General features: G+C 36.5%; 13 protein-coding genes, 3 long non-coding RNA genes and 1 pseudogene across 62 annotated transcripts; 14 read left to right on the top strand and 3 right to left on the bottom strand.

The window, feature by feature from the left end:
• Positions 1-502: 502 nt before the first annotated feature.
• LOC127807360 (G-type lectin S-receptor-like serine/threonine-protein kinase SD1-13) lies at positions 503-32,652 on the top strand. Of its 13 annotated transcripts, XR_008024657.1 has the most exons (11): positions 507-567; positions 1,166-2,562; positions 2,723-2,827; positions 2,909-3,111; positions 8,456-8,666; positions 8,754-8,991; positions 9,088-9,238; positions 9,357-9,687; positions 10,600-10,766; positions 30,578-30,611; positions 32,178-32,652. XR_008024657.1 is itself a non-coding variant. In XM_052345142.1 (9 exons), exons 2-8 carry the CDS (start codon positions 1,272-1,274, stop codon positions 9,663-9,665), a joined length of 2,508 nt encoding a protein of 835 aa, XP_052201102.1. In that variant the 5' UTR covers positions 507-567; positions 1,166-1,271; the 3' UTR covers positions 9,666-9,687; positions 32,178-32,650. The 13 variants fall into 13 exon arrangements, 10 of the variants coding, with proteins under 10 accessions (XP_052201099.1, XP_052201102.1, XP_052201101.1 ...); XR_008024658.1 differs by lacking the exon at positions 30,578-30,611 and having other exon boundaries at positions 32,178-32,651; XR_008024656.1 differs by lacking the exon at positions 10,600-10,766 and having other exon boundaries at positions 32,178-32,651.
• A 12,786-nt stretch (positions 32,653-45,438) lies between these two features.
• On the top strand, positions 45,439-49,030 carry LOC127807359 (G-type lectin S-receptor-like serine/threonine-protein kinase B120). Its single transcript, XM_052345137.1, has 7 exons — positions 45,439-46,878; positions 47,161-47,277; positions 47,378-47,601; positions 47,696-47,906; positions 47,989-48,226; positions 48,324-48,471; positions 48,557-49,030. Exons 1-7 carry the CDS (start codon positions 45,582-45,584, stop codon positions 48,869-48,871), a joined length of 2,550 nt encoding a protein of 849 aa, XP_052201097.1. The 5' UTR covers positions 45,439-45,581; the 3' UTR covers positions 48,872-49,030.
• A 14,184-nt stretch (positions 49,031-63,214) lies between these two features.
• Positions 63,215-70,656, bottom strand: LOC127807372 (uncharacterized). Of its 4 annotated transcripts, none has more exons than XR_008024659.1 (3): positions 70,065-70,656; positions 64,325-68,870; positions 63,215-63,603 (listed from the first exon to the last, which is right to left on the bottom strand). It is a non-coding gene; the product is annotated as an uncharacterized LOC127807372 (long non-coding RNA). The 4 variants fall into 4 exon arrangements; XR_008024660.1 differs by having other exon boundaries at positions 63,216-63,418; XR_008024662.1 differs by having other exon boundaries at positions 63,219-63,603; positions 64,325-64,847.
• A 3,377-nt stretch (positions 70,657-74,033) lies between these two features.
• Positions 74,034-84,050, top strand: LOC127807355 (receptor-like serine/threonine-protein kinase SD1-8). The gene is given in 11 exon segments (XM_052345116.1): positions 74,034-74,471; positions 74,473-74,633; positions 74,750-75,516; positions 75,655-75,825; positions 75,916-76,106; positions 76,283-76,493; positions 76,589-76,826; positions 77,307-77,457; positions 77,524-77,884; positions 78,005-78,272; positions 83,114-84,050. Coding segments are annotated over 9 exon segments (2,568 nt in total). The 5' UTR covers positions 74,034-74,105; the 3' UTR covers positions 77,836-77,884; positions 78,005-78,272; positions 83,114-84,050.
• An 858-nt stretch (positions 84,051-84,908) lies between these two features.
• LOC127807354 (receptor-like serine/threonine-protein kinase SD1-8) lies at positions 84,909-172,118 on the top strand. 13 transcript variants are annotated; one of them, XR_008024648.1, is made up of 11 exons: positions 84,934-85,519; positions 94,943-95,169; positions 95,289-96,055; positions 96,228-96,398; positions 96,491-96,681; positions 156,284-156,494; positions 156,590-156,827; positions 157,308-157,458; positions 157,535-157,895; positions 158,014-158,843; positions 164,755-166,692. XR_008024648.1 is itself a non-coding variant. In XM_052345106.1 (10 exons), exons 1-9 carry the CDS (start codon positions 85,217-85,219, stop codon positions 157,844-157,846), a joined length of 2,571 nt encoding a protein of 856 aa, XP_052201066.1. In that variant the 5' UTR covers positions 84,934-85,216; the 3' UTR covers positions 157,847-157,895; positions 164,755-166,692. The 13 variants fall into 13 exon arrangements, 12 of the variants coding, with proteins under 12 accessions (XP_052201065.1, XP_052201068.1, XP_052201066.1 ...); XM_052345106.1 differs by lacking the exon at positions 158,014-158,843; XM_052345105.1 differs by lacking the exons at positions 156,284-156,494; positions 156,590-156,827; positions 157,308-157,458; ... (1 more) ...; positions 158,014-158,843; positions 164,755-166,692 and adding exons at positions 96,860-97,070; positions 97,166-97,403; positions 97,845-97,995; positions 98,072-98,639 and having other exon boundaries at positions 84,909-85,519.
• LOC127807373 (uncharacterized) lies at positions 85,074-91,239 on the bottom strand. 2 transcript variants are annotated; one of them, XR_008024663.1, is made up of 2 exons: positions 90,818-91,239; positions 85,074-85,750 (listed from the first exon to the last, which is right to left on the bottom strand). It is a non-coding gene; the product is annotated as an uncharacterized LOC127807373 (long non-coding RNA). The 2 variants fall into 2 exon arrangements; XR_008024664.1 differs by having other exon boundaries at positions 85,074-85,754.
• LOC127807367 (receptor-like serine/threonine-protein kinase SD1-8) lies at positions 109,222-111,299 on the top strand. Of its 2 annotated transcripts, none has more exons than XM_052345162.1 (2): positions 109,222-109,446; positions 109,664-111,299. In XM_052345162.1, the coding sequence occupies exon 2, from the start codon at positions 109,758-109,760 to the stop codon at positions 110,745-110,747; it is 990 nt and encodes a 329-aa protein (XP_052201122.1). In that variant the 5' UTR covers positions 109,222-109,446; positions 109,664-109,757; the 3' UTR covers positions 110,748-111,299. The 2 variants fall into 2 exon arrangements, with proteins under 2 accessions (XP_052201122.1, XP_052201123.1); XM_052345163.1 differs by having other exon boundaries at positions 109,222-109,433.
• Positions 110,397-122,916, top strand: LOC127807371 (receptor-like serine/threonine-protein kinase SD1-8). The gene is made up of 5 exons (XM_052345167.1): positions 110,397-110,542; positions 111,318-111,527; positions 111,622-111,859; positions 121,728-121,878; positions 121,945-122,916. Exons 2-5 carry the CDS (start codon positions 111,320-111,322, stop codon positions 122,254-122,256), a joined length of 909 nt encoding a protein of 302 aa, XP_052201127.1. The 5' UTR covers positions 110,397-110,542; positions 111,318-111,319; the 3' UTR covers positions 122,257-122,916.
• Positions 115,435-118,516, top strand: LOC127807370 (S-locus-specific glycoprotein S13-like). The gene is given in 2 exon segments (XM_052345165.1): positions 115,435-118,221; positions 118,224-118,516. Coding segments are annotated over 2 exon segments (582 nt in total). The 5' UTR covers positions 115,435-117,731; the 3' UTR covers positions 118,316-118,516.
• On the top strand, positions 118,655-120,426 carry LOC127807369 (receptor-like serine/threonine-protein kinase SD1-8; annotated as a pseudogene).
• LOC127807374 (uncharacterized) lies at positions 126,220-141,310 on the top strand. 6 transcript variants are annotated; one of them, XR_008024670.1, is made up of 3 exons: positions 126,220-126,335; positions 133,668-133,761; positions 141,176-141,310. It is a non-coding gene; the product is annotated as an uncharacterized LOC127807374 (long non-coding RNA). The 6 variants fall into 6 exon arrangements; XR_008024666.1 differs by lacking the exon at positions 133,668-133,761 and adding an exon at positions 140,713-140,806; XR_008024669.1 differs by lacking the exon at positions 141,176-141,310 and adding an exon at positions 134,131-134,265.
• A 9,882-nt stretch (positions 172,119-182,000) lies between the features above and the next one.
• LOC127807358 (receptor-like serine/threonine-protein kinase SD1-8) lies at positions 182,001-187,716 on the top strand. Of its 2 annotated transcripts, none has more exons than XM_052345135.1 (7): positions 182,001-183,422; positions 185,027-185,188; positions 185,286-185,476; positions 185,571-185,781; positions 185,858-186,104; positions 186,492-186,642; positions 186,726-187,716. In XM_052345135.1, the coding sequence occupies exons 1-7, from the start codon at positions 182,141-182,143 to the stop codon at positions 187,035-187,037; spliced, it is 2,556 nt and encodes an 851-aa protein (XP_052201095.1). In that variant the 5' UTR covers positions 182,001-182,140; the 3' UTR covers positions 187,038-187,716. The 2 variants fall into 2 exon arrangements, with proteins under 2 accessions (XP_052201095.1, XP_052201096.1); XM_052345136.1 differs by having other exon boundaries at positions 182,006-183,422; positions 185,867-186,104.
• Positions 187,717-189,150: 1,434 nt separating this feature from the next.
• On the top strand, positions 189,151-194,413 carry LOC127807366 (G-type lectin S-receptor-like serine/threonine-protein kinase SD1-1). 4 transcript variants are annotated; one of them, XM_052345159.1, is made up of 7 exons: positions 189,151-189,328; positions 191,210-191,343; positions 191,953-192,110; positions 192,260-192,470; positions 192,924-193,161; positions 193,518-193,668; positions 193,782-194,413. In XM_052345159.1, exons 2-7 carry the CDS (start codon positions 191,244-191,246, stop codon positions 194,088-194,090), a joined length of 1,167 nt encoding a protein of 388 aa, XP_052201119.1. In that variant the 5' UTR covers positions 189,151-189,328; positions 191,210-191,243; the 3' UTR covers positions 194,091-194,413. The 4 variants fall into 4 exon arrangements, with proteins under 4 accessions (XP_052201119.1, XP_052201117.1, XP_052201118.1 ...); XM_052345157.1 differs by having other exon boundaries at positions 189,152-189,328; positions 191,950-192,110; XM_052345158.1 differs by lacking the exon at positions 189,151-189,328 and adding an exon at positions 189,390-189,570 and having other exon boundaries at positions 191,950-192,110.
• Positions 194,414-195,814: 1,401 nt separating this feature from the next.
• LOC127807365 (G-type lectin S-receptor-like serine/threonine-protein kinase At4g27290) lies at positions 195,815-201,490 on the top strand. The gene is made up of 7 exons (XM_052345156.1): positions 195,815-197,589; positions 199,149-199,280; positions 199,470-199,621; positions 199,871-200,081; positions 200,181-200,418; positions 200,503-200,653; positions 200,754-201,490. The coding sequence occupies exons 1-7, from the start codon at positions 196,326-196,328 to the stop codon at positions 201,036-201,038; spliced, it is 2,433 nt and encodes an 810-aa protein (XP_052201116.1). The 5' UTR covers positions 195,815-196,325; the 3' UTR covers positions 201,039-201,490.
• A 329-nt stretch (positions 201,491-201,819) lies between these two features.
• Positions 201,820-212,611, top strand: LOC127807362 (G-type lectin S-receptor-like serine/threonine-protein kinase SD1-1). 7 transcript variants are annotated; one of them, XM_052345154.1, is made up of 9 exons: positions 208,232-208,886; positions 209,082-209,304; positions 209,471-209,763; positions 209,884-210,003; positions 210,990-211,147; positions 211,247-211,457; positions 211,543-211,780; positions 211,871-212,021; positions 212,143-212,611. In XM_052345154.1, the coding sequence occupies exons 1-9, from the start codon at positions 208,322-208,324 to the stop codon at positions 212,461-212,463; spliced, it is 2,280 nt and encodes a 759-aa protein (XP_052201114.1). In that variant the 5' UTR covers positions 208,232-208,321; the 3' UTR covers positions 212,464-212,611. The 7 variants fall into 7 exon arrangements, with proteins under 7 accessions (XP_052201109.1, XP_052201112.1, XP_052201111.1 ...); XM_052345149.1 differs by lacking the exons at positions 208,232-208,886; positions 209,082-209,304; positions 209,471-209,763; ... (2 more) ...; positions 211,247-211,457; positions 211,543-211,780 and adding exons at positions 201,820-202,950; positions 203,095-203,387; positions 203,504-203,623; ... (1 more) ...; positions 205,129-205,339; positions 205,412-205,649; XM_052345152.1 differs by lacking the exons at positions 208,232-208,886; positions 209,082-209,304; positions 209,471-209,763; positions 209,884-210,003 and adding exons at positions 201,820-202,950; positions 203,095-203,387; positions 203,504-203,623.
• A 15,056-nt stretch (positions 212,612-227,667) lies between these two features.
• Positions 227,668-229,861, top strand: LOC127808782 (NAD(P)H dehydrogenase (quinone) FQR1-like). Its single transcript, XM_052347398.1, has 4 exons — positions 227,668-227,834; positions 228,375-228,468; positions 229,045-229,310; positions 229,432-229,861. Exons 1-4 carry the CDS (start codon positions 227,809-227,811, stop codon positions 229,661-229,663), a joined length of 618 nt encoding a protein of 205 aa, XP_052203358.1. The 5' UTR covers positions 227,668-227,808; the 3' UTR covers positions 229,664-229,861.
• Positions 229,862-235,311: 5,450 nt separating this feature from the next.
• LOC127807133 (transcription factor bHLH112-like) lies at positions 235,312-238,524 on the bottom strand. 3 transcript variants are annotated; one of them, XM_052344777.1, is made up of 7 exons: positions 237,979-238,524; positions 237,164-237,752; positions 236,835-236,945; positions 236,661-236,726; positions 236,482-236,547; positions 236,252-236,302; positions 235,312-236,035 (listed from the first exon to the last, which is right to left on the bottom strand). In XM_052344777.1, the coding sequence occupies exons 1-7, from the start codon at positions 238,296-238,298 to the stop codon at positions 235,880-235,882; spliced, it is 1,359 nt and encodes a 452-aa protein (XP_052200737.1). In that variant the 5' UTR covers positions 238,299-238,524; the 3' UTR covers positions 235,312-235,879. The 3 variants fall into 3 exon arrangements, with proteins under 3 accessions (XP_052200737.1, XP_052200738.1, XP_052200736.1); XM_052344778.1 differs by having other exon boundaries at positions 236,488-236,547; positions 237,164-237,755; positions 237,979-238,523; XM_052344776.1 differs by having other exon boundaries at positions 237,164-237,755; positions 237,979-238,523.
• Positions 238,525-248,789: the final 10,265 nt, after the last annotated feature.

Here is a 248,789-nt window from a genome sequence, read left to right on the forward strand (position 1 = left end):
ATTAATAAATGCAAAGTTTAAATAAGATTAATGGACTTCTTTATTGTTGTCTTCCATTCCCTACTATTTTTTCTCTAAACCCAATTTCTATTTGGGTCTTCAAAGTGGCTTGGGTTTTAGAAGAGTTGGGTCGGGCAAGGGGATCCTCGGGTTTGATGCTGGATCGGGGTTAAGCACCCATTTCTCTTTCAATCGGCCGGAATCCATTTTGGGTTTCTGCCTTCCGCCGGCAGAATTGAGGGGGAAATACGAGAGGGGAGAGAGAAGAAAGGAAAGGGGAAAGGGGAAGACGCGGCGAGGATCTGCCCACGGAGTGCTGGCTATCGCCGGCCGATTCGAAAAGGAAGGAAGGCTCACCTGAAGTCGCGACCGCCTGTAATTTTTCTGGTTTCTCTCTCTCTTTTCTTTCTCTTCGTTCTCCAGCGAAGCCCATCTCGTTCTCTCTCTCACTTTGCATCTTCCGGCGACCAAAATCAGAATGGAAGGAATGTAAAATACAAATGGAAAGTTTTTCTGTTAACTCGTCGGCGACTGAACCTTCTTTCTTGTTCTTATCTCATTCTTGCTGTATGTTCTCACTCTTTCTTCGTTATCTCTCTCAATTTTGTGTTTTTCTTTTCTTTCTATATTTATTAAAATATGCAGTTATATACTTATTTCCTAAGGCATATATATTGCATACTGTACGTAAAGTGGCCATCTCTCCCCTTCTAGAGATTGTGGTCAAATGAATCTTATTCAAGCCTTCTTTGACATTGGATCTAGCTGAACGTTAGACGTGATTATAACTATGAGTCTCCTAGATTAAACGATTAGTCAGCAAAGGATGTTGAGAAGAACGTTCAGGTTCCAGACAAAATCCCCCAAAAGTAGTCAAACAAATTTAATTAACTGTATGTTGTCAAAATACGACCATAGGTTAGGAACTTTCAAAGTAATTGTGATGTCCTGATAATTTATATTTTTTTCCCAAGAGCCATATGTAAATTGTGGAACCACATAGATATCAAATTTAATAACAATCTTTTAATGTTTTTTTCTTCATCTCTTATACGTGTAATCATATGTTTGGCCTCTTAAAAAAAAAAATGGCCGTTAGTGAGTTACTTCCTTTGACAGTATGTAAATAAATATTATGAATTCTGACCACTGAACAATGAACAAGGACTTTTCCATCGGCTATGCCCAGCTGGGGCTGGAAGTGAGAAGAATTGAACAGATCAAAAACTACAATTTCATGGCATTGGAAGCAGTAAAGTTCCAAGGAAGCCATGGAACTCATCATCTGTGAAGGTGCAATGCTATTTCTTCTGTTTAATCTTCTGTTCTTTTCTTGTTTTTGCCTGAAGGTTTCCATTGCCAGAGACACCATTACACTTGCACAGCCCATTGCCGATTCTGATACCATCATCTCCAGCAACGGGGCTTTTGAATTGGGATTCTTCAGTCCTGCTAACACCACCAATCGGTTTGTCGGAACCTGGTATAGCAACATCTCGGTGAAGACCGTGGTGTGGGTAGCTAATAGAAATAGGCCTTTGATTGATTCTTCCGGGACCATCTCAATATCTGAAGACGGAAATCTGGTGGTTTTGAATGGACAGAAAGAGATCATTTGGTCTTCAAATGCTTCAATCTCAGCGGCAACAAATGCCCAGCTGTTAGATTCTGGGGACCTTGTCCTGCAGGATAACTCGAGCGGAAAGACAATTTGGGAGAGTTTTCAGTATTCTTCGAACTCATTTCTAGAGAAGATGAAAATCAGTAGTGATGTGAATACAGGGGAGAAAACCCTTTTGAAATCATGGAAAAGCCCTTCTGATCCATCATTTGGCAGCTTCTATTTGGGGATTAATCCTTTACCTGTACCTGAAATATTTGTATGGAAAGATGGTTCCCCTTATTGGCGCTCTGGACCTTGGAATGGTCAGATCTTCATCGGAGTTCAAGACATGGTTTCTTTGTATCTTAATGGTTTTAATGTTGTGGATGATAAACAAGGAACTGTCTATATGACTTTCACTTTTGCAGATCAGTCTTCGCTAATATACTTCATGCTAAATCACAATGGAACTTTGATGGAGAAGTATTGGAGTGAAGAGGAGCAAGAGTGGGAGGTTACCTGGCTGGCTCCAGCAACTGAGTGTGAAGTTTATGGCAAGTGTGGGCCATTTGGAATTTGCAATTCCAAGGGTTTGCCAATTTGTTCTTGTTTGAAAGGATTTGAGCCAAAGCACGTGGAGGAATGGAACAGTGGGAACTTCTCCAGTGGTTGTGTCAGGAGGATGCAATTGCAATGTGAGAGAAATAGCAGTAGTAGCCAAATGAGCAAGAAAGATGGGTTTCTGAAGCTAACTATGGTGAAGGCACCTGCGTTCGAAGAGTGGGCAGCTGCTCTACAAGATGACTGTGAAGCCCAATGCTTAAAGAATTGTTCTTGTACAGCTTATGCTTATAATTCAGGCATCGGTTGCATGTTATGGAGTGGAAGCTTATTAGACACACAGAAATTTTCAAGAGATGGGGTCGACCTTTACATTCGTGTGGCCAATTCGGAGCTAGGTAATGTTGCCTGCTTTATCCATATTTTTCCACAACTCAAATACCTGACAGCTTAACCAATGAAGAAGAAAACCACAACCTCGGCCAAGTTTTCTAATGAACTTGTCCTTGTGTGATAGATTTGGCCAAAACACTTTCTGACAGTAGTTCTGTTTCACAGATAAAAACAGGGATATAAAAATAATTGTGATACCAGTGATCATAGGATCAATTGTCATTGTGGTATGCGGGTGCCTTTTATATGCTCGGATGGTTAAACAGAAAGGTATGATTTGTCGTGTCAAACTCAAGAAAAACCTTTGATTGTATTAGGTAATAAGTGACTGAAAATTGGCTTCTGATTCAGGAAGGAATGGTGTCAACAAGCTTCCCTTCAAGAAATTTTTGACATCTCCAGAGCATTTGACTGAGATTATGCTTGGTGAAAATGTGAGCCAAGACAAGCTAGAAGAACTACCATTGTTCAAGTTCGAGGAGTTGACAATTGCTACAAACAATTTCCACATAACTAATAAGCTTGGTCAGGGTGGGTTTGGTCCAGTATACAAGGTAATGCTTGTTCATAAAGGTTGGTTATCTTTTTCTTGAAAAGTGAAAGTAATATAGTGATTCTTATAGGGGAAATTGCCAGATGGACAAGAAATAGCGGTGAAAAGGCTTTCAAGATCCTCTCAACAAGGGTTGCAAGAGTTTATGAATGAGGTTAGGGTGATCTCTAAACTCCAACATCGCAATCTTGTTAGACTCCTCGGTTGCTGTGTAGAAAGAGAAGAAAAGATGTTGATCTATGAATACATGCCAAATAAAAGCTTGGATGCATATCTATTTGGTTAGTAGATTCGGAAAATTCATAGATATTTGTTGTGATCCACAGTTGTTTTGAACTTCAACATTTTTTTTATAACATTGTTTCAGATCCGCAAAAACAAGAATCCTTAGACTGGAGTAAACGATTCAAAATCATTGAAGGGATAAGTCGAGGCCTTCTCTACCTTCACCGGGATTCTAGACTAAGGATCATTCATCGGGATCTAAAGACAAGTAACATTCTCTTAGATGAAGGCCTGAGCCCGAAAATTTCTGATTTTGGCCTCGCAAGGATTTTTGGTGCCAATGAAGATCAAGCCAATACGAGAAAGGTTGTTGGAACATAGTAAGTAATGCCACTCTTTCAAAAAAGATTTCATTATTTCAGCGGGAGAAACTTTTTTTTTTTTTTTTTTTCTTGTGAATTTAATGGAATGCAATTTGGAAATCAGTGGGTATATGGCTCCAGAATATGCCATGGAAGGGAAATTCTCAGAGAAATCAGATGTATATGCCTTTGGAGTACTGTTACTGGAACTTGTAAGTGGAAGAAGGGGCGCTAGTTTCTACAATGATGGACAATTTTTTAACCTTTCAGGATATGTAAGTCCACTTGTCTTGCAGCTTAGAAATCTAATTGTTCATTGCTTCAAGGTTTTCCTGACAGATGCCTAGGCTCAACTAGTACATTATTAATCAGTTCACACGGTTACTAAATTTTCAGGCATGGAAGTTGTGGAATGAACACAAGGCTGTGGAACTAATAGATTCTGGGATAGTTTCCCAGGGCTCGCAATTGGAGATATTGAGATGCATTCATGTTGGCTTGCTGTGTGTACAGGAATTTGCAAGAGATAGGCCAACCATATCAATGGTTCTGTCCATGCTGAGCAGTGAAATTGCTCGTCTGCCCCTGCCCAGGCAGCCTGCATTCACTCAGCCATCGCCCTCTCCACAAACACAATCTGCACACCAAAATCCAGAGAGATGTTCCACCAATAAGTGCTCTATTACAATTATAGAAGCTCGTTGATATTAATAATAGTTTATATAATATATTGATTTTTTTTATTCTATTCTACTTTCAGTCTCAGATATATCTAATGCGTGTATATGACCAATAAACCACATAGTAATGGAGCGCGTGTTTTGATGTTTTTCTTAATCATATAACTATATATTTAAAAATATAGACAGGTACTTGACTTCTTAGTCTTTTTCTGGAAACAAGGCATGTGAATTGCCCTTATCTCTTACAATTTTTCAGTGGTAATTCGTGCCGGTTCTTATTTAAGAGCGAGATTTAGAATTTAATACCTTGAAAAATAAACATCAATGAACAGTGAAGCCCTTCTTTGATTATTTTCTGTTTTACAAGTCTTTAAAATATTAAAAATTTTAGACGAACATTCTTGTATAACTATAAATTTATTACTGTATTTCAATAATAATAATTATTATTAATTATAATATTAATTTTTCACTTGAAGTACTAAGTTGGATAGTGATACATGAACAAATTATGATTTATTGATATTCATATATTAATAAATAAAATATTAATTTGTAAGCTAAATGTCATTTTCTTATGTCATGCAAGACAACATTAGAAATTGTTGAGATTGAAAGATGCTCATGGTTTAATCTAACGATTGTCTACCAATTTATTTGAGTTTAGAATAAAAGAAAAAACCATGATTAAATTATTAAACATAAAAGATTTACATTAAAAAATATATGAATAAAAAAATATTATTATGATAATATTGATATAATAATTTTGAGATATAAAAATCTATTTCTAGACCTAATACTCATATATAAATATATATAAAATATTATTTTATATATTTTTATTTTTTAATAAAAAATAAATCATAAAATTAAATCTATAATTATAAATATATTTCAATTACAATCAAATTTCAATTTTTATTCACAACGATCACAGTAGTCATGTCACGCTCATTATGAGATATTTTATATCTTTTTCTTTGATAAAAAATGGTCAGTGAGGGTGATAGCCCCATCAATGAAAAACCATAATATGAGTCCATTTCAAGCTATCGTATTGAATTTACTGTTACACGTGCTTTAAAAAAAATATTGATTTTAGTGGTAAGTTTTAATGAACATAATGTGACTATGGGTGTAAAAAGATAAATTTTGATTTTGATTCTTATTTCGATTTCGGTTTTGATTCTTTATTTTTAGGAATTAGAACCAAATTGTAAGTCTTCGATTCCAATTCTAGGTTTTGAACTAAAACAAAACAAAAGAAAAAATTTCGATTCGATTTTAGAAGAATGATTTTAGTTTGATACACGATTCGAACTAGATCGAGATCAGCTCTACTTCAATGCAAATAATGCAATCAATCATTCATTTATTTATTTTATTATAAAATTATTATTTTCATAAATAAATTTAACAAATAATTCTAACAAATTAAGCAAAATTTATAATGAGTTTACTCAAACTTAACAACTAATAATAATCTTACTCAAAATTAATAATATCTGCTCACTATATAAATGATTATGAACTCTTGTTAATTTTGAGTAGACTAATAAGAATAATTGTTAAATTTAAATAAATTATTATAAAATTTATTAAATTATAAAAATTATTATGTAGATATAATATTTTTAAATTTATTATTTTCTAAGGAAAAGTTTGGCTTGCTATGTGAAGCTGAGGTGCTGATAGTTTTTGTGCAATACTGTGAAAGTCACTACAGGGAAATTGACTTTTTTCTATAAAGCCATTTATTAAAATAAAATTATATATGTCTCCAATCCAAGTGTAATATATCTTTCTAAACTATTTAATTATTTTAATAAAAGTCTAGTAGCTTTCCAGAGTAATTGCAATGGAATGGTACAAGATATCTCTTAGAATTTCTTAGATTTATAAAGTTAAGATTTAGAATTTTGTTTTTCTTTCATACAACAAAAAATAATTATTAAATAAGTAAATAAATAAATTAGCGTGCTTAACAAGAACTAACTCGATGGATGGATGCAAATTGTTAATTGTGCAAGCAATTAAATATGAATTAACCTATTAATTAATATTCTTTTCTAATTATGTAATCATTTCTTAAAAATTTTGATCGTTATTTCTCTGCTAACGTGGAAATAAATAAATATTTTAATTTGTCAGAATAATAATTGAGAGATAATAAGGTACAACAATGCGATTTCTTCCGCTCCATATTCTGTTCTTTTCTTGTTTTTGCCTGCTGAAATTTTCCACAGCCAGGAGAGACACCATTACACACGCACAGCCCATCGCTGATCCTGAAAGTATTATCTCCAGCAACGGAGCTTTTGAATTGGGATTCTTCAGCCCTGCTAACACCACCAATCGGTTCGTCGGAACCTGGTATAGCAACATCTCGGTGAAGACCGTGGTGTGGGTAGCTAATAGAAATAGGCCTCTGATTGATTCTTCCGGGACCATCTCAATATCTGAAGACGGCAATCTGGTGGTTGTGAATGGACAGAAAGAGATCATATGGTCATCAAATGCTTCAATCTCGGCGGCAACGAGTGCCCAACTGTTAGATTCTGGGAACCTTGTCCTGTAGGATAGCTCGAGTGGAAAGACAATTTGGGAGAGTTTTCGATATCCTTCCGACTCATTCATAGAGAAGATGAAAATCAGTGGTGATGGGAATACTGGGGAGAAAACCATTTTCAGATCATGGAAAAGCCCTTCTGATCCATCAATTGGCAGCTTCTCTTTCGGGATTAATCATTTACCTCTACCTCAACTCTTTGTATGGAAAGACGGTTCCCCTTATTTGCGCACTGGACCATGGAATGGTCAGATCTTCATCGAAGTTCCAGAGATGAATCCTTTTTATCTTAATGGTTATAATTTTGTGGATGATAAAGAAGGAATTGTCTATCTGACTTTCACTGTTGCAGATAAGTCTTCGCCAATATACTACAAGTTGAATCACAATGGAACTTTGATGGAGAAGACTTGGAGTGAAGAGGAGCAAGAGTGGGAGGTTACCTGGCTGGCTCCAGCAACTGATTGTGAAGTTTACGGCAAGTGTGGCCCATTTGGAATATGCAATTCCAAGGGTTTGCCAATTTGTTCCTGTTTGGAAGGGTTTGAGCCAAAGCGTGTGGAGGAATGGAACAGTGGGAACTTATCCAGTGGTTGTGTCAGGAGGATACAATTGCAATGTGAGAGAAATAGCAGTAGTAGCCAAATGAGCAAGAAAGATGGGTTTAGGAAGCTTACTACGGTGAAGGCCCCCGCGTTTGAAGAGTGGTCAGATACTCTACAAGATGGCTGTGAAGCCCAATGCTTAAAGAATTGTTCTTGCACAGCTTATGCTCATGATTCAGGCATCGGTTGCATGTTATGGAGTGGAGACTTATTGGACATACAGAATTTTTCAGGAGGTGGGGTCGACCTTTACATCCGTGTTGCCAATTCGGAGCTAGGTAATGTTGCTTGTTTATCCATATTTTTCCACAACTCAAATACTCGACAGCTTAACAAATGAAGAAGAAAACCACAACCTCGGCCAAGTTTTCTAATGAATTACTTGTCCTTGTGTGATAGATTTGGCCAAACACTTTTTGACGGTTGTTACTGTTCCACAGATAAAAATAGGGACATAAAAGTAATTATAATTCCAGTGATCATAGGGTCAATTGTCATTGTGATTTGCGGGTGCCTTTTATATGCACGGATGGTTAAACAAAAAGGTATCATTTATCATCTCAAACTCAAGAAAAATCTTTGATTGTATTAGCTAATAAGTGACCGAAGATTGGCTTCTAATTTAGGAAGGAACTGTGTCAACAAGCTTCTCTTCAAGAAATTTTCAACATCTCTAGAGCGTTCTACTAAAATAATGCTTGATGACAATGTGAGCCAAGTCAAGCTAGAAGAAATACCATTGTTCAAGTTCGAGGAGTTGACAATTGCTACAAACAATTTTCACGTAACTAATATGCTCGGCCAGGGTGGGTTTGGTCCAGTATACAAGGTAATGCTTGTTCATAAAGATTGATTATCCTTTTTTTGAAAAGTTAAGGTGAAATAGTAATTATTACAGGGAAAATTGCTAGACGGACAAAAAATAGCGGTGAAAAGGCTTTCAAGATCCTCTCAACAAGGGTTGAAAGAGTTTATGAATGAGGTTATGGTGATCTCTAAACTCCAACATCGCAATCTTGTTAGACTTTTCGGTTGCTGCATAGAAAGAGAAGAAAAGATGTTGATTTATGAGTACATGCCGAATAAAAGCTTGGATGTATTTCTATTTGGTCAGTAGATTTGGAAATTTCATAGATATTTATTATGATTAGCAGTTATTTTTTAACTTCAACACATTTTGTATAACATTGTTTTAGATCCACAAAAACAAGAACTCCTAGATTGGAGTAAACGACTCAAAATCATTGACGGTATAAGTCGAGGCCTCCTCTACCTTCACCAGGATTCTAGACTAAGGATCATTCATCGAGATCTCAAAGCAAGTAACATTCTATTAGATGAAAGCCTGAGCCCAAAAATTTCTGATTTTGGCCTGGCAAGGATTTTTGGTGCCAATGAAGATCAAGCGAATACGAGAAGGATTGTTGGAACATAGTAAGTAATGCCACTTTTTCGAAAAAGACTTCATTATTTCAGCACGAGAAACTTACTTTTTTCTATAAAATTAATGGAATGCAATTTGGAACTTAGTGGATATATGGCTCCAGAATATGCCATGGAAGGGAGGTTTTCAGAGAAATCAGATGTATTCGCCTTTGGAATACTATTATTGGAGCTTGTAAGTGGAAGAAAGAACACTAGTTTCTACAATGACGAACAATTTTCTAACCTTTTAGGATATGTAAGTTCACTTGTCTTGCTGCTTAGAAATCTAATTCTTCAATACTTCAAGGTCTTTCTATCAGATGCCTGGGCTCAACTTGTACATTAATCAGTTCACACGATTACTAAATTTTCAGGCATGGAAATTGTGGAATGAACACAAGGCTGTGGAACTAATAGATTCTGGGATAGTTTCCCAGGGCTCACAAATGGAGATGTTGAGATGCATTCATATTGGCTTGCTGTGTGTACAGGAATTTGCAAGAGATAGGCCAACCATGTCAATGGTTCTGTCTATGCTGAGCAGTGAAATTGCTCATCTGCCCCCTCCCAAGCAGCCTGCATTCACTCAGCCATCGCCCTCTGCACAAACACAATCTGGACACCAAAACCCGGAGAGATGTTCCACCAATAAGTGCTCAATTACAATTATAGAAGCTCGTTGATATTTCTAATAGTTTATACAAGGTAATGATTTTTTCTTTCTACTCTAGTTTTAGTTTCAGATATATGTAATGCATGTACATGTACTTGAACAATAAACTGCATATTAACTAAGGTAGTTTAAAGAAGGCCAGTTTGCAATTGTTAACACCTTGAAAAATAAAATTAAGTGTCCAAATAGTTGAACTTGATAATGTATCATTGTTATTATTGTGTTTGAAAAAGTTCGTCCAACCCCAAAATAGATCAAGAGGAAGAAGCCCAGAGATGGAGGCTTTGAAGACTTTCCCAAGAGAGTAGTCCATGGGAAATCCTCATGGGGGTCTTTCTTAAATCCCTCCAACAGCCTTTATTGGGTCCCAAACATATAATCTTTGGGAGATCCTCTGAATTATAGTTTGTCAAGAATGTGTCAACTTATCTATGTGATTTTTACTTATAGATCAGGAGGAAACAACCCCAAAAGACATGGATGTTCTTTCACCTATTAGTTTTAACCTTTATAAATATGGAATCATCTTTTCAATTGAGATACGCAAGAACTCCTATGTAAGCTATTTGAATACTTTTCTATTTTTTTGTTGAAACTGATTTAAACATAAGAGAGTTCGTGCAAAAAATACCTTGTACCCCTAATTGTCTTCTATTTTATAGGTCTTATAGAGATTAGAAATTCAAAATTGATCGATATGATCAATTTTTATTGCAATATCATTAAAATATCATTAACTGTTCATTTCAAAAAATCATAATTTAACAAATTGAGTAGATTTAAAAAATCGTAATAGTTTTTTTTTTTCAAAATTTCAAAATTGTGGCATTTATCAAATTTCAACAATACATCATCCAAATCTATTTGTGCTAAAATTGCTCGTATTTTCATTTGCCATTATGAAAATCTATCGACGTTCAAATTCAGCTGACTGTGATTCGTAGGCCCGCAATGAGGAGATAAGCCCAAAATGTAAGGAGGAAGAACAAAATAGAAAGAGTACAAAGAATTTTTACGTGGTTCGGCCAGAATGATGTTTACTCCACGACTATCCTCTGGGTGTTCTGGCAGAGTAACAATATGTTATTCTTCTTCTTCTCTTTTTACAAAGGTATTTTGACCCCTATTTATGGTGAAAGTGTTTACAATTGCATAAAATACAAAAGTATAAAGATGATATAATGGGGGACAACTTGTTCTTATCATCTGCATAAAATCAGGAGTGAGATCCTCATTACGAGGGATCTGGTTTGCTTTAGATAAAGTGAATGAGTCCCTGCCTCTAGTTGTTTAGAAGCTTTGTTGTCTATGCAAGCTGAAGGATTAAACCAGCGAGCTGAACAGTTAAGCCAGCGAGCTAGAAGCATTGTTGAGAGCTCGTTAGGTATATCGCTAAGAGCTCGCTGGAAGCCTTACTGGGAGCTTGCTAGGAGCTTGCTTGGTTCAGCTATTATAAGCTTACTTGATACCCGCGATCTGAGCTCGGGTCCAATGACGTGCGACCTCATTCTGAAGATTTTGGCCTTGGTTTTGTTGAGCCTCGGGAGATTGGGCCGGCCTGCTGAGTCGAGACTAGCCCGCTTAGCTCTTTTTGGGAAATACCCATAACATAAGCCCCCCTAACTTATAGTGCGATCTTTGGACTAGGAGCTGATACAAACCATTTGAAGCGGGCTTCACGAGCTACCAATCTGTTTGTTAGACCTTTGCCCAATCGAGCACAAAGTTTTAAGTGAGATTTCGACAAGATGGCACTTGAACCAATCTTTCATATGTAATTTAAAATTAGCCCCGGGAAGCTTTTGCACATCTAGATAAGCTCAAGAGTGTAACTTGCACGATACTTTCAGAGTATAAGCTCAGGATGAATCTTTTGGATATAAGTTAAGATAAACCCAAAGAATTTTTAGCTCGCGACTTAGTACATTTGTAATAGCTAGTCATTGATCGACATAATAAAATATGTGTCCAGTAGGTTGCAAATAGCCATACGTAGGAAAATCAAGGCAGATCCTAGTGAACACACCCTGACGAAATAATATATGAGTCATATCGAAAACCTTGCTAAGGTATATGTCCAGGTATATCGTGTTGCGATCTCAGCTAACATACCATGGCTTTTATTTAGCTGATTTGGAATCCAAAGAAATGCCAACTCGCATGTTTAAAATAGCTCATCACTCACGGACATAAAAATCAAGATGAATTCAGCTGTAATGGCAAGATAATGATGATCCATTTTCGAGATGATAATCAAATTGATCCGAGTCTCAGCTGACGAGTCATAGAGAGATAATATATCTGGATCATATTAGAAACCCTGCCAAGATATATGTCCAGGTAGATCACGTTGCGACCTTAGCTAACATACCATGGCTTTTTGAAAGTTTAACAAGCTGAGAGGGAATACCATAACTTGAGTCGAGATGAAAAGACCCCAGCCTAAGCGAAAGATAAAAAAGTTAAAAATCAAGCAATGACTGAGTGGGGTGCACCCCACCACCCCACCCAATCATGAATAGCCCTATCCTCTAAAAATGCGCAATTGATCCATTTTTGAAGAAAAGTTTGCCAAACAACATGTTATCAAGCAAACCAAGCAAGGAAATGGACAAAAGAACCACAAAACCAAGTGAAAAAGCCTCCACCCAACATGTGATTGGATGGAATGCACTCCACTCGATAATGACCTAGTGGAGTGTACCCCACCCAACCACTCCAACACCCAACAAGTTCATCTTTGAGGAAGATATCATCAAGTTGTAAGCTGACAAAGCAAGCATAAGAAGAAGGAAAAGCTAAAAAGATCATAAGCCGAATGAGGATCCTTCCACTCGACCATGATCGAGTTGAGTGTACTCCACCCTTTCATCTCCATCAAGTTTCGACCATCCCATCTCCCAAGCCCAACCATGCAATCCGCCACCCACGAAAGCCTCTCTTGTAGCCAAAAGACACTTCCTTGGACCTACAAGAATATTCCAAAATTTTATAGAGTATGTCAAGAATATCCCAAGAATAGGAAAGTCGCCTCCTCCCTAAGGTAAGTTCAATTTCGCACTCAGACTCCATTTTTTATGCTCAAGCAATTGAAGATTGATTTAGGCATTGGAGGGTTTGCACAAGGACATCCACCGGCGGCCCTAACCAATTATTCATCTCAGCAGGGCATTCAATCACAGAGAGGTCACTCGGTCACTAAGAGGTCAACCAATCAGCAAGGCATCTGATCATTAAGAAGACACTTGATCATTAGGCATTTGGTCATCAAGGGAGACACCTGATCATTAGGCACTCAGTCATCAAGAGGGCATATGGAACTCGATCATTAAGTCATTTAATCACCACGAGAGTCAAGATCCCTTGTCCTAGGCTTGTAGGTCTCCTGATCATCAACATCTGGGCTTGTAGGTTTCCTAATTATCTATGCTTAGATAGGTCTCAAGATCATTTGTGTTCATACTTGAAACTCTTAGAATCATTCCTAGAGATTATTCTAAGCTAAAACTCACTCTCTCACACTATAAATTAATTCTTGTATTGAGACATCAACATAAATGAATCAGATTTGGGCGAATCTAATCTAATTGGGAAAATCTAGATGGATATAGGTAGTTTAGGTTACAGATCTACTGGATTCAAGAAAATCTAGGGTGATGAAGCCTCTGATCAGTCAACAGTAATGGCGAAAGGCAAAAAGAAACCAACGGCTATGGCTGATGTGGTTGTTAGTTATTGTGAAAGGTAAAAAAGTTGATGGTCGTCGACTATGGAAAAATTGAATATTGTTGACGATTATGGTTGTAACATCCCGCTTCGAACGATAGGAAGGATCGGAACAATTTACCCTGATGGGCTTACGCGAACTTCCCAAAGGGTCACTCATATATCCTTAAGCTTCCCCAGCTCAAAACGCTTAATTCAGAAGTTCTTTGCCAACATTCAGTTTAAAATGTATCCAACTGGTGTTGTTTCATTCCTTACTTATCCTCGATATATACTACCATTCTCTGGGTTCTTTGGGTATTATATTCTCTCCCTCTTGAGCACATGACGTCCTCGTCGTGCGACCTTACAACTGGTCCTAGATCTTCTCCTCTTTGGAGGCTGTCATCCTAGAAACCTGCCAAGAGTCACTCATTGTTCAGTCTTTTGTGCCCCAGCACCACTCCTCACCCTCATCAAATTACATTCTCCAATGGTCGACTCTGATACCACCTGTAACATCCCGTAGCAAACTATAGGAAAGATTGAAACAACTTACCTTGATGAGACTACGCGAACTTCCCAGGGGGTCACCCATTCTTGAGTTTTCCCAACTCAAGCACGCTTAACCCAAGAATTCTTTGTCAACATTCAGTCCAAAAGTTATCCAGCTGGTGTTATTTCATTCCTTACTTATCCTCGATATATACTACATTTCTCTGGCTCTTTAGGTATTACAATGGTTTTGAGCAAGGTGACAACGTGAAAAGATGGTCAGTCACGATGATTGGAGAAGACGAACTAGTCAAATGTAGGGATAGTTCAATTATTGTCCAAGGTAAACCGCAACCAAAGACGACGAGTGGACAATCGCAATGACTATAAAAGAAGAAAAAGAACGACTGCAACGACCAAAAAAGGTAGACGGACTACTGCAATTGCACGAAAAAGACATCAAAAAAGCAATCGGTCGATTACTTGAGTTGATAGAGTCGATGGCGACTATGGGAAGATTGTTAGCGGTCGATGACAATAGAGCATAGGTAGCCAATAGCGGCAACAAAAAACCCTAGGTGATTAAGATGACGAAGAGTTGTAGATTTGATGATTGAGATTGAAAGATACTCATGGTTTGATCTAATAGTTTTGATATTAGTTTGTATGAATTTAAGAAATAAAAAATTATGATTAAATTATCAAACACACAAAAGACAACACAATATTTAAGTGAAAAACTCAATTAAAAAAAATCATGGGTAAAGAGAAAAAATATCGCTATAATGATATTAATTGATATAATAATTCCAAGGTACTAAATACATATTTATATACTTAACACTCATTTATAGATATATATATAAATATTTTATATATTTCTATGTTTTTATCAAAAGATAAATTATAAAAATAAATTTTTAATTATAAATATATCACAATTGATCAAATTTGACTTTTCACTCAATTAACACACCAGCCATGTCACGATGATTTCTTGTCATTATGAGATATTTTCTAAGATGTCTTTTTCTTTAATAAAAAATTATCGGTGAAAATGAAAGCTAGATCTATAAAATACCATAATATTAGTTTATTTCAACGTATCATATTGAATTTATTGATGCACACGCCTTAAAAAATTATCTATTTTAGTGATGAAAAATTCTATTCATAGCCCGTATTTTTACTCTTCACAGCTCACACCCCATGAAATTCTACACCAATTTTAAAATTCTTATTTTAGCCCTCCCACATCCCACAACCCACTTTCTCCTCCAACCGCCAGCCTCTACCTCGCCTCTCTCTTTCTTTCCCGCACACACACAAACACATACATATATATATATATACACACACACATGTCGCCGCCATGGCCAAACCAAACCAATCCTAATCCAATTAGACAAACCAACTAGGTAGAAACCTCAAATAGTGAAACCAACACTCATGAACAAGTGCAAGTAGTGACTGTCCTAAGAAGTGGAAGAATAATTGAAAAACCAACTGATCCTAGGATAAACCAACCTGTTGCTGAAGAAGAAGAACCAAAAGATCATGAATCCACCGTGGAGAAAAATGAAAAAAATGAGAAAAATGAAAACAAAAAGAAGATGGAAAAGAAATTCAATACAGGCCCAAACCACTTTTTCCACAAAGGTTGAATCACTTAAAAAAAGAGCAACAAAATGCAGATATATATGAAGTGTTTAAGCAAGTGAGAATCAACATCCCGATGTTGGATGCAATCAAACAAACACCTTCATATGCAAAATTCTTGAAAGATCTGTGCACTGTCAAAAGAAGAACAAATGTGCATGAAAAAGCTTTCCTGACCGAACAAGTCAGTGCCATTCTCCAATTGAAAACTCCTCCCAAATATAAAGACCCAGGCTGTCCAACCATTTCATGCATCATAGGAAGTCAAAAGGTTGATCAGGCACTCTTGGATTTAGGAGCTAGTGTCAATTTGTTTCCATACAGTGTGTATCAACAATTGGGATTAGGTGAGCTCAAACCCACTAGAGTGACCCTTCAGCTGGCTGATCGTTCAGTCAAAATTCCACGAGGAATTGTGGAGGATGTTCTAGTACAAATCGATAAGTTCTACTTTTCGGTGGACTTCATCGTTTTGGACACCCATCCGCATTAGGGGCCTCAACCTCCTGTGCCAGTCATCTTAGGCCGACCATTCCTTGCCACATCAAATGCCATCATCAACTTTAGAAATGGAATCCTGAAATTGTCATTTGGAAATATGACTTTGGAAACAAACATTTTTAGGGTTTCCAAACAACCTGATGTGGAGAACGAGACTGAAAAAGCTAATCTGATACAGACATTGAGTGAGGAGTACATTAACTTGTGAATATGCTCAGAAAAATTTTGAGTTGGAGGAATTTTTGGAGCAGCAAGACTGCTCTCGAGAGGAAACTGAATCTGTCTTAAACTGCTTACTTGCACCTGAAAGGAAACCATTGCCAAACAATCTTAAGTATGCATTCCTAGGTGAAGGAGAATCTTTACCGATGGTGATCTCATCAAGTCTGAATCCTCAACAGGAGGAACAATTGCTGAATCTGTTAAAGGTACACAAAGAAGTTCTAGGTTGGACTATAGAAGACCTGCATGGCATTAGTCCCTTAATTTGTACCCACAGAATTTTCTTGGAAGAAGATGCAAAGCCGGTTAGACAAATGCAGAGAAGGTTAAACCCAAACATGAAGGAAGTGGTTAGGGGAGAGGTGTTGAAGCTCTTAGATGCTGGAATCATCTACCCTATATCTGATTCCAAATGGGTTAGTCCAACTCAAGTTGTACCTAAGAAGTCAGGAGTCACTGTGATAGCAAACGAGAACAATGAGCTCATTCCTACACGCATCCAGACTGGATGGCGGATGTGCATGGATTACAGGAAGCTCAACTCTGTGACTGGGAAGGATCATTTTTCGCTTCCATTTTTGGATCAGGTGTTAGAGAGAATAGCGGGATATGCCTTCTACTGCTTCTTAGATGGGTATTCTGGGTACAATCAGATTGAAATTGCCTTAGAAGATCAAGAGAAAACCGCGTTCACATGTCCATTTGGGATATTTGCTTACAGACGAATGCCATTTGGTCTGTGCAATGCACCTGCAACCTTTCAAAGATGCATGATGAGTATTTTCAGTGAATTGGTTGAGAATGTGATAGAAGTCTTCATGGATGACTTCTCAGTATACGGAGACATTTTTTAGAGTTGTCTGGAAAATTTGGAGAAAATTCTGATCCAATGCAAAGAAACAAATTTAGTGATAAATTGGGAGAAGTGTCATTTCATGATTACTCAAGGAAGTGTTTTGGGACATATTGTTTCTTCCAGGGGTATTGACTGCACTCTCACCCTGCAATTAAAATACAATAAAAACAAATCATAATAAAACTTTTATATTTTTTTTATTTTAGTGAGAGGTTTATACTCGCTAGTGTACGAGTGCAATTGTAGTCCAAATTTAAATTTATATTTTCTGGATGAATCCAGGTCGTCCACTGAGAGATTTATTTATGGCAAAAGAAAAAGAATGTCACACACACGCACACGCATTTGGACAAATTGACAACAAGATTTTTTATGGTTTTGTTTTTAGACAACAGATACTAGAAAATAAAGTAAGGCAAAAATTGAAATAAACATTAAACGTAAAAATATGAATTTGAATAGTGCTTGAGTTAAGACGATTTCAGTACCAACCCGTTGATTCCCAAAGTTTAACATAAAAGATTAGCAACATTAATTTAATTTCAGATATGAGGGTTTGTTATTAAATGCAATTAGAGATGATGATAGTTCTAGGTTAAGCAATCCCCATACATGATATGCGAGATTCTAATTTAAGCAACCACCATAAATCCAATTGCAATTAATACACAAAACAACTAAATTAATCATCTGGGTTTAGGTATGATAGCGTTTCCAGTTCTAGTAACTCTCATACATGGCATGAAAGCTCTAAGTTAGGCTTACGCTCCAATCCAAACCTAGTGATTTTTTAATAATTAATACACACTCATACTGAAATTTAAATTAATGTTACTTATTTAAAGCGCAGCTTTTTTTGGGAATCATTAGCGTTGGACACTGTCCTTGCCTTAACCCAAGATTAGATTTAACTACTCATTTTTATTTGAAAGTTAATTGACATAAATTTAAATGACGTAATTCAAATAACAGAATTTAAATGACAAGGAATTTAAAGGCATAAACTAACCGGCCATTTAGGCGGTGGATAATTAAATGACAAGAATTAAAATTGCAGAAATTTAAAGACATGAACTAACTGGTCATTTAGGCGGTGAATAATTAAATGACAAGAATTAAAATTACAGAAATTTAAAGGCACAAATTAACCGGCCATTTAGGCGGTGAATAATAAAGTAATAATAAATGACATAAGAATTTAAAAGAAGAAAGAAAAAAGTAAGATTATAAGAGAAAGTACTAAAGAAAATGAGAAAGAACAAGAACAATTCTCAAAGAGAGAATTATAAGGAAACAACTAAACTTTTATTCAAGAATAATAATCACACTTACAAATGCAATCAAGTGATCTATTTATAGGCCACAAGATGCAATACAAACCACACAATTTTAATTATTCAACTAGACATAATTATATCTAATGGGCACTCACACACTTAAAGTTAAATGGATTTTAGCTATAATACACACCTAATATTAAATGGATTTTAGCTAAAATACATACCTAATAAAGCACTCATAAAGTTAAATGGATTTTAGCTATAATATCCACCTAATAGTTAAATGGATTTTAGCTAAAAAACACACCTAATAAAGCTCTCACATAAAAAATAAAAATAGATTTCTATAAATTGGTTTTTAATCTTCATTAGGATTAAAAATAATCCTTGGGCCTTCTCCAAATAATATTTTCCATGGGTTGCTCAAATTGGGCCTTAATTCTTCATGAGCTTGAATTCTTCATGGACTTGATTTCTTCATGGGTTTGATTTCTTCATGGACTTGAATTCTTCATGGATTTGATTTCTTCATGGACTTGAATTCTTCATGGGCTTGAATGCTTCATGGCTAAAAATAAAAAAAATAATTTAATATTATTAATAAATTATATATTATATATATGTATTACACATAGCACACATATATATTAGATTATATTATATATATAATACATGCATGCATATAATGATGTATATGTATTATATATAATTTTATATATTATTATTATTTACTTTAGAACTTCATTTCATTTATCTTTCAATTTAAACTTGCATATAACCATAAAATATATATTAATATCTAATTTAAACCATATTTAAGATCGAAAGAAGGGTATAATTATAACAAAATTTTTACAAAATTAACCACTAATCAGGTATTGAGGTTGATTAGTCCAAGGTTGAGTCAATTCAAAAATTACCCGCCCCAAGGAACGTGAAAGAGGTTAGGTCTTTTCTTGGCCATGCTGGTTTTTATAGGCGATTTATCGCTTCATTCGGTGCCATAGCCAGACCTTTATGCCGCCTCCTGGCCCTTGACATACCTTTTGAGTGGAACGGTGAATGTCAAGTTGCTTTTGAGAAGTTGAAGAAATCACTCGTTTCTGCACCTATCATTCAGTCTGTAAGCACCCCCGCCCGGATATCCCAAGCACCCGGACTACCCGAACGGGAGCGCCTACGGGAGGAGAAAAGAATGAGACACCAGACAAAAACCACCCCGGCATGCATACTCAAAGATGAGAGCAACGGAAGCGAAGAAAAACACATGCATGCACTACGGGTAACCCCGCTAACACAACGGTCACAACATAAGTAAAAGAATACAAACTCCTGTGCCAACACACACGAGACTCGAGAAAAGACCTGACACAGTACGAAATAATAGAGTAAATTCTACTTAGACATCAGAGTGGATAGGGATTGACGAGACTGCCTGTACACCACACCGACTCTGCCGTTAAAGCTGACTCCCTTGCTATGGCCCACGCCGCCACTACCTGGAATGATGGAAAGCAAGGTGAGTCGAGAGACTCAACAAGCATAAGGAAGAAAAGGCTGAAGGCTACACAAAATCAGAAATCTCACCCCAGAATAAACCCCCAGGTACACATAAGCCATGAGACGCTACAACACAACAGCTCAATAGTATAATAAAATAAAAGCACATACCGGTCCTTGGGGCCCACATAAGACACTTGGCACCCAAGTCCCATACCAACCTGCCGCTGCCCTGAAAGGCAACAAATATCTGCAACAAACCTGCGCGCGCTGTCCCAGGCCGGTAATCCCGTCACCTGTATCCGTCGGTACTCCCGACAACCGAGCCATAGGCTCCCTCGGAACGGTACTCCCGTCCGAGAACTAAATACTACCAGTATCCATGCAATGCACATAAAAATGCAATGGCGTAGTAAGCATCAACGTGATACAAGGCGCCCATACATCCAGGCATCAGGCCATGCTCCGCCCACATAGTAAACCACACGCCATGCATATGCTCGCGGTGGATGCAACCTAACCAAACTAGAATGTCCGTGTCCAAGCATACTCAATAAATGGATATCCCAATATGCATCCCGTACCCATGTGCATATCAAATCATGAACAGTAATACAATGTATCTAATCATGCAGTAAATCACATACCGGCAGAGCTAGTCAGCAGCGCCCGGCATCGGTCAACGGCCAGTGACTAGGGGTGTCCACCCGACGGTCCTCATCAGGGCTGTACCATAGTCTACCCCAACGTCACCAACAACCGACCCCTGCCCCACTGCTCAATAGCTCTAACCGAACCATAAATAAATCTGAGAAAAATCGTAAATAAAACCCGCACGACTAGGAACCTAGTTTCCCCAACTGGGTTCAGCATCATTCCGAAAGAAAATGGGGGCGGTACAAACCCCTTGTAGGCTCACAATGAATAAAATTATAGAAGTCTCAGATTTAATTTAAATTAAAACAAATGAATAATAGTTCAACCAATAAGGCAAGGTGCCGAATTAAAGTAAGGGAGGTGATAAAATACAGGAAATCACGGGGTCTTTCACGGGAATTAAAGATCAAGAAGAGAGGGTTGAGAGCTTGCCTTTACACGGCCGTTTCTTCTCTTTCTTGCACTCCCGCTGCGAAGTAAAACGTTCGCTGGCAATAAATAAAATCGCAGCTTTAATTAAATAAATCTACCGTGTAATATAATTAATTTAGCCGTCTAAAACCCCATGTAGGCACACCGTAAATAAAATCCCAATAAATCCTATATTTATTTTAAATTAAATCATGCCTATTACTATTATTATTTATTTAAATAACTTAAATTATATTTATAATCTTTAAGCTTCCCTAGTGAACACACACGCACACACAGTGAACTCACTTAGCTCAATATATATATATATATATATCACTACACGCCATGGCAGCCACTTGAATCTTTCGAAACTTCCATTCCCAACCTTTAAACACCTCAATACCCCTCACGATCACATGCAGGAAGACTATAAAAATCAGATATGCATACATATATGGCCACCGAAACCCACTGCTATTTCATATATATATATATCTCCGTTACATACATACACACACAGTAACCCACTTGGACTGCTCAAAGCACACACCTGCATAATTATACATATATATATCAGCACCAACGGACACACATATGCACTTACCTGAGTAATTAATCTGCAATGAAATTTGACTAAATCCTCAACTTCTCCCAATTTTCCTCAAGATTTCCAAGCCTTTACGTGTCATTTTCTTCTTCTCCCGAGCTCTCTGCTCTGCTCCAATTTAATCCAAATTTTTGCTTCAATTTGAAGCATAAAAAGGCAGCAAAATCGGTAGAAAAACATGGCCAATTTGGCCTTAAAAAGCGTGCAAACAGTGGGTGTGAGAGAGGCAGCCGCAGGGCGCACCAGCGCGCGCCACGTGGCAGCCAAGGGCTGCCCACCGCCTAATCAAAACGGCGCCGTTTTGGCGCTTTATGGCTGATAAAAATCCAAAAGAATTCCTCCAGCGCGCGCAGCCGAGAATCGATCCCGCGACCCCCCGAATGCACACGCGCACGCATAACCGCTCGGCTGGCACTCACCTTCATACATATATACAGATTTAACTAAATTTAAGGTGACTTATCGCGATTTCCAAAATTTACATTTCAGCTCCCACATTTTCTATTATTTGCACACTGGCCCGAACTTCACTTTCCTTCTTATTACACTCAAACCCCGAATTCTCCAAAAATTCTACCAAAGTAATTTAGTTAACCCTTTTATAAATACTCCCAATAATTTATTTAAATTTCCTACTTCCTCAAAATTACATAAATAAATATTTTTTTTTTAATACTCCAAATACCCAAATAAATTAATAATCATTTATTTAATTCCCAAATTTCGGGATGTTACACAGTCCCCTGATTGGTCCCTCCCATTTGAACTTATGTGCGATGCTAGTGATTACGCGGTAGGAGCTGTGTTAGGATAGAGGAAGGATAAGAAACCTCATGTGATATATTATGCTAGCAAAACTCTGAATGACGCACAAAAGAATTACACCACTACAGAGAAAGAGTTACTAGCAGTTGTCTTTGCCCTGGACAAGTTCTGATCTTACCTCGTAGGGTCATTGGTAATCATCTTTACTGATCACGCTGCTCTGAAGTATCTGTTCACAAAGCAAGATGCAAAACCCCATCTCTTCCGATGGATCTTACTCCTACAAGAGTTCAACATTGAAATCAGAGACAAGAAGGGAGTAGAGAATGTGGTGGCTGACCATTTGTCAAGGATTCCAAGTCAAAATCTCACACAATTTGATGAACCAATCCATGACAATTTTCCTGATGAGCAACTATTTGAAGTGAATGTTATTCATGCATCATCTGTTATCTCTTGGTATGCCAACATTACAAACCAATGATGCACGGAAACGGCTCGGAGGCGCCGTTTCGGCGTTTCCGAACCGTTTCCCATTTCGGAAACGGGAAAAAACGGCCCGAAACGTTTTCGGGCCGTTTGTGTAATATTTAGAAATTTCTAGGTCGTTTCAACAAATAATAAAAAATTTTGGAAACGCGTTTCCAAACGGAAACGCGTTTCAGCCGATTTCAACGGCTTGAAGAAAAGCCCTAACCCCAAAATTAGTTCCTCTGCTCTTCCTCCTCTTTTTCTTTTTCTTCTTCCAGTCGAGTTCGATCACCCTCGCCGCCATCTGCTTCCAATCCTATTGCTTCGTCGCTCTCGCCCTTGTCTGGTTCGTCGAATCGCCGTCGTCTTTGTCGCACTCGCCGTCTGGTTCGTTTCGGTGCTCCTCGTCGTCTGCTTCCAGCCCTCCCCGTCTACTTCCAGCGCCTCGCTTCGTCGCCTTCGTCGTCGCCCTCGCCGTCGTGCCGTCGTCTTCTGCTTCGTCGCCATTTGCTCGGTGTTTGCTTTCCTCTTGTAAGCAATCTCACTGGATGGTCTCTCTTTGTTGTTTGTATGTGCAAATGCAATTACATTTACAGTGTTGCTTGTATAGTTTAATAGTTGTATATATTTTCTCCTTGTTTGGGCGTAAATGATGTAAAATATTGTAATGTAAAATTCTATCTCCTTGTTTAGGATAGCTATGGAAATGGATGGAATGCAAATATATAAAGCAACAAATGACAATTAATGCCCTCTTAATGGAAAGACAGTGTTTTGTTAAGGGAAAATTGGACTCTTATAAAATTATTAAGGTTCTGGGTGATCACTAATCAATGCAATTTGTGCTCAAATTATCATAATATTCATTCTAGAAGATTTCTAACCTTTCCAATATCTTCCTGAAGGAACTACATTAGACAATTATCATCAGTTAAAAATCTTAATAAAAGAAACACACCAAAGCAAAGACTACCATCATCACAGAAATCTTAGTCCATGGTTAATTGGTTATCTCCTGATTAGTAAGTGTAGAATTAGTTTCCACAAATGTTGGGGCCTAATGTTTCATAATGGAAATTATGCATAACTTGTTGCAGTGTCTTTCCATAATATACCCAGCTTCAAACCAAGAGATGTTAACTAGACACAATATCTTTCCAAGGCAATTATGGATCACCTGAATTCCTCGTTCTCCTGTTAAGTAAAAAATTATTCCAAGTTTTGAGTCTTCAAGAAAAAGAAGTGAATCAACTATCTTACAAAAAGAGGGAAAAGTATATGAGATTTGTGGGTAGTAGGATTTTATTGCAGGACTTTTCCCAACAATATTTGTATGCCCATGGAAAAGTATATGCATTATGCTTATTACATGGATTATAAATTTGTTGAAATTTAATCTTATATTATGAACTCTATATTTGATCATATATTGATTTATTAATTTAATTCATAGGTCATATATGGCTCATTCAACTTCAAGTTCAGGATCTAGCAGCAGTATTTCATCAAAAAATAAGGATGAGGAAAATAGTCCATTATGGAAATATGTGACTAGAATGGAGAAAATGGGAGAAGGAGGGGGTAGTTGGAAATGGACTTGCAACTTTTGTGGTTTGCAAAAATTTGGGACATACACAAGAGTTAGGGCTCATCTATTAAGTATCAGTGGGAAAGGAATTGCTTGTTGTAAAAAGGTAAGTCCTGAAATTATAGTTGAGATGAAAAAAGTGAAAGAGAAGTTGAAGAAAGATTATCAAGTTTACAACATAAGCAAGTGCCATTACCGACTAGTAGTGTTTCTTTGGGGCCTTCTTTGTCTTTACATGAACCAAGTGTTTTAGAACATTTAAAGAAAAGAAAATCCATGGATTCACCTCTTGCAAAAGCTTTTGACATGCAAACTAGAGCACAATTAGATGCTGAGATTGCTAGGATGTTTTATACTGGGGGTTTGCCTTTTAATCTTGCTAGAAACCCATATTATCTGAGTTCTTATTCATTTGCTGCTAATCATCCATTAAGTGGTTATGTGCCTCCGGGTTATAATAAGTTAAGGACCACATTACTTCAACAAGAAAAGGTAAATGTTGAAAAATTGCTAGAACCTATTAAAAGCACTTGGTTGGGAAAAGGTGTTAGCATTGTTACTGATGGTTGGAGTGACCCACAGAGAAGACCCTTGATTAATTTTTTGGTTGTTTCTGAAAATGGTCCAATGTTTATCAAATCTGTGAATTGTTCAGGTGAAGTAAAGGATAAACAATTTATTGCTAATTTGATGAAAGAGGTAATAGATGAAGTTGGTGACCAAAAAGTTATACAAATCATTACTGATAATGCTGCTAATTGCAAGGGAGCTGGGGAAATCATTGAGGGTATGTTTCCACATATTTATTGGACTCCTTGTATTGTCCATACACTTAATCTTGCTTTGAAGAATATATGTGCAGCTAGGAATTTAGAAAGTAATCAAGAGACATATGATGAGTGTCATTGGATCACTGAAGTGCATGGAGATGCTTTGGTCATAAAAATTTTTATAATGAATCATTCAATGAGATTGACCATGTTCAATCGGTTTAGTTCTTTGAAGTTGCTTGCAATTGCTGACACTCGATTTGCTTCTATTGTTGTTATGCTTAAAAGATTTAAACTTCTTAGACGTGCACTTGAAGCAATGGTTATGAGTGATGAATGGGCACAATATCGAGATGATGACCAAGGAAAAGCTCGATTTAAACTTCTTGCTTTCACAGCACCTATTTATGACATGCTTAGAGTTTGTGATACAAACAAACCATGCCTTCATTTGGTCTATGAGATGTGGGATTCTATGATTTTCAACATGAAGAAGGTTATTTATGATCATGAAGGCAAGCTACCAAGTGATTTTTCATCATTTTTTCATGTCATTCATCGTATTCTTCTTGCTCGTTGGACAAAACATAGCACTCCATTACATTGCCTAGCTCATTCTTTGAACCCGAGGTAATTTTCAAATTCAATATTTATTTCTTACTAATTCAATACTCTATGTATTATTCTTTTTATTTTTAAATTTTTGTTGATTTTGTCTTTTGAAGGTATTATAGTGATAAATGGCTTCAAGAAAAAGAAGGTAGAATGCCTCCACATATGGATGGAGATGTCTCCACACAAAGAATGAAGTGTTTTAGGAGACTTTTTCCTAATCCAGATGAGCGTGCTATTGTTGATGATGAGTTTGCTGATTTTTCTCTCAAAAGTGGACCATTTGGAGACCCAGATGCTATCTTGAATAGCTATGACAGGGAACCTAGGAAATGGTGGGCATGTTATGGTTCACGTGCTCCTTTGCTTCAAAGGTTAGCTTTTAAGGTGCTTGGACAACCTACTTCTTCATCTTGTTCTGAAAGGAATTGGAGTACTTATTCTTTCGTTCATTCATTTAGAAGGAATAAATTAACTCCAAAACGTGCAGAGGATTTGGTCTTTGTTCATAACAATCTTCGTCTTTTATCGAGAAACACCTCCCAATATTATGACGAGAAGACAAAGATGTGGGATATAGGTGGAGATGAATTTGGAAGTATGGAAGATATGGGTATTCTCGAATTTGCTAATCTCTCCTTAGATGAACCAGAGTTGGAATCTGTACTCTTTGACGAAGATATTAGCCAGTTTATAGAGACATAGCGTGATGAACTGAATGAACTTTTATAAACTGGATTATGTTTGATTCTGTTATTTAAATTCTATGTTTGTTTTTAATTACTAAGTCATGTAAGGATAATATAACTTTCTAAATATTGTTGATGGTTATTTGAATGCATTGTGGACTTTATGTTTATGTTTGTTTGAATACATTATGGAACTTATATTTATTGTTTATATTTGAATTTTTTTTATATTAAAAATTATATTTATAAAAAAACCCCTATATTTTTTAAATTTACAGTTTACCCCGCGTTTCCGTTTCCTACATTTTTAGAAAAATGCCGTTTCTGCGTTTCCGTTTCCTATCGGAAACGTCTTCCGTTTCCGTTTCCGTGCAACCTAGTTACAAACTACCTGGCAACTGGTCTGATCCCAGACCATTGGAGTAAGCTAGATAGGCATAAATTCTTCAAAAAAGTTAGAACCTTCTTTTGGGATGAGCCCTACCTCTTCAAGTATTGTCCTGACCAAATCGTCCGTAGATGCATACCCGATCATGAGCAACAAAGTGTCATTAATTTTTGTCATACTCTTGCATGTGGAGGCCATTTTTCTGTCAAGAAAACAGTTGTAAAAATTTTTCAAAGTGGATTTTATTGGCCAACACTGTTCAAGGATGTGTACAAGTTCTGTTCAAGTTGCAATCGATGTCAAAGATTAGGAAGTCTGTCGAGGAGAAACATGATGCCATTACATCCAATCCAAGTGTTAGAAGTTTTTGACTGTTGGGGTATGGATTTTATGGGCCCATTTGTCAATTCATTTGGTCACGAATACATCTTACTTGCTGTCGACTATGTGTCCAAATAGGTCGAAGCAATCCCGGCTAGAACAAATGACCATAGGACTGTGGTGAAATTTTTGAAAGAAAACATATTCAGTCGATTTGGGATGCCACGAGCGATCATTAGTGATGGGGGTTCCCATTTTTGTAATAAATTTGTGGCAGGATTAATGAAGAAATATGGTGTACTGCACAAGGTTGCAATACTATACCATCCCCAAACCAATGGTCAAGCCGAGTTAGCCAATAGGGAGATTAAGCGCATATTGGAAAACACTGTTATTGCTAATCATAAGGATTAGTCCTTACGACTAGTAGACGCTCTTTGGGCGTACAAGACAGCTTACAAAATAATTTTAGGAATGTCTCCCTATAGGCTAGTATACGGTAAATCTTATCATCTGCCAGTGGAAATTGAACATAAAGCATATTGGGCAATTCAAAAAATCAACAAGAGTCTAACTGAAGCAGATCTCTCTAGGAAGCTCCAATTGAATGAACTCGAGGAAATTCGGAACGAGACATTTGAAAATGCACGATTGGCCAAGGTTCACATGAAAGGGTTACATGATCGGCACATCATTCGAAAAAGCTTTCAGATAGGGCAATAGGTACTCTTGTATGATTCTCGATTGCATCTATTTCCAGGAAAATTGAAGTCTCGATGGGTCGGCCCCTTTGTAATCAAGTCCATCTCAGCATATGCGGCCTTTGAGATAGAAAATTCGAAGTCAGGACAACTTCTTACTGTCAATGGTCATAGGTTGAAACCATACCAGGGTAGTATTGAGAAGAATGAAGGAGTTGTGGATTTGGATGACCCACCATCATCTGATGAGTAAGGAAAGTTTCATTTCGTCTGGGAATCTAACGTTAAAAGATCACCTTTCCATTTAGGTTAAATGGATGTTTCTAGATTTGAAAAATAATAATAATAAAATAAATAAAAATAAATAAAAAGTCTATAAAAAAAAATTCTTTTCTGCATTACTTAAATAGTGTTTCTCTGTGTGCAGTCTAAATAAAACTTTTGCATACGAGTTCATGCATTAAAGGCTGCCAGATATGCCTATCTTCTATCCTTTTATTGCCGATTGAGGACAATGCACAATTTAAGTTGGGGGTAAGGTGTACTTAAGAATTAATTTATTGGTGTTTGAAATTGATCCATTGTGCAAATAATTTTGGTTGACTTGATAATATTGTCTTGTGTGATATATATGATTTTATTGGGCCCCTAAAACAAAATAAAAATAATAATAATATAAAAAAAGAAATATAAATAAAAAAATATAAATAAATAAATAAAATTTTAATTGAGAGAGACAGAATTGACGCTGGTGGTAGCCATTTTTCTCAGGCAGTGCAATCACACTGCCCTATAAAGAAGAGGCACACTGCCAAATATTGAAAAATGAGATGCTAAACGACACCAAGACTGACGGTACAATTATGGCGTGCCTCGACCCGAGTGTCGAATAGTGATGCCCATTGCTCTATAAGAGACTCCATATCTGTATGAGGCAAGCCACCCTTCTTGAGCTCAATCCTCTCTCCTTTGTGTTATTCTCCGATTAGGTACTCTCATCCCTTTTGTAAAGTTTATAGTTCTTTATTTTCTTCTTATTAGAGTTTTCTTTAAATAAAAAAAAAAAAAAGATCTTCAGCTTTCAAAAATTCGCAAGTACTATCCATCTCTCCTGCAGAATGATTTGAAAAAAATTTATGCTGCTAGGTGTGAAAGACTTAGGCTTTTGATGCGTAATAACATTCCTGAAGATATTCGTTGGCTGATCGAACCAAAAGTTCGATTAACTGGCGAAACTTCACCTAGTTTTAAGCACTTCCCGAGCTTAGAGAAGAGTAGTTTTGCGAAGAAACGAAGAGCTAAAAGAGTGAATGGTTGTCACAAGTGTGCTCGTTGGACCTGTAACACTCGATACAAATCTGTGGGGTTTACGTCCGTAAATAGAGAAGATAAAATTAGTTTCATAAAGGATGGACTGAGTAAGGAGTCATTGGATGATATTCAATTGACTCTTGAGACGTATCCATGTGGAATAGTGCAAAGAGAACTTCTTACTTTATGGACCCAGTTCATAAGTGACCGCCAACACTATAGTCTTGGGAATCTGACTAAAAACGACCATGTTTGTCAATCTATAAGAAAATTGGATGGGATGCTTATCCTCGCTTCATAGAAAGTGTTTAAGCCGTTTCTGAATGTAAAACCAGAGAAAGATGTGAGCCACAATCACAACTACTTGTACATGCGCATGATTTTTGTTTGTATTTATTTCTTGTTGAATTGTTGTATAGCTACTTTTGATCGCCAAACCTTTTTCCAGGGCATACAAAGAAACAAACATGGAAGGCCAGTTAGTTCGTCGAATCAAAACCATATGTGTACTTTGTGGCTCTCAACTTGAGAGTGATATTTGTTACGCACTTGCAGCGAGCGAACTAGGCCAAAAATTATGAGAGAAAAAAATTAATTTGGTATATGGAGGGGGAAGTCGTGGACTGAATGTTTATGTTTCACAAGCTGCACATCTTAGAAAATCATATGTGGTAGGTGTAATGCCAATCCCTTTAGCTGAACCACATATTTCTGGGATTACACGCGGTGAACTTATAGAAACGACTTCTATGTCTGAGCGCATGGCTTGTAAGATTTATCAGTCAGACGTTTTCATTGCTTTATCAGGAGTTTTTGGAACACTTGAAGAAATCTTTTGTATAATCTCCTGGGCCAAGAGTAATCTCCATACCAAATCCATTGGACTTTTAAATGTTAATCATTTTTTCGATGGATTGCTCTCTTTTCTTGATTAGGTTGTCGATCAAAAGTTCATTTCTCTTTCAGCAAGAAAGATTCTCATTTCCGCATCCACCATTGATGAGCTGTTAGAGAAATTACATGCTTATGTTCCACAGCACGATCCTTATGAGTCTCGGATAGATTGGTCTAAGGTAAGCAGAAACAAGCGCCAAAGGGGTTCGATTAATTTAGATTTATCCCTGTAAGATAAGTCTTTGATGAGATGGCTGAGTAAGGAGTACTTTTTGTATTCTTGAGACGCATCTCCTATGACTTGCATGAAATCTTTTATTTTCTATCTTGTGTTCTCTAAAAAAAAAAAAAAAAACTGTGAAATGTTGTTAGGCAAGTCTATGATAAGATGGCTGAGTAAGGAGTACTTTTTGCACTCTTGAGATGCATTTTGTTTATCTTATGACTTGCATGAATTTTTTTTTTGTGAAAATATAAATATATGTTATGCTTATTTGTTTGTTTGGGTTCTAACAGTTCACAGTAAATCTATGAACTTGTGGAGTTACAGGTATTCCTAACAACCCTATTTTATTACTGCAATTTAAGTCGGGGGGTGTAAGGTCTAGTTATGAATGATCTGGTTTATGTTTAACTGTGAGTTTCCTATTATTTGTTTGTAGTCTTGTGTGAATTGATTATCTTTATATACTCTTTTAAAAAAAATATATATGTGTTTTAAATAACATTGTTCCTAAAGCTTTGGAGTTATGCACTGACAGCTGGTTAAGTTTGCAATACAAAACATGAATGCATTGATTTCTTATTTGAAAACATATATGCATTGGAACAAGTAATTTGCATACATCGGGTATTCAAAATTTAAAAATTGGTTATTAGTCATAAAATCAAACGTGATAGTAATTAGCTAATTGGTACACTCTATGATCCCTCAACAGAAGTGGAGACTATTACTCAAGTGAGTGTTTAAGCCTAATAGCCGTTAATTCTGAGTGAAATAACACTTATTCTAAATATGCTTTATTGTTTATCTCATTTTTTCAATGGTTTCAAAACATCAATTCGCTTTGAATGCCTAGTTTGATAGCGGATGAGTTTGACTGATTTCAAACTCTGAATTAGATGACTAAGTAATATCGTTTTGTAGAAGCATGACAGGGGGATCAATTTCTTTCATTTTGGACCTATTAACCTTTTTCTTTCTTTACATTAACCTCCCTTGCTAGCCCATGTAAGCCATTTGTAGTACAATTTCTTTCGTTACCCCCATTTAACCCATAACTATATGAATTTTTTCCAACTTAGTGTGATTTTAGAAATTAGTATGTCTAGTTATTTTCATATTAAAAATCCAAAAAAAAAAGAAAAAGAAAAATTCTCTTAGCTATTCAGCACAATTGTTTTAAAATAAATGCTGGAAAAAAAAATCCTAACACACCATTTGCACACTCTATCATTTTCTTTGACAACCTGTATTAACCTCATAACCCTATTATAACTCGGTCTGATCCCTCTTAATGCTATAAATCATGTGATCTCAGAATTCGAGTTCGGAGTAGGGAATTATGTTTAAATTCAGCTGTTATTTATCTAGGGCATTATTCCAGTCATGAAGTTATGTCAATTTTCTCGTTTTTTCATGAAAATACGCTTCTTGTATTTGGGATGACACCGAGTTTTGAACTTATTTTAGATTTACTCTTATAACGGTGCACCCCCTTGTGTGTACACCTGAGGAATCGTTTTATTGGAGGGAAAATTCATAGTAAGGTTTAAAGTCAAAACTTCGAGGGAGTAAGTCTGTGTATTGGTTATCCTGATTGCTATTCCTAAGATTGTATGTCCTTTAACCAGAAATCTAATTTTGAATGTTCGACTTATTTTGAATGTTCTACTCTACGCATTTTGGTTTCGAATTTGAAATTTCTATATTCATGCAAGTATTGCGATTAGATCATGGCTGGTGTATAATCCGATTGCTAAGGGACTAGCAATATTCAAGTTGGGGGGTGTGATGAGGGGTTAATATTTCCTAAATCTTAATGAATTATATCCCCATTTTGACTTTATAATTATGCTTAAAATAAATAATTATTTGCATTACATATTATTACAGGATGAAGCAAGGAAGTTGACTTCTACAGTTAATTATGGGGTATAAATCGAAGGCGTTGGATTACCCATTATTGTTGCTCAAATTCATGGGCTAACTATGGAGTCTAGAGGATATTTCAAGTGCACTTGGCCCAACTATCAAATAGAATCCAACATAAGAAAGGCCCAAGACCAACCAAAGGCCCAAGACCAATCAAAGGCCCAACAAAGCCCAATTTGTAGAAGACTTTTCTTTGTTTTGTATTTTTTTATAAGTGATTTACCACCTAAAGTCTTTTGTATTCTTATGAGTAGTCCACCACCTAAAGTCTTTGGTATTTTTTGTCTTTTGTCTAATTTTTTTTCCATTAGTTAGGTGAATATTTTGTGAGTGCCCATTAGATATAATTATGTTTAGTTGAATAATTGTGTGGTTTGTATTGCATCTTGTGGGCTATAAATAGCTCACTTTGATGCATTTGTGAGAAGGTTGTTATTATTTGAATCAAAGTTTAGTTTTGTTCTTAGAGTTTCTCTTAGAGAATTGCTCTTATTATCTCTCTTATTTTCTCTTGTAATCTTACTTCCTTTCATTCTTCTTTTAAATTCTTATGTCATTTATTGTTACTTTATTATCCATCGTCTAAATGGCCGGTTAATTTATGTCTTTAAATTTCTTCAATTTTAATTCTTGTCTTTTAATTATCCACCGCCTAAATGGCCGGTTAGTTTATGTCATTTTAATTTTTATCATTTAAATTCTATTATTTAAATTACGCCATTTAAATTCATGTCAATTAACTTTTAAATGGAAATGAGTAGCTAAATCTAATTTTGGGTTAAGGCAAGGACAGTGTCCAACGCCAATGATTCCCAAAGAAAGCTGCGCTTTAAATAAGTAACATTAATTTAAATTTCAGTATGAGTGTGTTTTAATTATTGAAAAATCACTAGATTTTGATTGGAGCGTAAGCCTAACTTAGAGCTTTTATGTCACGCATGGGAGTTACTAGAACTGGAAACGCTATCATAACCAAATTCGGATGATTAATTTAGTTATTTTGTATATTAATTGTAATTGGATTTATGGTAGTTGCTTAAATTAGAATCCCGCATATCATGTATGGGGATTGCTTAAACGAGAATTATCATCATCTCTAATTACATTTAGTAACAAATCCTCATATTTGAAATCAAATTAATGTTACTAACATTTTCTGCTAAAATTTGAGAATCAATGGGTTGGTGTTGAAATTATCTTAACTCAAGTGCTATCCAATTTTATATTCTCACTCTGGTATTTATTTCAACCTCTGTCTTGCTTTATTTCTTAGTATCTGTTGTCTAAAAAACCCATAAAAAAAATCTTGTTGCCAATTCAAATGCGTGTGCGTGTGTGTGACATTCTTTTTCTTTTGCCATAAATAAATCTCTCAGTGGACGAGCTGGACTTATCCAGAAAATATAAATTTAAATTTGGACTACAACTGCACTCGTACACTGACAAGTATAAACCTCTCACCAAAATAAAAAATATATATATAAAATTTTTAATGTGTTTTTATTGTGTTTTAATTACAGGGTGAGAGTGCAGCCAAATTGACGTAAGTGGCTTCTAAAAAATCAATGGAACCCTTAAAAGAGTTAAATTTGACTTGTTAAACAACCCTTAAGTGACTTTGGGATAAAACAAAGGGGTTTTGCAATCAAAACATAATTTTGAGCCAAAGTGTAATTTTTGAAAACTCCTGAGAGGTCGAAATGACATTATTTCTTAAACTTCTGGGGTAGAAAAAGAGGCTTAGAATGTGAGGGTAACAACGAAAGTTTTTGAAAATTTAAGGGCCTTGTGGAAAGGGTAAAAAATGTATTTCAAAAGTTGAGATGGGTGAAAGTGCAATTTCAGAAAAGTTTAGGCAGCCATGGCCTACCAAGCTTCCAGCCACCAATTCCATCACCGCTTTCAACCATGGGAAACTAGAGGAAAAGGGCAAGGGGACCTCTAGGCTTGGCTTAGAGAGATCCATGGCCAACAAAAGGGATCGAAATGGTCGAAAAATTGATCAAAAGTGGCTAAAAGTTGGCCACTATAAATCGGATTTTGGGGCCATTTTCAGTGGATTTTGGACTGATCTAGGGCACGAGAAGGCATTAGTGGCCTTGGATGAAGCAAGATCCATTGTTATGTGGCTCAATTTGGTATATTAAAGGGGAACCGAAGAGGCCGAATTTTTCTCAAACTTGAAGCTCCAAATCGGGCACACTAGAGGGCAAATCGAGCATCAAGGATAAGGGGCTTTTGCTCTTAAGTTGGTGAGGATCGATTCTGGAAACTTTGGTGAAGTTTCTTATCGATTTGATGGGGTTTTAAGCATTGGCCAAAAAATTGAGCAGGCAGCGGAGGCGGTCTGAAACTCGACTGTTTCGGCATTTTTCGGCGCGGGTGGTTTGGCCATCAAATGATGCCCCTAGGATCTACTCAAAGAGGGCTTCAACGTGATGGAGTTAGATTGACCATCGGAGATGGAACCAGGCAGCGGCGACAGTGAGCAGTTTGTCGAGGAAGATGAACCAGAGGCAGTGCGTGAGCACACGCGCCATGCGAGTGGCTGCGGATGTGTGACCACACGTGAGAAGTAAGAAAAATAGAAAAAAAAAATGGAGAAAAATTTCCAAAAAATCAATGATTTTATTTTATGAATTATTGTGGGAAAATTTTTTAGAAAATGCTGAAGGAAATATTTATTTTGCAATTTTTTAGGAAAAATGAATTTTGGAAATTAGAGAAAAATAAAAATAAATTGTGAAAAAATAGGGTTTAATATTTATTTGAATGAATATGATGAATAAGGGGTTTTGTGGCTCAAATTGAGTGATTGTGCGACTTTCGAAGTTTAGCACACAAATTGAGACGGTACACATTTTTCAAGGAAGTTTGAATCCTAAGTTAAAGGTAAGTGGTTTTCCCTCAAAAGTTTATACATGTTATGTATTGTCTATGTTGAACATGATTGTCATGATAGTGGCTAAGTTATATGTATGACATGAACATCCTGTCATATTTATACATGTATTGTTGCACCAATGGATTACGATTTTTGCATGGCACAATATTATTGGCATATTGATATTCGTGCATGGGATTGGGATGTCATCTTAATAGTGTAGTCGTAATTCTTTTAAGGACAAATGATGAAACAACGTTAGAATTGTCCTGAAAGTAGGTCAAGATTCTGTCTAGGGTTCCGTGTCGGGTCGGTGGGCCAGGGTGTAACACCCCGCTTCAACCGAGGGGTGTTATAAATGCGGAAAACATCATCATGGATTTCGGGAATATATTTTTTTCCCTAAATATATAATATAGTGTCTATACGTGAATAATACACCAGGTAAGTTCTCAAGAAAGAGAGATGGGTCACAAAGAGATACACTTAAATACCAAGTCTTTCCTTAGCCATAACTTTCCTAGACATGCACATCCATTACATAACACTTTAAATTTCTAATTTCCCCGACAATCCTGATTACCTTCTTAGCAGATCAAACCTAAAAATATCAAGCTAAGACAGGTAATATCTTTAAACAAAACAAATGCGGAAGCTAGATCGAAACTTGATGTGGTACATAATCTGAAATCATCTCATATATAATATCTGAAACTGTACCATCATCTAACATGACATCATCAAAATGGAAAGCATATAATCCAAAATACTTGCTATGATCCACCTACAAGTTGCCATCAATCCTCGGCAATTCCTTTCCCTTTTGCACTGCTGCCTTCATCTGAAACGTTGAATATTCCAGGGATAAAAGTTCAAACATTAGATGCTGAATCATCTAAGTGAGAATTTAAAAACATTTTCATGAATGTATGCAAGATATGAAACAACATAAAATCATGACAAAACCCGGCCCAAGAGAATCCCATACAGCACTTAACCCTAACCGGGGAAAATGCAATCTATCTAAAGGCAACACAACAACATCGATACATTGGCATAACACAGTCCTAGCTTAAGAGGAAGCAACGTCAATGCATGAACTCGGGAATCACCCCATCATCATTATATTCCCACTTAGAAGCTTACGGAGCACACGTTAACACAAATCCTAGCCAAATGATGATCAACACCAATCCTGGGAATCCACGTCCACATCGGAAACAATACTGCCGCGCAAAGGCCCCATGGGGTCCTACCTACTCACAGCCCCGCCACTTGCCGGTCCGAGTTAGTGTCCACTCTCAGCCCCGCCATTTGTCAATTGACAAGGTTGGTGTCCATTCTCAGCCCTGCCATTTATCGATTGACAAGGGTGGTGTCCATTCTCAGCCCCGCCATTTGTCGATTCACAAGGGTGGTGTCCACTCTCAGCCCAGGTTGACAAACTATGTATTTTCCCTTGGTACGTTTCCCTAGTGCTGTCACTTCAAGTGCCACATCATAAGTTAACATCACATCCCATATGTACAACCCGTCACCCTAGTGTAACTTCCCTCCACCAAGCCTGGCAAGAAAACTGAGGCAGTCATCCCAGCACACAACCTGAGATACCCCTGTCCGAAAAATACACTTGGGGAATTACGGCTACACTATCAGGACAACATCCCCAGGTTGACACCCCATAAAAACATGCCAATGCCACAAAACATAAGTCAATGCATCATATGAAATAATATTTCATGTACACAATTTATCACAAAATTCAATGCACATACATAGAACATTTCGGGACAAACCCGTATCAAAAGAACCATCACAAGTTAAAACCATTCACATGCAGCAAAACATTTGTATGGATCAAATCAAGTTTAAGATAGAGTCAAACTGATTTTTATGAGGGTAGAAAACTCACAAGGCAAAACCAATTTTTATGCAAGTAGAAACTCTCACCTTTGACAAAATTCAGGATATCTTGAAAAATGCGCACTACCTCGATTTGCGTGCACAATCTCAAAATTTGCACAAATCACATCACTTTAATCCCCAAGGCACCCTAATCAACATATAATCATCAAAAACCTATTTTTCTCATAATTTCTCTATTTTTTCCTTTTTTTCTCCCATTTTTGCCTTTAAAAAACCAAATAAATCTATGTAAAGCTATTTTCTCCAATATTTCTTCACAAAAAATCATAATAACCTATGAACATCAAGAGAAAAATACAGGACTTACCTGGATGCTACGTTTTCACGCAAAATGAGATCTTTGATGCTAACACCAAGACATCGAGAACTCCAAATCCAAATCTTTTTTCACAGGACCTAGATATCGATTTTAGAGGAATTTAGCAATTTTTTTCACAATTTTTGGAGCTTGGACACACCCTCACGCTCCCATCGAAGTTGGCTCACGTGCCTTCAGTTGCGGGGCCCAACTGGCGCGTGTGCCCCACGCACTGGTCTTCTTCAACCTCCAGCTCGCCATACAGCTTGCGACTCGCCTAGTTTTTTGGCCATATCTTCTTTATCCGAACTCCGATTGACCCCCCGTTTGAACCTATGGCTTCGTCTTTTTGCCCTCTACAAGATAATACCATAAAATCCATCAAATCGAGCCATTTTCAAACTGCTCGAAGCTATTTTCTGACGAAGCTCATTTTTCTGACGAGGCTTCGAATCTCACTCATCTCTCAACCAAAATGCCTTAAATTGCACAGAAATGAAGCTTAGGACATGGGAAACAAAAGCCCCTTATCCGATTCTCCCAATTTATTCACAAACTTACGGATCTAACATCTTAATTTTTCAAAGCATTTGGCCATCTCCTATTTATAGGCAACCCGAGCTTCCAAACGCTCCAAGCTTGCTAAACCGACCCCTCTGAGGCTTCTACCGCCCCTGGATCAACCTATTTTCTACAAAAACCGACCATGATGATGACTTGCAGAACTTCCAAGATCCACGTGCCTGATTATCGACCTATACCTGACCCTGATGCATCCCCGACCCATTTGGCTCCATTCCCCATGGTCATTAGGCGTTGGTCGGCGACCAGAAGCTGCTGGTCGTCCATGGCTGCTGCTCCTTCCTCAACTTTGAAATATTACACTTTCACCCCACCTAATTTTGTCTCTTATGCCTTAGCCTATTTTCACAAAGCCCTTGAACTTTCCATAATTGCCAATACATCCCTCAAGTCCTAAAAAATTTCATTCCTTCCCGAATCTTTGTTTTGGACTCAAACCCATTCGTTTCTTCCAAAAATCACTGAAGGGTTGTTCTACATACCAAATATGAATACCCTCGGGGTTCTGTTGACTTTCCGGAAGCCCCCAACAATTATTCAGTTTTTACAGCTTATCCCGTAGCTGCATTTTTAACTGTACCGAAAACTATTTCTGATCCAATTTATTTCGATGCCATAAATCATTCCTTGAAATAATTGACACTATTATATCATTTTCTTTAGGCATCTCGGCTCCAAGGTACTCCCTGCAGTCGATTCGGTCAATTTCTAAAGCTATTCTGATACCTATTTTCCTCAAATCTCATTTTTCTAATAAAATATTTATTTCTTAATTACCCAAAGTTTTCGGGTATTACACAGGGAAGTTACACTAAGACATGTGTCATTTATATTACTGCATCATGCATTCATGTAACTATCATTTTAACCCTCACTTAGAAGATTCATCTTCTAATGTTGGATGTATGTCCCTGGAATATTCCACATTATAGGCGAGTCAAGCAGCAGGAAAAATAAGGGTGTGGTTGAAGCATGATCGTGATGGAGGTTATTATGGGCCCTATGCAGGGTTAAGTTCCAGTTGTGTTTGTTTATTTATGTTATGTGATTTTAAATGGTCATTGAAATGATGTGATGAGCAGACGATATGTATGAAACCATGTGTGCTATGATTTTTTTTAGGTTTCGATCTTATTCTGCTGGTAATTATGAATTTCATTTCCTTAATATTAATTTTGAGAATTATTATGCGAATGTGTTGAGAATTTTAGCTTGATTCATTTAAAAAAAAAAATCTAGCATATAATACAATGCCCTGAAAAGGCTGGAGTGTTACACTGAGCCCAAAAATCTCTAATTTTGGCCTGGCAAGAATTTTTTGTGCCAATGAAGATCAAACCAATTCGAGAAGGGTTGTTGGAACATAGTAAGTAATGCCCCTTTACGAAAAAGATTTCATTATTTCAACACGAGAAGTTTGTTTTTTTCCTATAAAATTAATGGAATACAATTTGGAAATCAGTGAGTATATGGCTTCAGAATATGCCATGGAATGAAAGTTTTCAGAAAAATTAGATACATTCGCCTTCGGGGTACTGTTATTGGAACTTGTAAGTGGAAGAAGGAACACTAGTTTCTACAATGACAATAATTTTCTAGCCTTTTAGGATATGTAAGTCCACTTGTCTTGCAGCTTAGAAATCTAATTGTTCATTACTTCAAGGCCTTTTGGACAGATGCCTAGGCTCAACTAGTACATTATTAATCAGTTCACACGGTTACTAAATTTTCAGGCATGGAAGTTGTGGAAGGAACACAAGGCTATGGAACTAATAGATTCTGGGATAGTTTCCCAGGGCTCGCAAATGGAGATGTTGAGATGCATTCATTTTTGCTTGCTGTGTGTACAGGAATTTGCAAGAGATAGGCCAACCATGTCAAATGTTCTGTCTATGCTGAGCAGTAAAATTGCTCATCTGCCCCTGCCCAAGCAGCCTGCATTCACTCAGCCATCGCCTTCTCCACAAACACAATTTGCACACCAAAACCCAAGGGGACGTTCCACCATTTAGTGCTCTATTACAATTATAGAAGCTCGTTGATATTAATAATAGTTTATACAATATAATGATTATTTTTTGTTCTACTCTAGTTTGAGATATATCCAATGCATGTACATGTACTTGAATAATAAACCGTATATTAACTGATTTAAGTATCTTTGGTACGCAAGAATTTTTATGTAAGTTATTTAAATATTTTTTTTATTTTTCTGTTGAAACTGATTTAAATATTAAAAAATTCATGTAAAAAATACCTGGCATTCCTAATTATTTTCTATTTTATAAGTATTTTAGAGATAAAAAATTTAAAATGAATATTTTTTTATAATTATAAATTTATTATTATATCTTAACAAAAAATTATTATTAACCATAATATCAATTTGATTTTCACTATGAAATGGTAAGTTGGGTAGTGATACATGAACAGATTATGATTTATTAGTATTCATATATTAATAAATAAAATATTAATTAAAAGTTAAATATCATCTTTTTGGAATGATCATTCTTGCGTAATTTTTTGTGCTTGTGTTTTTCATTACGTTAAGGGAGATAAATTATAAATTAAGATTTTAACCTTATATATGATGAGAATTAAGCTCGTAATTCATTAAATTAATATTAATATATTATTTTTTTCCTACTCAACTTGGAGCCTAAATGTCATCTTCTTATCTCATACAAGACGACGGAGAACGCTGAGAGGACAGAAAATTAGGTTGGGCCGGGGGGGTTCGAGTTGACCAAAGGAACCGAGTTCAAAGCCGAGCACTACAGTCCAAAGCAACAGGTCCAATTTACTTTATTCTAAGTTATAATTATCAATTTCATCTGACCCTTTTTACAAATGACAACAGGTCCAATTGACTTTATTCTAAGTTATAATTATCAATTTCATCTGACCTTTTTTTACAAATGACAACAGGTCCAATTTACTTTATTCTAAGTTATAATTATCAATTTCATCTGACCCTTTTTTACAAATAGTATAGCTGCAAAAATTAATAAAGAGACTATAGATCGATCCATAAATAAGAATCAAAAAAATGTTTCACAAAATCAACTGAAAAAACACAAAATTAGAGAAATAAGAAAAGGGAGCAACAAGTGAAGGCCAAAAAAGATCCCCCCCCCCCCCCCCCCCAATCAAATCGAGAGACTCTTGGTTTATAATCGAGAATTTCTCGATTTGATTGGTTGCACTCACAATTGGGTGGCCCAATTGAGAGGCTCTCAAACTTTAAATCGAGAGCGTCTCGAATCTCTTGGTTGAGCCACCAAACCGAGAGCCTCTCAATTTGATTCTGTAGGTTGAGTTCAAACCAAGATCCTCTCAATTTAAGGGGTGACCAAAGTGACTACCATCGAGAGGCACTCGGTTCTACCGAGAACCTCTCGATTTAAGTCTTTTTTCAAACTTTCAAGTGGAATATGTCAAGATTATACCATTTGAGAAGCCCTAAATGGTTGCCACGTGTCCTTTAAGAAATTTGAGACGACCCTCACGTGTCCCTCACTCATTTCTTTATAAATAGGCGGTTTGCCTCTTCATGGGAAGGATTCATTTCTTTTGGAGAATGACTTTATTTTGCTTTCAAGCATCTCAGGAGCCAATTGGTTATTTAAGCCCAATCGACTCTCAAGGGCCAATCAATTCTTAGTGGCTAATTAGTTCTTCAGGCTTAATCAGATTTCAAGACTCAGTTAGTTCCCAAGAGTCAGTCGGTTATTGAGGGCTAGTTAGTTCTTGGAGGAACCCGATTCTCAAGACCCACTCGATTATTTGGACCCAATCAATTATTTTAACAGTACTATTTACAAGGGAGTTATTATTCACCAATAGTTATTCATCAGAATGAATATGAACATCCATGCATGTATCAATAATGTCATGCATATTGTTTGTGACATGTATTAGACATATTTCTCAAAATGTTGTTTGACTAGACCGTCAGAGGGCTCATGTAGAGGATTCCCTCGCGTGACCTTTTAACTGTTTTTGCCCACAAGCTAAATCCATGATTGCTTGCCCTTAGTTTTGGAAAATCAACCTATTGAAAACCCTTTAAGGTTCCATGTTGCTTGTCACTCGAGAAACCTTCCTAGCACCTTGTATAGGAGATTCTAGAGACTACTCCAAGTTCGTGCCTTATTGAATTCCAACTTCGACCCTATCCAAATTCGTCAAAGCCTCATTGATGATTTCTTGGACCCTTGACAACGATGGATGTTTTTGCTCAAACTGATCTCGAGACAAATAAATTTTATTGTTATAACTACACAATAACAATAAATAAATTTGTAAGGGTGATTAATAGTCAATTTTAGAAATACCTTTTAAATTAAATCATTAATAACGATTTAGGTATAAGCCATTACGTTTTTTTGCACCATCTAAACCATAGTACAGTGATTTGAGCAATTTGAAGAATATAAAAAATATAGTTATTAAAATTAAAAATTAATTTTGAAAAAAAATTAAAATAATTTTATGAAATATCAAAATTTACAAAACTCATAAAGTTTCAAATTAAAAGATACAATCATATGTCCATGCCTCCAAATTACCACAATTATCAAGAATTAATGATTATAGGGTCTTTTGAGATTTAATTAAAGAATATGACAATCAACGAAATTAAAATTGATCAACATAATCAATTTTTTTAGCAATTTAAACTATCACTGATTGCTCAGACAAAAAAATCGTAATTTAACAATTTGAGTGGATTCATTTTTAACCATTTTCAGATGATTTAAATTTCTCTCCACACTTCTAAAAATTTGACAAGCAAATTTAATCTTTGATGCATGAAAATGACAAACGGAGTCTTCAAAATGCTTTTCGTTTTTAAAACTCCAAAAATGTCTCATTTTTACAATTTTAAAAACATATTGAAACCGTTTCATAATAAATTGAATATATCATAAACGTCCACAAATGAGATTAGAGATGGATAAAATTTATGTTCATCTTTATTTAAATATATTATAGAATTTATATTTATATTTATATTTATATTTATATTTAAATAAAATAACTATTTTTTATATTAAACATAATATTTATAAGTAGATGTCTATATTTTTTGAGTCATGCTACATGTACATCATTTTTGTACATCTTGGGCTACACAAGGTGTATCAATGCCTCTATGCGCATCAGAGGGATATTTTTGTCATTGATACACCTTTGTGTAGCCCAAGGTGTACACAAAGGTTTACCAATAGTATTTTTCATATTTTTTTATATTTCTATTTATTACTATTTTGAAATATGTTATTTTGTATTTTCGTTGCATGCCGTTCGTTTCCGGGAAACCTGTAATGGCCATAAAATGATTAATTGCGGATGAAAGAAACAAATCACGCAGGCATTTCATTGGATGCACGTGACACAACAATTCTTCATTCAATATAGGAATGCGTAATAAATAAAGTAAGTCTACCATACCAATGCCATCATCGGCAGGCTTCTGCTTCGTACGTCCGCTTTCTTTTGCTTGAAGGCGTGGCCGCCGCCGCCGCCGCCGCCCATGGAAGATAGGTTTAGGTTTGACAAAAAGGAGACTAATTTTCACAATTTTTTAATTTGACAATTGACTTTAAAAAAAAAACTAAATCCACGTTGCCTGAGCAATACTAAGGAAAATAATTGGGTGGATCCCTATATAAGTGGATATTTATATGCTCAAAGGCTACAAATTTGATCACGTTTTCTTTAACAATTTATTAATTTTTATTTGGCAAGTTGTTAAAAGGAGATTTCAGATTAGATTTGAGTTGTTGGGTGATGTCCATAAATCTTAGCCTTGTGGTATATATGTAATATGTACAAATTAATTTATATAAATAATATAATAAATTACTTAAAATTTATCAAAACTAACATCTATTTAAAATTAATTTGTGTAAATAATATAATTTTTAAGGCAGCTAAGCAGGGAAGTATTTCCAAATGGATACTTACAATTTTACAATAGTCATTATCTCTAAGCGCTCGAGACTTATAAGAGAATTTTTTTAACAATATTATAATTTCTTAAAATAAATTAAAAAAAATTAATATTTGATTTATGATGTGTAAAATGTCATGATTTTATATCTCAATTATTAAAATTATTATTTTATGTCTTTATCATGACGAAATATTAACATGTATATAAATGTATATATTTTCATAAGTGACACGCCATGTGAATAATAGGTTGATAGTATTTAATTAGGTTTGCTGGTTTATTGTACTCTTTCAACAATTAAACAATATAGAGTTTGGTGCATGATTTGCAAAATGCTATTTTTTTATATTTTAATTATTAAAAAATATTATTTTAACTCATTATCATGGGATACAAAAGAGAATATTAACAAAAAAGTACGAAAGTAATGAAAGTTAGTTTAACAATGAGAAATGACGAATAGCAGTTCTGTCATATTTGTTATTGAGAATAGAAGACTGTAGTATTTTTTGGATTATTGGTTAAGGGATTTAGGTGTTTAGAATTTATTTATTTGGGATTTAAGGTTTTTTTAACCTATGGATAATTTAGTCTTTTCATTATTAAGATAAATTTTAATTTAATGTGTTTCATTAACATAATTTTTTTATAACATAACACTTTCTCTTTTCTATGTGTATATTCTACTCAATCAAGGTATAGAGAAACAATAATTTTTCATAATTAAAATATAAAATCTTAACGTTTTATACATTAAGGACTCAACGTCATATTTTATAATTATTGAAAAAGCATAATAAATCAGTTAATATATTTAAATACAACAAATCGATTCTCTTTGCAGTGTATCATTTGTGAAAATATGTACATTTATATACATGTTAATGTTTTTTTATAATAAAAATTTAAAGTAATAAATTTTAATAATTAAGATATAGGATGATGACGTTTTGCACAATAAAAATATTTTTAATTACGAGAAAGCAACGTATCTATTTAACCTCATGTGATACAAGCCATGCATCTAATCAGTCCATGTTAAAACGTGGAGTCAGTCCAATAATTTGAATCAAATAAACTCGTTGTCAAAGAAAGCGAGTTCCACAGTTTGTACAAGTGCGTAGCTTGCATTTGGAAATATGTAATATTTTATTAATTTATTCTAATAGAATTATCCCTTGACTACATATAAATATATATATATATATATTAATTAAATGGTAAACTTAAAAAATAGCCATTTTTATAATATTCTCAATCTCATTCGGCCCGACCCGAATAGTTACTCCATATCAACTCCATTTGACAAACTGTAAAAACATTGAATTCAGCGATCAGCTTATTTCATGAGTCATGACATGGAATAAGCTGAATTATTAATTTGAGCACCTATGAGGTTCGGACAGAGCGAGCTGATGTTATCTGGTAACCAATTGTCTTTGACATTTACCTAACCCAATATTTTTCCAGGCTTTTGACCATGGAAAACGACACAAATTTGCTAGTCAACTCTCTTCAAAGGTGTTCTGAGGTCAAACTTTCTCAGCCCTAAATCTGATTGGTTTTTTCCGTCCAACATGCGGGTGCCATGGATTCGAAGGTTCTTTTCTTCCCTTTGAACACAGAGAAAATGAGAAACAACGCGCCCCCTCCTTTATACTAAATCCATCTCCCGGGAAAGTTTTTTTTTGCCATTCTTCAGCTTCTGAAATGGATTTCAGTTCCAAAACCCGTATAATTACGTTTATTTGGTTTTTCTTCTGCTCTTTCTCTTCGATCTGTTGGGCAGCCAACAACATCACGCAGGGCCAATCGATTTCAGGCGGCGAAACCATCATCTCCGCCGGCCAAATATTTGAACTCGGTTTCTTCAGTCCGGCGAATTCATCGGACCGATATCTCGGAATATGGTACTACGAAATCCCCGGACCGTCAGTCGTATGGGTTGCCAACAGAGACCACCCTGTCTCCGGCGGAAACGCAGCTTTCACGCTGGATAAAAAGGGTAGCCTGGTCGTTTTAGACGGAAATGGGACCTCAATCTGGTCGAGCAATTCCTCGTCGGCATCGAACAATTTCGTCGCGGTTCTGATGGACACCGGCAACCTTATTCTCTCCAGCAGGGAGAGTGTCGGTGGCGCTCACGGGGCCATATGGCAGAGCTTCGACGATCCCACAGATACATTCCTGCCGGACATGCGAGTTTTTATGAAAACCCAGGGCGAAGAGAAACGTGTTTTCACTTCGTGGAGCAGCTCCGACGATCCTTCTCCCGGGCGATATTCGATGGGCGTCGATCCACGGGGATCGCCGCAGATAGTGATTTGGGACGGGCAGAATCGACGGTGGAGAAGCGGCTACTGGAATGGACTGATATTCACCGGTATTCCCACCATGATGTCTATATATTTGTACGGCTTCAAGCTTTATGATGGCGAAAATGGCACCTTGTATTTCACGTATACTCCGTCGAACAGTTCGGATCTTCTGAGGTTTCGGATTCGATGGGATGGGTACGAGGAGCAGCTGCAGTGGAACGGAGCTACGGATCAATGGAAGGCTTTGCAGTTGCAGCCCAACGATGAATGCGGGTTTTATAACAAATGTGGGGCTTTTGGGATTTGCAGTGTGGAGGACGACTCCTCTGCCAAATGCGATTGTATTCAAGGGTTTGAGCCCAAGTACAGTGAACAATGGGAGAGTGGAAATTGGTCGGGTGGATGCGTTAGGAAGACAGAGTTGCAGTGTGGGAACAGCTCTGCGAGTGGGTTGGAAGAAGACGGGTTTCGGAAGATTGAAGGGGTGAAGCTGCCGGACTTTGCCAGCTCAATGGAGGCGACGGACCAGAATGACTGTGGAGAGAAGTGCTTGAAGAACTGCTCTTGCCTTGCATATGCGTTTGTTGATGGAATCAGCTGCATTGTGTGGAGTGATGATCTGAAAGACATCGAGCATTTTGATGATGGTGGAGATGATCTTTACGTTCGCCTTGCTAAATCCGAGTTAGGTATGGCTTTCTTCTTTCTTGTTGATTGATAGGGTCTTTCTACCTCCCCTGAACATTAATTGTGCCTTGCTTTTCTTCTTGTACTTAGGTGTCGATCATAAAGTATCACTTATTGAGTTTTAAGTGTCAATATCACTAGTTTTTTTATCTTTAAATTTGAATATCCCCCATAATAAGCGGTTAACTAAGCCCACAAGGATTTAGTGGGATTGTTCATTTGGAAATTTAAACTTTGGTAACCCCATATGGAATCACTCTTTACATTCTCTTCCTCAAACACAGATGACAATTCCAAAATCTCCAAGCTTGTGATAATTATTATCACGGTGATCGGGATATTCCTCATCAGTGTATCAATTTGGCTGTTGTGGAGGTTCAGAACAAAGTTAAAAGTTAAAGGTAGTCTTCCAAATTTAGCTCATGAAAGATTGCTTGTTTTCTTTGCTCGACTCTTCCTATATATAATGTTTGTTTCTACACTTGGTCCTTTTGCGTGCAGCATTCTCACACACATGGTGTAAGAAGCATCAATCAAAACTACCGTTTCCCAGAAGTAAAGAATTGTCGACAGACTGTTCAGGATCTTGCGAGCTTGGAGTCGAAGGGCAGCAGGGGAGAGGACCCGAATTATCGCTTGTCAGCTTCAGTGTTGTAGCTGCTGCTACAAACAACTTCTCCGACCAAAACATGCTTGGGAAAGGAGGGTTTGGCCCGGTCTATAAGGTGAATTAGTTATTTGATATAAGGAACTGCTGATCAGAGCTGCAAGTCGAGGTTGTTGCAGTGTACTGAGGTGATGTTCTTATTTCGTTTTCAGGGGAAGCTGCCGGGGGAAGAAGAGATAGCCGTAAAGAGGCTTTCAAGAAAGTCTGGACAGGGTCTGGAAGAGTTCAAGAATGAGATTACACTAATTGCAAAATTGCAACACATAAATCTTGTTCGGCTTCTGGGCTGCTGCATTGAAGGCGAAGAAAGGATGTTGATTTATGAATACATGCCCAATAAAAGCTTGGATTCATTTCTTTTTGGTAAGTTCTTGTGACTCTTGAGTCTGATTTCCATTTGTGCCTTGCCAATTAATCTTCTAACTAGGCAAACCATATATGGCAGATCCAACTAAACGAGAACAATTAGACTGGAGCAAGCGGTTCAAGATAATTGAGGGAATCGCACGAGGCCTCATTTATCTTCATCGAGACTCAAGATTTAAAATAATCCATAGGGATTTAAAAGCTAGCAACATTTTGTTGGATGAAGAGATGAACCCGAAAATTTCTGACTTTGGCATGGCCAAAATCTTTGGAAAAAATGAAATTGAAGCAAGTACAAGCCGGGTCGTTGGCACATAGTGAGTTAAATCCTCTCTTCCAAATGAAATATGACGATAACTTTAGCCACATCAACAATTTCTTAACTCCATATTTCATCATTCTTGGTAAATGTAGTGGCTACATGGCTCCCGAGTATGCAAGGGAAGGTGTATTTTCTATGAAATCTGATGTCTATAGCTTTGGAGTACTGCTACTGGAGATCATAAGCGGCAAAAGGAACAGTAGTTTTCGCTCACCCGAACACTCAAACATCGTCGACTACGTAAGTCTCTTAACATTCCACAGTTTACTCTGTTTCCAGCTTCCATTTTCGTGTTTTCTCAACACATCTCTTGGAATGTTTTCAGACTTGGGATCTGTGGGACGACGGCCGAGCAATGGAGCTCATCGATCCCAGCATCGTCAGATCGTGTCGCGAAAGTGAAGTGTTGAGATGCATACATATAGCACTTCTGTGCGTGCAGGACTCGGGGTTTGATAGGCCAAACATGTCAAATGTATTGTTGATGCTGGAGAGTGAAACTGCAACACTGCCCATGCCTAGAGCCCCCACCTTCACTTCAGTGAGGAGCTCTGGTGAGATTGATGCGTGGCAAGGCAACCATACCCTGCCAGTGGCATCCTCAAACGAAATCACTGTCAGTCTGATCATTGGTAGATAGTTCATCCAAAGATGACGAATTTTGTGTTTTGGTCCATAGTTACTGTGAATTATGTATGTAGTTCATTGGTCATAGTGCAATTTTGACTTTTAATTAATCCAACATTAAACAGATCAAGTTGAAATGTAGCTTTACAGTAGGTGGGTTATTGTTGGATGACCGAAGGCTTCGTAACTTTTTCAAATTTTTTTATTAATTAATCTAATTTCTCTCGTGTAAATTAATTTTACTTTAACATGAATTAAATGTGAAAATATATAACATAAAAATAATTAAATCTCAATTAAAAATAATTCCAAATTATATTTACAATTTTTTCAAAATATATTATGTTAACCTTTTTTTATGAGTTTGTATAATTTCAAGATTAATTCTTTTTTAAGATAAATAACGCAATTAAAAACTCTCATTTAAACATATTTTTTATCTACTTCTTAATTGACATCTTACCTACTTGAATATTTGTGATTGGCAACCATTTTTAAAATTTACAAAAATCATATGACATCGAAAAAATTAAATAAAATTTTTATTAGACGTTAGCCATAATATTATTTACCTCTTCACCTCTTAACTTCATAAAAAATAGCAAGAGATCATAAGGACCATACTAGGAGCTCTAAATAACAATTAACATTGAGAATTAGAAAGTTTAAATACTAGACTTTCCCACACCAACCATAAATTTCAATAGTTATTAGGTTAGGTTTTCAAGAGATCCATTTCTTTAGAACTTGTGGAAGATACATGTGGTCACACAAACCTCAGATGGAAAGCAACAGGGTGCCGATTACTTGCGTATATGATGAATAATGATATGCAGACCTATTTAGTCAGGCCACTCCACAGGCCTGCATATCACGTTCCCTATATACTTTTCGAATTCAGGTTGAAGGACTCCGACCTGCCCGACCCAACAAAAGGAAGCGAATCCTTCATTCCGAAGGGTGTAACCCTAAATTGGCAAAAGAATATTTTAACTGTGATTGGGGGGAATCAAATGACCGCCGCCCTACGTCACAAATTCGAATTTGAAAAACCCAATCCGACAAATTAATATACACTTATTAAACTTTAAAATTATAATTATTTATTTACTAAATTTTAAATTGTTATTACTTACTCACTGAATTTTACTCAACGTCAACCATCCATCACTCATTATAATTCCGTTAGATTTTACAAACAAAAAATACACACATAGCTAACGAAATTCAACGTGATAAGAGTAAATTTAACATATATTCGCTGAACTTTAAAATTGTAATTACTTATTTACTGAACTTTGTTCATCGTTAACCATCCATCACCTATTACATTACTGTCTGATTTTAAAACACTCGTTACATCACTATCTGATCTTAAAACATATTAAAAGCTTCTCGTATGTATCTGAGATTATTTGTAATAATAGGCATATTATTGCAAAAGAAAAATGCTTGTTACATCACTTGTTTAGATTTTTTACCTCCGTTACAAACTAAAAGTTACGATTTTTGTAATCAATTTTTAGTTTTTGGTCTTATTATTGAATACATTTTTGTGAATTTCATTATTTGTAATGGAGGTAAAAAATTTAAACAGACCTTTTTTTGTCTTCTAATTTGCATCAATAGCATTTTTAATTGAATAATTGATTTAGTTTTTATCTTCTAGTTTGAGAAATAAGTAATCTCAAATGCATATAAAAAACTTTAAATATGTTTCAAGATTAGATGGTGATGTAATGCGTATTTCAAGATTATATAGTAATATAATGAGTGATAGATGATTGACGTTAAGCAAAATTTAGTGAGTAAATAGTAATAATTCAAAGTTCAGTGAGTAAATAATCATATTTTTAAAGTTTAGTGAGTGTATGTTAATTTTTTCTTTGTCATGTCAAATTTCATTAACCACGTGGTTATTTTTCGTTTGTAAGATTTGATAGAGTTATAACGAGTGATTGATGATTGACGTTAAATAAAGTTTAGTAAATAAATAATAATAATTTAAAATTTAAAAAATAAATAATTATCATTTCAAAATTAAATAAGTCTATATTAAATTTACCCGCCCTATATTCTCGGCCCAGGGAACACCTCTCGAAACTCCGGATTGAACCTCCGAAACCCTAATGTCAAACTCTGTACCGTCATTTCCTCACCGCTTTCAGATAGGTTGACTCCTCTTCCGCCGCCTCTATCTTCATGCCTTTCTACCGATGCCCGGAGCCTTAAAGCATTAGACCTCGAATGGTCAAAGTTGGCGCGGAATGCTCGGATCGACAGAGAGGTCCCTCAAATCACCTCACCGTTTGCCTCAATTTCGCGAGTCAAATCCGGCCTCATGCGGCTCCGATCCGTAGAAAATGACAGGCGACGGGCCTTCTAAGAGGCGGAAGCGAGGAATAGAGGTGCGGAGGAGTCGTTTGACATGGTGTGTTAAAGAGGTATCAATGAGGTTTCAGATACTCAGAACTGCAGCCATCCTGCAGGATGCCTGCAGTTGTGGATCTGAAACGGCGAATGGAGGTTTTCTTAAGCTTGGCGCGTTGCGACGGAATTTTCAATGCGATAAGTCAATTGACAAAGGTCTGTTTTCGGATTCGGGATTCTAAATACTTGTTCTCATTATATATTTGTTTTTTTATTTTAGTCAATCATACCTGTGTTGTTTCAAATTCCTGTTGCCTAAGTCGGAGTATAATTTTGCCTGATGAATAATTATTTGAGTATGATTCATGCTATGTGGGATTAAATATTTATTGACACGATTGATCAGCTTGGATTCCTCTAGCTCTCGTGCTGATGAATTCATGCGATTTGAAATTCAATTTGGAGAAATTGATCGTGTTCAACTTTCAATGTTCTTTTTATTCTTCTTTTATTTGTGAACATAACTGGTTGTGCTGGGAATTGGTCTGGTATGAGAGTTCTTGATTTGGTGGTTTGAGTTCTTGAGCATTCTTCTCTGTTTTGGTTTGTACCTAGGAGTTTTTTGCAGGGGCTGTTTTTGGCATTTTCTCTGTTAAATGTGTGAGTTTTCTGCTCTGATGTCCAGATGTTTGTATTTTGGGTCTCACTGGTTGTATCCAGTGGCGGAGCCAGAAATTTTAGGTAGGTGGGCAAAAATTAAACTCTAAATTTTGTCTAAAATTAAATAATATAACAAATTAAAAATAATATAATATTAAAAAATATATATCAATAAATAACACAATCGACGTATTTTATATTTTAATAACGTCGCATAATAATATTATTATTAATTTTATTAAATATCTATTTTTTAATATACACAACTAAGTTGTCGTTCAATAATTAATTTTCAATTTGATTGTGCAGCTGAATCTTGATAAACTTTATGACAAACTGTCATTCAATCGTTGATCTCCAATTCAATTACGTAGTTGAATCTTGACAAATTTCATGATAGAAAATATGTTTTCTGCCATAGTTTTAAATATGTAATTGATAAATTTGTAACAAAAAATAAAAAAATTAATCCTTTTAATTAAAACATAGTTAAAGAAATGGTCAAGGCAGATTAACATACACAAAAGAAAAGTGGGTCAAATTTTCATATATCTTATTTTTAATTTTCAGCCAATACTGAAAAAAGCACTGGTAGTCGCCACCAACTACCATGACCGATGGTTTTCGACGACTAGAGGCAATCACTCGACACCCTTATTTCTATTGACCAACAGACACAAAAAACCAATCAAATTTCATAAATCTAAGTTTAAACTTTTGGCCAAATCCAATGGGTGTAAATGCATTGGAAATTGCCACCAACCATCGTGGCCGGTGGATTTTGGCAATAAGAGCCAATTACCCAACACCCTTATCTTCATCGACTAATATATCTAAAATTTAGAATTTTTTAAACATTCAGGGTGGGCATTTATGAAAAAAAATAAAAAATACTAAATTATTATATATAATAATTTTCTTAAAAATCCAGGGTGGGCAGTTGCCCACCCTTGGCTGCATGTGGCTCCGCCACTGGTTGTATCTGTGTTCTTCGTGGTTGTTCATGAGCTTTAGATCAATCCTAATAAAAAAAATTTGCATTTTTTATGAAAAATGATGAGATCTTATTCAAAGTTAGACATGCTATTGCGCTGACATTTAAGAAAATTGCATCATTTTCTGCTCATTCCATAGGGAAATTATAAACTCTGAATTTGGTCTTGAATCTCATGTCTATTCCAGCATTTAGTAAAGTTATTTCAATTCAGCAATAGAAGCAGCTATGCTATTCTGACAGTTAGAAGACCAATTTGGTATTAGAATTTAGTATTATGTACTTTAGTTCCTTTTATTTCTTATTTTCTTTTGTTTCCTGATTTCTTTTGTTAATCCTTTAATTATTAGGTTCTATTAGAATCCTAATTAGTTTGGGATTCAGGAATCCTAATTAGGAAATATTTGTAGCTATTAGTTTCCTATAGATAGTTCTTTAGGATGTAATTGACAGTATTCTTGATTGTTGAATTAATTTAGTTTTTGTGTTTGGTCTTGTGTTTTTGCTTTCAGGTGCTGCATTAGGTACTATAGTGAGTTACTCTTATTTTATTTGTTATTTTGTGGTAGCAAGAACAATGCTTAGCATAAGGAATGCCATTGGGCTACAAAAGTTTCTCAATAGGGTTAGATTTTCAAATGATCCATTTGTTTAGAGCTTGTGGAATATACATGCGGTGACGCGGTCACACAGGGAGACAAAAATGAAAGAAGGGAAAAAAGAAAAAAAAGAAAAAACTGTAAGAGACTGCTGCAGCAGCCTAACCCCTAAGGCCTTGAGGTTGAGGAACTGTTTTGAGATAGAGGCCTCAAATTGAAAGCAACAGGGTGCCTACTAGATGCACAGCAACTGCCATTGCTGTTTCTTATGAATAAGTAGATGGCCTTAAAGGCTATTACTGGGCTTGAATATTATTTTATGAATTCTGTAAACATGGAAAATCTAAAATATGCATCTTGAAAAAACTTATGGTTTAAACTTTGAAAAACAAAAAGTCAATAAGGAGGGCCAAAAAGCTACTGCGCAAGCTACAAGCAGCTCCTGCTGCTTTATCTGTTGTAGAGCATTTGGTAGGACCTGAAGCTCAAACGAGTATGGAAAAATTGGGGGAAAATGGAAAATACTTACAAAGAATTGATGGCATATAAATAGAAAAGAGATGTTTCTAATGAGTTTCTGTTAGAATTGGGAGCACTGGCAGCCTTGTAATCCTCCAAGAAACCAATTAAACACCCCTCACAATCACTCACAACTCACCAACCAACACACCACAATACAAACATATAATAAAGAACAGAAATTAATCAAGAACAAAACAAGAAATGAAACACACAAACCTCATGAGACCTAGCCTTTTATCCTGATTCAAACCAATTGAATTGGCTCTATATCCAACAGTCCAACACCCCTCAATCGAGCAGCCTTTATTCAGTAGAAATTGATCAGTACAAAACCTAAGCTCTCATACAATCCTATCGCTCAAGTACAATCCCTCATTCACTCCAAGAAAGCCCAAGAACTCATACACAAGCCGCACTTTTTCTAGAACAACATGTACTCACAATAGCAACCGAGGATATTGGATCTCTCTAGACTACCGCCTTACCCTCTTATTTATAGAAGAGGCAGAACCCCCATATAACTAATCAAATATGGGATATTACAGTTAGACCTCCAAAGATACAACAATTACACTTTGAGAAATAAAACTCTAACTGTCTAAAATAAATCCAACTGATAAATCTTCAAAGTTTGCACTGATCTCCTATCATCTATCTCGAGGCAAAAAATAACAGTTTCTATAATTACTTAATCATTTGTAATGGAAATGCATAACTCATTGGTATATCATCATAATGAATTTATGATTGCTCTTATATTTTGAATTGACATTTCAATAGCTAATAATGTTGATGACTATTATGACCCAATGACATAGTAGTAATTAGATAATAGATGAATTTTCTTTTAATTGTATTGAGGAATTTCCTTTTAGTTGTATGGTAGTTGTAGTGGTTTGTATCTAAAGGACAAATGCCTTCAACTGTACTAATTTGAATATTTGGCAGCCCTATTGGCTCCAAACATTGGCTACCAGATCAATATATAAGGGTGATCCAATCTCGTCCTGTTGAAGGTTGTCTCAAGTATATGGTATAAGAAGAAAATGATTGCAGTTCGCTAGAGTTCTCTTTGAAGAATTTAGATAGAAGTTGTAATCCAAACTGTAATTAGTTATAGTTTGGGTGTTAAACTGTAAATATCTAATAATATTCATTGGGATATCCACCCATTATTATAAATAGAGGGCAAGGGGTAGCAAGAGAGTGAGAGTTTTCCGTTTTTCTTGTTTGTAAGACTACTGGTCATCTTCTTGTGTGCTGAATGTTGTGGGAAGAAGAGATCAAGATTGTGAGAAAAGTGATTCTTGGAGCAATCTGGTGAAAATCTCTTTGGTTATTTTCATTGTACTTGAGAGCGCTGTAACAGGAGGGAGTATAGGACATTTGTACTGTTGTAATCACTCTCGGTTTCTAGTGGATTTGTCTTGGAGAGAAGGCTAGATGTAGGATTGCACTTTGCAGTTCGAACCAGGATAATTCTGTGCTTCTTGGATGGTTTGATTGTTCTTCTCTTTAATTTCTTTGTTGTTTTCATTATCCGTTATCTATTTTGTTGTGGGTTTGATTTCTGGGTGAGGAGTGAAGAGAGATTGGCAAAACCTAAGTCTTGAATCGGTTTCTAAGAGCTCCTAAACATAACACGTCCAATCTCATTCAAGATGGAAGAATATTTTGAATGAAATCTGATTTTCATCTCTCTCAATTTCCTTCCCTTTCTCTCGGTTCTCCCTAATCTCTCTCTCTTTGTTTCTTTTTTTCCCTAATTCCCTCCCATTTCTTCTTATTTGACTCCCCCAATTCCTTCTAATTACCTTTTAACCCTAGGTCCATGACAATTGGTATCAGATTAGTCGTTCTTGGGTTGTGGTTCATGCAATTTTGGTAGTTGATTCCAATTACTCTCAGGTGGAATTGATTGAGCAGAGGTGTGTGGATTCTAGCAAATTCGACAGAGTCGACGAATTCAAAATTACCATCGATTCAACAATCTTGGCAGCTAGCAAGTTTAAGCGATCTTCAATCAATTTGCAATTGTAAATTTAGTCGTTCCTGTTCGGAATTGACAGAAGAAGCAAAGCGGGTGGGTTTCTACTGTGATTCTGGCAAACTCTCTTAGCCATGACAGAATTGGCGGACTTCAGCTATTGTGGTCGTGATTTAGGAAAGCAATTTCAAAGCATTTTGCGATCCAAGAAGGCGACTTAGAAGGAGGTCCAGCGAATCCAATTCCTATGTTCCAAGCGAGTCTACGTTGGTTGATAGGCGAAGTAGATACAGGCAAGCTAGGCTAATTTATGGCAGTTCGCATTTAAATTTTGCAATTGAAACAAGAAGCGTTGTTGTAGTCGAGTAAGGAAGGCAAAGCCAATTCCAGAGACGTTTTAGATCTGACCAGAGTAAAGTCCTTGGCTTGCGATCTCACTAATGACCTCTTCATAATGGCTAACTGCACTCAGATAAAGCAAATGGAGTCGCAGTTATAGCAAGTCATGGCTACGATGACGGACATAAAGGTTCGGATGGGAACTTTGGAGGCATCGGTGGTGGAAAGGAGGATAGAAGGAGCAATTGAATGATGGCGTGAGGAGAGTTGAAATCAACACAATCTGTTGCGCAATCAAATGCGTAAATAGATGTAGCAATTTATGATGATGTTCACTAGCCAAACTCCGACAAGGCTCTCTCCTAAATTTCCTCCTAGAGAGAGGTCACAGCCAATCCTTCTCGGCATGGAATGACCCACCGATATGAGGGATCGTTTAAATTTGATGCGGATCTACCATTGGTAGGAGAAAATACTTTGGAAAGGAGGCGGGGAGCTCTGGTTGCCACTAATCAGCCCGGTTTTCCCATGCCGAAACTAGAGATTCCATTGTTTGATAGTCAAAATCCAAGATGGTGGGTGAGGCATTGTGAACGAATGTTTAGCTTATATAATGTGCCCGAACAACAAAAGGTCAATTTGGCTACTGCTTACCTCAATGATACTGGAGATGCCTTGTTTCAAGAGTGGAGTCGGGGAAAGGAAGGTTGTCAATGTGCAAAATTTGTGGAGGACTTGTGCGAGCGTTTTGGAGATTGGAATATGATGGATGTGTGGAAGAATTCAACAAACTAAGGTAGCAGGGTACTTTGTCTTAAGTTTGAGGAACATAAATCGCTCATGTTGATCCTTAATCCCCACCTAACGGAAGGGTACTTCGTCTTAAGTTCCATTAGGGGCTTGAGTGAAGAATTGAGACCTATAGTTAAGATGCTTCAACCACAGTCCATCAAACATGTTACAGAAAGTGTGCGACTATAGGAAATGACTGTGGAAGCCCTTATGAAGAAACACCAACCCTAGACCGAAATTCATCCCGCAAACAGTTCTCAGTTGGAGGGAAGTCCAAATCATAGGGTTTATACTAACCCTAATTGAGCCAAGTCTCTTTTGAAGGAAAAAAGGAGAGAGGTAGGGTTGTGCTACTGGTGTGGAGAACAATTTAGCCTAGGCCATTGGTGCAGGGAACGGTTACTATATATAGAAGAGCTAGAGGATGGAAAAGAAAGAGAAGAAGAGAAAGTCGGGATTGGGTGAAGAAACGGGCCCAATTGCAGTATTTGGGGACAATAACTCTCTCTTGGGGTGGGGGGAGGGGGGGAATTGTCATGACCCAAGGACATAGTAGTAATTAGATAATAGATGAATTTCCTTTTAGTTGTATTGAGAAATTTTCTTTTAGTTGTATGGTAGTTATAGTGGTTTGTACCTAAAGGACAAATGCCTTCAATTGTACTAATTTGAATATTTGGCAGTCCTATTGACGCTGAACCTTAGCTAGTAGATCAGTATGTAAGGGTGATCCAATCTCATTCAAGACAGAGAAGAATATTTTGAATGAAATCTGATTTCCATCTCTCAATTTTTCTCATTTCTCTCGGTTCTCCGTAATCTCCCCCTCTCTCTCTCTCTCTCTCTATTTATGTTCTTTTCTAATTTTTCCCTCCCATTTCTTCTGATCTAACTCCCCCAATTCCTTCCAATTACCTCTTAAACCCTAGGCCCATGACAATGACAAGGCTTTTTAAGTTCTGGAAACCAACATCTCAAGCTAAAGATCAATTTCAGCTTGGCCATTAAATCACATTCAAGCTGGTTTATTTAACTATATAAACTAACTTGAACGAGCTCTAATTTAGTTGAGCTTCAATTTGTTAGCGAATGACTCTGTTCATTTGCAGCCCATTATCTAATTGCATCTTTCTTGCTGTTTTTCTTGGTAGTATATACATGTTCTGTAGGTAATACATAACAGAGCAGATAACCCTTAGAGATCTCTGGTAGCCAATGGCAACTCCCAGAGTAGGGCCTTCTGGTGACTGCTGGTGATCACCGGCGGCAATATTCTGGTGATATTCCATCGACATCAGATGGGAGTGAAAGAAAAGTATGAAAAAAATTTCAAAATTTTTGAAAATAAAAACGAGCACCCAAACACTATTTTCTATTTCCATTGTCTAAAGAGTGATTGAAAACAGAAAATGAAAGGCCTACCAAACTAGCTGTTGTTCTTATATTTTTAATCTTTTAGGCTGCGTTTTCTTTGCTGTTTTCAAGTTATTTTTAGTTTTTAATTTTCTAAAATAATGAAAACACGTTCTCTTTACTGTTTTTAAAAATGCATTTTTGAAAACAAAAAAAAAATTGTAAAGAAAATTCAAAACAACAAAAAGTTGTTTTGAGTGTTTTCATCCAAAACAAACTTAAAACTCAAAACACATTTATTTATTTATATTTTATTATTATAATAAAAAAATATTACAAAATTCATTAACTTTAACATGTAGATATTTTTTAATAATTTATAAATATTAAATATTTTTAATTTACTGAATAATCAAATTTATTAAATAAAATATCATTAAAAAATTATTTTTAAAATTTTAAAGAGAACGTTCTTTCTAAATTTCTGTTTTGAGAAATAGTTTTTTAAAATGATAAAGAGAATGCGTTTTTAATTTTCTAAAAATAGACTATCAAAACAGAAAACTGAAAATTAAAAAGTAAAGAGAACGCAGCCTTAACTTTTCACCGCAAAATGCAATAGCTGTCATCCTTGGGGCCTACATTGCTACTCTCCATGTGTACTTTTCTCCGCTAGGTTATCTGTCCCACACGAGAAGCTCCCTCAATGACTTCTTGTTTAGCATTCTCCTCTTCCTTGGCCGTCTCATATCATAAAAAGTTTTTGTCTGTTCCAATTTTTAGTGTCTTATATTCAGTTCTCAACACTTTTCAGGACTCAGTGAGAGAGAGAAACCACCAGAGGCCATCAGGGTGTAGGGGTATGCCTTAAATGAAAGTGACATACATTGATGGTTCATTGGCTTAAAACGTGATTTGAAGGAGGGTGGAGTGGAGGATGTGACATGTCCAGTAATCATTGTAATGCTGACATTGTCCACAATGTCCTCCAGTCAGTTGAACTGAATTTTTTTCATTGTTGATGCCAGGGGTGCTCCCAAGAATCAAACTGAACCAATGTGATTGGTTTGGTTTTCATAGGTAGGTTCAATCCTAATTTTGGGTTTTCTAGAACTGATCAACATCAGTTCAGGTCTGGGTTGTTGTGGACCCAAACTAACCCGATCCTTTATTACTACTTGAATTCTAAAAGTCCCAATATATTACATATCTATATATATATATATTAATAATTTAATCTACCTTGATACTGTATAACACTAAAACCAGTTAAGCCTACACTACAAGGAAATTTTAGAATCTATTGTTGCGGACATTCGGGCTGCTGTGTTCGTGTTGTTTACGGGTTGGTTGCTGCTATTGCCGTTTCAAGCTTTCAGCTGTTAATTTATTCTCTTGCCTAAGTTGCTGTGTTGCCATGCAGTTGTGGATTTCCTGTGTTAATTTATTGTTACTATAACCTGAATGTGATCGTGTTAATTTTTAAATTGCGTTACTGAGTGTATGGATGACCAAGGTGGTTCAGACCGTTAACCGAACTGAAATCTTCCTCTAAAAATTAAACTAAAATTGTATTTTTGATTTTGGTTAAAAAATAAAAATCAAAACTGAAGACTTATGGTTCGCTTTTGTTTCCTAAAAATAAACAATCGGAGCTGAAACCGTAATTAGATTCTGATTCCGATTCAAACTGTAATATATATATATATATATATATAAATGTGCAACAATCAAATTTTTTACCCTTGCGCAACTTGCACTTAAAAAACAAAGTAACGGTCAAAAAGTTGACTGTGGCATTTTTTCTTTTAATAATTTTAATTTTTTTTTTAAAATTACTGATAAACTCTATACAAAAATTGTCATTTTTCTCATCTTGCCTTTGTCGCTTGACAATTTTATTTTGATAAAAAAATTGAATAGAATTAGAAGATTAAGAGAAAAATAATTGTAAAATTAAATTGCTATTAACAAGTGCAAAAAATGAAATTGAAGTGGTCTTTGTAGAGTTGATATGAAAATTGAGAGAATGAATTAATAGTAAGAATTTAGAATTGATTTGTGAATAAAAAAATAAAATTGAGGTGATATTTATAGAGTTTTTAAGTAATTTTTTTAAAATTATAATTATTAAAAGAAAAAAGTAACGGTTTTAACGTTGTACATTTATTTTTTTTGTTTTGTTTTTTTACGGTTTGAATTGGAACCGAAATTTGGTTATAGTTTTGGTCATGATTCCGGTTATTAATTTTTAGGAACTGAAATCAAATAGTAAGTTTTCAGATTTGATTCTAGTTTTTGAATTGAATCTGAAAATATGGTTTTAGTTCTTTTTTTTTAGAGGAACGGTTTTGGTTTAGAGTTTATGGTTTTGGTTCGATTCATGTTTAAACTGAACCATGGTCAGACATAGCTGATTTGACTGCCAAAGGTGACTGTTTTGTTAATTTAAATTAATTTGTTGTTATTTTCTTTTTTGAATGTTGTCTAGCTGATCAGTTGTATTCTTACATTACTATTACCAAATCTCTTTGCATGTAGTTGCATTATCTTCTTGTTCTATAATTCATTTTAAAATTTATGTTGAATTGAATAATGTTTTGGAAGAACACCCTTAGTTGATGCTAAGCATGCAAGAGAAGAGATTTGATGTGGGGAGGCACAGTTTCCTTTCCAACTGCACTCTCTTCTCTTGTATAAGAGCTTTATTTTTATTTTTTGGCATTTGTTTGGAGGCTATGGATGAAGCTTGTGTAAGTCTATACGCTGGTATGGACACCATTCCTTCCATCGTCTTTTAAAGTAAATCTGTTAGTGCCCTTTCTTTCTCCTCGTTTAACGCTAAGTGGTGATTGTAATTTACTATGTTTTTATGCGCATGGAAACGACAAAATACATGCATTTGAATCAAAAAGCAAGCTCAGTTTGATTCACTATCTGTGACCTCATTATTGCCTTGACAATGCATTTTGAGGTACTTTTGAATTCATCTCTCTTATTCTGCCTCTCGCCCAGCTTCAAGGACGTATATTTACCTGCGATTGGGAATATATACTTTTGGTGCTTTTGTTTAATGTCAACTTTTTAGTTTAAAATTTTCTACTGATTACCTCTCCAAATTACCTACAGTTGGCGAAATCTCAAACGAGCAGGGCAATATCCTGAAACTTAAAAACACCGAAGGTTACTCTCATCCTCATTGAGGCACTTTTCATGCACGCTTGAGCATGTTATCATTGCTGAGAACTTTCAGGAGATTTTACCAATTTACCAGTTTACAATCCACAAAATTTGTATTGTCTTTGTTGTTGGGTGACAAGAAATAGGACATTCTAGCAGGAAAAGAAAAAGAACATAAATTAGACTACAGAAAAATAAGACAGGCCTAACAAAGCCCGAACAACTGCATCTGAAATTATTTGCCAGCTCAACCGTAGTATCCGCCCAAAAGACCAACTTTAATGAGCAAAACTTTGGGAGGCCTAAATTGCACTTTTGAAGCCTTAGTTTGCACGTAGTCCGGCAATAGAAATTTGTTTGTTGGTATGATCACTCAAAGTGGAATGTCAGCCGTCCCGGACGAAAACTGTACGTAGCCCTAAATTCCGTCATCGGTCCACTGTTTAACCCATACTCTGGACGCCGGCTCAAAAACGATTGCCGCCCCCAATGTGTAAGCCGGTCCGAAGCAACATGGATTCAAAGCCCAATTTCAGGCGCTCCCAAACCTGAATGCCGGCCCAAAAGCCATTGTTTGCCCAAGAATATGGATCGCTGGCCCAACTTCTGCAGGCCCAAAATTGTATGCTGGCCCAAGAGTTTTTCCGGCCCAATCTGTTAACAGGCCGAGAGTTTTGCCGGGCTGAAGTAGAGCCCCGACCCAAAATTGATTGTTGGCCCAATATGGATTACGGCCCAGTTTATGTGGGCTCAAATCTTAGCCTGATTTGGATTGTTGGCCGAACTTCTGCAGGCCCAAAAGCTATTGACGGCCCAATCTCTTAATTATTGGCAGCCCAACTTCAGTAGGCCAAATCTGAATGTCGGCCCAATATGGCCATCAGTTGCCCCAAAATTGATTGTCAGCCCAATATGGATCATGGCCCATCTTTATATGGATCTGAATCTTAGCCCAATATGGATTTTCGGCCCAACTTTTTCAGGCCCAAATGTGTCGACCCAATCTCTTGACAGGGTGACAGTTTGGCCTGGCCCAATATGTATTGGAGGCCCAAAATCCATTGTCGGCCCAATATGGAATACGGCCCAACTTCAGGTGGGCCCAACACTTAGCCCAATATGGATTGCCGGCCCAACTTTTTCAGGGCCGAAATTGGGACGTTGGACCAGCCTGTCTAACGGGCCAAAAGTTAGGCCATGCTAGCTTTTAAACTGAATTGACCAAAATTGTTAAGTGAGCTAAGTTTGACAGTCGGCCCAATATCATTATGGGCCGGCTGTTTAATTGGCCTGAGCTTGTCTAGAATCGCATGTTGGGCTGCCCGCAGAATTCCAAAGGAGGCCGACGCCAACTGGGTTTGCGGCGAACTTTTTATCCCATTTATCTTGGTATTTAGATTTGTCGGCCCAAAAGCGTGGTACAATCATTGCTTGGGTCAGGTTTCAATATATTTAAAGGTTTCGAAATGGAGAACATAACTTTTCTACCTTTTGTTTACTTATTTGTTAGCAGATGATTTCTTTAGCCGCATGCTTCTAGGACGTAATAATAGTTTGTTTCGGGTGCGCCAGTAGTATCAAAATATTGTTGTTGAAAAAGTTGAAAATTTAGTAGTGATACCATAGTTTCAAGATGTACTAACATCGATCTTAAATTTCCTAAACTGGGAACATGGACCCGACCAAGAAGAGAGATCAACTCCAGGCTTGAGCTCATACTGTGTAGCTGATAGCGTTACCACATTTCCATCGAAGCTTTACTTCCTGCTTAGATACACATGAAAGCAAACATTCACAGGCGAGAATCCCGCCAATGATACGCTGCAAAGATTATAAACAACTTCAGAAGAGATGCAATTGCCACGGGAATTCCACGACTAGTGACACCCACGATTCTCCATCTCCCAACGGATTGGGCTTCTTTATCCATCCCATAATTGTAGTTTAATCTGTCCCACGGACTCATAAATATTTATACATTTATATGATAAATATTAACTTAATAAAGGGTTTTTGTGCCAAGCAGCTGTTATTAAGCTAGCAGCAGGTATGAACCCTTTAAAACTCCCAATCTGATCAGCAAGATCATAAACGCTAGAGATCAGTGTGAATAGGCCCTAAATCGACTTAAAACTAGATAAAACTTTTAAAGATGTTTATAAATTCTCTATCCCCTATGCTTCTGCTTAGCCTTTAGAAAAGTTATAATAAAATTATAAAATTTTCAATTTGTGAAATCCTGTAGAAAAACAGTTACCAAGAAAAAAAAAAAACAGTAACCAGGAATAAATTCTTTTAGCACAAACTAATATTTGTCAAAATCCATCTTTACCACAACATTTCACAAATTAAAAATTGATACATTCAGTTTCAAAATAATAATTTTAAATTGTTATAAATAATTTGTGACGATTTTTTACAAATTAAAAAAGAGCAAAACCAAAAAAGATTGTCACGCTATATTTTTGGAATTTATTTCGAATTTCAAAGTAAAAAAAAATTATATTTTGAAAACAAGTTCTATATTCGATAAGGATTTACAAATTTTCCCCGGTAGAAAGATATACTAATCATAATTATAACTTGATTGAAACTATTTTACCACAAAATTTCACTAACTAATTTTTTTTTAATTTTGAATTTTAAATTTAAGAAAAACTCCATCTTTACCTTCTGAGTGCTGGCATTGCCAACCTTTTTGGTAAGGTCCTCAACAACATATGCAGTCTTCTGTTTCAATGAACTGCAAAGCTGCGACACAGGTTTCTCACAACATTTTTCTGAATGTCTAGTAACCATCTGTCGAAAAAGAAATAAAAGACCGACAAGAAGTTAAACAGCCTTCCCGGACATTATAAATGTAGGAGAACGTTAAACCAAATGGTTAGGGCCATAGTTATCTGGTTTGTCGAATGCAGTGCGGGGACGTCTTTGTGCCAGTTTGCCCAAAACATGGTCCTGGAGGAGTAGGCTTCTTCGTTTGTGACGTCAATTGATGGTACTTTTTGCTGCACATGAACCAAGACTCACGGACTCATAAACAATTGTGAGTTGAAACAAAGGTTATATATTTAACCTTCATAATTCATACTTAGTGTCGAGAATCTTATGTTGCCAGCATCGGACATGGGCCTGGGCCCCACCCCCTCCCCCAAATAGTCCCCTGCATGCCGACGCGGGCAACAGAACAAATCTGCCCATAGTGTTTATACAGAAGTTAATATATATTCTAAATTTTCCCCTCCCTCGCTCCCTCTATGTTCATGCTGCGATGTTATTCATGGAAAGATTGACTTGAGCCATTTAGGGATTTAGAGAGCAGTGGCGATAGCAAAAATGGAAACCCCATATCACCCCCATCACCGGTGACAGAGCAGAGGTTGAAACCTATTGGGAGCAAGACAACCGCAATCCAAGAAAGCCCAGGGTGCCCAAAAAACCTTGATTTGTGGGGAGTGCGAGTGTGGGGCATTCTGAGAGGGCTAACTCTGATTTTGTGTAAAGGCTTCCTCGTTCTGTTGCAAGATTGCAAGAGGGCGCCAACACACCACATTCCAATGTGCACAAACTAGAACCTGGTTCCCAAGTAAGGGAGGCACAGCTGGTAACTATGGTTAGAACCGCACACGAAAATGACAGACCACAAGAATGCTGATATGGCTCAATTTATTTTTGCTCCTCTGAGTCACCTTGGAAACTTTACCCAACTAAGCATGCAATTTTAAGATTGGCAAGTTTCGTAAACATATAACTAAGTGGTAAAGCTAACTGGCATCTCACCCTTGCTCCCTCCCCTCCCCGTTGCTTCTCCCCCACCAACCCCCCCGGGGGGCCCGGCTTTCTTTGTTTGTGGAAAGAAAGGTGGATGCATAATCCAATTGTAGTTATGATATTTTGCATCTTCCTTGCAAGTATCTTAATTGTTAATTCCAAAAACTAGTCATCTTTCCCCCTTGATATTTATGCCAGTCTCTAAAAGGCCCTAATTGATAGACTCGTGCCTCCATTAACCTCATAGGGGAAACAAAAAAAAAAAGCAAAGAAAGGAACTCATGCCCGACTTAGAACATCTCAAGTGTCATTAAAATAAAGCTTATAATAACCACTTAACATGTACGAAACTCTTTATAAATATGATGTAAGCAAAGGCAAGCAGGTCTTTTTCAAAAGAGGATAAATAATAAACAATAAGAAACAGGGTTTGCTAATTTAAAAGCAATTCATGACACTGTCACCATCCAGGTAGAGAAACGGCCAACAGAAAAGGGAACCGTAGGGAAAAAAATCCAAAGAGTGTGTGCAACTCCAAAAACGCTTTCAGAGATTTATGTAACGAACACATGACAAAATTCAACCAACAGTAAGTTATTCAGTACAATATGAAACTGAAATACCAACGTGACTCTTAAATAATTAATAAAGTTTCAACAAGGACAATTGTGGCAAAAATAAGAGAAGGCCACAAGACAATATTGAGACCACCAAACACATGACACATAGAGAGATGGAAAATGAGAAGGTTTTTACTATGTTTGAGGTAGTTCGGACAACGATTTTGTGAGAGTAAATTGAAATTGCCCTGGATAAAATCTGAAAATTTAGACAAACCAAAATTTTGTGTTAATTTTCTGAAGTGCGAAGGTATTTTAGAAATTGACTTTTGTGACAGTTTTTTTAGCAATTTAGTAGCTAAACTGAAATTTTATATTTAAATGTCATTTAAAGCAATAATGACACGCCTATTGAAATAAAACAGGCAATTTGATGTATCAGCCGTACAGTTTAATTGTGGCAGTAATAATGCAAATTTATTAAATAGGGTTTTGGGAGAACCACTCACATTGACTGTTAATCGATATTTAAACCCACATTTCTCAATCCACATGCCAGCCCTTAATGGAAAATCCACCATGCTTTCCAAGCACATGATTTCTCTTCCAAAACATTTATCCTATAATTCTGGAAAATTTTCCCAATTTTTCTGATACTTTTTCCTCTTTTTCTCCCTCCTTTTCTTTATTTTTTTTATTTCAAGTTTATCCCACCCCACGCACCATGGGACTTCTCCTGGGGCTTCTGCTTCCAGCTGGTTACTGCTGCGGCTGCTTCTCTTTTTTTTTTTTTCTCTTCTTCCTCTCCTCTTCTCCTTCCACTACTTTTCCTCTTTATCTTGTTCTTTCCTCCACGATAGTTGTCGCAACCATCTGAGTTCTTCCAGACTAGTTGAACTCCAGCTCCTCAAAAATCTATCAAATCCCTCTGTTTTTCTCACAATTTCACTCAACTGGACCCCCTCTTTCTCACCCTCTTCTTCTCTCTTTAAATTTCTCATTCAAACACTTGGAATCAATTTAAATCTGGATTGATTTTTGCCTCAACCCTTGAACCATAGACCCCTATTTACACACAAAATCCCACCACAGGCTTGCCATAGGGGCACCAGAGCAGTGTGGCGGTGAACTGCCACACTGCAAATTTCCAAATTTCTAAAAGTTGCAATGTGGCCCCTTCAGTCTAGTTATTTTCCTTTTTGCCCTTATATCACAGCATCCTCATTTGGGAATTTACACTGGGGCCCATGTGAATTAAAATTCCATTTGTATCTTTAAAACTTGGAAAAAATTACACCAATACCCCAGAATTAATTGGAATTTTCCATCAATGCCCCATTAAATTTACAAAAAACATCCTCCTTAAGTAATAATAAAAGAGTTTGGGCCCCATTTTATGATTTTTCCTCCAGAAATAATCTTCTAAAATTAATTTATATAAACCCAAAAATTGATTAAAAACCCTGGGTACTACAATCTCTCTATATATAATATAATTTATTACATAACATTTTAGTTTTTTTTTTTCTTTTTGATGGAAATTTTAGTTTTTACATACACTTATGTACATTTTATTATCATTTTGTATAGAAAAATAAAGTGCATATATATCCCATAATATCAAAATCTATATTATGTGCATTTTAGTCTAAATTATGTTATTTTGATAAAAATCTATATAGCGTACATTTCAATTTGAATTATACTATTTTGTTAAACTTTGGATGCTACTGTAAGAAAATGATATATTATTTTATTAAGTATTGTTTTTGTCTATAACTTAATATTCTTACATCCTTTAGTCCAAAATTTATTTATTATAAATATTTCTACTAAGTTAAAAGTTCCTAATTTCTAACTGATGTTTATTTCTTGTTCACCTATTCACTGTACAGCAGCATCCATTATCTCACTATGAGGGGTCAACTACATGAATTCTAGCTCTTCAACCATTTCTATCTATAACCTTATCTTCTGTAAAGTTCTTATAAGATATAACTAATAGCCATCCCTAATTGCCTTCTGCCCAAGTTTTTCTTAGTCTTCTACCTCTTTTGCTAGATACTCATTCCATTCCATCACCTATTAAAAATAACAAACATATATGTTGAAGTTTTGCATTGAGTATATTCTAGAAGATCAGAAAGAATCAGAAGAAACCAGTTAGCTAGATTGATGACATAACCAGAAATGAGTTAGTTAGGTTAGTTCTAATTAAGTCGGTTATGTAAGGGTAAAATAGACCTTGTGTTGGTTTTAAAATACCCTTGTAATTTCAACTCTCTATAAATAGATGAATAGGCAGACTGTTATCATGATCATTCATTTTACTTTCTGAATACGAGAGAATTGCTGTGAGAGGAAAGGATTGATTAGAAGAAGTTCTTTGTAATATCGGTGAAGGCAGTGTACTCATGTGATAGAGAGTGGAGCAGGTTTCTTGTGTACTGATTCAAGATTGGAATTCTAGTGAAATTGCTTTCGGACTGCAGCTGGATGTAGGGCTGTTTACACAGCCTGAAATTGCTCTCTTTTGTGAATTGGTTCTCTTTCCCTTATTCTCTTACTGTTTTATATACTGTTTTTCAATTCTGTTGTTTGCGTTTGATATCGAGAGAGTGCGTGCGTGAGATTGATATTGAATTAAGAAGATCCTAGTGCTCCTAATCTTAACAATATATACCATTAATATCAAAAATAGTGCCCTGATACCTCAAGTACAAGTATTATACCATAGCAAATACCAAGTAAAGGGGTCTAGAATGATTTTAAAGATCAACAGGTCATCTTTATTGCATACTGTGACCTCCTATAGTTGATGTGCATTGAACATTGAGGAGTACCTGGTCAAATATCAATTCTTTTGTTCCACCAAGCCATTTCTCCTGGTGGAAAATGTGATAATTTTCTTAGAGAATATGTCGTGTTAATTGTTTGAGATTTCTAAATACATAATTAGAGCATTATACCTTAAGGGTAATTTAGGATTATAAAATCTGAAAGGACTTCATAACACCAAATTGGACTTCTAACTGTTATAATAGTATAGTTGTTTGCATTGCAGCATTAAAATAACTTTATTCAATGCTGGAATAGAAATGAGATTCAGAATCAAATTCAGATTTCAAAATTTCCCAATGGAATGAGCATAATACAATGCAATTTCCTTCAATGCCAGCGCAATAGCATAACTAAATTTAAATAAGATCTCAAATCATTTTATTTTATAAAAAAATGCGAAAGTTCTTATTAAGATTAAGCTAAAGCTCAGAAACTACCCCAAAGAACACAAATACAACCAGCAAGATCCGAAAAACAAACACCTAGACATCAGAGCAGATGCAAACTATTAACACAAATCAACTAAAAACCGGCAGATTAAGAGACAAGGCAAACCAAAACAGCACAGCCTTAAAGTAGCAAGCACAAAGGAACCACAAAACAAGACAAAATGGAGACTCTATCCATGATAGCACAAATAAAAATTACACCAAAACCAGCCACACTGAGCACCAATAACTCACACGATGAACAGAGAAACAGTCAAAAGAACAGTCCCTACAAAAAACTCCTAGGTGCAAACCAAAACAGAGAAGAATGCTCAAGAACTCAACCTCTAAATCAAGAACTCCCAAACCAGACCAATTCCCAACACAAGCAATTATTTTCACAAATAAAAGAATAACAAAAAGAACATGGAAAGTTAATCAAAATCAATTTCTCCATACTGAATTTCTAATAGCATGAATTCATCGTCACAAGAGCTACAGGAATTCTAGATTTCTAATCATGCCAATCAATATCTAATCGCAGATAGCATGAATCATACTAAAATTATTATTATTCAGGCAAATTTATTCTCCGACATAGGTAACAAGAATTTGAAACCACTCCAATCATGCCAATCAATATCTAATCTCAGATAGCATGAACCATGCTAAAATTATTATTATTATTCAGGCAAATTTATTCTCCGACATAGGTAACAAGAATTTGAAACCACACATGTAGCTTTGATTAAATAGAGAACAAAAATATAACGAGAACAAGTACTTGAAATCCCAAATCCGGAAACAGACCTTTGTCGATTGACTCATCGCATCGAAAATACAGGATGCCTGCGGTTGTGAGGACCTGAAACCTCACTACAATCCTCTTTAACGACGCCGCAGCACACCATGTCGAACCACTCCTCCGCACCCCTATTCCTCACGTCCGCCTCTTAGACGGCCCGTCGCCTTTCATTTTCGACGGGTCGGGGCAGCATGAGACCGGGATTTGACTCACGAAATTGAGGCAAATGGTGAGGAACCTCTCTTTGTCGATCCTAGCATTCCGCGCCGACTTTGACCATTCGAGGTCGAATGCTTTAAGGCGCCTTGACGGTGGAAGAGGATTTAGGTCATTTGAAGGCAGTGAAGAGTTTGCGGTAAAGGGAGTTCGAAATTAGGACTCTGGAGGTTCCATTTGGGGGCTAGGAAATTGGAGCTGTCTTTGAAACGGGATGACGAAGAAGGACGGTTTGGGGATTGGCGTTGTTTCCCCCGATTGCATGCCGATCGCTCTCTGTTTATCGTTTTGATTTCTGACAAGGAATGTATCTTCTTCCTGTTCCGGAGGCCGCCTGAGCAGAGAACGTAGTGTTAGGTTTTCGAAATTAGAATTTGTAACAAAGAGCGGCATTAATTTGACTAAGCTTTCGGCAATAATGGTCATACACAAGGCTAAATTAGTAAATTAATCTTCTGCCGATTTACGGTTACACCTTTCGGAAAAAAAAAAAAAAATCTTTAAAAATTTCTATTTGCAACTAATTTTTTTATTTTTCGCAGCTAGTAAAAACTCACTTTTTCCTTTTTATCCTTTATAACCATATTAATAATTCTTTACAGTCAATATTTTTCAAAAATACCATCTTTTATTACCATCGTATATAGCCATAACCATCTCCACACAGTCATATTTAAAATACATCTTTAAACCCCAACAATTCGAATCGTCGATTGGTGTTTGCGACGAATACGAGTTTTATAAGAAGGTAGAAGACTGCAAAATTAAAGATAGATTGTGTGGATGTGGGTGTAATTGTGGGATGCCTCTGCAAAATTAGAGGCATCATCGCGACCGCCACCATCACAATCGCAAGCTAAGGTTCTAAGCATAATAGGGGCAATCATACCCCCTGACATGGGGATCCTTGAAAGCCTTCAAACCCTGGGGTTCAGGGGCCATCAAAGGCAGTGGTCGTCGGTGAGTATGGTTGCTTCCTCAGCGATCTCCGACGACTTCCCTAACCATCTCCGATTCTCCAATTGTGTATTTGTCTATGTGTGTGTCTGTGCATGCGTTTGAATGCATCGCCATTGTTTTACTACTCTATGGTTGTATTTTCATCCATTTTTTGTTTTCGTCACATCATTTCTAGCATTCTTGACCACATCGTCTCCAGTATGAATGGACAACTAGCTACGTATGGCAACTGGTTGGCAACTATTGAGGGAGAAAGTGACTGCAATACTGTGAGTAAAAATGAATTTTCAAACGAGAGTATTTTAAGTATATTGAAAGGTGATTGTGGAGAGCAAAATGGGTGGCTGACTTGGTTGTTCCAGGCCAAGTCAATTCGGGTCAAATTTTAATAAATTATATAAGGAGTATGGTTTGTAGATCCAACTCAACTCAAATTGGCTTTTATAACATTATTTATTATAGTAGTGTTTGTTAATTAAAATATGGGATGGAAAAGATCTGAGAAACATTTCAAATGTTTGTCATTTCCAACGCGTTTATATAACTTACATTTTTTAAAAAAATTTCATGTGACTTCTTATCTTACCTTTTACAGATAAATTTATTTGATATTTTATAAATAAACCTAAATTATTCATATGTCAATTATAAGATAATCAATTCCATTTAATATATTTTTAAAATTTAAATTTATTAAGTCTTATTTTTAAAATAAGGTTAGTTTTAAAAAATATATTTATTTAAGTCTTATAATTAGTGTCATTTAATATATTTTTAAATTGTCATATGTTTTAGCTATTTTTAAATTTTAAAATTTTCTCTCTATATATATTTTATTATCTAATACAAATTTCTTTCACCATTTTTTAAATTATTTTATTTAATTTTATATTTTATTATCTATTACAAAAATATGTTTTGGTAATTTTTAATTATTTATATGAAATTACTATAATTCCACTAATAATTATTTTTACTTTCTAAGTCTTTTTAGAATTTATTTTTGAACATGAATTTAGAAAATAAAATGCTATTTTTAATTTTAATTTTAAATTTTTAACAATTTACATTAATCATAAAACACTATTTTGAATGAATTTAGTAATATAGATATTTTAGTAAAAAAAAACTCTTATCTTAGTATTTATTATATGTATTTAACAAATATATATATAAAAAAGTACAATTCTTAATAAATTCTAAAAATTTTAACAAACAATCTGATATAAATTTTAAAATGTTTTCCAACTTTATTTTGATCATTCCATATTTTAATTCAAAAAATATTCAAATTTTATTTTGATAGTTTCTTATCTTACTCATTTCAACAAACGTTACCTATATAAGAAATGAAGATACATTTACTTTGTGATTTGTGCTATTGCTTCTTTTTGGGAGAGAGAAGAGTAAAAGAATGTTTTTCTACTTTTTGGTTAGTAAATAAGATTATATCACACTTGAAATTTAGGGGAACAACAATTAAAATAAAAGTTATTATATAAAAAATGATAAAATCCTAAAATTATTATGTGTGTTGTATATATATATTGTCGAGATATAACAATAAATTTATAATTATGAAGAGTGTTCATAAATTCTAATCTTCATGAGATTTATAAAATAGAAAATGATTAGGGGTGTGAGGTGTCTCTTATGTGAGCTTTTATATATTTAAGTTAATTTTAATAAAAAAAATAAAGAAATATTTAAATAAATTATGTAAAAATTTTGACATACTTTGATAAAAAAAAATGACTTTCTATGTATAGAAATTAAGACTGACAAGTGAAAGAATATATACGTCATTCAAGACTGATAAATTGACTTATTCATAATAGGTCTTAATTTAAAGGACTCTCAGAAACTGTATCTTTTGGAACTCGAGAGCATCTCTCAAGGGTACCCAATAAAGGCCCTAAGAGGGTCTCCTGAGAATTAATAAGTTAGGAAAGTTTCCAAGGCCTTCCTCTTTAAGCTTCTTCTTATTAGATTTGGACTCACTTTCTTAAAACACAAAAATACAAAATGATAAAACTCAAATGAATTATGTGTGTGTGTGTCTGTTAAATGAACAATCAATGAGTATATATGTAAAAATTTAAATTTAAATGACTTTATTTAAATAACATAAATGGATTTAAAATATTATTTAAATTCATTCATTAAATAAATAAAAATGAAAGAAAACAGAATACGTCAATTTATCATTTAACTACCTATATGTAGGTGGAATGATCAATTCGTCTATGTCATGTGGTGTTTGCTTATCAAATCAAGATAGCAATTAATGACAATTTTAAGTTGCTTAAAGACTAGGTTTCTTCTAAAAAAGACTTATATAATAGTATAAGGTCAAATTTGTATAAAATAATCAAATATCTTAGGTTTTCTTCAAGCTTGCAAGTGACCCCAAGGTACAAAATTTTAAAACCGACGTAATAAACCACTTTATTTTACGGTAATACGTAGAATGTGAAAGATTTAGTCAGAGTTAGAGATCCGAAAGTCAACTTCTTTTTGTCGTTTTCTACGTGGGAAGAACGAAAACTATGCCACAAGATGAGAAAATTGAGATCAAGACTTACAACAGGGAAGTCTTTTTGACTTTCATTATCAGGCCCGAGCCCACGGAATTTAGAATAATTCCAATTTAATTTCATATTAAATTTTATGAGGATTCATTATGATTTGGGTGCCTATTATGATTAATTATTTATTTACCTGTTAACAATAACTCTCCTTGGCCAGCAATTAAGTCTGAGAGTTCTTAAATGAGAGTCTCTCCTTAAAACTTAAAAAGCATCCGATTGAGAGAGAGAGAGAGAGAGAGAGGTAGGGAGAGGTAGGTGGTAGAAGCTTCTGAGCAAAGAATGAGAAATCCCCAATGTTCTTTGTGGATCTTCACCGTTCTGATCACTTTCTTCCCAATCGCAGACGCGGCCACGGAAACCATCACGGCGGCGCAGCCTCTCTTCCCCAACCAAACCATAGTCTCTGCCGGGGAAGTTGTGGAACTGGGCTTCTTCTCCCGGGGAAATTCAAACAAATGGTACGTCGGGGTTTGGTATAAGGACAGTGATCCAAGCAGAACCGTCGTCTGGGTTGCTAACAGAGACAACCCATTGACAAACAGCTCGTCTGGTTCGTTGAAAATCGGCGACGATGGAAACCTTTTGCTGGTTGACGAAGCTGCAAATATAATAGTGTGGTCATCGAGGTCGAACCAGACGAGCTCGGGCGAGCACCGTGGCGCAGCTTCTGGATTCGGGCAACTTAGTTGTTCGGAGAGAAAACGACGTCGATCCGGAGAATTATCTGTGGCAAAGCTTTGACCATCCGACGGACACTTTCTTGCCGGGGATGAAGCTGGGTTGGGATGCAAAAACTGGTCTTAACAGGTAACTAACTTTAATTTTTAAAAAGTAAATTATGAATAAATCATTGCTTCAATTAAGATTGTTTTCCTCAAGCGTGGAGAGCGAGAACCCATAGCGCTCACAACTCTTCGCAACAGGTACCTAACTTCGTGGAAGAGAAATGACGATCCACCAACTGGTGACTATTCTTTCAAGATAGACGTTCATGGATTGCCAGAGCTATACTTGTGGGCCAAAAAAGCAAGAGTGTATAGAACAGGGCCGTGGAACGGATTAGGATTTAGCGGCGTTCCAGAGATGGGTCCCACCTACAACATCAGTTTCATATTTGTAACGGAGAAAGACGAGATTTCATATTCATTTCAGCTGGAAGACAAGTCCCTGAATTCTAGGTTGACTTTGAACACCATCGGCGTTGTGCAACGCTTCGCTTGGATAATAGGTACAAGCCGGAATCCGACCCTCTTCTGGTACTCGCCGAAAGACCAATGCGACAACTACATGGAATGCGGCGTTTATGGTGTTTGTGACATTAATGCTTCACCGGTCTGTAAATGCATCCAAGGGTTCGAGCCCAAGGATCCACGGTCTTGGAAGATGAGAAATGGGTCTGGTGGCTGCGTAAGGACTTCGAAGTTGAGCTGTCATGGAGATGGGTTTTGGCCGTTGAAGAACATGAAGGTGCCGCAGACTTCAACGGTGTTCTCTAACAAAAGCATGAGTTTGTTGGAGTGCAAGCAGGCTTGCATCAGAGATTGCTCGTGCACTGCGTATGCCAATTTGGACATTAGGCAAGGTGGCTCTGGGTGTGTGATGTGGAGCGGTGATCTTCTTGATATGAGGCAGTACGCCGGCGGAGAAGGCGGCCAAGATCTATATGTGAGAGTTTCTGCCGCTGATTTAGGTACGTAGAATCCCTTAACTTCTTTGTTTTAATGTTTCATTGAGCCCAGAGATGAATTTTTTTTTTTGTTTTGAGTAGAATTTGGGTCTCTGGACCATTGTTAAGTAAATTAACTATATATTTCTTTGTTCATTTTAGAAACAGGTGGAAGCATCGGAAACAATAATAATACTAGTAAAACTGGACAAATTGTTATGATCGTCGGCATTGCGGTTGGTGCTGGTGTTTTGCTATTAGTATCAGGCATATGTTTTGTACGACAAAGAAAGCGAATGCAAAGAGCATTGAGAGAAAAGATTCAACGTAGAGGTACCAATGAGCTCAATACTATATATCTCATATTTACATGAGCATGGATTTGCAACAATCTAGCTTTCTCACTCTCATTATCAACTTTAGGTTTACGTAGAAGAAATCAAGATATGTTAATGAGTGAAGGGGTCATAGCAAGCAAAGGAGAGTATTCCAATGAGAGCGCATCAGATGAACTAGAGCTACCATTGTTCGATTTGGACATCATAGCAATGGCAACAAACAATTTTAGCGATGAAAGTCAGCTTGGAGAAGGTGGTTTCGGCATTGTTTACAAGGTAAGTTCATTGCCAGCATGGTAAATAAAAACAACATATATATCTTTGTAATACTACGTGGGGATCACTATATAAATTATAACTTTCTATAGTCATTTGTATATATGATCTTATCTTTTGTAAGACTAACTTAGATCACATCTAACTTACGACAATGCTTTGAATGAAAATACTAGGGTATGTTACCGGATGGGCAGAGAATAGCGGTGAAGAGACTCTCAAAGAATTCTGGGCAAGGGACAAAGGAGTTCAAGAACGAGGTTCGATTGATTGCAAGGTTGCAGCATAGGAACCTTGTGCGCCTGCTCGGTTGCTGCATAGACACGGAAGAGAAGATGTTGATATATGAATACATGGAAAACAAAAGCCTGGATTTCATTTTATTCAGTGAGTCCCTGGTAGCCTTTCAATATACTCATAGAACCAGAAATAGTGGAATTTATGTACACATGTTCATGAATTGGGAAGTGAAAATCTTGCAGATGAAGAGAAATGCTCGTTGCTAGATTGGCAAAGGCGCTTTAACATCATCAATGGGATTGCTCGAGGGCTTCTCTATCTTCATCAGGATTCGAGATTTAGGATCATTCACAGAGACCTTAAAGCAAGCAACATTTTGCTTGATAAAGAAATGAATCCAAAAATATCAGATTTTGGCCTGGCAAGGATTTTTGGTAATGACCAGACTGAAGCAAATACAAAAAGAGTCGTTGGAACATAGTAAGAACAATTCAACTTGCACTCGAGGTTTTTTTTTTTCCCCTTAATAATTGAAGAGAAAAAGAACAACCAGGAGACTTAAAATATTTAATATAGAAAACTTCTTTAAAATTGAACAACAGCCAAGAGACTTAAAATTCCACTTTATAATCTCCACTAGAATCAACGAAGGCTCAAGATCTAATTTCAACTTAATAATGGATGCCCAACTCGATTCCAGTAGATAAGAAATTGGAAAATGGGAAAACTTTACCCACGATAGAGAATACTGTTTTGACACTGAAATCTGGATTAGAGAACTTTGATGATCAATTCACTATAGAAATTGAAAAACCATGTGCTAGCTACGTTCTCACCAAAAATCAGCCAAATTTGACCTAGAATTCTTCGACAGTCTGTTCAAAGCTATAGGAAGGAAACCCAAAAAACCCAGCAATGCTTGAAGCAAATACTGAGTTTTGCCTATATGTGAATGTGCAGTGGATACATGTCTCCAGAATATGCAATGGACGGACTTTTTTCGATAAAATCAGATGTTTTTAGCTTCGGTGTACTGGTACTCGAGATAATAACTGGCAAGAAGAATAGAGGATTTTACAATACTGAGGATGAGCTTAATCTTCTTGGACATGTAAGTGTGGAGCCTTCGCATTTCATCACTTTGTGATAAAAATGCATTGAATGGGTGTTGGTGCAGGCATGGAGGCGATGGAGAGAAGGAGAAGTAATAGAACTAGTCGATCCTGCAACGAGGGATTCGTATTCGCCATACGAGGCGGCTCGGTGCCTACAAGTGGGGCTCTTGTGCGTGCAGGAGCGAGCAGAAGACAGACCATCTATGTCAGCTGTGGTGCTGATGCTGAGCAGTGAAAATGCTCCGTTGGCTCAGCCAAAACAGCCTGCTTTTTGCCTGGGAAGGAACCCTTTGGAAAGAAATTCACTGTCCAGCAAGCAAGACGAGTCATGCACTGTGAACCAAGTCACAGTTACGATGATCGACGGCAGATAGCAGCCGACTGGTGAACTTAAGACTCCTCGAAAGAGTTGGAATTTTCTGAGTAAATATTTATATATTTTCCCTACTTCCTTTTTTTTTTTTGTGAAGATTTACAAATATAGGCTATTGATTCAAGTAAGATTAGTTCAGTAAATAACAATTCAATGCTTTTGGGATACAGTACAGGTAACAAAAGAAAAGACTCAAAATGCCAAAGAAGGCTGTTGCCCGACAGCCCTGGAGATTAGGTCTCCTGAAGACTCTCCCGTAAAGCAATCCCGCAAAGGGAGGAAAGAAGTCCCGAGAGACCTGGAGGTTTCCCAGATACTCTTCCGTGGGGTTTTCCCAATGAAGAAGTGCAAATAGATAACGAAAATCTTTCTAATAATCTCACAAAGGATAAGGCTTATCCATAAGAGTCCAAATCCTTGTCAATATCGAAATACCAGGTATGCTTATCACAAACTCCTAACTTCCTCTATAAATAAGACAATCTTCATTCTTTAAAGGTAAGTCACTACTACCCAAAAGAAAAAACTCTCCTAACTCTTTTGAATATGAAAATCTAACTTAAGCATTAAAGCATTTGCGTAGAGAATGTCCTACACTCTTTGACTGCATTCTTTTTTCGCAAAATCTTGACAACTTGGAGCTGATTTCTTTAATATCTAAATGTATTGTTGTATCTAAGTAATAACAATTGATATCATCTGTGTGAATCTATCAAGAAGCCAATTAAAAAACTCTTGGTGATTGCTTCAACCCATATAGAACTTTGTTTAACCTGCATATCATATCTTTTTCTTTTGTTGAATTCAATCTCGATGGTACTTCCATATAGATTTCTTCCTCTAGATCTCCATGTAGAAAGGTATTTTTCACATCAAATTGTTGTAATTTCCAGCTAAAGTTAGTTGCTAGGGGCAAAAATATCCTTGTGGTATTCATTTTTGCAAATAAAGCAAATGTTTCTAGATAATTCACACCATAAATTTGCCTATAGCCCTTAGCAACCAATCTTGCTTTATATATTTCTAATGACCCATCTGAGTTGTATTTAATTGTGAATATCCACTATTACGATCCAGGGGTAGATTAGTCATTAGAAAACTATTGTAACTAACTAGTGGTTAAGTAGTTAAAATAATACAACTATTTTAGCTGGCAGTTAAACACCTAGTGGGAAGCAATTGCCTTTAAATAAGGCTGTTGTAGAATGGGTTAGACATCTTATAGGATAACAGAAGCTGTCTCTTCTCTCTGGTCTATCTTTTTCTCTCTCTCTCTCTCTCATTATCTCTCGTTCTCTCTTTCTCCCTCCCTTATTCTATCTGTTTTTCCTACATTTAATTCCTTCTCGAAATTCAATTCGAATACCTTCAATTGTTCAAGCCCCAATCTGAGGGCTTGACAAGTGGTATCAACACTAGCGATCTTGGCAGTCGGCGTAGAGGGGATCCATTTCGAAGTGGTGCGGCAGACCCAGGCGATCGCGATTGGAACGGAACTCAAGCCAAGGCAGTGCGACAAACCCAGGGCGGACGTAACTAAAGTGGGGTTCACAACGCTGGAATTGGGTTCGAATCTTGAAGGCAAAGCAGTGCAGGGAATTGAATTCCAGCGATCTTGGGTCGAAAATTGAAGACGACGCAGGTTAGAAGAAACAGGTGTGAAGTGGAAATTGTGATCGGTGCGAAAATTGGAAGTTCGGCAATACTGGTTTGTTGCTTGAAAGGCGAAGCAGACAAGGTGAATTCCTTCAATTGTTCTAGTGATCCATTCTTGCTAATCGAGAGTGACCTAGGACCGATTCGGGTCGTACGGGGTGGACGACCAACTTGGGTGGGGGGGGGGGGGGGGGGGGGGGGGTTCAATTTGGGGGTTCGATTCTAAGGCAGTAGGAGACCGCGATGGACGACGGAGGATTTCCGCAGACAGTGACGATCGAAAGTGGCGGGCGGAAGCTATTCCGGTGCGATTAGGCGTAGGCGATGCTACGCAATCAAGAATTAATCAAGAAAAAAAAAATCAAGATTGTGAATTCCGACCATTGGTCGGTGAGTGGATTAGAAGAAGGCGCTGGCGTGGGCGACGTGGTATCACAAGCGATCAAAGGGGAGTTTAAGAGCGGAATTGGCTAAGAAGACAGTAACGTTCAAGCAACGGTCCAAGGCGAGGAAGAACGACCTAATACCATGGCAGAAGGCACCCGACTGAAGCAACTCGAGAATCGCATGGAGGCTTTGGAAGTTGACATGTCGCACATGCAGGAGGACGAGGCAGCCATGAAGATTCAGAGCAAGGAAGATATGGCAGCCATTAAGGACAGCATACGCGAGTTGGAGAAGGGCCAAGAAAGGGCAGATCATTATTGGCAAAAGATCGTTAGCATGTTTAACATGTTGTCCGCCCTGCCACAGTCTCGTCTACCAGCGGATTTCCCTCTAAGAACGGGTCCTGAACCGATCTTGGACCAGGATGGCATTTTGCCTAGGTCGGATGGAAGGTGGGAAGCTGAAGATAGGCTTGCGTGGGAGCGGGAAAACCAGGTGAGGGGTGCTACTTCAGTTGTTAACCGTACAGCCATGCCTCGATTGGAAATTCCAATATTTGAGGGGGTTAAACCAAGGTGGTGGATCCGCCATTATGAGAGATTTTTTTGAATTTTATCAAATCAGTGAGGAGAAGAAGGTATCATTTGCGGCCGCGTATCTAAATGATACGCATGGTATCAAGGTTGGTAGCAAGCTGAGGGTGGATTAGTAACTTGGCCTGAATTTTTTGGAAGAATTGTGGGTCGGTTTGGTGAGAAAAGTATGGCGGACGTGGTTGAAGAATTTACCAAATTGAGGCAAGAGGGGTCGGTTGAGGACTACCAAGAGAAGTTTGAAGAGTTGTGGGGCATTACTATGGGTGGCACAACCAAGCTTGACCGAACCCTATTTTATGTCAAGTTTTATTAGTGGATTGAAGGATGAATTATGTTCTATGGTTAAGATGATGGGGCCTACAACATTAAAACAGACGGCCGAGAAGGCAAAGCTCCAAGAGCTTACATTAGAAGCGATTTGCAACTAGTACACAATGGAAACGGACATTCAACCTTTGCTTTATCAACCATTGGAAGGAAATCAAGTGCATGTTAATTCTAAAGTTTATCCCAACTCGGATGCAGCTAAATCAATTACTATAGAGTAGAGACGGAAGTTGGGATTATGTTATAAATGTGGCGATAAATTCAGTTCCTGCCATCGATGCCAAAAATAGTTCCTCAGCATGGATGGAAAAGAAGACAAAAACGAAGAAGAAGAACCCATAGGAATTGGGTAACGATGAAGGCACAACAGTTCTAAATTCTTGGGGACAAGAATTTTCTGAAAGAGGGAGGAATTGTTACAACCCAATGGTAGATTAGTCATTGGGAAACTATTGTAACTAACTAGTGGTTAAGTAGTTATAATAATACAACTATGTTATTACTAGGCTTCACTGGTTTAGATTTCTTTGAAGGAAATTAAGCCTTTCACCCACTTACTCACTCACGGATTTAAACTTAAGAACAAAATTAATGCAATCAACAGAAACAAATGAACAAAACAATGAAAGAAACGCAAACCACACAATAGAGATAGATCTTTATCTTAGTTTGAATTATCCAATATGGATAACCCTACATCTAACCTTCAAACACCCGAGAGTAGTCTTGATTTATTTAGAAATCGATCAATACAATAGTCCCTCCTTAACTAAGTACACACTCTATTCTCTCCTAAGATTACAAAGCGCTATCGATTATCTAGCCTTTCCTCTCAAAGAATACATATGCACTCGACAAAATTTCATACTTCAAATGACTCCTTTTGCCTTCTATTTATAATAGAAGGCAGACACCCCAATACAACTAATCAGATTTAGATAATTCTGGTTTAAACCCCCCCAACTTAAATTAATTACAATTGAGCCACCGCCTATCTAATTAGTCACCTGAGACACTTGACTGCTTCCACTTGGATATAAGACTTAACTCTAAGCAAACTGATTCATAAACTACTTAAGCTGGCAATTAAACACCTAGCGGGAAGCAATTGCCTTTAAATAAGGCTATTATCGAATGGGTTGGACATCTTATGGAATAACAAAAGCTATCTCTTGTCTCTCGTCTATCTTTTTCTCTCTTTCCCATTCTCTCTCGTTCTCCCTTCCTTATTCTATCTGTTCTTCCAACATTCAATTCCTTCTCAGAATTCAATTTGAATTCCTTTAGTTGTTCAAGCCCTAATTTGACGGCTTGACATCCACCCCACTGGCTTCTTCCCTTTGGATAGCCTTACTAGATCTCATGTCCTATTCTTTTCAAGCGCCTGCATCTCTACCCTCATAGCATCCCTCCAATTCTTATTGCTTAAAGCCCCAAATACTATTTTTGGTATGGGAATTGAGCTAATATTGGTGAGAAAGATTTTATGACTAGGAGACAATTTTTATAGGACATGAATAGGTGCATGGGGTGTTTTGTGCACGTTCTAATTCCTTTGCAACTAGCAATAGGTAGGTCACTATCACTTGAGTTAGATATATCAGCAATAGGTTCAATTCCATTAGGAGAGATGGAAGTAGAAGTGATTACGTCATTATGCTCAACGTCAAAACCAGGTGTTGATTTAGATGCTTGAACATGTGCTAAATGAGAAGTTGGTCTCTTTCTTCTTGAGTATACCTGAAATGGATGGTGTTTAGACTCCTGAACTGAAACTTCTTGTATCTGTTCTTGAGTCTTGGATGCAAGTTGTAAGATGCAACAGTAGGTTGTATGTGTTGAACACGGGAAGGTAATGGAGACAGAAACTCAAGAAGAAATAGATCTCTATTCTTTTCCTCAATTATTGAGGTTTCCCCTTAAAGTGAATTCTGAACAAAATATTGATTTTGTTAAGCAAATGCAACATCCATTGATACAAAGAATTTTTGAGTTGGTGGATGAAAACATTTATACCCCTTTTGAGTAGGTGAATATCCCACAAAAATACATCTAAGAGCTCTATGATCAAGTTTTATCCTTTGTTGAGAGTGTAAATGAACAAATGCTACACACCCAAATATTCTAGGTATAAGACCATTAGATATTAAAACTTGTGGAAAGAATTGAGACAACAATTGGAGAGGACTTTGAGAATTTAGATCGGTTTATAAGATGAGTAGCAATTAAGATGGCTTTCCCAATATTGTTTTGGAACATTCCTTTGAAATAGGAGAGCAATCAAGTTTTTTTTATTTTGTTTGGGACTTTCAGGTCCTCTCCCCCCACTGTACCTCTCGCCAACTACAAAGCTCTTCGAAGGCAGCATGAGGAGACTGTGCAAGCTCTCAAGGGGGATGGCATGTTTATCCCAGAATATCATACCTCAAAAGATATTTCTGTCAAGCACTCAAAATGGGAGATTTATTAAACTCAAGAATCATTTTATTCGTGATTTAGTTAACAAAGGAGAAATTTGATTGGAGTTTATCAAGACAAATGAGCAAACTGCAAATGTATTCACCTAAGCCGTAAAAAAGGAAAAACTTGAATGGTTCAAGGAGCAACTGAAAATTACAAATTAAGAGCGATTGATGGAAATGTAATTTGCAATTTTTTAGAAGCATTAAAGACGTAGATAAATAAGAATAACTCTTTGATTCTGTATAAGGAAGCTTAAATGTCTTTCTAGAATTTTCTAACATCAAGTATAAAAGAAATACATTTGGTTCAATATTAATTAATGAAATATCAGCCTAAAAATTCAAGAAAAACAACTCTCTAATGTGTAACTCTGCAAACCATCGACTTATTCTTCTTTTTCTTCATTTTAAACCCATCAGAAATATTCTAGTAGTACAACAATATTTTTTTTTTAAAAATCTAACCTATAATGACGTAATAAACAAGAAGATACTCAGAATTTATTACATTCGGCTGGCCTTCTCGTAACATCATTACTTTTAACTTGCAAGCTTAATTTAAAAGAAATAAATTGAGAAAGACCACATAAAGCCGACCATGTGAACATAATGGTCAAGTTGATATGTTGTTCCAACATGGGAATGATTGCTCAATAGGATATATAGATCTTTAACTAATAAAAACCAGCAAGAACGTTTATTAGCCTAAGATGTTCACAGGGCCAGCCCAAGGCCCAGTGGGGCCCTAGGCAATAATAAATTTTTTTGGAGAAGGGTGGGTGTTGTATTTTTTGGAGGCTCCCAATTTTTTATTTTTTTTTGGATAAGGGGGGGGGGGGATGGGGCCAATTTTTTTTTTTTGGTGAGACGGGGGATGCTTTGTTCTCTCAAGTGGCTGCTGCATCTTTCTTTGTTTGTGTGTGTGTTTTGGGGGGGGGGGGGGCTGTATTTTTTGGGGGGCCCAACTATGCCTTGGGCCGGCCTCATGTCCAGAATACGCTCATTAGGGGCTGAATTTTGCAATCCAGAGAACTGAAAATGGTTTAGTCACACTCAGCGACTGAGTCAACTCCCTTTGCTGACAGGGATTACCTTAAGAATATGATCGAGAAATTTGAAATCAAAATTAAAAACCAGGGAAGACTATGGACTTTCATGCTCATGCTTACAAGTGGGCACCACTCTCTCCGGTAAGTCATAGACTCTTCAACAACCCCTTAATCAGTTGGTGAGAGGAAGATTTCTTGTGCGTTGAAGAAGGTTCCGCCAGCTTAGTTTGAATGGAAGTTTTGGTTTTTATGAGATAAAATTCTGATAGAACGTCCTCGTTTTATCAGAAAGAGGGCGGGCCCAAGGCATAGGCCTTAGGCCTATGACTGGGCGACCCCCCCCCCCCCCCCCCCCATGACTGGGCGACCCCACACACACACACACACACACACACACACACACACACAGAAATACAGTAGTCACTTGAGAGAACAAAGCATCCCTCCCCACCCCCAAAAAAAAATTGCCCCCCCCTCCCTTCCAAAAAAAAATAAAAATTGGGGACCTCCAAAAAATACAACACCCCACCCTCCCCCAAAAACATTTATTATCACTAGGGCCCCACTGGACCTTGGGCCGGCCCTGAGAAAGACAAATTGAACATATATTAAATTGCAACTTGGTTTCTGAAAACAAAGTTAAGAAACACCATGCGAGGTTGACCATGTAAACCTCAAACAATGGGAATATTAGAACGTTTAAGTCAGTCTATAATTTGTTGTTTCTAACATGACATGCAATGCATGCTGAAAAGAAGAAGAGAACCATCACAAGTGAGGGGTGATCAATATTACATCCTAGTCGTAACCACAGAACTGAGTAGTCTTTCTTAAACGTCTAGAAGAGTATCGAATTAGAGTCCATCCTTGAAATATCAGATTGGCCAGAGAGAAAGAGAGAGAGAATGAGAAATACCCAATGCTCTTTGTGGCTCTCCACCGCTCTGATCGCTCTCTTCCCAATCGCCGCCGGGGCCATTGAAACCATCACCGCAACGCAGCCTCTCTTCCCCAACCAAACCATGGTCTCTGCCGGGGGAGTTGTGGAACTGGGCTTCTTCTCCCCGGGAAATTCAAACAAATGGTACGTCGGGGTTTGGTATAAGGACAGTGATCCAGACAGAACCGTCGTCGTCTGGGTTGCTAACAGAGACAACCCATTGACAAACAGCTCGTCCGGGTCGTTGAAAATCGGCGACGATGGAAACCTTTTGCTGGTTGACGAAGCTGCAAATATAGTAGTGTGGTCATCGACGTCGAACCAGACGAGCTCGGCGAACACCGTGGCGCAGCTTCTGGATTCGGGCAACTTAGTTGTTCGGAGAGAAAACGACGTCGATCCGGAGAATTATCTGTGGCAAAGCTTTGACTATCCGACAGACACTTTTTTGCCCGGGATGAAGCTCGGTTGGGATGCCAAAAGTGGGCTTAACAGGTACCTAGCTTTTATTTATGATAAAAAAGAGAAGGGACTTAAAACCAACTAGTGTTAGTTTATGTATATGAATACGTATATACGCGTTCTATATGTATGTGTATATATATATATATATAAAAGCCTTAAATTCACATGTTTAATGAACAATCCATGAAAAATCCAATGATTCTGCATCTTTGATTTCTCTTCCACAAACATACGCGCTGATTTTGTATATATGAGCTGATAATTTGTGCCCGTGCATGCATAGAGCTATTTTTTGCATCTAAATAGCTATTTAGGTTTTGGAAGTGAGAGCTGAGAGCAAGATTCTATAAAGATGACAATTCTGCATACCAGGTACTTAACTTCGTGGAAGAGAATTGACGATCCATCCACCGGCGACTATCATTTCAAGATGGACGTTGATGGACTGCCGGAGTTTTTCTTGTGGGATAAACAAGCAATAAATTACAGAAACGGGCCATGGAACGGATTAAGGTTTAGCGGCGTTCCAGAGATGAATGCCACTTACAACATCACTTTCACATTTGTGTTAGAGAAAGACGAGGTTTCATATTCTTTTGGGCTAAAAGATAAGTCCCTGAATTCCAGGGTGACTATGAGTTCACTCGGTGTTTTACAGCGCTACGCTTGGATTGGAAGTAGCCAGAATTCGAACCTCTTCTGGTACTCACCAAAAGACCAATGCGACAACTACATGGAATGCGGCGTTTATGGTATTTGTGACATTAATGCTTCGCCGGTCTGTAAATGCATCCAAGGGTTCGAGCCCAAGGATCTGCAGGCTTGGAAAATGAGAAATGGGTCTAGTGGGTGCGTTAGGACATCGGAGCTAACCTGCCATGGAGATGGGTTTTGGCAGTTGAAGAACGTGAAGCTGCCGGAGACTTCGACAGCGGTTTTTAACAGGAGCATGAGTCTGTCAGAGTGCCGGCAAGCTTGCCTGAGAAATTGTTCGTGCACTGCCTATGCCAATTTGGACATTAGGGAAGGTGGCTCCGGGTGTGTGATGTGGAGCGGTGATCTTCTTGATATGCGGCAGTTCGCCGTCGGGGAAGGCGGCCAAGATCTATATGTCAGAGTTTTTGCCCCTGATTTAGGTACGTTGAATTGGTTTCCTTAATTTCTTCACTTCCACATTTCATTGAGTTTTGCGGTACAAATTTTTTATGTTTGTTGGATACCACACTATATAGTAATTAGGTTAAGGAAGAAGTGTCATTTGGGTTCCCCTTTTCTGAGAACACCATGCCACAGAATTAACAATAATTATCTTCTTATTCGTTTCAGTAGGAGGTAAAACTGGACAACCCGTTAAGATTGTCGGCATTGCAGTTGGTGCTGGTGTTTTCATACTAGCATTAGGCATATGTTCTGTACGGCAGAGAAAGACAATACAAAAGACACTGAGAGAAAAGATTCAACACAGAGGTACCGATGAACTCAATACTATATATCTCATACTTAACTAAGCAAAATTTGCGGCATTCAAATTTTCTCTCCCTCACTATCAAAATTTAGGTAGACATAGAAGAAGTCAACATATCATAGTGAACAGAAGAGTATGCTGTGATAAGAGCGCATCAGATGAACTCGAGCTACCATTGATTGACTTCCCTACCATAGCAATGGCAACAGACAATTTCTGCAATGAAAATGTGCTAGGGCAAGGTGGTTTCGGCATTGTTTACAGAGTAAGTTAAATTGCCAACACAGTAAATAACAGCAGCATATAAGTCTTTATTTCATTACCTAAGATTGGCAATATGAATTCTGACTCTTTAGTTATTTCTATTTATGATCTTATCTTCTATAAGATTCTTATAACTTATTCATGTCTAACTGACAAAAATGCTTTCGTTGGAATACCAGGGTATGTTACCAGAAGGCCAGAAAATTGCAGTGAAGAGACTGTCAAATAATTCTGGTCAAGGGACAAACGAATTCAAGAACGAGGTCCAATTGATTGCAAGGCTGCAGCATAGAAACCTTGTACGCCTGCTCGGTTGCTGCGTAGAGATGGAAGAAAAGATATTGATATATGAATACATGGAAAACAAAAGCCTAGACTTCATTTTATTCGGTGAGTCCCTGACTCACTCTCTTTATACCTTTAGAACCAGAAATGACAGATTTACTGTGCATGTTTTAAGAGTTGGGAAGTGAAAATCTTGCAGACAAAGAGAAATGTCCATTGCTGGATTGGCAAAGGCGCTTTAGCATCATCTGTGGGATTGCTCGAGGGCTTCTCTATCTTCACCAAGACTCGAGATTTAGGATCATTCACAGAGACCTCAAAGCAAGTAACATATTACTTGACAGAGAAATGAACCCAAAAATATCAGATTTTGGCATGGCAAGAATTTTTGGAAGTGATCAGACAGAAGCAAATACAAGAAGAGTTGTAGGAACATAGTAAGTACAATCCCACTTGCTCTCGGGTGTCTTCCAATTGATGGGAAAAGAGAAAAAGAACAACAGTAATATATAAAAGCAAGCACAATCAGACACTTACACGCAAAAATCAATGGAGAAAACCTCTTTGAAAACTGACTAAGAAAAACCACAGGACCTGAAATTCCACTTTATAACCTTCACTATGATCAATGAAGGTGCAGAACCTACTCCCAACTCAATAACGGGTACACAACCTGATTCCAAGAAACAAAGTAAAACAACTACAAAAATTGGCAAACTTCAACCAAAACAGAGGATGCCATTCTGACACCAAACTTTAAGTTTAGAGAGCTTTGATGATTAAATCCACTAAAAAAATTGGAATACTATATGTTAGCTACCTTGTGGCCAAAACTCAGCCAAATTTGACCACAAATGACCTTGCAAGTTGGCTTGAACAAAACGACTGCAACGAACTTGCCTTAATTTTTCTATATCAAATTTCAGCCACGCTTTTGTTGAATACAGCTAAGCATAGAAACCCTGATCCCTACAATTAAAGGGATAACGGACTTCATAATTTTGTCAAACAAAATAACCCATAAACCCTTAAAAGTTAAAATGGACTCATAACATAATAAAAAGTTTTCAATTTTCTTCATATAGGAAGGGAACCCAGAAACCACCAAAACTACTTGTAGAAAATACTAAGATCTCGCTATGCGTGAATATGTAGTGGATACATGTCTCCAGAATATGCAATGGATGGGATTTTCTCAGTGAAATCCGATGTTTTTAGCTTCGGTGTACTGGTTTTGGAGATAGTAACTGGCAAGAAGAACAGAGGATTCTATAATGCCGACTGTGATCTTAATCTTCTCGGATATGTAAGTATCGGAACCTTCATTTCTTCATTTTGTGATAAAAATGCACTGAAATGATGCTTGTGCAGGCATGGAGGCTGTGGAGAGAAGGTAAAGGGCTGGAACTTATTGATCCTGCAGTGAGGGATTTGTATTTGCCATACGAGGTGGCTCGAACCATACAAGTGGGACTATTGTGTGTGCAGGAGCGAGCAGAAGACAGGCCATCCATGTCAACTGTGGTGTTGATGCTGAGCAGTGAAAATGCTTCATTGGCTCAGCCAAAACACCCTGGCTTTTGCTTGGGAAGGAACATTTTGGAAAATGACTCGTTGTCCAACAAGCAAGACAAGTCGGGCAGTGTGAACCAAGTCACAGTTACGATAAGTGAAGGCCGATAACGGCTGGCCAGCAGACTTAAAGACCAGTGTTATTAAAGGCGCGCCTAGGTGCAAGGCACACCTTGGGCACCTGGAATGCTTCCAGGCGGGCGTAAACCATCAAGGTGCGCCCAGGTGCACCTAGGCCCAAGGCATCTTGGTCTTAGGTGCACCTAGGCTTTTTTAACTGTTTTTTAGGATTTTTATTTTATTGTTTATTACTTTATTTAATTTTTTACTGTTTAGGGTTTAAATTTATTAGTTTAACTACAAATTTGACAATGAGTAAAAGGGCTACTACTTCAAATGCTCCAATTGAATTTAAACTAGATGAAGATGGAAAGGGAGATGATGTAGATGAAGATATTAGAGACGATGCTTCTAATGATGAAAATATGAAAATGTTTGATCTTGATGATGAGGATGAGTTTTAAGTTATTTAAAATGCATAATTAGTTAATAGTGATTAAGATTTAAGATCTATAAATTGTTTAAAATTTAATTTAAGTTGACTGAAAGACTTTTAGATTGCATCTTTTAGCATTTTTTATTGTTCTTTTCATTAGTATATGTTGAAATTTTTAATTTCTTTGATAACATGCCTGTGAATATGCTATTAGGAGTTAGAACCTATTTTATACCTTATTCTTCAACTAGGTTATATGCTTTTCTTTTTTTTTTTTTAGTTAACATGCGCCTAGTTCCATCAAGTAAGCACCTCGCCTTGCGCCTTAGGTTCCAACACCCTTTTGCGTCTTAGTATGTCTTGGGGCTTTAATAACATTGCTTAAGACTCCTCCAGGCTATGTAAGGATTGAGATTTTCTGGATATGCATACACTTCCATTGCTCCTCTTTTTCCCTTTTTTTTTTTTTTTAAACAGTTGAGACACGACAAGGGTCAAAGATAAGATCCTCCGTTTATGCAACCAGCTATAAAGCTGCTCGCACTTCTTTGAAACTTTGCTTTATTACACCAAATTCAAAATGATTTAACCACACTTAGTGAATCAATTTCTTTCGGATAGGCATTTAGTTTACCAAACAAAACAGGGAAGAATATTGTCACTTTCATGCTAATGCTTCCAAGGCTGATCTTCCCAGTTTGACAACTTGACAAGTGGCCCAGGTCTCTCTAGTAATAGACTCCACAGCAACTCCAAGAATAAGAAAGGCATTGTAAGTTGGACAAAATCAATTTATCCATACTGAATATCTAATAGCACGAATTCATCATCATCATCATCATCACAAGAGTTACATGAGTTCAAGCTCTATCGTGTCTATCAATATCTAATCTCACACAGCATGGAGACAAAACTCTGACACAAGTAAAAGGATTTCGAAACCACACAAGTACAACTGAAGAAAATAAACAAACATGTTAATGAGAACAAGAATTTGCAACTTCTAATCCGAAACATACCTTTTTCAATTGATTCATCACATTGGAAATTTCGCTGCAACGTGCCAAGCTCAAGTAAACCTCCATTCGCGGTTTCAAATCTTCACAACCGCAGACGTCGTGCAAGAAGCCTGCAAAGCTGAAAATATAGAAACCGCATTGCTATCCTCTTAACCACGCAACGCCAGGTTCCAGGCCGAGCCACTGCTCCCCCGCCGAGGAGGTTCCAGGCACCGCTGCGCCTTGTCAAACCCAACCCCACCAGCTCTCCCTCTTCCCATTCCTCATTTCCGCCTCTTATCCAACGAATCTGAGCGGAATGAGGCCAGAGTTTGAATCAGGAAATTGAGAGTTAAAACGGAGAGGCATTTTGCCAATGACTTGAGGAGTCTCCTGGTCGACCCGAGGAAAGGGGGTCACTGAAGGCGATGACGAATTGACGGTACGGAGAGTTGAAGAAATTAGGGTTTCAAAGAGAGAGTCATTTTTACATTTTGTTATTTCTGTTTTTTTTTAATTAATTCAATTTTTCATAAATTTATTTAATTTGAGTATTTATTTGATCAGTTCAATTTTTTATATAACTTTAATCTATTTAATTTAAATAATTAAATCAATTTAATAGTTAAATTGACTAAATATTTACTCTTAATTTCAGACGTTCTTTTAGATAATACCCTTAAGGATAATTTTATTTTTTATTAAATTTGATCCAAGTTCGATTTCTTTCCTGTCGGATTCAAGAGCTTCCCATTCAATCTCATATTTGTTTGGCTAAATTACTATTTGCTCCGTTGGATGAATTTATTATCGCATTTTTGTAGTTTGGATATATTTTTATTATTTTTTATATTTTAATTTTGTTAATATCTGTTTTATAAAATTTAAAAGAAGATTATAATTACAAAATTATATTTTATAAAACATATAAGATAAATTACAAATTTTCCTTGAGGTTACTTAAAATTCGTGATCGCATTCCTTTATCTTGAATGCATCCTCATTATTTCCCTACATTTTAATTCCATCCGTATCCTTTAATGGAAAATGAGAAAAGAATATATATATGATTAATATATATAATTTTATATAATTGTATGATAATTATATATCTATAACATGTTTAAATTTATTGCATCATTCTTTAATATAATATTTTATATTTTTTATCAAAATATATTAATTATATATTGTAGTAATCAAAATATATATGAACTTATTTAAATTTTTTAATATTAATATCATATTTAACTATTTTTCATCATCCTTTTTTAGGGTTCACTTGTCCCGTTAATAATTTATTAAAAGTGTGTTTAATAGAATAAAAAATATATGAAAAATATTACATCTAAGGAATTAAATTTCATCTTTGGTGTTTGATATATTGCATTTTTTTACTGAATTCAATTTCATGGTACAACCATTAAAACACATTTCTATCTTTTTTCCATAAAAAATTCAATCTAGGGGAAATAATTTTTATTTTCTATACAAATTAAAAAATACTTTTTCTTTTAATTAAATACTATCAAACACACCTTAACAGATATTGACAGGATGAAAATATAAGTGTTCATGCAGGTGTTTTGGAAACCAAAAAATATAATCATGAATTTCATCTAAGCTCATAAAAACAATGAAGATGCATTACTTATTATATAGAAAATGAAGATGCGTTTGATTTATTTGTAGTTAGTGCTACTACTTGCATTTAGGAGAGGGAAGAGTAAAAGATTTTTTTTTTTTTTTTTACCTTTTGTTAGTAAATAAGATTATATCACCCTCGAAATTTAGTGAAACATAAATTAAAATAAAAGTTATTATATATAAAATGATAAAATTTTAAAAATATTATATATGTTTTGTATATATGTTATTGTCGAGATACAATAATAAATTTATAATTATAAAGAGTATTCATTTTGATATTTTAATTTTTAAGAGATCTATAAAATAAAAGATGATAAGAGACATAGGGTGTCTCCTATACGAGTTTTTAAATATTTAAATAAATTGTATAAAAATTCTGGCGTACCTCGATAAGAGAGATGACTCTATATATAATGGTTAAGACTGATAAATGAAGGAGTATGTACATCTTTGAGAGTTATTTGTTTTTGATTTCTAGAAAAATATCTCGAAGGTGAATTAACGCATTCATGATGGACTATAATTTGGAGGGTTTCTCATAGATTGTATTTTTGGAACCAAAGAGCTTCTCTCAAGGGTACCCAAGAAAGGCCCTAAGAAGGTTACCCGAGAACTAGTTGTTATGACTATCGACCTTCCAAAATTTTAAATTATTATGATATTGTTCACTTTGAGCCTAAACTCTTGTGGATTTGCTTTTACATTTTATCCAAAAGGCTTCAAACCAATCAAGATATTGTTCACACTTATATCCTCGTGATCCTTCCTATGTTTTGCACACCTAACAATCATTCCCTCAAACAAAGGACCACATCATCGTGGTATTTTTTTAGACCTACAATTCTCCATTCATTTGCTCCATCAAGATCAATTACTCATCTTTGTCGTGGGCTAGTAACACGTTCGTGAAGTTCTAGAGTACCCCCTACCTAAAGAATGCACTCCAAATAGAACCCAATCACATATCCAATCGTAAGCTTAATTGGGACCTATCGCATTTGTTTGGCATTTTAAGAATATCCTCCATAGATTCTCTTACCTAAGTCTGAAGCCCGGGCTCTCATACCATTGTCATGACTATAAACTTCTCAAATATTTTATATTGGTATGATATTGTCCACTTTGAGCCTAAGTTCCAATAGATTTGTTTTTGAATTTTATCCAGAAAACCTCGTACTAATATAAATATTGTCCACACTTATATGTCCATGATCGTCCACATGTTTAGCCGATATGAGACTTCAATTTGCACACCCAACACTAGGAAAGTCTTCAAGGCATGCTTCTTTAAACTTTCTCCTCTTAAATTTAGGTCTACTTTCTTAAAACACAACAAAATGATAAAATTCTAAAACGTACTATCTGAGTATGTGTGTTAAATGAATAATAAATGAGTATATATATAAAAATTTAAATTTAAATGACGTTATTTATAAACATAAATTGGTTTAAAATATTAATTAAATTCATTCAATAAATAAATATAAATGAAAGAAAATAGAATACGTCAATTCATCATTTAATTTGACAATTTTAAGTAGATTAAAGACTACGTTTCTTTGAAAAAAAAAGACTTAGATAATAATACAAGGTCAAATCTGAATAAAATAATCAAATATCTTAGGTTTTCTTCACCCCAAGGTACAGAATTTAAAAACCAGTGTAACACGGGGGGGTCTCTATTTTTCAAATCCCTTGTTAACAAACCACTATATTTTATGGTAATACATAAATGTGAATGATTTATTTTACAATTAGTGACTCAAAAGTCAATTTCTTTGTTTCGTTTTTCACCGGGGAAGAACGAAAACTATGACACATGATGAAAAAATTGAAATCAAGACGAACACCAAGGAAGACTCTTGACTTTCATTATCAAGGCCGGGCTCAGGTCCAAGGCCCAAACAATTTAGAATAATTCAAATTTAATTTTCATATTAAGAAATAATGAAATTAATAAAAAACCACATTATTTAAATAATTTATTTATTTACTTGTTTGGAAGAAAGAGATTTGGGTAAATTTTGTGAGGATTCATTATGATTTGGGTACCTATTATGATTAATTATTTATTTACTTGTTAAAAATAACTCTCCTCGGCCAGCAATTAAGTCTCAAAGTTCCTAAAAAGTATTAAATGGAAGTCTCTTCCGATTGGGAAAGAGGGAGAGAGCGAGAGGGAGATAGAAGCTCAGAATGAGAAATCTACAATGTTCTTTGTGGATCTCCACCGTTCTGATCACTCTCTTCCCAATCGCAGCCGCGGCCACCGAAACCATCACGGCGGCGCAGCCTCTCTTCCCCAACAAAACCATAGTCTCTGCCGGGGAAGTTGTGGAACTGGGCTTCTTCTCCCGGGGAAATTCAAACAAATGGTACGTCGGGGTTTGGTATAAGGACAGTGATCCAAGCAGAACCGTCGTCTGGGTTGCTAACAGAGACAACCCACTGACAAACAGCTCGTCCGGGTCGTTGAAAATCGGCAACGATGGAAACCTCTTGCTGGTTGACGAAGCTGCAAATTCAGTGGTGTGGTCATCGACGTCGAACCGGACGAGCTCGGCGAACACCGTGGCGCAGCTTCTGGATTCGGGCAACTTAGTTGTTCGGAGAGAAAACGACGTCGATCCGGAGAATTATCTGTGGCAAAGCTTTGACTATCCGACGGACACTTTCTTGCCGGGGATGAAGATGGGTTGGGATGCAAAAACTGGGCTTAACAGGTACCTAACTTAATTTTTAAGAAGTAAATTATGAATAAATCATTGCTTCAATTAAGATTGTTTTCCTCAAGCGTGGAGAGCGAGAACCTTAATTTAGCGCTCACAACTCTTCGCAACAGGTACCTAACTTCGTGGAAGAGAAATGACGATCCATCAACTGGTGACTATTCTTCCAAGCTAGACGTTCATGGATTGCCAGAGCTATACTTGTGGGCCAAAAAAGCAAGAGTGTATAGAACAGGGCCGTGGAACGGATTGGGATTTAGCGGCGTTCCAGAGATGGGTCCCACCTACAACATCAGTTTCACATTTGTATCGGAGAAAGACGAGATTTCATATTCATTTCAGCTGGAAGACAAGTCCCTGAATTCTAGGTTGACTTTGAACCCCATCGGCGTTGTGCAACGCTTCGCTTGGATAATAGGTACAAGCCGGAATCCGACCCTCTTCTGGTACTCGCCGAAAGACCAATGCGACAACTACATGGAATGCGGCGTTTATGGTGTTTGTGACATTAATGCTTCACCGGTCTGTAAATGCATCCAAGGGTTCGAGCCCAAGGATCCACGGGCTTGGAAGATGAGAAATGGGTCTGGTGGCTGCGTAAGGACTTCGAAGTTGAGCTGTCATGGAGATGGGTTTTGGCCGTTGAAGAACATGAAGGTGCCGCAGACTTCAACGGTGTTCTCTAACAAAAGCATGAGTTTGTTGGAGTGCAAGCAGGCTTGCATCAGAGATTGCTACTGCACTGCCTATGCCAATTTGGACATTAGGCAAGGTGGCTCTGGGTGTGTGATGTGGAGCGGTGATCTTCTTGATATGAGGCAGTACGCCGGCGGAGAAGGCGGCCAAGATCTATATGTGAGAGTTTCTGCCGCTGATTTAGGTAAGTAGAATCCCTTAACTTCTTTGCTTTAATGTTTCATTAAGTTGGGAGATAAATTTTTTTTTTTTTGTTTTGAGTAGAATTTGGAAAAAAAAAATTGTTTTTTGAGTAGAATTTGGGTCTCTGGACCATTGTTAAGTAAATTAACTATATATTTCTTTGTTCATTTTAGAAACAGGTGGAAGCATCGGAAACAATAATAATACTAGTAAAACTGGACAAATTGTTATGATCGTCGGCATTGCGGTTGGTGCTGGTGTTTTGCTATTAGTATCAAGCATATGTTTTGTACGACAAAGAAAGCGAATGAAAAGGACATTGAGAGAAAAGATTCAACGTAGAGGTACCAATGAACTCAATAGTATACATCTCTTATTTACACGAGCATGGATTTGCAACAATATCTAGCTTTCTGACTCTCATTATCAAATTTAGGTTTACGTAAAAGAAATCAAGATATGTTAATGAGTGAAGGGGTCATAGCAAGGAAGGAAGAGTATTCCAATGAGAGCGCATCAGATGAACTAGAGCTACCATTGTACGATTTGGACATCATAGCAATGGCGACAAACAATTTTAGCGACGAAAATCAGCTCGGAGAAGGTGGTTTCGGCATTGTTTACAAGGTAAGTTCACTGCCAACATGGTAAATAAAAACAACATATAAATCTTTGTAATACTACGTAGGGATTGACTATATAAATTATAACTTTCTATAGTCATTTTTATATATGATCTTTATCTTTGGTAAGACTAACTTAGATCACATCTAACTTATGACAATGCTTTGAATGAAAATACTAGGGTATGTTATCGGATGGGCAGAGAATAGCGGTGAAGAGACTATCAAAGAATTCTGGGCAAGGGACAAAGGAGTTCAAGAACGAGGTTCGATTGATTGCAAGGTTGCAGCATAGGAACCTTGTGCGCCTGCTCGGTTGCTACATAGACATGGAAGAGAAGATGTTGATATATGAATACATGGAAAATAAAAGCCTGGATTTTATTTTATTCAGTGAGTACCTGGTTGCCTTTCAATATACTCATAGAACCAAAAATAGTGGAATTTATGTGCATGTGTTTATGAATTGGGAAGTGAAAATCTTGCAGATGAAGAGAAATGCTCATTGCTAGATTGGCAAAGGCGCTTTAACATCATCAGTGGGATTGCTCGAGGGCTTCTCTATCTTCATCAAGATTCGAGATTTAGAATCATTCACAGAGACCTCAAAACAAGTAACATTTTGCTTGACAAAGATATGAATCCAAAAATATCAGATTTTGGCATGGCAAGGATTTTTGGTAATGATCAGACTGAAGCAAATACAAAAAGAGTCGTTGGAACATAGTAAGAACTATTCAACTCGCACTTGAAGTTCCCCCCCTAATAATTGAAGAGAAAAAGAACAACCATGAGATTTTAATATAGAAAACTTCTTTAAAACTGAAGAACAAACAAGAGACTTAAAATTCCATTTTATAATCTCCCCTAGAATCAGTGAATGCTTAAGATTTAATTCCAACTTAATAAAGGATGCACAACTCGATTCCAGTAGACAAGAACTAGGAAAATGGAAAAACTTCACACACGATAGAGAATATTCTTTTGACACCGAAATCTGGATTTAGAGAACTTTGATGATCAATCCACTGTAGAAATTGAAAAACCATGTGCTAGCTACATACTCACCAAAAATCAGCTAATTTTTCAAAGCTATAGGAAGGAAACCTAAAAAACCCAACAATGCTTGTAGCAAATATTGAGTTTTGCCTATACGTGAATATGCAGTGGATATATGTCTCCAGAATATGCAATGGATGGACTTTTTTCGATAAAATCAGATGTTTTTAGCTTCGGTGTATTGGTGCTCGAGATAATAACTGGCAACAAGAACAGAGGATTTTACAATACCGAGGATGACCTTAATCTTCTTGGACATGTAAGTGTCGAACCTTGGAAAAGGTTTGCATTTCATCACTTTGTGATAAAAATGCACTGAATGAGTGTTGGTGCAGGCATGGAGGCGATGGAAAGAAGGAGAAGTGCTAGAACTAGTAGATCCTGCTACAAGGGATTCGTATTCACCATACGAGGCGGCTCGGTGCCTACAAGTAGGGCTCTTGTGCGTGCAGGAGCGAGCAGAAGATAGACCATCTATGTCAACTGTGGTGCTAATGCTGAGCAGTGAAAATGCTTCGTTGGCTCAGCCAAAACAGCCTGCTTTTTGCCTGGGAAAGAACCCTTTGGAAACAAATTCATTGTCCAACAAGCAAGATGAGTCATGTACTGTGAACCAAGTCACAGTTACGATGATCGATGGCCGATAGCGGCCGGCCGATGAACTTAAGACTCCTCGAAAGCTTGGGATTTTCTAAATAAATATTTATATGTTTTCCTTGCTTCCTTTTAATTTTTTTTGTGAAGATTTACAAATATAGGCTATTGATTCAAGTAAGATTAGTTCAATAAATAACAGTTCAATGCTTTTGGGATGCATGTAACAAAAGTTTTATTTTGTATGTGATGTATGATGAGTTAAGATATACCAATAAAGGTGTCACAATTTGGAATTAATTTAATTATCTCAAGAACACTTCTTTTTTAATGTGGCATTATGTCTAGCAAGTATTTGTTAACTATATTCATATGCATGTGTTTTTAAAAAATATAGGCCATTTATCATCATAGCTTTCCCCACACACGTTATCAAACATTCATTACATGCAAAAGAAAATTTATAACAATGACTTACAAGCTGTGGAATTGAAACAATATTTCAAATTACATTCAGTATATGTAAACAGTCATATAAAATCAGTACATGCACAAAAAGTAAAGATATAGAAGTAGTCCTTATGTCTAATGCAACAACGCTTGCCCCATTGCCAACCTGCAAAACCATTTTACGTTTTCCAAGAGCCCTACTTTGATTGAGATGTTGAACAGACAAACAAATAAGAGAAGTAGTGCCAAAATCCATAATCCAAGAAGTAAGGTATCAACCAATTGAAAGATCAGTCTCAATAACACACATAGAAAGAGAAATACCTTGACTCTCTAGGCGTTTTCCCTTAAAACTCCTGAGATAATCTAGGCAATTCCTCTTCTAGTGTCATTTTTGTCTGTAAAAGTAACAATTACCCTTACTCTAAACCTCTTTACCTTTTATGTCTATCTGACCATCACCTCTGTTGGCTCGAAAAACATTTCTCTTCATCTTCTTAGATTTAGGTTTCTTCTATAAAGAAAACGATGCAACAACGAGAACTCTTTCTCCACTCTTTCCTTTCATTTGTGACTAAGCGATTATTAACATATTTAATAACTCGAGCAGAGAATACTCAATCTTATTAATATAGAAATAAGTAACAAATGAAGAGAAAGAATTCGACAATGATTACAGGACAAGATCAGTCTGGAAAAGAGTGTTTATTGGGAATTCCAAGGTATCCAGTTGACAAATCACATTGATCATGCTGATGACATGGTCTTCGACATCTGAACACTCAAAGCATTTGGGTTTGAAACAACTTCTTCGATATCTCATACCGAACTGTCCGACTATGCTTACGAAAGAGGTCCTTGAGATACTATATAATGCTTGCAACATTCATAAAATGCTCAATTTGACATTGCAAATCATTGGACATCAATGCAAGAATATAGTCTCATGTCATGTTATTTCAAAATCTCCCAAGTGATAATCTCTTCCTTAGTCACAGTTGGAGGAATATCAATAGGTGATATATAAAATAAAGTGTCATTTATCTTTTTCATATTGAACACTATTTTTATACTTCGAAATCAGTCAAAAAAATTAGGGCTAGTGATCCTATTGGTTTCTAAAATACGAGTTAACGAATTTAAACCTGCCATTTTAATATGCAGAAAATAAATACATATATTAACTTGTATCTTTGTAAAATTTTAATTAATCAATGACTTTTTATTAAATGGATACTCACAATAATTTTTCGAATCCTGCACTTCCCAAACAAAAAACATGATCATTATACAGAATCCAATAATAGGTAGTTGAATTCTCTTTCATAAGAATACCCTTCATATTTTAGTTACTTGAAGTAGTCTCATAATTGAATAGGCAATACTTGCCACCACATCATATGTGGAACTCGACTTTTGACTTTTAACCTATCATAAACTTCATATGTATAATTTTTTGGCTTGATGGACTAGTTAGATCTCACCCACTGTCTAGCTAAGTACAATGAATTGAGTATGACCATCTCTCACATTTTTGTTACTTGGTTGGGTGAGACACATTAAACATCGCCCTATCTCATAGTTAATAAGAGAAAACAAATAATTTTTCATGAAATGCATTATCACATTTACAGTTTTTTGAATACACTTAATCAGACTGATGAATTCCTATGATAGTGAAAAGCCATGATAAATCAGATTTACCATTTAAATCCAATATTAATTTTATGGAAAGATTTTTGGGCTTTCTTTTTCAAGGTCTCATTAGATTCTATTATTTATTCCATCATACAACTATTGTATAATAAAATAAATAATAAATTAAACCAAGATGACCATGAGTTTGCACTAGAGATGACAAATGGGTCAGCCCACCTCATAGCCCGGCCCACCGAACAAAGTGCGGGCTGTGCCAGGCGAGGGATATGTGGCCCGTAGCCTGACTCACCAAAATGGCCCGTGGGCTAGCCTACCAACTGGCCCGCTAAAATGGCCTGGCTGGCCACCAAAAAATAAAATTAAAATTAAAAATTATGTTTGTAATTAGTAATTATAAACACATTTTAAACATAATAATTAAAAATTATGTTTGTAAAATTATGTTTACAGTAAACATAAAAAAAATTATGTTTGTAAGTAAACATTATATTTTAAAAAATATTTGTTGCATTTGAGAAAAAAATAAAAAAAATATTTAAAAAACTATATTAAAAAAATTAAAAATAAATGGCCCATGGGCCAGCCCAAATAGCCAGGTCCATGGGTCAACCCAATAGGCCCTGGCCCGACTCGGCCCGCCTTGGCCCATTTATTAAGGGCCAAAGGACCATGCCGGGCCCCATTTCCCATCTCTAGCTTGCATTCAAAATAAACCCAGGCCTCTTGGGTTTAAATCATGCCTCACATCAACTCTTTAATAGATTGCTACTTTCCCGCTTTTGCTGCAATCAACTACTTGATGCTATTTTCAATTTACAACTTTTGTAAAATAAAAACTTAAAGAAACTACTTGAGGGTAATGCCTTATTACATGCCCGAATGAATTAATTATTACAAATTTAAATTAAATCAAATGAAGTCATGTAACATTCATTCATTCAGACATGCCAAGCCTATACTTATCCTTAACATACATTCATTTCCATTGTTTCAAAAATAATTTTTAAAAACATTTATCCTACATATGTCAAATAATACAATCTGACATTCAAACAAGTATATCTAAATCCCCGTATTAATGCCTTATGTGAATTATCGCACAATCATAAAAACGAAGCAATTAGAATATGTTGTTTGGTTGTTGGAATCGACATGCCGATTAAATGTAATATTTGACACATATATCCGTGCATATGCATTAAATTTCAAACTGAGACTCTGGTACCACTGAAGAGAATCACTAGTACAACGATATAGACAAAAATAAAATTTTTATCGTGTATTAGATACATGCATCGAAATATAACATACATGCTATATATAGCTTGAGTATTTAAGCAACACACATATTCAACAATTGAATATATAAATAAATGCATGCATGATGCCCGATGATGGAATAAAATACAAAACTAGTTTCTTTATTGAGACATAGTCCACTTTAAGATGTGGTGGTCATAGTCAGTCCACACCTAGTATGCAGTAAGGTATCATTTCGGTCACATTTTCCCATGTTAGACTCAAAGGATCAACGTATCACTGGTGTCCATGTTTAAAAATTATACGCATAATAATTACATGTATAATTTTTATGATTTTTCAGAGAAAAAAGAAAGAAGAAGAAAAAGAAGAGGAAAACTACGTGAGAAAATCAAAGAGAGAAAGAACTAGATAAAAAGGGGCAGAGGGCTCTGCATTTTTTATAAAAAACAATTTCCTTTCCCCCCACCCATTTTCTTCTTCCCCTTCCTCAATTGAATTTTCTCTGAAGTCCTTGCAACCCCCCCTCAATTATTCTCTCAATAATTCAAAAGGTTACTATGCAATTTCACTATATACTATGCATTATGCAATTTCAGTCGCCATTTCTTACAGTGCAATCAATAATTGATTTTACATTATGCACTATTAGTAGGGGCCAATGGTTAACTTTTAACTAACCAATTCTATAGACATTTCGGACATACAATGTCGATACCAAACGCAACACTATATGGTGTGTGACTTTCTAAGTTCACTATCCACTGGCGATCAGTTAACACCAAAACTCTTTTTGATATCGGTTAACCACTTGATTCATTACTGAAACTTCTCTAAATCTTGATGGCATTCCGAGAGTTCTTTTTATAGTGCCTAACAGTGATTCAGAATAGTATAGGTGGTAGCAGTGGCGGAGCTAGAAATTTTAAGCAGGGTGGGCAAAAATTAAACCCTAAACTCTAAATTCTATCTAAAATTAAATAAAATAATAAAATTAAAATAATATAATATTAAAAAATATATATCAATAAATTATACAATTGACATATTTTCATATTTTAATAACGTCGCATAATAATATCATTATCAATTTTACTAAATATCTATTTTTGAATATATACAACTAAATTGTCGTTCAATCATTAATCTCCAATTTGATTGTGCAACCGAGTCTTGATAAGTTTCATGATAGACTGTTGTTCAATTATTGATTTCTAATTCAATTATATAGCTGAGTCTTGATAAACTTCATGACAGAAAATATATTTTTTGCCACAATTATATATAATTGATAAATTTATAATAAATAATGAAAAAAATTAATCTGTCTAATAAAAAATAGTTAAAGAAACAGTTAAAAGATGTTAACATACACAAAAGAAAAATGGGTCAAATTATCATATATTTTATTTTTAATTTTCGGCTAATACTAAAAAAAGTACTGGCAGTCGCCACCAGCTACCATGACCGGTGATTTTCAACGATCAGAAGCAACCACTCGACACCCTTATTCTCATCAACCAACATACCCAAAAATGAATAAAATCTAGCGGCCAAATTTCGTAGATCTAAGCTTAAACTTCTGGCTAAACCCAATGTGCGTAAACGCATTGGCAATTGCTACCAGTCAAAGTGGCCGGTGGTTTTTGGCAATCAGAGGCAATCACTAAATACCCTTATCCTCATCGACCAATATACCCCAAATCCATAATTTTTTAAAAATTTAGGATGGGAATTTATAAAAAAAATATTAAATTATTATATATAATTTTTTTTTTTTAAATCCAAGGTAGACAACTGCCCACCCTTGGCTGTATGTGGCTCTGCCACTGGGTGGTAGTGAAGTCTCACTTTAAGTGAACCTATTACAGTAAACAATTACCGTGTACTATAATCTTTCCATCACCTAACGTCTCGACTGAGCAAGAGTTAGAGTGGAAAACTCACAAATTCAGTAACTATGTGTCAGACATCATTAATGTGACTACATGACACTTTAGGAAACACATTTCCTGAATTTCAATCTGCTCTGGCCAAGGACTGCCCTGTCACATCAATAGTAGATCACATAAAACGTTCACCCCATCAAATACCGACAAGGGTCACGGATTATGTTCCTAATACGTCTTTATATACCAACAATATAGAACCACATACACAAACATTCTCATCTCACAATTGGATGGTTCAGCTCATTAGCAAATTCTATACATTAATACACAAAATAACCGTGCCGGTTCAAATCTAAGGATTAACACACCATCGTAACCTAATGGCATGACCATTATCCACTAAGCCATGTGGTCATTTATCAACGTCACATTCTACTGATTGTTTCACAACAACCACTCATAGGTTTACTAGCGACATCTCATGTCATATAGTGCGAGACACCATCCTTCCATCAGTATCCCTATACTAAATGAGATAGTAATCCCTATGCTGGTCTATACTTGATTAATCGGAATCCCCACTTTGAAAATAAGATTCTTATACAATAGGTTTATTAGCGACATCTCATGTCATAGGTTTAAGATATTTTGTTATTAGATAATCTTATCACATAGTCTCAACACTTTGAGAATAAGATTCTTACACAGTAGATCTAGAGATTCATTCATATAATTGATTGGAAAAAATACGAATAAAGAAAATCTTGCCTTTTATTAAATTATATAAAAATATAATTAATGCATTAAAATGAACCTGCTAAATGCCATCCAAATCTAGCATCAAGGCATACAAGATTAACAGTATCTAATTGACAACAATTGATGTCATCTGTGGGAATCGATCAAGAAGCCAATTAAAAAACTGTAACACCCAGAAAATTTGGATTGTTTCAGAAATAGTTAATTTAAGAAAAATACAAGTTTAATGAAAGATTAACATATAAATTGCCCAAAAAAATTGATCAAATCGATTGCAGGATATGCTCTGAGGCTTAGATACCTATGAAAAAGGGTACTGAGTTGACGAACATCTTGAGGAATGAATTTTAGCATCGAAAGAAATCGGATTAGAGACAATTTTCGGTACAGTTTCGGTTAAGGCTGAAAAATCGAATTATCGTAAGGGACTTCCAAAAAATTAACAGAACATTTATAAGAGTCAAATCATGCACAAGGAACAACCCTTAAGTGGTTTCGGGACGAAATGAAAGAGTTTACGATCAAAACATACGTTCGGGCCTAAGTGTAGTTTTTTAAATTGCCTAAGAAGGTCAAAAAGATATTTTTTTTTTTGAATTTTTAGAGGTCAAACGAAAAGTTTAGAACTTATAGGTCATTATGGAATTTTTGGAATCTCAAGAGGTTGCTTAGAGGGGTACCAAATGTAATTTCAAAAGTTGAGAGGGCTATAGTATAATTTTTCAAACTTGGGCATAGTCATAGGCAACCAAGTTGTCGGCCACATCTCCTATCACCGATTTCAATCGTGGGTTGAAGGGCCTCAGGGCTAAGCCTAGGCCACCATGGTTAGTCCTTGGCCGAGAATCGGTCGCGTCGATGGTCGATTAAGTGGAAATTTTTGACCGTTTCTTGGTCATAAAATCAAGGATGTTGGAGGTTGAATTCTGGTGCTTAAACAAAGGAAATGGGTTAACCTAGGGCAAACAGAGGCTTTATAGACCTTAGATTGCATAGGGTTGGTCGTTTGGAGGCTCGATTTCGACTAGAAATAAATAAAGGTTTGACTGAGGGTTTTCAAAAGTTGGGGCTTCAAATTGCTCACGTTTTTTGAAAAATTGAGTGAAATGGATAAGGGCTTTTGTTCTTGAGTTGGTAAAGATCATTTCTAAAAAAATTGGAAAGTTTTCGTGATGGTTTGAATGGGTTTTGAAGGTAGCCAAAAAATAAGGCAATAGCTTTGGCCGAGATTTTAAATAGCCGGTTGGGCCATCTCCGGTGTTTATTTCAAGTATCCAAGCACACCATCATGATTGACTCAAAGTGTAGAGCAAACCAGAAGCAAAAACTAGTATCACTGGTGTACCGGAGCTAAAAAAGACAATCGACACGTGAAGGACACGCGCACACGTGCAGGGCGCGTGGCCATCAGGTATTTTTTGAATTGTTTTTTAAAATTCTTAGAAATTTATGTTATGAATTGTTGTGGAAAAATATTTAAGGAGATATTTATTTTGAAAATATTAGAGAGAAAAATAGGAAGAAAATGAAGAAAATGGGAAGAAATTATGAAAAAAATAGGCATTGATGTTTATTTGAATAAATATGATGGATAGGGTGCTTTGGGGCTCAAGATTGAGTAATTGTGCAATTTTTTAAGCTTGGCACGAAAATTGAGGTAGTGCATGCTTTTCAAAAAAATCTATATTTTTGTTCGAGATTAGTGGTACTATGCACACTATTCCCGAGAATTGCTATGTACTATGTAATTTGTGAGCATTTTGTTGTATTTGTACATATATTATTTCATCTATAAACGTGATTCTTCACATGGCATGATATTGTTGGCATATTGACATTTGTGCATGGGATGGGATGTCGCCCTGATAGTATAGTAGAAATTCCCCAAAGGTATTGCCGAAACAACGTATAAGAGTAATCCGTTGCATTGTGTGCAAGATAGGACTAATGCCTCGGGTTTCGTGTCAGGCTGATTTGCTAAGAAAGTTACACTAAGGTGTCTATTTATGTAAATCTATACATCATTCATGTTATTTTAACCATTTCTTAAAAGATTCATCTTCTAATATTGAACACTTGTCCTTGAAATATTTCACGTTTTAGGCGAGACGAGCAGCCGGAAAAGCAAGGGAGTGATCGAGGCAAGAGCATGATAGAGGTTGTGATAGGTCCTAAGCCAAGGCTAGGACAAGTTATCCAGTTAGATTGGTTTGCTTTTCTTTCGGATATTGTAATGATATGATAGACAAACAATATGTATGAACTCATTTATGTTATGATTTTCGACATTTCTTAAGATTTTGATCTTGCTTCTGTTTATGTTTAAGTATACCATTCCTCAATCATGTTTGGTAATGATGATCGTATTCAAGTATGTTGAGGATTTTAATATGATTTGTGTATGTATGAAAAAAAAAAATCCTAACATAAATTTTAACATCCCGAGGAGGCGAGGCATTACAAAAACTCTCAACATCCAAATCCTCCAAGTCATAGGACGAGGCTAATGAAGGTTTTTAGAGGAGTTGTCAATCTTTGAGAAACCACAAAGGGAAGTAGAAGAGCTAACTACAAGTCTATGGAAGAGTGAGGAAAAGTTTTTAGGAAGCCGAACAAAAGACTAGTCCCTTCCCCAAATGCGAAAGAGTCTCTTAGATCGATAAGAAAGACTAGTCCCTCCCCTAAAGGTGAGAGAGTCTTTTAGATCAACAAGAAAAACTAATCCCTCCCCCAGAGACGAGAAAAGTCTCCAAATCGACAAGAAAGACTAAGCCCTCACTCAAAGAGTCTTTTAGACAACGAAACCCCTATACTAACTTTGTGTAAACGTCATCAATCGACTCAAGCTCTACAACACCAACAAATCAGTGCTAAAACAAAATAACAGTAGCACAAACAAGATGAATTGTAGTAGCAAATCAACAAAGTCAAGAAGAACCTAAAGTCCAATCCCTAGGAAAATCCTCAAAGATTGCGAGAGGCCCTTTTGTTTGGTCCCTCAAGAACCTAGTCTCCCAAAAACACTCAAAAGGCCCTAGGAGAACCTTCTGTCTAGTCTCCTAGGGACTTTCAAGTCCACTTCCCTTATTTTATCTCCCACTTTCGCCAACTACGAAGCTCTTCAAAGGTAACATGAGGAGAGTGCAAGCTCTCAAGAAAATGGCATGTTTACCACAAAATATCATATCTCAAAAGATATTTTGGTCAAGCAATCAAAAGGGGTGATTAATACTCAAGCATCATTTTATTCATGATTTAGTTAACAAAAGAGAAATTTGATTGGAGTTTATCAAGACAAACGAGCAACCTGTAGATGTATTCACCTAAGCCCAAACAAAGGAAAAACTTGAATGGTTCAAGGAGCAACTGAAAATTACAAATTAAGAGCGGTTGTTGGAAATGTAATTTGCAATTTTTTAGAAGCATTAATGATGTAGATAAAAGAAATACATTTGGTTCAATATTAATTAATGAAATATCAGCCTAAAAATTCAAGAAAAACAACTCTCTAATGTGTAACTCCGCAAAACCATCGACTTATTATTCTTCTTTTTCTTCACTCTAAACCCATCAGAAATATTCTAGTAGTACAACAATATTTTTTTTTTTATGAAAAATCTAACTTATAATGACGTAATAAACAAGAAGATACTCAGAATTTATTACATCCGGCTGGCCTTCGCGTAACATCATTACTTTTAACTTGCAAGCTTAATTTAAAAGAAATAAATTGAGAAAGACCACATAAAGCCGACCAAGTGAACATAATGGTCAACTCGATATGTTGTCCCAACATGGGAATGATTGCTCAATAGTATGTATCGATCTTAACTAATAAAAACTAGCAAGAACGTTTAGCAGCCTAAGAAGACCAGAATACGCTCATTAGGGGCTGAATTTTGCAATCCAGAGAATTGAAAATGGTTTAGTCACACTCAGCGACTGAGTCAACTCCCTTTGCGGACAGGCATTACCTTAAGAATATGATTGAGAAATTTGAAATCAAAATTGAAAACCACGGAAGACTATGTGGACTTTCATGCTCGTGCTTACAAGTGGGCACCGCTCTCTCCGGTAAGGCATAGACTCTTCAACATCCCCTTTATCAGTTGGTAAGAAGAAGATTTCTCGTGCGTTGAAGAAGGTTCCACCAGCTTAGCTTGAATGGAAGTTTTGTTTTTTATCAGATAAAATTCATCGCTGACAAATTTAACATATATTAAATTGCAACTTGGTTTCTGAAAACAAAGTTGAGAAACACTATTCGAGGTTGACCATGTAAACCTTGAAAAATGGGAATTTTAAAACGTTTTAAGTCGGTCTATAATTTCTTGTTTCTAACATGACATGCAATGCATGTTGAAATAAAGAAGAAAACCATCACAAGTGAGGGGTGATCAATATTCCATCCTAGTCATAACCACAGAACTAAGTAGTCTTTCTTCTCCTCCAACAATTCATCACTTATGGCGGCTCTTAAACGTCTAGAAGAGTATCGAATTAGAGTCCATCCTTGAAATATCAGATTGGCAAGAGAGAGGGAGAGAGAGAGAGAGGCTTCTAAGTAAAGAATGAGTAATACCCAATGCTCTTTGCGGCTCTCCACCGCTCTGATCACTCTCTTCCCAATCGCCGCCGTGGCCATTGAAACCATCACAGCCACGCAGCCTCTCTTCCCCAACCAAACCATAGTCTCTGCCGGGGAAGTTGTGGAACTGGGCTTCTTCTCCCCGGGAAATTCAAACAAATGGTACGTCGGGGATTGGTATAAGGACAGTGATCCAGACAGAACCGTCGTCTGGGTTGCTAACAGAGACAACCCATTGAAAAACAGCTCGTCTGGGTCGTTGAAAATCGGCGACGATGGAAACCTTTTGCTGGTTGACGAAGCTGCAAATATAGTAGTGTGGTCATCGACATCGAACCAGACGAGCTCGGCGAACACCGTGGTGCAGCTTCTGGATTCGGGCAACTTAGTTGTTCAACGAGAAAATGACGTCGATCCGGAGAATTATCTGCGGCAAAGCTTTGACTATCCGACAGACTTTTTTGCCCGGGATGAAGGTCGGTTGGGATGCTAAAGGTGGGCTTAACAGGTACCTAGCTTTTATTTATGATAAAAAAGAGAAGGGACTTAAAACCAACCAGTGTTAGTTTATGTATATGAATACGTATATACGTGTTCTATACGTACATATATATAAAAAAAAGCCGTTAAATTCACATGTTTAATGAACAATCCATGAAAAATCCAATGATTCTGCATCTTTGATTTCTCTTCCACTAACATACGCGCTGATTTTGTGTAAGCAGATAATTTGTGTCCGCGCATGCATAGAGCTATTTTTTGCATCTAAATAGCTATTTAGGTTTTGGAAGTGAGAGCTGAGAGCAAGATTCTATAAAGATGACAACTCTGCATAACAGGTACTTAACTTCGTGGAACAGAATTGACGATCCATCCACCGGCGACTATCATTTCAAGATGGACGTTGATGGACTGCCGGAGTTTTTCTTGTGGGATAAACAAGCAATAAATTACAGAAGCGGGCCCTGGAACGGATTAAGGTTTAGCGGCGTTCCAGAGATGAATGCCACTTACAACATCACTTTCACATTAGTGTTAGAGAAAGACGAGGTTTCATATTCCTTTGGGCTAAAAGACAAGTCCCTGAATTCCAGGGTGACTATGAGTTCACTCGGTGTTTTACAGCGCTACACTTGGATTGGAAGTAGCCAGAATTCGAACCTCTACTGGTACTCACCAAAAGACCAATGCGACAACTACATGGAGTGCGGCGTTTATGGTATTTGTGACATTAACGCTTCGCCGATCTGTAAATGCATCCGAGGGTTCGAGCCCAAGGATCTGCAGGCTTGGAAAATGAGAAATGGGTTTAGTGGGTGCGTTAGGACATCGGAGCTAACCTGCCATGGAGATGGGTTTTGGCAGTTGAAGAACGTGAAGCCGCCGGAGACTTCGACGGTGGTTTTTAACAGGAGCATGAGTCTGTCAGAGTGTCGGCAAGCTTGCCTGAGAAATTGTTCGTGCACTGCCTACGCCAATTCGGACATTAGGGAAGGTGGCTGCGGGTGTGTGATGTGGAGGGGTGTTCTTGATATGCGGCAGTTCACTGCCGGGGAAGGCGGCCAAGATCCATACGTCAGAGTTTTTGCCCCTGATTTAATTAGGTACGTTGAATTGGTTTCCTTAATTTCTTCACTTCCACATTTCATTGAGTTCCGTGGTATAAATTTTTTATGTTTGTTGGATACCACACTATATAATATAGGAATTCGGTTGAGGAAGAAGTGCCATTTGGGTTCCCCTTTTCTGAGAACACCATGCCACAGAATTGACAATAATTATCTTCTTATTCGTTTCAATAAGAGGTAAAACTGGACAAGCCGTTAAGATTGTCGGCATTGCAGTTGGTGCTGGTGTTTTCATACTAGCATTAGGCATATGTTCTGTACGGCAGATAAAGATAATACAAAAGACAGTGAGAGAAAAGATTCAACACAGAGGTACCGATGAACTCAATACTATATATCTCATACTTAACTAAGCAAAATTTGCGGCATTCAAATTTTCTCTCTCTCACAATCAAAATTTAGGTAGACATAGGAGAAGTCAACATATCATCGTGAACAGAAGAGTATACTGTGATAAGAGTGCATTAGATGAACTAGAGCTACCATTGTTTGACTTCCCTACCATAGCAATGGCAACAGACAATTTCTGCAATGAAAATATGCTAGGGCAAGGTGGTTTCGGCGCTGTTTACAGAGTAAGTTAAATCGCCAACACAGTAAATAACAGCAGCATATAAGTCTACTTCATTATGTAGGATTGGCAATATGAATTCTAACTCTTTAGTTATTTCTATTCATGATCTTATCTTCTTAAAGATTCATATAACTTATGCATGTCTAACTGACAAAAATGCTTTCGTTGGAATACTAGGGATGTTACCAGAAGGCCAGAAAATAGCAGTGAAGAGACTGTCAAATAATTCTGGTCAAGGGACAAACGAATTCAAGAACGAGGTCCAATTGATTGCAAGGCTGCAGCATAGAAACCTTGTATGCCTGCTCGGTTGCTGCGTAGAGATGGAAGAAAAGATGTTGATATATGAATGCATGGAAAACAAAAGCCTAGACTTCATTTTATTTGGTGAGTCCCTGACTCACTCTCTTTATACCTTTAGAACCAGAAATGACAGATTTACTGTGCATGTTTTAAGAGTTGGGAAGTGAAAATCTTGCAGACAAGGAGAAATGCCCATTGCTGGATTGGCAAAGGCGCTTTAGCTTCATCTGTGGGATTGCTCGAGGGCTTCTCTATCTTCACCAAGACTTGAGATTTAGGATCATTCACAGAGACCTCAAAGCAAGTAACATATTACTTGACAGAGAAATGAACCCGAAAATATCAGATTTTGGCATGGCAAGGATTTTTGGAAGTGATCAGACAGAAGCAAATACAAGAAGAGTTGTAGGAACATAGTAAGTACAATCCCACTCTTTCTCAGGTGTCTTCCAATTGATAGGCAAAGAGAAAAAGAACAACAGTAATATATAAAAGCAAGCAGAATCAGACTCTTACACACAATAATCAATGCAGAAAACCTCTTTAAAAACTGACTAAGAAAAACCACAGGACCTGAAATTCCACTTTACAACCTTCACTATAATCAATGAAGATGCAGAACCTACTCCCAACTCAATAACGGGTACACAACCTGATTCCAAGAAACAAAGTAAAACAACTACAAAATGATCATATTTGTTTCTTATGCATCTCTGCCACAACATAAACTTGTTAAATCGCTTATACCACTACCTCAAAGATTGCTTCAATATGTACAACGACTTGTTTCGTTTGAAAACCCAATTTACTTTACCAACAACCTTGAATTTTTCTGGCTGAGTCATATAGAATTCCTCTTCCAAATCATTGTGTAGAAACGCAATTTTCACATCCATTTGAACTAGTTCCAAATCCAATTGCGCTAGCAAGGCCAACAAAATTCTAATGGAGGAATATTTCACAATTGGAGAAAAAATTTTATTATAGTCAATGCCCCCCGTCTGAGCGTAGACTTTATCCACCAATCTTGCCTTGTAACAAACATTTTTCTCCTTAGATTCTTCATTATTTACATATACCCATTTGCATCCAATTGCCTTATTTCTCTTCGGTAAGCTGGCTAACCTCTATGTTTCATTCTTCTTAAGGGACTGCATTTCTTCATTCATGGCTTTTCTCTACTTTTCATTTTCTGAATTTTGGACAGCTTCATTATAAGTGATAGGAATGTCATCATTTATAATTGGAGATGCATAAGCCACCATATCAATAAAACGAGCAGGTTTTCAAATCTCTCGTTGTGGCATTCCTATTACAATTGATTCTTGTTGTTGTGGAGGTTTTTGGGTCAAAACCTCTCATTCATCTGACAACTCCTCTAGAAATGTCTCCATCTGATTCATCACTCACTGCTGGGTCAATGATTCTTCTATCAAACTTCACCTGACAACTCCTCTAAAAATGTCTCCATCTAATTCATCACTCACTGCTGGGTCAATGATTATTCTATCAAACTTTACCTGTTTTGGAGTATTCTCCACTTACTGTGGAGTATCATCAATCTGCTGCATAACCTCATTTGTCACCTTATTTAACATAGCAAATTCATCAAAAGTATCATCCCTACTAAAGATTATCTTATTTAATTCTAGACACCATAGCCGATATCCCGTTATTCTAGAAGTGATCCCCATGAACAATACTTTTTTTGCTCTTGGATCCAACTTGGATTCCTTAACATGGTAGTATGCAATGAAACCAAACACATTTGAGTGAACATAATCCAAAATACCCTAGGTATCATAAATAGCAATACTAAATTTCACTCTCGTCTGCTTCCCCTTAATACAATGCTCACAAAAGTCCAATTTGCAAATATTGACACCTTCCAACAATCCTTATTTGGATAAATTTGCAAAGATTTTTCACCTGCATGTCCCAAACGCATATGCCATAGTTTGGTTGCTTCTGTATCCCTGTCATCATTGCAAGCTACTGTTGTTGTTGTCCCAATAATTGCATTACCCTAATAGTAATACAAATTATTATTCTTTCGAATCCCTTTATCACCTTCATAACTCCATTTTCTATAGTTACTTTACGTCTCTTGGATTCTTAAGTTCTTACAGAAATGAGATTCTTTGTCAGACTCAACACATATCTCACATCTGCCAGTATTCTAGTTGATCCATCATGATTCTTCAAATGAATTGTGTCAACTCCTGTTATTTCACAAGGTGTGTCATTTGCTGTGTAAACAACTCCTCCATCAAGTTCTTGAAAGTCAAAGATCCAACCTCGATTAGGACACATATGGTGGCTGTAACTCGAATCCAAAAGCCAAACACCAGAATAGTTTGTCAAAAACGTAAGAACCAGTGAAAGGTCTAAACATTCATCACCAAACTCAGCTACATTTGAGATAGCTTTCCTTAGTCAGGTCAGTCTTTGGCTTTTTACTTTGGGCAGTTCTTTTTCCAGTGGCCTTTCTCTCGATAAAATGCACAGTCATCTTTGTTTGGTCTAGATTTCAAACTAGATCTCCCTTTCCTTCCTTTCTTTTGGCTTCGCGATGTGTTGCTTCTTTCTTATCTTTCTTTCTCAACTCATAGCTATACAAAGCAACACAAACTTCACTAAGAGACACCTGAACCTTCCTGTAAAGCAGAGTAGTTTCAATAAATTCAAACTCCTTAGGAATGGATCTCAACAATATCAAAGCCAAATCTTCATATTTGAATGTTTCATCTAAATTCATCAAATCAATTACCAATTGATTAAAGATAGTGATATGATCATTTATTGTGGTATCAGGAATATAAGTAAAGCGGAATAATCTCTTTTTCATATAGAGCTTATTCTGACTGCTTTTCTTCAAAAAAAAATTCTTTCAATGCCTTCCATAATGTACTAGCAGAAGTTTCCTTCGAAAATGCATACTTCTACTCTCTGGACAGGATGATCAAATTATACCACACGTCAATCGATTGATGGTTTTCCATTCTTTTTCTTCAATATTAACTAGTTTCTTTTCCTCAATGGCAATATCTAGACCTTGTTGAAAAAGAGCATCTAGAACATTGTCACATGCTGAAATGGCCCAAACTGTTAAACACCTCCATTGCAATTCTTGTATTCGCCAAAATGTACGAGGAAGAAGATAAGGAAGAAGCTCCCGATGTGGATAGTTCTGAACTCCTTTCGTCTGCCTTTTCTGCCATCTTATATATTCAATAGTTATCAAAGCAGAATATCAACAATTCAAGAAAATCTTTTTTGATGTGGAAGATCAGACACAGTTGCAACCACAGAGCATACTAAGAAAAGCTTGACAAAAAAGGATATTTTCTGATATGGAATATCAGATATTGCTACAACCACAGAGCATATTAAAAAAAACATTGGCTCTGATACCAATTGTAAGGAAAATCGGGCTATTGAATAAAACAAAAACTATTGAATAAAACAACAAATAAAACGTCAGAATATAACAAGGTTCAGCAATTTAGCCTACGTCTTCGAACACCACCAAAATACTTTACTAATTTCCAAAGGGAGAAATACAAATGAGAGAGAGAGAGAGAAAGAGAGAGAAGAATACACAATTTATGGGATTGTTTTACAAATAGGAGAAAGGTTCCTTTTATAGGAAAAGAAACCCCCCCCCCCCCCCCCAGCCCACATCATCTGATGTGGGATTTGGAAACAGCCACCCAAATCAACATTCCTAATAAAGAAGTGCAAATAGATAACGTCAAAAATTCCTCCAATAATCTCGCAAAGGATAAGGCTTATCCATAAGAGTCCAAATCCTTATCAATATTGAAATACCAGGTATGTTTATCACAAACTTCTAACCTCCTCTATAAATAAGAGAGCATTCCTTCCTTAAAGGCAAGTCACTACTACAAAAAAAAAAAAAAAAACTCTGCTAACTCTTTTGAATACGAAATCTGACTTAAGTATGAGAATATTTACACAAGCAATGTCCTACATTCTCTAACTACCTTCTTTTTTTACATAATCTTGATGGCTTGGAGACAATTTCTTTAATATCTAAATGTATTATTATATCTAAACAACAACCATTCGTGTCGTATGTGAGAATCGACAAAGAAGCTAATTAAAAAACTCTCAACATCCAAATCCTCCAAGTCATAAAAAAAAGCTAATGAAGGTTTTTAAAGGAGTTGTCAGTCTTCGAGAAACTACAAAGGGAACTAGAAGAGCTAACTACAAGTCTTTAGAAGAGTGAGGAAAAGTCTTTAAGAAGCCACAACAAAAGATTAGTCCCTTCCCCAAATGTGAGTGTCTAATCGACAAAAAAGACTAGTCCCTCCCTTGGAGGTGAGAGTCTTCTAGATCAACAAGAAAAACCAATCCCTCCCCCAAAAGTGAGAAAAGTCTCCCAAACCGAAAAAAAAAGACTAAGCCCTCACTCAAAAAGCCTTTCAGGAAGCGAGACACCCATACTGACTCTATGTAAAGCGTCATCAATCGAGTCAAGCTCTACAACACCAACAAATCAGTGCAAAAACAAAATAACGATGGCACGAACAAGATGAATTGTAGTTGGAAATCAAAAAAGTCAGGAAGGACCTAAAGTCCAATCCCTATGAAAATCCTCAAAGATTGAAGAGGCCCTTTTGTCCGGTCTCCCAAGAACCTAGTCTCCTGGAAACACTTAAAGGCCCCGAGAGACCCTTTCACCTAGTCTCCCAGGGACTTTCGGGTCCGCTCCCCCCACAATACCTCTCACCAACTATGAAGCTCTTCAAAGGCAACATGAGGAGAGGGTGCAAGCTCTCAAGGAGATGGCATGTTTATCGTAGAATATCATACGTCGAAAGATTTATGACAAGCAATCAAAAGAGGAGATTTATTAAACTCAAGCATCATTTTATTCATGATTTAGTTAACAAAGGAGAGATTTGATTGGAGTTTATCCAGACAAATGAGCAACCTACATATGTACGCACCTAAGCCTAACAAAGGAAAAACTTGAACGATTTAAGGAGCAATTGAAAATTACAAATTAAGAGTGGTTGTTGGAAATGTAATTTGCAATTTTTTAGAAGCATTAAAGATGTAGATGAATAAGAATGACTTTGATTCTGTATAAGGAAGCTTAAATGTCTTTCTAGAATTTTCTAACATCAAGTATAAAAGAAATACATTTGGTTCAATATTAATTAATGAAATATCCACCTAAAAATTCAAGAAAAACAACTCTCTAATGTGTAACTCTGCAAAACCATCGACTTAATTCTTCTTTTTCTTCATTCTAAACCCATCAGAAATATTCTAGTAGTACAACAATATTTTTTTCAAGAAAAATCTAACTTATAATGACATAATAAACAAGAAGATACTCAGAATTTATTACATTCGGCTGGCCTTCTCGTAACATCATTACTTTTAACTTGCAAGCTTAATTTAAAAGAAATAAATTGAGAAAGACCACATAAAGCCGACCATGTGAACATAATGGTCAAGTACATATGTTGTTCCAAAATGGGAATGATTGCTCAATAGGATATATAGATCTTAACTAATAAAAACTAGCAAGAACGTTTACCAGCCTAAGAATTCCAGAATACGCTCATTAGGGGCTGAATTTTGCAATCCAGAGAATTGAAAATGGTTTAGTCACACTCAGCGACTGACTCAACTCCCTTTGTTGACAGGCACTACCTTAAGAATATGATTGAGAAATTTGAAATCAAAATTGAAAACCAGGGAAGACTATGTGGACTTTCATGCTCATGCTTACAAGTGGGCACCGCTCTCTCCGGTTAAGGCATAGACTCTTCAACATCCCCTTTATCAGTTGGTGAGAAGAAGATTTCTTGTGCTTTGAAGAAGGTTCCACCAGCTTAGTTTCAATGGAAGTTTTGTTTTTTATCAGATAAAATTCATTGTTGACAAATTTAACATATATTAAATTGCAACTTGGTTTCTGGAAACAAAGTTGAGAAGCACTATACGAGGTTGGCCATGCAAACTTTAAACAATGGGAATTTTAAAACATTTTAAGTCAGACTATAATTTCTTGTTTCTAACATGACATGCAATGCATGTTGAAATGAAGAAGAAAACCATCACAAGTGAGGGGTGATCAATATTCCATCCTAGTAGTAACCACAGAACTAAGTAGTCTTTCTTCTCCTCCAACAATTCATCACTTATATGGCGGCTCTTAAACGTCTAGAAGGGTATCGAATTAGAGTCCATCCTTGAAATATCAGATTGGCAAGAGAGAGAGAGAGAGAGGCTTCTAAGTAAAGAATGAGAAATACCCAATGCTCTTTGTGGCTCTCCACCGCTCTAATCACTCTCTTCCCAATCGCCGCCGTGGCCATTGAAACCATCACTGCCACGCAGCCTCTCTTCCCCAACCAAACCATAGTCTCTACCGGGGAAGTTGTGGAACTAGGCTTCTTCTCCCCGATAAATTCAAACAAATGGTACGTCGGGATTTGGTATAAGGACAGTGATCCAGATAGAACCGTAGTCTGGGTTGCTAATAGAGACAACCCATTGACGAACAATTCATCTAGGTCGTTGAAAATCAGTGACGATGGAAACCTTTTGCTGGTTGAAGAAGCTGCAAATATAGTAGTTTGGTCATCGACATCGAACCAGACGAGCTCGGCGAACACCGTCACGCAACTTCTGGATTCGGGCAACTTAGTTGTTCAGAGAGAAAACGACGTCGATCCGGAGAATTATTTGTGGCAAAGCTTTGGCTATCCGGCAAACACTTTTTTGCAACTTAGTTGGTCAGTTGGGATGCTAAAAGTGGGCTTAACAGGTACCTAGCTTTTATTTATGATAAAAAAGAGAAGGGACTTCAAACCAACAAGTGTTAGTTTATGCATATGAATATGTATATACGTGTTCTATATGTACATATAAAAAAAAAAGGCCTTAAATTCACATGTTTAATGAACAATCCATGAAAAATCCAATGATTCTACTAGTGTTCTAAAAGGCGCTAGGCGCTAGTCGGGTGGCAAGCTGCCGCCTAGCGCCTAGGCCGCCTAAGCAGTGCCTAGAAATTTTAATATTTTTTAATTTTTTAATTTTTTAATTTTTTTTCTTAATATATTATTTCTTTTCCCCACCCCCACCCCCACAAATTTCAGCGCGTTCTAACTCCCCCCCCCCCCCCCCACCCAACAATTTCACAGCGCTCTCTCTCTCTCAAACCTGCCTCCTCCGAGCACATCGCTACCCCCGCCATTGCCAATTGGACCGTCTGCCTCCTCCGAGCACATCGCTACCCCCGCCATTGCCAATTGGACCGTCTGCCTCCTCCGAGCACATCGCTGCCCCCCGCCATTGCCAATCGGACTGTCTACCTCCTTCGATCACACGTTGCCCCCCGCCAATGCCAATCAGACCGTCGTTGTGTTACCACAGGTAAATCCGAAGGCTATTCCAGTCCCTGTCCAGCGGTGGCGGCGGCGACAACGGAGTCGGGCCACCCAGGCCGATGCGACGGCAACAGTCGTGACGATCATCACTAATGGAGTCAGGTGAGAGGTCTCGAGCCCAAACCACGTCTGGGCGGCCAAGGCGACACCTCGCTACCTTGGCCGCATCGGCCACCTAGGAGTCGCCTGAGCCCGATTAATTGGGCCGACGCCTAAGGGGCTGATTTGGAGGAACTCACGTCGACCAGGGGCCGCCTAGCGCCTCTCCGCCGCCTAGGCCGCCTTTTAGAACACTGGATTCTGCATCTTTGATTTCTCTTCCACTAACATACGCGCTAATTTTATGTAAGCAGATAATTTGTGTCAGTGCATGCACAGAGCAATTTTTTGCATCTAAATAGCTATTTAGGTTTTGGAAGTGAGAGCTGAGAGCAAGGTTCTATAAAAATGACAACTCTGCATAACGGGTATTGTACTTCGTGGAATAGAATTGAAGAACCATCCACCGCGACTATTATTTCAAGATGGACATTGATGGACTACCGGAGTTTTTCTTGTGGGATAAACAAGCAATAAATTACAGAAGCGAGCCCTGGAACGGATTAAGGTTTAGCAGCATTCTAGAGATGAATGCCACTTACAACATCTCTTTCACATTTGTGTAAGAGAAAAACGAGGCTACATATTCCTTTCGGCTAAAAGACAAGTCCCTGAATTCCAGGGTCACTATGAGTTCACTCGATGTTTTACAGCGCTACACTTGGATTGGAAGTAGCCAAAATTCAAACCTCTACTAGTACTCACCAAAAGACCAATGTGACAACTACATAGAGTGCGGCGTTAATGGTATTTGTGAAATTAACGCTTCGCCGATCTGTAAATGCATCAAACGGTTCGAGCCCAAGGATCTACAGGCTTGGAAAATGAGAAATGGGTCTAGTGGGTGCGTTAGGACATCGGAGCTATCCTACCATGGAGATGGGTTTTGGCAGTTGAAGAACGTGAAGCCGCCAGAGACTTCTACAGCGGTTTTTAACAGGGGCATGAGTCTGTCAGAGTGTCGGCAAGCTTGCCTAAGAAATTGTTCTGCACGGCAGAGAAAGATAATACAAAAGACACTGAGAGACAAAATTCAATACAAAGGTACCCATGAACTCAATACTATATATCTCATACTTAACTAAGCAAAATTTGCGGCATTCAAATTTTCTCTCTCTCACTATCAAAATTTAGGTAGACATAGAAGAAGTCAACATATCATAGTGAACAGAAGAGTATACTGTGATAAGAGCGCATTAGATGAACTAGAGCTACCATTGTTTGACTTCCCTACCATAGCAATGGCAACAGAATTTCTGCAATGAAAATATGCTAAGTCAAGGTGGTTTCGGCATTGTTTACAGAGTAAGTTAAATCGCCAACACAGTAAATAACAGCCGCATACAAGTCTATTTCATTATGTAGGATTGGCAATATGAATTCTAACTCTTTAGTTATTTCTATTCATGATTTTATCTTCTATAAGATTCTTATAACTTATTCATGTCTAACTTAAAAAAATGCTTTCGTTGAAATACCAGGGTATGTTACCAGAAGGCCAGAAAATAGCAGTGAAGAGACTGTCAAATAATTCTGGTCAAGGGACAAACGAATTCAAGAACGAGGTCCAATTGATTGCAAGGCTGCAGCATAGAAACCTTGTACGCCTGCTCGGTTGTTGCGTAGAGATGGAAGAAAAGATGTTGATATATGAATGCATGGAAAACAAAAGCCTAGACTTCATTTTATTCGGTGAGTCCCTGACTCGCTCTCTTTATACCTTTAGAACCAGAAATGACAGATTTACTGTGCATGTTTTAAGAGTTGGGAAGTGAAAATCTTGCAGACAAAGAGAAATGTCCATTGCTGGATTGGCAAAGGCGCTTTAGCATCATCTGTGGGATTGCTCAAGGGCTTCTCTATCTTCACCAAGACTCGAGATTTAGGATCATTCATAGACCTCAAAGCAAGTAACATATTACTTGACAGAGAAATGAACCCGAAAATATCAGATTTTGGCATGGCAAGGATTTTTGGAAGTGATCAGACAGAAGCAAATACAAGAAGAGTTGTAGGAACATAGTAAGTACAATCCCACTTGCTCTCGGGTGTCTTACAATTCATGGGCAAAGATAAAAAGAACAACAGTAATATATAAAAGCAAGCACAATCAGACACGCACACACACAACAATCAATGCAGAAAACCTCTTTGAAAACTGACTAAGAAAAACCACAGAACCTGAAATTCCACTTTACAACCTTCACTATAATCAATGAAGGTGCAGAACCTACTCCCAACTCAATAACGGGTACACAACCTGATTCCAAGAAACAAAGTAAAACAACTAGAAAAATTGGCAAACTTCAACCAAAACAGAGGATGTCATTCTGACACCAAACTCTAAATTTAGGGAACTTTGATGATTAAATCCACTAAAAAAAATTGAAATACTATAAGTTAGCTACGTTGTGGCCAAAACTCAGCCAAATTTGACCACAAATGACCTTGCGTCTGTTGGCTTGAACAAAACGACAGCAACGAACTTGCCTTAATTTTTCTATATCAAATTTCAGCCACACTTTAGTTGAATACAGCTAATCATAGAAAACCCTAATCCCTACAATTAAAGGGATAACGGACTTCATAATTTTGTCAAACAAAAAAACCCATAAACCCTTAAAAGTTAAAATGGACTCATAACATAATAAAAAGTTTTCAATTTTCTTCATATAGGAAGGGAACCCAGAAAACCCCAACACTACTTGTAGAAAATACTGAGATCTCGCTATGAGTGAATATGCAGTGGATACGTGTCTCCAGAATATTCAATGGATGGGCTTTTCTCGGTGAAATCCGATGTTTTTAGCTTCGGTGTACTGGTTTTGGAGATAGTAACTGGCAAGAAGAACAGAGGATTCTATAATGCTGACCTTGATCTTAATCTTCTCGGATATGTAAGTGTGGGAACCTTTCATTTCTTCATTTTGTGATAAAAATGCACTTAAATGATGCTGGTGCAGACATGGAGGCTGTGGAGAGAAGGTAAAGGGCTGGAACTTATTGATCCTGCAGTGAGGGATTTGTATTCGCCATACGAGGTGGCTCAAACCATACAAGTGGGACTATTGTGCGTGCAGGAGCGAGCAGAAGACAGGCCATCCATGTCAACTGTGGTGTTGATGCTGAGCAGTGAAAATGCTTCACTGGCTCAGCCAAAACACCCTGGTTTTTGCTTGGGAAGGAACCTTTTGGAAAATGACTCGTTGTCCAACAAGCAAGACAAGTCGTGCAGTGTGAAACAAGTCACAGTCACGATAACTGAAGGCCGATAACGGCTGGTCAGCAGACTAAAGATTCCTCCAGGATATGCGAGGATTGAGATTTTCTGGGTATACGTATACTTCCATTGCTTCTCTTTTTCCCTTTATTTTTTTTTTTTTGAAAGAGTTGAGACACGACAAGGGTCAAAGATAAGATCCTCCATTTATGCAACCACCTATAAAGCTGCTTGCACTTCTTTGAAACTTCGCTTTATTACACCAAATTCAAAATGATTTCATCACACTTAGTGAATCAATTTCTTACGGATAGGCATTTAGTTTACCAAACAAAACAGGGAAGAATATTGTCACTTTCATGCTAATGCTTCCAAGGCTGATCTTCCCAGTTTGACAACTTGACAAGTAGCCCAGGTCTCTCTAGTAATAGACTCCTCAGCAACTCCAAATAATAGAAGAATAAGAAAGGCATTGTAAGTTGGACAAAATAAATTTATCCATACTGAATATCTAATAGCACGAATTCATCACCATCATCATCACAAGAGTTACATGAGTTCTAGCTCTATCGCCGTGTCTATCAATATCTAATCTCACACAGCATGGAGATAAAACTCTGACATAAGTAAAAGGATTTCGAAACCACATAAGTACAACTGAAGAAAATAAACAAACATGTTAATGAGAACAAGAATTTGCAACTTCTAATCCGGAACATACCTTTTTCAATTGATTCATCACATTGGAAATTTCGCTACAACGTGCCAAGCTCAAGTAAACCTCCATTCGCTGTTTCAAATCTTCACAACCGCAGACGTCGTGCAAGAAGCCTGCAAAGTTGAAAATATAGAAACCGCATTGCTATCCTCTTAACCACGCAACGCCAGGGCCCAGGCCGAGCCACTCCTCCCCCGCCGAGGAGGTTCCAGGCACCGCTGTGCCTTGTCAAACCCAACCCCACCAGCTCTCCCTCTTCCCATTCCTCATTTCCGCCTCTTATCCGACGAATCTGAGCGGAATGAGGCCAGATTTTGAATCAGGAAATTGAGAGTTAAAACGGAGAGGCATTTTGCCAATGACTTGAGGACTCTCCTCAACGACCCGAGGAAAGGGTGTCACCGAAGGCGATGAAGAATTAACGGTACGGAGAGTTGAAGAAATTAGGGTTTCAAATTGGGGTGAGCGACCCATTGCTTAAACCAAATTTGGGGTGTTGGGTAAGGTTTAATCACATAATATATTTAAATAAATGTATTTTTAAGTTATTAATTAATAATTATATATTTAATTTTAAAAAAAATAATTATCAAAAAGATTAAAATAAATATGATATTAAATAATTTAAATAAAATTTATAAAATATTATTTTTTAATAAAATTATTAATTATATTAATTTAATATACATTAAAATATATTTTTTGCTATGTTGTTTATTGAGAATATTGGTATTCAATTTGCTTAAGTGTGTCATGGATTGACTATGTTGTTTATTGAGAAAAAAAAATAATCGAACAAGTTGATTATGTAAACTTGATTGATATTTTTGTCTTTAAAATTACAAAGAGAGTAATTTTTAATTAATAATTTAAAAAAAATTAATTTTATTATTTGATATGGTATAAATATTTATTTATTTTTTATATTTTATTATAAAAAAATAAAATTTAACTATACTCCAAATCTCAAATTCGACACTGATAAAACAGAGGAGATGGCGAGCGACATCCTTGCTTCCTTTGACGTAATATATAATATATATGATATATATATATATATATATAATTCGTAATCACCATCTTGAATGCATCCTCATTATTCCTTTATATTTTAATTCCATCAGTATACTTTGATAAAAAATAAGAAAAGACCATATTGCTAATCTTTATTAATAAAATATATATAATTAATACAATTTTATATAAGTATATGATAATTATGTAACATGTTTAAATTTCTTACATCATTCTTTAACAAAATATTTTATATCATTTTATCAAAATATATTAATTATATATTATAATAACCAAAGTATATATAAACTTACCTAAATTTCTTATAATTAATATTATATTTAATTATTTTTCATAAATTTTCTCTTTTTAGGATCCACTTGCCACGTCAATAATTTATTAGCAAATATTGACAAAATTGAAACATAAGTGATAATACAGGTATTTTTGAAACCAAAAAATATAATCATGAACTTCATCTAAGCTTATTTAAAAATAATATTTTACCCTATTTGTTTCTAAGATTTAAAATATGTAGTCTCTCTTGTAATAATTATGTAATTAATTCATTGAGCATAAGAAATGAAAAAAAATTATAAAGCATTCTAAAATTAATATTATTAATTAATATTTTTTTATTGTTTGATAGATTCTTTGGGGGCAAAGCAGTGTGAATGGATTGGATTGGATGCCTCTGCAAACAAACTGCCAAGGCATTAGTGTCTCTGTGTCCTTGCTTCCTTCGACACCCCCATTTGCGTTAAAATAAGTCTCTGTCCCCCATTCCACCGCACTTTCTACAGCCATGACATGAAACGAACGAGAACGTTAACGCGAGCAAAACGAGGGCCCCCTCCGTGCCCACTTCGATCGAACTCGACGTGAATAATAGAATAAATTTAATAAAATAAAATATTAATAAAGACTCACATAGAAGTGGATATCATTTAATAGAACAAATATTTATATAAAATTTATAATTTAACTCTTATATTTTTATTTTTATATGATAATTTAAATTGTTTGCTATTTTAATTACACATTTGAAACATGTACTAAAGTTGTCGAACCAATCTATATTTGTAGTCAAATTTGAGATAAAAATATTGGTTAAAGAGATGTTAAACCAATCCGTTATCAGATCTAGATACAATCCATTTACTTCATCCATCCTATTGGTTAAGAAAAAATATGACACATGACGTTTCTATGTTGATTATAGACAACTCAATGTCATTACCATTAAAGATAAATTTTCTATTCCAATAATTGAGAACCTATTAGATGAGCTCAAACACACCTCTACATTCTTTAAACTGGACCTAAGATCTAGATACCATCAAATTAGAATGGATCCAAATGACATACCCAAAACAACCTTCAAGACACACCACGACCATTTTGAATTCACCATGATGTCTTTCAGTCTAACCAATGCACCTGCTACATTCCAAGCTCTTATGAACCAATTTTTTGAGCCATATCTCAAGAAATTTGTGTTAGTCTTATTTGATGACATCCTAGTCTATGATCTTTTTTTCGCTCATTTGAGATCTTGAGATTCAATCGATTGTATATCAAATGATCAAAGTGTGCTTTTGTACAAAGACAAGTAAAATGTGTGGGGTGTAATACCCTAAAACTTGTAATCTATTTCTATTTAATAAATTAAACGATTTCCCGATTTTCTTTAGGTTCTCAAAGACTTGGGAATTTGTGAGATTCAAGGATCTTTAGGGGACTTAAGGGCAATGGACTTCAAAGTTCATTTAAACCTAACTTTGGATTCCAAAACGATATCAAAAGTGGCTGTGGATTTCAAACCCGAATTAAATTCAATTAATGGACACATGTCACCATATGGATGGAGACACATGGGTAGAAATGATTACATGGACACGTGGCACCGTAGGATGGAAGCAATGATGAAGGCTCACATCTTGAGGGACACATGTCGTAGTAGGAAGAAAGTAATAATGAAAGCTCATATCTCGAGGACACGTGGCGCCGTAGGATGAAAGCAATCATTACGGCTCAAATCTCCATAACATGTGGCGAAAATTCATTCGTTAAAGGGTTAAAAATGTCATGATAAGGCTCATATCTCAAGAGCCACTTGTCACCATGGGAAGAAAGCAATAATTAGGGTGTAAATCTCAAGTGCCAAGTGTCGCCATCTTAGAAAGCCAAGTGTCACAATCCTATGGATTTAAGGGCACTATATAAGAATGCCTTGGGTTGGGTTTTTGGCCACTAAATTAAGGGGGTAAGTTGCTTATAATGGAGGGGAAACTCTGCTGTAAAGAAGGGAAGGAAACCCTGCCCGAGTAGGAGCCGAAAGCAAGCCGTTGGAAGGCACGAGCCCCTTGAAATCCGTGCAAAACAGTAACCAAAACTGCAAGGTAAGCTCATCTTCTTTCTGTAACCACGTAGAGGGTTGAAAGAGGAGTCCGTAGGTTCAAACGGCACTCGAATCGGAGTTAAAATGAGAGAGTTATGCCCGTTTTAATTTTCAGGGTCGGAAGTCCGTCTGGCGCGTGAGCCGCACGCGCCCAACAGAGCTGCGCGTCCAGGCGCGTGGCAGACTTTGTGGGAGCGCGTGTGGGCGCGTTATAGGTCTTCTTGGCTTGAAATTTTTCATGAAAACTCATAATTTTAGTATCTACTTATATATCTAAACTTATTTTAGGTTTGGATACAAAAAGGTCTCGGTTTTTATAGAACAGTCCACTTGGAGCGACGTTTGGCCGTGAATTTGTGCAACCAAGAAGTGGGAAGCTTCGGTGAGTGGTTTCTAAACTGTATTTCTTACATGTTGTGCATATTATTGAGCATGTTGGCGGTGATTGCAAGTGCATATCATGTTATTTCATTTCATACGCATGTTTCTTTCCATTTGTTCATGCATCACTACGTGTGGCTTGTGACTAGTTGTGAATATCATGGGTGAAGGGAGTCTTCACTTGGCCGTGTTGTTAGGCTGTGTTACATGATAAGGTTGGCAGGGGTGATTGCAACACCCTGGCGTCACATCCACCTGGAGCATGCATCTCTGCATTTTGCATTTGCACGCATGAAGTTATTTTAACCCTCACTTAGATTTAACGATCTAACCCGGGTGTTCATACCCCTGGAATATTCAAATGTTCCAGATCTGTCAAGCTCGGGCTCAAAGGGAGAAGGCCTAGAGGCGGCGCGAGTGTAGTTATCTTGTTTAGGCGTCTCTTATGATGTTGTAGTATGTTACAAGATTTGTACTCTTAACTTCGACAATATTTTGTCTTGTGGAGAATGAAGTCTACTTTCCCTGCTATCTTGATAAATTGTGTGTGTGAATGTTTATTTTATGGAAGTCCCAACATTTCAGGTTACGATCCTTACTGTAGTATATGGGATTTCCTTAACGCCCGTGTAAATATTATAGTACCTTATATACTATCTTGGGGTTGGGGCGTTACAGTTGGTATCAGAGCCCTATAATTTTGATTTGGGTTTAATGAGACTAACTTTGGAGATGTTGCCCTATATCAGGAATGGATCCATGTCAGCAGGGCAGCTTGTTTATATGTACGAACGATAGTAGTAATGAATAAGGATATGTAAGTGTATTTGTTGTTAGATGAAATCTCGTGGCCTACCAATAAACGTGACGAAGAAGTTTAAGCGATTATTGGGGATCTAGATTTTGAAATATTTGGGGAATGAGGAATATGTTCAAACACAAATCCGAGATTTTAAGAATTAGGAATAATGGCTTTTGGAAAATCAGGCGGCCATTTTTGGGGATTTTCAAGGGATTGTAGGATCTAATTGAGGATGAAGGTATTGGATTTCCTTTAGGTATGACTCATTAAATCTTAAGATTAGTAGAATTGAAAGACACTAGAACGACCAGAATGGTTAGTGCCTAGGGAAACTTTTGGGATTAGGGACACCATATGAAACTGGGCAAAGGTTGGGTAGGCGCAACTTAAGTACTGATGATAGCATTTGGGAATTTTCCGGATACATGGTGGTATGCTTAGTTTACTCATTTGTTGTAGATAGATCGTTAGAAGCCACACGTTAACAATGCTAGTCTTATGATTTCTTGTGTGGATGTTTTCAGATGGTGAACACCCGTCGGACCCGGAACTGTAGGCAAGGAAATGAAGTTTGGGAGGAAAGGACAGAGGCACCCCAGGGTAGCCAACCGCATGAGAGGAATCAAGAATATGGAGATCGGATGACCCGAGTCGAGCGGATTCTTGAGAACATGGTTGTCGTCATGCAAGGGACACGACCTACACAGCCAACGGGGCATATCAATCCCCAAAGTCCAGATATCAGCGACCGATTTCAGCGACTGAATCCACCCATTTTTCGAGGGAAAGCAGGAGCCGATCCTTGCGAAAGCGAGTATTGGGTGGAACAAATCGAGAAAATCTTTGACTTCATTGGCTGTGATGAGGAGGATAAGGTTAGTTGTGCCACTTTCCAACTTCGAGACGAGGCAGATCAATGGTGGAAGACGATGCAGAGGGCCTTACGAAGTCCTGAAGGGCAAGGTGAGCCAAATGTTTCGTGGGCGCGATTTAAGGAACTTTTCAATGCTAAGTACTTTCCTCTGTGCAAGAAGATGGAGAAAAGCCGAGAGTTCATGAACCTGCGACAGACCGAGGGCATGTCAGTTGCCCAGTATGAAGATAGGTTCACACGTCTCATTAAGTATATGCCTATCTATAATTTGGACGAGGAGGCCAAGGCTCAAAAATTCCTGGGAGGATTGAAAATGGAAATTCAACAAGCCTTGAGTTCTGTCGGGCCACGCACGTATGCAGAAGTAGTCTTTCAAGCCCAGACTGTGGAGAGTAATCATGAGAGGATGAACTCCTTGAGAAATGAATCCCAAAACCCAACAGACAGGAAGTTTGATAGAGGGTCTAACTTAGGACCTCGAGGGAAAAATTTCAAGAAAAAAGAGAATTGCCCTAAATGTCAGAAGTCACATTCAGGGAAGCCATGCAAGATAGAGACCCCAAAGTGCTATAATTGCGGAGCTAATGACCACATGATCCGTGAATGTACGAAGGGACGGGTGTGCTACAATTGTCAACGACCCGGCCATGTTTCCAAGGATTGTCCGCAAGGGAAGGGACCAGGTCAGCAGGGAGCAAATAAAGGGAGCCAAGGATTTCGCCAAGGTCGCGTATTCAACCTGTCAAAGGAAGATGTGACCTTAAATCCAGCAGTAATTCAAGGTACGATGATCTTTCTTAATACCTCGGTACAAGTACTGGTAGATCCTGGATCCACGCATTCATTCATATCTCATGCATTGACACGATGCTTAGAATTGGAGTTGGAAGAACTTAGTTACCCCATGGTGATAGCCACTCCTTTAAATAAAGAGATGGAAACCCGTTTGGGTTATAAGGATGGGAAGATTTCATTTGGAAATGGTGAGTGGGCAATTGAGCTTATATCCCTGGACATACAAGATTTTGATCTAATCTTAGGGATGGATTTCCTATCTAAATATAATGCCAAAGTGGATTGTCGTAGAAAGGTAGTAAGCTTACAAGACGAGTGTGGAACTTGGGTGAAATTTCGAGGTCAGGATAGTATTGGGGAAATCAAGCGAATAACTGTGCTTAAGGCCATTAGAATGATGGAAAATGGTGCTTATGGGTATCTAGCTTGTGTCGAAGGGGTTGAGAATAAGAAATGGGAATTAGGTGACATACCTGTGGTAAAGGAATTTCCTCAAGTTTTTCCAGAGGACCTACCAGGATTACCCCCTCATCGGGAAATTGAATTTGCTATAAAAGTTGTACCTGGGGTAAACCCGATATCTATACCACCTTATAGGATGGCCCCAGCAGAGCTAAAAGAGCTAAGAAGTCAGCTCCAAGACCTTTTAGACAAGGGTTTTATTCAGCCAAGTGTGTCACCTTGGGGAGCCCCAGTATTATTTGTAAAGAAGAAAGATGGGAGCTTAAGGATGTGTATAGATTACCGCCAATTAAACAAAGTTACCATCAAAAATAAGTATCCGTTGCCAAGGATTGATGAACTCTTTGATCAGCTACAAGGGGCGAGGGTGTTCTCTAAAATTGATTTGAGGTCGGGATATTATCAACTGAGAATTAGGGCAGAGGACATTCCAAAAACTGCTTTCAGATCACGGTATGGACACTACGAGTATTTGGTAATGCCATTTGAGCTAACCAATGCACCTGCTGCTTTTATGGATCTAATGAATAGGGTGTTTAAATCTTACCTGGATCAGTTTGTGATTGTATTTATTGATGATATCTTGATTTACTCAAAGAGTGAGGAAGAACATGAGCAACATTTAAGGATTGTTTTGGAGACTCTTCAGAAACATAAGCTTTATGCTAAATTTTCGAAATGCGAATTTTGGATGAGAAAGGTAGCTTTCTTGGGTCATGTCATATCGGAGGATGGAATAGCAGTGGACCCCACTAAAGTCGAGTCAATAAAAAGCTGGGGGTCGCCTAAGACGGTGACTGAAATAAAAAGCTTTTTAGGGCTAGCGGGTTACTATAGGAAATTTGTGGAAGGATTTTCCCGTATAGCTATGCCCCTCACACGACTCACCCAAAAGGGGGTTAAATTCGAATGGAGTGAAGCTTGTGAGCAAAGTTTCAATGAGTTGAAAAGGAGGTTGATTTCTGCACCCATCTTGTCAATGCCTAATGGGTCAGGAGGATTCATGATATATACTGATGCATCAAAAAACGGATTGGGATGTGTCCTTATGCAATATGGGAAAGTGATAGCTTACGGATCTAGACAGTTAAAGCCACATGAACGAAATTATCCCACGCATGATTTAGAATTAGCTGCGGTGGTGTTTGCCTTGAAGCTCTGGCGGCACTATTTGTATGGTGAGAAATTTGAGGTCTTCACGGATCATAAAAGCTTGAAGTATCTGTTCTCTCAGAAAGACTTGAATATGAGGCAGCGGCGATGGATGGAATTTTTGAAGGATTACGACTGTACAATCCAGTACCATCCTGGGAAGGCAAACTTAGTGGCTGATGCACTAAGTAGGAAAGGGCCTATGTTGATGGCCAGTTTGATGTCTCAGGAATGGGAACTGGTGGAGGCTTTTAGCCAGTTGACAGTGAATGTGATGCCTAAAGAAATGTCTGTTTACGTCGCTAGCCTAACAATTCACTCTCATCTTCTAGAACAGATTCGGCAAGCTACTTCTGAGGATTCGAGGATAAAGTCTTGGGTGGATGACCAAGGGCGAGTTAAGAATCCTGATTTTGATTTCTCGAATGGAGTGCTTCGATTCCAAAATCGAGTCTACGTGCCCAGAGATAAGGATTTGAGGCAAGCAATTCTGGAAGAAGCACATCGGGCTAAATATACTATTCATCCCGGAGCTACCAAGATGTATAAAGACTTGAGGGATTTGTACTGGTGGCCAGGAATGAAGAAAAGTGTTGCTCGATACGTAGCTCAATGTGATACCTGTCAACGAATAAAAGCTGAGCATCAGAAACCTGCTGGAAAACTTCAACCGCTAGAAATCCCCGAATGGAAATGGGAGCATGTGACCATGGATTTCGTAATAGGATTGCCAAAAACACCCACTGGAAATGATGCCATATGGGTAATAGTAGACAGGCTAACTAAATCTGCGCACTTCTTACCCATGAAGGTTGGGCATTCAGTAAGCAAATTGGCTCAACTCTACATTAAGGAGATAATTCGATTGCATGGGACGCCGGTCAGCATAGTCTCCGATAGAGACCCGAGATTTACTTCTCGATTTTGGGAAAGTTTGCAGCAAAGTTTGGGAACACAGTTACGTTTGAGCACTGCTTATCATCCCCAAACTGACGGACAGTCGGAAAGAACAATTCAAACATTGGAAGACATGCTACGGGCTTGTGTAATTGACTTTTCAAGGAGTTGGGAAGAGCACTTACCATTGGTTGAATTTGCATATAATAATAGCTATCACAGTAGCATCGGGATGGCGCCTTATGAAGCCCTCTATGGGAGGAAGTGCAGGACACCGCTTTGCTGGACGGAAGTGGGTGAGAGACAACTTTTGGGTCCCGAATTGGTACAAAGGACCAGTGAAAAGATCAAAATGATTCAAGAACGAATGAAGATTGCCCAAAGTAGACAAAAATCCTATGCGGATAACCGAAGGAGAGATTTGGAGTTCAAGATGGGGGATAATGTATACTTAAAGGTTTCGCCTTTCCGTATGATCTCCAGAGGAAAGAAGCAAGGAAAATTGAGCCCGCGGTACATCGGGCCATATGAAGTTTTAGAACGGGTTGGACCAGTCGCATATAGATTGGCCTTACCCCCAGCACTATCTAACATTCACAACGTTTTTCATGTATCTCAATTGAGGAAATTCGAGCCAGATCCATCTCAACAGACATCTGCAGAAGTAGTCGAGCTGCAAGACAATTTGTCATTTATAGAGGAACCTGTGGAAATTCTTGATCGAAAGGAGCAAGTGCTGAGGAATAAAGCAATACCGCTGGTAAAAGTGTTATGGAGACATCACAACCTTGAAGACATCACATGGGAAAGAGAACAAGAGATGCGCCAGAAATACCCTTATCTTTTTGATGTATTAGAGAATATGGAATAAATTTCGAGGACGAAATTTTCTTTTAAGGAGGGGTGAATGTAATACCCTAAAACTTGTAATCTATTTCTATTTAATAAATTAAACGATTTCCCGATTTTCTTTAGGTTCTCAAAGACTTGGGAATTTGTGAGATTCAAGGATCTTTAGGGGACTTAAGGGCAATGGACTTCAAAGTTCATTTAAACCTAACTTTGGATTCCAAAACGATATCAAAAGTGGCTGTGGATTTCAAACCCGAATTAAATTCAATTAATGGACACATGTCACCATATGGATGGAGACACATGGGTAGAAATGATTACATGGACACGTGGCACCGTAGGATGGAAGCAATGATGAAGGCTCACATCTTGAGGGACACATGTCGTAGTAGGAAGAAAGTAATAATGAAAGCTCATATCTCGAGGACACGTGGCGCCGTAGGATGAAAGCAATCATTACGGCTCAAATCTCCATAACATGTGGCGAAAATTCATTCGTTAAAGGGTTAAAAATGTCATGATAAGGCTCATATCTCAAGAGCCACTTGTCACCATGGGAAGAAAGCAATAATTAGGGTGTAAATCTCAAGTGCCAAGTGTCGCCATCTTAGAAAGCCAAGTGTCACAATCCTATGGATTTAAGGGCACTATATAAGAATGCCTTGGGTTGGGTTTTTGGCCACTAAATTAAGGGGGTAAGTTGCTTATAATGGAGGGGAAACTCTGCTGTAAAGAAGGGAAGGAAACCCTGCCCGAGTAGGAGCCGAAAGCAAGCCGTTGGAAGGCACGAGCCCCTTGAAATCCGTGCAAAACAGTAACCAAAACTGCAAGGTAAGCTCATCTTCTTTCTGTAACCACGTAGAGGGTTGAAAGAGGAGTCCGTAGGTTCAAACGGCACTCGAATCGGAGTTAAAATGAGAGAGTTATGCCCGTTTTAATTTTCAGGGTCGGAAGTCCGTCTGGCGCGTGAGCCGCACGCGCCCAACAGAGCTGCGCGTCCAGGCGCGTGGCAGACTTTGTGGGAGCGCGTGTGGGCGCGTTATAGGTCTTCTTGGCTTGAAATTTTTCATGAAAACTCATAATTTTAGTATCTACTTATATATCTAAACTTATTTTAGGTTTGGATACAAAAAGGTCTCGGTTTTTATAGAACAGTCCACTTGGAGCGACGTTTGGCCGTGAATTTGTGCAACCAAGAAGTGGGAAGCTTCGGTGAGTGGTTTCTAAACTGTATTTCTTACATGTTGTGCATATTATTGAGCATGTTGGCGGTGATTGCAAGTGCATATCATGTTATTTCATTTCATACGCATGTTTCTTTCCATTTGTTCATGCATCACTACGTGTGGCTTGTGACTAGTTGTGAATATCATGGGTGAAGGGAGTCTTCACTTGGCCGTGTTGTTAGGCTGTGTTACATGATAAGGTTGGCAGGGGTGATTGCAACACCCTGGCGTCACATCCACCTGGAGCATGCATCTCTGCATTTTGCATTTGCACGCATGAAGTTATTTTAACCCTCACTTAGATTTAACGATCTAACCCGGGTGTTCATACCCCTGGAATATTCAAATGTTCCAGATCTGTCAAGCTCGGGCTCAAAGGGAGAAGGCCTAGAGGCGGCGCGAGTGTAGTTATCTTGTTTAGGCGTCTCTTATGATGTTGTAGTATGTTACAAGATTTGTACTCTTAACTTCGACAATATTTTGTCTTGTGGAGAATGAAGTCTACTTTCCCTGCTATCTTGATAAATTGTGTGTGTGAATGTTTATTTTATGGAAGTCCCAACATTTCAGGTTACGATCCTTACTGTAGTATATGGGATTTCCTTAACGCCCGTGTAAATATTATAGTACCTTATATACTATCTTGGGGTTGGGGCGTTACAGTTGGTATCAGAGCCCTATAATTTTGATTTGGGTTTAATGAGACTAACTTTGGAGATGTTGCCCTATATCAGGAATGGATCCATGTCAGCAGGGCAGCTTGTTTATATGTACGAACGATAGTAGTAATGAATAAGGATATGTAAGTGTATTTGTTGTTAGATGAAATCTCGTGGCCTACCAATAAACGTGACGAAGAAGTTTAAGCGATTATTGGGGATCTAGATTTTGAAATATTTGGGGAATGAGGAATATGTTCAAACACAAATCCGAGATTTTAAGAATTAGGAATAATGGCTTTTGGAAAATCAGGCGGCCATTTTTGGGGATTTTCAAGGGATTGTAGGATCTAATTGAGGATGAAGGTATTGGATTTCCTTTAGGTATGACTCATTAAATCTTAAGATTAGTAGAATTGAAAGACACTAGAACGACCAGAATGGTTAGTGCCTAGGGAAACTTTTGGGATTAGGGACACCATATGAAACTGGGCAAAGGTTGGGTAGGCGCAACTTAAGTACTGATGATAGCATTTGGGAATTTTCCGGATACATGGTGGTATGCTTAGTTTACTCATTTGTTGTAGATAGATCGTTAGAAGCCACACGTTAACAATGCTAGTCTTATGATTTCTTGTGTGGATGTTTTCAGATGGTGAACACCCGTCGGACCCGGAACTGTAGGCAAGGAAATGAAGTTTGGGAGGAAAGGACAGAGGCACCCCAGGGTAGCCAACCGCATGAGAGGAATCAAGAATATGGAGATCGGATGACCCGAGTCGAGCGGATTCTTGAGAACATGGTTGTCGTCATGCAAGGGACACGACCTACACAGCCAACGGGGCATATCAATCCCCAAAGTCCAGATATCAGCGACCGATTTCAGCGACTGAATCCACCCATTTTTCGAGGGAAAGCAGGAGCCGATCCTTGCGAAAGCGAGTATTGGGTGGAACAAATCGAGAAAATCTTTGACTTCATTGGCTGTGATGAGGAGGATAAGGTTAGTTGTGCCACTTTCCAACTTCGAGACGAGGCAGATCAATGGTGGAAGACGATGCAGAGGGCCTTACGAAGTCCTGAAGGGCAAGGTGAGCCAAATGTTTCGTGGGCGCGATTTAAGGAACTTTTCAATGCTAAGTACTTTCCTCTGTGCAAGAAGATGGAGAAAAGCCGAGAGTTCATGAACCTGCGACAGACCGAGGGCATGTCAGTTGCCCAGTATGAAGATAGGTTCACACGTCTCATTAAGTATATGCCTATCTATAATTTGGACGAGGAGGCCAAGGCTCAAAAATTCCTGGGAGGATTGAAAATGGAAATTCAACAAGCCTTGAGTTCTGTCGGGCCACGCACGTATGCAGAAGTAGTCTTTCAAGCCCAGACTGTGGAGAGTAATCATGAGAGGATGAACTCCTTGAGAAATGAATCCCAAAACCCAACAGACAGGAAGTTTGATAGAGGGTCTAACTTAGGACCTCGAGGGAAAAATTTCAAGAAAAAAGAGAATTGCCCTAAATGTCAGAAGTCACATTCAGGGAAGCCATGCAAGATAGAGACCCCAAAGTGCTATAATTGCGGAGCTAATGACCACATGATCCGTGAATGTACGAAGGGACGGGTGTGCTACAATTGTCAACGACCCGGCCATGTTTCCAAGGATTGTCCGCAAGGGAAGGGACCAGGTCAGCAGGGAGCAAATAAAGGGAGCCAAGGATTTCGCCAAGGTCGCGTATTCAACCTGTCAAAGGAAGATGTGACCTTAAATCCAGCAGTAATTCAAGGTACGATGATCTTTCTTAATACCTCGGTACAAGTACTGGTAGATCCTGGATCCACGCATTCATTCATATCTCATGCATTGACACGATGCTTAGAATTGGAGTTGGAAGAACTTAGTTACCCCATGGTGATAGCCACTCCTTTAAATAAAGAGATGGAAACCCGTTTGGGTTATAAGGATGGGAAGATTTCATTTGGAAATGGTGAGTGGGCAATTGAGCTTATATCCCTGGACATACAAGATTTTGATCTAATCTTAGGGATGGATTTCCTATCTAAATATAATGCCAAAGTGGATTGTCGTAGAAAGGTAGTAAGCTTACAAGACGAGTGTGGAACTTGGGTGAAATTTCGAGGTCAGGATAGTATTGGGGAAATCAAGCGAATAACTGTGCTTAAGGCCATTAGAATGATGGAAAATGGTGCTTATGGGTATCTAGCTTGTGTCGAAGGGGTTGAGAATAAGAAATGGGAATTAGGTGACATACCTGTGGTAAAGGAATTTCCTCAAGTTTTTCCAGAGGACCTACCAGGATTACCCCCTCATCGGGAAATTGAATTTGCTATAAAAGTTGTACCTGGGGTAAACCCGATATCTATACCACCTTATAGGATGGCCCCAGCAGAGCTAAAAGAGCTAAGAAGTCAGCTCCAAGACCTTTTAGACAAGGGTTTTATTCAGCCAAGTGTGTCACCTTGGGGAGCCCCAGTATTATTTGTAAAGAAGAAAGATGGGAGCTTAAGGATGTGTATAGATTACCGCCAATTAAACAAAGTTACCATCAAAAATAAGTATCCGTTGCCAAGGATTGATGAACTCTTTGATCAGCTACAAGGGGCGAGGGTGTTCTCTAAAATTGATTTGAGGTCGGGATATTATCAACTGAGAATTAGGGCAGAGGACATTCCAAAAACTGCTTTCAGATCACGGTATGGACACTACGAGTATTTGGTAATGCCATTTGAGCTAACCAATGCACCTGCTGCTTTTATGGATCTAATGAATAGGGTGTTTAAATCTTACCTGGATCAGTTTGTGATTGTATTTATTGATGATATCTTGATTTACTCAAAGAGTGAGGAAGAACATGAGCAACATTTAAGGATTGTTTTGGAGACTCTTCAGAAACATAAGCTTTATGCTAAATTTTCGAAATGCGAATTTTGGATGAGAAAGGTAGCTTTCTTGGGTCATGTCATATCGGAGGATGGAATAGCAGTGGACCCCACTAAAGTCGAGTCAATAAAAAGCTGGGGGTCGCCTAAGACGGTGACTGAAATAAAAAGCTTTTTAGGGCTAGCGGGTTACTATAGGAAATTTGTGGAAGGATTTTCCCGTATAGCTATGCCCCTCACACGACTCACCCAAAAGGGGGTTAAATTCGAATGGAGTGAAGCTTGTGAGCAAAGTTTCAATGAGTTGAAAAGGAGGTTGATTTCTGCACCCATCTTGTCAATGCCTAATGGGTCAGGAGGATTCATGATATATACTGATGCATCAAAAAACGGATTGGGATGTGTCCTTATGCAATATGGGAAAGTGATAGCTTACGGATCTAGACAGTTAAAGCCACATGAACGAAATTATCCCACGCATGATTTAGAATTAGCTGCGGTGGTGTTTGCCTTGAAGCTCTGGCGGCACTATTTGTATGGTGAGAAATTTGAGGTCTTCACGGATCATAAAAGCTTGAAGTATCTGTTCTCTCAGAAAGACTTGAATATGAGGCAGCGGCGATGGATGGAATTTTTGAAGGATTACGACTGTACAATCCAGTACCATCCTGGGAAGGCAAACTTAGTGGCTGATGCACTAAGTAGGAAAGGGCCTATGTTGATGGCCAGTTTGATGTCTCAGGAATGGGAACTGGTGGAGGCTTTTAGCCAGTTGACAGTGAATGTGATGCCTAAAGAAATGTCTGTTTACGTCGCTAGCCTAACAATTCACTCTCATCTTCTAGAACAGATTCGGCAAGCTACTTCTGAGGATTCGAGGATAAAGTCTTGGGTGGATGACCAAGGGCGAGTTAAGAATCCTGATTTTGATTTCTCGAATGGAGTGCTTCGATTCCAAAATCGAGTCTACGTGCCCAGAGATAAGGATTTGAGGCAAGCAATTCTGGAAGAAGCACATCGGGCTAAATATACTATTCATCCCGGAGCTACCAAGATGTATAAAGACTTGAGGGATTTGTACTGGTGGCCAGGAATGAAGAAAAGTGTTGCTCGATACGTAGCTCAATGTGATACCTGTCAACGAATAAAAGCTGAGCATCAGAAACCTGCTGGAAAACTTCAACCGCTAGAAATCCCCGAATGGAAATGGGAGCATGTGACCATGGATTTCGTAATAGGATTGCCAAAAACACCCACTGGAAATGATGCCATATGGGTAATAGTAGACAGGCTAACTAAATCTGCGCACTTCTTACCCATGAAGGTTGGGCATTCAGTAAGCAAATTGGCTCAACTCTACATTAAGGAGATAATTCGATTGCATGGGACGCCGGTCAGCATAGTCTCCGATAGAGACCCGAGATTTACTTCTCGATTTTGGGAAAGTTTGCAGCAAAGTTTGGGAACACAGTTACGTTTGAGCACTGCTTATCATCCCCAAACTGACGGACAGTCGGAAAGAACAATTCAAACATTGGAAGACATGCTACGGGCTTGTGTAATTGACTTTTCAAGGAGTTGGGAAGAGCACTTACCATTGGTTGAATTTGCATATAATAATAGCTATCACAGTAGCATCGGGATGGCGCCTTATGAAGCCCTCTATGGGAGGAAGTGCAGGACACCGCTTTGCTGGACGGAAGTGGGTGAGAGACAACTTTTGGGTCCCGAATTGGTACAAAGGACCAGTGAAAAGATCAAAATGATTCAAGAACGAATGAAGATTGCCCAAAGTAGACAAAAATCCTATGCGGATAACCGAAGGAGAGATTTGGAGTTCAAGATGGGGGATAATGTATACTTAAAGGTTTCGCCTTTCCGTATGATCTCCAGAGGAAAGAAGCAAGGAAAATTGAGCCCGCGGTACATCGGGCCATATGAAGTTTTAGAACGGGTTGGACCAGTCGCATATAGATTGGCCTTACCCCCAGCACTATCTAACATTCACAACGTTTTTCATGTATCTCAATTGAGGAAATTCGAGCCAGATCCATCTCAACAGACATCTGCAGAAGTAGTCGAGCTGCAAGACAATTTGTCATTTATAGAGGAACCTGTGGAAATTCTTGATCGAAAGGAGCAAGTGCTGAGGAATAAAGCAATACCGCTGGTAAAAGTGTTATGGAGACATCACAACCTTGAAGACATCACATGGGAAAGAGAACAAGAGATGCGCCAGAAATACCCTTATCTTTTTGATGTATTAGAGAATATGGAATAAATTTCGAGGACGAAATTTTCTTTTAAGGAGGGGTGAATGTAATACCCTAAAACTTGTAATCTATTTCTATTTAATAAATTAAACGATTTCCCGATTTTCTTTAGGTTCTCAAAGACTTGGGAATTTGTGAGATTCAAGGATCTTTAGGGGACTTAAGGGCAATGGACTTCAAAGTTCATTTAAACCTAACTTTGGATTCCAAAACGATATCAAAAGTGGCTGTGGATTTCAAACCCGAATTAAATTCAATTAATGGACACATGTCACCATATGGATGGAGACACATGGGTAGAAATGATTACATGGACACGTGGCACCGTAGGATGGAAGCAATGATGAAGGCTCACATCTTGAGGGACACATGTCGTAGTAGGAAGAAAGTAATAATGAAAGCTCATATCTCGAGGACACGTGGCGCCGTAGGATGAAAGCAATCATTACGGCTCAAATCTCCATAACATGTGGCGAAAATTCATTCGTTAAAGGGTTAAAAATGTCATGATAAGGCTCATATCTCAAGAGCCACTTGTCACCATGGGAAGAAAGCAATAATTAGGGTGTAAATCTCAAGTGCCAAGTGTCGCCATCTTAGAAAGCCAAGTGTCACAATCCTATGGATTTAAGGGCACTATATAAGAATGCCTTGGGTTGGGTTTTTGGCCACTAAATTAAGGGGGTAAGTTGCTTATAATGGAGGGGAAACTCTGCTGTAAAGAAGGGAAGGAAACCCTGCCCGAGTAGGAGCCGAAAGCAAGCCGTTGGAAGGCATGAGCCCCTTGAAATCCGTGCAAAACAGTAACCAAAACTGCAAGGTAAGCTCATCTTCTTTCTGTAACCACGTAGAGGGTTGAAAGAGGAGTCCGTAGGTTCAAACGGCACTCGAATCGGAGTTAAAATGAGAGAGTTATGCCCGTTTTAATTTTCAGGGTCGGAAGTCCGTCTGGCGCGTGAGCCGCACGCGCCCAACAGAGCTGCGCGTCCAGGCGCGTGGCAGACTTTGTGGGAGCGCGTGTGGGCGCGTTATAGGTCTTCTTGGCTTGAAATTTTTCATGAAAACTCATAATTTTAGTATCTACTTATATATCTAAACTTATTTTAGGTTTGGATACAAAAAGGTCTCGGTTTTTATAGAACAGTCCACTTGGAGCGACGTTTGGCCGTGAATTTGTGCAACCAAGAAGTGGGAAGCTTCGGTGAGTGGTTTCTAAACTGTATTTCTTACATGTTGTGCATATTATTGAGCATGTTGGCGGTGATTGCAAGTGCATATCATGTTATTTCATTTCATACGCATGTTTCTTTCCATTTGTTCATGCATCACTACGTGTGGCTTGTGACTAGTTGTGAATATCATGGGTGAAGGGAGTCTTCACTTGGCCGTGTTGTTAGGCTGTGTTACATGATAAGGTTGGCAGGGGTGATTGCAACACCCTGGCGTCACATCCACCTGGAGCATGCATCTCTGCATTTTGCATTTGCACGCATGAAGTTATTTTAACCCTCACTTAGATTTAACGATCTAACCCGGGTGTTCATACCCCTGGAATATTCAAATGTTCCAGATCTGTCAAGCTCGGGCTCAAAGGGAGAAGGCCTAGAGGCGGCGCGAGTGTAGTTATCTTGTTTAGGCGTCTCTTATGATGTTGTAGTATGTTACAAGATTTGTACTCTTAACTTCGACAATATTTTGTCTTGTGGAGAATGAAGTCTACTTTCCCTGCTATCTTGATAAATTGTGTGTGTGAATGTTTATTTTATGGAAGTCCCAACATTTCAGGTTACGATCCTTACTGTAGTATATGGGATTTCCTTAACGCCCGTGTAAATATTATAGTACCTTATATACTATCTTGGGGTTGGGGCGTTACATGGGGCATATAATTTTAGGAGTTGGAGTGGGTACAAACCCCAAGAAAATTGAGGGTGTGATGATGCGGAGCCGATCACCTTCTTCTGTCTCGGACCAAGTACCTGCAAAAAGGGTGGGGACTCGCTCCCCGTGATCCCTCCGACACTCAAGTCAGTTCATAGGGTTTTTGAGGAGTATAATAGTAATGGAAGATAGTAAAAGAGTCCCTTAGGAGTCAGATCAGATCCCCATACCTGTAGAGGTTGCCCTCTATTTATAGATGTCCCGTGGCCTTTCCCTTAGGAGATAAGATATATTTCAAAAGGAGAGGTTGATCCCCTTTCCATGGGGAGAAAAGATAATCTTCCCTAATAGAGATAATTCTTGGGATATTTAAAGATATCATTGGTTGACTTAATCTTCTTCTTTATCTCTTTCCAGTTCAAAATCATAATAAAGATTATAAAGATAAGCGGAGCTCCTAAGTCTTGACACGTGGCGATCGCATATTGGTCTTTATTGGCACACATGGCTCCGAGTTAATGGTAACCTCCCAGGGGTAGTACAGTAAAATTGCCCCCTGTAAATATTCCCTCATCAGGGTGTAATGGCATAAGCTAAACCCACTAGTATTAGAGCACTAAGAGGGTTCGCCGGTTATTACCAAAGATTTGTAAAGAATTATAAAATGATCAGCAAGCCATTGATTGAGTTATTGAAGAAATATGGCTTTAAATGGAACACTAAAGCTGATAAGGCTTTTGAGCAATTGAAAAAGACACTAAGTGAAGTACTATTGCTTGGCTTGCCTGATTTCAGCAAACCATTCACATTGGAAATAGATGCTAGCAACTATAGTATAGGGGTAGTACTTTCATAGGATAGCAGGTTCCATACCCTTCCTTAACCAAATCCTAGTCCCCAAACACCAAGGACTTATCATCTATGAGAAAGAGTTGATGGCAGTCCTAATAGCAATGGAGAAGTAGCGACACTATTTAGAGGGAAGGAGATTTGTCATCAAAACGAATCATAAAAGTTTGAAGTTTCTATTGCAACAAATGTTGCATACTCAATTGTAGAAGAAAAGTATGATTAAACTTATAAGGTTGGATTATGTAATACATTTCAGGAAAAGAAAGGAAAATGTAGCAGCAAACGTTTTGTCTCGCTACCAAGAAGAAAGAATAACAATAGCCATTTCAGCAGTAATACCGAATTCGCTCTAAGAGGTCACAGACCAAAGGGTTATTGGAACAGTTGAGCATAGATGCAAATAGCTAGCATGATTATTCATTTAGCAATGGAATGATATGGTACAAAGGCAGGTTGGTGATTGGAGAGTATGAGCTTAATTCCAAAAACTAGTCGACTTTCACCTTTGATATTTATACCAGTCTCTAAAAAATCCTAATTGATAAATTAATGCCTCCATTAACCTTAATGGGAGGGGAAAAAAAATAAAGAAATGAAGACTAATTTTGCTTCCTGTCGGTTACTATTGAAGCTGTTTCTCTTCTTATAATTTTAAAAATAAGATAATAATGATAATATTAAAATAAAAAACTTTTTACAATTATTCTCTACGACTTTTTTACACTTTGATAACGTCGTATAATGATTTCATTATTAATTTTATTAAATATATTATTTTTAACATACACAATTAAGCTATCATTCATCTATTGGTCTTCAATCTTATTACGTAATCGATTCTTCACAATGTTTATTGCATAAAATACTCTTTCAACTGTTATAGTAGCAACCGAAAGAAAGAAAATTGAGTGAGTATTGGAAAAAAAAAAAAGAAATAGGATAAATTTTAAAAATTAAATGGATTAGAACTTAGGACTTAGTGAATTTGGACCATTTAACCTATTTAAACTAAGTTTTAATACAATAATTTTAAATTAATTTTAGAAGTTAAACTTAATTAAAAATAATATAAAATAAAAAAAATTAAGATCTGGAGTGGCCCCCACTGGGCCTCACTTAGCTCCGTTTTTGCTCTCCGCTTCTTCTCCTTCTACTCATTTTTCTTTTTATCTTCTTCTTCTCTCCTCGATAGCTGCTGCGACCATTTGAGTTCTTCCAGACTAGTTGAACTCTAGCTCCTCAAAAATCTATCAAATGCCTTTGTTTTTCTTACAATTTCACTCAACTGGACCCCTTTTCTACTTCTCTCTTCAAATTTCTCATTCAAACACTCAGAATCAATTTAAATCTGGATTGATTTTTGCCCCAACCCTTGAACCATAGGCCCTAATTACACACAAAATCCCACCAGTCTTGCCACAGGGGCACCAGAGCAGTGTGGCGGTGAACTGCCACACTGCAAATTTTCAATTTTCTAAAAGTTGCAATGTGGCCCCTCCAGTCTAGTTATTTTCCTTTTTGCCCTTACATCATAGCATCCTCACTTGGGAATTTACACTGGCCCCATGTGAATTAAAATTCCACTTGTATCTTTAAAACTTGAAAAAATTACACCAATACCCAAGAATTAAGGATGTGTTTGATTGCATTATTTAGAATTTAATTCTAAGTAATAATTGTCTAGAAAACAAAAATCACTCCACTCCCTTGAAAAATAAATTCAATGGAAATAAACTTTAAATGTTTATACTATACACATTTTTTCACAGAAAAATTAAGAATATTTAATTATTTCTATAAAAAATATTATAATAATTATATATTTTCTATGATAAATATATACAATTAAACACATTCTAATTGGAATTTGCCACCAATTGCCCCATTAAATTTACCAAAAAAAACATCCTCCATAAGTAGTAATAAAAGGGTTTGGGCCCCATTTTATGATTTTTCCCCCGAAATAATCTTCTAAAATTAATTTATATAAACACAAAAATTGATTAAAAATCCTTAGTAGTATAATCTCTCTCTCTATATAATATAATTTATTACATAACATTTTAGTTTTTTTTTTTTCTTTTTGCTAGAAATTTTAGTTTTTACATACACTTATGTACATTTTATAAACATTATGTACATTTTATTATCATTTTGTATAGAAAAATAAAGTGCATATATATACCATAATGTCAAAATCTATATTATGTACATTTCAGACTAACTTATGTTATTTTGATAAAAATCTATATAGTGTACATTTCAATTTGAATTATATTATTTTGTTAAACATTGGATGCTACTGTAAAAAAATGATATATTATTATATTAAGTATCGTTTTTGTATATAACTTAATATTCTTACATCCTTTGGTCCATAATTTATTTATTATGAATATTTTTACTACGTTAAAAGTTCCTAATTTTTATTGCATATAAAAAATAGTGCCCTGATACCTCAAGTACAAGTATTATACCATAGCAAATACAAAGTAAAGGGGGGTCGTAGAATGATTTTAAAGATCAACAGATAATCTTTATTGCATAGTGTGACCTCCTATAGTTGAAGTGCATTGCAAATTCAGGATAATATCAATTCTTTTGTTCCACCAAGCCATTTCTCCTGGTGGCACATGTGATAATGAAAATGTCGTGTTAATTGTTTGAGATTTCTAAATATATAATTTGAGCATTATACCTTAAGGATAATTTAGGAGCATAATACGATGCAAATTTCCTTTAATGCCAACGCAATAGCATAATTAAATTTAAATAAGATCTCAAATCATTTTATTTTATAATAATAAAAAAAAAGCAAAAGTTCTTATTAAGATTAAGCTAAAGTTCAAAAACTATAAAAAAACCAACTAATTAATAGCCTGTTTGTTTGGATTAGCAATTTGACCGCTTATAAGCTGTTTATAAGCTATGTAGCGTTTTATAATTAAGTGTTGAGTGATAATAATTAATTTAAAAGTTACGTAACTTAAAAACTATTATAATAGCATTTTACAAAAGTTGGTACCCCCAGCATTTGCAAAAAACACTACTACATTAACCATGTAAAATATTATTCTGCCCTCAAATATTTTTTATATTTACAGGCTTATCCTTGTTATTACCATTACATCTCCTTCCTTGCTCTCTTCTCCCATTTACTTCCCTTCGCTTTTGCCATTACCGTCGTTGTTGTCATCGTCCAATTGAGCCGCCACAAGCAACCTTGTGTTGGTGGGTCGCACCATCGCCGCATCTGGTTCTAGATCTGTCGCCACAAGCCGTCCAGCGCCAACGACGCTCCTCCATTACTGCCATCCTCGTCGCCATCAACCTTGATCGTCGTCTCTTCCATGTCCGTCACCGTCGTCCACCGCCCACGTCTCCATCGCCAGTGGCATCCCTAATCGACCTGTAAGTGTATATATAATATATATTTATGTACAAAACAAATAAATATTTTAGAAATAATTTATTTAAATATTAATGTTTTAAATGTATTGATAAAATATAAAAATAAAGAATTATATATAATGTATAACATATATATTTAATATTTTTATGAAATAAATCTAAATTTATAAATATAAAGTATTATATTAATATATTTTTTAATAATTATATATAATTTATCAACTTGTAATTGTAAGTATTTTATCAATGAAAAATTAATTTATAATTTTTTATAAATAATAGTATTTTTATAAATTTTATTTATATTATTCAGCATCATGTCTATTTTACTCTTTTTGTCAAGTCCTGACAACTTATCAGTTTTTACAAATCAAATACATAATTATTAACTGATAGCTTAAAAATACATATATTCAAACACGTTATCAACTTAAACGTTATACAATTTTTATATTAAAAATTAACTAACTTAAAAGCTCAAATAAAAAACGATAAGCCAAACAGCTTCTAAGAGACAAGACAAACCCAAGCAGCAAAGCCTTAAATAGCAAATACAAAGGGAAGCACAAAACAAGACAAAATGGAGACTATATCCACGATAGCACAAATAAAAATTACACCAAAACCAAATGCACTAACACCAAGAACTCACACAACAAACAGAGAAATAGTCAAAAGAATAGCCCCTGCAAAAAAACTCCTAGGTGCAAACCAAAACAGAAAAATAATGCTCAAGAAAACCTCTAAATCAAGAACTCCCAAACCAGACCAATTCCGAACACAACCAATTATTTTCACAAATAAAAGAATAACAAAAAAAACATGGAAAGTTGATCAAAATCCATTCCTCCATACTGAATTTCTAATAGCATGAATTCATCACCACAAGAGCTATAGGAATTCTAGATTTATAATCATGCCAATCAATATCTAATGGCAAATAGCATGAATCATACTAAATTATTATTATTCAGGCAAATTTATTCTCCCACATAGGAAACAAGAATTTGAAACCACTCCATCATGCCAATCAATATCTAATCTTAGATAGCATGAATCATACTAAAATTATTATTATTATTATTATTATTCAAGCAAATTTTACAAATAGGACACCTGCTCATTTTTTACAAAATAATACTCCCTACCAGCTACTGTATCAAACTGCAGTTGATTACTCATTTTTTCAGAGTTTTTGGGAGTCTTTGATTTGCTTCCACACTGCCCTTTCTTAGAAACAAATTTTCCCTAAGAGCCGCAACTTGTATTTTCTTGGGATATCCTCCAAATGTTGAAGGATACAAGTTATATGATCTCACAACCAAATTTGTGTTTGTTTCCAGAGATGTGGTATTTCATGAGAATATTTTTTCTTTCCACTCTATCACTACTTCTAATGAGCTTGTTGATCTCTTTCTTGATATGGTGCTACCTGTCTCTTTCACCAAGCCACCATCTTCATCTACTTCTAAATCTTCACCTAGTGTGTTCTTCAATTTAGATGAAAGACAGTCTATCACGTCCAATTCTTCTCCTAATATTTTGGTTTATGCTCTTATTTGCAAATCTGCTTGTGTTATTCTTTCTCCTTCTTATCTTCAAGATTACCATTGCAACTTATTGGCTCATCATCTCCTCCTACAGTCCATTCATATCCTTTGCAATGTTATCTTACCTATTCAAAATTTTCTCCTGCTCACAGCTCATTCCTTCTTACTGTATCTTCCAATTTTGAGTCTCAATTAGGGGTGTGCATTCGGTTATAACCGAACCGAACTGCCCGATTTTAGCTAACCGAACCGAACCAACCCTAAACAAATAACTGAACTGAACTACTTCACTAATCGATCGAAGTAATCAAAACCGAAGTAACCGATTTTAAATTTAAACTAACCGAACCGAAACCTACCCAAAAACTGACTACCATACTACCGAACATATACGAAGAATGAATGGAGTTGGGCACAAAATAAGATTAAATGAACATGATAAAGAGAAACATAAACAAAAAAAAAAAATGGTAGCTTAAGATCGTACCAATGGCAGATGAAGAAGCACAAATCTAGAGATGAAACTAACCTCAAGGTTGCAGCGAGGAAGAAGAATAGCAGTTAGCTGCTCGATCCAGAGATGAATGTCGAGCAACGGATCTGGAGTGAGCGTTAGGAACATAGGGTTTTGAGGTGAGGCGGCCTCTTCAACTCTTTGTCTCTAAGGGATAGTGGTGGTGACGACGACTGTGGATGGCGGTGGGGGGTGGCCAGCAGAAAAGAAGAAAGAGACTTCTCTCTTGTAAAGGCGGGGCACGGACTCAAAAGGGTCGAACAGTTACCACAAGAGGGTTGTGGAGTAGGAGAAGACGGTCTTCTCGCTCTACTCATCGACCTTGATCTAAAGTTTCATCACGTCGCCTCAGGCTGGGGCGCCGACGAGGCCGGTGCCGACAGTCGGATCATCCTTCTCGAAGGACCCAACGTTGCGAGGGTGGCTGTAGTGATCCACAACCTTCTCGTGGTCGTGGTAGGGGATGGAGAACTTGAGAAGCTGCGTCACCAGTGAGGCAAGGGATGGAGTAATGGAGAAGAGAACAGGATAGGAGAAGGCTATCGGGAAGGGAACCCGCCTGAAGCTGCCAAAAGAACTCGCGTGGGGTGACATGGTCTGCCAGAACCACGTGGGGTGCTGCGCTCGTGCGTGTGTGGGGGGGGGGGGTTACGAAATATACGATTCAGTTCCGATACTTCGGTTATTTCAAGTAAAAAATCGAACCGAACATCGAAAATCAATTTTTTAAAAAAAAATTAACCGAACCAAAATTTTGAAAAAAAATAACCAAACTGAACCAATCGAACTTATCAATTTGGTTTGGTTCTATTACTTCGGTTTAACCGAAGTTGTGCTCACCCCTAGTCTCAATTCTATCATCAAGCTATCAAACTTGCTCATTGGAGAGATGCCATGACAATTGAATTGGATGCCATGCATTTGAACAACACTTGGATTGTTACCTCTCTTCCACCCAACAAGCATACCATTGGATGTAAGTGGGTTTACAAAACTAAGTATGAAGCTAATGGTTCCATAAAGAGGCATAAGGTTCGTTTAATGGCAAAGGGGTATACTCAACAAGAGGGGTTAGATTTCTTAAACACTTATTCTCCTCTTGCAAAGATTGTTATGGTGAAAATCTAGCTTGCTTTAACTATTATGAAGCAATGGATCTTTGTTCAGTTAGATGTCAATAATGCTTAGAGGTGTCAAAAGGGCTGGGCGGCCCGCGAGCCGCCCAGCCCGGGACGGGTCGAGCTTTGGCCCGGCCAAAGAAATTGGGCCTGTGGCCCGTTGGGCCAGTAAGGCTCTTACTCATTTTTTTTTAATTTTGTTATTTTTTAGTAATTATTGATATTGGATACTAAAAAAATTAATTTCGCAATATATATAAATAATAACCATCAATTTATTTAAAATTTTTAAATTAATTTTTTATATATTTAAATTATAAATAAACATTCTCCTTTTTTTTATGTGTACATTATTTTTCATATCAATTCACAAGAAAATTTATAAGGTATATAGAATTTTGAAATATAAAATGATGAAATAATATTTAAAACTTAAGAATTAAGATAGAAAATATTTTAAAAAGAAAAAAACTAATTTTTATATATGTATTATTTTGATATTTATTATGTATATATTATATGTATTATTTTTAAAAAAAAAAGGGTCGGGCCCGACCCGTTAGGCCCTATGGGCTAAAGGCCCAGCCCGGCCCTCTAGCCCACGGGCTGGCCCGGCCGGGCTGGCCCGACCCGGCCCCTTTGTAGGGGGGCCGTGGGCCGACTCGGGTTGGACCGGGCCGGCCCTTTTGACATCTCTAATAATGCTTTTCTAAATAGAGATCTATTTGAAGAAGTATATAAGGATTTACCTATTGGGTATAAGCTTTCTATTTCTATTATTCAGGGGCAGAAGTTAGTGTGTCGTTTGCATAAATCCATCTACGATTTGAAGCATGACAATGGTTTGCCAAATTTTCTCATGCTCTTATTAAGTTTGGTTTTCAACAGTTTAAATATGATTATTCTTTATTTAACAAAGGCAATGGTTCTTCCTTTGTGGCTCTTCTCGTTTATGTGGATGATATCATCATCACTAGTTTGGATTTGACTGTTATAGACTCTCTCAAATCTTTTCTCCATAGTCAATTTAAGTTGAAGGATCTTGGCTGATTGAGGTATTTTCTTGGGCTTAAAATTGCTCAATCTAAGAGTGGGATATTTCTTTCTCAAAGACATTACACTTTACAACTCTTAGAAGATATTAGTTTTCTTGGTTATAAACCTGTTAACCTGCCTATGGTTCATAATCTTAAATTGAGTGTGCATGACGGTGAGCTACTTGAGGATTCATCAATCTATCGACATCTTATTGGCCGGATACTCTATCTCACCATTTCTCGGTCCGATATCACATTCATGATTCATAAACTTAGTGAATTTGTATCTCATCCTCGCAAGCCCCATTTAGATGTTGTTCATCACTTGTTACAGTATCTCAAATCCACTCCAGGTCAAGGCTTATCTTTTTCAACTCCCTCTTCTTTACAGCTTCGGGCAATCTTGGATGCGGATTGGGGGTCATGTTTGGATACATGTCGTTTAGTTACTGGTTACTGTGTATTCCTCGGTGATTCTTTGGTCTCGTGAAAATCTAAAAAGCAAACCACGGTGTCTCGGTCCTTAGTTGAGGCTGACTACCGTGTTTTAGCTTCTATTGCTAGTAAGATCACTTTGCTTACTCAAATTTTGGTGGATTTTCAAGTTTCTCTCTCATCTCATACTTTATTGTTTTGTGACAATCAAGCTACCATGCACATTGCCAACAACCCCATATTTCATGAACGTACCAAATACATCGAGCTTGATTGCCATTTTATTAGGGACAAAGTGGTTGCTAGTCACATCAAGCTTCTTCATATTTGATTTCATCATCAATTTACAGATTTGTTTACTAAAGCTTTCCTAGCTCCTCAATTGTTTTCCTTATTGTCCAAGATGGTTGTTGTTAATCCTCAATTGTTTCCTTTGTATTTTCGGTATTTGCTTTCAATGAAAATTATGTAATTCAACATTGTAGTAGTTTTAGGTATTTAAATTGAGATCAATAATGAGAAGGATCAATAAGGCATTTTACAACTTTGTCTATTCGTTCTCTGTCGTGAAATTTATACTCTGACATAGGTACAAGAATTTGAAGCCACATGTGTACCTTTGTCAATTGACTCATTTCATCGAAAATATAACAAGAACAATTATTAAAATCCTAAATTCGAAAATAGAAATTTGTCAATTGACTCGTCGCATCGAAAATATAGGATGCCTACAGTTGTGAAGATTTAAAACCTCACTACAATCCTCTTTAACCATGCTGCAACACACCATGTTAAACCATTCCTCCGCACCCCTATTCCTCACTTCTGCCTCTTAGACGGCCCATCACCTATTATTTTCGACAGATTGAAGCAGTATGAGACCGGGATTTAACTCACAAAATTAAGGCAAATGGTGAGGAACCTCCCTTTGTCGATCCAAGCATTCCATGCTGACTTTGACCATTCAAAACATTCGAGGTTGAATGCTCTAAGGCTCCGAAATGGTGAAAGAGGATTTATGTCATTTGAAGGCTGTGAAAAGTTGATGGTACTGGGAGTTTGAAATTAGGGCTTTGGAGGTTCTATTTGGGGTATTGGAAATTAGAGTTATCTTTGAAACGGGATGATGATAACGGGTAATACTATTCATCTCTAATGTTGATCATCAGCAAGAGACGTGGCACCCATGGAAGAGAAGTGGCAATACACATAAGTAAAGCACATAAATGGCTCGAAGAAGCCATTTCAGCGTTTCCGAACCATTTCCAAAACAGGAAATATTTCCCGTTTTAGAATTGTTTACACCTTTGTTTTTTTTTTATTAGAAAAATGCCCGTTTTCCTATTTCTGTTTCGTATTAGAAACGTTTTTCGTTTCCATTTCTATGCAATCTGGATACACGTTGATAAAAACCAAAAAGATTCAAATTGACATTTCAACTTCCCAAAGAAACACTTTCCTCACATGAGATGCCATGTCTCCTATGATCAATAGTAAAGATGAATAGTATTATTTTGCCTAAGTAGAAAATGTAGGGTTAGATTTTCGAACTTAGAATTTATAACAAAGAGTAACAATAATTTGATTAAAAATAATGATAAGAGTCATGACTTATGATAGTATCATCAGTCATGTGTTGCATTTTTATTAGATGAGGTGATAGACAAAAGAGAAAATATCACATAATATCCTTAATCTCTTCCAATAAGAAGATGCCACATAATTGATAATACCATCTTCAATCATGACTCCTAATATTATATTTTCATTAAACTTTCAGCAATAACAGTCATGCACAAGGCTAAATTAGTAAATTACTACTCCACCAATTTATGGTTACACCTTTCAAAGTGAGAGATTCCCTTTTTTTTTTCTTTTTCTTTTTTTTTTCTTTTGAGCCGGGCCAGGCCGTTCTAGGCTAGGTTAATTCGTGCGAAATTTCAGTAAATTATATAGGGAGCGTGATTTGCAAATCCAACTCAACTCAAATGGGCCTGTATAATATTATTTATTATATAGAAGATGAAGATGTGTTTGCTTTCCCATTAGTATTATTGCTTGCTTTCAGGAGAGAGAAGAGTAAAAGATTTTTTTTTCTACTTTTTGTTAGTAAATAAGATTATATCACACTCGAAATTTAGAGGAACAATAATTAAAATAAAAGTTATTATATATAAAATGATAAAATCCTAAAATTATTATATATGTTTTGTATATATATTATTGTTGAGATATAACAATAAATTTATAACTATAAAGAGTGTTCATCTTGAGGTTTTAATCTCCAGCCGAGTTGTAAAACAAAAGACGATTTGGGGTGCAGAGTGTTTATTACGCGAGCTTTTAGATATTTAGGTCAATTTTAGTCAAAAAAATAAAAAAATATTTAAATAAATTGTGTAAAAATTTTAGTGTATCTCAATAAGAGATATGACTCTCTCTATATAGAAGTTAAGACTAATAAATGGAGAAGTATCTAAGTTTTTTAAAATTATTTATTTTTGATCTTTAGACAAATATCTCGAATGTAAATTGACACATTCATGATGGGTTATAATTTGGATAGTTTACCGAAAATTGTATCTTTGAAACCTAAGAGCATCTCTTAATAGTACCTAAGAAATACTTTAAGAGAATCTCTCTAGAACTACTCACTCGGGAAAGTCTCCAAGGCCACTCTCCCCTTCGATTTGAGCCTACTTTTTTAAAACACAATACAAAATGATAAAATTCTAAAATGTGTTATGTGTGTTCGTGTGTTAAATGAATAATAAATGAGTATATACGTAAAAATTTAAATTTAAATAACTTTATTTATAAACATAAAGGGGTTTAAAATATTATTAAATTCATTCAATAAATAAATAAAAATGAAAGAAAACAGAATATGTCAATTCATCATTTAACTGCCTAAGTGGAATGATCAATTCGTCTATGTTAAGTGGTGTTTGCTTACCAAATCAAGATGGCAACTAATGATAATTTTAAGTAGATTAAAGACTAGGCTTCTTCTAAAAAAAGACTTGGGTAATAATATAAGGTCAAATTTGTAGAAAATAATCAAATATCTTACGTTTTCTTTACCCCAAGGTACAAAAATTTAAAACCGGTGTAACACGGGGGTTCTCTATTTTTCAAAATCCCTTGTTAATAAACCACTTTATTTTATGGTAACACATAGAATGTGAATGATTTAGTCACAGTCAGTGACTCAAAAGTCAATTTATTTCCTTTTCTCGCCCTGGAAGAACGAAAATTATGACACATGATGAGAAAATTGAAATCAAGAGTCTTGGTTAGGGCGGCTTGGCTCATTTACAGCCCTAATGAAGACTAACACCAAGGAAGGTTCTTGACTTTCATTATCAGGCCCCGGCCCCGGCCCAGGCCCAGGGAATTTAGCATAATTCCAATTTAATTTTCATATTAACAAATAATGAAATTAATAAAAACCACATTATTTAAATAATTTATTTATTTACTTATTTGTTTGGAAGAAAGAGATTTGGGTAAATTTTATGAGGATTCATTATGATTTGGGTACCTATTATGATTAATTAATTATTTACTTGTTAAAAATAACTCTCCTCGGCCAACAATTAAGTCTGAAAGTTCCTAAAAAGTATTAAATGGGAGTCTCTCCTTAAAACTTAAAAAGCATCCGATAAGGAAACAGAGAGAGAGAGAGAGAGAGAGTGAGGGAGAGGGAGATAGAAGCTTCTGAGCAAAGAATGAGAAATCCCCAATGTTCTTTGTGGATCTCCACCTTTCTAATCACTCTTTTCCCAATCGCAGCCGCGGCCAAAGAAACCATCACGGCGGCGCAACCTCTCTTCCCCAACCAAACCATAGTCTCTGCCGGGGGAGTTGTGGAACTGGGCTTCTTCTCCCCGGGAAATTCAAACAAATGGTACGTCGGGGTTTGGTATAAGGACAGTGATCCAGACAGAACCGTTGTCGTCTGGGTTGCTAACAGAGACAACCCATTGACAAACAGCTCGTCCGGGTCGTTGAAAATCGGCAACGATGGAAACCTCTTGCTGGTTGACGAAGCTGCAAATTCAGTGGTGTGGTCATCGACGTTGACCCAGACGACCTCGGCAAACACCGTGGCGCAACTTCTGGATTCGGGCAACTTAGTTGTTCGCAGAGAAAACGACGTCAATCCGGAGAATTTTGTGTGGCAAAGCTTTGACTATCCGACGGACACTTTCTTGCCGGGGATGAAGCTGGGTTGGGATGCAAAAACTGGGCTTAACAGGTAACTTACTTTAATTTTTAAAAAGTAAATTATGAATAAATCATTGCTTCAATTGAGATTGTTTTCCTCAAGCGTGGAGAGCGAGAACCTATAGCGCTCACAACTCTTCGCAACAGGTACCTAACTTCGTGGAAGAGAAACGACGATCCATCCACTGGTGACTATTCTTTCAAGATAGACGTTCATGGATTGCCAGAGCTTTACTTGTGGACCAAAAAAGCAATAGAGTATAGAAGCGGCCCGTGGAACGGCTTAAGATTTAGCGGCGTCCCAGAGATGGGTCCCACATACAACATCAGTTTCACATTTCTAACGGAGAAAGACGAGATTTCATATTCATTTCAGCTGGAAGACAAGTCCCTGAATTCTAGGTTGACTTTGAACCCCATCGGCGTTGTGCAACGCTTCGCTTGGATAGGTACAAGCCGGAATCCGAACCTCTTCTGGTACTCGCCGAAAGACCAATGCGACTACTACATGGAATGCGGCGTTTATGGTGTTTGTGACATTAATGCTTCACCGGTCTGTAAATGCATCCAAGGGTTCGAGCCCAAGGATCCACGCGCTTGGAAGATGAGAAATGGGTCTGGTGGCTGCGTAAGGACTTCGAAGTTGAGCTGTCATGGAGATGGGTTTTGGCCGTTGAAGAACATGAAGGTGCCGCAGAGTTCAACGGCGTTTTATAACAAGAGCATGAGTCTGTTGGAGTGCAAGCAGGCTTGCATCAGAGACTGCTCGTGCACTGCCTATGCCAATTTGGACATTAGGCAAGGTGGCTCTGGGTGTGTGATGTGGAGCGGTGATCTTCTTGATATGAGGCGGTACGCCAGCGGGGAAGGCGGCCAAGATCTATATGTGAGAGTTTCTGCCGCTGATTTAGGTACGAAGAATCCCTTAACATATTTGCTTTAATGTTTCATTGAGTTTAGAGAAAACAAATTTTTGTTCGAGTAGAATTTGAGTCTCTCAACCATTGTTACGTAAATTAACTATATACTTATTTGTTCATTTTAGAAACAGGTGGAAGCAAAACTGGACAAATTGTTATGATCGTCGGCATTGCGGTTGGTGCTGGTGTTTTGCTATTAGTATCAGGCATATGTTTTGTACGACAAAGAAAGCGAATGCAAAGGGCATTGAGAGAAAAGATTCAACGTAGAGGTACCAATGAACTCAATACTATATATCTCATATTTACATGAGCATGGATTTGCAACAATCTAGCTTTCTCACTCTTATTATCAACTTTAGGTTTACGTAAAAGAAATCAAGATATGTTAATGAGTGAAGGGGTCATAGCAAGCAAAGGAGAGTATTCCAATGAGAGCGCATCAGATGAACTAGAGCTACCATTGTTCGATTTGGACATCATAGCAACGTCGACAAACAATTTTAGCCATGAAAATCAGCTCGGACAAGGTGGTTTCGGCATTGTTTACAAGGTAAGTTCATTCCCAACATGGTAAATAAAAACAACATATAAATCTTTGTAATACTACGTGGGGATTGACTATATAAATTATAACTTTCTATAGTCGTTTGTGTATATGATCTTATCTTTTGTAAGACCAACTTAGATCACATCTAACTTACGACAATGCTTTGAATGAAAATACTAGGGTATGTTACCGGATGGGCAGAGAGTAGCGGTGAAGAGATTGTCAAAGAATTCTGGGCAAGGGACAACGGAGTTCAAGAACGAGGTTCGATTGATTGCAAGGTTGCAACATAGGAACCTTGTGCGCCTGCTCGGTTGCTGCATAGAGGTGGAAGAGAAGATGTTAATATATGAATACATGGAAAACAAAAGCCTGGATTTCATTTTATTCAGTGAGTCCCTGGTTGACTTTCAATATACTCGTAGAACAAGAAATAGTGGAATTTATGTGCATTTGTTCATAAATTGGCAAGTGAAAATCATGCAGGTGAAGAGAAATGCTCATTGCTAGATTGGCAAAGGCGCTTTAACATCATCAATGGGATTGCTCGAGGGCTTCTCTATCTTCATCAGGATTCGAGATTTAGGATCATTCACAGAGACCTCAAAGCAAGTAACATTTTACTTGACAAAGAAATGAATCCAAAAATATCAGATTTTGGCATGGCAAGGATTTTTGGTAATGACCAGACTGAAGCAAATACAAAAAGAGTCGTCGGAACATAGTAAGAACAATTCAACTTGCACTCGAGTTTTTTTTTTTCCCCTTAATAATTGAAAAGAAAAAGAACAGCCAGGAGACTTAAAATATTTAATATAGAAAACTTCTTTAAAACTAAAGAACATCCAAGAGACTTAAAATTCCACTTTATAATCTCCACTAGAATCAGCAAAGGCTCAAGATCTAATTCCAACCTAATAATGGATGCACAACTCAATTCCAGTAGATAAGAACCAAGAAAATGGGAAAATTTCACCCATGATAGAGAATACTGTTTCGACACCGAAATTTGAATTTAGAGAACTTTGATAATCAATCCACTGTAGAAATTAAAAAACCATGTGCTAGCTACATTCTCACCAAAAATCAGCCAAATTTGACCTAGAATTCTTCAACAATCTATTCAAAGCTGTAGGAAGGAAACCCAAAACACCCAACAATACTTGTAGCAATTACTGAGTTTTGCCTATATGTGAATGTGCAGTGGATACATGTCTCCAGAATATGCGATGGACGGACTTTTTTCAATAAAATCAGATGTTTTTAGTTTTGGTGTACTGGTGCTTGAGATAATAACTGGCAAGAAGAACAAAGGATTTTACAATACCGAGGATGAGCTTAATCTTCTTGGACATGTAAGTGTGGAACCTTGGAAAAGGTTCGCATTTCATCACTTTGTGATAAAAATGCATTGAATGGGTGTTGGTGCAGGCATGGAGGCGATGGAGAGAAGGAGAAAAGCTAGAACTAGTCGATCCTGCAACGAGGGATTCGTATTCGCCATATGAGGCGGCTCGGTGCCTACAAGTGGGGCTCTTGTGCGTGCAGGAGCGAGCAGAAGACAGGCCATCTATGTCAGCTGTGGTGCTCATGCTGAGCAGTGAAAATGCTTCGTTGGCTCAGCCAAAACAGCCTGCTTTTTGCCTGGGAAGGAACCCTTTGGAAACAAATTCATTGTCCAGCAAGCAAGACGAGTCATGCACTGTGAACCAAGTCACAGTTACGATGATCGACGGCCGATAGCGGCCGGCCGGTGAACTTAAGACTCCACGAAAGGGTTTGGATTTTTTGGGTAAATATTTTTATATTTTCCCTACTTCCTTTTAATTTTTGTTGTGAAGATTTACAAATATAGGCTATTGATTCAAGTAAGATTCAGTAAATAACAATTCAATGCTTTTGGGATGCAGTAACAAAAGTTTTACTTTGTATGTGATGTATCATGGGTTAAGACCCACCAACAAAGGCTCAACCTCACAAAAGAAAAGACTCAAAAAGCTGAAGGCGGCTGTCGCACAACCCGAGAGATCAGGTCTCCCGAAGACTCTCCCGCGGAGCAATCCCACAATGGGAGGAAAGAAGTCCCGGGAGACCTCCAGGTCTCCTAAATACTCTTCCCTGGGATTTTTCTTGTTGAAAAAATTGAGCTATTTTCTCTAAAATCATACAAATATACTCGACAAAAATTATTGAATATAATAACAAATAAAACACTAGAATATAACGAAGATCGGCCAATTTAGCCTTACCAAAATACTTCACTAATTTTCAAAGGGAGAAATACAAATGAGAGAGAGAAAAAAGAATACACAATTTGTAGGATGGTTTTACAAATGGGGGGAAGACTCCTTTTATGGTATTTGTGACATTAATGCTTCGCCGGTCTGTAAATGCATCCGAGGGTTCGAGCCCAAGGATCTACAGGCTTGGAAAATGAGAAATGGGTCTAGTGGGTGCGTTAGGACATCGGAGCTAACCTGCCATGGAGATGGGTTTGGCAGTAGAAGAATGTGAAGCTGCTGGAGACTTCGACCGCAGTTTTTAACAGGAGCATGAGTCTGTCAGAGTGTCGGCAAGCTTGCCTGAGAAATTGTTCGTGCACTGCCTATGCCAATTTGGACATTAGGGAAGGTGGCTCCGGGTTTGTGATGTGGAGCGGTGATCTTCTTGATATGCGGCAGTTCGCCGTCGGGGATGGCGGCCAAGATCTAGAAGTTACGAGTTTTTGCCCCTGATTTAGGTACGTTGAATTGGTTTCCTTAATTTCTTCACTTCCACATTTCATTGAGTTTCGTGGTACAAATTTTTTATGTTTGTTGGCTATATAGGAATTCGGTCGAGGACGAAGTGCCATTTGGGTTCCCCTTTTCTGAGAACACCTTGTTGAATATCAGAGGGCAGAAGATTAAATATAAATGATAGAAGTGTACTCTGTAGAAGAAATCTCACAAAACAACAATATAGATACTGTGAAGGGATTATTTTATTTGATGCAACTAGAGTGCCTTGTATAGGCATACAAGGAAACAAACTCAATGACACGTTCTCCTTCTTTTCAGCAACAGTGACCCACTAACTCCAATAACTCCATGACTAGACTCAACTAAGAAATAGGAAAAAATCAACTTGCACAATTCAAAGTCAGCTAAAACCAAGCGGTGGACTCGGTCTTCAAAAAACTGTTCCACAAGCTGGTATTGTATTTTAACACTCCCCCTCAATACCAGCTTCCATTCTTTTCACCATGCCGAGCTGATGACAAAAGTTTTCAAACTTGTTGCCACTCAAGCCTTTTGTGAATAAGTCTGCAGCTTGGTCTTCTGTCTTAATATGCCTTAGCTCAACCTCTTCTTCCAGAACTTTTTCCCTGATAAAATGATAATGCACCTCCATATGTTTAGTTCTTGCGTGAAAAACTGGATTCTCTGCCAAACATATTGCTGACTGGCTGTCGCAATACAGAAGAATTGCAGAATCTGTTGGCTGATGCAAGTCCTTCAACAATTGCATAAGCCAAGTACTCTCTTGAGCTGCACTTGCTGCAGCTCGTTACTCCGCTTCTGTTGTTGACAAAGACACGGTTGGCAGCCTTTTGCTGTACCAAGAAATTGCTCCTGATCCAAGCATAAAAACATACCCAGTAGTTGAATGTCAGGTATCATAATCACTTGCATAGTCAGCATCACAATAACCAACTAGCTTGCAATCTCCACCTTTCTTATACAAGACACCATAGTCTAATGTACTTTTCACATATCTCAAAATTCGCCGCACTACTTCCAAATGAGGCTTCTTTAGATTTTGCATGTACCGACTCATCACACCAACTGCATAAGAAATATCGGGTCTGGTTAAAATTAGATAGATCAAACTACCCACCAACTATTGATACATCGTTATATCTTCCAAATTTCTCCCTTCATGAGCACACATTTTTGCGTTTGGCTCCCTTGGAGTTGAAATTGGCTTGCACTCAAGCATTCCAAACTTCTTCAACAATTCTTTGGAATATTTTTGCAGATGAATAAATATTCCTTCTTGAGTATAAATATTCCTCTAGACCAAGAAAATGCTTGAGTTGTCCAAGTTCTTTCATCTAGAAACAAATTCATAAATTCTTCTTCGTTTGGTGGATTTCTTCTTCACAATTGTCTGTTATAATTAAATCATCCACATACACTAACACAATAGCTAGTTTCCCTCCATTAGCTTTCACAATCAAACTAGAATTGGCAAATGTCATAGAATAACCACTATGAATAAAAAATTCAGCAATCTTATCATACCAAGCCCTCGATGCCTACTTTAATCCATAAAGTGCCTTCCAAAGCTTACGCACATATTTAGAATGATCTTGATTCTAGAAACTCATCGGTTGAGTCATGTAGATCTCCTGATCCAATTCTCCATGCAAAAACGCATTCTTCACATCCATCTACCACAAGTTCCCACTTTTGCTAACTACAAGTGCCAGTAAGACTTGCACAGTTGTAAGCTTTGCAACTAGACTAAACATTTCATCATAGTCTAGTCCATATTGTTGAGAGAACCCTCAAGCTACCAAGCGAGCCTTGTGTCTCTCAATTAATCCATCTATGCAACGCTTTATTTTATAAACCCATTTGCAAGTAATAGGCTTCACATCTTTTGGCTTTGGTACGATCTCCCAAGTCTGATTACGTTTTAATGCAGCAATTTCTTCTTCCATAGCTTTAGTCCACTCCGTATTCTGAAATGCTTCCTCAAATGTCTCTGGTTCTTTTGCATCTACTTCTTCTACTATAGCAACGTTGGCATATTTGGGATTTGGCTTTTTGACTCTTGTTGATCTTCTAAGTGGAGTTGGTGCTTCTGCTTCACTAGGCTCATCTTCTTCGCTTGGTTGTTGATACACACCAGTTTGCCAAGGACCTTGAGCTACGCCTTCTTCAACATAACCATCGTCATTAGCATCTTCATCTTCACCTAAACTCGACTCGATTTGAACATATTTCAACTCATCTTTAAAAACATTCAAGTCTAGTAATATCTCCTTTTTCTGAAGACCACCAAGAAGACGCTTCATCAAACACCATATTCCGGGATGTGTAGCATTTTCCAATTGTAGGATCACAACATTTCCACCCTTTTCTTTGACTGTCATATCCCACAAAGATACATCTAATAACCTTTTTGTCAATCTTGCTATGTAAATGATCAGGTACAAATACATAGCACACACATCCAAAAACATGAAAATAGCTAGCTGTAGGTTTCATGTTCCACAATTTTTCAAAGGATTGTTGAGGGAGCCTATTGATCACAAAAGTTGCAGTCTTCATTGCTTTTACCCAAATCGTCCCGAAACATTCTTCGCATGAAGCATACTTCGACATATTTTTGTCAGGTGCCTATTCTTTCTTTCTATTACGTCGTTTTGTTGCAGAGTGTTGGTACATGAGAACTAATGGCAGATTCGACACTCTTTAAGGAAATTGAAGAACTCGTCTGACGTATATTCTCCCCCGTTGTCAATGTGCAGGCAACAAATTTTCTTACCAACTTCAAATTCTGCTGTCTCTTTGAACTCTTTGAACTTTGAAAAAGTTTTAGATTTTTCATTCATAAAATAAACCCACACATACTTGGAAAAGTCATCAATAAAGGTCACCATATACTTCATCCCACCGATGGAGACTTGCTTAACAGGTCCAAACACATCAGAGTGAATTAACTCTAATGGTTATTTTGCTTTAAATTTGGACTCTTCATACGGCAACTGATGTGCTTTCTTGTACTAACATCCTGCACAGATTGTGTCTGTTCTTAATTCAAGTTGGGGAAGTCCCTTCAGCATCGACTTTTTCATCATCACGTTTAGCTTGGGATAGCTAACATGACTTAACCGCATGTGCCATAAGTTTGTTATCTCATTCTTCCTCATCTTGTCTACATATGCGGTTTCTGCAGACATCACATACACTGACTCTTGTCTCCGCCCCTCCATCACTCCTCTCCTATAGTCTCAAGGTCACGAAATACCTTCACATCTTGCAGACCAAATAGAACAAAATAGCCTAAAGATGTAAATTGTGCTACTAATAGAAGATTTTTCTTCATACCTAGAACAAGATAGATATTTTGAAGTGATACCTCATTAGCACTATATTGAGGAGAGATTACCGTATTACCGATATGAGTTATCGGTAACTTTGAGTTGTTGGTTGTTACCACCACTCGGCTCCTTTGGTATTCTGACAAATTTTGCAACTTTTCTTTATCACCTGTCATATAATTTGAGCATCCCAAGTCAACGATCCAATCTTTCTCATAACCGATCTGTTCAAACGTTGTTGTTATGAGAGTTAACTCCTCCTTTTCTACAGCAAAAAGCGCCTCAACATCCCATTCATCTTCGCTTTTGGAAGTAGCAGCATTACTCTTCACGATCCTTTTCTTGGGTAAATTACATCAAAAATCATTAAACTTTAGTGTGTTTTTCATTTTGATCACTAAATTTTAATTCTTTTCAATGTGATCATAGAAATTTAAAAAGTTTTGCAATATGGTCACACATAAGATTTTTCAGTCACTTTATAACCGGAGTGGGTGACGTGGCGCTGATGTGACAAATAATAAAAATATTGTACAATAATATTTTAATATAATATTATTATATATTGACACGTGGCATATTTTGATTAGTTGTCATTGTACAATAATTTTTATTATTTGCCACATTAGCTAGAAAATCTTATATGTGACCACATTGCAAAACTTTTTAAACTTCTATGATCACATTAAAAAGAATTAAAATTTAGTGACCAAAATAAAAAACACACTAAAGTTTAGTGACCTTTGGTGTGATTTACCCTCCTTTTCTTCGACTAACAATCTTTTGCCATATGACCCTTCTTCCCGCAATTGTAGCACTTCCCTTCAAACTTTATGTCGTTGCCATGATTCTTCGAAGCTCCCCCAGAACAAGTGCTCCTTTCACCTTGATGACTTTTCGCCTTGTCCTCATTCCTTTTAGATCCACCAACGGTGTGCTGCTTGGAATTTCTTCTGCTTTTGTTAATGTAGAGCGCTTCCTCTTTATCCTTCAGCAAAATTCCTTCCATTTGCTTAGCTAAGGCTTCTTGACCAGCAAGCAAATTTTCAAACTCAACAAATGATGATTCCTTTTGCCATCCTTGTACTGCAGCAACAAAGCTCCTATATTCGAGTCTCAAGCCATGGATAATTATTCTCTTTATCTTGGTTTCCCCGATTGGAGCTTCTAGATCCAACTCAAAAAGTTCACGGCAAAGTGACTTCACCTTGTGGAAGTACTGAGCGACTATCATGTCACATTGTGCTATCAACAATAGTATGTTCTCTAGAAGTTGAAGCCCTGTGTCATTTTTCTTTGAGAAAAGCGTGGCTAAGGTATCCCAAACTTCTTTGGGGGTTTTGGCATTCTGGATGTGCTCTAGCACATCTTCTTCAACCGTAGTCTTTAAAGCGAATAGCGCCTTGCCCACTTTTATCTTCCACTTCCGCAACGTACCATTTACATCCTCTGTTGCCGATTGCGTAACTTCGCTTTCGTTATTAACTTCCCACAAGTCTTGGCCTTGCATGTAAGATGTCATGCATGTCGACCAAGAATTGTAGTTTTGATTGTTGAGCTTTTTAATTTCGACGACAACTTGAAGATCACTCATTCTTGCTTTGATACCAGATTGTTGAATATCAAAGGGCAGAAGATTAAATATAAATGATAGAAGAAGTGTACTTTGTAGAAGAAATCTCACAAAACAACAAAATAGATGATGTTAAGGGATTATTTTATTTGATGCAACTAGAGTGCCTTGTATAGGCATACAAGGAAACAAACTCAATGACACGTTCTCCTTCTTTTCAGCAATAGTGACCCACTAACTCCATGACTAGACTCAACTAAAAAATAGGAAAAAATCAACTTGCACAATTCAAAGTCGGCTAAAACCAAGCGGTGGACTCGGTCTTCAAAAAACTGTTCCACAAGCTGGTATTGTATTTTAACACACCATGCCACGGAATTAACAATAATTATCTTCTTATTCGTTTCAGTAGGAGGTAAAACTGGACAAACCGTTAAGATTGTCGGCATTGCAGTTGGTGCTGGTGTTTTCATAGTAGCATTAGGCATATGTTCTGTACGGCAGAGAAAGATAATACAAAAGACACTGAGAGAGAAGATTCAACACAGAGGAACCGAGGAACTCAATACCATATATCTCATACTTAACTAAGCAAAATTTGCGGCATTCAAATTTTCTCTCTCACTATCAAAATTTAGGTAGACATAGAAGAAGTCAACATATCATAGTAAACAGAAGAGTATACTGTGATAAGAGCGCATCAGATGAACTAGAGCTACCATTGTTTGACTTCCCTACCATAGCAATGGCAACAGAATTTCTGCAGTGAAAATGTGCTAAAGCAAGCTGGTTTCGGCATTGTTTACAGAAGTTAAATTGCCAACACAGTAAATAACAGCAGCATATAAGTCTTTATTTCATTACGTAGGATTGGCAATATGAATTCTAACTCTTTAGTTATTTCTATTCATGATCTTATCTTCTATAAGATTCTTATAATTTATTCATGTCTAACTGACAAAAATGCTTTTGTTGGGATACCAGGGTATGTTACCAGAAGGCCAGAAAATAGCAGTGAAGAGATACTGTCAAATAATTCTGGTCAAGGGGCAAACGAATTCAAGAACGAGGTCCAATTGATTGCAAGGCTGCAGCATAGAAACCTTGTACACCTGCTTGGTTGCTGCGTAAAGATGGAAGAAAAGATGTTGATATATGAATACATGGAAAACAAAAGCCTGGACTTCATTTTATTCGGCGAGTCCCTGACTCACTCTCTTTATACCTTTAGAACGAGAAATGACAGATTTACTGAGCATGTTTTAAGAGTTGGGAAGTGAAAATCTTGCAGACAGAGAAATGCCCATTGCTGGATTCGCAAAAGTGCTTTAGCATCATCTGTGGGATTGCTCGAGGGCTTCTCTATCTTCACCAAGACTTGAGATTTAGGATCATTCACAGAGACCTCAAAGCAAGTAACATATTACTTGACAGAGAAATGAACTCGAAAATATCAGATTTTGGCATGGCAAGGATTTTTGGAAGTGATCAGACAGAAACAAATACAAGAAGAGTTGTAGGAACATAGTAAGTACAATCCCACTCGCTCTCAGGTGTCTTCCAATTGATGAGCAAAGAGAAAAAGAATAACAGTAATATATAAAAGCAAGCACAATCAGACTCTTACACACAATAATCAATGCAGAAAACCTCTTTGAAAACTGACTAAGAAAAACCACAGGACCTGAAATTCCACTTTACAACCTTCACTATAATGAATGAACGGGCAGAACCTACTCCAAACTCAATAACGGGTACACAACCTGATTCCAAGAAACAAAGTAAAACAACTACAAAAATTGGCAAACTACAACCAAAACAGAGGATGCCATTCAGACACCAAACTCTAAATTTAGAGAACTTTGATGATTAAATCCACTAAAAAAATTGAAATGCTACAAGTTAGTTACCTTGTGGCCAAAACTCAGCCAAATTTGACCACAATGACATTGCTTCTGTTGGCTTGAACAAAACTACTGCAACGAACTTGCCTTAATTTTTCTGTATCAAATTTCAGCCACACTTTTCTTGAATACAGCTAAGCATAGAAAACCCTAATCCCTACAATTAAAGGGATAACGGACTTCATAATTTTGTCAAACAAAACAACCTGTTGAATCTAGGACCGATTATTCACATAAGAACTATAACTTTCTCATAGGCAACACTCACCCGATAGAAAACAGTAATAGGATAATAGAAATCAGAACAAAACACAGCAATAACAGAAAGATAAAAGAGGCAAGAACTTATCCTAGTTCAGGCATGAAATGCCCTACATCCAGACTGTCAGTGACCGAGACAGAATCCACTAGAAGCACAATCAAGATTACACTTAGACTATAAACAATAGCCCCCCTCTCAAGAATACAAGGACCGAGCTGATGCTCTCTCTCAGTTCTCTAAAGCTCGCGCAAGATACAACAGAATGAAAAATGAATGCTGAAAATCCTATCCCCTGAGAACCTACCCGCCTCTATTTATAAGAGATAGAGGCGGTTACAAAACTGGGACTTAAATGTAAATAAAATAGAAATAAAAGGCTATCGGTACTAACTCTAAGAAAGTTACATTTTAAACTCATAAAACATAAAATGCAAACTTACTTCTAACTACATTTAACATCCTCTACCGAGAATTGATACTAACTAATGCAAATTCTAACAATTTTCTCCACCAATTTGCAATAGTTGAGTCTTCAATCTCCAGTCTTCCAGGTTCTGAATCTGTTTCCTTTCCTGCTATCTCTCAGATTTCTTCTAAACTTGATTGCTTAGCCTTCTTTAAGCTACATTAAGTAGCTTCATGCAGTGCTTTATCTTGGCTACTGGGACGGCCTTGGTGAACATGTCTGCTGCATTTTCTTCTCCTGCCACCTTTTCCAGTTTCAACAACTTCCTGTCAAGTATTTCCCTGATAAAATGCAATTGTACATCAATATGTTTTGTGCGTTCATGGTGTGCCTGATTTCTAGCTAGGTGAATGGCACTTTGGCTATCACATTTTAGGGTTGTATCTACCTCCCTTCTTAGCAATTCTCCTAAAAGCCCTTTTAACCACATAGCCTTCTTTATTGCCTCTGCTGGGGCAATATATTCTACCTCAATAGTTGATAAGACTACAACATGTTGTAAACTTGCCTTCCAACTCACTGTGGCATTCCAAATCTTGAAGACATAGCCTATAGTTGATCTCCTATCCTGATCCGCTGCATAGTCTACATCGGAGTATCTTAGGATCTTGACTTCTTTTTCTTTTCCTGCTCCCCCATAAACTAAACCAGTATCTAATGATCCTCTTAGGTACTTGAACATCCACTTAACTACTCCCCAATGAGCCTTCCCTAGGTTTGCCATAAACCGGCTAACCACACTCATGGCATGGGCGAGATCTGGCCGAGTGCAGATCATGTTGTACATCAAGCTCCCTACTGCACTAGAGTATGGAACGTCCCTCATTTCTGCCTTATCATCCTCATTTATAGGAGATTGACTTGCTGATAGCTTAAAGTGCTAAGCAAACGGTGTGCTGACAGCCTTTGCTTCTGCCATACCAAATCTTTGAATTAATTTCCTTAGATAATTCTCTTGTGATAGTCCTTGGGTTCTTATCTTTCTATCCCTCTTAATTTCAATTCTCAATATCTTCCTTGCTTCTCCTAAGTCTTTCATTTCAAATGCTAACTTTAAATCCAGCTTTAACTATTGGATTTCCTACCTTGATTGACTTGCAATCAACATATCATCAACATACAACAGGAGGTACAAGAATATGCTGTTTGATACTTATTTAAAGTATACACAGCAATCATATGAACTCCTAATAAACCCATGTTCAATCATAAAAGTTTCAAATCTTTTATACCATTGGTGTGGGGATTGTTTTAGCCCATATAGGAATTTTCTAAGAAGGCAAACTTGATCTATTTTTCCTTTAGATTTGAACCCCTTTGGCTGCTCCATGAGAATCTTTTCATCTAATTCTCCATGTAAGAAAGCAGTCGTAACATCCATTTGTTCCAACACTAGGTTCATATAGGCTATCATTGCAAGGAGTGCTCTAATTGAGGTGTGCCTTACCATAGGGGAAAAAACCTCATTATAATCAACTCCTGCAACCTGGGTAAAGCCTCTTGCAACCAGCCTAGCTTTATATCTAGGCTTATAATCACTCCCAACTCATTCCTTTATTTTATAGAGCCATTTACACCCCACTATTCTCTGCCCCTTAGGTCTATCAACTAAGGTCCAGGTTTCATTTTTCCTTAGAGAGTTAATCTCTGATTTCATAGCCTCAATCCACTTACTTGAATCCTTAAGAGGCTATAGCTTCCTCATATGTTTGTGGTTCCTCCCCTACAACCTCTAATGCACTTGAAAATGCATAGGAAACCAGGTTTGAAAGCCCATATCTCTTAGGGGGTTTGGATTGCTTTTTCTGCCTATCCCTAGCAATATTATATCTATGCTGGTCAAGCTCATCTTCTACATCCGATCCCTCTTTTCTTTCTTCATGAGGGTCAAAGTCTTGGTCAGCTATGGGTTCCTCTAAATCTACCTGATGATCCAAGTCCTGGCTATGAGAGCCAGATGTTTCTGCACTAGGAGAGTTTTCCTGCCATTCTATCTCTACATTTCTTATTGTAGATGATGGCTCCTTACCACCATTATCATGCAGACCCTTAGCTACAGATTTCTCATCAAAGATGACATCTCTTGTAACTAAAATCCTTTGGTTTTCAAGTTCTAGACTCCATAGTTTATACCCTTTTACCCCAGCTGGATATCCCATAAAAATGCATTTTTGAGCTCTAGGTTCCAGCTTTCTTTGTTTTACATGGGCATATGCAATACACCCAAATACCCTTAGATGTTTTAGGCTAGGTTTATGACCTGTCCATTTCTCATAGGAGGTCTTAAATTCTATGGCAGCCGATGGAGATTGATTAAGTACACAGACTACAGTGTTCACAGCTTCTCCCCAAAAGGCCTTTGAGAGGTTTGCATGGAATAACATACACCTAACTCTCTCTAGGAGAGTCCTATTCATCCTCTCGACAAGGCCATTTTGTCTAAGATTTCCCGAGGCAGTCAAATGCCTAACTATCCCACTCCCTTTACATAGGTCTGTGAACTCCTTATTGCAGAATTCAAGACCATTGTCAGTCCTAATGGTCTTTATCTTCCTCCCCCTTTGGTTCTCTATCATGGTTTTCCATGTTTTAAATGCTTTAAAAGTATGTTCTTTTGTTTTCAAAACATAAATCCATACCATTCTAGAAAAATCATCTATTATGGACAAAAAATATCTAACTCCACCATAAGTGATAGTTTGGGAAGGTCCTCATAAATCACTATGGATATAATCTAGGGGTCCCTTAGATGAGTGTATAGCGGTTTTATTGAATTTTACCTTAGTGGACTTCCCATATATGCAGGATTCACACTTATCTAGGTCTGCCACTTGGTTTCCTTTTAACATCCCTTGTTTGGCTAATTCTTTAAAGTTCACTAATGTGAGCTATCCTAAGGTGCCATAATCTAGAGGATGTGGCTGCCTTATCACCAGCAATTGCTGCTTCCCCATTTAATGCAGCAGCTTGCAGAATATATATCCCATTCTGCTGGCTGGCCTTCATACACACAAAGGATCCTTTGGGGATATCTTAAAACTATAACCAATTTTAGTTAATTCTCCAAGAGAGATTAAGTTTCTTTTTAATTCAAGGATGTGTCCCACAGATTTAAGGGTCCTATAGGTATTGTCTTGCATCTTAAGGTTTACATCTCCTATTCCTAGGACCTTACACTCGCAATTATTTCCTAAAAGGACCTTACCCCCATCAATGGCCTAGTAATTTACAAACTAGTGTCTATTGGGTGTCACGTGGAAGGAACAGTCAGAGTCCATGATCCACATTTCCTTCACCGAGTTCTCACACACTGTTAGTGCATCAGAACTATCATACCCAAAAGCTCTACCATCCGAGACATTCTTCTCCTTAAAATCTTTCTTCCTCTTTGGACAATTTCTCTTAAAATGCCCTTTTTCTTGGCAGTGATAACACTTAACCGGACCCCTCCCATTTCTTGACTTAGATCTAGATTTATTTTTCTCTTTGAAATCCTTTTTGAAACTCCTAGATCTAGCAATCAGAACATCACCATTGGAAGATTTTTCTTCATGGTTATACCTCAAGTCTTTAGAATTTAGGGCTCCTATTACATCTTCTAAAGATAGCTTATCTTTGCCATGTTGTAGAATATCAACAAAGTGCTCATATGACCGAGGCAAAGAATGTAATAAAACTAGTGCCCTATCTTCATCATCATATTCAACGTTGATGTTTTCTAGGTCTAGGCAAAGTTTATTAAATTCGTCTATATGATCTTGCAACTTTTGGTTTTCTTTCATCTTAAATGTAAAGAATTTAGTCTTTACATATAACCAACTTGACAAGGTTTTTGTTAAGTAAAGATTGTTCAATCTCTTCCAGATTTCTAAGGTTGTAATCATCTTAGATACTTCCCTTAACACCTTATCTCCTAAACTAAGAATTAGGGTATTAAATGCCTTCTCTTCTATGTCTGCTCTCTGTTCTGTCGAGAGGGTTTTAGTCTCATCCCCTACTTTCTCTTTATCCCTTGGTTCCTCTCTTAGCGCCTCCTTTAAATCCAGATTTCCAAGGAGGGCCTGCATCTTTATTTTCCATAAAGAAAAATCATTTGAGCCATTAAATTTTTCAATATCGTATCTTGATGCGGAACTAGACATAGCCATTTCTGAAGTTTTCTAAGACTGTTTTAAGGGTTCTTGGATGAATCTTGAAAGTAATTATGTGAAATCCTAAGCTCTAATACCAAATTGTTGAGTCTAGGACCAATTATTCACACAAGAACTATAACTTTCTCGCAGCCAACACTCACCCGATAGAAAACAGTAATAGGATAATAGGAATCAGAACAAAACACAACAATAACATAAAGATAAAAGAGGCAAGAACTAATCCTGGTTCAGGCATGAAATGCCCTACATCCAAACTGCCCGTGACCGAGACAGAATCCACTAGAAGCACAATCAAGATTACAGCACTCCCTCTCTCTCTCTTGCACACACTTAGACTATAAACAATAGCCTCCCTCCCAAGAATACAAGAACTGAGTTGATGCTCTCTCTCAGTTCTCTAGAGCTCGCGCAAGATACAACAGAATGAAAAATGAATGCTGAAAATCCTATCCCCCGAGAGCCTACCCGCCTCTATTTATAAGGGATAGAGGCGGTTACAAAACTGGGACTTAAATGTAAATAAAATAGAAATAAAGCCTATCGGTACTAACTCTAAAAAAGTTAGTTCTGTTACATTTTAAACTCATAAAACATAAAATGCAAACTTACTTCTAACTACATTTAACATCCTCTACCGAGAATTGATACTAACTAATGCAAATTCTAACACAACCCATAAACCCTTAAAAGTTAAAATGGACTCATAACATAATAAAAAGTTTTCAATTTTCTTCATATAGGAAGGGAAAGGAACCCAGAAACCCCCAACACTACTTGTAGAAAATACTGAGATCTCGCTAAGTGGGAATATGCAGTGGATAAATGTCTCCAGAATATGCAATGGAGGGGCTTTTCTCGGTGAAATCCGATGTTTTTAGCATCGGTGTACTGGTTTTGGAGATAGTAATTGGCAAGAAGAACAGAGGATTCTATAATGCCGACCATGATCTTAATCTTCTCAGATATGTAAGTGTCAGAAACTTTCATTTCTTCATTTTGTGATAAAAATGCACTGAAATGAAGCTTGTGCAGGCATGGAGGCTGTGGAGAGAAGGTAAAAGGCTGGAACTTATTGATCCTGTAGTGAGGGATTTGTATTCGCCATACAAGGTGGCTCGAACCATACAATTGGGACTATTGTGGGCGCAGGAGCAAGCAGAAGACAGGCCATCCATGTCAACAGTGGTGTTAATGCTGAACAGTGAAAATGCTTCATTGGCTCAGCCAAAACACCCTGGTTTTTGCTTGGGAAGGAACCTTTTGGAAAATGACTCGTTGTCCAACAAGCAAGACAAGTCATGCAGTGCGAACCAAGTCAAAATTACAATAACTGAAGGCCGATAACGGCTGGCCAGCCGACTTAAGACTCCTCCAAGCTATGCAAGGATTGAGATTTTCTGGGTATACATATACTTCCATTGCTTCTCTTTTTCCTTTTTTTTTTTTTTAAGAGCTGAGACATGACAAGGGTCAAAGATAAGATCCTCCGTTTATGCAACCAGCTATAAAGCTATTTGCACTTCTTTGAAACTTCGCTTTATTATACCAAATTCAAAATTATTTAGTCACACTTAGTGAGTCAATTTCTTTCGGATAGGCATTTAGTTTACCAAACAAAACAGGGAAGAATATTGTCGCTTTCATGCTAATGCTTCCAAGGCTGATCTTCCCAGTTTGACAATTTGACAAGTGGCCCAGGTCTTTCTAGTAATAGACTCCTCAGCAACTCAAAAAATAATAGAAGAATAAGAAAGGCATTGTAAGTTGGACAAAATCAATTTATCCATACTGAATATCTAATAGCACGAATTCATCATCATCATCATCACAAGAGTTACATGAGTTCGTGTCTATCAATATCTAATCTCACACAGCATGGAGATAAAACTCTGACATAAGTAAAAGGATTTCGAAACCACGCAAGTACAACTGAAGAAAATAAACAAACATGTTAATGAGAACAAGAATTTGCAACTTCGAATCCGAAACATACCCTTTTCAATTGATTCATCACATCGGAAATTTCGCTGCAACGTGCCAAGCTCAAGTAAACCTCCATTCGCTGTTTCACATCTTCACAACCGCAGACGTCGTGCAAGAAGCCTGCAAAGCTGAAAATATAGAAACCTCATTGCTATCCCCTTAACCACGCAACGCCAGGGCCCAGATCGAGCCACTCCTCCCCAGCCGCGGAGGTTCCAGGCACCGCTGCGCCTTGTCAAACCCAACCCCACCAGCTCTCCCTCTTCCCATTCCTCATTTCCGCCTCTTATCCGACGAATCTGAGCGGAATGAGGCCAGATTTTGAATCAGGAAATTGAGAGTTAAAACGGAGAGGCATTTTGCCAATGACTTGAGGGACTCTCCTTGTCGATCCGAGGAAAGGGTGTCACTGACGATGAATAATTGACGGTACGGAGAGTTGAAGAAATTAGGGTTTAAAAGAGAGAGTCATTTTTGTACTTTCTTATTTTTGTTTTTCAATTTTTTATTTTTTAATTAGTTCAATTTGGATTTTTTCCCCTTTTTTAGTTTTTTAATTTATTTAATTTGACATTTTATTTGTCAGTTTGGTTTCAAAGTCGCGAGCCCTGACCGACAAGAGTCTGCCACTGTCGTCAACAATCATTGTGCGCATGGATCGATCAATCGTTAATTATAGGAAATAAGATCGATGTAAAGTCAGCTATAGAAAAGACACAAGGTCGCCGCCATAGTGAAATTGATCGACCATCAACTATGGAAAAGATGCAAGGTTGTGGCCATGACGATGAAAAATGTAGGAGAAGAGAGCGACCAACAGTAGAGGAAGAAGGCAACGATGGTTGCGCAAAGGCAAGGCAAATTGATGGAGAGGGACAAGATAGGTCTTGACTCAATTAATTTAATTTTTATTTTTTTATTTTTTTCAACAATCATCAACGTAGGCCTTCTTAAATTGCCAGGTGTCGTGCCTATAACAGCTCACCTTTTCAGGGCGTGTTATGTCTTAGGAAATTTGGTCTCTTTTTTTTTTTTTTTTTTAATCCGAAATCCCCTAAACCTTATCTAGTGTTAGACGAGATGTTTACACTAGAAAATAATTACAAAACGGAAGCTAAATCGAACCTACTCATGGCAATACATACATGAATATTTGGACATAATATTTATTACAAAGTTATTACATAAGCTTCTGAAAATAGAACAATTGTACAAAATTCTTAAACTATTACATGGCACATTTCCTCATCTCGCATCACTACACATCTCCAACCTTGGTATCATCACTGCAAGTCCTGACTGGAACGTTGAATGTTCTAGGGGCAAACCCGAGTTAGATGATAAACTATCTAAGTAAGAGTACATAATGCTATGTCATGTGTGTATGTAATGTCTTACATCGTAGGTGTCAACTGCACCCTCAGGCTACCTACCATTTTAGCGGCCACCTCTATCGAAGTCGGGGTGTATGGGTGCACCTTTGGTAAGGCAGCGGTGCCAGTTTGTACTCCATACGGCCTCATATGTGTGTGATCAACAATATCATCGTGTATTTATGCATTTCATAGTCATGTCATGGATGCAATCTACGTGATGGGTAAATTTCATAGTATGTCAATATGACGTAAGTATTCTTAAAGATATATTCGTACTAAGCTTGAAATAGTACACTTACAGCTAAGTTGCCTCGAAAGACGTGTCGGTCTCGAAAATCGTGTCGAGCGGCTATTTCTCAATCTTCTTGCCCTCAAGGGCTCCTAAAACATCAATTTATTTTTAGAATATTATTTCACTATTTTTTCATAATTTATATAATTTTTCTTTATTTCTAAGCCTTATTTCTTCAAAAATTGCATAAAAATTATCTAGTCTTTCATAAAGTCAAATTTCTCTCTACTAGAATTCCTTAAATAATATTTCTAAAATTCTAGAATTTTCTTGAAATTTTCCAACTTAAATTTCTATTTTTTCCCTTATTTCCATAATAACCAAATTACCTAAATAAATAATTATTACATAATAATTATCTAAACTTTCACATTATTCAATTTCTCTTCACTAATATTCCTTAAATAATACTTCTAACATTCTGAAATTTTCTTAGAATTTTTTAAATTAAAATCCTATTTTTTTTCTTTACTTCTATAATAGAAAAACTACTTAAATAATTAATAAAATTAGTATTTCCAGGAGTTTTTTGATAAAACATGGCATAAACAAAATTCCAGATTGAAATAAAATTTTTCTTTTCTTTTATTTTATTTTCTTTTTCTCTTTATTTTCTTTTTCTGTCGGGCGCATGAAAGCCATGCGACTTCTTTCTACTCGCGGGCGCGTGGCTACACGCGCTCGACTATGAGCATCTTCTCCAACGGCCACTTCGCCGCCAACGACCCCTTGGCTGCCCCGAGCTTAAAAAAAAACTCATATCCCCCTCATATCCGACCTTCTGATTCCAAATACAGCCTTAAAAAACGAGAAAAACATTAAAAATACCTTTGATTTGTCGATTGAAGGCTCCGCTCTGGTGAATTGCGCGATTTTCCGGCGAGCTTGGATCTCCTTCCTCACTGCTCCGTTGGCCACCAAAATTTTCAGAAACGTTGCCCACGAAACGATGATCAAAACCATACTCCCAAAATCTCTCAACACTGCCCCAATCGACTGCTCTAAGAAGTAAAATTTTTCGATGAATGGTCATGCGTGAACTCGGCTATTTATAGCCAAAGCTCCGCCGCGAACGTCCAATTGAAGCTCCCACGTGCCTTAGAGGCCATACTCGACGTTCTGGGAAGCATTTAAAGCTCCCCCTTACCCTTATCGGTTGATTGCAGGCGCGGCTGTGCGCCTGCTCCAGATTTCTTGCTATTTTTTTATATATTATTATATATACATATACAGATATATATATTATATATACATACGAATTTTCATACATACTTATATATACAGCAAGCTATATACATACTTATTTTCATTTACATACTTATATATTTACTTATATTTTACATATTTACATACTTACACATACTTATATACTAAGCATACTTTAATAACTTAATTACATATCATATTAAACTAAGTAAATATATCATATAAGCATAATTTATTTAAACTAAATAAAAGCATAACTAAGTATAATATTAAATTTATTCATAATGACTTAAGGTATTGCAGCGCCACCCAAACAAAATCACACGCCTCTTTAATTAATTTTGATGGGGGAATAAAATTGTACCCAATTTTTCAAATTGAGTATTTATTGTTAAAATTGAAAATTTAAAAAAAAAATCACAAAAAGACGAAATAATTTGATTTTTCATGTTAAAAGGCCTTAAATTTATTGCATCATTCTTTAACATAATATTTTATATATTTTTATCAAAATATATTACTTATATATTGTAGTGACCAAAGTATATATGAACTTACCTAAATTTCTTATAATTAATGCATATTTAATTATTTTTTTTATATTATAGGACTCCAAAAAAGTTCCAATACTTGAGTAAAAAATTGTCATTTTCTTCTCTATAACCTACTAACCACTATCAATTGGACAACAATTACGCTCCAAGTAAACCCAAATCAAAGATAGTTAATACACTCCTCACACAATTAAAACACCTTCATTATATATATATTTTTTTAAGATCTACTTGCCAAGTCAACAATTTATTAGTAGATATTGACAAAATTGAAACATAGTGATAATGCAGGTATTTTTGAAATCAAAAAATATAATCATGAATTTCATCTAAACTCATGAAAAAATAATAATTTATCCTATTTGTTTCTAGAATTTAAAATATGTAGTCTCTCTTGTAATAATTATTTAATTAATTCATTGAGCATAAAAAATGAAAAAAAATTATAAAGCATTCTAAAATTAAATTATTAATTAATATTTGTTATTGTTTGGTAGATTCTCTTGGGCGTGAAGTGTGAATTGGATGCCTATGCAAACAGACGGCCAAGGGATTACTGTCTTCGCGTCCTTGCTTCCTTTGACACCCCATTTGCGTTAAAATAAGTCATTGTGTCCTTTTCACTCAATGTTTTAAAATGCATTAGGCACTACTCGGGTGTCAAACATGACCTAGCGCTAATGCGAAATCTGAAAAAAAAATATTTTTTTTAATTTCAATTTTTTTATATTATTTAAGATGAACGAACAATAACAAGATGATTCTTACTGCAAGTAACAAGAAAGAAGATAACTTGCTACCAAACAACAAAGAACAGGGACGAAGATGGTGCAACAAGCAGTAAAAAGGAAGATGGTAATATGTATTGGAGGAAGAAGAGCGAGAATTGACAAGGAGAGAACAACACAATCAGCGTTGAGAGGGAGAGAGAGAAACGACGAGATCGATGACAAGAGAAAGAGAGAATGAAATTGACGACAGCAACAAATCCAACGAGTGAGAGTGAATGACCCAGGCGACTAGGTGCTGCAAAGGCCACCTAGTCACCGACGCCTAGAGAGGCCAATTTGGCCTTAATCGCAGCTGCCTAGACCACTTTTTAGAACATTAATTTTACTGTATTTTTTCAATCTATAGAATTAAATTTAAAAGTGTAATATGTACATGCTAATATGTAAAAAAAAAAAAAAAAAAAAAAAGTAAGATGAAAACATTTTTTAATGATTTTCTTCTCGTTACCAAAAAAAAAAAAAAAGGGAAGAATTAAAGATACCAAAGTCAAGGGATTGAAGAAAACCAACCATGTTGCTGTGGTTGAGATCGATGTGAGCAACCCAAGCTCCTCCAGGAGGTAGCTAGCGATATCAATAAAAATTTAATGAAAAATATTTAAATATAATATAAGTCATAAATATTTTATACAGTCAACTCCATATAATAATAAAGTTAAAATTTAACATGTTATTGGTGTCCTAATGCGTTTTTAAGAATGAGCAATAAAGTTTAGCCTAAAAGATCCTCAGTTCATTACTCAACTACCCATATAGGTAGGATGATCAATTTCTCTATGCTGCCATCATCTAGAATTTTGAACATAATGTGAGGTCATTCCTGATCAAATCTAGATAGCAACTAATAAAAATATTGGGTTGATTAATGAACACTAGGGTTTAAAAATGCACTAGTCAACAATAATAATTAAAGCTAGATAATAATGTAACACATATCACAAGATTAGAGAATTTTATCTTAGCACCAGCTAATTAATTGACTATCTTGGAAACCAAAAGTTCAAACTTTAAGATAGAAGAGCCCAACAATGGCCAATAACCATAGCCGAATGAATTGAATAATGGCTAGAATTGAACCAAGTTTGATTGGAAAGACGCAACTTGAACTAATTTAGTCACATTTATAGTTGTTCCAATATTTCTGCCATCTTCTTATTTAATAAAGTTGCAGATGCTTATATCTCAAGAGCATTAGTATAATCACATCCATCAGCACGAAATATTAATTGTCGATGAAATATTAATTAGCATAATCACATACATGTGAGTCAAAATTTTGTATTTGACTCACATGTAATTCGGGTCAAAACTCTACTCAACTCGGTTTGGTGAGTCAATTTCTAAGACTGAACTCGACTCATCAAAAGATTAAGAAGTTCGAACTTGTTCAATAGTCTTGAGCATACTAGACAAGAGATTTGCGGTGGTAAGTGATGACAGTGGCTAGAGGTTGCAACAAACAACGATAGCACAATAAAGGTGCATGCGACAGCGATAGTCGAAGACAATGTATAGCAAGCAATGACAGAGCAACGAAAGGCAATACGCGATGGAGATGGAAGATGGCATCTAGCAATGATTCAACTTCAGATAGAGGCTTGGAGCGATAATAACAACAACATGTGTTGACTTTAGGCGATGTCCATGCTTATCTTTTGGCTTTTGCTCTCGGTTTTTTTCCTTTTCAGTGTTTAATCTTCTTCATTTTTTAAAGTTTCTAATATAGACAATTATTTATATGATGTTTGAGTAAACCTAATTTGCTATTTTACTTTATTATATATATTATATTATATTAAATAATATATTTATAAAATTATAAATAAATATATTAATATATTTGTAAATTAATTTATTTACGAAATATTCACAAACTTTTATTTGAGTATATTTATGTGCCTTTAATTAATTCTATTAATATTGATAAACTTTTAATTTAATATATTCATGAACTCAAATTAGACTCATTTATAAATTAAAATTTAAAATTAATTCAAATTTGATTTATTTCCTTTAACAAATAAATTCAAAAAAAATTTTATCAAGTCAAACTTCGAATCACTCCTAAAAATGAGTTCTACTACAGGGTCAGAAAGCCTCACCAAGAGACTTACATAATAGGGTTGAAAAGACCAAAAGACCTTCTCCCCCAATACAATTTTGCAAGGATACCATTGCACAGCTTCGCCTCTCTCTTCTCTCCCTTCTCCTATGGTCGCGCGTAGAGCCCTTGCCTCCCTCCCTTCTCCCATGGCCTCACGATTGTGCCTCGCCTCACCGCACCGATAGTCGCTGGATGCAGCGACGGTTGACGAGACAAGGTGATGATGCTAATGGCGAGGCGAGACGAGGCGCGATAGTTGGCGATCACGCAGCCATGAGAGAAGGGAAAGAGACGAAGGCTGGAGAGGGCATTTGGGTCTTTTTGACCCAATTCGATAAGCCCATCGGTAACCCCCTCGAGCAAAGTAGTGTTTTCCCCTAAAAATTTACCAACTTACATATAATGAGATTACCCTTTTATGACAATAAGGATCGATTATTTTGAAATTTTCATTTGAAGTTTTTAGGGCATATGTTAAACGGTCAGATGAATAATATATAGGTGTTAATTTGGTGGGTTGTGAGTTCAATTTTCATCTTGCACAAGAATCAAATGCCAAACCTATGATTTATCTTTTCTAACGTAATTAAAAGCACGAATATTGAAAATCGCGTAAGACTGGACATTCAAAAAATAGCTATTTTTGAAATGTATGTTAAAAAGCTACGCCTTTATATAATAATTATAATATATTTTGAAATCTTCAACGCAAAGCCAGACTTTGTTTTTTTATTGTAACACAGGAAAAGACAAACTTGTAGTGTCTTTTAAAGTGTGCTGCTGTTTCTGAATGTCACTTCCTTTATTATCAATTCTGAAATTAACCTTAGAATTAGACGCAGTCCATACAATTCAAAATGATTTAGTCACGCTCAGAGTCAATTTCATTGGTTGACAGGCATATTAGCCTAAGACCAAAATTTGAAATCAAGACCGAAGCCAGGGGGGGAAGATTGTAATGCTTTCAAGGCTCATAATTACCAGATTGACAAGTGGGCCCAGCTCAGCTCTCTCTGGTAAATAGACCCCTCAGCTGCTCCCAAGCGAAATGGGCCCAACCCAGTATTATTCTAAAGGAAAATGCTATTGGTACACCCATTTTGTACACCTTGGGTTACAAAATGGGGTATTATGACAAAAAACCCCTCATGAGGCGCATAGAGGCGCGTGAGGCTCATGGAGAGGCGCAGGATATTTTGGTCATAATACCCCTTGTGTAGCCCAAGATGTACAAAAATGGTGTACATGTAGCATGATCCTATTCTAAAATGAGTCAACTTTTCGTATCTATTATCACTAACATAATTCAATAACATTTTTTTTAAAAAAAATTGTAACAAATAATTACAGATTATTGTTCACTGTTTCACGACAAAAATTAAAAGATGATTTTTTTTTTTCAAAAAGTTATTTTAACTTTTTGAAATAAAAAGATGATATAAGAGTGTGTTTAATTGGAATTATTTTTTATAAAAAATGTCACATTAATTAAAAAAAAATTTATACTTGATTACTTAACATTTTTCATAAAAAAAAATTATAGTACAATACATTAAAACATGTTTTGGTCCATTTTCTATAGAAATTTGCAACTAAGGGAGGTGGGAATTGTTTTTTATGGAATTGGAAAATATCTTCTTTTTTAATCTTTTTCTAATAGAATTATTTTTTATGAAAAATGTCTCATCAATAAAAAAAATTCCATACTTGCGTGTGTGATTGCTTAATATTTTTCATAAAATTTTTTTATAGTACAACATATTAAAGCATGTTTTGACCAATTTTTTTTTATAGAAAATTACAATTAGAGGAGGTGAGAATAACATTTTATAGAATTGAAAAATATTTTCCTTCTCTATTTTTTACCAATCAAACACGCCCGAATTTTTTTTAAAGAGGTTCCACACAATGCACAAAATGAATAATTTTGATATTTAAAAATCCCTTAAAGGTTTTACAAAAAGGATATATATATATATTATGTATAAAAAATTCTAATCCTAATAAGACCCTAGAATATTGAAATCATATAAAATCTTAATCCTATTAGATTTAGAATTATTTCATACTCATTTATAAATAAGCAAACTCTTATTTCAAAAAATATACATTTTTAATACTACTTTCAATACGATTTTCAAGTTTTCATTGTCTAAATTAAGTATCAGACCATTTGCATAGAGATTTTCTTGCATCATTTGATCATTCTTTTTCTAGCAGATTTCATTTAGCTGGATAATAAATTTTTTACTTTATAAATTTATTATTATGTTTAAGTGACAATAACTATTTTTTAATATATAGTAGCAAATGAATAAAAAAACCAAATATAACTTAAGGTGTGTTTGATTGTATTATCTATAATTTAATACTAGGTAATATTGTCTAGAAAACAAAAACTACCCTATTTTCTTGAAAAATGAATTTTTTGGAAATAAACTTTAAATGCTTGTACCATAGATATTTTTTTATAGCAAAATTAATAGTGTTTGATTATTTTTCATAGAAAATATGTAATGATTACATATTTTCCATGATAAATGAGTGTAATCAAACACACTCTTACATATATATATATATATGTGTGTGTGTGTGTTATGAGAAATAGATTTAGTGTGTATGGTGAGGAAGAAGAAGGTTCCTACTTCCTACAAGCCTAATTGGTCTGGACGGAATGGTGTGTGTTTTTTATAGTAAAAGGTTGTGATGGTCCAAACCCATCTTTTCATTTAAATTGATGTTTCTTAATCAAGTTATAAGTTAAAAAACATAAAATATAAAAAATATTTTAAAAAAAATTATTTTTTATTATGTTTGTTAAATTTATTTAAAAATAAGTTAGGGAAATTCTTGTCTTGAATTTTTTTAATAAATTTATTTCTCTCTATTCATATAAATTATTTTAATTAGATCTTATAGATAAATTATTTTGATAGATGTATATCTTATTCATTTGTAAATATTACTTGAAAAAGAAATCTAACTTTAATTAATTTGCAGTCAAAGTTAATTTCTTAAAACAAAATTGAGAAAGACCATACGAAGCCGGCCATGTGAACATTAAGAACGCTTTAAGTTCATATCTTGTTTTATTTAACGTGACAGGCTGGTTAGAAAGGAACAAAGGAAGGGAAGGCCAGAAACTAAACAAATTGGTATATACTGGCATCCCGCCCGCCTCCCCTCTCCAGCAATTATTAATTATTCCGAATGTACTTTACTAACATCAAGAAGAGTCTCGAACGAGAGAGAGAGAGGGAGAGGCCTCTGAGTAAAGAATGAGAAATACCCAATGTTTGTGGCTCTCCACCGTGATCACTCTCCTCCCAATGGCCGCCGTGGCCTTTGACACCATCACCGCCACGCAGCCGCTCCTCCCCAACCAAACCATAGTCTCCGCTGGACAAGTTGTCGAGCTGGGCTTCTTCTCGCTGGGAAATTCGGGCAAATGGTACGTCGGAGTTTGGTATAAGAACATAAATCCTGTCAGAACCATTGTGTGGGTTGCTAACAGAGATAACCCACTGACAAGCTCGTCTGGGTCTTTGAAAATCGGCGAAGATGGAAACCTCTTGCTGGTCGACGAAGCTGCAAATTCTGTAGTGTGGTCGTCGTCGAACCAGACGAGCTCGGCGAACAGTAGCGTTGCGCAGCTTCTGGATTCCGGAAACTTGATTGTTCGGAGAGAAAATGACGTTGATCCGGAGAATTATATCTGGCAAAGCTTTGACCATCCGACGGACACTCTGTTGCCGGGGATGAAGCTGGGCTGGGACCGCAAAAGTGGGGTTAACCGGTACATAACTTCGTGGAAGAGAAGCGATGATCCATCCACTGGGGACTATTACTTCAAGATGGATGTTGACGGATTACCGGAGATTTTCTTATGGGCCAATCAGACAAGAATATACAGAAGCGGGCCGTGGAACGGATTGAGATTCAGTGGCGTTCCGGGGATGAATCCAACCTACAACATCACTTTCACATTTGAGTTAGAGAAAGACGAGGTTTTCTATTCATTTGGGATGGACGACAAGTCCTTGAATTCGAGGCTGACTGTGAATTCAGCCGGAGTTTTGCAGCGCTACGTTTGGACAGATTCAAGTCAGAATTGGAACCTCTTCTGGTACGCTCGCGAAGACCAATGCGACAGTTACATGGAATGCGGCGTTTATGGTATTTGCGACACGGATGATTCCCTGGTCTGTAAATGCATCCACGGGTTCGAGCCCAAGAATCCGCAGGCGTGGAAGCTGAGAGATGGGTCGGATGGGTGCATGAGAACTTCGAAGCTGAGCTGCCATGGAGATGGGTTTCTGCCGTTGAAGAACATGAAGGTGCCGGAGACTTCGATGGCGTTTTACAACAAGAGCATGCTCCTGTCGGAGTGCCGGCAAGCTTGCCTGTCAAATTGTTCCTGCACTGCCTATGCTAATATGGACATTAGGAATGGCGGCTCCGGCTGTGTGATGTGGACCGGCGATCTTCTGGACATGAGGCAGTACGCCGCCGCGGAAGGCGGCCAAGATCTGTACGTGAGAGTCTCCGCCGCTGATTTAGGTACGTTGAGCTAATTGGTTTCCTTAATTTCTTCACTTTCATCATGTTTCATGTTTGAGGTTGGGATAGTAAATTACAGTACAGCTAGAGGAAGATGCTTTTAAATCTTCAAAAGGCAAAACGATTCCATTTTCATTACTAGATGTGAGGATTAATTTGGTTCAGACTTAATTTGCTTATATATAAACTCAATTAATCAAATGCTCACCTCTTAATCTTATATTTAAATTAATTAATTATCCATTACTTCTCACTAGGAGGAAGTTAGTGGCACGTTAGATGTTCCCAAAGGTACTTTCACTAGAGACTATATAATGGGATAAAAAGTGGGGCTGATTAGGGACAACCATCTCAAATGACGTTAGATGAATAGATTTGGTGCTTTCCTTAAATGGTTGCGTGACAAATTTAATTACCTAATTCATTGGATATTGCTGTCATATAATTCATTTTTCAAAAGTAGTTGGCCCACCCAAAAAGGGGCTCCCTCCAAACCCCAACTCCCTTGGCCGTCTCTTTTGACTTTCTGGCTACTATTTCTCTCTCTCTCTCTCTCTCTCTCTCTCGCTCTTTTATTTATTTATTATTTTTATCTGATTTATGGCTATTTCTTGGCCTAACAATTCAATTGTGAGCCTGGGAAATTTAATTTTTTGGCACACTATTTGGATGGTAACATTAATTCTGTGGGCCAGCCCGAATTATTTCGAGTGGTTGGAAGCCCATTTAGCTGTAAATCATGTATTTTCATTTTTTGAAATTTAAATTTTTAACTACTTTTACTTTTACGTAATTTTATTATCATATTATTCTTTTATTTTATTTAAACAGAATATTGAAAATTATTTTTTTTTAAAAAAATCTTGACAAACAAATGGTTTGTTTCTTTTAATAGATTAAAATTTGGTGGGCTTAGGCCCAACTTGTGTTTATGCTTCATAGTTTTCTTCTATTTCCTATTGATTTAACCCTTGTTTTTGGGTTTTTTAAGTTTAAAAAGACGGATTTTTGTGTGTGTGTGTTGAATTGGGGTCCATTACTATTAGATATATGTTTGAGTTAGTGCTGTGCTGGCTAGAAGTTTGTGGAGGAGGGCTTTAGACCCACTGCATTGTGAAAGCCACCGTTTGTGTACGAATTGCGAGTCCTTATGATGTTGCCCACCTGTATTCATTCATTGGGTAATTCAATTTCGAAGGCAGGATTGCAAGGGTGCCCACTGTCGTAGAGCTTTCTGGTTTTATTTATTTATTTTTAAGCCGCAACCACTATTGTGTAAATTATCAAACACACAGACAATTACCTTAATAGTAATTATAATCTTTTATCACTAAATCAATCCTTTAGAGATTGGCCTTTAGTTTCTTTAATGATACCCTATTTAGTTGAATTGTCATGAAATCAACCCAAGCAGCTAAAAACACGGGCAATTTCGTGTCAGTATATGGCTGTTTTGTGGAGGGTTTGACCACAATACTTCATGTGTTTGTACCAGAGATTTGGGCTTTGGGTCCAGTACCCTTAGCTTATGCCACTAAATATAATCCTACATAGCACAATATTATATGAACAACGATAATGATCTCTTTATTAATTCATTTCAGAAGCAGCTGGGAGCACAGGAATAAGTAAAAGCTCTAGTCAAACAGTTAAGATTGTCGGCATTGCAGTTGCTTCTGGTGTTCTGCTACTGGGCATAGGCATTTGCTTTGTGTGGCGGACGAAGAGAACGCAGAGGGCACGGAGAGAACTTATTCAGCATAGAGGTAGGTACCAATGAACTCAATACCATATACTTCTCACATCCCATGAGCATGGATTTGCAGCATTCTAATTTGCTCACTCTCACTATAATTTATTCAGGCAGCCACGAAAGAAGTCAAGATATGTTATTGAGCGGAGGGGTCATAGTGGGCAGAAGAGACTACTCTGGCGAAAGCACAACAGATGAACTAGAGCTGCCATTGTTCGACTTCGACACCATAGCAATAGCTACTGACAATTTCGGCAACGAAAATAAGCTGGGACAAGGTGGTTTCGGCATTGTTTACAGAGTAAGTTGGCATCAAGACCTTATCCCATGAGTCAAGTGCATGAATTCTTCTGTTTTGTCTATTCTGACGACAGTGCTTTGAGTGGAAATATCAGGGTGTGTTACCAGAAGGCGAGAAGATAGCTGTGAAGAGACTGTCGAAGAATTCTGGGCAAGGGACGGAGGAGTTCAAGAACGAGGTTCAATTGATTGCAAGGCTGCAGCATAGGAACCTTGTGCGCCTGCTGGGCTGCTGCGTGGACATGGAAGAGAAAATGTTGATATATGAATACATGGAAAACAAAAGCCTGGACTTCATTTTATTCAGTGAGTCCCTCCTCTCTGCTTTTAGAATCAGAAATGGTAGATTTTATGTGCATGTTTCGTGAACTGAGAAGTGAAGATCTTGCAGACAAAGAGAGTAGCTCGTTACTGGATTGGCCGAGGCGCTTCAATATCATCTGCGGGATCGCTCGAGGGCTTCTCTATCTCCACCAAGACTCGAGGTTTAGAATCATTCACAGAGATCTCAAAGCAAGTAATATTCTACTTGACAGGGAAATGAATCCGAAGATTTCAGATTTTGGCATGGCAAGGATTTTTGGTAGCGAACAAACTGAAGCAAATACAAAGAGAGTTGTCGGAACATAGTAAGTAGAATCTCATGCAACCCAATTCCAATCAACAAAAGTAACTTGAAAAATTGCACAAACATCATCCAAATTCTAAATTTAAAGAATTTCGATAATGAAGTCTACCGTTTAGATTGAAATTTTTTTATGTTAACAATGTTTTCCCGAAGCAAAAAAAAAAAACTACAAATGACCTTTAGATTGTGGTCTTTTTTCTCTTCCAATTTTTACGACACTTATGTTACATACATCTGATCATAACAACCGCTGTTCTCGGCAATTAATTAAGGGGATAATGAGATCTATAATTGTGCCAAATAAAACAGCACATAAAACTTATAACATGATATGAAGTTTTTGACTGTCTTTACTGAGTTTTAATCATATATATATATGAATATGCAGCGGATATATGTCTCCGGAGTATGCCATGGATGGACTTTTTTCAATAAAATCCGATGTTTTTAGCTTTGGTGTACTGGTGCTGGAAATAGTAACTGGCAAGAAGAACAGAGGATTCTACCAGGCGAACCATGAGCTTAATCTTCTTGGACATGTAAGTGTGGAAACTTTGAAAAGGCTCCCAGTTGTTCACTCGGATTTTGTTGATAAAAATGCATTGAAACGGTGCTGCTGCAGGCATGGAGGCTATGGAAAGAAGGGAAATGGCAAGAATTGATCGATCCTGCTGCGAGGGATTCGTATTCGCCATACGAGGTGGCTCGGTGCATACAAGTGGGGCTCCTGTGCGTGCAGGAGCGAGCCGAAGACAGGCCGTCCATGTCAACGGCGCTTCTGATGCTGAGCAGTGAAACTGCTTTGTTGGCTCAGCCAAAACAACCTGGTTTTTGCCTCGGAAGGAGCCCTTTAGAGACAGACTCCTCGTCCAGCAAGCAAGACGAGTCGTGCACTGTGAACCAAGTCACAGTAACCATACTCGATGCCCGGTAGCGGCCGACCGGCGGGTTGGAATTTTCACTTTTCAGGGTACATATTTTACTCATCCTGGATTTTCTTTTTCTGGAAGGTTTACAGAAAATAGGGCAGTTGATTCAAGGAAGATGCAGTTCGGTACATAACATTAGCCGTTTCAATGCATTTTCTTTAACCATTTAGAAACGACGACCGAAAGATAAACAGAAAAAGACACGAAAAGGGTCAAAAAGACGCAAGATCCACCATCCATGCACCCAAGCAAAAGCTGCCTGCCCTTCTTCGAACCTTCGCTCTTTATTCCAGAAATAACCTTCGCTCTTTATTCCACCATTTCTGGGAAGCAACTCCTTCATCGCTTGATTGATGACTTTAATGAATAGAAATAAATCAAACTAGTAATGAATATGAACATCTGAGCGTGGGCTGCGAGCGAAGTACCTTTTTTGATTCTTCCAACGTTGCCTCCAACCATTCCTATAGCTTTTGGAAGAACGTGCAGATCTTAAAAAGAACAAACAAACAAAAACGATGGCGACGTCTCTGTCGGATCATGGAGCCTTTCGAGGTGCCTTCGGAGACAGCTTACCCCTAGCTATATTCAAACTCTCCATTCAAAGTTGTCGCCTCGTGCAGAATAATTAATGTAAGACTGTAATTACGATGTCTTTAATTAATAATAATTATGTTACATCTACTTTACTAAGACTAGCATTTTACTTAAAAATCATGTTAAATATATAATTATTTTATACATTTTAAATTATATAAAAGAGTATTATAATCAAAATATCTTGTGCCTCACATGTGTTTTATGAAGAATTTTTTTGTTATTGATATACCTTTCTGTAATCCAAAACATACACAAAGATATACCAATAACAATTTTTCTTTACTTAATAATTTCTTCAATCAAGCGTTGTTACATAAACAATGACATCGAGTGGGAGTAATTAATGTCGCCTTCATCCATTTATATTAATATTAATATTGTTACACTTGGCTCAACAGATGTGGTTCATGGAAGGGTCAAGACAGATATATTGTTTAAAATTGTGTAGGATAATGAAATATTTTATAGATAAAAGGGTTTAAAGTGGGTTGTCGAATCAATCGTTTGATGGTCCAGTGTTTATATTTTCCAACCCCAATTAAGGGAAAGGGACATGCAAATACAGCACTATGATATGATGGTCCCCTTTGTATATCTATCCTAAGTAATTGCGAAAGTAGTCCTTGTCATTTTTCTCGAGTTTCACTTTCGATTCTAGAATGTCTGTTATTGCATCAAATTTAATATTTCATTTATTAAAATATTAAATAATACTAAGTAACTAAAAAACATTTGTTTAGGTTAAGCAACCCTTTGGTCGCCAACCACCATTTGATTTTTAAAGTATGTGGGTTAAGAAAAAGATTAATTGTTTGTGTTCTAAAAGATTTAAGGGTAACTATAATATACCCAAGACTAATTGAAATTAAAATAAAATTGTATAAGGGTAGCAGTGTAATTAAATTTTAAGTTTAATTTAACATAGTTAAGAACTAAAACTTGGCCAAATTCATATTTTTACCCAACTAAGTATTTTAATATTTTTTTTTATAATTACTCAAAATTTTTATTATTTCAAATATACCCTTAATCTTGATTTTTGAGTCAATATAACTTCTGTATTTTATTTTTTTTTGGTAATTTTAACTTTTTATTATTTCGATTATACTTCTGATTATTTATTTTCTAATTAATTTAACTTATATACTTTTATATATGAAAAAAAAATAAAATGATAAGATACACGTCATATTTTATTTACATCAAAATATGAAGATCAAATTAATTAGAAAATATAAATCCATTGAAATAATGAAAATTTTGAATTATTATATAAAAAAATTAAAATATAAAAATTAAATTAATTTAAAAATATATATATTTAGAAATATAATTAAAATAATAAAAATTTTAAATAATTATAAAAAGATATAAAAATAGAGGCGCAAAAATATAAGTTGCGATGGTCCGCGTGATTGAGGGATTGATTCCAGAATTGTAATATGCGGATCTTTAATTATTAATTTATTAAAAACCTTCCAGCAATACAGACCAATTTTGACTTTCGGGTAAACTACCGACTACTTTTGTGTCACAAAAGTCTTTAATCTTCTCCTGGCTCCAATCATCGCTCTGTCGTTCTCCTTTTATAACCTCATTCTGCACGTGGTTCCACCGTCCGCCTCTACTTCCGACGACCTCCAACTCCGCCAGAGCAACCGCCGGCCCCGCCAGGCGCAAAAAACACTCTTTCTTGGTAGGTTTCAGATACTCAGATCTCAGACTTGTCTCTGCCAGAATTGGTTTCAAGATAGGATTTTTTACTGCTTTCTGTTCTACATTCAGTCCAAAAGGGTCTTCAAATCCCACACAAACCCTCTCTGGTGTGATTTTTTCTGCTGCTCTGCTGCTTCGCTCCCCCGTTTTCGGGTTGATCATAGTGGCTTCATACAGTGATTAGTTTCTGTTTAGTTGATTGGTTGGTTACCGTTGATTCGGGTAATCTGTTTAAATTGCTAAACAGGTTTCACACAGTGCTAATTCTTGAAACTATTACATGTTCAATCAAGCTGAAATTTCATTCTTTCTTTAATTTGATTGGTTGGTTACAGTTGATTCGGGTAATCTGTTTAAATTGCTAAACAGGTTTCACACAGTGCTAATTCTTGAAACTATTACATGTTCAATCAAGCTGAAATTTCATTCTTTCTTCTGGCCTGGGTTCTGAATGCTAGTATACAAATCGTATTACCAAAACCTTTTTGTATGTTTTTAGCTTTTATTCTCAAGGATTCCTGGAACTCATTAAAGGAGGAGAATTGCATTAAGTAGCGGATCGAATCCACAGTGGACATGAAGTCTTAGAATGACATAATAAGATCCCTGCAGGAGAAGAACTTAGTTTGAGGTTATCCATGACTGTGGTCTTAGGTAGGGTTCTGGCCAGGGCAGGGCCACAGGGGGCAATTGTCAATGATGCGAAAATATTAACCAAGTGTAGCTTTTCTACATCCCATCAGTTCATAGTGAGTGGAGAGGCAAATTGATGGAATTTAGAAAATTCAACACCTACCGAGCAAATCATATTGACATTTCCTTTCGGATAATAATCACATGCCCATTTTCTTTTTCATTTCTAAATGGCATTTTAGACTTTCAGCTTTCTACAGAATATTTAGGTAATATACTTCCACATGCCGCACTTTAGTCAGATGGGTCTTAAATCAGACCAACTTTGTGCTTGTGCTCTTCTAGGTTATTTACTGGTTAACTGATGATTTCTCAAATGAAATAAATATAATTCTGCATAGGTATTTTTGGTTTTGGGCGATGTTGTGCATTTATTATATCAAGCATGGTTCTCATGTTTTAAGTCATGAGCTAATGCTTTTTGCTTATGATAGGATATAGTTTAAAGCAGAAAACATATATTTGATGAACAAAGTAGATTCAAAGTGGTTTCTTTCCCCACTTTCTAATGGAGATGCTTGATCTCTTCGGTATGAAATTACAGATAAAAGTTTTCCTTAATTAGTTTGAGTTACCAGTTTCATTCCTACATGGAGTCCCTTTCTTCTTTGTATCATGCCTTTATCTTTCAAGTTTTATGGGTTTAGTGCTCTTATTCAGAGCTTGAGTTTGTAGGTTGTCAGAATATAAGGTGAATGCCAATACAAGAGCTAGTTCCTGGAGTGGGTTATGCTGATTTGTTGAGAATGGATTTGGATCTTGGTGCTTATATTAGCAAAAACATAGAGTTGTTTTATCAGAGTTTTATGTGGCCATGAGATAATACTGAATGGACCTTTGTCTCTTCAGTGACTGATTAGAATTTTTATTTGAGACTTTAAGTTGCAATTTTCTGTTACAAAAGTCTTAATTCTACTCTACAGCAGCTGGTTGGATTTCTCTAAAATTTCTTGTTAGAGTGTTCTGTCTAATCGAACCACTTGGTCCTTGGCTTGGTAATTTATTTCTTCTTTCAGCAGAGGCTATGTCATGTTCCAAAGTTTATTTATTTAGCATGCTTGTTTGCTTGTTTTTTTCTCTTTTTCATAAGAACTTTTAAGCATCAACATGGACTGCAAGAAGCCACGAAATGCAGTAACTTACCATGTGAATTTTGTTGGGTGGGCAGGGTCAATTGCTGCTACCAGAGGAACAAGCCAGTGATGTCGATTGTAGTTGTCGTGCTATGTACAGTTTTTGGGATGATCCTCTCCAGTATGGCTGGCTATTATATTTGCCAGTTAAGGAAAGCAAAGATTAAAGGTAAAACATAGCTGTAACATTTTCTTTGTCATTTTCATTTCCTTATAAATTGCTTGATCTTAATAGCTTGAGTCTCTTCCATTGAACATCGTAGTTGGCATGCCATTCTTTTGATATGAAAAAGGAGAAATGTCCTATGATTCCTGTTCCAATTATTCCAAAGAAAATGCAATTTTGAGCCTCATCTAGTTTCACTTGTTTCAAAGAATCTTTGACTGCGTGTCTTGACATGTGAAACAAACTCCTTCAAGGAAAGAAATCCATGATATACCTCATCCTCTTGATCCTTGCATTTGTCTGGATATGAAACTTTTATATATGATTTCTGCCCGGGGGCACAATGTTTGTGTCAAAAAGTGGAGGGCAATGTCGGTTATTTTAATAGGATAATGGGGTTGTCCTAATGTTATTTAATAAAGCAATGAATTATCTCAATATACATGTATGTATATATAAAAAGCTCAACCAGTATTGGTGTTGCCCATAATCATAATATATAAAAAAAGAGAGCTGGAAATGCATAATCCCTATCTCAAATAGTCAACTCCTTGTTTGCTCGGACATGAGCTTTTATGTTTCCATTGCCTAACAAAGTCATTTTTGCAGCAGCTCAGCAAGAAAATAGTGTCTACACTGCTTCTAACGAGGCAAGTAAAGACGGCAACATTGAATTACCTTATTTTGATCTGGATACCATTTTTGCTGCTACCGACAAATTATCTTTGGGGAACAAGATAGGAGAAGGTGGATTTGGCCCTGTCTACAAGGTATTTTTTTCCCTTATGTGGCAGTATTGTTGTGTTTCTCCTTGTTTCATATGGCATGTGGTATGATATTCCAATGGAAACCCTACCTCCTTGTCCTGTATTACCTTCATGTTTTACCATTACTGATACTTAGCTTAATAATTTTGTAGGGTGAATTGCTTAATGGACAAGAAATAGCCGTGAAGAGGCTCTCACAGAGTTCTGGGCAAGGCATCCAGGAGTTTAAGAATGAAGTTTGTTTGATTGCTAAACTTCAACACCGTAACCTTGTCAAGCTCCTGGGATGCTGCATTCAAGGGGAAGAAAGATTGCTAATTTATGAATTCCTGCCTAACAAAAGCTTGGACAATTTCATATTTGGTATGTCCAACCTAAATGCAAAACATTATCTGTTTTCATATGATCAATTAGCAGAATCTATCTACATGGGTTCCGCATGTTATTTGTTTGGTTGATGGATTTGGCAAGGGAAGGAGAAGAAAATGCACTATCAACCAATTTTTTGTTGCCTTCTATCTTTTAAATCTGAGGCTAATTTTTTCGAACCCCCCTGCCCTGCCCTGCTCCACCCTGCCCTTAAACTTTTCTTCTTTGCTTTTCTAGATAATCATGTTTCTTTGAAATCTTATTATGCCTTCCCACTTGTGAAATAACCATTTCTTAGAAATTTTCGTGGCATTCTTTTCCTTAAAGTGATAGAAAAGAAACTTGAAAAGCAATGATTTGAATGTTCGTTTGCTTCCTTTTTGTTTTGCTCTTTCATCTTCAAACACAACCAATAATCAAACTGGATGGATGTGTTGTTGCACGCAGATCAAACTAGAAAGAAGCTACTACCTTGGATAAAGCGCTTCAACATTATTGTTGGAATTGCACGAGGACTACTTTACCTTCATGAAGACTCAAGACTGAGGATCATCCACAGGGATCTTAAAGCAAGTAATGTGTTGTTAGACAATGAGATGTATCCCAAAATTTCCGACTTTGGCATAGCAAGAATTTTTGGAGGAGAGCAGACAGAGGACAAGACCAAGAGAGTGATGGGAACATAGTAAGTGGTCTTAACATATATATCCAATGAAAATGCATACTAATTGTACATGGTGAAATTGGTGATTGCATATATTTTATGCACGTTTTTATGTTTTTTGATGGGTTCAGATGACTCCCTTAGTAGATATTTATCTTATTGTGCTTGCCATTTATGTCGAATTCAGCTTGATCTGAGGTCTGATCTCCCATCCCTACAATGCTCCAAATAAAATTTCATAAAGAGTAGCCGTGGATGAGGAAACTCTGGATCTCTGATTGAACTGAGATTTGGCATGTGTAACCAAGTATTCAAGATTATTGATGATGCAGTTCTTCTTTTTTATGACGTTTAAATTTGTGTCCTTTGGCCGGCAGTGGTTATATGTCTCCGGAATATGCAATGAGCGGTCACTTCTCAGTGAAGTCAGACGTATTTAGCTTTGGAGTTCTAGTGTTGGAGATAATAAGTGGCAAGAAGAATTGGGGATTTTATCACCCTGAACATGACCTTAACCTGATAGGCCATGTGAGTATATATTGTCCAGTTTTGTTGTTCTCTGCTATAAAAGCTAATCGACAACTTTTACTTTAGAACTTCCAGTGGTGTTACTAAAAGAGACACTGTTCAAATTGATCTAGGCATGGAGACTATGGAATAATCAGACTCCTCTGGAGCTTATGGACAAAGAATTGAACGAGACGTTTTCCGAAGATGAAGTGGTAAGATGTATTCAAGTTGGCCTTCTGTGCGTACAGCAGCGCACAGAAGACCGGCCAACAATGTCGGCTGTGGTCTTCATGTTGAGCAATGAAAGTGCAGTGATACAGCAGCCCAAGGAACCTGGCTTTTGTGTGGAAACCTTCTCACTCAAGATTGAATTATCGTCAGGCAGGCACACTTCTAGCACTGCCAATGATGTTACAATTACAGCATTGGCCGGGAGATAAAGGGTTATTAGTTATTACATCTGGTTGCATCTTGTACAGTTCTTCAGTTTCCCGGTATGCTTTTTCGAGCTATATTACATGACATTACGGAGAGCCCCTTAAATGTTTCCATGCACATAGGTTGTCCTGGCTGGAATTTTGGTGGGTTGGAGTTGTTCTATGGATCTCAAGCTCTTGTACAGTCTTCCTTGCCTTCTCCTAGTTTTGGCACTGCTGTTCTTCTTTGCGTGTGAGATGATGTTATGATGGCCTCAATAGGTCAAAATGTACAAGAAAAATGGAGTCATTAATTACAACAAACTGCTTCAGTCTTTGCATTGACAGCCATCTTATTTTCACTGCTTTGTGAGGTTAATTCATCACTACTTGCAGCTGTGACTGATGAACAACCAAAAGTTCAAAGCTTTCAGAGGCAATTAAACCATTCAACTAGATGGATTCATCCAAGCAAAGGTAAATAACTATTCAACTAGATGGGGGAAATTTTGGGTGGAAGTAACTCATGAAAATTTGAACTTTTAAATTATAAATATTTATATATATATATATAACTAGATATTTAAGTATTTCTAATTACTTTGTTAAGAATAAAGTCATCATTGACGGAGTTACCTTCTTGTCAATCAAAACATATCGACCTGATGATTGATTGTTAAACAATTAAAAAATATTTATCATGTTGACTTTTACTTTAATTGCTTTTATTAGATCAAACAATGATTTCATTAAATTAAAAAAAAAATCTTATACTTTTATCCATATTTTCTCTAACTAAAATACCCACCTTATCAAATAATTACAACATAAATAGAAATTAAATACCTTACGCATTAGGAAAATGTTGTATTCTTAAAATCAACATTTTCCTATTAAGCATAAAAATTGTATTCTCTTGACATATGTCAAAACAATAAATTGAGGGTTTTTTTATTCAATTATTGTGAAGAAAAATAATCTTAATTACTCATAACTTAAAAATATCATTAGGTGAAAATAAATACAACATATAGTTGTATTTATGGGGAGCATCATCTTATGAGATTAAAATCCAACTCTGAGTCAGACCAACAAATTGAGTCTTTTATGTGATTAGTACTTGACTTTAATATCTTATCGTCTAATTAAGTCAACATTTCAACTTCTTACATTTTGCACGAGCGAGTTTTGATGAAGACAAAAACTCACAATCTCTTGAATTTAAAATTTGAGAATTTTTCTTTCTAAAAAGTGATCTAATATTAAATCGGAAGAGAATTTCTATCAATAAAAACTCATTTATGTGAGACAATTAAAGTGTAAAAGGTTGACTTTGACTAATTAATGGAATGTTAATCATGTGAAAGTTTCGATCAATTAGGACATATTAAAATTAAATATGGTGACAATTAACAGCTATAAAATAATTAAAAATATTTTCACAAATTTTTATTCTAATTTTTTTGTTATTTTATTTTAGTTCTTTAATTTCCATTTAGCTAAGAAAAAATCATTAAAAACATTATTTGATTTTAATATGAATTGTCAAAAAATAAAAAAAATAAATTTAAAAATAATATTTTATTTTTTAAATTCATGTTCAAAATTAGATTTTAAAAAGGTTTAAAATAAAAATAATTATTGGTAGAATCATAAAATTTCACTTAGATAATTAAAAATTGTTAAAATATATTTTCATATTAAATAATAAATTATAAAATTAAATAAAATAATTTTAAAAAATAAACAATCTGAAAGAAAAGAAGGAAAAACATCTTAAATACGAGAATCTGTGAGGGACGGTGAAAAGAAAGGGGAGATTTGCGAGCAGGGGTTGCTGGACAGTGGAGCCAAGGGAGAAGAAGTAGACCAGCGGTTGCCGGACGATGAAACGAAGGGGAAAAGGTGACCAACGGTGGCCGGACGGTGAAGGTGGCGAGGAAGATCGGTGAGCAGGGAACCTGTAAGGAGGAGGAGGAGGAGGAGGAGGAGGAGGGAGGCGTTGGGTCAGCTGGGGTGTATTTGGTGAAAACGGCACCGTTTTCAAAGGGCGCCCAAATCCAATTAATCGTTTAACGATGTCCTCCCCCAAATCCAATTTACTGAAATACATTTAATCGAAGGCTGAACTTGAAAGCCCGAGAAAAATAAAATACAGAGAGAACCATCGCTATCGAAATCGAGGAAGATTTTCATGGAAAACACAAACGCGAACTCCTGAAATCACAGGCCTTGAACCCCCCGAAACCCCGAAATAGAATGGCAATCTTGTCTCTGTCACTGACACTTTGCTGCCTCTGCATATCACTCGCTGCCATTTCTGCAACCGATACACTGACTCCACTCCAGAGGCTCAAGGTTGGCCAAAGTCTGATCTCAGCCAACCAGCGATTCGAGCTGGGTTTCTTCGCCCCTCCCGGCCAAATTAAAATCAGGTATTTGGGCATTTGGTACAGGAACATAAACCCGCTCACAGTGGTTTGGGTCGCCAACAGGACCAACCCGGTAAAGAATTTGCATGCCTCACTGATGCTCGACTTCAATGGCGGCCTTTCCGTTCAAGATCGCAGGCGGTGCCAGGTTTTGCTATCAATGCCGGCGAAGACGGTCCAAAACCCAGTTATGCAGCTTCTAGATTCCGGCAATCTTGTTGTTAGAGATGATATCGGTGTTTCTTCTGGTGGGTATTTATGGCAAAGCTTTGATTATCCCAGTGATACATTATTGCCTGAAACGAGGATTGGTTGGGACTACGAATCGAGGCGAAACCGCGTTATCACGTCGTGGAAGAACATTGATGATCCGTCGACTGGTGATTTCACATTCGGGTTGGAGAAACCTCAATTGCCCCAGTTGGTGTTGAAGAGGAATTCAAACACGCAATCTAGATGGGGTCCGTGGGATGGGGTAAGGTTCAGTGGTACAAATGTTTTAGGGACTAACCCTGTTTTTCACCCCATGTTCATGTCCCAAAGCAATGGGCTTTACTTCTCATTTAACGTTATAGATGAGTCGGCTCTTGTGAGATTAGTTTTGACTTCGTTGGGCCAGGTTCAGTTTCTGGTTTGGAATAGCAATGGCAGTAAATGGATCCCAATGGTTACCCTTAATGGGGATGCTTGTGAAGGGTATGGGTTGTGTGGGCTTTATGGAGTTTGCTACCTTGATGGGCCGAATTGTCGGTGCTTGAAAGGGTTCAACCCTAATTCAATGCGCGATTGGACGGATAAAATGGATCTCAGAGGTGGGTGTAGCAGAAACTTTAAGCTGAATTGTGATGGAGATGGGTTTGTGAAGTACAAGGGATTGAAGTTGCCGGATAATGCAATAGTGTGGCCAGACCTCCTGTACAAGGAATGTGAGAAAATCTGCCTAAGGGAATGTAGCTGTATGGCTTTTGCCTTCATAAATATTTATGGAAATGGTAGTAACTGTGTGGTGTGGTTGGATCGGCTACTTGACATGCGCGGTTTTCTGCAAGGTGGGGATGAGATTCATATTCGTATGGCTCGAGATGAACTGGGTATGCATCTTTGATTTGTTCCATAACCATGTATATGACTTTGCTTGAATGATAATTTATGACTATCCTGATTTTTGGACTCGTGACTTTGTTTGAATGCTGACTTATGATTATCTGCTATAGAATTGTGGTTAATTCCTGACAAGAGATAAACAGAAAATTCATGAATACAACCATATATGTCTATTAGTTTAACTAGTTATCCTTTTAGGATGGAGGGTTCCCTTATTATCTAGATATTTGGTTGAGCATATGGATTACACCAAAAATTAGCTCCTTTTTAGTTTGTTGTGTGCATTTATCTAAAATCTAACTTGTTCTAGACTTAGCTGTTTGATTTCTTCTGTGGCAGATCAAATAACATCTTTCGACTTCAGCAAGTGGAAAATATTGGAATTGCTAAGCGAGGTTCAATTAACCTGCAAATATTAAAGTAATCAAGGCTTTTGTCATGACAATCTAGCAAATTATTCTCACCCATAGTAAACAAGGATGTTGGAATTGAACAATTCAGGATTGGAATCATGTGATTTGATACAAATCTGAACTAAACTGGTACAGAATTATGGAGGAACCGAAAATTGGACAGAATCGAAAGTGAATCAGGAATTGGAAGTGAAGCAGTCAATTCTCGTCCAACCCAAATTTTGAAATAAAATCAGAAAAATTTGAATGCCATCCATCTTCTAACAATATTTATACTTTATGTAGGTCCAAAGAACTTAAGGACCGATAGAAAGAAATAGTAAAACTATTGAAGGGGAAGAAGATAAATTGATTGCTACTGAAGGAGAAAGAAGATAAAGAGTATTATGAAAAAGAACAGGAGGATATGCTTGTACTCAATGATAATGGTGAAGGAGAAGATGACATGGATGATGACTTTGACCTTTTAGGATGATAAGTTAGAACTTGAAAGATGATGATCTTAATAATGGATATGCTTTTATTTATTAACTACTTTAAGATGTACTTCTTAAGATTATTTGATATTTGATATGAATATGAATATTTATTTTTTTTTTTGTTGAGGAATAAGAGATCTATGCTTGGATTTATATATTTATTAATTTTAAAAATGTATGTTGAATCTTATGATTCAATTAGATTCCCAATTCTCAATTAGCAAAAGAATTACATAGATTCATTATTTGAATCTCAATTTAACAACTATGTTCTCATCTCATATATGTGAAGTAGGATGACATTAATGTCCACCTATTAATTCTTTTCCTTGTGTTCTTCCTCGTCGTCACTATAGTTTTTCTGGCCACAGCTAGATATGGTTCTGAAAATTATTATATTTCACGTGGCAGCAACTCTGCTTTACTGAATATGTCTTTCCTTGCTTGTTTCTACCATTGTGTTTTCTGTTCCCAGATCTTTTAGATTATTCACAAATTAACTTATGCAGCTAATGAGCTGGGAAAAGCATAATTTCTTAAACAAGATGTGAATTCAGACTAGCGCATCCCTTGGAGCTTCACTCTTTGTTGTCAGCTGATTTCAGAATGCCATGAAACAAAACTGATGATTTTTCTGGCTTGTTTTGTATGCAGAGTCCATTGCTTCAGCCAAGCGGAAAAGAACCCAGACCTTGATTGCTGTCATCCTTGCATTAGTTGTAACTGGAATGGTTTTGTTGGGTTTTCTTCGCTGGTGCTGTGTGCATAAGGTTATACGTAGCGCAGGTAAAACAGTTCATCTGCAGCCTTTGATCAATCTTCTTAGAGCTGCTTTCTTCCCATCTCTTCTCTCACACAAGTGTTTTGGTTAATAGGATTATAGTTCTTATTACTGCAAAAATCCCCATTTATCTTGAACATTTCAAGAAAGCTATGTCTATAATATAAAGCCATTGTCGGTTTTCTTTTTGACAGTTTGCAGAAGCAATCCACTAATACATTCCAATGGGTGTCAGGAGGAGAACTCAGAATTCAAACATTTTAATATCCGTGTCATCTCTGCTGCTACTGACAACTTCTCTAACAATAACAAGATTGGACAGGGCGGTTTTGGCCCTGTCTACATGGTAATTTTCATGTAAACACTGATGAAGGGGCCAAAAATTTTGGCCTAAATGGGAGGATGAATGGGCTTTTTTCTCATTTTGTCCTTGCATCAACAATCAAATGGGAGCCAAATGGGCTTTTTGCCCACTTTGCCTCCTCCCATTTTGGCCAAATAATCATTGTTCTTTTCATTATTTTACATCAAGTGTTTTGAGGCGAAAGAACTTCTAACCACTCGTTATTCTGATGGTGTGCCTGATAATTTGAAGGGTGAGTTACCTTCAGGACAACTTATTGCTGTAAAGAGGCTCTCCAGAACTTCCCAACAAGGTGTTGAACAGTTTGAGACTGAGTCCAGTTTGATTGCAAGGCTTCAGCACCGGTACCTTGTCAAGCTGCTAGGATGCTGTGTTCATGAAGAAGAAAGAATGCTCATCTATGAGTACTTGCCAAACAAAAGCCTGGACAAATTCATTTTTGGTTTGACCCTTTAACCTTCCATTTGATTCTTTGAATGGTCTAAATTTCTAGTTACCCAAAGATACAAGCTTCATTTAACTGTGGGATCTCCACATCCAGATGAAGCAAGGAAAGGGCTCCTTTCATGGGCTAAGCGGTTTGACATTATTCTTGGGGTTGCCAAGGGGCTCGCTTATCTTCACGATGATTCAGGGTTGAGAATAGTCCACCGTGATCTTAAAGCAAGCAATATTTTGTTGGACAGCGAGATGATGCCCAAAATTTCAGATTTTGGTCTAGCAAAAATCTTGGAAGGCAATCATGAGGAGGCGACATCCAGGAGAGTAATTGGGACATAGTACGTAATGTTGCATGCTGCATACACCAAAACAGGCCGGCCTTTGTTGATTACAAATCTAACTACCCTTGTCTTTTCTTGCAGTGGCTATATATCTCCCGAGTATGCAATGCAGGGCCAGTTTTCAGTTAAGTCTGATGTGTTCAGCTTTGGCGTTTTGGTGTTGGAGATCGTAAGTGGCCAGAGGAATTGGGGGTATCTACAACCTGACCAAGACTTGAACCTTGTAGGACATGTGAGTTCAACAAAAGTACAAAAAACATTGAAACCAGCTAACTTCCTGCATTATGACTTCCTTATTCTGCTATAATTTGGCTGAAATGAAATTGCCTCAGGGATGGAACCTGTGGAGGCAAGGGAAGGCCCTAGAACTCGTGGATTCGACACTGGAAGGGTCGTTTTCTGAGATCGAAATTCTGAGATCCATCCAAGTAGGCCTATTGTGCGTGCAGAACATTCCAACCAGCCGGCCAACAATGTCGACAGTGGTCTATATGCTGAGCAACAAAAACATGGAGTTGCCGCAACCAATGGAACCGGGTTTCTTTGCAAGAAGCTCTCCCCTGCAGTGTTCTGTCAGTGCCAATGGGCTAACCCTCACAACCTTAACTCCTAGATAAAAGGAACATTTGAACTGCCATAGACAGGATGAACAGAGTTGATAGAATCATCGCTGTTCAACAATATACCAGTTGGATAGGAAAATTTTGAATGAACATGATTGCATTTGTTGAATAGATATAGGTTTGACCAATCTGTGGCAATTCTGATAACATTCTCAGGATTAATATAAGTTCCAGTTAGGAGATCCCAGATCCCGATAATATTGTATAGGATCTCTTTGGTTTTCCAATGTTGTGCTGCCACCATATCCTATGAAAAAGTTTGGATTATACCTAGATCTTGGGTTAAATTTCATTCATGTTTATCCAAGAATGAAAACTGCACACCAAATTTCATTTTTCTTTTTTTTTTTTTTAAGAAAAAAAAAAAATCAAACCGCCCCGGTTGAAGTTTTGATGTAACAAGTCTTCTCCTTCTAGATGGCTTCTGCCGCTTGAGTGGTTTAAGCCACAGGCTGTTTCCCCACATCAAGGTATTGATAGTGACACTTTTGTTGTAATTGTCGATGATGGATTGAAGTCAACCCGAAATAAATTTAATTGACAAACCTTAGTTTGATCAAGAAAGGAGACAAGATGTGCAAATGCCAACGGCAATGGCATGGTTTGAGAAGAAACACTATCTCAATCTCATTAACTCCTATCTGTAAAATTAAATTATTGTCAACTTTTCAGTTTGAATTTTAGTTTCTGCTCGAAGATTCAACGGGGAGATCCATTTTTTCCATTGAAGATGGAGGCTTTGGGGCTGAAGGGTCACTACATATACAGAGAAAAGTCTGCATAGGCGGCTCTGATTTCTATGAAAATTGAGAAATTTTCTGGTCGTCTTCAAAGTTTTCAGTGGCTTGCGTATTTTTTGTGGTTTACCCCTTGAGACAAGCAAATATGGTTGATGTGTTCGCGTGGATTTGGGATCATCCATAATGATGATCCTTGCTCTCATTTTCTTCTTCTTCTGCATTTTCTCTAATTCTCTCCCTTTCTTCACCACTCTCTCCTCGGCAGCTGACACCCTATCTCCAAACCAGAAGCTCACAGACGGCGGCGCCACCCTCGTCTCCGCCGGCGAAGCCTTCGAGCTAGGCTTCTTCAGCCCACCGAACTCCAACAACCGGTACGTCGCAGTATGGTTCAAGAACGTCCAGGAGATAACACCCATCTGGGTGGCCAACAAGAACAGCCCGGTGGCCGATTCCTCCGGCGCCCTCACAATCACCGCCGCCGGCGACATAGTCATCTCCTCCAACCAATCCAACACCGTCTGGTCTTCCAACTCAACTTTGCCGGAGGCCAAGAGTCCCGTTCTCCAGCTGCTAGACACCGGCAATCTAGTCGTGAAAACCGACAATTTGAACATCTATCTATGGCAAAGCTTTGATCATCCGTGTGACACGCTGGTGCCTGGAATGAAGCTTGGATGGAATTTACAGACCCGTCAAGAATGGTACTTGACGTCGTGGAAAAGCCTGCAAGATCCATCTTCAGGTGATTATACGTATAAATTAGACTCTCGCGGCCTTCCACAGATAGTTCTACGGCGACGTACCGAGGTGATCTACCGTAGCGGGCCGTGGGACGGCGTTCGATTCGGCGACGGTCCGCCAATGAAAGCAAACTCGGTGTTCAATCCTACATTCGTATTCAACTCAACCCACGTTTACTATTCGTTTACCAACGTAGATGATAGCGTTATTTCGAGATTTGTAGTGAGCCAGCAAGATGGGTCGCTTCAGCATCAGACATGGAATCAGGGTCTCCGCCAATGGTTCGGCATTGTCATCCTTCAAGGCGATACCTGCGACAAGTACGGCTATTGTGGACCGGACGGCCTCTGCGACAAGAACTCGCGGCTTGCTTGCCGCTGCCCGGATGGCTTCACGCCCAAATTGCCGGCGGACTGGAACAGGTAATAAATATAGAACTTACCCAAACTAACTGACCCAATTCCAAACTACAAAGATCCGAACTTGTTATGAAGAAAAAACCAATATGGGTGAGATGTAAGAAGGATAATATCTTAACCCCGGTTACTTTGAAACGCTTGCTGCAGGATGGAGTGGCAGGGAGGGTGCGTGCGTAGGACGCCGTTGAACTGCACAATTCATCAGGGTTTCAGGAAGTTTTCAAGGCTGAAGTTGCCGGACCTTTCCAAATTTCTGGTGAATAGGAGCAAGACGAGCAAGGTGGATTGCGAGGCAGCGTGTCTGAGAAATTGCGAGTGCATGGCTTATGCAAAGACTGATGTTAGCGGCTGCGTGGTTTGGTTTGGACAGTTGCTTGACGTCAGAACGTACAGTGAAGGTGGGCAGGACCTCTACGTTCGGATGGCTGCTTCTGACCTTGGTAAGTGTTTGTTTGGTAGCCCAGAAAATTACACAATGCTAGCTTATATATAATCGACTTCTGCATTCGTCATTTTCCTTTTTCAACTTTGATGGATGGTGGGTGCTTTGTAATAGGCTCCAGCAGTAACAAGAAGCGGACGGCGGTGATTGCATCAGTGACGGCCGGAACAGGGGTTCTTGTCCTGTGTTTGATTGGATGGTTCCTGATCAAGAAGCGGTCTGCTCAAAGAAGTGGTAAATATTTATCCTATTCTCCTGATTTTTAAAAATAAAATTGTTGAAGAGTTAAGAGAAGTTCAGCTCAAGTCTGACAAAATGCGAAGCTGCAGGAGTTCATGGTCCATATTAGTTACCACCACGAGCATTCAAGTATGCAACTGTCCAAAAGTCTTTACGAACGTATGATGATCGTAGAAATTTGAGTCACTCTCCCGGTAGTTACTGATTAATTAAGCACTTGCTGAAGATTAATCGTATTAGAAGATGGTCCATAATATATATATATATATATAGCTGGCAACAGATAAGGGAAATACTTCTTTAAGGCCTTCAATGGACTGGTGGTATTGAAGCTATTGCAACCTGTGTTGGGTACCATGGACGTGAGACGCAGAATCCTTTTGTCTAATATTCTAACATGGACGTGAGACGCAGAATCCTTTTGTCTAATATTCTAAAGTCTCCTTCGATCCAAAATTGACAACACCATTCATGTTTTTATCACTCATCAATCGAATCTATAATATCCTTAGCTTCCAATACCATACCAAAAAAGGTTCTCTATTTGTCATTGGTACAAACTGAGGGCTCCACATTTGGGATTTTGTTTCCGCAAACATAGACTTGTACCACATTGATATTGATTTTCTTGTTATCTGTAAGCCATCTTCTTCATTAATATACAATCTCTCTATTTTTCAGAAAAAAACATTGATACCGGCTGGTACAGCTGATACACATCAATGCTTTGATCAGACCACAATCCTGAAAATTTTGTACTTAATTTCTTCAAGTAGCTAGGGTACTGGGTTGGCTTGGGCTTTAAGAACATGCACAAGTAACCAGGCTTGCACCAAGTATGCAGCAGCATACATGTGTATTGTTTTATGATGAATTAGATTAAAATTCGTGTCTTTTAACTTGAGTTTATGAGGATGATCCGAATGGTAAATTTATATCTTGGTTTATGTCATGCACGTGTTCACTGGAAGCCGTTAGTTTATAATCTTTCTCTCTCTCTCTCTCTGCATTCTTACTCTTATTACACATTGTTAGCATGTCATTTGTGGGGCTCTGTAGATGCCATCCTGCCTAGTAACGTAGAAAAGCATTTCTCCAATAATACTGCATTGCATAACATTCAATTACTCAAGCATTATTTCACCCATCTTTATTGACTTGACCAAGTTGGTTTTCACCCATCTATGTTACCATAAACTATACTGTGCAATACCAAATTTCGAATTTTTGCAGGTCGGACACCAGCTAACCAAAGCCAGCAACTCTTCGTTAACAGCCAAAGCGTTGTGGAGGAGGACCTCGATTTACCTTTCTTTGATTTGCTCACTATTTCTACATCCACCGGCAACTTCTCCTTCGACAATAAGATTGGAGAGGGTGGCTTTGGACCTGTTTACCGTGTATTTTTCCTTTCCATCACTTGAAAGAGTTGGCAATTACTGGTCAAGCCTAATGGTCAATGTTGGCTAATTATATGAACCATTCATGATAATCTACAGGGTCGGCTCCCAACTGGACAAGAAATTGCAGTGAAGAAACTATCCAAGACTTCGGGGCAAGGCCTCATAGAATTCAAGAATGAGGTCGTCTTGATTTCTAAATTGCAGCATCGGAATCTGGTTAGGCTTTTGGGATGTTGCATTCATGAAGAGGAAAGGATGTTGATCTATGAATACATGCCCAACAGAAGCTTGGACTTATTCATCTTCAGTTAGGACCTGAACCTTTGAAATCCCTCTACAAGTTTGCTTAAGTGTACCTAACTTGTTTTTATTGTCTCAGATCAAACAAAAGGTACATCGCTTGACTGGTCAAAGCGCTTTGATATTATCGTGGGAATTGCTCGAGGGCTTCTTTATCTTCACCGAGATTCAAGATTGAGAATAATTCATAGGGATTTGAAAGTTAGTAATATTCTGTTAGATGGCGAAATGAATCCTAAGATATCTGACTTTGGCCTGGCAAGACAGTTTAGAGGTGATCAATCCGAAGAAAATACAAATAGGATTCTTGGGACTTAGTGAGTACATTCCCTTCACCTCTAACCTTTCTCATATTTAGGTAACGTGCTACTCCTCATCTGATATCTTTGATAATTTTGCTTGCAGTGGTTATATGTCTCCTGAATATGCAATTGATGGATTATTTTCAATAAAATCCGATGTTTTTAGCTTCGGTGTGCTAGTCTTAGAGATAGTGAGTGGCAAGAGAAATAGAGGATTTCATCATCCTGATCATGAACTCAATCTTTTGGGGCATGTAAGTCTAAAATTTAATCATTTCATAGGCCGTGTAAGAGATGGATTTATGTTATGCATGTAGAGTCAAATTTTGGGTTTCTTTTTGCTTCAGGCATGGAAATTATGGAATGAAGGAAAGCCGCTGGCCATGGTGGATGCTTTCATGGAGAGCCCTGCTACGGTTTCAGAAGTGTTAAGATGTATTCAAGTAGCTCTTCTGTGCGTACAGCACCGCCCTGAAGATCGGCCAACGATGTCGACAGTTTTATTAATGTTGGATAGTGAGAACCCAAACTTACCATCCCCTAAGCAACCAGGATTTTACTCAGAAAGATACCCACCTGACACCGATTCTTCATCCACCGGGAAAAAGCCTTTTACATCAAATGAAGTAACCATATCAATGTTACATGGTAGATAGCTAGAATTGACTCCCTCCCTAGTCTTTGTAATATTTTCTCTGTTAAGCTTTATTAATGTGCTCTATAATCCCAATATTTCTCCACCTGATTGTAACATTTATGAGTATAACTGGAAATGAAAAGGAGAAGATAACAAAATTGTCTCATTTTGTATATTTTAAATCATAATATGCTATTATCCTTAATAAGCAACCATGTTATATACTATTAAGTGAAGTGAAATCTCTCAGCCCCAATTATTTAAAATCATATATAGTGCTACTATCCTTAATCTATATGGTGACCAATAAAATTATATCTCAATTATTAATTGAGTGTTCAACTTGATTTTTCTTTGAAGGGCCCATCAACAAAATCCAATGTTTAGAAAAATAAGCTAAGGTTATCTAATCCACTAATTATTCCATTTAATAAAAGAAGTTCAAGCTCAATAGTTGGATGAAGATATATACAAGAATGAAATCCATTACATAATGCTTAATAGATTTAAAAATATGTTAACTAAAATTATCTTCCAATTAAGAAAATTTTATGACAATATTTAATTATTTATACAAATTTAATGCAAATATAACATTCAAGATCAAATATTTAAGTTACAAATACAAAACTACAAAAAAAAAAAAAAGAAATTACCCATGCATTATCTAAATGATATATATTATCCAAATAATCGATATTCACTCTTTCTAAATATCTTAAATTATTATTGATGTATCAAAGGTCAAGGCTCACAGGAATAAAGTTTCAAGAAAAACAAAGTCTAAGATTATAAAGAGAAACACCTCGAAACTCCTGAAAACTGTCGATAATCTCTTGGAGTCAACAGAGATTGTCGAAAATTCTTGATGATTTATGAGAGATTGTTTTGAAAACTACTAACAGTCTCTCAAGATTGTCGAGGACAATTTCTGTAGATTAGATCATTCTGTGGAGTTTTTATAATAATAATTTTTATATATTAGATCCTTCTGTGGAGCTTTTATAATAATTTTAAAAAAAAGACTAACAAGAAAAGTTGCGAGAGAATGGAAAGTCCTCTGAAGACCTCCCTCTCTCGTGAGAAAGTTCCAATTAATGAGCGAACATGATGCTAAAGATTCATTCGAAAAATTTATAATGGATAAGGCTTATACATATCCTAATTGATCTTAAAATACAACTTATCCTCAACCACCAAGTTCCTCTATAAATAAAAAAGCTAACATTAAGAAAATGTTCGTCACTAATATTAATTCAAGAGTTCTATAATTTTATTAAGCATTTTCAAAAATCTTACTTGTAGGATTACTATGTTAAAGATATATAAATTCTATTGTTATATTTAAACAACAATCATTATTATATTTTTAATATGTAAAAATAAAATTAAAAATAAATAAAATATTCAACCATTAAACTGGACCGATTCATCTATTTATCTATTCAAGGATTGAACAACCAATCATTTTAAAATCAATTTGTTGAAGAGTTTTAATATTTTTTCCCCAACCCATTAGGGACACCACTCAACCACTTAAGTCTTAATATTTTATAAATTAAAGTTCATATTTAATAGTTAATTTAATTTATAAAGTCACTATCCTTCCCCACATTTAAGATATATATATATATATATAATAGTTTTAAATGTGAGAATCTTGTCCTTGAGCATTCGCTTAGTCAAAGAGTCTTACGAGAGAGCCAGCCAACAATAAAAACCCAAATTGAAGTGTTTGAGACGGCCGGGCAGCCTCAGGGTCTTCATGGCAGGTGGAGGCCAAGTTTGAAACTGTTCTAATTTATTAAAAACTTATATTTATTATTATTATTATTATTATTATATTGAAAGGCTCAGATGCTTCCTTTAAAAGGGATTTTTGATTTATTATTAAAATATTTATAAACTTAAAATTCAAGTATTAGCTGATGAGCCCAAAGTCCAAACAAACGTTGCTATTTTCCCTATCCCTTTTCGGCAAGGCAAAGGCAAATCACTCACTCTATGATGCCTGAGTTGGAGGAGGAAATTGCCATTGGGATCGTCAGTGATGATTATGCTCCTAATTTCTCCCATTGTCTTCCTCTGCATTCTCACCTCTTTCCCTCTCTTCACTAATTTCTCCTTCGCCGCCGACTCCCTATCTCCAAGCCAAGCGCTCACAGACAGCAACGCCACCCTCGTCTCCGCCGGTGGAGCCTTCGAGCTAGGCTTCTTCAGACCAACAGGGTCCGGAAACCGTTACATCGCAGTATGGTTCAGGAGAGTTTCGGAGATAACACCCATCTGGGTGGCCAACAAAGACAGCCCGGTGACCGATTCATCCGGCGTCCTCAAGATTACCCCCGCCGGCAACATAGTCATCTCCTCAAACCAAACCAACACCATCTGGTCTTCCAACTCAACTTTGCCGGTGGAAGGGAATCCGGTCCTCCAGCTGCTGGACTCCGGCAACCTCGTCGTGAAAACAGATAATTTGAACAGCACCTACCTATGGCAAAGCTTTGATCATCCCTGTGATACAATTGTACCTGGAATGCGGGTTGGAATGAATTTACAGACCCATCAAGAATGGTACTTGACGTCGTGGAAAAGCCTCCAAGACCCATCTTCAGGTGATTATACGTATAGGTTAGACACTCGCGGCCTTCCACAGGTCTTTCTCCGCCAAGGAACGCAGATCATCTACCGTACCGAGCAGTGGGACGGCATTCGCTTCGGCGACGGTCCGCCGCTGAAAGAGAACACGGTGTTCATACAAGTATTCATATTCAACTCGACCCACGTTTACTATTCCTTCTCGCTCGCAGATGATAGCATTATTTCAAGATTTGTGCTGGACGCACAAGGCTCGCTCCAACAACTCGCATGGAACCAGGGGCGCGGCCAATGGGTTGATATCCATAGCCCTCAAGGCGATACCTGCGACAAGTACGCCTATTGTGGTCCTAACGGCCTCTGTGACATGAGCTGGCAGCTTACTTGCCGCTGCCCCGACGGCTTCACGCCCAGGTTGCCGGCCGACTGGAACAGGTAGAGAGACTAATTAATTTGGTCAAACAAACTGATCGAGTACATGTCTAAAATCTAAAGTACATATAAAGTCATTTTGCCAAGTGGTGAGAGACATAGCTTCTTCTTCTGCAATTTGTGTGTGTTTTGGGACTAGTGAAAGTGATTTGTGGGCTGTTTCGTGTAGAATGGAGTGGGTGGGAGGGTGCGTGCGGAGGACGCCGTTGAATTGCAGCGGTGAGCAGGGATTCAGGAAGTTTTCGGGGCTGAAGTTGCCGGACTCCTACAGTTTTCTGGTGCATAAGAGCGAGATGAAGAGGACGGATTGCGAGGCGGCGTGCCTGAGGAATTGCTCGTGCGTGGCTTACGCAGAGACTGATGTTAGCGGCTGCGTGGTTTGGTTTGGGGATTTGCTTGACATTAGAACGTACAGTGTAGGTGGACAAGACCTCTACGTTCGGATGGCTGCTTCTGACCTTGGTAAGTGTTTGTTTGGTAACCCAGAAAATCTCACACTGTGCTACCTTACGATCAATTTCTGTATTTGCCAATATATATTTTAACTTTAATGATTGGTGCACGGGAACGTACTTGCAAAAGGCTCAAATGAGAACAAGAAGCGGACGGCGGCGATTGCATCAGTAACGGCCATATTAGGGGTTCTTGTCCTTGGTTTAATCAGCTGGTTCGTGATCAAGAAGCGGTCTGCTCAAAGAAGTGGTAAATATTCATCCTATCCTCCTCATTTAAAACAAAATTGTTGAATAGTTGAGTCCTTAGCTCAAGTGTATGACAAAATGCGTAGCTGAAGGAGGTCATGGTCCAGATCAAATGATTAACTAACTCTTATTTCTGTACGATTGTGTATAGATCATAGAGATTAATGGAGTCTCTCGTGTTAGTTACTGACTATTAAGCACTTGCCGGAGACCAATCCCATTAGAAAATTCTTCTCGAAGGCCTTGGGTGGAATAGTGTTGTAGCAGTTAAATTGGCAGTACAAGTCTTAATTTTGCACTTAATTATGAAAGTAATACTGGAAACTGTTTAACAACATAGCAACGGCAGTGAAGCTCACCTCTATGTTGGGTACTGTTGGATGATGAGATACAGAACCCTTCTGAATGACATTAGTTCCAAAGTCTCCATACCTGTTTCTCGTTAGTGGCATTTCCAATACCCTTAATTGTGGGTATTAGACCAGGCAAAATATTAAATTTGTCATTAGTACGACCCAACAACTCTGTATTAATTTGATATTTACCTTATGTTGACGCAGACTCGTTGAGCTGCAGAGGTGGTACCAGCATCTCATTAACAATGGCTGGTACAGTTGATACCAATTAATATTTTGACCGGACACAATCAAGATAATTTTGTTTTGTTTTGGATTTTTCCAGTGAGGATAACAGATTGACCTAGGCTTCAGCAACAAGGATGTGTAAGCAACCATGCTTGCACCAAGATCCCAGTATATATACATGTGTCATGTGTGTATTGCTTTATGATGAATTAGGGTAAATTTAGAGTAAAATTTGTGTCTTTACTCGCTTGTACAAATGGGCTCTTCTTCCATCTAGATATGTAAGACCATACTGGGGGATGTTAATTGACTGATCCGAACATGCAGGAATAGAGGGGCTAATGAGGTTTCATATATACTGGCATTTACATTTCTTATCTCATCAATTTTCAAATTTTTGCAGCTAATCAAAGCCAGGAACTCCCATTCAACAACAGTGAAAGCATTGTGGAGGAGAATCTAGATATGCCTTTGTTTAATTTGTCCACTGTTTCTATGGCCACCGACAACTTCTCCTTTGAAAATAAGATTGGGGAGGGTGGTTTTGGGCCTGTTTACAAGGTATCTTTCCACATCACTTGAAAGGATTATTGATCACCATTTGATTTTATAGCCATGGTCATTGGCTAATATGAACCATTCATATATCATGATCCACAGGGTCAGCTCCCAACTGGACAAGAAATAGCAGTGAAGAAGCTATCCAAGACATCAGGACAAGGCCTTAAAGAATTCAAGAATGAGGTCATCCTGATCTCGAAACTACAACATCGAAATCTAGTTAGGCTTTTGGGATGTTGCATTCATGAAGAGGAGAGGATGTTGATCTATGAGTACATGCCAAACAAAAGCTTGGACCTGTTCATCTTCAGTTAGCACTTAAACCTTTGGAATCTTTTACAAGCTTTGCTTCAAGCGTATATAGCTAAGAGCCTAACTTGTTTCTATTGTCTTAGATCAAACAAGAGGTACATCGCTTAATTGGCCAAAGCGCTTTGACATTATAGTGGGAATTGCTCGAGGGCTTCTTTATCTCCATCGAGATTCAAGATTGAGAATAATCCATAGAGATCTGAAAGCTAGTAATATTTTATTAGATAGTGAGATGAATCCTAAGATTTCTGACTTTGGCTTGGCGAGGCCGTTTGGAGGTGATCAGTCAAGAGAAAATACAAATAGGATTCTTGGGACTTAGTGAGTACATCTCCTTCATCCTTTCTCTTACATTTTCATATTCAAATTTAGTACTTTGTAATCTAATATCTCTAATACTTTTGCTTGCAGCGGTTATATGTCTCCTGAATATGCAATTGATGGGCTATTTTCAGTAAAATCTGATGTTTTTAGTTTTGGCGTACTAGTCTTGGAGATAGTGAGTAGTAAGAGGAACAGAGGATTCAATCATCCTGATCATGAACTCAACCTTCTGGGACATGTAGGTTTGAAATTTAATGTGATCATCTCATAGTCTATATAGATAATATGGATAACTGCAATTTCCTTTCTTATAAGAAATGAGTCAAATTTTGATTTTTTTTTTTTTTTTTTTGCTTCAGGCATGGAAATTATGGAATGAAGGGAATCCTATGACCCTAGTAGATGCTTTAATGGAGAGACCTCTTCCCACTTTTGAAGTGTTGAGGTGCATTCAAATGGCTCTTTTGTGTGTACAACAACGTCCTGAAGACAGACCGACAATAGCGAATGTTATATTAATGTTGGACAATGAGAACTCAAACTTGCCACCTCCTAAACAACCTGGATTTTACTCAGAAAGGCATCCTATTGAGAATGAGACCTCTTCCTCAGATTTTTCTCTTAGAAAACATCTTTTTACTTCAAATGAAGTAACTATATCGACATTACATGGTAGATAGAATTATCAGCCTCATCTTGGTACTAAGTTTATTGGCAGAACTTTATAATAAGTCCTCTATAATCTCAAATTTTAACTTCCTTGTAAATTGAAGATGGATGGTGGCAAAATAGTCCCATTTTTGTATATTTAATTTAGTTGGCTATTCACAGTGTCATGGTGCACCATGAATAACCATGCCTCACATGATGATTGAGAGTTTATTTTGTTATGCATTCAACAATCAAATTGCAATGATTGTCATATATATATATATATTCATTGGTGAGGTTTTACTGTAAAATTAAATTTTATATTTTAATTTGTGTTATTTTAAACATAATAATTTATTTGTAAATAAATTCTATGTAAAATTTATTGCAAATGAATTATAAATTTTTAGTAGATATATATGTCTTATAAAAAAAGTATATATATATATATATACATATAACACAAGAATTATTATTTTAAGAATACAACAATTAAAATTTCAAGCACATATACATACACTCACACATATATACGCAACCCCTCTTGCTCTCATTGCGGCCCATGATCGCCATCACCCCCAAACACACAGACATATATATATATATATATAGAGAGAGAGAGAGAGAGAGAGATTGAGAGATTTGTGCGATCGGCGGCGATGGAGAGTTTGAGGAACCCTCGACGGGGGTTCAACAAACCCTAACCCCAGGCCCCCGATCAGCTGTTGTCGGGGGCCCTTGAAGCCCCCGACTAGTGACGGTTGGGGGCTTCAAGGGTCCTCGATTGCCACTAGTCAGGGACTTTTGGAGCCCAGACGGCGGTAGAGAATTTTCTATTTTTTTTTTTAAATTTTTGATTTTTTAAAAATTAATATACAAATTTTTTTATTTCTAAATCTCAATACTTCATTTTATTTAAAATGTTTTAAATAAAAAAAACACCGACAGTTTAAGTTTTAATATTTTTTAAAAAGAGGTTTTGACATTTAAAATTTGTTATTTTTAATATAAAATTTTATTCAAATAATTGATTAAATCGGTCATCTTCTCTCTTAAGGAATGAGACATGGCTACCATTCATGAAATTACTACCTCCCCACTAGTCACTGATAATGAGTTATCTTCGGCTGCTCAAATCTCCAACAACACAAAATTAATTTTTTTTTATACAGAAAATATAGCTAAATTTCTCCAATCCAAAATTTTTTTACATAACAATTTTTTTAAAAAAAATAAGGAAAATGTAGTGACCCTATGTTGGGACTCAAGAATGATTTTGCATGCCTTGATGTTAATTTGATTGTAAAAATAAGGAAAATGTAATATTACGATATTTAATGGATTGGAATGTTGATGTTAGGTTAAGTTATTTGAGTGTTATGTATAAGTGATGTGGGTGTAATCGTGTGTATAAGAAAGAAAATGGCAATGTTTAACCTAAGGCATACGAATGAGACTTGAGACATTCGGATGTGTTGGATGCTTGACCATATTCGAATGAGGCATGATGCATTCGAATGGCTTGGGGAAGCATTTGGATGGAGAGGCCACACATTCAGATGTCACTTTCATGCTTTCTCTTCTTTTCTCTCATGCATTCTGATGTGGACACTATAGAATTTAATATTTAATAATAATATCAAAGTATAAAGTTTAATTCGAAATTTAATATTTTTATCTTTAGGTGTTGAATTTTTTATACTTAAAAAAATGTGAAATTGATTAATCTATCCTATTGAATTATTTAAAGATGCAGATATTCAAAAAGAATTTATTTATTTGTATTATTACAATAAATTTTTTTATTAAAATAATATAAAAATCAAAGAGTTCTCAATCACTCATGGTCGGGAACCCAAGGTTCTTTGACCTCGAACCGAGATTCCTTCCATTGATGGCTGCAACCATATGTGTTCATGTGTGTGTGTGTGTATATATATATATATATATATAGGTTTGTTTGTGTGTATATACACGTATATGTTATTGACACATCTTTTGTAAAGCATATATATTTTGAAAAGTTTTAATCCACCATTTTGGTGTATGATAATATAATATTTATTTTTCTTATGTAGTTACAAATTGATGTTAGTAGCACTAATTGGTGTGCATTTTAATTTTAATTTCTTTTAGATTACAGAGTACTGGCTGTTGTGTATTATTTGATATATATACTTTTTTATATTTGATTTGTTTGGAATTGTAGAATACATACCGATATGTATTGTTTAATATTTAATTTTTAATTTAATTTGTTGAGATTGTAAAGCATTTGTTGATGTGTTTTATTATATAGATTTAGTAATTTTTTTTCCTTTTATTATAAAACGTTAACAAGTATACAATAACTTTAATTTCTATTTTTTGTTTAGTGTTTACAATTTTTTTTTATTTGCTCTTATATTTTAATTTGCAATATTGGTGAACATTATAAATCTTATATGTTTGTTTCTTATTTGAGTTTTGTAGAGCGTTTAATACAAACAAAATTGTTACAAGTTCTTCATAAATTTCAACATAATACGTATAAATTATAAATGTATTTTAATCTTAATATTATTTACACCGTGACTTTAAACACAGACATACGCTAGCATATACATATAACACAAGAATTATTGTTGTTAGAATACAACAATTAACATTTGTTTGTTTCAAGAAAGTTTAGCAAGAAGGTTGCAAGGCCAAGCAAAAAAACAAGGATGCTCGATTTGTTGTTCAAAAGAGCAAGAAGGTACCTCCAAAAAGTCACGTTGAAGAAGTTGCTTTGGAGAAGTGGTCAACAAGGTAGAAAGTAGTTAGAAGGTACATAGAGATTTCTCAAATATGGGTTGTTTGATGCTTAAGTCAGATATTGCCTCGAAAAAATAAGAAATTCAGGTATAGCATAGACAAAATATACAACTTGTTCAAAAGAAATGTGTAGTTAGTTGTTTGGAAAAATGAGGATTTCCTCAAAGAACCATGCAAAAGAGTTGTTTGGGCCAGTTAAAGATTTGGAAAAGATCCTCTTGAGATGAGAGGTTAAGTGGGATTTATACTTGTCAATCGGTGACTGAGAGACATGACATGCAAATACGTGGGATGCTCAGTTCTCCTGATCGCACACAGCTATTCCAAGATTAAGCTCCGAAGGATCCTAATGAGAACCCCCTCTTCCCCAAAGGAATGGTCCCTTAGAGAAGGCAGGCAACATGTTATGTAGAATAGTGTGGGGTAAAGTAATGTGGGAGAGAGTCTCCCTTAAAAGACTTTCCCAAACAAATTGCTTGATCAAGTCATGCATTTGAATCCAGTCTTTAAGGGCTAGCCCTCAAAGAACTCTTCTAGGAGAAGAGAAGGCCTTCTTCCGGGAAAGGGAATTGCTTTAGAAGATAGGTCACAGCAAGAATAACATAATAGAATATATATGATATATATATATATATACACACACACTAATACGCAATAAAATACCCCAAACTATTGTAGAATATCTTGGAGATCTTCCCATGGGCCTGTAAGAGTGTAGTGCAAGACATCCGTCCAGCCCATATTGGCCATTCGGGCCCTTGGAATGGCCGGACCACCTAACCGGTTTGCTTCCAGGCCCAACAACTTGAGGGTTCACTTTTTTTTTTTCCATTTTTTTAATAGAATATTCATGTTAAAAATAATATAAAAAATATAATAAGCATTCGGAGGGGCAATCTCACCCTGGTTGTGAATTATCGATAATATAAAATATAATTTTTACATATTTGCATTATAAGCAAGCATAGAGAATGTTATTTAGTTAAAATTAAATTTAATAATTAATATTAGAACTTAGATAAGTCATTGGTGAACGATACTGTGTTCAATTCGATAAAAATTTATTTAAATTCGTTTGTTAAGATAAATAAATTGAAGTTAAGTATAATTTTAAAAATTAATTCATAAACGAACAAAGTTTAGATTTAGTAAAATTTGTGAATTTATTTAATTAAAAATTTATAGATATTAAATTTAATTATTAAATTATCTTATATGAAAATATAAAGTTTAGATTTGTTGATACTTTATGCATGAAAAAAACAATATAAATAGATATCTAAATAATATTTGAAAAAAAATAATGAATGGTGCCGTGAATTGGGATGCCTGACTTTTCCAGCACGTGGCCATGGCAGTGGCAGTGGCAGAGGCAGACGGGTCTTCCCTTCGTTAGTACCCTTCGATCCACAATCCATGGAGATTAGAGAAGATTCTTCGTATTTATCAATCAAAAGCTGACTACTAATAGAGTTTAGAATGGATATTATTGGGTTAATTATTTTTTTTAAAAAAAGATTTAATTTTAATCAAACCACCTTCTAGACAGTTTACAGTGATTTTTTCCGTTTTGAAAAGTCCAAGATATAAAAAAAATAATAATAATTAGAAAAATGAAGACTTGGCCAAAGAGTCATAAGTCGGGCACTAATTACAACGCATTTTCTCCACAACTTACGTGCAGGGGCGGCCATTGCAATATTAAATTTATTAATTTCTCTTTTATTTAAATACATTTTTTTATTTTATACACATTCTAATACAATAATAAATTTATTAATTAAAAATATAATTATCAAATCACTTAATTTAAAAAAAAAATGATCAAAAAACATAAGGTAATCCCAACTCAAACATTCTGATATTTAAAATTAGACACTAAAAATTTAAATATCACATCAAAATTAGTATTACAAAAGTATATATTCAGGAATTAGGTCTCATCTTTTTTAAAATTTAATAAAATTATAATTTTAAATTAATATACCTTCCCCGATCTTCTCTCCAATTAAATTATTCACCTTATCAAATTAATATACATCACTAAATAATAATATGTATTAATAATGATAAAAAATTTAATATTTTTTATAAAAATTATTCTATAATTAATAATAAAAAATTCATGTCTTTCACATGAAGAAATGAATTTTTTTTAAACAGAATAATTCTAAATAAAGAAGGAATGATATTAATTTAATTAGAGAGACAGGCAAAGACAAAACAACAGTGAAAAGAGAAGGCAAATCTGGACACGATTAGAAGTTATGTTGCACGGAAACACCTTATAAGTGTCGTTTCTTCGTTTTTGAAATATTTTTTATTTTCGTTTCGAACCATATTTATGTCTATCTTTTTATAAAAATATTTATTTTTATATTTCTATTTTTTATCAAAAATATTTCTTATTTTCGTTTTCGTACGAGGTGTGGCGTAAAATAAATGTATAGAAATTAGGTTATGAAGTTGGCACGAGTCCCCGTAAATGGTAACACGTGAGACGAGACAGCCCCACGCTTTTCGGGTCAAAACTGCCTTTCTTTGAAGTCTTGTTTCGCAATCTCAAGGAACAGGGGAATCAATTTTTCCTTCATTTTAAAGCTTAAAAAATTTAGGGTTTTGTGAACACTATTTAATATATTTTATTCATTAATAATAAATACATCCTACCTTAAAATATTTAAATATTAGGTGATTCGGCGTTACATGGGCTTCTTCCAAGTTACTTAAATGCTTTTTAAAAAGAAAAAAAAAAAGAAAAAGTATTCAAAGTAAGGGTGGGTGGGTCCCACCCCCACCACATAGTGTGCTTACACGCATACAAACATCATAAGTCGGCATCTCCTGTCACGATGCGTAATTTACAAGTTTGAAGTTTGAACGAGCGAGACCTATTCAAATTCACCTGTAATATAAAATTACAATAATGTCCTTTTCATTTATTTTATTATATTTTTGATGGCATCATCATCATCGCCGCCCTGACTAAAAAATGAAAATCAACGGAGGCCCCAGCCGCCGGGCCGGGTCGTTCAAGCTCAGCGGCTGCCCTAATCATGCGCTACCCATTTGACCGACGTATGGAATGGGAACAAAAGTAGGAATATTCCAGAAGAGGCCCAATTTCAATTTGACTTTCTGTTCCCAAATAAGTTAAATTAATGTGTGATGTGAGAAAAAACCTAACCCATCTAATTGAATTTTCATTTGCTTTCTTCTCCCTCCTCCAATTCAGAATATTTGGAAATATTTGCTAAAATAAAATTATATTAAGATAATCTTATAATATTTTTTATATTAAAATATATAATAATTAACATAAGGGTAAAAAGTATTTGAAGATTTTTATTAGATTGTTTGTTAAATTTTTTAGAATTTATTAATAATTATATTTTTTTATATATTTATTAATACATATGATAAATATTAAAAGAAGAATTTTTTATAAATATTTCAATTATCAAATTCATTTAAAATTATTTATTAATATCAATAACAAATTTATGATTAAAATTAACTACACAACTGGCAAATTAAAATTTTTTTCAAGAAGAAATATCATACTCTATAATAATAATAATGTAAAAAAAAAAGCAATAAGCAAATAAAATTAAAATAAAAAATAAATTTTTGTATTAAAAATTCAATATTTAACAATAAAGCAAAATAGTCATTAGGTGCCTTTGCCTTTACCAAACAGTTAATATCCCATTTCACTGTTTCTAACGTAGAAGCATTTACGTGAAAACAAACGGACCTTCATTTATATTTTTAAGAGTGATAAATCTCTATTTTCGGTTAAAAAAGTAAGACTAACATATAAGCTTTTTCTGTATTTACAATAAGAAAATGAAACATATTTCTGTACACTATCAAACAGCCCAACCTCTTGCATTAATTTAAGATCATAAACTTAACAAACTAAAGTCGCGTTTTCTTTATTTTTTAATTTTTAGTTTTAAATTTTAAATTTATTTTTAATTTTTTATTTTGATAGTTTATTTTTAAAAAATTTAAAACGCGTTCTCTTTGTCATTTTAAAAAACTATTTCTCAAAACAGAAAATTAAAAAATGCGTTCTCTTTGAAATTTTGAAAATAATTTTTTAATAATTTTTTATTCAATAAATTTGATTATTTAGTAAATTAAAAATATTTAAAGTTAATATATTATTAAAAATATCTATACATTTTAAAGTTAATGAATTTTATAGTATTTTTTCCCATTACAATAATAAAATATAAATAAATAAATAAATGTGTTTTGATTTTAGAGTTTATTTTGGATGGAAATATTCAAAATAATTTTTTTGTTGTTTTGAGTTTTCTTTACAAGTTTTTTTTTTTTATTTTCAAAAATACATTTTTAAAATCAGTAAAAAGAACGATTTTTCATTATTTTAGAAAATTAAAAATTAAAAATGATTTGAAAACAACAAAGAGAACGCAACCTAAATGTTATGAAATTGGATCGAAAATAAACTAATAATCAAATCAATCAATCACACACGAACACATAATTTAACGTAAAAAATTTAAATTGGAAAAATCATGAACAGAAAGAACAAAATATCACTAACCAAATATTGACAATACAAAAGTGATATTGACACACACTCTGTGTTTGATTTCATGTGACCTAATACCTATTTATAAACCTAAAATCATTTATGGATGAACACAAGAAATCATTTCATGATCAAAAGATAATGCATAAGAATATTCCTCTAAATGAGATAAATCTCACATAAAATTAAATTTGACCACATCGTAATCATAATCAAATTCAAAATCATAATCACAATCAAATTAGAAAACTTAATCACAAATAAATAAGGATTTTGAATTATAATTATCACAAATCTTTACTTTGACTATAAATCCACAAACGAAATTATTCAGAATTCTTTTTTCCAACGAAATTATGGATAATCAATCTTCTTGACGAATACCAACAAAATTCATGCAATGCTCGAACTTTACAATATATAAGGACTTGGTTAACATATCTACATGATTACCATGAGTATTGATTTTTCTCATAGTAATTTCACCACGAACAATAATATCCTGAATAAAATGATATTGCATATCAATGTGTTTCGTTATCTCGTGAAACATCTAATCTTTAGTGATGAAAATATCACTTTGACTGTCATAATAGATTGTACTATTATAAAAATCTTTACTAATTTCACCCATTAACCCTTTTAGCCAAATAACTTATTTAATAACTCAAACAATTTTCATATATTCTACTTCTGTGGTAGACAAGACATCAGTGAACTGAAAGATAGCCTTCCAACTGATAGCACAACCACCAATGGTGAACACATACCCAGTAAGCGATCTTCTTTTGTCAGGATCACCTGCAAAATCAAAATTAAGAAAATCAATAAATCCATCTCTAGTATTTTTGAACTGTAAACAAGCATCAGTGGTACAACGCAAATATCAAAGAATCTATTAGACTGTTTTCCAATATTCTTTACCAAGGATAGCCATGTATCTACTAACCACGTTCACTGCATGAGGCAAATCAAGACATGTACAAACCATAGTATATATAAGACAACTCACTGCACTAGAATATATAATTTTTAACATCTTGTCAAATTCATCATCTAACTGAGGAGATGAGCTCAATAAAAGCTTAAAATGTGCAACCAATGGAGTACTCATAGGTTTAGCCTTCTGCATATTGAATTTAGTCAAAACTTTTTCAACGTATCCCTTTTGACTTAGATACAATTTACCTACCTCTATGTCTGCTGAAATTTGCATTCCAAGTATCTTCTTCACTGCTCCCAAATCTTTCATCTTAAATTCTTTGTTGAGCTGAGATTTCAATCTCCTTATCTCGTCCTTATTTTTCGATGCTACTAGTATATCATCAACATACAAAAATAGATATATAAAAGACCCGTTCTTGTTCCTTTTAAAATAGACACAACTGTTATAACTGTATCTTTAAAATTGTGCTTAATCATAAATGAATCAAACATTTTATACCACTGTCAATGAGACTGTTTTAGGCCATATAAAAACTTCTTTAACAAGCACACGTAGTCTCCTTGCCCAGAACTTCAAAATTCTCTGGTTGCTGCATATAGATATCCTCATCAAGTTTCTCATGTAAGAACGTTGTCTTAACATTCAACTGTTCCAATTGAAGATCTTGAATAACCACAATACCAAGTAGTGCTCGGATGGAACTGTGTTTCACAACTAAGAAAATAAGTTTGTAAAGTCCACACCTGGAACTTGATTGTATCCCTTTGCTATGAGTTTGGCTTTATATCTCGTTTTTTCAACTCCTGGTGTACCTTATTTCCTCTTGAATATCCATTTCCACTTAATTGTTTTCTTATATATCCTTAAATAGTTTCGTCAATCTTCAAGTATTATTTTTGTGTAAGTATTCAATCTCTTCATGTATTGTAGTAATCCATCTCCCAGATTTAATACAACTAATTGCTTCAAAATAAGTGGAAGACTCTTCACTACTGTCAATGTCTTTAGCCACATTCAAAGCATATGCAACGAGATCAGTTTCAATATATCTTTGAGGAGGTTTGATATTTCTTCTAAGTCTATCATTAGTAATACAATAATCTAATGGACCGACATTTGCTTCTAGATTTGACTTGGGGCTTGACTTAATCTGAGATAATGACAACGTCTCAGATGTATGAGTTTTGTCGATTTCAAGCTCCACCTGAATATCAGAACTCTGGTGACCTGTAAGGTTAGTTTATTTTGTAGACGAACTATGAAGTATAACAATTTTATTAAAAATAACATCTCTGCTAATTACAACTTTAGATGTTTCTGGATCCCATCACTTATAACCCTTAACACCAGATTTATAACCAAAGAAAAGACACCGTTTAGATCTTGGTTTTAATTTTTCATTATAAGCACGAACAAATGTAGGACATTCGAAAATTTTTAAATCAGAATAATTTACAAGAGTACTTGACCATAATTCTTCTAGAGTTTTCTTAGGCTTAATGCATTATTTTGTCCTGGTCTAATAAAAAAAATGACTTTAAGGACCTCAAGTATTTTGTACTCACTGTTTATCCCTGAATCAAATATTTTTGTACATTTTCATCCCTAACTTAACTACCGTTAAAAGAGGCATTAACTTTGCCTCGTTAGGACTACCACCTCATCAAATATACAAAATAATAATTAAATACACAAAATAATTAGATACATACATAAACAAAATTAATAATTAAATACACAAATCAATAATTAACTATACAAATTAATAACTAAACACACAATATCAATCATTTAACAAAAAAATAATTGGATATATAATTTTACATAATTAATAATTAAATACATAAAATAATTAAATAAACACATATATAAAATTAATAATTAAATACAGAAATCAATAACAAAATATACACAATATCAATCACACAAATTATCACATATCAGCAGTAGTAGTAGCTCGTTTAAGAAGAAGAAGACGACGACGATGCTAGAGGTCTTCGTCGGTGTCGGTCGTTGCTGCCGTGCGCCAGATCTAGTTTTGGGGGAGAGAACAAGCTAGTAGGTTAGGTGGGGGAGAGAGAAAGAGAAAGGGTTGGGTGGGGGAAGGGTCAGGATTATTCCAGTGCATCCGAAATAGAGGAAAGAAAAACAAAGGTCTCGAGATCGAGTGAGGAACTGGCCATCCCATTACCTGATGCTTTTGTTTATTTGACTTGTTAGGCTAGAAATGAGTTGTTTTCTGGTCCATAATACTTGGAAACTCTATCTCGCACAAGGAAATCAACGTTCACAAAGGAGCTAGCGATAGACAAGGTTCTGGTTTTTGAACAGGGTAAAGACACATTTAGGGCTTTCTCCAGCAATGACGAGGCTACCTCTGTTGCTGTCAGCCTATTCGAGCATAACCCCTTCTTAAGGAGAGTTAGAGGGTGACTGGTTCCAAGGAGAAGCTAGTTGGATCTGATGCTAAGGGTCGGTTGCTTAATTCGACGGGAAGAACGACAGGGAGTGGCCAACAGCTACTTCAATGGTAGTCGATGGGTTATATGGGGTGGGTCACGAATATGGGGGATGGGTGAATCAAAGGGTGACTGGTTTTTTGTTTTGTTTTTTTAAAATTAGGGAAAGAAGCTGACGAGGATGATTTTGATGAGGTGGGAGTGCTGACGAGGCAAAGTTAATGCCTTATTTAACGACAGTTAAGTCAGGGATTAAAAATGTATAAAAATACTTGGGCCAGGGATGAATAATGAGTACAAAAAACTTGAGATCCATAAAGCCATTTTTTTGATTAGTCTAGGGATAAAATAATGCATTAAGCAGTTTTCTTATCAATAGCGAACCACTGTGACTGATTAACTAGAAAACATGCCATATAAGCAGCCTCAAACCAAAAAAACTTAGATAAATCAGAATTAAACAGCATACACCATACCTTTTTCGTCAAAGTTCTGTTTATCCGGTCGGTTACACCATTTTGCCGTGGTGTACTTAGAACTATTAAATGCTTTAGAATTCCCTTTTTCCTGCAGAAATCATTAAATTCATATGAGCAGAATTCTAAACCATTATTTGTGCGGAGATGCTTAATCTGTTTGTCGGTTTGTTTCTTAATCATAGTCTTCCATTGTTTGAAAGTAGCAAAAACTTCAGTCTTCTGTTTAAAAAAAAAAATACCCAGACTTTCTTAGAAAAATCATGGATGAAAGTTAACATATATTTGGCACCATATGCCGAGGGTACTCTGGCTGGACCCCAGAGATCAGAATGGACATACTCCAATATATCTTTCATATTGTGATTGCCTTTAGTAAATTTTACCCATTTTTACTTACCGAAAACACAATACTCACAAAACTCTAATTTTTCAGTGCTCTGCCATTCAAGAAGTCATATTTTGCTCAATTTACCTATATCTATTTCACTCATATGCTCAAAACGCATATGCCATAACTAAGTGACATCAATATCAGATAAATAAGAAGTAGAAACAAAAACATCACCTAGAACGATACAACCCTATAGAACATATAATCGATAGTACTATTTCGTACTTTTCATCACAACAAGAGCACCTCTACTGACCCTAATAACTCCACATTCACTAATGAACTTGTACAACAACACCTCACTTTTCCCAAGAGAGTTAAGACAACGTAAGATTTTGGGGATATATTTTTTCAACATAAACTCCACCCAAATTGTTCCCCGACAATCCCATTATACTTTCTCAGCATACCAAAGTAAGAATTAATAAGCTAAGACAGGTAAATCATCATAAATGCATAAGCTAGATCGAAACCTCAAATAAACATAATAGAAATCACTTTATTCATAACATAAAATCGAACCATCGTTTCAACATGACATCACCAAAATAAAATACATCATAAACTAATAGTCATGCTACGTACAATCTACTAATAGTTGTCACTCCTCGACAATTCCCTTTCCTTTTAAGCCTCTGCAACCACCTAGAACGTTTGAATATTCCAAAGACAGAGTGCAAAATTAGATGTTGAATCATCTAAGTGAGAATTCAAAATATTTTCATGAATATATACAAAACCATAAAACAAACTGAAATATCACGACAAGACCCAACCCAAGAGAATCCCACACAGCACTTAACCCTAATCGGGGAAAATGCAATCTCTCTAAAGGCACATTGACACAACACCATCCTAGCTTAAAAGGGGCAATATCAATGCATGAACCCGGGAATCACCCCATCATCATTATGTTCCCACTCAAAAGCATTCTGAACCACGTCAACGCAAATCCTGACCACATGATGATCAACACTATCATTGGGAATCCACGTCCACCTCGAAAACAATGCTATCGCTCAAAGGCCCAGGGGTGGTGTCCACTCTCAGCCCCGCTACTTAAGCCAATCCAGGGTGGTGTACACTCTCAGCCCCACCATTTGTCGACTCGCAAGGGTGGTGTCCACTCTCAGCCCCCCATCACAAATGGGTATTAATTCTTGTCACGCTTCCCTAGTGCTATCACTCAAGTGCCACATCACAAGTTGACATCTCACATCTCACATGGATAAACACAAAAACATGCCAATACCACATACCATGAATCAATGCATCATATAAAAATAACATTTCATGTATATAATTTATTACATAAAATTCAATGCACATGTATAAACATTTTGGGATGAACCTCCCATATGAAAACAACCATAACAGGTTAAACCATTCACATGCAATCAAACCGTTTGCACAAACTAAATTAAGTTTAGAAAGAACCAAAACCAAGTTCAAGGGTAGAATCACTCACCTCGAACGTACTCAGATAGTGGCGGAGCCAAGAAAGAATTTTAGTTCGGGCCAAATTATAATTTTAGCCCTGGCCAAATTATAAAAATTATAATTATTTATAATAATATATATAAAAAATCAAAAAAATAAAAAAGTCAGCTGGGGCAGAGGCCCTAGTTGGCCAAAATGTGGCTCTGCCACTGTACTCAGAACGCCTCAATTTTCGTACAAATTCTCAAGTCTTTTGACCAAACTACCTCCTCACACGCCCTCACGCGCTGCCTAAGTGCTCTGCGCATGTGATGCCTCCCGTGTGCTTTATGTGCTTCTTCTTTTCTAGGAATAAAATCCCTCAACCCATTAAGCTCGAATCCTTCTTATCTAGCACGAATTTAACACAACTTTGAATGAGAAAACTCTTGGCCATGAGCATGCTATTTATAGTGCTAGGATTGAATAGTAATCATAACAAATCTTTCCAATCAAATCATATCTCTAAAATCATCATGAGTTTTTATCTTCAAGTGGCCAATCATATGCCGCCACCTTGTAGGGTCATTATGAATCTTATTTGCCACCTCAGGGGAGTCATTAAGCATTATTATGAGGCCTTAACTTAGCTTTCAAGAAATCTAATGGTTGCTTGGCACGTGTCCTTAAGGATAATATTTTGGAGACTTGGAGGCTAAGTAAACTTTTATAGCCAATCACGCGTTGACACCTTATAAGGTCATCATGAGTCTTATTTGCCACCTCAAGAGAGTCATTATGCATCATTATGAGTGCTTGCCACGTCCCTAGCTTGGAGGCTTAGCAAACTTTTACAACTAATGACGTGTTGCCACTTTGCGAGGTCATCATAAGCTTTTATCTTATCTCTAAAGTTATCATGAGTCGTATCTGCCACCTCAAGGGAGTCATCATGCATCATTATGACTTCTAATGGTTAGTTGGCTCAATTTGTTGCCCTAATGATCTAGTCGCAAAGTTTCAAGAATTATACATTGATTCCCAAACTTTTAAGGTAATTGCATTTAGACCTTTTTCAACTTGGTCCTGAAAAATTTTTTAATTACATTTTAGTCCTTGGAGAAATGATTAATTACGCTAATACGCTTGATTTTTCAATAAATTACACCTTTACCCAGATAAGATGATGCATGGAGATATTCCTCCAGATAAGATAAATCTCACATAAAATCGAATTTGACAAAATCATAATCACAGTCAAATTCAAAGTCATAATTACGGTCAAATCAAGAAACCCAGAAAATCCAATCAGAGATAAATAAAGATTTTAAATCAAAATTATCACATTAAAAAGATATAATGGATATAGACTCATATCCTTTTGTTGAAGGACATAACAGTAATGATAATGCCATGACGAAGCTGACCACTTTGAGAAATATTTGAACAAATAAAAAAGAACAAAGGCCGCAATGGAGACGACGATGGTAGGTGAAATAGGCCACAATGAAGGCGACGATTGAAGGCGAAGTCAATTGCGGGGAAGGCAACGATCGAAGGAAATAGAAGAAGATTTGTAGAAAAAGAAGATGGACATGAAATGAAGATATATAGGAAAAGAAGATGAAAGAAAGATTACCAACAAAGAAAAAAAAGAAAGATGAAGATTTGAAAATGTATCTTTCCTCTACTATTTTCATGGAATTGTGAAGATGAAAGAAAGATGAAAAATCATAAAAACAAAAGAAAAGCAGATGAACATGCTAAGGAAGTTTCATGGGTGAAGCTTTTATATAAGGATATATAAGTAATTTATGTTTATTTATAAAATATTAAATAAATTTATTTAAAGAGGGACCAAAATCCATGCTATGGTTTTTCGTAGAAATGATTGATACGTTTAATAAATACTTAAAAAAAAACTTAAAATACTTTTCATATCTTAACTTTTTCATTTTATATCTTGATTAAGGAACCCTCGCTGATAAGTAATTTAACCTAATTCTAACCAAAATTGAGCATAAGAGGAAACGAGTAATCTTGACTGAACAAAATATAGTAATAATATGGAGTAAATGTAATATTGGGGGGGGGGGGGGGGGGGGGGGGGGGGGGGGGGTGGCCCCGTGGGAGTTGGTAGGGGGTTAAAAATGAGATTTAACAATTAAATGGAGTTGGAAATGGAGGTCCTTGGTCCGAGTCTTCATCTCATCCTTTATTTATATGAAGCCATCCTCCGTCTATTCATTCGCTGTCAGGACAGGAAGTGGGCTTCGACCAAGTACAGAGAGAGATAGCAATCGGAAACACAGCTCCAATGGCCGCCACTAAGATCTATATTGTGTATGCTCTCTCTCTCTCTCTCTCTCTCTCTCTGGTATTTTGTTTGTGGCTGCAAAAATCTCTCATGGGTTGGTGGGATGAAACTAGAATCGATATTTCTCTCATACTTGGGGCTTTCTGATTCTATATATGTTACGTTCCAAATTGTTGGGTTATACTTTCAGAAGATGAATCTTAAGGTGTCTCTAATCTTTGAAATGGATGAATAAAAAAAGAGAATGTCATTCGTTTGGGTTGACTTTTGTTGGATCCTCGTATATGGGGTAGCATCTGCAGACACTAGAAACCAGGGGAAAGGGGAGGGGCCAAAATGGACCCCTAGATGTCTCTCTGCCCAGCAATCAGTGATATATCATTTCCCCGGACAGTTTCGAGTCTCTATTTTGCTTAGCTTGTCACAGTGCTGTGCTAGTGACCTCCTTCGCTCTGAAAATATGCCCCTTTTGCTTTGTAAAGACAAGTAGTCACAGAATACCCCGTAAACCTTTGGTTTTAGATGATGTGGTTTGATGATCGGTGTGTGTCCTGTTTCTGATGCAGTTACTACTCAACCTTCGGACATGTTGCTCGGCTGGCACAAGAAATACAGAAGGGAGCTTCATCTGTTGCCGGTGTGGATGCAAAGCTATGGCAGGTATGTGATTGTCTTTGCGTTCAAATTCTAACTTCCATCAACGTTCAACAATGTTTGAGCTAATTCAGCATATTGTTATTACCATAAATAGTTTGACACGAAACTGGTCTAGCCTAGCCTAACTAGTAGGGTAAATATTAGCTATATGACCTTAATGAGGCCATAAATAAAATTGATTTGAGAGCTAAGAGTTCACGTAAACGACCCGATAATGTGAAAGGTTTGGTATGACTGAAAGGTTAAAATCCATGAGATAAAGGCTTGGTATGTTGTTGGTGTAAGATAAAAATTCTTTGAAACTCTGGTATTAAACACGAACTTATGCCAGCAGAACCCATTTAATTTTAACAGGACAAGTATAAGCTTTGGCAATGAAACGGATGTAGATGCATTCTTTGCTTGAAGCTTCTGCAATCAGAAGGATTTTTGTTGGGATGATGTTCAATTTTCCATAAGCAATTTTAGAATGAACTTGATACCTCAAATATTCATATTCTTCTAGGCAATGTCAGTTAAGGATCTGGAAACTAGAACCGGGTTCCATGCTTATTCGCATTTCAATTCTGAATGAATCAGGTTCCAGAGACAATGCCTGCTGAAGATCTGGCACAGCTGAGAGCTCCACCGAAGAGTACTGAAGTGCCGATCATCAAACCACATCAGCTCGCTGAAGCTGACGGGCTTCTCTTTGGCTTCCCCACCAGATTCGGGATGATGGCTTCCCAGTTCAAAGCATTCTTGGATGGAACTGGTGGCCTGTGGAGGGAACAGAAGCTGGCTGGGAAACCTGCTGGGCTCTTCTACAGTACCGGTGCTCAGGGAGGCGGTCAAGAGACTACTGCGTGAGTTCCCGTCTCATCAAATCGTACATTCTTTCCTTTTTGCTCGATCCAATAATATTGGAAGGAGAACAGCAGGAAGAGGCCTCACGAACTTATGTATAAGATGTTTTTAACCTTGCAGCTTGACAGCGATCACGCAGCTCGTTCACCATGGAATGATCTACGTGCCGGTTGGCTACACAATGGGAGCCGGCATGTTTGAGATGAATCAGGTGAAGGGTGGCAGTGGCTATGGCGCCGGAACTTATGCCGGCCATGGCGAAAGGTGGCCGACCGAGCTTGAACTCCAGCTGGCTTACCACCAAGGAAAGTACCATGCCGAAATTACCAAGAAACTCAAGGGAGCTGCTTAATAAATTAAGATTCTTCAGGCTTGATTTTGCCCCACAGTTCCATCTCCTTTGAAAGCACTACTACGCTAATAGTATAAATTCAAGTCTAGAAGGACGAATCATATAAGACATTTAGAATAAGTACCATGGTCCCCCCATTGTACCCTTGTTTCTCAACCCAATGGAGCTTTTCCTGAGTTTGCTTGATTTTCTGCTTCAGCTCTCTGTGTGCGCGTGATTTGACATGGTGGGGGTGGTATGTTTTTCCCTTATTTTCTTTGCTTATCTCTCTTTATATGCCTGGTTTGGATTGAAATCAAGCATCGTGTGGAATGGATCTTGATCGTATCCGACTTTATTTTGATTGCTAAATTGGGAAGGCAGAACTCCTGTGTCACCTCTATATAATAAGGAAATTGACCTTCTGAAGTAGGTTCCTTCGCATGTGGCGGGGCTTGGTAAGTGTTGAACCTGTAGGCATCAACAATGACAAACAACAACAGAAACACAAGAAAGAACAGAAACAGAAAAGAACACCAACACACGCACACACACAAATGTACACTGAGAAATTACGTGTTTGGATTTTTAAATGGATCATGCTCACGGTAAGGGTTTTAAACAAGAACAAGGGATTACAAAGATACAAATAAGAATGCAAACAAGAAAATAAAACAGTGTATAAACAAGAACAAAGGATTACAAAGATACAAATAAAAATGTAAACAAGAAAATAAAACAGAGTACACGATGCTTCAAGAACCCGAGCAATCTCTCAGCACTTAATCCCTCCTTCAACAGTATCACATCCAGTGATTTCTCTATAGAATAGTGATACAGAAATTTGGGTTCAGTTCTTACTTTTGATTCACGCGATATGTCTGAATTCCTCTCTTTGCCAATTGGAACATTTATATATAAAAGAGGAAATGAACTGAGGTGTTGGATCTAGGCTAATAAGAGGAATCGACAGCTTACAATAATCACCAATTAAATAGTTAATAAAACGTCTCGGTCACCAAAGCAAGCTGATGGCCTTAATTAATAAAAATAATTAATTTGAATCACACAAAATAACAGCAAATGATTAATAGAGGTTGTCTTTTTTACAAATATGGTCTATTTAAGTTGCAAGTATTAATTATATATATGCATGGTTACCTTACATCAACTTGAAACAACAAATGAATAAACTTGTATTTTTAATTTAAATTGAATGGATACAAGTATTTCAATCAAATCCATTACATTTCCTACCATAATTGATTAATCAAGTATCTAGTTCTAGGCTTGTCTCGCCTGTGAAAATAAATTATGAATCTCTAAACATTGTAAAGCTAGCTCTTAAATTATTTCAAACAAAATCCTCTCTGAATAGTTCAATTTTTTTTTTTTTAAAAAAAAGAACATGTTATTGCTGCAAGCAACTTAATATTGGGCCCTTTGTGAGTATAAATAAAAATTGGGCCTTTACATGCAGTCAGTCCCATGATAACTTGGGCCAAAACTCAGAAGAAGTTCCAAAAGGCCCATCTTCCCATTTTCTCAGGGCCCATCAGCCACATGGCCTGAATTGGCCACTTCAACAGATTGCCAAGTATCATCTCCTCTTGTACCAGCTTGAACAAATTTATTCACATTTTAAAGGCAAAAACTAACATCAAACATGAATACTTACGTAAAAATAACTACAGCTTAAGGGACGAGAGTGTAGAGTTTCAAGTTTGAATCCCTCAAGCCGGCTGCAATCTGCCCTTTGTGACTTGATTGCATCAGTTCATGATTATAGTTTAACGAGAGAGGGGGGAAAGATGGAGTTCTAACTGTCAACTTACACACTCGGTGAGAGAAGGAGACTTACAAGATGAGATTCAAAGGTGGCATATAAAGAAAACACCCTTTTGAGATGGAGAGATTTGGGAACAGGCTTCTGGAACAAGACATGTCAGTAGTCTTGGACATTGATTAGCCCAGAAAGGAAAAGCATATATAGGAGTCTGCTTCTAAAGCAAGACTGTAATAGACGTATGCTTTACTATATATCATCTAAATGATTCCAATATGCTTTTCTCTTTCCATTATTCCTCTTTATGTTGAATTTCTTCTTTCTGCCTAGACTACTTCACATGTAATGATAAGAATTCAATTCCATGGAGTACCCAGGAAGGACTCATATATCCTGATGCTCTATATGTCCTTCGATATACATATATATATATATTAATAATTATATATATTATTTTTATTCTAATATATAGCAGCACCCAGAATGAATATAGGAAAATATATAATATTCTCGTACTATTGTTGCTTTTTGCAGAAATTATTATCAAAATGATATGATAGTGAAGTTCTTTTGTACTGAAAACACATTTTATTAGATATATAATTAATTAATTAATTAAGAGTATCCAGGAGTATAATATATAGACATTGACCAATCAATTCAAAGTCACAAAAAGCTTGTAAAGCAGGTGCCCTCTTAGATACAATTAATTAAAGGAAGGAAATCTCAGCCATAGATGTTCTTTTTTTCCATGATTAGTTGCTTGTCAATGGGGATTCTTCAACACTAAGCTTCTCTTCATCTCCCATCGTCCATTAAGCTACCTTTCAAATTTATTTTTTCAGATACTTTCTCACTCTACAAACTTAAATGAAACGACGTGAGCTTCATGAAGATAGTTATCATTTTTCAAAAGTTCACTTTGAATATGTATAGGATGTGACTGCATTCAAATTTATCTAGAATTACGAATCATCAGGAGAAAAAGACTGTTCTCCACAGAGTTATTCGGGCGAAGATTAAACACTAGGTCATAAAAAAAAAAAAAAAAAAAAAGGAAAGAGAGTAACTTTTACTAAGCTGTTTATGCATATATATGTGTGTGTGTCTTGTATGATGACAATGATAAGGACATAAAACAATTCAATCATACTTGTTGTGCGAGAGAAGCACAAAGAAGGCACACAAACACAATCCTCAGAGAATATAAACTTTCGATAGAACTGAAAATTAAGGGACTCCCAACACAATGATGGCAAACATGTAGAAGATTCACAAAACAGAAAACATAAACAACCGAAAAATTAAATAATGCAAAGAGGCACAGATATTTATTGTGGTTCACCCAAAATAGGTTACGTCCACGTTGAGCTCAAGCGAGAAGAGCTCACTGCACTATGAAGATGAGGATTACACCGATTCACAACATCATACAAGGTTCTCTGTACATCACTAGCTTGCGAACAAAACAGACCCAATGACCACAAAACCAAGATCACAGGTCAACCTAACAAGCTAGTGAATTAAGAGAATATACAGAGGGCAAAAATGGAGACGAAAAGAATTACACAGAACCCTCACTCGGAGGGAACCCTCTCGAACCCTCGGCCAAGAGACAAAGCGCACAAAGAAACCCTAACCCTCTTTTTGCTCTCACCTTTTCGTCTGTCTGGTTCACATCCCGAGGAGCAAATAAAATCGACGATTGAAGGCTGAGATTGCTCCTCATAAAGTATGCACAGAGGGCTGAGATTCAATTGTGCATCATGATTGATTATTCCAACAGAATTGATCAAAGGTAGGGAAAGCAATCGGGCAGGAGGATAATCGGACGCAATCAAGGAAAGGAAGGATGGTGCCACGCGCTACCATCCAGCAGGGCCAAGTGGCAGCCTGCGGTTGCTACACGAGGCTTGCCCATCCGCTTAAGAAGAACGGCACCGTTTGGTGCTTCACCTTTAACAATACTGGAAGTTAAAACATTGATAAACATATGGGCTAACTTTGAATAAGTTGGTGAAACGTGAAATCTAGATCCTAGTTAGATTATAATCTCAAAGTTTTCAAATGTGTTTTAAGTTGAAAAAACCTAATTTGGATTCTAGACAAACAATACTTTTTGAGATATCATATAGCCAAAAGGAAACCCAAACCCAATAGAAAATAACCATTGAAGCAATCTACCCAAGGAGATGAGGATAAACTTCATAGTCCAAGCAGAAAAGTCATTAGTCTTAATTTGATAAGCAATATTTCAAGGATGGTTATCATAAGATAAACTTCAATACGAGCCAAATCTAGACGTCCTTGGAGGCTTATAAATCAAAGCCCTACAAGGAGAGTCACATGATAAACACATCGAGATCTATTCCATACTTGTATAATATTTCCAATTCATATCATTTTTGAATTTGTGAAATAAAAAGAATCAACTAATCCTCTACCATATATAGGAGGTTAGCTAATTTTTTTCTCAGATCTTATCACAAAGCTCAACTCAAAAGATATAGAAAGACCTTGAGAAGTGAGCCTAGTTAGTACATCAATCATTGTTCTTGGAATGGTCGTTCTTACGTGATCCTGTACTTATGCCCTTGATTTTGTAAGGAGATGTTAATCGCGGGATGTGTCTTGGAGAGATTAAGGTTCGAACACACGACCCACTGAGATGACACTAGCATATTGCAGTCCGTCCTTTGCTATTTGAGTTATGCCTGGGTTACATCACTCACTATTCTTTTTTTTTTTTTTTTTGGTTAACGCACCATCAAGAGCGCTCTCCACTGTTCGACTCTACGATTTTAGCAGGGGAGATAAATCAGGGAATTTAGCAAGTAGGTTTCGACTTCTAGCACAACCACAAATGTGAGGGCGACAAGCATTTTTTATTTTTCAAGATCACTCATTGTTTGCTAAATTATCTCCTGATCAAGGTTCGAACATGAAACTTGAGAAGTCAAAGAGCAATACCCTAGCACATTCTTCTTTTACCAGTTAATCTACATGATGGGAGCTACATCACTCACTGTTCTTTATTCTTTGTAAAGTAACTCTACTATCTTTGTTGATTTAAATGTCAAAGTGACATTATTCTGATTGGGTTGGGATAGCCAATCGATAACTAACTATATGTGTATATATATATACATTGTGTGGTTTTGTTTTTCTTGCAGCAATATATATAGTAGTTGAACAGTATTCCAATATTAATCAATATCAGATTGTTTTTATGTGTTTGATGTTCATCTGTTATTTTCGAAACCCTGGCTGCCTGGCTATGGAAATTTCCACGCGTCGCAATTCAGACGGCCACTGCACTGATTCTTTCTTATGGTCCGAAACACCATGAAAGTGAACGGGCACTTGCAGAATGGCTGGAAAAGCAACAGTAGCCATGTTGGACAAATACATAAAACAATCCATTCACAGCGCAAAAGTTGATAGAAAAAGAAAGAGAAAGAGAGACACCATAAGTATATATATATATATATAATTATATATATATTTATATATAGATAGATAGAGGGTATGGGCAGAAAAGTAAATAATTCAAGTATGAAAATTATTTTGCTTTCTTCCCCAAAATAGAACTAATTTCCTTAAAAAAAAACTGCAATTATATGTTATAAAAATATTGATTTCATATTTAGATGATATTAATATATATATATATATAAGTTGATTTAATCAAGATTGATGTAAATTGACTAGTTGGTCCACGCGTGCACACAAAGAACTTGTACTGCAATAGAAACCCTAAAAGCAGGAACAGTGGGCCGCCCTCTGACTTCCACTACCACATTTAAGCAAATTATTAAACAACCCATAAAGAAGAAAAGTTAAAAAAAGAAGAGGAAATAATAATAATGATAATAGGATAAGCTCCACCACAAAAACTTTCTTCTCAAATTTTTGGTGTTTTTTTGGGCCCAATTTCCCTTGAGCAAAAAGAACTAATACATGTAGAAACAGGAACAAGAACCCCAAGTTTAATCACCTTCCATCTGCTAAATTCAGCTTATAACAAATCCCCTCTAAACTAATCTACTTTTAAAGCTAAATTTAGCACTTGTTCCTGTTCCTAGCTAACCCACCTCTTCTTAACTATACAATACACATTGGTTTATATATAAATTATTACAACACATGCAAATTAATGTTATCTTCCAGTGGTATACCTAATCATTTGCTCTCTGCTGCATCATTTTGCCTGATGCTTGGCCCAGCATTGCCTGTCCATCCTTGAAGGGTCACTTGCTCCTTTTTTTGTTGTTGCTTTTCTTCTCCTTTTTCTGTTTGTCTTGCTTTTGCTTCATTCCATCTTCAGTACAGGAATATGGGTCGCGCGCAAGCTTTTCCTTTAATTTTCTTGTTACTTTCCGAATTGAAACATATATGATCATACCCAACTTGGATGGGCTAGCTTGGTCGCGTCAACCTAATTCTCTTGTCTACCTGAATGTTCCTCCAAATGTTGGTGTCCAGAAATCAGCCGTAGTCTCAGTGGCAACTGGAAGGGTGCTTGATATCGGAACCAGACAAAGCCCCCGGCTTCTTAGGTCTTGTTTTGGCCCTAATTCGGAGTCCCTCGTCAGTTTATCAGTAGCCTGCAAAATCAATGGAAAGGAAATTCAGCAATCTAATCCTTAAGCCCCGTAATTCAATCCCGGGTGGACTGGATCAAATATTTCGTCCAAGAGATAGAGAAATATTTAAAAAAAATTAAAAAAGAGATTTACATGTATATAATATTAGTTTAAAGACAAAATGATAGACAAAAATAACTAGAGAAGCTAAAAGAAAAGTGCAAGACAACTCTCTACCTGATGGCGCTGAACCGGAGCTCCATTCTTTATGTATGGAGTACTTAAAACCTGAAAGATGCAAAGGAATACACATATATCAGTTCATCTTGAATTACTTAAAGCTCTCATAGATATGTTTAATTAATTTGTATTTTATTTTCAAAGGTTGAGCATCGATCAGTACTAATACTATGCTTATTCTCTTTTCTAGCAAGATATATATATCAGATGGTATTACTAGAACGTACACTGACTTGATCATGCAGGAATTTGATGTACTCGATGGCTTCTTGGAGAACCGATGCAGTATCAGTCTGAAACAGTTGCATGATTGAACCAAACCTCAGGGATAACCTTTTGAATTGATATAACCAAGCAAGGAAAAAGGTTCTTGGGAAAAGTAGAGTGGAAAAATCCAAATTCTTACCTTTCCGAAAGGAGAAACCAGCTGCTGGAGGGCAGTTATTCGGTCCCCTAGCTTCTCTTTACGGACCTGATAACAATAAAGCTACAAGTTCTCATCCATTTCTTCACACCAAGAGAAAAGCTTCAAACTTCATTTAAGTGACAAATCCTGAAGGAATATATATTGCATATATACCTTAAAGGTTGGCAATGGCGATGGCGTTTCAATTCGCAGTTTCTTGAATGCAGGTTCGCTACTGCTTTTCTTCACTGCTGAGCCCGAGTCTTGAACTGCTTCACTTGTGGGCTACAAGTAAGACATGCAGATATAAATATATATAGAGCGGTTCAGTTCCAAAAACCCTACCATTACTAAGGGGGGAAAAAATTTATTTTCACAACTCAATTTTTGGACACAAAAGAACAAGTTTACTATTACTAGCCGGGCTGGTACTCAAACCATTTACATACAGATTTAAGAAATTTAGAGTTCGATGCTGTTTATTGGTCAATAAATTTAATTACCTTTGTAGTGACATTGGGGGAATTGGGTTTCTCTTCAAACAATTTTGAAGGAAAAATGCTGGCACGGATATCGTTTATAGCAGCAGTGGTGGCATTCCAGAAAGGATTAATTGGTGGCTGCTTTGGCAGTGAATTAGGCCTTATCAAAGGCGACAACTTTGCCAAGGAAGGATCAAATTCATTCAAGCTTGGCCTGTAATTTGTTGCAGATGGATAGTTCATGGACCCATTTTCAAAAAGAGATTGCTGTGGTTGATGATGATGGTCTGTGTCAAACAAAGTTGGAATCAATGTTGGAGAGTAGCTATTATAAGAGGCCGAACTCATCCGAAAGCTGCTCGGCAATCCCTGGCAAGTCGCCGCCGAGTCGCCGGAGCTGGTTGCGCAGTTCAGACCAGGCTCATCCAGCGAAAACTCTTGATTCGTTTGTTTGAATTCATTGATGGTTGAATCTGGAATGGAATAGTTATTGATATGGATTTGAGGACAATCCATCCCTGTTTCTTGCCGGAAGTTGAGCCGGGGATTAATCATGTCGTCTTGTAGAATAGAAGAATTGAAATTGTTTTCGCTTCTTCCGGCACTAGCACTACTGCAAATTGGAAAGATAAGAACAAAAAGAATTGATTGATCGAATTGACTTCACTTTTCAAATGATTAAGTGGAAACAATTCTTGAAAATCCCACTTTAATTTCTTTATTGGTAATGAAAGTTCGCACTAGCAGGCCTCTTAAGATTTAAAATTTCCAGGAACAATTCACTTTTTAGTTATATATTGACATCATATTACATGAAATATAAGATATATACTCACAGTAGAGTTTGGCTCCAATCTTCTGTTGTTGTTGAAGATGTAAGGGGGCCGATACCCATCATTTGCAAGGCGGAATCCGTTAAAACGTCGCCGCCACCGCAGACGGAATCCGGCTGATCCTGTTGTTTCTGCTGTATGTCTTGGAACATTACGGAGCCCTCAATATTGGACCTTGGCTTGACCTCCAACAAGTCGCTTGGCCAGCCAAAGCTTCCCATATCGTTGATGGCCACCGAGCAGGGCGACATCCCAAGTGAGCTTCTCGGCAAACCACTCCACCAGACTGAGCCACAAACTCCAGCTTGGAATTCTTCAGCCATGGTCGCTGATTGTTGAGATGATAAGACAATTAATCAATAAGGCTCTCTTTCTCGTCCTCCAGCTGTTTGAATTCCTGGGTTCTCTCTCTCTTGAGTTCCCAGTGATAGGAAATTAAGTGAATTACAAGCTTCTGCGTGGTCTATATATATATACACACAGGTAAGGGAGGACAGAGAGGGAGAGAGAGAGAGAGAGGCAGTTGAAGGGGTACAAACGGTGGAACCTACCGGAATCTGGTTGACATTCAATAGAGATGATAATTAGACAAACCATAGGCTTGTTCAATTAATTTATCATAAAAAAAAATAAAGGATTTAGAATAAAAATATATTAAAAAAATATGATAATACTCGACCTAGTAGTCTAAATAATATTGAGCCTTAATTGTTTGAGACTAGATTTTAAATTTAAAATCCGACTTTTAAGAGAACCTTAATTTATATATTATATATTATTCTCAAACTGTGTTAATAATATTATTATTTATAAATCACTCGACATATATCAAGCTTATCTTTTTAATTAAGTGAATAAAAATAATTGTAAAAGATGGGGGGCGCTTAGAATCGAATTTTACTTTTCCATGCTATTGTCATCCATTCCCTCCTCTAGCTTTAATGATTATTTATGTATTTGTTTGTAATTTGAGGGACTTTAAAAAAAAAAAAATCAACAAAATTGGAGAAATTCTATTGTTCCTTGTCAATAAAGGGAAGTGGTATGATGATGAGAGGCTTGCCGAGAAATATACCATTTGCTTGTTAAATCCAACGGCTGAAATTGTTTATTCCATGGATGGATGGATGAAGCTAACTAGCTATAGCTATACCAACCGCATATATATGGGACACTTGAACCAGCTGTGGTGTGTTGCACAGTTGTAGATATATATATGCTTCCTCGCCAAATTAATACTTTCTGGCAGCAGCTAATTATTCATTTGTCCAAAATGATATCTTACATTATTAATATAAATATCAATAAAGTAATTAATGTCACACTCTCATTTTTCCTAAGTATAACCCACTTTTTCCCTTTTATTTTTCTAGTTTAAAGATAAAACCCCAAGCAACGAGTTATAATAGCAAGTGACTAAAAATATGTTTTAATGTATAAATGTCGCTTTGGTTTCCAATCTCATATATAATTCCTTTTGCAAGAATAAAAAAAACAAAAAAAGAGAGGTCAACTTGTGATGGTATTAAGCTACAATCTCTGAAGTCAATGGCATTGAAGGCGGCATTAGCAACCAAGCTTGGTAAGCCCTAATTCAACCATGGAGTTGACACAAAAAAATGTAACACGTTGAAGTTCCTCCATAAATAATAATAAATAGAAAACACAATCATCACCTCGTCTCTCTCTCTCTCTCTCACACACACACACACACATACAGAGAGTATTTCAAATTTAAATTTTCAAAGGGGAAGGACCACCCTGTCACCAACGCGACGTTTTTGACGCGTTTTTATTAGGTCTCGTAATTCTGGATTTCGTTCCCAAAGTCTAAGCCTACTTTTATCTTTTTATGTATTTTGCATCCACCATATTTCCCCAAGACAGCCGCATTACGTTGACTCTTGGGCTTACTCCAAATTAAGATTTCAATGCCAAGTTAGGTCTCTCAGCAATTTTCTTTGAAAATCTGAATTAATTAAGTTGACCCTATTGGAAATATTGACATGACATTTCACTCACAATTAATATTTTGGCTCCGATCGATCAGCATCTTCAATCAAATAGCCCCACTGATCAAGCCATGTAATCATCATCCATGTGGTACGATTATAACATTTTATATATAAAAAAATATGAATTCTTAAAGACAGATAAATTATTTATTGTGCACTAATATCAGTTAGCTTTATCTCTAGCTAGTGTTGAGACGAAGTTGATCCTTGAAGAATATAGCGGGAGAACAAACTCCATTTTTATATATAAATCGAACAAGTTTTGCACAAACACAAAGTCTACCGAAAGCCCTCAATTACTTGTCAAATCTATATTTTTCCCCCCTTTACTTTCACATTTTTTTTTTCGCGTGTGTGATAATTTAAATTTTTTGTTATTTTAATTACACTATTAAACTTGATTTTTAAGTCAATTTAACCATTGACTTTGACATTTTTTTTGTTTGACAACCTAAACTTTTTGTTATTTAGATTACACCATTGAACTTTTATTTTTTAATTAATTTAATGGCTATATTTTTATGTGTAAAAAAAAATAAAGTGAAATAATAAATTACATGTTACACTCTGTTTACATTAAAATATAAGGTTTAAATTGACTTAAAAAATGTAGGTTTAGTTGTATAATTGAAATAACAAAATGTTTAAATTATCACATATAAAAAATATTAGAGTATAAGAATTAAATTAATTTAAAAATATAAATTCAGCGATCTAATTAAAATAATCAAAAGTTTAACTAATAAAAAAAACATAAAAATATTGAAACAAAAATATAGATTAAGTGATATCCACTAGCTACAACTATCGTCAAGAATCAATAAAATATTTAGAATATTAAAACATTAATGTTGCAAGTGTTACATTAAAATAACTTCACTATATATATATTTACTTATTTTATTAAATGAACTTTATATGTACCACCCACCAAATAAATATTTAAAAAGTCCAAATAACTAATAGGATCTAACAGATACACGTATCAGTGTGACCCGTTTCTCCTTTGTAGGTATGGTGTGTCATCCCAACTTGTAATTTTGATTAATGAAATAAGTCAACTCCACAAAGTAATTGTTGCAATTTTTTTTTTTAATATGGATTGTGTAAAAAATTGTGAGTAACGGGTCAACATATAAAATTGCACATTATCTATCTGTTGCTAAAATCAAATTTAATTAGGTCAATTTCAATTTTATATTATTTTATTATAAATTTAATACATACATACATATAGAAACTTCTCAACAAGTGAATCTTATTACGTCAGCCGAGATATATTAGAGATTAAATATTATATTTTTTTAATTATTAAAATTTAAATTTTTTATTATATATATTACGTGTTTAATTAACATTTACTGAATAATTACACGTGGCTACAATATAATTAAATGGTTGAGGATATACCGCCAATTGGGTGCGAGTAGTGAGTCGGCCCGTATAAATAATAATTAATTTAGGGAGAGATGAAATTGAGGGAAGGGAACGAACAATATACTTTTCTTCATTAGTGTAAGGGTCAAAGGGGGTGGCGGGGCCCACGTGGCACGCGCGCGTGACGGGACAATGGGTCCTCTCCGGTGTCCGAAGAGTCAAAGCCCTGACTGTGACAACACTTTCTTTCTTAAATTCCTACTATTTAAATTTCTAGGTATATAATATAATTGGGACTTAACTTTTTATTTTTTTATTTTTTTGAGATTAGTAGGTAGAAAATCTTACGTGTGTCATTTTAGCTTTTCTAAAACGTTTTTTAAAAAATATTTTTTGGGTCAGCTATATAATTTAAAATTTTAAAAAATTTAGGGAGAAAATCTAATTTTTTTGGGGTCAGTTATATAATTTAAAAAATATTTAAAAAATATTTTATAATATTAAAAAATATCAAAAATACGTTTCTATCCAGAAAAAAATTAGAGGAAAAAATCCATCTCTAACTAATTAGAGATGGATGTTTTTTTGCCCTAACTCAAAATTTTTATATTAAAAATTATATATACAATTTTTTAAATTTTTTATGTTAACAATTATATTTAAAAAGATTCTTATATTTAAAAATTATATGTACAAAAAAGTCTTTTTATTTTTTATGTTAACAATTATATTTACAAAAAGATTCTTATATTTATTTATTAGTTATTTTTTCACCTTTTTGAAAAATATCATTTTGCGTTTCATATTATATTTATTTGTTATTTTTATACAGGCTAGTAGTAGTTGCTAAATTTATAGTTTTTTATTTTTAGGGAATTTGTTGATGTTTTTTGTTTCTATTTTCGTATGACTTTATAGCAGTTGCTAAATTTAAAATTTTTCGTTTTTAGGAGATGCGTTGACTTGATATAATATGTAATTTTAATATAAATTCTCAAATATTGCTGGGATTCTTGTTTTTCCTTAAAATTATATATATAAAAATAAAACAAATGGTGTACTGAAATTTCTTGCAATTGGCCTACCCTATAAGTTAATTTAATTAATTAAGATTGAGCCATCAGCTCGCTTTCAACGCAATGCAAAGGGGAATTAGGTGACGCCCATCCACTATTTGGAACATTGTGCTTGTCTTGACATGCTTCATCAGAATGTTTTCTCGACCGTGGCCTCAGAGAAATAATATCTTACTAATATTATTACTTAATGAAGCCTCTAAGAATTAAGGCTAATAATGATGTAACGCTTTCAAAATTTATTTATTTTGCTCAGGCGCACATACACACATACATATATAATTTAGTCTAGTCTATTTACATTTTCAACCGCCATAATTATTGCATTTCACACGAGATCTTTATCCCCTTTAAATTAGAGTGCAATTTTGTGCGCCCCATTTAACTAGAGTAACTTTACCCATTGTTATATCTATAGTTAACTTAAAAATAGTGCGAAGAGTTATTAGAGAATTAAAAAAAATATTTAATTAATTTTACGTGGCCCAATTTTATTTACCCCTCTCTCAATTTAATTTAACGGTGGATAAAGTTATTCACCATTAAATGGGGTGTACAAAATTATACTCTTTAAATTATGTCTCTTTGTCAATCCGAATGTATATATGTACACATAATTACGTGCATTTATTAAAATAATAAGCCATCATGCAACCAAAGTCAATTTAATTTGGTCCATCGCCCAAACATGTTTGTATTCAAGTAAGTAGCCACCTATCATGTCCTTACCAATGGCTAATAACAACAATATGTATGTATTGAGTTACCTACGTGTATAATGATCGCTACCAATAATTACTATTCACAAGACACAACTAAAACATTTATTTAGAAAATATAATTAAAATAAGGATAAATTATCAAAAAATACTTATTTAATTTAAGATACTTAAGTCTCTTCTAGTTTTATTTTTGATCGCTAGCTAACCCCTTTATCATCATTTTCTGGCTAAAAAAAATTAAATTTATAGGTGAAAAAATGATCAGAATATTTCAATTAATTCTAAATAATTATGCATGATGCTATTATTATAAATTAATTAAAATAAAAAAATCAAATTTATCTTTATGTGAAGGAAATGGTGTCAATTGATGATTTGGAAAGCAGAAATAAGGAAAAAAAATTAAAAAAAAAATATAATCACTAACCATATATAATCATTCCCTAAAACTAATTAGGAAAAACATACGTGTATAGTGATTATCCGAAAATCATAAGTGTATACATCAACGGCGTATCTAAAGTTTGGTATACTGGAGGGAGGTAGTGTTGGTTGGTTAGAGTAATGCTTGATGACGTCATCTGTGATGTCATCCTGAGGTGCATGAGTTGACCAGCACACGGACTTTGTACTTAGCAGAAAGGAATGGAGAGTGTGTAAATTAAAGGAAAGGAAAGGAAAGGAAATGAAAGAAAAGGAAAGGTAGGATTGTTATTTAGTTTATGTATTCTTTGTTAATTAAAATAAAGAATATATAAAAAAATAATATATAAGAAGTATCTCGAATAAAAGTATTTTTTATTATACTTATTAAATTTATCTAAAAAAAAATTATGTGACTTGTTATTTAAATTTTTTTAAATAAATTTATCTCTCTTCCCTTTCCTTTTAAATAATTTATCTTGATTTAATCTTATTTTATTCATTTTAACAAATATTGTCTTAATATTTAGGTTTTCGAACCAAAATGACCTCTAATTGGAATTGAATTGAATTGATAATTTTAATTTAGTTATTTTGATATAATCAAAAAAATGTTGGTTAACCCTAAGAGGCTAAGATCAACCATATATATATATATATATATGTATATGAGCCGCCCACTGAAGGTGGCTGTGTGTGAACGCTTCCCACAATTCCTTTCCATTGCTTCCACTTACGACTAAAACGTGTGCCGTTTTGTTGCTTCTGTCCAGTTCATCTCTACGTACGACCACTTTTTTTTTTTTTTTTCATAATTTTCGCCCTGTATTATAGTCATATAATTGTTAGTTACAACATTTATAATGTGTTTGTATATATATATATATAATCATACGGACGTGGGGCATGCACTATTAATTGCAGTTCAGTAGTAAAGAAGTGAAAATTAAGGTTACGGCGGCGATGACCATAATAAATTATTATGGTAGCTAGTAATAATGAAGGAAGGAAGCAACAAGCTGTAAAGGAGAGGAGTAGTAGTAATCCTATAGCTATATATATATCCGATCGACTTAACTAAGAGTGGAGTACGTAGTGGTGGTAAATGGTATTAATACATATATAGATATATTCCAAATTAATTAATCAGATCGAGTAGTAGTTTATGCATGGTAATTCTCTCATGATATATAATCCAGTGATCGATATCCTAGCTAGCTAGATAGCTAATTAATCAAGGTTTACCCAGGTTTACGTTTCATGATAGTAAATTAATCCATGCGAAATTAATTAATACACCCCATGGTAGTAGTGATTTCCATTAATAATTATTTCCAACCAAATCATGATATCATTTTAATAAGCAGGGAGATAATAATTTTTTGGTTATTTAAATGACAACACTAGCAAGACAAGTGGTGCGTTGCTTGTGACCCAACATTATAAATGATAAATATTATTGATGCGTGGATAGATGGATAGGGCATGCTCAAAGAAGGAATGATTAAAGAGAACACACAAAAAAAAAAAAAAAAAAGAACAATTAATTAGATGGCTAAAACCCCTTTTTCTTGCCGTCCTATATATCCCCCAATCTATTAATTGTTAGAGATGTATATTTACTTTGTCTAGGGCTTAGTAGGGGGGGGGGGGGGTGTTAATTAATTTGTCCAAATCCTTGTGATCTTCACCTACTCTCTCTCTCTCTCTCTCTCTCCCCCTCTCTCTCTCTATACATATATATATATATATGTGTGTACACACCCACACACATATAGCCAAATGTAAATCCATTTGAAATTAATTAGGGTTTGTGCTAAATTTGGGCTTCTCTCTTTAGATTTGTCTTTTTAGGGATTGGGAATTGGGAACGCATTTTCCACAAGAGAGGGCGTGCACCCCATTCTAACATTAGCTAGACAAGTCACAAATCATTGGACTTGTGGACTAGTGAAATGCCACCAAATTAGTGTTCTCATGGTGAGGGCTGACAACGACTTTTGACTCTTCTAGATGGACATTTTCTTTAATTAGTCACCACAATTAAGGTCCCACATTTCATAAACCCTTCAAACTTTGTGGACAAAGTCTTGGGACATGAATGGAAACATGGGTCAATACACTTTTGTCTTTTGTGTTATTTCACCTCAATGCCAAATTTGAAATTAGGGTCTGACTCAAAAAAAATAAAAAAAAGATAAATGCATAAGTAACACGGGATTGATGTGTTCTCTAACCACATTAATTAGTTATATCATCTTTTTTTTTTTCTTGTTGTGTGTGTGTATAATATTGACTTATCAAGTTAAGCGGATGTAATGTGTCTTATGTTTTCGTGTTATATAATTCAATGATACATGTCTTATATTTTTGTAATATTTATTTACTCTATTATATTTTTAGTGAAATAAAATAATAAACAATCAATATATAAGAATAATTAATGTAATTAATTATATTTTGGTACAATATTAAGAAAATATTTATGATAATAACTCATATAGTCATAAAATTATTAAATTCGCCCTATTTTATTTGCACTTTTTAAAGTAAAATCTTATGAAATATGATTGCAATTGCTGTCATCCAACAAAGAGAGGCTGAAAAGGTGGGATCATCTCTCCTTTGGGAAGCCCTAAAATTCCTCTTGAAAACCAAATTAGTTAGTTACATCAAATGGAAAACCACACTTCTTAGTCATATACCCACATTTCACATGGAATATAATGTAATCTTTTTCTCTTTTTACATAGTAATAGGATTTGATGCTAAGACTTGACATCTGAAATATCAAATATTAGATTCTTATAAAAGCTGAACTTAAGTCTCTTGGGATGGACTTCATTGGCTAAATTAGTATTTTGTATAATATGAGAGAGTGAGAGACAAAGTAATGAGTAAATTTTAAAATGTATTTGTGTTTATCTTTTGGGGATTGATCTACTTATATAGTTTGGCTCTCAACAAGTGGGTGAGATTTTTGATAGAATTATTGTTGGGTGAAATCTTCGACAATGTGACGAATCCAAGATTCTCAAATTGAGAAAAAAAAGTTTGAAATATGAGTAATTACTCTTGTATGGTGGGAAAGAGTATAACACTTAATACTAATTAATTGTTGAGAGACGTGTTACGTTATAATTATTTTTTTACAGAAAAAATATGACACTACTCTTTATAAATATACTACCTATCATCAAGATTTATCAATCATCTTCATATATAATCATACATTAACAAAAGAAGATATACCAAAGTGATAATAATAATAATTTCAGTGACATTTTTCTATGCAAAAATTCTTGTTGGGTTTAAGACTTGTGTGGACGTCTCCACTGCATCACCAAGGTACTGCTTTAAGATGGGTCAATTCCGCTGTAATTGAACAAAGGACTTTGAAAGGGGGAGACTTATGTGTGTGTGTGTGTATATATTTGCATTAGGTTGATTCCATGGAGCTATTATGGAGTTGAGAGATGGGTTGGACCAACTCTCTTCACCCCCCCCCCCCCCACCCCCCCCCCGGGGGCCGATATATAGTACTTTAGTTTAATTTCTTTCTTGTAATTATAGCTAAAGAAACAAGTCCCCACATTCAAATTGGCCTGTGTGTGTCCACACATAAAGTCCTTTCTGGTCTCCTATCCCTTATCTGTGTCTTTAATTAGCTTGTCCTAATTAAACAGGGTTACTAACCCTGACTTTGCTACCAAGATCTCTAACTCATAATTGGGTCAATAACCATGAGGTCACTTTAAGTCATTGTTGCTTATGCAACCTGGCTTTTTCCAAGAATTTGGATTAAGATTTGCACCATACCAACAACCCTATCTATATGTTATTATAATAATAATAATAATAAATAATCATCAAGGAAAATATATAAATCTAGAAACAACATATATTTATGCATTAATATATTTTATACATAAAATTTATATATTATATATTCTATATAAAGAGAAAATCTAATTTTTCATACTGTCTAAGGTTTCTTTAATCATAAAGGAATTAGATTAATGGGTTCTTAAAATTCAGATGATGATATATTGAAGAGGAAAATTAATTAATGTATAATATCAAATTCTTCAGTACAGTGTAAGCTTGCATTGATATATAATGCAAACAATCTAGCAAATAAATAATAATAATAAAAATAATAATTAATACCATCAAGGAGAACGTATGCACATATATATATATATATTGATCGATTAATTAAGCATTGGACCAGGATGGTTTGTGCACGATTAGATATATCTTAATTTCCATTTTCTATTAGAGTCAATCTTGCTTAACTCCAAGCACCACAGTCCAAAACATCTTGATCAACAGGGAAGGTTAAACTGCTCTTGCTAATCCCCTACTTAATTATATACATAAAAGGCTACACATTATCTGCTAATCAGTACATAGTTAATTAAACGACTTTGGATCAGTATGATCGCGTATAATTAACATACGTACGATCCCGTATAGAGAGGATTATGCAACTCCCCAATCAAAAGCTGTCTACATATGATCAAAGCAGGCTTAATTTGGTTCGAAAGGAATTATACATTTGGGATACGTACGAGGCCTAGTTAATTATGATACTCTTAACTAGTTAATTAATTAATTAGCCTGTAAATATACATGTAATATAGATAGATGATGGGCCTGTTCCAGGTTGAGACAAACACTAAAAAAGGTCAAAACTATTTCCTTTACAATATCCTGCAACTGCCCACAAGTTTATTGTTTAGAATTTGCAAACTCAATCGATCATAAGAAATGCAATAATGGAACAGATATCTCATGTCTCCTTGTGTGATTCTTCCGTATTTTCTGCGAATCCATCCTTTAAGACAATCGGGTTTTGTTGAACAACCGATTAAATATTAGATTTCTCCCCATATTTCTAATCCAAGAATAGGTTTATCTGTATTAGTTTACATTAGTTTGCAAGCTTTACACTGCTGAAACCTATGTCTCTAAGCTGACTGAATTATCGTTGACGCATGCAGTTAGAAGACTCTTCAATTCTTGGTTTTATTCAACTGGGTTGATGATACTTCTTGGTGATGTAATGGGAACTAATTAACCTTTAATTATACTCAAACTTCCTTAATGCATTCTGTTTATGTTATCTTAAACTCTGGGACTTAATTAGTTGAATCCTCTTTGAGTAGAGTTCAATTGTTTTTTTTTTCTTTTTTTTT

Source organism: Diospyros lotus, chromosome 8 (genome assembly GCF_014633365.1).
Source record: "Diospyros lotus cultivar Yz01 chromosome 8, ASM1463336v1, whole genome shotgun sequence".
NCBI lineage: Eukaryota > Viridiplantae > Streptophyta > Magnoliopsida > Ericales > Ebenaceae > Diospyros > Diospyros lotus.

Excerpts from the sequence above, each read along its gene's own strand:
- LOC127807354 (XM_052345105.1), top strand. The coding sequence starts at position 85,217 with ATGAGAAATACCCAATGCTCTTTGTGGCTCTCCACCGCTCTGATCGCT. Across the intron at positions 96,682-96,859 it reads GTTTCGGCATTGTTTACAAG|GGTATGTTATCGGATGGGCA; the intron begins GTAAGTTCACTG and ends TGAAAATACTAG. Across the intron at positions 97,071-97,165 it reads CCTGGATTTTATTTTATTCA|ATGAAGAGAAATGCTCATTG; the intron begins GTGAGTACCTGG and ends AAAATCTTGCAG.
- LOC127807359 (XM_052345137.1), top strand. The coding sequence starts at position 45,582 with ATGGATTTCAGTTCCAAAACCCGTATAATTACGTTTATTTGGTTTTTC. Across the intron at positions 47,602-47,695 it reads GGTTTGGCCCGGTCTATAAG|GGGAAGCTGCCGGGGGAAGA; the intron begins GTGAATTAGTTA and ends TTTCGTTTTCAG. Across the intron at positions 48,472-48,556 it reads ACTCAAACATCGTCGACTAC|ACTTGGGATCTGTGGGACGA; the intron begins GTAAGTCTCTTA and ends GAATGTTTTCAG.
- LOC127807371 (XM_052345167.1), top strand. The coding sequence starts at position 111,320 with ATGTTACCAGAAGGCCAGAAAATAGCAGTGAAGAGACTGTCAAATAAT. Across the intron at positions 111,860-121,727 it reads AGAAGAGTTGTAGGAACATA|TGGATACGTGTCTCCAGAAT; the intron begins GTAAGTACAATC and ends GTGAATATGCAG. Across the intron at positions 121,879-121,944 it reads ATCTTAATCTTCTCGGATAT|ACATGGAGGCTGTGGAGAGA; the intron begins GTAAGTGTGGGA and ends ATGCTGGTGCAG.
- LOC127807365 (XM_052345156.1), top strand. The coding sequence starts at position 196,326 with ATGGCAATCTTGTCTCTGTCACTGACACTTTGCTGCCTCTGCATATCA. Across the intron at positions 197,590-199,148 it reads TATGGCTCGAGATGAACTGG|AGTCCATTGCTTCAGCCAAG; the intron begins GTATGCATCTTT and ends TTTTGTATGCAG. Across the intron at positions 200,419-200,502 it reads AGGAGAGTAATTGGGACATA|TGGCTATATATCTCCCGAGT; the intron begins GTACGTAATGTT and ends CTTTTCTTGCAG.
- LOC127808782 (XM_052347398.1), top strand. The coding sequence starts at position 227,809 with ATGGCCGCCACTAAGATCTATATTGT. Across the intron at positions 228,469-229,044 it reads TGGATGCAAAGCTATGGCAG|GTTCCAGAGACAATGCCTGC; the intron begins GTATGTGATTGT and ends TGAATGAATCAG. Across the intron at positions 229,311-229,431 it reads GGCGGTCAAGAGACTACTGC|CTTGACAGCGATCACGCAGC; the intron begins GTGAGTTCCCGT and ends TTAACCTTGCAG.
- LOC127807360 (XM_052345139.1), top strand. The coding sequence starts at position 1,272 with ATGGAACTCATCATCTGTGAAGGTGCAATGCTATTTCTTCTGTTTAAT. Across the intron at positions 2,563-7,997 it reads TGTGGCCAATTCGGAGCTAG|ATAAAAATAGGGACATAAAA; the intron begins GTAATGTTGCCT and ends ACTGTTCCACAG. Across the intron at positions 8,103-8,183 it reads ACGGATGGTTAAACAAAAAG|GAAGGAACTGTGTCAACAAG; the intron begins GTATCATTTATC and ends CTTCTAATTTAG.
- LOC127807362 (XM_052345149.1), top strand. The coding sequence starts at position 201,968 with ATGATGATCCTTGCTCTCATTTTCTTCTTCTTCTGCATTTTCTCTAAT. Across the intron at positions 202,951-203,094 it reads TTGCCGGCGGACTGGAACAG|GATGGAGTGGCAGGGAGGGT; the intron begins GTAATAAATATA and ends CGCTTGCTGCAG. Across the intron at positions 212,022-212,142 it reads AACTCAACCTTCTGGGACAT|GCATGGAAATTATGGAATGA; the intron begins GTAGGTTTGAAA and ends TTTTTGCTTCAG.
- LOC127807366 (XM_052345157.1), top strand. The coding sequence starts at position 191,244 with ATGTCGATTGTAGTTGTCGTGCTATGTACAGTTTTTGGGATGATCCTC. Across the intron at positions 191,344-191,949 it reads AAGGAAAGCAAAGATTAAAG|CAGCTCAGCAAGAAAATAGT; the intron begins GTAAAACATAGC and ends TCATTTTTGCAG. Across the intron at positions 193,669-193,781 it reads ACCTTAACCTGATAGGCCAT|GCATGGAGACTATGGAATAA; the intron begins GTGAGTATATAT and ends AAATTGATCTAG.
- LOC127807133 (XM_052344776.1), bottom strand. The coding sequence starts at position 238,298 with ATGGCTGAAGAATTCCAAGCTGGAGTTTGTGGCTCAGTCTGGTGGAGT. Across the intron at positions 236,303-236,481 it reads TCCTGCATGATCAAGTCAGT|GTTTTAAGTACTCCATACAT; the intron begins GTACGTTCTAGT and ends TGCATCTTTCAG. Across the intron at positions 236,036-236,251 it reads CTCCGGTTCAGCGCCATCAG|GCTACTGATAAACTGACGAG; the intron begins GTAGAGAGTTGT and ends TTGATTTTGCAG.
- LOC127807367 (XM_052345162.1), top strand. The coding sequence starts at position 109,758 with ATGACAACTCTGCATAACAGGTACTTAACTTCGTGGAACAGAATTGAC.
- LOC127807358 (XM_052345135.1), top strand. The coding sequence starts at position 182,141 with ATGAGAAATACCCAATGTTTGTGGCTCTCCACCGTGATCACTCTCCTC. Across the intron at positions 185,477-185,570 it reads GTTTCGGCATTGTTTACAGA|GGTGTGTTACCAGAAGGCGA; the intron begins GTAAGTTGGCAT and ends TGGAAATATCAG. Across the intron at positions 186,105-186,491 it reads AAGAGAGTTGTCGGAACATA|CGGATATATGTCTCCGGAGT; the intron begins GTAAGTAGAATC and ends ATGAATATGCAG.